Here is a 227847-nt window from a genome sequence, read left to right as displayed (position 1 = left end):
TGGTCAATGACAATTTATGACAATGACAATTTATTTATATAGCACAATTAATTTCAACTTCTGTTGACCAATGTGCTTTCCAGTAAGTCATTAAAAAAAGAAAAACACACAACAAACAAACAATAAAATTATAAAATCATACAACTATCCCATCAGCCATACGCTTTAGAAAATAAAAATGTCTTTAGCCTGGACTTAAAAATATTAACAGAAGAAGCTTGTCTAATGGAGAGTGGCAAGGCGTTCCAAAGCCTTGGGGCAGCAATACAAAAAGCACGATCTCCCCTGCACTTAAGCCTCGACCTAGAGGTAGACAATAGATCCTGGTTGTAAGTCCGAAGGGATCTAATTGGTTGATACTCAGTCAGTAACTCACAGAGACAGGTAGGGGCCAAACCATTTCAAGATTTATAAACAAGGAGCAAAATTTTAAAATCCACTTTAAAACAAACAGGCAACCAATGTAGTGAGCGTAAAATAGGAGTAATATGCTTTTTAACCCCACTCAAGAGTCGAGCCGCAGCGTTTTGAACAAGCTGCAAACGGGATAAAGCTGTCTGGCTAATTCCAAAATAAAGAGAGTTGCAGTAGTCCAGCCTAGATAAAATAAAAGCGTGAATTACTTTTTCAAAATCTTTAAAAGAAAGAAAAGGCTTTGCTTTAGAAAGCAAACGCAGCTGAAAAAAGCTTTGACTATTGAATTTATTTGACGGTCAAACTTTAAGTCATCATCAAAAATGAAACCCAGGTTGTTTTACCCATGACTTCAGAAACAGACACACTAACTCTAACTCTATGCATACTAGTGTGTCACCAACATGGAAAGGGGGTTTGTGCAAAAACCACAGAGCTTGCAAGGTGTCACCGCAAAGCCTAATGAAAACACTATGGTTTCCACAGATATTGATTTCATCTATGGACCAGACCTCTATTCTGCTTCAGAAACCAACTATTTAGATTTAGAAATTGTGCAGTTGACATGTTAATGTGATAGGACTTTTGTTTCTTGTTGTGTGATTTGCGGATATTGCAAATAAGAGGCACGCGCACTTCAATATAAAATGTCTTTGATGAGGTCATATTGTTGGCAGAAAAATGGGGTCACCTGGGCAAAGGTTTGAGCAAGAGGAGGTTTCTTTCATACAAATGCATTGTGCAACATTTCCGGCATGCTTTGTGCAAAAAGTGATTTTCTTATTCAATGTTTTTGTCTTGTTTTCCAGTACAAATATCTCAATATTCTTAAATCAAGAAACATTTACTTGAGAAGCAAAATGATGTTAGGTATATTGGAAAACAAAATGAAAAGCACTTTTGCAGTGCAATGCATAATATATTAACTGTAGCACAAGCCGTGCACAGAATGTTTTGTGTCATTTATTTTGAGCAAACCAGGAAATGGCCAAAAATCTTTAAACACTCCTCTTGCCACTGTTGTGTTTAGTTGTGTAATTGAGGTCAAAGGAACATCAGTCATGGATGAAAAACTGATCCTGAAAATAATTGACTCACTTATCAATAACAGATGACTCGTCACCAACGCTACACATTATCTTTTCCTTTATATTTTTGCTGACATTTCTTACCACACAGGTCTCAGAGATGCAGAGAAGAGTGACTAATTGGCTTCATTTCAGTGTAAAACACAATCAAATAAACTAACATCCTGACAAACATCCTGCCCTTTCCTTTCCCATTTCCCCCCTCTTGCCCCTCTCTGTCCCTCTCGCCCAAGGCCTCGCTGTGCTTGCTGAAGCGTTATCTTGTAAGTGTGGTAGTGCGTGTCCTGTCATCAATAGTAGTGAGTTACACAGGTCAGCAGTTCAAACGCAGGTCACAGCCTCATGCTCCACGTCGATGCCTCGCTCTGCTCTGATTGGCTCATTGCGCTAACAGATTCACTTCTGCTCCCCGCTGTTTGATCCCTGCTCTGTTTGATCCTGGAGTATACTATCAAACTCATTTTGTTTTACATGCAATAAATATGGGAACTTAACAGGATAAATCCAAGGCATTGTTGTTTCTCGGTGGGCCATGTGTGTTTTATGTAGATAACTGGTTGGGTCAAGTCACATATGTTTTGTGAACAATATATTTTGGGCCGAGCACCGGTGCTTGAGGACCCAATTGGAATTGCCCAGTTTCTTCTTCTTCTCCAAAATTAATACATTTTTTGAGGACCTAAACATGCTCGAAATCTTTGCACACACGCCAGAAGTGGCGAAAATTTACATCTGATAATGTTTTCAGAAGTGGGTGTGGCGAAAGGCTCAATAACGCCACCTATAATATTTCAACGACGTGCCCCTCGAGCTATGTTTCACATACATGTACGAAATTCGGTTGACACATGTAACACACCAATACCAACAAAAAAGTCCCATGAAGTCCGAAACCCAACAGGAAGTCTGTTATTTTGAATTTTCTCGGTAAGTTTTGTACTGTTTTTACCATTTTCTCCTAGAGGTTTATTCAGATCAACACCAAATTTGCGCAGTATAATCTAAAGCCCTTTGTGATGTTAAATTGCGAAGATCAGTCCATAGCGGCCTGACAAACTTCAATGTTTTTCTATGAAGTAGGAAGTTGTCATATTTCAGGCATACAATGTCCGATCTGTCCCAAACTTCACAGGTTAGATGAGAGTCCTGTCCTGAATACATGCCCATGCCTATATTCATTTATAGTCATAGCGCCACCTGCTGGTAACAGGATGTGCCATGTTTTACACTCTAATGATCTCCTCCTAGAGATTTAATGACATCAAAATAATATTTGGTCAGTCTACTCTAAAGGCCTTTGAGATGTTAAATTGTGATGATCTTGAGTTTTTGCTAAAGAGTGTGTCCTTGGCGGCCTGACAATTTTCAATGATTTGCCATGGAAAAGGAAGTTGTTGTAACTCAGCCATACAATGTCTGATCTGTCCCAAACTTCACACAGTTGATAAGAGTCCTGGCCTGAACACATCTAAAGGCCAATATTCTGTCATAATAATAGCGCCACCTGCTAGCAAGAGGAAATAATCCCATCAGCCACACGCTTTAGAAAATAAAAATGTCTTTAGCCTGGACTTTAGCCGTGAACACACTGCACAGACTACAGCTGACTGCAAACTAAACAGGTGCGTTCTGCGCATACTTGAGAAGAATTACCTGTCTAGATCAGTAGCTATCAATAGTAAATATTCGTCATTCAAAAAGAGAAACCAAAACAAAGGTATACGAGATAAACGCAGATATACGAAACGTGAACAAAGCAATGCTTGCTTTCCATTTTGAATATTAGTAATGTTGATAAATTCCTAATTTTAAGCGGCTCATGTTGTTATGAAAACATTTGCATATTAGAGATGCTTGGATAAGATCATGTAACATCAAAAAACAGCCTTCTGTCTGTGCCACCTTCATTTACTGGTTTTATCACTTTTGCTTTAATTCTCCAGCACAAACTCGTTTGCTAAACTGAACATCCAATCAGAGCTCTCTCTCTTGCCGATGGTCCCGACAGCCCTGATGGCCCCCTACACCGATTCAGCATGTTGAATCGGCAAACTACTGCCGACGTGAGACCGACGAGAGGAACACACCAAACAAACATTCACATTCACCGACGGCCCAAAGTTGGCCGACAGCCGACCATCAGCTTGGTGTGTCCCAGGCTTCAGAGTCCTGGCCTGAAGACATCTAAAGGCCAACATACAGTTCACGAGTTCACACTTACATATCTTTAGCACGAGTAAGGTAATGCGTATTTGGCGAGTATGGTAATGCGTAGTTAGCGTGCTGTCCTGGGGAAGGGCTCCAAGCTCGGGAATGGCCAGAACCCAGAGTACCCCCCCCATAGTGTGGTGAGAACTCTAGTGATACTTTTGAGTGGAGAAGGGGCAGTGGAGGGATGCTGATTAACCATCAAATTAATTTATATCCGTGCATCGATTGACTTGAGTGCGTACCACTGTGTTTAATTAGCCTAAGTATCTTGCTCCTCCCGAACTTTGTTAATAAAACATAATTTATAATCATAGTGCCATCTGTTGGAAACAGGATATGTCTTGTTTTACACTAACTCAAACATACCATGTTCAATCTGCACCAAACTTCATATGTTTGATAAAAGTCCTGGCTTGAAGACACATGCCAATATTCAGTTATAGTCATAGCGCCACCAGCTGGCAGCAGTAAGTTTGGCACATATAAATGACTTCCCATATTATGTATTCCTATATTCCACCTATATGTACCACTTTAAATGCATATTGCTTACTGTTCGCTCTTTTCCTAAAGCCACCGGGTGGTGGTGAGCCCGGGTGCGAGGGCCCTTTTAATGCTGCTTGCAGCTTTAATTAATACAGTACTTGTTGGCCCAGTATAATGCTCAACGTTTTTGGTACCATTTACATTTTTGGTGATTCAATTACTGTTTTGTGGTTCAAAAATGCTTAAAAAGGCTGTAATGAACCGTTTGATGGCAGGTTCCATTATGACAACTTATATGATCTATCTATCTATCTATCTATCTATCTATCTATCTATCTATCTATCTATCTATCTATGTTACTTATTATCTGCACTGAATGTTGTGTATATTGCACATGGATGGTGAAAGAGCTTGTTCTTGTGATCTTCCTGGCCATCTAGTGGAAAATGTGGGATACACAGGGTTACAGTAGCAAATGGGATTAAGCGTGAGATGTTGTATGTTGCTAACTTAAAACTGTTTGGCTAGTTGGTTTTTGTTAATCGCTTTGGTTCTATTATCTCAAGTATGTGGTAAAACCTCACAACTGTTAGTACAAAACTCAAAGCAGATCATCAAAAAGGCTGTTTTTTCAGACATGTAACCACGTTCAATTGACTAAGTACAAGACACAAAATTACACATTAACTTTTTCACCACACCTAATCAGTGTGTCATCAAATAAATACCTTTCAAATGAAGTACTTGTCTTTCACAGTGCAATGCTCACAATTCTTTTGAAATCCTTCTCTTCTGATTTGAGTAAATACATTTGACCAACACTTAATCCAACTGCTCTTAATGGTTAATCACTGAACCGTTTGGTAAACCTATACATTTTAAATTGGTTTGTTACCTATGCAGTATATGGATTTTGAGAACTACACAAATAAAATGTGTGTTTGTATAAACATCTAAATTACATGTAACTACACATGATGAATACTCATTATTGCTAATTGATTTCACATAGGGGTAATCACAATTGGTCACTATATATAAAAGTGGGGGTGTAAACATTGGAAATTTCTTTCAACATGGAGCAGGGATCCATCAGAGAGGTGGGCATGGGCACCAACGGAGAGGTCAGAGAGTTGGGCATGGGTACCAACAGAGAGGTCAGAGAGTTGGGCATGGGTACCAACAGAGAGGTCAGAGAGGTGGGCATGGGCTCCAACAGAGAGGTCAGAGAGGAGGGCATGGGCACTAACAGAGAGGTCAGAGAGGAGGGCATGGGCACTAACAGGTGGGCATGGGGCCCGTCAAAGGGTTGGTCATCAGAGAGAGGGAGGCAGAACTGTTGTCTCTAATGAAGTCCGGGCCATCATTCTTGATCATGTGGTGAACCGAGGCCTTACTATGGCAGAGGCTGCCACATTAGTTGATCCAAATCTAAAAAGATCAACTGTAAATTATCATCCGAACTTTTTGCCAAGAAAACCGGTAAGTGTGGAGGATATATACTATGCTTTACCATTACATTTACAGTAAATTGTAATGCATGTAAATTCATCAAACATGTTACAGTATTCTTACAGTATGATCTTTACTTTACTTTGTCAATACAGTATACTCTGTTCTATGCTTAGAATTGTCAGAAAACCCCTTAGTGGTGGCCGTGGCCATGTGCTGACCGCCCAGGAGGAGTGGGCAGTGGTGGAAATGGTGAGAGCCAGGAATGACATACGGCTGTCAGAAATAAAGCAGGCAATTGAGGAGGATAATGACACCTTTGCCAATGTGGCATCCATCAGCCTACCAGCAATAGGTCGCCTTTTGAAGAGGCACCAGGTATCAATGAAGCACATTTACCTGGTGCATTTTGAGAGAAACAATGACCGGGTAAAACAACTTAGGGCATGCTTAGAGTATGTTCAGGTACGGCACTATATATTGTATTACTGATTCTATTTGATACATCGCCTACTTCATATGTATATTGGTACAACACTGTAAAAAGAATTAACAGAAATATATTTTTTAGCAGGTGATGGTGCTTGATGCTGGTGTGAACCATCACAAGTACATATTTGTTCATGAAGTGGGCTTTAACCTGCCCAAAACTCGTCGCCGTGGACGGAACATCATCGGCCAACGGGCCACTGTCCAAGTGCCTGGACAATGTGGAGGAAACATCTCCATGTGCGCAGCTATCTCTGAAGATGGTGTCATAGGACGTAGGCCATTACTTGGCTCCTATAATGCTGCACATCTCATTGAGTTTCTCAATGAAATTGAGCTGGCCTGTCAAGGTGAAGGGGTCACATGTAATTGTGTGAGACAATGTTAGGTTCCACCATGCAGAGGTTGTTCAAGCATGGTTTCAGGCCCATCCCCGATTCATGACCCTCTACCTGCCTCCATATTCTCCTTTCCTCAACCCTATTGAGGAATTTTTCTCAGCATGGAGGTGGAAGGTCTATGATCGCCAACCCCTTGAGCGCGCCACCCTCCTTCAGGCCATGGATGAGGCATGTGATGACATCAGTGTAGACCAATGTCAAGCATGGATTCACCATGCCAAAAGGTTTTTTCCAAGGTGCATGAACAATGAGGTCATTCATTGTGATGTGGATGAGAATCTATGGCCAAATGATCAAGACAGGCTTGATCCAAATTAATGTAATGTGTGTGTGCACTAAATGTTATGGTTTCTCTTTTTATTTAGTTATTTTGTTTTATTTAAATGTGTACATTTCATTATTGAAAGTAAGCCTATGTTACAATTATATCTGAAAAATAAAAACAAATTTGCCCAAATGATTGGAGAGGATGTCTTCATTGATCCTTCACTTGATTACACATAAGATAGATTTTATGGAAATGATAGATTCTGTAAAAGTTGGGTAACGTAAGTGTATTGCCTAATGTGAAAACTGTGTAATCTGTCTTTTACAGTACTGTAGCGTACTAATTTCAGCACTAAGGCCAATTTGAAACACGTATCTTGTATTGTTTGCTATTAAATGAACTGATTGTTAAAAGTACTAAACTGAAAGAAGATCATACTGTTGTGTTTCGATGATTAAACCAAATGTTGTCATTACATATTACACTAATCTTGTGTTTGAAACAGTGATTATGTGGACTGAAAATATGTGCAACTGAATAAAAGCATTACATCAGGTTTTGAAAGAATGACAAGCTGTGTTACAAGTGTGATCAGTTTGGATTTCTGTACTAAGAGTTTTGAAAAAGTACACCTTACTTGTGAAATTAGTACCAAAGCAAGCAACAAAAACTGTAAGCAAACAGATAAATGCAGTGATATTGTTAGATAGCATGCAGTCAGTTTATTTTTCACCAGGGTTGCCAGGCCAAAGCTCAACGGCAAAACTAAATATGCAACATACTGTATTTTATATTTCTTATGCATTTTCAAATTTGCTTTTTTTTTTTTTAGGCCTACTGCATAGTGTAAGTAGCAGCATTGAACATTTTGTTAAAAAAACAAAAAAACAACAAAAAAAATACACTTGCTACATGTACTGCATTAGGCTAACCGAGATTTGTCATTGCGCTTAATCTTACTAACTTCCCTAAAGCAATGAAAAAATTACAGTTTGAACTTACTGTATAGTAATGTTTGAATTTAATTATAATTCATAAATCATCTTGGCTTTGATTACCCTTTGTGATTAAATTTTAATTAGTACCCCTAAAACCTACATTTGACCCATATCTGCTGAAATGTTTGAGGTGGAGGCATTTGCCTGTGTGATGTGTGTTTGTGTGAGTCTGTCAAGAAAGAAAAGAAAAGAGAGAGAGAGAGAAAAAAAGAAAAGGAGAAAGAAAAGAGAGAGTACTCAGCTCTTCACGGAGAGCATGTGGTTTTGAGCGGATGGGCGGCCCATCCTGTCAACATGAGAGAAGTGCCTCTCTCACTGAGAGTGCATGCATGTGACAGAGAAATGACAGAAAGGGTCGGAAGTGGGGTGGGGGAATTAGGGGAAAACAGATGAGAGTTTTAAAACAGCTATTGTTGCTATCAGTTCATTTAATCAAAGAGAGAGAGAGAGCGAGAGAGAGAGAGAGAGAGAGAGAAAAACTCTTTCTAAGACATCTATTATTAAGTAATCATCATAAATCATAACAACAAACATTTAGTCAAATAAAAAAAAAATAACATAAAAAATAAAAATGCTCATGCATATACACTACCAATCAAAAGTTTTTGAACAGTAATATTTGTAATGCTTTTTTAAATAATTCTCTTCTGCTCACCAAGCCTGCATTTATTATATCCAAAACACAGCAAAAGCATTAATATTGTGAAATATGTTTACTATTTAAAATAATGAAATAATGCTTTCTATTTGAATATATTTTAACATATAATTTATTCCTGCAATCAAAACGAACTTTTCAGCATCATTACTCCAGTCTTCAGTGTCACATGATCCCTCAGAAATCATTCTAATATGCTGATTTGCTGTTCAAGAATTTTGTTGTTGTTGTTGTTATTGTTATTATCAATACTTAAAACAGTTGAGTACATTGTTCCAGGATTCTTTGATGAATATAGATTCAAAGATTAGCATTTATCTGAAATAAAAAGCTTTTGTAATATTATACACTATACCATTCCAAAGCTTGGTGTCAGTATAATTTTTTGTGAGATAAATTATAGAAATAAATACTTTTATTTAGCAAGGATGCTTTACATTGATCAAAAGTGATGATAAATACATTTATAATGCTTTTGACTATCTGACTGTTTTGTTATAATCTTAAATTTGGATATTATCAAATTTGTCAGATATCCAATAGAGTTCCTCCAAAATGTATTTATTCCCTTATGCCACCTATAAAAATGTTTGAATGTCATTGGATTAACAAAATATAAAACCAAGCAACATGCATTTTCAAGCAAACTTTTCCACTAAATTGTGTGTGCTCCATACTTTTGTGAAAATGAATTATTTTAATGCAATTTGATATTCCCAGGTTTGAGTTACGAGGATATATCACTGTGATTTAACTTTTATGCTGTGCTAAAAAGTTTAATTTATATAAATTGGTATTTATGGTAAAAAATGACCAGTTTCATTCATTTCATTGTAATATTATTACCATCTTGGATTCAGTCTTTTTTATCAGCTTATTTTCCATTTAGCACATTTTGTATTTCTTCTTGGTGCTTATTGATCGTAAACCTCATTGATCTATGCTTGTGCAACTCAGTTTTTGAGTGAAAAGCATCATTTGTGGATACAGTTGAATGCGAAAGTTTGGGAACCCCTTGCAGAATTTGTGAAAATGTGAATAATTTTAACAAAATAAGAGAGATCATACAAAATGCATGTTATTTTTATTTAGTGCTGTCCTGAGTAAGATATTTTCCATAAAAGATGTTTACATATAGTCCACAAGACAAAAAAAATAGCTGAAATTATTAAAATAACCACATTCAAAAGTTTGGGAACCCTTGGTTCTTAATACTGTGTGTGGTTACCTGGATGATCTACGACTGTTTGTTTTGTTTTGTGATGGTTGTTCATGAGTCCCTTGTTTGTTCTGAACAGTTAAACTGAGCACTGTTCTTCAGAAAAATCCTCCAGGTCCTGCAGAATCTTCAGTTTTCCAGCATCTTTTGCATATTTGAACCCTTTCCAGCAGTGACTGTATATTTTGAGATCCACCTTTTCACACTGAGGATGATTGAGGGACTCAAACACAACAATTAAAAAAGGTTCAAACAACCACTGATGCTCCAGAAGGAAACACGATGCTTTAAGAGCCGGGGGTGAAAACTTTTTGAATTTGAAGATCAAGGTAAATTGTACTTAATTTGTCTTCCAGGAAACATGCAAGTAGCTTCTGTTGCTTCCGAAGGGCAGAACTAAATGGAAAAAAATATATATATTTCTGCAAAATAAGAAAAATTTGGACATCTTCATTCTGTTCAAAAGTTTTCACCCCCGGCTCTTAATGCATCGTGTTTCCTTCTGGAGCATCAGTGAATGTTTGAACCTTTTTTAATTGTTGTGTTTGAGTCCCTCAATCGTACTCAGTGTGAAAAGGTGGATCTCAAAATCATTCAGTCACTGCTGGAAAGGGTTCAAATATGCAAAAGATGCTGGAAAACTGAAGATTCTGCAGGACCTGGAGGATTTTTCTGAAGAACAGTGCTCAGTTTAACTGTTCAGAACAAACAAGGGACTCATGAACAACATCACATAACATCGTAGATCATCCAGGTAACCACACACAACTGTAATTTTAGCAATATTCACCAAATCAGACAAATAGACACCAAATCAGTGCATGTTCCAGTTTATTTAATAATATTTACAGAATATTTTTTGACACAATATGCATTCATTTTCTTTTTTTCTTTCTTTAAAGTATACCTTGTTGGTCTGACAAAATATCTCTACCCCGCTGGCGTCCTCTTGGCTCTTCAATAGATTTGGCGAGTTCTCACATTGTCCCAGTGGAGGTTAGTTGTGTATGGCCAAGGAGCCATATTCACAAAGCTTTATCCCCTGAGTTATTTAAGAATATCACAAAGAAATCACACACCAAACTACAGGGCAAAAGAGAGATCATATACTTTGAGCATCCAGAAAAGCATTCAGTTTGCTAATTTGCCTTTGCATGAGAAAAAAAAACAGTCTTGAGGAGCAAGATAACAGCAATAGCTCTTTAAATAACTCCTGAGCGAATCTTTGTGAATAGTGGCTGAAGTTTTACTTTGCTTCTACTCTGCATGTTCGTGGACAAGGGTGCAAGACAGATATATTATATATATATATATATTTATATATGGAAACTTGTGGGTGATTATGAAGAAATGGGTTGTCTTTACACTTTAGCTGTAACTTTCCACGTCTGCACACTATTCATTAAAACTGCTCTTCCTCATGTTTCAGTTGCACCATATTTCAAGGTCATATTCTTAAGTGGTACTTGGTCATCATGTGAAAAGAAATGAAAAACAAGGCTGTGTCTTTGGTTGTATTGATGGCATTTCAGTTTATCCACACTTGTATTTCATGGTATATTGAATTGTGACATCATACACGATTAATATATTTACAACATCTGAGATGGTATTTTCCAGGATATTAGCTATTACCACATAAAATTAGACGACCAAATGAATGAAACCTCCACCCAGTTATTTGACAGACAGCATACAGCTTCTTATTTTGCACTTCGCTATATTTGGCTTCATAATTTCTCACATGTACACCAGCAATGACTTCTTTGTGCTACTTTCCCATTTTAGTTCCTCTTTATTTGGGTTAGTAGCAGATCCAGTGCCCTCGTTTTTACAAAGTCTGCAGAATCAGGGAAAGTAGTGAGAAAGAAGACTTTACAACATAGTATAAGGTACCCCTGGAAGAATAGGGAATAGTAAGATAATTAACACTAACTAAACACACTCAAATGGGTGCTGTATCGTTTGGATCAAAGCAATACAAAACTTGAATTAGCAGTTCCAGTAGTTTTCTTTTAATCTTCAGCAATCCATTTGCTCTTATCCAAGCTTGAAAAATGCATATCTATATTATATAGGTTAATACATATAATTGGCTTTAAATACAGGTATACATTTACAGTACATTAAAAAATTTGAATTGATAAAACAGATTGCGCTCTGTGATGTGATCAGACGAACAAATATATTTTGTTAAAGCAATTTTTCTTAAGTAATTACATCAAAAACAATCCACTGTCTAATGGAAATCACAGTATTACTGTCTTGAGAAACAACAGTAACTAGTGTTTTGTCAGTGGTTGGCTAAACTGTGTGCACAGAGCTGCAATCATTATGTATATTATGAGAGGAAATTCTTTAAGAATATTTGTAAGAAAAAATCTTCCCTTTTTGTACAGCCAAACTCCCCGGAAGACAAACAAAATAGATGTGATTGTGAATTTACAGATAATTACAAAGAATTCAGTTTTGTTAAAGGGAAGTCCTGCCAAACTAAGATATATTTAAGGGTATTCAAGGAGTATTAAAAAATAAATTATATCTATAAGGTTTTACTTTTTTGCCTCAGTGTTAGTAATATTGATCAAGGTAAACTGGATATTAAGTGCTTATATAAAGTGCTGAAATTCAAATGATGCAACCCTTGGCCATTATGTCTAATATTCCCTCATATTCATCCTCTAAAGCACCCTCATAACTACTCAGTTCTCCAAAAATGGCCACAAAGCACATTCTGTGACCACATTAAAGTGTAAATAATGCAAATAATCATGGGAACTGTAGTTAAAAGCTGAAATGAGAGCCTTAATATTGCAATATGCTCAGTCAGTTTGCTTTAGTGTGTGTAATTGCTGATAAAGAGTGTTTAAAATAGAAAGTTACCATTTTTCAAGAAATTTGTGTTGAAAAGAAGTGATATATAGAGAGATAAGCCGTTCATGACACATTGGAGATTTGTAGGTAACCACAGATCTCCGTTTCACTTATCAAATTGGGAGACTGGCCACAGGTGCATCGCCTACATTCTGTCTGAAGGCACCCAGCTAAAAATACCAGGAGCAAAGAATGAATGTAACTGTGGAACAACAGAAGGTCATGGCGTGGCTGTGGGTGTCAGATCTTGCTGTTCTCCAGGTGCGAGTCAATGTGCTTGATCAAGGCATCATCAGGGTAACCAACAGGGAAGATTAGCTGGCACAGCGGGCAGCTCCTGACGTCACCCTCCTCCTCTGTCTCCATCCACAGCTGTAAAGGGCAAAGTCATATGTTTGTAAGCCATAGTGTTTAAAATCCACGTTTTAAAATCTGACAAATACAATAAATGTGAAATGTGTTTTTTATTGAATTTAAACTATATTTTCCTTTTCCAGCTTGTTTAGCACAGATAAGTAAGCCATATGGATTTCTCTGTAAACACTGTGTCTCCATGGTGCTTTCAAAATATTTCTGTGTTTGTTAGAGCAGTCAGACACAGCAATGGCGGCTCAACCAATGGAGTGAGTTTGGGGACGGGGTTATCTGTTTATACAGCCAATAGCAGACCACGGTTGCATTAGAAATCTCCCTTTCAATTTATAAGTTCTCATTTAAAATTAATTGGCCAAACTCTACAGGAAGCTGAATTGAGAATACAGGATGTGGATTTTAAATTAATTATTTGTTATTCGACCCTGGTTTACAAATTTATAGTAAACACAAAAAAGTATATGTAAATTAGGAAACAAATTTAGGTGAAATTTCAAACTTTAAGCCTTTCAAATATTAAGACAGGGCTTAGCAAACCTTTTTTTTTATTTAAAATATTCTTAATTTAATTCTGAATGCTGCACAAGTTTGAGGAATCCAGTCTGAAAACATTACTTTTTAATTCCATTTGGTGACACAACTGGTTTAGAAATTACACACTTCATCTTTGTTACCGTATATTCTCAACATAGGTTCATTGGAAAAATGTGCCTCTACCTACACTTTTGCAAAATGCCAAAAAAATATCTATTTATACAGTTCACCGCATTTTCTAGCTCAAATGAACACTAGTGGAGATAAACACAAACAACTTTTACTCCTTTTCTTTTTTATGATTACAGGGTAAGAATTTTAATTAAGAAATATTTTAGTGTCTTTATTATGTAGAATTTTGTTCTATGGTTCTATGCACAACACTATATTAAAACCTCAAAACACTATAATGCATGATTTATAAACTGATATATTTTGACATTAGCATCACATGGCTTTTTTGATGTAGTAAACTTGCTTGGTAGCTCACCTGGTACAGCATTGCACTTTCAATATGGTGTGCTTGGGGTACGAGTCAGATTTATGTTCATCTGTTTTGGATAAAACTGAACATGCTTTTAGCGCCACTTACTATACATTTCACTTTGAAAGTGTCACGAAACGAGCCAGAAGCAAGGTAACATTTTGCAGAAATGTCATCTCAGGCACATTTCCAATGAGCCTAGGTAGGTTATTCTGGCCACTGAATGTGATTTTCTACTCACATTGATGGACGGCCAAGACTGGGCATGCTCTGCGTGCAGGTATCCAGGCGGGTGACAGCTTAGGGTGTTGGGACGGGAAGGAATGGGGAAAGCGGAACAAGAGACGGGGCCTCTGGAGCTTGATGAGGGGCTCGACACTCCCAGTGTTCGCGGAGGACTGATGGGATGAGGGCAGGACCACTCCTCCTCATCCTCTGAGGACTGTGGAGGCTGTGGGGATGGATGCAGAGGTGCTGGGCTGGGCTGAGGCTCAAAATGCAAGTGGGACATATCCGAGTGGTGGAAAGACAGCTCCCTGGACAGCCGTGGAGATTCAGCCAAACCCCCATCGCCTCCAACCCCGGACTGAGAGCCTTGTCTTTGAACTAACATGTGCTGGCTTCCTCCATGTTGCTGTTGTTGTTGCTGCTGCTGCTGTTGCTGTTGCTGCTTGTGGTAGCTGTCGACATATGGTCGAGGTTTCGGCAAAGTGGACACCGGGTCCAGAGTGAATCGTGGGGGCCGTTGATAAGCCGATGGATCGGCTACTTCAGAGTAACTGCGTCTTCCCTGGAAACTGGCCCTCAAATGGTGGGAAGTGGGCCTGCAGGAATAGGATGCGGGGCCGTCGCTGAGCTCATGCAGAGGCGAGCGACGATGCATGTCTGGAGAGAGACGCTGCAGCACTGGCGAGCGCCGCTGGGGAACAGGCGAATGGCGCTGTTGTATGGGAGAATGGCGCTGTTGGATTGGGGAATGGCGCTGCGGAACAGGAGAATGCCTCTGGTGAGGGACAGGAGAGTGGCGCTGAACTAGAAAATAAACACAGGACATTTAAAAAGTGGGAAAAAAATCAGCAGAATGAATATTAGACAAGATACATGTTTAAACAAACACACTGAATAAATGCTTGAGATCAGTGTTAATCTTGGCAACAAAATAGCTGATGATATGGCTCCTTAAAGTCAGCCTCGTATATTAATCATATACCATAACTCAAACTACTGGTCAGACGACAGACTTCTCTCTGTTGATGTATGTTTTGGCTTTTTCCTAATTTAGTGCGCTTAAACTCTGCCCCTTCTAGCTCACATTCATCTGCCTGTCATTTTTGCCTCCTCCACATCTCAAAATCCAATCAACAACCAATAAATACACATTTTTCTTTATAATAAATCTGTTGGACTTGGATGTATGTCACAACATGGAAGAAAAACCTGTTTCATCATTATGAAGCCTTGCTTTTACAAAGTCAGAATTTTCATTTTATTTAAATGGTATTAATTAAATTGTGGCCAGGAAGTAAGAATTAGAATTAACAAATTCAATAAATATATTTATGGGGTTCCATACATCGTAAATGTAACAAGACGTTTTTTCATCAACAGTAACAAAGACAAGACGAAAAAGGCATCATGACGAAATTTAAACAATTTCAGTTAATATACTGTTGATTAAAAATAATGCCACCACAAGATATTAACATGCATTGATAAATACATACACAAAACATATTACAACTTACATCTGCACAAAATCACATGTGAGTGAACTAAATTATGAATAAGTCAGTGAATAAGCTCTATGTAAAACATGGGCACTGGGTAATGACATGTAGTTTATGTTAAATTTATATGGCTAAATTCATATATAATATGTTTGAATATTTTATTTCATTACTTGTAGCATGGTTCATTTTATTACTGGAAGGATATTTTAAAAGGCGGTGTAAAGAGCACAGTCCCTAATGGACAGATAGACGTCTGTAATGACTTCCTCTTTCCCCTCACATTTCCTCTTTTAGATATTTTTGTATTGTTTTCCTGTGCATTCACTCCAGCACCTGTGATAGGCTACTTATACGCCGCTTTCTGACTAGCAACGGGCACACGAAATGCTGTACAGAAGATACATCTGTCTCTCAATAAAAAGTTAAACGTGCATACACTGAGATTCCTACAATCGTGAGATTGCAATCAGCTATTTAGAGAAATCAGTCCTTCTATCTATGAATCAGTAGGTTTTTTTCCCCCTCCATCTCCGCTTCTGCTTTTTGGTCTGGTTTCCTATATGAAATGGGTTGTGTGGTTGAGAGCAGAGGTGCTAAAAAGATAAGGGGGGAGTTGTTTATGTTCTCAGTCTCTGAAGAGACACTTGACATGAGAGGCGATCAGAACATGTCAGCAAAAACATTCCTTGTGGAATTTAACCAGACAGCAAACAAGCATGCACTGCTAAAAAAAGCACCCGCCTACTGTGCTGAATTTTGATGAGTTTGACAAATTGGCTTTATTACAAAGGAGGTTTATTAAAGTATGAAAATATGATTATTACCTAACCCAGGTCTTCATTACACTACAAGGCAAAAAGTATGAGCATCAGTATGGTCAGGCGTTGGCAGTTCCAACTCATCCCAAAGGACATTGTTGAGTGTCGTGGGTCCAACAGTTAAGGCATTAGAATATAAAGTAATACTATTTAGTGAAATTAAATAGTGATTTCCTTTTTCCAGCCATTTGAAATGGGTTTTTGGAGCTTGTACCTTATTAAGCCAGTTAATTTGTTCTATAGCAGACTCTCTAAACTGGTTGAATCCTGTGGCAAAGCCACATTAAATAAAGTCACTGAGCTCTTTTGACTATACAAATGGGTAATTAGAAGATGTCTATATACTTTTAGATATATAGTGTATGTTCATGACTCTGTAAAGTGTAATTATAGTTGTTCAAATATATATATATGTCTCTAACTGAATGTATAACATTAATGATATATTGAGATCCTTGTCCTCCTACCTGGGCTTGCCGGCTCCTGTGAGGCTTTTCGCAATATCTCTGTCTGTTTTGAGGTCAGAGTCTGTAGCTTGCCCAACTCCTCTGTTAGTTCAGTATAGGCCAAAGCCAGATTTACTCTGTAGAGAGAGCAAGAGAAAAAGAGAGAATGAGAAGGGAGTGAGAAAGAGAGAGACAGAGGGAATTAACTAAACCGTTTTTGTCTCATAACCACCTGTAGTCAAGTTTACCAATAGCAATACTTCAATTAGTTTCATTCTTTATATGTAAAATTTCTATTTAAAAATCTATGTTGGCACACAGATAAAAAAAGCAAAACAAAAAAACTAGGTGCCAGGTGTAATTAACATCATGCTATTACTGCCTGCTAATCAGCTAAGATGGAACTGCACTTCATCAATGCAGCAGTAACACTTAGCATGTTAACATATTACTGTATAACTGACCATGACAATACAATATCAGCACTATTTCCTTAGTACTTAACTGTGTGACATTTAAAAGCAATAATAAGAAGCACGTACTGTAACAATGGTTGACAATTATGTTTATGACACAGTTGGTAACACTATTTAACTGCGATATGTGACGCTCCACCAGTGAGAACATGACTGGCACAGTGAAGAAAACAAATCATCTGACTCTGCAGTCACTCACCATGGCAACCAAATTTCTAAAAAGCCTCAGTCATCACAAAAATTGGCAAGTAATTTCCTACATACCTCTGCAAGCCTTTCGCAGCACTCTGCTGTCTCTTTCTTCAAGCATAATACAGTAACGTTAACACATAATCAATTTTAACCTCTGTGTATTTATTTATGTAAATGGTAGCTAGTCATGCATTAAGCAATCATTCTTTCATTATTGATAATAAAATAAACCAGTGTGATTTATATTGCAATAATGACTGTACATTCATTAATGTTTAGCAAAAAAAAAAAAAAAAAAAGATCAGATTGTGTCTTGGTTCATAATTCAAATGCACAACAATCAAATAAGTCTGACACATTTATAGCCATCAAAAAGTAAGTTTTTTTGGTAAAACATGCCAGCTAATTTAGATGCAGAGAAACAGAAACTATGTCATCGGATGGTCTTTATCTGATTATACATAGACCAAATTCACAAAAATCTTCGGTGCTTTATTATAAAAAGAATCATAGTTTTTGAGATGGTGTTAGATATATCAGGAGAGACATTTCAGTTTTACACATCAGCAGGCACGTGTGACCGATCACTTTTTTAAAATGCGTACATTCACATTAATTTGACAACCACAGATAAGTATATACTGTATATTATAAGTAGTATAAACATCATGCTGTTAAATTAATTTCAAGTCAACACCATCATGGATGTCTTTTTTTAAATATTTTTATAGTAAATGTAAAACAGCTCCCTACTAAAAAATTTAAAATAAATAAATTCAAAAGCGTTTAAGGTCAACTACCATATGTAATGTCACCAATATGTATACTGCACAGTTTGATTAATTGCAAATGGCAATAATGACTAAATATTTTTAAAAAAGCATGAAGAGGGTGCCAAAACTAATGAAGAAGTTCACTGCATTTTTATAAGATGAGTTAAATGAGTCATCTGCCACCAAAGCGGTCTGGTGCATGGTCACATCTCGTCAATTTTCTCTCTCAGTTAGTGGAGGACTTAGCTCTCTGTCTCTTTCTCAGTCCCACACACACACACAAATTACCATATGGCCCAAAAAAATCTGCGTTAGCTGCGTAAGAGAGAACCAGCAGCACAGTAGCATAATCTAGCCTTCTATCTGTTTATATTGAGACTATACTTAATACCAAAGAACAAACTAGCATCATTATAGACAAAGTACTGGAACTTTAGCCTTAATTTGTATTTGTAGACCACAGATCATTAGAAACCACAGGCCAAACAGTGTTAACAAGTGATCTGCTAAGTTATCTTCTGTTGCTGGCCAATGAGCCATAGCATTGAATATTCTTACCATTGTGCTCATTGTGTCCTTTATTTGGCACTCTGAGCTCCTGAGCATCCACAGTCAGGCTCAAGCAGCCATGGCATTCAGTGGTAATGAGTTGTCTTTCTCCTCCATCATTATCGACGCATGAGCAACAACTCATCTGTCCAAGTGCCATCCTCATTTGATAGACACTATCTATCAAAGAAGTATTTACAGCAGATTTAGATGATGTGTGACACTTTTTTTCTCACCTCCTCACATGCTTGCTCACACACACACACACACACACACACACTTGCATGCACAGTATGAATCTTAGGAAATGGCCTATGAATGCATCACCTTTTGGACTGTTCACTGAAACATTCTCTGAATGTGTGAACATCTTCCTATTAACATAAATGAAATGAAACCAGAGTAGTGTCACCTGCATGTCCTGTCTCTTTCTCTGTGTGTGTGTGTGTGTGTGTATGTGTGTGTGTGTATCTATCTGTCTGTCTGTCGGTCTATCTATATCTATCACAGCTCTTGAAGTATGAATAAATGCTTTTGTTGAGCATCTGCAGAACTATTGAGCACACAAAAAAAAAAAATTCCAAGTGGGAGGATGTGTGTGTGTATTTGTGTGATTTTTATCTGAATATTGATGATGTTCTAGTGTAGGAGGGTATGTGGGCTGCTTGAGCGATGTCTGACCTTTGTGCTGAAACTAGTATCTATAATATTCGTCTTCTTTATGCAAACAAATGTTGGCTATATGAATTTATCTTCTATTTTTCAGCAAAACTTCAATCTAAAGCAGCCAAATAACTTAATCAACACAGCCCACGCTGCAGACAATAAATACTATGTAATCAGAAACAAATAAGTACCTTTTGCCAGAGAGCATTATTATAAAAATAATTGCAAAACATCCTTCTCAACCCTTCAAATCAGTATGTTTGCGAGGTAATACTGTTCCATCATTAATAAATAACTATATAAGAACAAATGACTAATGCACTATTAACATTCTAGAAACTATTATTAATTAACAAGAAACTCTGATTAATGATTTAGCAAGTAAAAGAACTCACTCCGCTCAGTTGAATGTGGTAGTTTACTATTAGGTAATCAGTAACTACTATTTTTTCATATATCCCAGAGAACTACTATATACATGTTCATAATTAATGTGAATTATGCATAATGTATAATTAATTCTAAAGTGAAGATCATGATAATCCAGTAGTAATGACTCAAGTTATTACCAAAGTTCTAAAGGAACTACTAATATTCCAGGAGATATGTGAAAATAATGTTCACTTTTTCATAAAAGCATGAAACTTGGTACACTTGTATAGTTCGCAAAAACACCTTGTGGTTGCCATGGCGACCATTTTACTTTCCACAATAACCAAATTATGTATTTTGTGTCATATCTCCTGAACCAAACATGATAACACAGAAAAGGTGATGTCTACCCCTATGTTTTGATGGTCAAGGATAACATGTCACGGTTCACTTACCCACGGTCTCACCTCGTCCCGTGGTTTGTCATGTGCGTGCGTGTTGTACGTGCAGGGGCGTGGCCGAGCCGTCATCCACTCACTCCCTTCAGCTGTGTCTCATCACTGAGCCAGCTGTAGCCCATTTCCTCTACCATAAATACCTCTCTCTCATTCCTCTCCTCTGCCAGATTGTTCTTGATGTCTACCCACGTACAGTGTTCCAGTCTTCTCGTCGTCATCTCGTCATCTGGTGTCCCGTCTGGTGTTCGTGGATCGGAGTTCGTGTTGGTGTCGTCGTGTCCTCGTCTCGTGTCTGGAGTTCCCCTGTCGTCGTTGGGTCTGTCTTCACCTCCACTCCACCGTGTAGCCCATCCAGCTCCTGTGTCACTCCAGTACCACAGTCCTGTCGGTGTCTCACTTCATTTCATCAATAAACCCTGTCATTTCACTTGCATCTTGTTTCCTCTTCCCTTCAGCCGATCATGACAGAACAATCTGGCCATGCTATGGAAGCAGCGAGTGGTTCATCCTCAGCCCTGGAAGACTTCATCGCCCAGAGCATCGACAGGATGAACAATCAGGAAGCGAGCCTGAGTAACACGGGTCGTGCTATTCAGGCTCTTGTGACACAGGTATCCGAGCTCACCCAACAGTTTCAACAGTTACGAGCTACCACTGCGCCACCCACGCCGCCTACTCCTCCCACGCCATCGGAACCCCTCTCCCAGTTGGAGCCACGCCTACCTATCCCGGAAGCGTACGGCGGGGAACCCAACTACTGCAGGGCGTTCCTAACAAGGTGTTCGATGCACTTCGCCCTCCAGCCCCGGACCTTCAGCGGGGAGCAAAGTAAGGTGGCGTTTGCTCTCACCCTGCTCACTGGGAGAGCGGCACTTTGGGGAACGGCGGTGTGGGAAAATCAAGACCCATGCTGTACCTCGTTCCAAGCGCTTTCAGAGGAAATGAGGCGGGTATTCGACCGCGCCGCCGCCGGAAGGGAGGCGGCCAGAATGCTCGCTGATCTCCGTCAGGGTGCGAGGTCAGTCGCTGACTATTCTATCGAGTTCCGCACCCTGGCGGCGGAGTGTCGCTGGAACGAGGAGGCGCAGTGGGACATGTTCCTGCATGGGTTGGCTGACCGCGTCCACAGGGAGATCTACGTCCTGGACCTCCCCACCACACTCGACAAACTCATCGAACTAGCCATCCGGGTGGAACCCATGCAGGTGGGGCGGGCTCGGCTCTCCCGGGAGGAGAAGGACAGACGGAGATCCCTTGGTCTTTGCCTATACTGCGGAGGGGCGGGACATCTTCGAGATAGATGTCCGGTAAAAGACCAAGCCCGACGGTAAGCATGAGGCTACTGTCGGGCGGGATCTCCGCCAAAAAGACCTCATCAACATCTTCTACCCTCCTTCCGGTGAGACTGAGATGGGCTACTAACTCTCACTACAGTCAAGCCCTGCTGGACTCGGGAGCCGAGGGTAATTTTTTGGACTCATCATTAGCCAAGAGACTCAACATTCCCACCAAACCCCTCACTCACAAGATTTCTGTTTACGCCCTCAACGGCCAAGAGCTTCCCACCATTGGCCTTATCACTGAACCCATCACACTCATCACGTCAGGCAATCATTCTGAAACCATCCCCTTCCTTATCATGGACTCACCCCTAGCACCCGTCGTGCTCGGCCACCCCTGGCTCATTTCCCATAACCCTAAAATTGACTGGCATCACAGAACTATCACCGCTTGGAGCAATCAGTGTCATAAGTCCTGTCTTGTGTCTGCTTGTCCGTCTGTCTCTGTTTCTATGTTTCAGGAGGAGGCAGTGGATCTGTCAAACGTGCCCGCGGAGTACCAGGACCTGAGGGAGGTATTCAGTAAGTCTCGAGCAGCTTCTCTTCCTCCGCATCGTCCCTACGACTGTGCTATAGATTTACTGCCAGGTACGTCTCCGCCTAAGGGCAAATTATATTCGCTTTCTGTTCCAGAAAGGGAGGCTATGGAGAAATATATTTCTGATTCTCTAGCTTCTGGGTTCATCCGCCCTTCCTCTTCTCCAGCGGGGGCGGGGTTCTTTTTTGTGGGGAAGAAGGACGGATCCCTGCGTCCTTGCATCGACTACCGAGGGTTGAACAACATCACGGTAAAGAATACTTATCCTTTGCCGTTGATGTCTTCAGCCTTCGAGAGGTTGCAGGGAGCGGCTATCTTCACGAAATTGGATTTACGTAACGCTTATCATTTGGTCCGCATCAGGGAGGGGGATGAATGGAAGACTGCTTTTAACACCCCTAGGGGGCACTTTGAATATTTGGTCATGCCCTTCGGGCTGTCCAACTCCCCAGCGGTCTTCCAGGCACTCGTCAATGATGTGCTGCGAGATATGGTCGATCAATTCATATATGTTTACCTGGATGACATATTGATTTTTTCTTCATCTCTCCAGGAGCATGTGCAGCACGTCCGACGAGTGCTTCAGAGGTTGCTAGAGAATGGGCTTTTTGTCAAGGCGGAGAAATGCGCGTTTCATGCACAGTCTGTTCCATTTTTGGGATATATCGTGTCGTCCGGGGCGGTGCGCATGGATCCTGACAAAGTCAAGGCTGTGGTGGATTGGCCAAGCCCAGATTCCCGTAAGGCCCTACAGAGGTTTCTGGGTTTCGCCAACTTCTACCGGCGCTTTATTCGCAATTTCAGCCAACTAGCCGCGCCTCTGACTGCCTTGACCTCCCCCAGAACCACGTTCAGGTGGTCTAACGCAGCCGAGCTTGCGTTTACTAAACTCAAGAGCCGCTTTGTTTCGGCTCCCATCCTCATAGCCCCTGATTCCTCACGTCAGTTTGTGGTGGAGGTCGATGCGTCAGAGGTGGGGGTAGGTGCAGTTCTTTCCCAGCGCTCTTCCACGGACGGCAGGATGCATCCCTGCGCGTTTTTATCCCATCGTTTATCGCCAGCCGAACGCAATTATGACATTGGTAACAGAGAGTTGTTGGCCGTCAAGCTAGCGTTGGAGGAATGGCGTCACTGGTTGGAAGGGTCAGGGGTACCTTTCATCGTCTGGACCGATCATAAGAACCTAGAATATATCAGAACTGCTAAAAGATTGAATTCCAGGCAGGCGCGGTGGGCACTTTTTTTCGGTCGTTTTGATTTTTCTCTCTCGTACCGCCCGGGTTCCAAGAACATCAAACCCGATTCTTTATCTCGTATTTTTGACAATTCCGAACGCCCGTCAACTCCCGAGTGCATTTTACCCGAGACGCTTTTCGTCTCCGCTCTGACATGGGAGGTCGAATCGAGGGTCAAGACGGCTCTAGAAGGGGTAATGCCTCCGCCCGGTTGCCCACCGAATCGATTATTTGTGCCGGAGGAATTAAGGTCTGACGTTATCCAGTGGGGCCATTGTTCCAACGTGGCTTGCCATCCAGGAGTCAATCGCACCGGGTTTTTGGTCAAGCAACGATTCTGGTGGCCGCGCATGGCTCGCGACATTCACAGTTTTGTTTTGGCTTGCTCGGTTTGTGCCACTGGTAAGACTTCCAATCGGCCCCCAGATGGGTTACTCCAACCGCTGCCTGTGCCTTCGAGACCCTGGTCCCACATCGCGCTAGATTTTGTCACCGCCCTCCCGCCCTCTCAGGGCAACACGGTTGTTTTGACCGTGGTGGACCGATTCTCGAAGGCAGCACATTTCATTCCCTTGCCCAAATTACCTTCAGCCAAGGAGACAGCGGTAACTGTCGTAGACCACGTCTTTCGCTTACATGGCCTCCCGGTAGACGTGGTCTCCGACAGGGGTCCCCAGTTTGTGTCTAAGTTTTGGCAAGAGTTCTGTAGATTACTGGGAGCGACTGTCAGTCTGTCCTCTGGGTTTCATCCCCAGAGCAATGGCCAGACCGAGAGAGCCAACCAAGATTTGGAGAGAGTGTTGCGATGTCTGGTCTCCAAGAATCCTTCCTCTTGGAGCCAGCAGCTTTCTATGGTGGAGTACGCCCACAATGCATTACCAGTGTCATCCACGGGCCTGTCTCCGTTTGAATGTAGTTTAGGGTACCAGCCACCTATTTTTCCTAGTCTGGAATCCGTAGTCGCGGTCCCCTCTGCTCACGCCTTTGTCCAGAGGTGTCACCGCACTTGGACCAGAGCCCGTGAGACTCTACTCCAAGTGGGGGCGCGCACCAAGGCCAAGGCCGATCGCCACCGGTCGAAGCCTCCCGTTTACGTCGTTGGTCAAAAAGTGTGGCTTTCTACTAAGAACATTCCTCTCCGCTCCGTCTCTAATAAGCTCGCGCCCAAATTCATTGGCCCGTTCACTGTCACCAAGATCATTAGTCCGGTGGCAGTCCGCCTCAACCTTCCTCCAGTGTACAGGAGGATTCATCCCGTCTTTCATGTGTCCAAAGTTAAACCCGTTTTTCATTCCCCTATTAACCCGCCTGCTCCGGTTCCCCCCCCGCCGCGACTCGTAGACGGGGAACCCACATATTCGGTAAACCGCATACTGGACTCTAGGCGGAGGGGACGCGGATTCCAGTACTTGGTGGACTGGGAGGGTTACGGTCCGGAGGAGAGAAGTTGGGTACCTGCGAGAGACATACTGGATCACTCTCTGATCGATGACTATAATCGACAGGTAGGAGCACCTGGGAACGCCAGGAGGCGTTCTTAGGGGAGGGGTACTGTCACGGTTCACTTACCCACGGTCTCACCTCGTCCCGTGGTTTGTCATGTGCGTGCGTGTTGTACGTGCAGGGGCGTGGCCGAGCCGTCATCCACTCACTCCCTTCAGCTGTGTCTCATCACTGAGCCAGCTGTAGCCCATTTCCTCTACCATAAATACCTCTCTCTCATTCCTCTCCTCTGCCAGATTGTTCTTGATGTCTACCCACGTACAGTGTTCCAGTCTTCTCGTCGTCATCTCGTCATCTGGTGTCCCGTCTGGTGTTCGTGGATCGGAGTTCGTGTTGGTGTCGTCGTGTCCTCGTCTCGTGTCTGGAGTTCCCCTGTCGTCGTTGGGTCTGTCTTCACCTCCACTCCACCGTGTAGCCCATCCAGTTCCTGTGTCACTCCAGTACCACAGTCCTGTCGGTGTCTCACTTCATTTCATCAATAAACCCTGTCATTTCACTTGCATCTTGTTTCCTCTTCCCTTCAGCCGATCATGACATAACAATGATACCATATACAACAACATAAACTGTTCAAGTGAAGAGTTAATGGTGAAATCAGCAATGAGCATCACAGTATCACAGCAATAAAAGTCCATATTATGGCTATTCATTTTTTTTCTTTCTTTGATAATTAACTAATATTTTATTCAATAATACATTAAAATATTTTTTTCAAGAATACTATCATATATTTCAGAGATATATAAAAAAAATCATCTCAGGTAAGTGTATTTCCAATACATTCTTGTTCTCTCTCAACAATGCTCTAACATCACACACAGATGGCAACGCAATCAGGTGAACAGTTAAAGCTTAATTAAGTGACTTTATGAGAAGTATTACAATGAAATCTCAGAAGATGCAGAATGAAATTTCAAACATATTTCATGTAAATTTAATTTACAATCACTCTCTGGGGCCAGAGTTGTCTATTATGTTGTCCACAAGGTGGAATCCAGAATCCTGCATGCGGGCGCTGTACACACAGGTGAACCGCTAATATTTGATGTAACAGGTGGAGTAATATTTATGTGTAGGGTGAGGTGTGGGTGCGGGCCGGACGTTGACAAGCACGTGCGGCTTGCGGGTCCAATAACCAAGACTATTTCGACTCGGTCCAGTACACGCTGAGCAATGTATCCAATCGCGCTGCCACTGATTGACAGCTGTAGTGATTATATTAAAGGGGGTGCTCTTTGCTTGCTTTCTGTATTTAATCTATTCACAATTTGAATAAAAGTTTTAGTAAATGAGTTTTTTCTACCTCATATAGGAGATTTAATGCAGGTGTGGTTCGGGTTGCAGTTTTTATGTCAAATGGGTCGGGTATAGGATTAAATTGGTGTTGCTGTCAGATAAAGTGTCGGGTGTTCTGTTAATTACTGCGATTGTGGGAAGATCATTTCACCAGCCAGGAAAGGTGAACGAAAATGCCTCTCTGATGTTACCACAAGGCATCACTTACTTACAGATCTCAGGCTTCTGGAGGGGATGTAGATTAATAAGAGTGAGGAGGAAGTAGGAGGGTGCTGAGCCTGTGGCTGTTCTGTACGCAAACATCAATGTCTTGAACTTGATGTGAGCCGCAACCTGTAGCCAGTGCAGGGAGATAAAGAGAGGTGTGAATTGGGCCCTTTTGGGCTCATGGAAGATCAGTCATGCCACTGCATTCTGAAACATTTGTCGAAGTTTGTTTGCGCATGATGGAAGTCCAGCTAGAAGAGCATTGCAATAGTCCAACCTAGAAATGACAAGGGCCTGGGCAAGAAGTTGTTCAGCATGCTCTGTTTGGAAGTGCCTGATCCTCCTGATGTTGTGCAATGCAAACATGCATGATCGAGCTGTCTTTACAATATGGTCCTTGAAGGTCAGTTGGTCACCAAAGAATAATTTTTGATGAACCTAGCAGGATGATGAAATCATGCTGTAGAGTTGGAGTGGCAGGGAAAACGAGAAGCTCAGTCTTTGCCAGGTTGAGCTGCAGGTGATGTTCCTTCATCCATGTCGAGATGTTTGCCAGGCAGCTACTGAGATCCATGCAGCTACTATTGGATTGTTTGGTTGAAAGTAATGATAGAGCTGTGTGTCATCAATGGCAGAATTTGGTAGCATGTGCTTGTATAATGGGTCCCAGTGATGTAGTGTATATGGTGAAGAACAGATGGCCAGTGGCCAGAAACCCTGAAAGACCTACCTGTGAGATAGGATTCAAACCAGTGGAGTGCAGATGGAATGACAGGATAATCTGATTATTCACAGTGTCAAAAGTGGCAGACAGATCCAGCAGAATAAGAACTGATGATTTGGAATCAGCTTTCTCTAACTGCAGGGCTACAGTGACCGACAGCAAAGCAGTCTCAGTTGAACGGCTGCTGCTGAAACCCGATTGGTGAACGGTCAGTTGGTCATTCTGTGAAAAAATAATGTAACTGTGTCTATAAAGTTGTGAAGCAAATGGCCCATTCCATTAGAATAACAAAGGAACAGCATTCCTCAAGAACGTCTTGTAGATTGCAGGATCTCCAGCGGGAAGGTCCTAACAGTATTGTTTCTAGCCCTTTTGTCTTCTGGTATACAATTATATCCCACAGTCAGAACTTTGGGAGAAGCTAGGATTCATACAAGGGTTAAGATTGTTTGAAGGAAGACATGCTAACATTGCTATTGAAGAACTGCTACACTACAATCTTCAATAAATTCTTCTCCCCACAAAAAGTTTGGTCAAGTATACTTAATTTTTTATATTAGAGAAATCTATTACATTGGTGAGCCACCCAAAAGACTGCTCATCAAAACGGGAAAGGGAAGGGAAAGGGAGCGTAGGTTTTGCCTAAAAGTACCTGGTAGAGGAATTGGTGGCACACATTTCTAATAAAGAAATGAGCAGAGATGTCTAGAGGTTTTACCAAATGTTGTCTGTGATACAATTGCATGTGTAAATTAAGTCAAGCTGGTTGCTGATTTGTCAGTGCTTGTGGTGCTAAGCCATTTGAGATTGAATGAAGCTAGGAGTGAAAGTGGAATTCTGCAGTGTAAGGCTTCTCCAGATGGATTTCTAAGTCACCAAAGACTACAAGTGGACTGCCATCCACAGAGAATGAGGACAGCAGCCCATACAGCTCCTCTATAAAGGATCATATTTTACTAGGAATGTGATAAATCATTACAATATGGAGTTTAACTACTCAGTAGTTGAAATTCAAAATAATTTTTAATGCATAGGGAAGAGTGGGTTGAGTATTTCCAATTATTAGAAATGATAAGAGACCAGTATCCTTCCAACCTGACGAGGGTTGTGAGAGAAAGGGAAGTTGTTAGAGAGAACAGCAGGGGTTGCAGAGTCTTCATCCAGTTCTCAGTCAAGCTCAAGATACTAAGAGTAGACTGAGAAGCAATGGCCAGAATGAAGTTTGTTGACAGCTGACTGACAATTCCAGAGACCCAGAGAAAATGTCATAGGTGCAGCAGAAGAAGTGCAGATAGGACACAGTTTAGTAAGATTGCGTTGCCATCTGTGTGTGATGTTAGAGCATTGTTGAGAGAGAACAAAAATGTATTGGAAACATACTACCGCCTACCTTATTCTATACCTGAGAGGTAAGGAAAAATACACTTACTTGAGATGATATTTTTTATATCTCTGAAATAAATTATTGTATTCTTGAAAACCATCTTTTATTGTACTATTGAATAAAATATTATTTAGCTGGTGTGTGGTGGGCGTTCTGACGCAATATGGCTGCTGTTGCATCATCCAGGTGGATGCTGCACATTGTGGTAGTTGAGACTGAGATTCCCCCTTCCATGTAAAGCGCTTTGAGTACCCAGAAAAGCGCTATATAAATGTAACAAATTAATAATTCTTGAGCACAAAAACATAGGGATAGACATCACCTTTTCTGTGTTACCGTGTTTGGTTCAGGAGATATGACACAAAATACATCATTTGGTTATGGCGGAAAGAAAAATGGTCGCCATGGCAACCATGAGGTGTTTTTGCTATGGCTCCATTTCTGAAAATGTTTAGGGCCGTAAGCTGTACAAGTGTACCAAATTTCATGCTTTTATGAAAAAGTGAACATATCGCCTCAAGTTTTGCACATATCACCTGGACTATAATAACTTGGATCAGTATTCTAAAGTGAAAAGCATGCTAACTTCCTAATATTGACTGATGTCATTGTAAGCTTTTGAGGTATATGTAAGGCTTTAGATGGCATGACTCAAGTGTTACATCATCCTTCTAAAGGAATTACTAATTATTTGGATCAGTATTCTAAAGTGAAGATCATGGTAACCCACTAGTAATGACTCAAGTGTTACCAAATCTAGAAAAAGGAATTATTATCCGGAACCTTACAAAACCCCCAATTACTTACAATGATTTTAGTATACTAGAGAATTATCATGTTATTCACTTTAGAATACTAATAAAAACAATTAGTAATTCCTTATGAAGACTTTAGTAATATTTGAGTCATTAAAGTCGGTTACCATGACCTTCACTTTAGAATTAATTATACATTATGCATTATTCATAATAATTATGGACGGTATACATTAGTTCTTAATTCTAAGGGAGGTATGAAAAAATAGTAGTTGCTATATTCGACTAAGCTCTATTACTTACTAACAGTGCTGGGAAGTCTACTTTGGAAATGTAATAGGTTACAGATTACAAGTTACCCTATCTAAAATGTAGTAACTATTTCAATGACTTTATTAAGGTAATGTAACTGATTACTTTTTGATTACTTTTCCAATTTTCTAATGTTTTCAACTGATTACTTTCACTTTCACAATCCTTTATCCCTTGAATTAAAATGATAATAATTAAATTTTAAAGCACAGCTACCACAAAATCAGATTTACTTTGAGATCATTCTGAGGTTAAATACTGATTTAAAACCATAACAAGAAATAGTTTAGTAGCTATGATACTGTTTTTAAAATCAAATCTTTGCATAGCTATGACAGGAAAAACTGGCATCTAAAAATGGCTTGAAAAAAAAGTTAATCTTAAAAAAAAATAGTATATACATAAACCCAAATAGAAAATAAAACAGTTATCGAATAAGCATGTGTCCTATTCTATGTTCTGAACTCCTGATGTCTCATATATTAGAGCAGTCAATGCAATTTATGAAAGAAATCAATTAAATCTGTATGCATTAAATCAGATGTAACCCCCTTTGTAATCATTAATGTTTTGATGAGTAACTGTAATTTAATTACACATTTTTCTCAGTAACTATAACAGATTACAGTTACATTTATTTTGTAATTAAATTACATAATTAAGTTACATGAAACTAGTTACTTCCCAACACTGCTTACTAATTCATTAATCAGAGTTTCTTGTTAGTTACTAGTAGTTACTGAAGTGTTAATATTGCAGTACTCATTTGTTCCTGTGTAGTTATTCATTAATGATGGAACCGTACTCTAAAGTGTTACCATTTGGGAAAATAATGCACTTTAAGGACTGCTGTCTGATATCAAACCAAACAAATCAATGAAAGTCAGATACGTGCTGAATGTTAGTGTCACGAATCTGGTCCATGCTCTCCCGGTTAACCACCACCAGAGGTCACCCGTTCACCACATTGACTTTCACTCACAACACACTGGACTCCATTTCCCACAATGCATTGCACAGATCACAGCTGTCACCATTCACACATCACACACACCTGATGCTCATTTCACAATCACTCACTCTCTATTTAAGCCTGGGACTTGCTCTTGCTCAGGGCCGAGTATTTGTCTGCATTTAGTGCTCTCCTAGCGCTAGCTGCTTTACCGTGCCTTCCGTGTGTCTGTTCAGTTTCTGTAATTGTTTGCATTTATCACTCCCCAAGCGATAGCAACTTTACAGAGCCAGAGCCATAGTCATATTCATAGTCCTAGTCTTAGTCTTGCCTTGTTTTCCTGCCGTGTCTGACCCTGCCCGTGTTTACTGGATTTACCCTTAGCCTCTGCCGTTTGGACTCTGTTCGCTCCCCGTTTGGATTTATTGCTCTCGTCTCTGGATTATCTCTCTGCCTTGCCCCTTTGGATACTGTTCGTTGATCGTCGACCCACGCTTGCTCCACGGACTGCTTTGTCTTGCCCTTGCTATACCTGTTTGCCACTATCTGACCCTGCCTGTTTACTGACCATGTTTCACAATAAAGCTTTGCAAATGGATCCGCACGTCTCACGTCTCGTCAGCCCCGTAACAGTTAGCATACATATTCTCTCTCTCTCTCTCTCTATATATATATATATATATATATATCCGGATAGGGGTGGGAAGATATATATATATATATCTTCCCACCCCTATCCGGAATGCTAAATCCCTGACAATCTTCAAGCGACAGCTGAAAACTCATCTCTTTCAACACTATTTGATTTCATCTTAAAAAAACAACTTGTCTTTCTCTTTATTTATTCCTTTCCATTTTAGCTTGTACTTGTTTGGAACAATGCCTGCAACTTGGTATTATGAGCACTTCCTGTGTCATATATATATATATATATATATATATATATATACACACACACACAATAATTGAGAATATCTATATTTACTCGGAAGTGACACTCTTGGGTTTATGGTTGACAAGTTGGGACAACACCTTTTTACACACAGAGACTGCTAAGTCAATTTAACTGGCAATGCTTTAGCTAGTTTTCCATCAAATAATTTTTCATCTGAATTTTTAGCTGATGCAAATGCCATGTATCGATGCAACTTCTCAAGTGTTGATGACTCAACGATGATTTAAAATCAAGACTTCAACAATTGTACCTGGTGAACACCAAAAAGTTGCTATTAAAATCAATATAATCTGTGCACTTTCAAACTGAGTTTAAATTTAAGTTAAGAAAAAGAATATAACATCCACACACAGTATGTGAAACAATTAGGGATACCAATTTCAATTATTATCGAAACCCCAGATCGTCTTTTGCCTTTTCTTTAGAATCAGTGTCTATGAAAATGAAAGTATTTTTTTTCCCAATAAACCCCTCCACCAGAAAACAAGACAAAAACATCGAAAACTTCCAGCATAAGAATGTCTGAGTAACTGCATATAAGGTTTTGGCCGTTTTCTGTTAAATCACGACTTTTACAAGAACCAGCAGTTCAAACAAAGAGGGGGAGTAGAGTGTGAAACTGAGGTGCAAAAGAGACGTAGGCATTACTTGCGACCTTCCTTTCCAAGAATCCCCATTTCACTTCAACACAGGTTACTTTCAGTTCACCTGTATTGTATTCAGCATCAGTTTAAGAGAACACTTTAGACCACTTCTGTGAGAGAGAATACTTTTTGACCACTTCTGTGAGACTATGATCTGGAGGCTTGCCAATAGCTATACTGCCCTCTACTGGCAAACATCCATGGCCCACTGATCCAAAGGAAACTAGCCATGCAACTGCAGCAAATAACATAGCAGCAAATTTAATCAAATGGATTTACAAAGCAATAACTTAAAAGTTAATATGCACAGCTGTAAGCTTTAAATCAATGAAACAGACACTTACTGTTCATCTCCAACTTTCTTTATCCACTCCACATCACACTGTCCACATGTGGAATTCACATCCTGTGCAAAAGAGCAACATGTTAGGCTTCATACATTTTGTATATAATTTATATGCAATCAGAATTATATGTGAACTTACAAAAGTTTGGATAATTTTAATGTTTTTTTTTTTTTTTTAAGGTCTAAAGGTTGCATTTATTTGACCAAAAATTAAGTAAAGCCACTATTATGAAATTTAATTTCATATTATGTTTTACAATTTAAAATAATTATTTGAATATATTTTAAATCGTAAATTTATTCACGTGATGGAAAACTGTCGGTTACAGTATATATCAGAGTCTAAGAGACCTGACTTCAGGCAAAAATCAATTTTGACAATGTGTAGTTCCTATTTGAGTCTTTAAGCATGTGTGTGTTTATTACTGACCCTCTGTCTCTGGTTGCTTTGAAATTCTCTCAGTTCTTCCCGTAACCTCTCACATTCTCCTTTTAGTTCCTCTTCCCTCTGACACGCCCCCTGAGCCTCGTGCCTTGCCCCCTCTAGTTCTGCCTCCAGACGCTGCAGTTTGAGGTCAGAGAGGGTGTCCAGACTTCGGGAGCTCTGTAGGGTCATGGGGCAGTCTAGCACTAGAGAGATACGACAGTTATTATGACCAGACAAGTCCAACACATTGCGTCAATTAATAAAAATCAATGTTCGTCCAGGCAGCTAGGATAGCAGAATTACACATTAAAAGGCTAAAATTAACTCCCTACCTTTTCAAAGTTTAAGTGGAGTTTTAAGTGGAGACAGAAATAAATTGACTATAATGTTAGGTTTCCTTAAACATCTTGTCCTATGAGGCTGCAGACAAATTGTCCGACAGCATGTCTTTGAAGCAACAGATCTGATCTCATCTGTCCCTCAAAACAGACCAACAAATACCTCATTTGTATTTCTTTATGTTACGCAATGGGAAATTCTCTCCTTCATCAGACGCCAACTTACACATTTCTGGACAGGAGGTTTGGTGGCCGCCTCAGGGCCAACATTGTTAACAGGGCTGAAGTCCAACCTAAAGTCCCCCTACACACGTCCTTTACTCCATGTAGCTTTGAAACCTTGAAGATGGAGAATGCAAGACTGAACTCTTTCCTGTCAGAGCATCCTGCTCCTCACCCCCGGCGTGGGCATGATGATTCAGCGGCTCATAGAAAAGCCGTCCTTGAGCCAGCAGCTATTGTGACAGTTCAGCAATAAGCAAGCTGAAAACACACACCCCTGCACGCCTACATCTCGCACCAAAACCGCAGTGAAATGATTTTTATTCTTTTTTTTCATATTTGCATGTAATATTTGTATTCATGAGCACACACAAAATTTACATCATTCTTGTATTATTTTCTGACAGGGTTACAGAACATCTCTTTTGCGTAATTTACATAAATACATAATTTGATGAAGTTCTCTGGGATTATTTGACTTCTGTTGAGTGCCTTCGAGTTTGACTGAAACGTTTTAGATCCCGGGAAGGGGTCACAGGAGAAAAGGTGTGACCTTCTTCTCGCAAATATGCTTTCCATTTAGTTACATAGTTTCTTTGGTGAGAGTCTTTTCTGAGCCTCAGGGACAGTGAAAGGAAAGAGAGAAAGGAAGTGGGAAATGGGGTAAAATGAAAGAGATGCAACACAACACTGTCATTGGGGGAAAAAACAAAGAGGACCAAAAGGACAAGAGGGCAGACGATTGGCCCTGTTTGAAGTCCTTCATAGGAGAGGTGCTCTTTGAAAAAACAAAATTAGGCTAGATTGAAAACTGGATAGAAAATGTGGTGCATATATAATGAAACAGGACACTTCAAAGACCCCAATACACAATCTGTTGTTGAAGTGGAATACAAATGAAGGAGGAACATAAAATTATGAATAATGAATGGGATAATAAACAACCTGATGTATGTTTTACATAGATATATATATTTGTGTGTGGCGATATGTTACAGTTATGGACTTTTGTTTGTGTTCTAGTCCTCCTGCCTTAGTCTTCTTAGTAATCTTAGTTGCCCTGATTAGTTAATTAGCTCCACACCTGTTTCTGTTTCTCCATGATTGTGTTCAGTATATAAAGCCTGTGTTCTCCATTGTTCCTTTGTCTGCTATCGTTTTGAATTTGTGTTTGGTTGTGCCCTGCTAAGTCTGTGGTTAATTAAAAGAACTCTTTATTATACTCTTTCGTTGTGCGTTTTGCTGTACATAACAGACACGTAACAGAATAGCAGACCCTCAAAGTTGAGTATATTTAGCTGCGTTTTTCTTTAGTTTTTTGTTTCTTTCATTCCTCTCGCACTATGGACCTGCCTGCAGTCCAGCTGATTTGCCTGGAGCAGCAGGACAGTCTGCTGGAAGACCACACAGGAACTTTATTGATCTGGCATGCCTTACTCACTTCCCGGACCGCTCGCTTTTTGTTTTCTACATCACCAGCCTGAGCAAGCGGTGTAAGGCACGCCTGCCAGTGGACGGTCCAAAGGAGAATTTTGCCGCTTGTTTGGAGTGGGTGCTGGAGAATAATGGACTGTTTTTCTCTGTCTGCCCTCCCTAGGACAACTCCAGCCCCGATCCAGAGCCCAGTCAGCCCTCACCATCTCGCAGCACGGAGTGTTCGCCAGAGCCCACTGCAACCGCAGAGCCCGACCCGGCCGTGATTAAACAGCCAACACCATTTAAAGTGACGGAGCCTCTCATCGCCCGGAGCCAGGACTCAAGAACGCGACAGACCAGGTGTGTGAGCCAGCAACACCGTGCGTCGTGGGAATAATTGTGGAGATCAAGGGAATGGAGGATAACCCTGCCCACACTCCCACCACTGAGGGTGAGCTGTTACTGGACTCTGAACTATTGGACTGTTTGAGTGAGGAGGAATTCTGGCTTCCCCCGCCGGTTCCGTCCAGCTCTCCAGTGCCCCTGCCAGTTCCGTCCAGTACTCCTTCCTCAGCCAGCTCCTCGATGGAAAATCTCAAGGAGGTTCCCTCCCACTCCCTCCTCTGTATCAGCCAACCTGTCCATCAGCCCTGTCTCGGCTGCCTCAGGAAAGCCCCTCAGCTCACCCTCAGTATGCCATGTCCAGTGGGTCGGTTGCGCTTCTGGACTTCCTACCACCAGCTACCTCGGGGTTGGAGGATCCCCAGTCTCCGCCTCCAACCTTCGAGACCCGGACTCCACCTAGGCCCTCCGGATCCTCTGTGTCACCCAGGCTCTGCGGCTGCTCTGCTCCTACCTGGGCTCCTACTCCACTGGCATCATCTCTGTCAGTCGGCCCACTGGTGTTGGCGGTCCCATCTCACCCATGGCTCCTCCCGCTGTCGACTCCACCATGGGCCGCCATCCTGGCTGGCCTCTGGATTGCCACCTGGCTCCTCCTGCTCCGGGCTCCTCCCACCCTCCACTCCCCCATGCCATGGACTTATTTTTTTGGACTTTCTGCCCTTTTTTCTTTTTGCTTGCCCATCATCTGCTCCATGCCCTCCCTCTGTTGGACTGTTGTCGGCGTGAGGACGCGCCGTTCCGGGAGGGGGCGATATGTTACAGTTATGGACTTTTGTTTGTGTTCTAGTCCTCCTGCCTTAAGTCTTCCTTTTGACCTAGCAACTAATCTTAGTTGCCCTGATTAGTTAATTAGCTCCACACCTGTTTCTGTTTCTCCATGATTGTTTAGTGTATATAAAGCCTGTGTTCCCCATTGTTCCTTTTGTCTGCTATCGTTTTGGATTTGTGTTTGGTTGTGTCCTGCTCAGTCTGTGGTTAATTAAAAGAACTCTTTATTATATGGTTTCGTTGTGTTTTACTGTACACACCAGACACATAACACTATCTCATTTGGTGTTGCGGATGATTTTCTTTCTTCCCAAACATGCTAGTTAATGTTATTAGACTAAAACTTACTGACTTTGCTCATAAAGGATAAACTCGTTTTCCCCAATTTGTCACTTGTGGCGTTTCCAATTAAAACTGAGTAAAACATTGATATACACTTTACAGTAAGGTGAACAGGGATTGAAATTAACTTTTTCACTCACCAGCCAATTTGGCTACTAAATTTAAGTTACCGGCCATTCATAAATTCTACTAGCCAAAAAAAAGACCCAACATAAATAAACCAACAGCCGAGGCTGTCTACACTGGAAGTGACAAAGCAACCGTTGCAAATGATTTTGTGTCAGTACTAGGGGTGTGCAATACTAACAAAAAAATAATCTCAACATTTTCTGGGATTTTATCGATAAAGTTAATTAGATGATATTTTGCGGACTGGTATCTTAAGGACTGCCGTGGACAGCTGGCTCCTAAAGTTTTTGATATTCTTCATATTCTGTGGTCCGAGGGACATGGAATGCTTTAACCTGCCGTTACAAATGCATAAATAATGTTTTGATATTTTAAACATGAAATGTTGAATACTGATATTTGAAATTATTAAAAAAAATGAAAAGATACTGTAAATGTGAAATTAAAATCACCAGTAGGTGGCATCAAGTCACTGTTATTAAGTGAGTCATTTCGATTGAACCGAATCATTTAAACGATTGATTGATTCATTCAGGAACAAAACACCATCATGTTGCTCAGAGACATTTGGAATATTTTTTGTTGTCGAAATAGCACAAAAACAGGAAATATGGTGGATACAACGTAAGTCTCTTGATATTAACTTATTGTTTATTGAACTGTTGAATAAAATCAATATCACATTTGTAACCATGCTGATTTTTAGAAAAACGGCACTCTTCGTGTGATATTGATTAACTATATGAATTGATATAAATATATACATTTTCTGCCCCCTTATATTGAATTATGATCTTTCTTAATGCATGTTAATAGACTGAATCACGCAGTGAAAGAACGCACTCTAAATGCGCGCGCGCACTAAGCTAGTCTAACCAGACTTCATCACATGCGCGTATGAGTGCACTCTGACTCTGTAGGCGTTTAGTTTGGTTTTTGCAATATACTCGATACTGTCATGATGTCTCACGAGTTCAGTATTTGCTTGCATGAACTTCCCCAAGACATTAATGAGTGAACATAACTTACGAAAAGTAACACGCCAAATTGGCTAGTGATTTGACAACGTTACCCCCCATAGCTGATTTTTACCCGCATTTGGCGGGTGTTCATTTCAAACCCTGAAGGTAAAGTATAATTCACTTGCTTCAATTATATTGAAAATGCTTTGCACTGGTAGGCTACATCCAAAGAAAAAGGCTATTTTAAATCTGGGGCATACACTCTGAGATTTTTGAATCGCTTTCTAAGTCATACTTTTTTTTTTTTTTTTACATTGGGCCAAATTTCAGTTTTGTGCATCGTTTGCAGGGCAGTGTAACCTCACCCAACCGGCAATCGGATAGTCGGATAAATTTCTGACATGTCCCATATATTGACTTCACATGTACAGTATAGTGTGAACAGTCAAGTTGCAGCTTGTCGATCAGATTGCATGCAATTTACTTTTACAGTGAGAGTTGGTATTTAATTAGAGGATAAATTAAAAGTTTTAAGTTTTTAAATAGGTTGTTGTTTCAACTCAAAACTATTTTTTTTTAATAAGTCTGAACAGAAAAATGGAAATATTTACAAACCTAATCCAAATCATATCCATATGTGATACGTGATTTTTGTGTGTGTTTGTTTCATCTCAGTCTGAACAGACTTCAGATAGTTTCTGTCGTTCAGGATGTAAAACAACTGTAAGATCTTACAAAGTGCAATATTGTCTGAATGCACTCACTTTTGTTTCACTCTGTCCTTGTACAGTGACTAATGTGACAATTACTGTGGAGTGAATGAGTCAGCGTGGTGGTTTTAGGCACACATCAACAGGTTCTAGGCCACTGAGTGATTTATAAATGAACACCTGGATGCATACATTACAGACAAAACAAGACTTACTATGCGAGTCAGGGCTGTGTAGTTGCAGATACTGCATGTCTTTATTGTGTAGCTGTGTGTTGAGTTTGTGTAGTGAGCTCTCCCTTTGCCTCAGAGCTGCCTCTAAACTGTGGATCCGCTCAACATGTTTCTCCACCAGAGACGCCTGAGCCCAGAAAAGAGCAAGAGAAGAAAAAGACAAGAAGAGAGGGAAAGGGAAAGAGATGGGCACAAAAGTAAAAGATTATAAAAGATTAAAAATAAAACATCAAGAGAAAGTACAGAGAGTAAGGCAGTCGATGAGGGACTGATCAAAAGATATACAAGGGCAAAGAGGCCATTACTTCACCATGCAGATTCTTCCGGCATTCGCGTCCATGAGGAATTTTTGTCAGCAATAAAAGATGAGAACATGTAGATGTAACAGCTGATAGCTGGCTGAGTGTTTCAGAGAGGCGAACGGCACAAATGCTCAAACGCTTGCATCATGCAATTTTCAAAAACTCAATCTTTTGGTCCCAGCCAAATCCGTTCGAAGCATTTGAGACCCGTGTTTAAAACGGAGGATGCAAATGCACATATATGATTACAGATATCCAGCATCATCCACTTATATGAGTGCTTGGCTGGGTAATATAAGAGCCCAATTACATTCACACAGAGCGTACAAGATTAATCAAATGGACACCTGGTTGGATTAAAGCCTGAAGCACATGGAGAGGCTAATTATCGCAACTGCCCATCCGCTCGGCAGCCAAACTTAGCATGGATGTGGTGGAATGAATGTTTTAGGAGAGTTCTCACCATCTTGTCGAGGTCTCGCTGAAGGCTGGACTTCTCCATGTGGATTTTCTCATAGGCCTGAATGACATCTTCAAGCTGCTCCTCTCGCTCTTTGCTCTTCTGAAGCTGGAGAACACAAACACTCCTATCATTAAAAGGACTTTCCTTTGGCTTAACCCTTGTGTGGTGTTCATATTTTTGTTACTCAGCCAGTGTTTGTGGGTCTAGTGGGCCCGCTGCAGTTTTGGGTTATTGATTCAACACAATCAAAAGTGATAAGTTAAAATACTCAACAGATGTTTATTTCATCCCAATTACAAAAAATATAAACAGCATATATGGTCAAACTTTCCCCTTTACCATTGTTAGATCACATTTATGAATTAAAGTGCTACAACCTTGTGCGGGAATGGCAGGGGCAGAAACACAAAACTCACGCTTGCACTCACTCTAACAGACTCTCTCTCTCTCTCTCTCACACACACACACACACACGTTGGTTTTTGTGGTTTATGGGGACTCTCCATAGGCGTAATGGTTTTTATACTGAACAAACTGTGTGTTCTATTGCCCTACACCAACCCTACACCTAAACTTAGCCCTCACAGGAGACTTTGGGCATTATTAGATTTTCAAAAAAACACCATTTAGTATGTTTTTTAAGCCTTTTGAATTACGGGGACATAGGCAGTGTCCTCATGAACCACCTTCATATTGTAATACCTCTGTCATACCAATGTCATTATACAAATTTGTGTCCTTATAAACCACATAAACATGCACACACATACACACACACGTACATACACACATAAACACACACGTACATACACACATAAACACACACAAACATATACTAACAGCAGGCCCAGACAATAGGAAGACAGAGTGAAGGTACACAGGACCAAAAATTTCCACTCTTTTACTAGCCCCGGGTCCAATGGACCCGAACATCCTGTGTGTAATATAAATGTGTATGGGGGGTGTACAATGTAATTTGTTCTGATATATGTTCTTCACAGAAAATAAGCCAAGGCCAATGAGTCTGAGATTGAAAAAATAATTAATACATTTTATTTTGATAAAAAGTGAAAACGAGTCCCACAGACCCGAACACCATATGGATTTTATACACACCTGATGATATTTCAAAATTTTTAATATCACAGATATTTTTTTTGCATTTGTACATTTTACATTAGTGTGTATACACTCTTGAATTACAATTACAGTTGGGATGTCCTCGAGCTGTATAAAGACAAGCTGTTGTAACATTTGGTGTTAGGCAGGTGTACAATAAAAATATATTAAAATCATTCTCATTTTGTCAGTTATTTCTTGTCACATTTCTTTTTACTGGTATGTTTGTTACCATTATGGATTTGATATGTCCCTAGTAGGCCAATAATATCAGTTCTGCTGTCAGCTGTCTGGTTCTAGACACATGACCTAAATCTTATTCCTTTATTAACTTGTTTGTTGTGAAACTCCTTTCTGAAAGATCCATTTTTACAATAAATTTTATATTTACTATAAATGATTTTCAGATATTTATACATGAATGAAAAATAACATGAGAAAATCAAAGAAAAAAGAAATAAATATAAAATGATTTTTAATAAAATGTTTTTCTTTATAAACAGAACATTTGCAACAAGCTGAAAATTATAACTATGAGTTTGTATTAATGTTAATTTATTTTATTATTGACATGAATATTTATTAAATGCTGTTTTCTTTACAAAAATCTTTTGTTCACAACTTTTTTTTCTTTAAAAACTAAATTTGTTACAATCTGAAAATTATAGCTATAATTCTATTATTACTATCATTATCACACTTTTGCTGAGAAACAGTGGTATGTGATTTATGATTGGTTTATATTTGATCACATTATGCTTAATTTAGACAAAACCTCAGATAACTAAGCTGGTTACAAATCAGCAACAGTAAACCAAATATTTATGTTTACAAGAAAAAAAAAAAAAAGAATGTTACAAAATCGAAATGTAATAGTTGAGTGGCGAAAGGGCAAGTGACTGTTCTGTCAACTGGTCATATTGCATACAAGTTTCATTCTTTGACAAATTGCTTGTCTCTGGAAACCGACATGGTGTGAGAGAGAATAAAAATATTTATAGACACAGAGTGTTCTGCCTGATATATAAAAAATTTAAATAATAAAGTGAAATGTTCTTCCCAGCACTTTCATTTTAATACAGACACACATAAGCATCTACTTCAATTATAATGTACCACACCTCTCTGCATCCTTTGGCTTCACAGATAATAGTAGCTTATTTTCAGAAAATATAACTGAACAGGGTATTTACTTTCAATAGCGCTGCATTAGATCTCAGCAATAGCTTATGACTGCAAAGCTCTGGGTGTTTGAAAAAAGTGAAGAATAAAACACAAGACACAAATCGAGAAGGAAGTCAAATGAGGAGGGTGGGGAAGAATAAGGAACGTACACACAAAGTACCAAACGTCAGCAAAAGCGAGGAAGGTGTGGGAGAGAGAGAAGAACAGATGACAAAGAGAAATCTGGCTCTTAGATGGAGGGAAGGCTGCTGGGTGGCAATGGAAACACATAACAAGCATCATTAATTAATGAGATGCTTCGCCAGGCAATGAGCCGAGAGATGCAGAGAGAGAGTATGATTTTCCCATTTACACTCCATATCACAGCCAGTCGGGAGAGACGACTGAGAGCGGGCTTCATGCACGCAAAAACGAACACTCGTTCTTGGTCTAGACTACATAAAGCCTTTTGTCATGAATGACTGTGCATCTGAAGTTGTCCTTCATTACCCTGCTAATCGTATTACCTCTCTAATCTTTCCATTTTGTGACTTGTAATCCAGATTTACAACACAATACAGCCAAGTCATAATATAACAAGCGGTTGTTCGAAATTAGCAGAACATCAAATGAAATACAATCCAGAAAGAGGTGGGTGGGTGTATTTAGGTGTGTGTCCTCTCACCTCGAGGGTCAGCATGTTGACTCTCTGTTGCAGACTGCCATTCTCTGACTGAAGCAGCGCTGTGTCTTTAGGCTCAAAGGAGCAGTAGGAGTTCCGGTCATCTCCAAACTCGCTTATCATGGGGAACTGTACACACAAATGAGCAAAAAAGTGGCACAGGGGTCATCACAAGCACAAACTGCCATTACATAGACTGAGTATAATAAACATTGTGCCATTTTTGGAGCAATAAACATCATATTTACTAACAGCCTGCAATCTGGTTTAACAGGGCACTCTCTGGACTGGTTTAAAACTTTGAGTATTTAAATGAAGTCATTGTCATTCTTTTCAGCACAAATATGCCAATCTACAGGTCTACAGATTGCACATTATTAATCAAATTGAGCACAATTAAAGTTGTACAGAAAGCAGTTGGTAAACAATTTTAAGACAGATGTTTGTGAAAAATCTCTAGAAATTCTAACCTGGAAAAAATGGTGTAGGATTTCCTTTTTCACTTAGAAATTGTAATAATAATAAATTTCACAAAGAATTACAATGAAATAGCAAGTAACACATAGAATTAAACATGAAATGTTTAAGTAAATAAGAGTGTCTTCTAAAATGTACTCCAATAATCTTTTATTTACAACTTCAAAAAATAATTTCTACAGTGTAAAAGAATCGAGAAAGGCTTTATAATTGGGTATATAAATCATGATACAATGTATAGTAAAGGGCATTTTCTGCATTTTAAGAGTGGGTCAAGTTCCTGGCCTGTTACCCTCTTACATCCCTACTTTCCAGTCTATACTTTACTTTCCTATAAAAAAAATAATAAAATTAAATATAAAATTAAATGAAATGTACACTATTATTCAAAAGTTTCAGGGAACGTTTTTCTCTTTTCTTTGCAAAAATGATTGCTTTTATTTAGCAAGGATGCATTAAATTGACATAATAGACATTATAATGTTAAAGATTTATATTTCAAATAAAGGCTGTTCTTTTGAACTTTTTATTTATCAAATAATCCTAAAAAAAACAATCACATTTTCAAAAGCGACACAAATGTTTCTTGACCACCAAATCAGATTTCTGAAGAATCATGTGACACTGAAGGCTGGATTAACGACTGCTGAAAATTCAGCTTTGTCATCACAGGAATAAATTACATTCAAAAGTTACTTTAAAATGTAATAAAATCACAATATCACTGTTATTACTGTATTTAGTGAGCAAAAGCATTGGTTTTTACCCTCAAATGACCTCCAGATGGGATAGAGTTAGTGAGCAATATATGAACATATATACAGCCAGTATTAGTTATATGTTTCAGGTAATTGCCAGAATAAATGCGACTTGGTGACTAAGTAATTTGAGGGTTTTATTAGTCAGTTGATATCAAACAGTCCTTTCCATTTAAAGAGGTCTGCTCTTGTAGGCTACAAGTTTAGCTCCTACATCATCTTCTACCTCACTACTGGCATCAATAGACGCTCTGTGCTTTGATGTGCAGGATCTCATATATTTTTACTCCTACAAGCTTTAAGGGCTGTGTGCATTAGTTCCCCACATTTAGCCCTTTACTAGGCAGTGAGCCACACTGAACGCAGAACCCTGGAGGCGCTCTCTCTCGCCTTCTGCAAAAACAGCTGTTCTTCAAAGGCTAGCTGTCGATGGTGCGTATACATGCATATGTTTGGGCAGAGCCAAACCAAAAAGCTTTAAAGATATCCAATCTGGAGCATCTTCTACCTGCAGCTTCCCAGAGGCCTGGCAGCAGCCCAATCTAATTGTACTCAAAAATCACATCAAATGAACCAGCAGTTTTGTAAGTTTATTTGCATAGCGCTTTTTACAATATCTATTGTTCCATCACGTCCAACATCAATCTATATTAATATATTTCAATATTTCTAATATTGGTAGATAATTTATATGATACCAAAATATCATGCATATAGTGTTTTCATGCTCAATAATTACTGTCATTTCTGAGAACTGATTATTTTAGTGAAAAGCTACTCAATCACGTTTAAAGATTAATAGAGACGTGATCTACTTTCCTAACAATCGTGTGATCTAAACAGCATCAGGAGCATCTTGTTTTGTGTGTATAAGTGGCTTTGTGAGTTTTCATGTGAGAGCCTGACATGGTAATTATAGAGAGCATGCATACTTGTTTATGTACTGCTCGGCTCACGTGTCAGCTGGGCTATAAATAAAGCTCTTTCATACATGAAGGAGGCACAGCTCTTAATGAGTGCTGTCCAGCCACAGTATTCAGCTGGCGAACACTCACAGATCACCATTTTTCACATGGAAACAAATAAAACATTTGGCCTTTACCAGAATTAGTGGCGTTACTATTAGTGCAATAATAATTGATCGGTCTCTTATGCTGACTAAGGTTGCATTTATTAGATCAAACATACAGTAAAACAGTAATATTGTGAAATATTACCATTTTAAAGCAAGTTTTCTATTTTAATATATTAAAATATAATTTATATCTGTGATAGCAAAGCTGAACGTTCTAGTTTTCAGTGTCACATGTTTCTTGAGCACTAAATCAGCATATTACAATATTTGAATATTCTAAATGTTTAAAACAGTTGTGTTGCTTAATAGTTTTGTGGAAAACATGATACATTTCTTTTCAGGATTCTTTAATTAATAGAAAGATCATAATTTATATATATTTTTTTTGTAACAATGTAATGTCTTTGCAGTCACTTTAATGCATCTTTGCTAAATACTTAATTTCTTAAATCTTAAAATGTACTGACCCCAAATGAGATGAACGGTAGTCTGTATACATGAAAATATGAAAATATGTCTCAACTCTCAATGTGTCTTTTCTTCTAAGCAGGCTAAATTAGGATAAACAGATTAATCATATCATTAATCTCTCAGATTTATGTTTATGTCTGAGTGTCTCACTTTCTCTTAAAATGGACTTATCAGAAACGTAGTTTGACTAAAGGACATTGCATACTGAGTCTGAAATGTTCGCGTGCGTTTTTCCGTTTTTTCGTATTCCTCACCCTTCCCTATCAAAATGCATGCTATGGATGCAAGAACTCAGAAAATCGAACCTGATCCAAATTTTTTTATGACGGACGAAAATTTCAGAGGCAGTGTGTAAACGTGATTGACACAACGTGAGGTCCTATTTATTTTTAACGCGCGAAAATTTCAGACTCAGTGTGCAATGACCTTTACTCTTTTTGGGGTGCATTTCCCGAAAGCAACAATGGTCATAAGTTCCGTTGTTACCAATAGAGGTCAACCGTAGTTGGCTAATGATGCTTTTGGGAAATGCTCTCTAGATCTATTGAACTAGGGTTGCTCGACACAGGAAGTGGTTAGTTTAATTATTGCTTTATGCTCTTCTCAGTGCAATTCTCTGCTGTGTGCTAGATATCCATATTATCGCTCGCTATGTGTGTCCACTCTGCTCTACTCTAATTAAATACCTTATATAGTATGTCTGTGACCGTGTCACTGTCTCTGCATTAATTTGAAATGAGGCAGTGAGGAGCAGGAGAAAGGGTTCGGGGCTAACAAGGATGTCTACACCCCATTTTTTAATGGTATAATTATGTCATATATATATGGCACTAGCTAAAAAAAATCCTAAACTGGTATAGTAAAAACTACAGGTTAGTTTAATAGGTTGCGGCATTTGAAAATGAGTCATTTTGATATTTTAATAAGCTTAATTATGTTTAGCAGACTATTTTATCTACAAGTCTACAAGACCACATTGAAAATCTGGGATGTTTTTCATTTAAACCTGGAAATAAGGTGACAGTTTTAAACAAGGAATGTTACATAATAGTAATTTAAGATTCTGCACTATTTCTAAAGGGAAAGGGAAGTGGTGTGTGGCCAAGTATGGTGACTCGAACCCACAACCTTCAAGGTTACAAGTCCGACTCTCTAAATATTAGGCCACGATTTATAGGTCACTAATCAAAAGTTCTTCGTGCTTCCACTGAAGCCCAGATGCTTTTGTGGATCATTCTCAAATCAAGCTGGATAACATGATCATCAGGCTTTACACAAACTGGTAAAAAGTGCTGCGGTCATATAAAATAATTGCTGGTGAATTTTACAGCATTTTCGCAAAAGATCTTTAAAGGAATAGTTCACCCAAAATGAAAATTCTGTCATTGATTACTCACCCTCATGTTGTTCCAAACTCGTAAGACCTTAGTTCAGTTCATCTTCGGAACACAAATCAAGATATTTTTTATGGACCCCAATGTATAATTTAATGATTTTAGAATATGTGGCCTTCATGGATGATATACTCATAGTATAAGATAAATTAGCTATAGAGGAGACAGTGAAGAGTAGCATTATTAGACACTTTTAGTGTTTTAATCATTAAACATATTAAGACAAATTGTACAGTATAAAGGGTGTATACAAATATATTGTACTACAGTAGATGTAAAAACTTTTTTTGTTGTAAGTTGTTGAATTATTGGCGTATTGGAATACTATTTCAATATTTTTACTTAAACAGATTTAATTAAATGTGCTACGTGTCTCTCAATTTTTTTTGTTACTTTTTTATTTTTTAATTTGCTGCAATTTCTGAGTGAATAAGTAAATCCTACATCAATTTTTATTTCAGTGAACTGATCTGCCCACACTGCCGGTAGATACGCTACTGACCGCTGATATCTGTTGCAGTATCTGAAACTAAAGGATCCTTAGGGCGTTTTGTACCTTTATCTCGTAAATCTTGAGTTTTCTTTTGATGTCTGCATTTTCTCGCTCAAGGCCGGCCAGTCGAGTCTTAATGTCCTGGTAGGCGCTGATGAGGGCGAAGTGGGAGGCAGAGTACATGTCTTCTGATAAGGGAGAGTTTGACCAGCCCACCCCACAGCCATCTTCTTTCAGACCCTCATTACCTCCCAGCAAGCCCAACTGGCCCCCGAAGAGAGACTCCATGACCCCTGATCCTCAACCTGTGAGATGCAAGAGAGAAAGAGAAAGGTTGGTTATGTGAATCAAACATGTGAGCTAATCAGCTTTGGGACATGCACTCTTTCATCTTGAACATCATTTTTCACTTCTTCAATGGTTTTGTTGTCGTGCACAAGCTCCACTTCACTGCACTCAGGATAATTATTTTCTTTCGCAACTACGCTTCTTCTCATTAGTATTGACATCCACACCACTGTCTGTCTGTCCAAACCACCAAACCACACCAAACAAAAACCAAACTCCAGGGAGGTTTTCTCTTTCTAACCCACGTGTCCTTTATCGTCTCTGGACATGTTTGGCTTTTTGGTTACAATGTGGACTGACCACAGTCATTGAGACATTATAAATTATTCAGGAAGACAAAGGCTTGAGATACTTGAAAGAGCGGAGCTGCATGACCTGATTCAAGTACACGCTGTGCTGCTAAGAGAATGACATCACCGCCTAGCAACAGTCCCTGAGATCACCTGTAGAGCTGCCATTTCTTACAAGCTCTTACAGGGTCAGCAAATTTTAGGGGCAGTCGTGGCCTAGAGTTGGACTTGTAACCCAAAGGTCGTGGGTTCGAGTCTCGGGTTCGGCAGGGATTGTAGGTGGGGGAGTGAATAACCAACACTCGCTCCACCCTCAATACCACGACTGAGGTGAGACCCTTGAGCAAAATATGCAATTCCAAAATCTGCTATCAGTCTAATTTTTTATTGATACGGTACATATAAACTGTGTTCCGAAACCTAATGAGCTGCCTAGCTGTCTTCTTCTAAGGCAGCATCCTAACTCAAATGAAACCTCATAAGTGACAGATTTGGAGCGCTCTATATAGACAGTAACTCAGTGCGTCATATAAATAGTGCTCCTCACACAAACCACACAGGAGACATGACTCATTATTGATGCCAATAGTTTGCTGTTAACATGTTGCTAAGCTAACGATGCAATACTTAGCATAAGCAAATATTATATATACTTAAAATTGTAATTGGCCCATCTGTTATTAGACTGAAATATATATCTATATTTAGATCTTATATGTATATAAAAATACAAAATTGAACATTAAATCTAAAATCAGTTATTTTAAATGCTACAAGTGAATTTATGCATCACTCCATTACTTTTGAAGGTTATTTGACCATAAACACAGTAAAAACAGTAATATTGTGAAATAGTATTAAACTTTAAAATAATGGTTTTTCTATTTTATTTCTATTTTGTTTGTTTAGAAAGAATGTTGAAAGCATTCATATTTTTTGGAAACTGTGAATTGTTTGATGAATAGAAAGTGCACAAGAATAGCATTTATTTGAAATACAAATCTTTTGTGACATTATAATGTCTTTACAATCACTTTTGATCAATTTAATGCATCCTTGCTGAATAAGAATATTAATTTCGTAAAAATAAAAACAAAAAAAGGCTAAAGACTACATTTAACAGTGTTCCCAAGTTGTTAGCATATTTAATGTTTATTAACCAAGCTGTAGTCAAAATAAAACCACAGAAATGCACTTAATGCTGAAGGATATGTGCTTGTTTTGAATGCATGTTGTTGGACAGCCATGTTTGTAGAGGTGTAGCTTTATTACTCCCCTGTGTGTTACCTTCGTGCTTTTGAGTCCCCAGAGGCCACTGTTCACACCATGACGAATTGCTCCACTGCTATTACCAACACTCATTCACAACAGACAGCACTGCCTCAACAACGCAGGACACAAACATGGATAGATAATATGGAGTAAGCAGAAAAAACGTTTCGCTGTAAACTGTGTTTCGTAAGATGATATGGATATGCATGCAGCATCACGTTGGCCATCTGATACAGCACGGAGGTGTGAGGAGATTTTACTGCACACAGAATGAGTCAGATGCTCCTTACTTAGTGAGCTATTTTTGATCGCTTGCGTACCAATGCTCAAAAACGTACAAAGAAGCCTTGGACCTCTTCCTGGGTGTTCTCTCGGTTCTACTCTCTCTCTTCATCCTTCAGGGTAATCCAGAAAAACACCCACTCACACCGATACATTTGCTCAGGCATGGCTAAGCAGTATGGCCATGAGGGGAGAGATTGCTGTTCTGATGAAGGTGTGAATGTGTGTAGGTGGAAGAATATCACTTTAGAGACATTCCGACCCACTACATTAATACAAGTGTGTTCTCACCCAGGGTTCTCTCTGTGCTGATAAGGAGATGCAGCACAATGTACTTATCTCTTGTGACATCTTTGTTATTGCAAAAAGGTCATGCACATATATTTATTTCTCTGATAATGAAGTTGCTTGATTATCGTAGTTAAATAATGTTTGGCTAAAGCTCAGCGGCCAGAAATGTGTAAACTTGGTCATTCCCTGTGAAATTCTAAAGGATGAATTGTTATGAAAATGTAAATTTGGCTCTTTTTCATACAATAAAAATGGCATTCACTGGCTCTCAAGTTCACCTGCAATTTTGCTTGATGAATAAATATAAATATGCAATACACATATTTTTTATTAAATATAAATGTTTCTATAAATAATAAAAAAAAATATATATATTTTATTATAATTAAGAAATATTAACTGTTTAATATAATATAATATAATATAATATAATATATAGGGTTTTCCAGACTGTAAAATTGACTGCAAAATTAATGTCAAGTCAAATATCTTTATAGTCTGATGCACTGAATCATGCAGCATATTTCATTATTATAATGATTTAATATATTTTTTTTACTGTGCAACTGTAATTTACAACAGTAATATATTTATATCTACAGCTACTACTACTAATTATTATTATATTTATCACTATTACTACAATTATTATTACCATTACTATCAACATAAGAGAATGTGAACATGCAAATGTGTGACTGAATTATTAAAATATAAACTTTTAATATCAGTGGGTACTTCACGTATATATTTTAAATCGGCTAACCAAAAAGATTGGAAACCCCTGTATAATAGAATAGAATTTCTCAATCAGAATTTCAATCTGGGTCTCTTTGTTAAAACTATCACTGCACAAACATGTCTTACATGTATAAAATAAACTACTACGTTGTTAATGTGATTTTATTCCTGCCACTGGTGCCCCCTAAATCAAACAGGTGCATCACGCGCCTGCATCCTATTGACAAGCGAGCTGCTCTGACACAAACATACAGCCATCCCAGTCTCAGTGAAAACAAGAATTTAAGCACAGGATTATAACACGGCTTTGACAATTTGTTAGGGCTCAAAACCCTGGCAAGATGCAGGAGAAAACAGACAAACGGGACACTCTTTGCATGGCTAGCTCACCAGACATTTATCTTCCCATCTTACTCCATCTCACCTATTGTCTTGCTCTCCTCTGTACCTAATTTTGTGAACACTTACACTCTGCGCACAGCTATTAAGAATTCCACAGCTCTCCTCCCTGCTTCATTAGAGCAATTACCACAGGAAGTCATTTGTTACCTGGGGCCTAGATGGCACTGGCACAGACACGGACACACACACACACACACACACACTCTCACACACATATTTCTACAGAGATATTTTCAGCACCTCATTCGCCGCTCATCCTTATTAAATGACAAAAAATATTTCTTTAAAGCTCTGTTCTGAATTATGTCACACCACTGCAATCCAAAACGCAGTGGCAATTAATTCATTAATACCTGAATTTTTTTGTAAATACAAAATTGGGGCGTAAAGGTACAGTATGTACATTTCTTCTTCATTGTGTCTTGTTTGCAAAAGCAACCCTTTAGACTTCAAATGTGCTCATTATAAGTTCACTCAAATCATTATGAGATAGAAATTAATATATTTTGCCTTAATCATGTGGTGGGCATTACATTTTGTTGAAATGATGCTAATCGTTTCAAGAGAGATCGACACATACCACCTCTGAATTATTTAATAATCTGTCAAACCATCCAAAATTTAGGAGCGCCAGCATCCAACTCTCTTCTGTAGACAGTGCTATTGCATAATTTCCCTCAGTCACACTTGCTCATGAAATTGGCTGGCATCCTAAACATTTACCACAAGCCGCATGCAATTACAGACAGCAGGACACAGTCGTATCGGACTCAAGCCCATTTTGTCATGGGGAATCTGGCTGCTATAATGCAGATATCAGGGCGCACACACATAAACAGTCACACACACCTGTTATTTCAGTGGGGTGTGTATGTGTGTTTCTGGCATGGTTTGTGGCCCCTAACTTGGTAGACGATTAGCAGGCCTGCAAGTGAAGTGTGACTGCCTGTGATAAAAAAGTGACCACTGCGGTTCTACAGGTGTGTCTTCACACACATACACACACACACAAGCAAGAATTCATATGCCTATACACCTCTATGCATCCCACACTTTATTGAGAGACACAGCCATAACACAAGCGTGAAAAAATGTAATGGGATATATGTGATGGGATGGCAATAAAAGAGCAAAATCACATATTTTAAATCCAAAAACACAATGCATGTGCCAAACAAAGCATCCTTCATTGTTTGGCGCATATTTCAAAAATAAAATGTCCTGGGACAATGAAACACAGCTAGTAATGACCAGCAAGTAGAACACATTTGGCTACACCACAATGAAAAATATATATTTTTTCATATAAATGAACAAACTGGACAATCCTATTGGGAAACAGCTTTAATTTATTGAATTCAGGGGTTTCAATCAGACCCATAGCCATGCAGTCTGCATTTACAAACATCTGTGAAAAAAACAGCTCTACTGAAGAGCTCAGTGAATTCAAGCGTGGCACTGGGATGCCACCTTTGCAATAAGCCAGTTTGTGAAATTTCATCCCTGCTATATATTCCATGGTCAACTGTAAGTGGTATTATTGGAAATATGCAAGCGTTTAGGAACAGCAGCAGCTCAGACCATGATAAGTCACAGAGTGCGCAAAAGTCGCCAATGCTCTGCTGATTCTATAGCTAAAGAGTTCCACTGCCATTAATAGCAGCACAAAAATGTGTGGCGGGAGCTTCATGGAATGGGTTCCCATGGCTAAGCAGCTGCATGCAAGCCTCACATCACCAAGTACAGTGCCAATCGTGGGATGGAGTGGTGCAAAGCACGATGCTACTGGACTCCAGAAACGTGTTTTGTGGAGTAATGAATCAAACTTCTCTGTTTGGCAGTCTGATGGGTGAGTCTATGTTTGACGGATGCCGGGAGAACATTACCTGCCTGACTGCACTGTACCAACTCTAAAGTTTGGTGGAGGAGGAATAATGTTATGGTGCTCTCTAATGCCTCTTACTTCCAGTGAACAGTGTGGAATCTTAATGATTCAGCATTACAACTTTATGCGAACAGTTTGGGAAGGCCTTTTCCATTCCATCATGACTGTTCCCCAGTGTGCTAAGCAAGATCTGGTTGGATGAGTTTGGGGTGGATGAACTTGACTGAAACCCCACTGGACATTTTTTGATCCCACTGGATGAAATGGAATGGAGATTGTGGGCTAGGCCTTCTCGTCCTACATCAGTGCTTTACCTCACAAATGCTCTACTGGAAGAATTTGCAAGAATTCCTATAGAAACACATCAAAATCTTATGGAAAGCCTTCACAGAAGAATGGAAGATTTTGAAGGTGCAAAAGGGGAATCAATTCCATATTAATGTCTTTGTATTTAAAATGCAGTGTCCCTGTTGCTGTAATGATCAGGTGTCCCATACTTTTGTCAATATAGTGTCCAACAGGTAATGTAATTTGCATTTAATAGCTACAAATAACACAGCTATAATGTAACTGCTCAACATCATTATTATATTATTAATATTCATATCACAGATCACTTTCTTAATTTTAACAAACCTCACATTTTATCTTTGGTAATATGTAAATTAGCAGGATTCTGTAATCTTTAGCACTCAATACATCAAAGTAAACCAAATATTTATGTTTGCAAGGCATGCAAATACAAATTATGTATATGCATACAAATTATACTGGGTTTACATTAAAGTATTTTGATGCAAATTTCAAATTTGTCCTGAAGAAACCTGATTGGAAATGCTTAATAAACTCTTTCTAAAGTTTAGCATAAATAAAAATGTGCATTAAAGTGATAGAAACAGTGTTTTGGGGGCCATTTTTATTACTGAGCCCTGATTACCCTAGTAAAACGTAATATATTTAAAATACATTTATGATCATGACGATAGAAGTATAGTTCAAATCTATTTGAACTATACATATTTACTGACATATCGCTCAAAACGTACTGTAATTAAACTTTATTTGGTGTATCACTTGTGCACAATGCACATTAAGCCTATGTGTTTTAAGATAACTATGATGATTGTATGATCTTTGAATAATATTGGTCTTTAAAAGCAAGATATTTAAAGTGTACCTATAGTACACTTGCATTAGTTCCACTTTACCATTTAACTATATCTTTAGTTGGACTTTAGCACTACTTCTGCACAATTAAAGTGCATTTAGTACAAAATTAGTTGTTCCAATTTAGCAAACTTTTAAGTATACCTAAAAGTATAATTGCAGGTTATTTTTTAAGAAGTACATAAATATGTAAATCTATTTGTAGTATATGTAGTATTAAATAAATGTATTTCAAATACTGTACATGCTAGTATATTTATTTTTCACTAGGGTAGTTAAATTAGTAATCTCAGAAAATACCTAGTCATAGTTTTGGTTTTTCTCAGAGTGTTTAAGTAACTTAGTGACTTTAGAAAGGCTAACTTGAAAGCAAAACTTTTTACAGTCAGAAATTTATCTTACTGCAATGTCATTTTTGCTGCATCTAAGGTAGAACGAGGCTCCCTGTGAGTAACTCACTATGCATTGGGCTTCTGTATTGACCGTGTTGATAGCAAAACGCCTCCGTTTGGAGTGAAGATTGGGCTGGCACAAGTTGGCACGAGCAGCAACACAACTGAGTGGGCGTTGCAGAGGGACTGTGGTTAAGCCTCGTGGGCAAATCAGAGCATGTACACGTGTATTTTTACCATGGAGTGGGAGTAAGGGAGGTATGGATTTTACAACAGTCACAACTGCAAACTACGGTCTAATGTGCTCTTTTTGGTGTTCATAGCCAAGCTAGTTTGTGGCAGTCTCATGTAGAAACATATAATGCGTTAAAGAGGTTTGTGGAAGTCAATGTGATACATTATGTTGAAAGATGATGTTATGTAGCGTGTATGTAAACAATGTAAACCAGCGAGGCCGTTAGATTGGGCTTTTAAGCAGACAAACGAATGCATGTACAGTTTGATGCGTTCAGGGCAGAGAAATGAATAAAGAAGGTGAGCGGTGTGAAAGCGAGGCACAGCAGGTGTGGGTGCTGCATATGTAGGTGGAACTGAAGATGGATGGTGGGGAAGAAAGAAAAAAAGGTTAAGCTAAATTTTACAGCTCACTATATAGCTCTCCTTTTTCTCTCTTCACTATCCTGCTTCTAGTCATCCTATTCCCGGGTTTGGCTTTTACTCACACTCTGTCTATTCATCTACTGACGTCTTGACCTCCAGCTCTTCTTCTTCTTGAGCTTATTTCCTTTTTAACTGTTAGCCTCTATCTTCCTTCCATCTTTGGTATGTAACTACAAACCTACCCATCCCCTGGTATTAAAAGTTCAGCAATACCTCGAAAAGAGAACATTTTACATAAGTCACTAATGATCCACTCAGTAATTTGTTCCTCATTAAAAAGTTTTACCCCTAAAGACAAGAATAGTGCTTTTGAAAAATCATGTACACTCACAAGATGAATGAGTCTAGGAAAATAACTGAAAATACAAACTATGTGATCAGAATTCATACCAGTATAAACTTAGAAACTATTTGTCTATCTGTCTGTCTACAGAATTAGATTAATTAAAATGCAAATCTTTTACTTACACCCTAAAAAAATCTGTAAAAATACATTAAACTATATTGAAATTAAAAAAATGTATAACTCATTTTTAACTAGGAAAGCAAAGAACATTTTATTTTAATTTTAGTTAATTTTAGTTTAGTTGAATTTTAATTTGCCATAAAGTTAAGACAGACAGACAGACAGACAGACATTGATTGATTTTATCTTTCCACCATCTATCTAGACTGTACAAGATTGAAAAAGATGTGAGAAATGAACACGGTGAACAATGGAAAGTTAAGTGGAGAACACATGCAGCTCATGGATACATTATTCAAAACAAATGTAATATATTCAGTACTGACACACATAAATAAAATGAGCACTCCCTCTTCACACCTAACAGCATCTCTGTGATGATACAAATTCGATAATAGAAGTCAGCACCCTGAGCGCTGTTCACTAGGTGTTCTAGTTCATTGTTCCGTCACATAGCAACTTCAGCAAAGAGGAGGGGCATGCGGAGGAATGAATTATCGGAAAACATTAACTTGCTCTTGCAGAATGCACTCTCTTCATGTATGTGTGTGTCAGTTTTTGCGCTATATGTGTTGATGTATTACTGCATTACCAAAATTAAAGCTCTGAAGTTGTCCTTGGCAAGGGCATTTAACACTTCCAGTGAATGTCTCCAAAACATTCACACTAAAAAAAATCAAGCTTCGGAGAGTATAGAGACTGAGAGAAGAAGAGGATGAAGGTAAGAAATAAACAATTGGCTCTGATTAAACAGCCATGAACTGGGTGTTACAAAAAAGATGTTGTAGTCTCACACCCACACCAGTGAACCCTGCGAGAGGAACACATCGCAATGAATGCCTCCGAGACAATCAGAGACAGGCAGGCGGGTTCTGACATCATGCGCACGCATGTGGAGAATTATCAGCATCTGATCTGTCATTTTTATTTTTTTTCTCTGAGAGAAAGGAGGGATGTGAAGGAGGGAGCCCGGGGATGGCTGGTCGTGCAACACTCCAAGAAACATGAAGATCAGAAACAAGGAGTGGAGAAGATGAAACTCACGCAGTGATTGGAGAAGTGTGAGTGGCAACATCATGACGGTTGCTCTCTGATTCCCACGCACAGAAAACGGCATAAAAATAAGTGTGACAGCCGTTTCACAATACATGCACGTGTGCATGAAAACAAACAAACACCCACATATACATAAACACATATATAAATAATTATATATATATAATTATTTATATATGCCTTCATATGCCAATACCAGACGCTATTTTATCAAAGAAAATGTCAAAACACTTTGGCGAATCAAGCTGTTGCATAACTGTAATGTTTGTTGTTATGCAATTTTCATTAAATGTAAACCAACTGAGACCCCACACTCTTATAGAGCATAAAACAAACAAACAAACAACAACAAAAAATGCTGGCTGTCATGTAAAGACACCAACCACAATTAATTTTTTAAGTGTCATTTAGGGGCAAATTTATCTGAAACGACTACTTCCCTACTATATACAGAAGTCTGGATAGTATTCATAGAACAGTAGTGGAAAAGTACCCAGAAGATCTACAGCTACTCAAAGAACCCGAGTGCCTACTCGGAGACAATATAAGATTTCAGAGATACCTAAAGTCTTCAGGATTGCTTGAAAATTTCAGGCAGGTGTGTTTAGTTAGTGTCAGAGTGAGGGGTTTGTAACTAGCATATACAGCTAGCCACAGAAAACAGACAAAAACAGTGTAGTCATAACCTCGGGAAGTAAAAAAGCAATACTGAATTATTTATGTTCTCTTCATGCTTTAAAGTTGGCACAGCATGAAAATATATCTTAATTTGAACAATTCTTCTATGTGTATGTTTTTTATCTTGTAATTTTAAATCAAAATATCTTAATTTTAACGATTCTTCTGTGTATGATTTGTTTTTTTTATCTTGTAGTTTTTAAAGGGGTCATCGGATGCACATTTTCCACAAGTTGATGTGATTCTTTAGGGTCTTAATGAAAAGTCTATAACACACTTTGGTTAAAATTTCTCAATGGTGGGTCAAAATCAGTTCTGTTTTTAGCAAGACCATTCTAGTCTATGTTGCTTTAAATGCTATTGAGCTCTGTTGACCCTGCCCCTCTCTTCCATGGGGTTACGAGAAGTACTGTTTACTTTAGCCGCGAAACTGGCTAACTAGCACGTTATTAGGAAAGGCGATTTGCAAAGATTCATAAAAAAAAACCCTTATACTCACTTCTTCTGTAGATGAAGCTGGATCACAAATGACTCGCGCGAACATAGACACATTTAGGCAGATCGGGATTGGCACATTAAATAATCATAAATGACAACTGCTATACTCATTATTACATCCAACAACAAAACACCTCAATCGCTTAATCAAAGACGTTCTTGTCTTCCTCCAATCATTTAGTACACCAAATCCCCGCCCTAGAATTTATTTTGATAATATTTTATACTTGGATATATACATCACAATATGTTTCATTGCAACTTTAACAGTTCACACAATCAAAATAATAATAATAATAAAATACAATAACTGAAAAACAACAACTTCCAGTCAGAATACAGCTTGCCACTTGCTTTCCAGTTTTGTGAATGTGGGTTAAGGCTGAGAATTCGCTCAAACAACGTTCAAGCAACTCGCTCAAACTCCTTTTAAAATTCTTTAAAATTCTTTCTGCCCTACACCATCAGAATGTTGAAATTATTATTTGCAACACACATAACATCCACTTTTTTATTCAAGCACAATGTTTTCCCTCTGCTACAGTATATCCATTACAATGACACTAAGAGACAATGCCTGGAGACATCTATTCCTTTCCACCTCTTTATTGGCCATCTGCTAATAGTTTCTAACAATTTTAAAAAGTATCACAATTTGCAGAAAAGGCATCTTGTTATTTCTGTAAAAACATACTTGTAAATACAACCCACTACAATTTCCAGCTGAAATTAACACTACAGGCATTAAAACACCAACATCTTTTATTCCTTTTATTCCATAAATGATGATTGGGAGTAGATTATTGATTAATAAAGAATTTTTTCATGCAGGTCCTCGCACAATACTATGCAATGACCTCAATATACTTTTACCATAGAGCATGACTTAAAACTAATATATTTTGACATCTACACCACATAACCAGCTCCATATGTATGACTTTTCTGACGTGGTAAACTTGCTCGGTTGCTCACCCGGTACAGCACTGTACTTGCTTTACAGAGTTTGGGTACAAATCCTGTACAACACTAGTCACAATAAAAGAGCTAAAAGACATGGCTGCTTCAGCAAGTGTGTTTTTTTCCTCAGGTTTGACTTTGTTAACACAGACAGATGCAGACAAACGGCAGCAGACATGTTTATTAGGTTTTTTAGATCAGTGTTACTCCTATCGCCTTTTGTTGGCATTAGTATAGTCTTGGAATGTCTAAAAAGTGACATACTACATTCTGGTGATTGTCAGCATTGGTCTGTGTTTGTCAATGCAGTGTGAATCGGCCTTTAAATGCTATAAAGCATTAACGTTTCAGCGTCACTCACCAGACATTTCATTTCCGAACTGTGATACAAACAACATTCTAGGTAATAAAACATTGCCAGATTCACCTTCTGTTTTGGATAAAAATGAGCAAGAATCGGCTTTTAAATGCTATAAAGCATTAACCTTTCAGCGCCACTCACCAGACACTTCATTTCCGAACTGTGATACGAACAACATTGTAATAAAACATTGCCAGATTCACGTTGTTTTGGATAAAAATGAGCATGCTTTTAGTGTCACTCAATGGACATTTCATTTTAAAAGTGTCATGAAACGTGCAAAAAGCAATATAATAGCATTTTGCAGAAATGACCAATGAGCCTGGGTTGCTAATAACTCTGTTAGTTTATTTGTGACAATTCTGTATGCTGGTGGTTGCAATATCCCTCATTCCCCCGATAACATCTCTGTCAACAATGTGCACTGCCAGAGGGATAGTGAGAAAGACAGAGGAAACACTGTGGAAAATGGACTCTGTTATTTTTAGGGCTACCTGGGGGAATTATAGCAGTCCGGCAGCAAGAGCAATGCAAGTGGGTAACCTGGTTTTCCTTGAGAGAGAAACACGATGAGAATATTTCCAGAGCGATGTCTAACAAATATATGCTGTCACTGTCATCCTGCGTCTCTCTTCCTCGTTCTTTCACCTCATTCTACTTCTGTCGATTTTCTCTCTCCTCTTATCTCGTTACTTCCTTCCTAGATTCATTTTTCACCCAATATGTGTCTCATAAACCCGCTCTCCCCCTTCTCCCCCACCTGCTCTTCTCACACTTTCTCGTTTATAGATACATGGATATATTGCGTTACGCCTCCATAGTAAGGCCTTGTGCTTTGTGTGGGCTACTGAAGCCATCACTTCACAGAGCAATATCACTTTCACACAGGCAACCCATTAGCCAGGCGTACTTACTGATAATTGGAAAATCAGAAGCTTGGGCTTGCATGTACGACATCACAACCACAACATGGCATTATTGAGGGCAACAATGCCAAGCAACTCGGTAACACTTAGCAACTGCTTCTAAAGAAACCGTTGAACCTTAAAAGCATTGGGTAGAAATGTATCTGAATGCATTTTAAAGGTCATGCAGGCAACAACACAATACATACCTCCTGCGATGCAGCACAAAAGCATACATAAAGGCCTGCCTGGAACGGGTCAAGATGGAGGACTAGTCACAGTTAATCCATTTTACGACACAAACACTAAAAATATTAAAGTTAAAACAAAGAATTGAAATATTCAATAAATAATATCAACTAATTTTAAATATAAAATTTTATAAAAACTATAATTTAAATGAAATAAATTTAGAGACGTAACTTCTCAGAGAATGCTTTAGCATGCTAACAATTTGTTGGACTGTTAACATGGTAAAATCTTTCAGAAGTTCTTTTTCTAGATTTAAACCTTTTAAAACATCAAAACACCTTTTTTGTGTCAAATCCACCATGTGTCCAAGTAGAAAGTATATATATTTTTTATATATATATATATATATATATATATATATATATATATATATATATATATATATAAAATATATACTTTCTAATATATATATATAAAAAATATATACTTTCTACTTGGACACATGGTGGATGACCCTCCCATAGACAGCAATATCTTTACACGATCAAGGTCCAGAAACGTAGCAAGGAGATCGGTAAAATAATCCATGTATCATCAGGGGTTCAACCGTAATTTTACAAAGCTACGAGAATACTTTTTGTGTGCAAAAAAAAAAAAAAAGACTTTATTGAACAATTTGTCGCCTCCGCATCACCCAGGTGCAATTTTGGAGAGTATCCACTGAACGTAAACAGAGTGATGCAGCCGACACAGAATAGCCTAAGCTGTTTACGTTCAGTGGATACTCTCCAAAATCGCACCAGGGTGACACGGAGGAGACGAATTGTTGAATAAAGTGTTCTTACGGGTTTGGAATGACATGAGGGCGAGTAATTAATGACAGAATTTAGATTTTTTGGGGTAAACTATCCCTTTAAATTGATTAAAAGTGACAGTAAAGACTTTTACATTGTGAAAAAATATATACGTTCTATTTTACAATATATTTAATTAGAAAACGGCTATTTTAAATTGCAAAAATATTTCACAACATTACTATTTTACCCCAAACTTTTAAAATATATTTTAAAACTATGTTCAGACAGTAAAACAACCAGTCATTTGAACGTAAACCAGCCTAATAAAGGGCTTAAAACCTAGTAGTCTAGATAACCCTGATTATAAAAATATGTTGTTTTTTTCCATATAAATATTTAGTTTTTATCTGTGGTATGTCATTTATAACATCCTAAGTCAGATTCAGATAAGGACGCAAAGAGGAGAAAGCAGTTCCTTTGGCTTGCTTATGGCCAGCAATTTGCAGAGAGAGACTGTACTGCATAGAGGAGGATGAAGGTCATCACCTCTGATTCCAGTTATGTAAGATAAACGGAAATACACAGTGGGGATGTGGAGGGAAAATGACAGAGCACAACAAGCAAGGACTATCAGAGAAAGACAAAATGGGTAGGTAGATAACAAAACGCGGAGAATGAAATGGAAAGAGAGAGGGAGTTTATATATCCGCAAGAGCGTCAGAATTTTGAAGGGGAGAATACAAAGAGAAGTGACATCTGGCCAAGAAGGTGACCCAAACTCAGAATTTGTGCTCTGCATTTAACCCATCCAAGAGCACACACAGTAGTGAACACACACACACCGTGAACACACACCCGGAGCAGTGGGCAGCCTCAGTCGTGGTATTGAAGGCGGAAGATCCCTGCTGGACCTGAGATTCGAACCCGCAACCTTCGGGTTACCAGTCTGACTCTCTATCCATTAGGCCACGACTGTCCTCAAAAGGGCATCTGTCTGTCCACCCAACCACATCCAGAGGTCATTCTAAAGTATTCTGAATGTCCTTTGACTGATCCTACGTGATAAATTACCTATAATTTAAATCCATGGTGGAGGAACATTTGGTCGGGCTTCAATCAGATGACTGTAACCTTGCTATTGACCTGCATTCAGAGTGCGTGGACACAGCATTATCGTGACACAGTGCAAACTGCAGGAACGGCATAAGGATGGGGGCAGGATGGAGATGTCATCTTTGAAAAATCGCTCCATGTGCTTGACTCTGATATGTTGAAGTACTCACAAATGAGAAAAAAACTGCTTCCTGGGCAAAAAAAATAAAAAAAATAAAATCTGCCTAACTCTTGACTAAAAGATTTTTTCGGCAGGCCTGATCGGGTCATTTCAGATTGCTATTGACCCTGCTAATATTTTCTCTGGCCTGGTCACAAATATGGTAAGCAGTAACATGTGCCAGAAAAAAAAAAAAAAATTTATTCTTTGACTTAAACTTTTATTACTGTTCCTGCCCAATGAAAAAACATTAATTCATAAACATTCTTTTCAATGCTGGAAAATTATAGCATTTAACAGGGTTTGTCAAGGGTTTTGTTACAGACACAGTCACAGACACAGACACCCCTCACTCAGGCTCTCAGCCAATAGAGATAATTATCCACAATATAAAAAGGTAGAGATTATAGCAACTTTCATAAGGAACATTAACTAAATTTGAGGACGCATAACATATTGGTACCATATTAGCCGATATTAGTGAACAGTTTTATCTGTATTGGCCGATATTGAATATTTAGTTGTGCATGCTAATTTCCCTGTTTCCCATCAACAAACACTCACTTAAAATGTAAAAACATTGTTAAATGCAATCTTTGAAAAATTTAAAAGCATTTTGAAATGTCTTAATTTATTGTACATTAAAGTGTTTTAATGCCTTATTAGTTCAGCTTTACTTAAACAAATGTACTTAAATAAAATAATATACATTTTTTACTTCTACATGGGGATATTATCAGCCATAACATGCTTACAAACAAACCATATTTCAAAAATACTGTAAGTGTATACCAATGGATAATACAGAACTGCCAAAGAAAGGTTAAAGGAAGGTGAACTGGAGTAACTACACTGAAACTTAAAAAGAAAACATTTACATGATTCAGGCAATACTTCTGTAGAAGGTTGATGTCTTTGTGATATTCCAATATTTACTCACTTGCAATACAGACTATAAACAACATCCATGCTTCAGATCATTTCTGAGTTTCTCTTATGGATTTAGAAGCCCTCCAGAGGACTTATAAGCTGCCCTAGGTTTATGAGCTGCTTCTAGCATTAAAAAGCTTTGTGAATTACTCTTAGATGAAACATTTACTATTCCTAAAATTAGGAGCGACATGCCCCTAATTTTTATGAGATGCTCCCAAATTTCTGCACTAGGAGCAACTTTTAGCCTTAAGACTTTTTGTGAATACAACCCCAGAATCATTAGATAGTTTGCATTCAAATAGTAAATATTTTGTTCATTTTTTCCCCCTGCAGTATCTTTAAAGATCACCAGGGTTCACAAGTCATTTTTGCCATTTCAAAAAATTCTCATCTTTGTTTTAGCCAAATAGATAACCTTACATTGCTGATATATTTTAATAAGATTATTTTGACAATAATGTTTAATATATTGCAACAATTTAAACATTTTCATTTGTTAGGCATACAATAAGGTATACAAATTTGTAAGGTTACTGGCTTGAAACACTCTCACATTTCGGTTGAGTTTGGAATTTCTTTTTAGTTTGTCACTTCTAAGCAGTTTATGAATCTGGCCCGAGCAGATTTGAACAGTGCCAGATCATCATAAACAAGATAGCAAGAGAAGCCCCGATAACTATAAAAAGCATCTGAATACTTATTGCCAATTCATGCTCTGCACTTATAAACAGACTGTGCCTTCAAACAACCGGAGCATGTTTGTGATTCATGCAACAGCCAGAAAACTCTTGAAACCTGAAAAGAAGATCAAAAGGAACATTTTACCATCTGTTCTGTACTGAGGGACCTCAGGCTGTTTAAAAAAAAAAAAGGGAACATGAACAAAAAACAGGAAGAAGGTACTGCATTCTCTGACAGCTTTGTGAGATCTGTCAAAAGTTTGAAGGATAGAGAAAAAGCAGCACATCACCTTGGACTCAACGACTCATTCTATTTCAAGTTTTAATCTCACCTTATCTCTCCAGCTCTCACATTGGTCTGCACGACCTGCCCGGGCGTTCCTGAATATTCCATCCTAATCGAGAGCTTGTTGTGAGTTGCTATATGGCCCACAAGCAAAAGTTTGCCATGCTGCAAGTACCTTACATAAACGTCTCCCTAAATTATGCATGGGAGGTATGAAAGAACTGTAGAAAGTAATGAAATCATACTAGTTTGGCCATGAATCATGATTATCTGTCCATGGGGTGCTGAAGTACTTTATAAGTGTATTATAAGTGTACATGCCGAAGTGCTTAGCTCTGTATTGTTCATGGCTTAGTGAGCTGAATCCCACTAGGAAAGATCTAAATTTGTTTTAATTTTGTACATCTCAAAACCACCTTTTAGTTCAAAATATAATTATAAGTGATCGCTTCAATCAAAATGCATATATTTCTTCAAGTGGGTGACAACTAATTAACCTGTTTGAAGTACAAAACTCATGATATAAAATAAATTCAATTATTGCAAGTTCAAACCACAACAATTTTCCAGCGACAGGCTATTTTCCTTGCATTACTTAACTCAAAATTGCTATAAGATGTGACACATTAACAGTCAATAAGAAGATATTTTGTATTTAAAGACTCCTGTGGTAAAAATCAAGCTTTTAATGTTGACATGTCTGTCTGGTGTTTTTAATATGCTTAAAGACAAACCTTGTACAAATTCATCAGTCAACACCACTACTGAGCATTTTCTCCAGTGTAGCAAATCTCAAAACAGTGGTTTGAAACAGCCGTTTTCTTTGGTCACAAACATGTAAACAATCGTGTATACTAAATGAAGTAAGGGTGTAAAGTTATATTCAAGCCATTTTAAGACAGAAAGGAATTACATGTTAATGGAAGAAAAGATTTCAATAAGTATTTTGATTATTAAAGATAAGTTTTATGAGATAAAATTAGTGACTTTAATGTTGAATTATGAGGAGCAGCAAGATTATGGACCAATGAAATTTCACAGGGGGCGGGGCTAACAAGTGTGACGCAGCAGATATGTAATGCAACAGTCAGGTTCCAGTAATAAAAATGGCATTCATTTTCTCCATAGGAAAATTGTTTTTTTTTTTGGGGGGGGGGGGTGGTTTAACAATATCTTATAAATCTTTAAAGACAGACCTACTGAGAGCTCTGAGGTTGTTAATCAATGCTATTTGCTTTTGTTGAAGCCATCAGTTCGCATTATATCAACTTGTGTTTTAAATAATCATGTTTAACAGTGGTGAAAAACTACATTACCCATGATGCTGTAAAGATAATTTCACCAATCAGAGAGCTCTTCCCAGTCCAATGAACAACACCAATGCCATAATAGAGTTGGTCTGCTCACATTCTCAATACACTTAAATATTTGAACATACATATGCATATTTTACAATAAACTGAAAATATATTGTTTCTAAAGTCAACAACTTGGAAAATGGATAATTAATTTGTTTTTTTATTTAATTTTAACATTCACGTTGATAATACAAATGATGCGTTAGGACTTGCGTTTACTGACCTAATAAACTCTCTTGGAGTCAAGCAAAACGTCGCCGGGCCCACTCATCGTTTTAATCATACGCTAGATTTAATTATATCGCATGGAATTGATCTTACCGATATAGATATTGTACTTCAAAGTGATGATGTTACTGATCATTTCCTTGTATCGTGCATGCTGCCTATTACTGATATTAGTTATATGGCTCCGCGTTATCGTCTGGGCAGAACTATTGTTCCAGCCACCAAAGACAGATTCACAAATAACCTGCCTGATTTATCTCAACTTCTCTGTGTACCCATAAATACGCATGAACTAGACGAAATGACTAGCAACATGGGCACTATCTTCTCTAACACATTAGAAGCTGTTGCCCCCCTCAAATTGAAAAAGGTTAGAGAAAAACTTACTGCGCCATGGTACAACAGTTATACCCATTCTCTCAAGAAAGAAACTCGTATTCTTGAGCGCAAATAGAGAAAAACGAAATTAGAAGTTTTTAGAATTGCGTGGAAAAACAGTATGTCCAGCTATAGGCAGGCTCTAAAAGCTGCCAGGGTAGAGCATATCCGCAAACTCATAGATAATAACCAAAACAATCCAAGGTTCTTATTTAGCACAGTGGCTAGATTAACAAATAAACAGACACCACTCGATCTAAATATTCCCCCACAGTTTAATAGTAATGATTTTATGAATTTCTTTACTGATAAAATAGATAACATCAGAAATACAATAACAAATGTAGATTCTACTGCGTCTAGTATTTCAGCTTCATTCATCGCACCCAAAGAAAAACTGCAGTGCTTTACAACTATAAGACAGGAAGAGCTAAATAAACTTATCAGTGCATCTAAACCAACAACGTGTTTATTAGATCCTGTACCTACTAAATTACTGAAAGAGTTGTTACCCGTAGCAGAAAAACCGCTTCTCAATATTATTAACTCATCGTTATATTTAGGTTACGTCCCAAAACCATTCAAGCTGGCGGTTATTAAGCCTCTTATTAAGAAACCACAACTAGATTCAAATAAACTGGCAAATTACAGACCCATTTCAAATCTTCCGTTTATGTCAAAAATTTTAGAAAAAGTTGTGTCTACTCAATTATGCTCCTTTTTGCAAAAAAATTATCTCTATGAAGAATGTCAATCAGGTTTCAGGCCCAATCATAGTACAGAAACTGCACTTGTTAAAATTACGAATGACTTACTACTTGCTTCAGATCAAGGCTGCACCTCATTGCTAGTATTACTTGATCTTAGTGCTGCGTTTGACACTATAGACCATAATATACTCATAGATCGATTACAAAACTATATTGGTATTCAAGGACAGGCTTTAAGATGGTTTAGATCCTACCTGTCCGATCGCTACCACTTTGTTCATTTAAATGGGGAGTCATCTCAATTATCACCAGTAAAGTATGGAGTACCACAAGGATCTGTCCTAGGTCCTCTGCTATTTTCAATTTACATGTTGCCCCTTGGAAATATTATTAGAAAACACGGGATAAGTTTCCATTGCTATGCTGATGATACTCAATTATATATCTCAACAAGACCAGATGAAACTTCTCAACTATCTAAGCTAATAGATTGTGTAAAAAGTGTAAAAGATTGGATGACCAATAATTTCCTCCTACTAAATTCAGATAAGACAGAGATATTACTTATTGGACCAAAAAACAGTATACAGAATCTCGTGGATTATAATTTGCAACTAGACGGATGCACTGTTACGTCCTCTAAAGTAAAAAATCTGGGTGTTATTTTAGACAGCAACTTGTCCTTTGAAAATCATATTTCCCATGTTACAAAAACAGCATTCTTCCATCTCAGGAACATTGCTAAGCTTCGAAGCATGCTACCTGTTTCTGATGCAGAAAAACTAGTTCATGCATTCATGACCTCTAGACTGGACTATTGTAATGCACTGCTAGGTGGTTGCCCTGCATCTTCAATAAAAAAGCTACAGATAGTCCAAAATGCAGCGGCTAGAGTTCTTACCAGATCAAGAAAATATGATCATATTACTCCAATTTTACAGTCTCTGCACTGGCTACCTATTCAGTTCCGTATCATTTACAAATTATTATTACTTGCCTATAAGGTCCTAAATGGTTTAGCACCTGCGTACCTAACTTGTCTTCTACCACGCTATAATCCAACCCGCTCTCTAAGGTCGCAAAACTCTGGACTTTTGGTAGTACCTAGGATAGCAAAGTCCACTAAAGGAGGTAGAGCTTTTTCACATTTGGCTCCCAAACTCTGAAATAGCCTTCCTGATAACATTCGGGGTTCAGATACACTCTCTCTGTTTAAATCTAGATTAAAGACAAATCTCTTTAGCCAAGCATTCACATAATGCATCTTATAATCTTGTACTGCAGTTATATCTGATCAGACGTACATTATTATTATTCTTTAGCTTGGGTTGAACAATTCATTTTTGCTTAGATGGAACAGCAGCTACGCTAATCATGTCTCTGCTTGTCTCTCCGTTAGGAATTACAGAACTTCAGTCTGGATCCAACCATTACATGATCTGAGATGACCGAACACCTGAGATGGAGGATCAGCGCCGGGAGATGACGTATGTGGCCCTGATCGTAGGCGGAGGCCAGACACCTGGATGAGCGCCAGAGACAGATCCCCATTGAGGACCCCGCCACTTAGACAGCCATCGGAAAAGACCACTGGAACCAGCTGAGCCCTTACAATCTGACTTGCTGCAGTTTGGAACTGAACTGCTGGTTTGTTTGGCCAAAGGAGAATTGGCCCCCCGACTGAGCCTGGTTTCTCCCAAGGTTTTTTTCTCCATTCTGTCACCGATGGAGTTCTGGTTCCTTGCCGCTGTCGCCTCTGGCTTGCTTAGTTGGGGACACTTCATTTCCAGCGATATCGTCGACCTGATTGCAAAGACACTATTTAAACTTATTGACACATTATTTTCCTTCTTTGATATTGTGCAGTGCTTTGACACAATTTGCATTGTAAAAAGCGCTATATAAATAAAGGTGACTTGACTTGACTTGACTTTATTTAATTCCACTGTTTATAATTTATGTTATTCGCAATGGTTCACAGGATTGGTTGGTTTGGCTCATGGCTTGTAATGCTTTAATGAAGACTTTTTTTAAATCCCTATGGGAAAAATCAATGGAAATAATCTTTCCAGCACAAAGGTCATGTTGCAATCAATAGAGATGAAAAAATGGCCTGTCACTCATTGCTTGTCATGGTCAGCTGGGACAAAAACGTATTAAAATGGCAGTAATTTTATCACATCATGTCTGGTTAACACTCAAGGTTAAGCTGTTTTATTATCAAAGGAGTACAACAGAAGACAATCAAGACCTGCCTATGGGACTGTGACTGCACTTTTAGACCTTCGGATTAAAAAAGATTAAAAATGAATGCAAGATGAAAGCCACAAATTTCCTAGCTTATCTAAAACACGCAGCTCGAAAATGTTCTTCTAGCTAGCTTTTTGTTGTTATTTAGCTCAATAACAAATTACGCCACTTGCTTGTATGAACAAGAGGAGGTAAAGGACTTCACAGTCAGGTCTGAGAGTATTTCTAGAGGAGACACGGGTGGTGGCAAGGCTCGTCTCTCGCCACTTACAAATGACCCTCTTCAGAAATTCAGCCAATTTCTCCATCAAACTGATCCTTTCCTTACACACTTCGTGACCTGCTCACAGCTGGCTATTTTCTTATAGGTGAATAAAAAATAAAGTAAATGCAGAGTGTAGAGGACAAAACAATGTATCTTTTCATAACTCTGACAAAAAACAGTTCAAAGCAACATAAATCATAATTACATGTTGCAACAATGAGCAACGTGAGAAGTGCTTTGTGACTGGGAATAGCTGAGAGGCTAACATGATTCACCTCCCAACGTCAGACCCTTAATTAGCTCCTGCAGACAGTCTCCCACCAAGAAAAAGGCGGTGCTGCTAATTAAGTGCACAATAATCAAGTCAAAAGTCCAAGCAGAATGGAGAAAAATGAAAAGACATGGGCCGGCCACAGTTATTATATTTTTATATTTCCTTTTAAGGAATTCCTACAACATGATGTAGTCAGCCACCCTACATCACATTTCAACACCCAATGCAACTGAGAAAACATAATGCCTGTCAGAAGTGGAACTCAAGCTTTTCAAAAACAAAGCTTGTTCAGAAGCATTGTTTCGTGGCATATTCAACACTATGTGCATAGTTTTGTTTTGTTAAATTGCAAATGAGTTCAGCAGACCTATGCAGAGATCAGAGAGAAGAGAACTTATCAAAAATTATCCTATTATTACAGAAATCATTAAACGCTTGCAGAATAACAATGTATCAGGCAGCATCTTTTGACTGTACCGTCACTCCACACTAAAACAATACCACACTCAGAAGCTAAGGTACATTTGTTTTGGTTAAACTGGCAGCTCGTTTCCAGAACTTAAAAATACAGTGAATAATGTTTCAGATATTACAAAACTGAATTTTGGCGACTGTATTACAGTTTCTAACTGTATTTGTCATTAAATTATGTAATACTAATATACCACCCTATCATTAAAATAACACAATGATCAAGCTGATACAAATGTCCTGTCTAGCTCTCAAATATATCATTTTCACCATTAATACATAGTTTTAACATTCTTTAACTGGAGCTTTTTTAGCATTCTTTGTCCATTGAAATTGAAATAAAGGAAATAATAAAAAAATAATCAATTTTGTACACATTCCACTCCTGTTTCTGTCGTGTATATTAAAAAATAAAGCTCTTACCAGTTCTGAGCATGTCATTCCTGTTTATCAAAGTTAATCTTACATTTATTATCCACGTATGAGCGACTACACTCTTTAAAAGCGGTTCAGCACCCGGAGCTGTCCAGTGCATTATTACTAATGACTCTGCTAAACCACATTACACACGACCTACACAAAACTACAGAAAAACCTAATCTAACTGTATTTCATCACTATATAACAACAGTCGCTCAAGAATCAAAGCCAGCCAGTCTTGAACAATTCAGTGCTTTGAAACAATTACATTGTTAAGTGGGATTAGCCTACCTATCACTCGCCACATCAGCTCACTATAATGCGGTTGTGCAGGGACTGTTGTTGTCTCATTAAACAACATAGCGAGTCTGCTGATGATGCAAATTATTTATTCCTTCATGGCTAAAGTTTTCTATTTTCCCACATTTTCCGACCTATAGCAACTGTAATTTGTCATAAGGTTAACCATTCCTTCTATAAATTTCAAAACTGAGTTTTGAAATGTCATCTTGGACATCATCCTTCATGCATGGGTACTCTACAGTAAGGAAAAAGTTATTTATAGTGTTGTACGGGACAAACCACATCATCCACTATTATTTCTCCATGGTTATTTATTCTATTCTATAATTGAGTCAGGTTATAAATCTCGCTGACCGTCTGAAACAAGTCATTAAATATAATTTCCACGGTCGTTTAATCTTAATCAGTTGTGGTTTCGTAAAGATCATATCCGTTCCAGCGCAGTTTTTGTTGCATTTGACGATCTACTTGCAGCGGCTGAGCAATGCTGATGTCGAACCGCAAGCGTCTTCTTTTGTTTCAAAAACTGCCTGTATTTATTGCATTTACACAACGAAGAGATCCTAAAGACAGTTATGTTAAAATAGCTATGTAAAATGCATATCGGACATGCAACGCTTCCCGTGTCGTCTTGCGTTGCATTTGTGAAGCACTCTGTAAAACATGGCTGTGCGCTGTTTGCCACTGTAGAGCCTGTAATGATGTAACCCGCACTGTAATTCTCCGACCATACACAGCACAACATATATTCCAAAAAAATAAGGGATTTAGCACTCACGGTGTGTCATAGATGCGTCCTCTGCTGACATGTCTTCAGTGAAGGGCCAGGCACCCCAGAAGTGCTGGTTAATTGTATGAGGCTGATGCCCGCTGCTCTCCACTGCTGTTGTTGGTTCAGATGCTCTCAGTGAGGAATCAGAGAGAGTTTGAGCGCCACTGCTGAAGATTCAATATAAAACATCTCCGACACAGCACTACATAACCCTCATGTCCTGTTCAAATGGGCTTTACTTCCTGGTTGTTTGGGGTCCCTTACGCAAAGAAAATATATTCATTTATTTTATGCATTGAAAATATACAGAATAATATAAACGCCATTTTTCTTATAAAAAATATGTGACATATTTACTTACTAATTGTAAATATTGTGCGATTTTATATTCAATAATGCATTGAATATACAATTATTGAATATATAAATGTACATGTGATAAAATATGGCACTGCGCATGTATAAATATATTTGAACACATATGTACTACTATATATATTCATATTAAATATATGGGAATATTTAATTAACACACACACACACACACACACACACACACACACACACACACACATATATATATATATATATATATATATATATATATATATTGAGCCATATGGTCCATTGCAGAATTTCATCTATAAGCACTAGTTTCTTATATATGGAAATGTATTATTTATTATTGCATTATAATTTCTAGTATATCACTATATATTTTTGTTTCAGTAAAAATAATAATAGTCATTAAAATAGTATATTTTCCCTTCAAAAACATTATCATGATACAATTAAACCCCAAGCTGCATTTATTCATAAAGCTGTAAGCTTTTTACAAAAAGAAAAACATTATTAAGGAAAGTTTGGGATCAGCTTGAGCCTTACAAAAAACATTGCTGAAAAATGCAGTAAAACAAGTAATACCACACAGGCTTGAGTGCTGCATAACTGTGATTCATTGTGCCACATATTCAGTACAACAGCATGAATATGTGTGATGTTGCCTCTCTGCTGGTGTGTTATATAAATACATTTCCATTTGTTGAAATCTCCAGCAAAGTAACTACTGCATTCTTGCACCTTATTTGCCCTGCAATAAGGTACATATTAGTATTTTAAAAGTACATATATTAATACCTAAAGTGTACAGGTACATCTAAAAAAAATTGAGTATCGTGAAAAAGGTTGATTTTTTCTTGTAATTTATTTAAAAAAGTGAAACTTTCATATATATATTAGATTCATTATATGTAAAGTAAAACATTTCAAAAGTTTTTTTGTTTTAATTTTGATGATTAGAGCTTACAGCTCATGAAAGTCAAAAATCAGTATCTCAAAATATTATAATATTTACAATTGAGTTTCAATTAATGACCATCCCTACAGTATACATTTTGGGTATCTCTTGTTCTTTGAAACCACAATAATGGGGAAGACTGCTGACTTGGCAATGATCCAGAAGACGAACATTGACGCCCTCCACAAAGAGGGTAAGTCACAGAGGGTCATTACTGAAAGGTGTGGCTGTTTACAGAGTGCTGTATCAAAGCATATTAAATGCAAGTTGAATTTGGGTAGGAAAAGGTACACAAGCAACAGGGATGACCACAACATTGAGAATACTGTCAAGCAAACTGATTCAAACACTTGGGAGAGCTTCACAAGGAGTGGACTGAAGCTGGAGTCAGTGCATCAAGAGTCACCACGCTCAGAAGTCTTCAGGAAAAGGGCTACCAAGCCACTTCTGAACCAGAGACAATGTCAGAAGCGTCTTACCTGGGCTGTGGAGAAAAAGAACTGGACTGTTGCTCAGTGGTACAAAGCCCTCTTTTCAGATGAAAGTAAATTTTGCATTTCATTTGGAAATCAAGGTCCTAGAGTCTGGAGGAAGAGTGGAGAGGCACAGAATCCATGTTGCTTGAAGTCCAGTGTGAAGTTTCCACAGTCAGTAATGATTTGGGCTGCCATGTCATCTGCTGGTGTTGGTCCACTGTGTTTTCTGAAGTCCACAGTCAACGCAGCCATCTACCAGGAAATTTTAGAGCACTTCATGCTTCCTTCTGCTGACAAGCTTTATTTTTTCCAGCAGGACTTCACATCTGCCAAAGGTACCAAAAGCCGGTTCAATGACCATGCTGTTACTGTGCTTGATTGGCCAGCAAACTTGCCTGACCTGAACCCCATAGAAAATCTATGGGGTAATGTCAAGAGGAAGATGAGAGACACCAGACCCAACAATGCAGATGACCTGAAGGCCGCTATCAAAGCAACCTGGGCTTCCATTACACCTGAGCAGTGCCACAGGCTGATTGCCTCCATGCCACACCGCATTGATACAGTAATTCATGCAAAAGGAGTCCCAACCAAGTATTGAGTGCATAGAAATGAACATTCTTTTCAGAAGCCTGACATTTCTGTTTAAAATATGCTTCTTTTTTTTATTGATCTTATGTAATTTTCTAATTTTCTGAGACACTGAATTTTGGGTTTTCATTATGTGTAAGCCACAATCATCAAAATTTCAAGAAATAAAGGCTTGAAATATTTCACTCTATGTGTAATGAATCTATATAATGTATGGGTTTCACTTTCTGAAATGAGTGACAAAAAATATTGACCTTTTTCACGATATACATTTTTTTTTAGATGTACCTGTAATATTTTCAAAAGGGTACCACCCCAGTGGCAGTTTTATAATTTTAGAGTGTGGTTAGACATTTCAGATCCTCACCACGGTCATCTGCATTGTTTACCTTCATGAATACTGTGTATTGTGACATCCTACTTATTTGATACACTTCGTTTTGCATACTCTGTATTGGGAATTATGCATATTGCATATTGGGCCTAAAAAACCTGTTCCTCTCTCTGCTTTTTTTTCTGCATCACTCACATAACCCTGGTATGAGTCAATCCAAAATGAGAACAGGCCGCAAGGTTCAGAGAACCAATCAGAGAATTTGTTGCATTTATTCATGGTTTATGGCAGGGGTCAGTGACAGTACATGCCAAAGTATTCTAACTTTTTTAATGTAAACTTCTGAAAGTTAAAAACTTTAGAATTTACAGTAGTTATCATATACGTTCTCTAACTATTAAAATATAGATGCTTTTGAATATAAAATCTGGATTTGTGAATAATTTTAATGGATTTGTGAATTCTGTTGCCAAATATTGCTTGGTAGGAAAACAGCCGCAGAAAAGGAATGGCCTGAGAGCAACCATGACATTTGGCTCCAAGCTGTTCCATTCAATGAAGGTACAAAACAGCACATCAATGGCCCGTGTCTGACCAAAAGAAATTTCGACTGGGCATATTTTCTTCTCCCCACACACTCAGGTCTTAATGGCTATGCAATCACTTCTGCATAGACTAGACAGAATACTTTTGGAGTTTAGATGAGTTTACGGCAAGGAAATTAACTACAACTTATCTGATTCTTTTATTTAACACAGTACAGAAGATGCATTTTAAAACTATAAGGCCAAATAAACTGTGTTTGAGGCCACATAAAGTGTTTTAACATAACATTTTACTATAACATTAAAACGACCACAAACACTAAAATGTAATGCTTTAAAATAACATATGTAAACCCCTATAACGATGGTGGAAAGTTGAAAAGATAAAATCCAAAGCTGACCACAAAGTGGCGCAGTTGTTCAATAGCGTGGAGCTGTATATTTGAACATATGGGAAATGTTATGATTTAATCATGGAAAGAGCCACTACGTATTGATTTATCTAGGCTATCTCCGTTGTGAGAAATCATTTGATGAGAGCCAATGCACAGTTCATAATTATACTGAATGCACATGCGAATCTGCTGACCAATCGCAGTTAATTCATTTGTAAAGATGCACATTTAAGGATTGACATTTGTCTTACATCTAAGCACATTACCCTTAAAAATAAGCATATCTCTGATTTACTCAGCTGACTGCTGGCTGGAAGGAGAGAGTGAAATGTGCATGACTGACTTGTCTCTTATCGAGTCTCTCCTTGTTATGCAAGAAAGGATTTGGCATGTTAGTCTCTCATAGAACATAATGTCCTCAACCACAAACTGACCATTAAAAAAACATAAATCTTTGGACAGAGAACTTTTGCACATTATGGATTTGTCTCCATATGTCCTGAAAAAGCTCAATGGGATAAAATAAAGTTCAAAAGAGCTTATACTGTATTTCTAAAGTCACACTGTAAAATCCTTTTATCATTATGATATAGGCTAACACCCCGCCCGCCCCTCCCCCATAGATTTTCTTTTTTAAGATTAACCTAATTCTAAATTATTTAATGTAATTCAAATTCATTTAATCAAATTCAAATGACTTGGCAAAAGTGTTATTAATTTATTACAGTAGGTTGTAACATTTGCACTTATTTACCCTAAAGAAGAACTCCAGTTTTTAATTTTACTAGATATTTTGTATAGTGAGGAAAAATAATCATCACAGTTTAGGATGGGAAGAAGAGATGTACTCTTTCAAGGACGCAAAACACACAGTGATCAACGCACACGTGTTTATGTCCCTGACTGAATGCTTATACATTAGCATATGGCCCCGCCTCCACATGCGATTGGACGGATCTGTATTAGTAATAGGAACCTCTGGCCCTGATTGGCTCTTGAGTGTTCTGTGAAGAACAGCTGCCTCATAGACCATCACTACTACTACATGCATTATAAACACCGTAGCTATTGAACAACTGAATCTCTGCAGCTGATATATCTCGGTTTCGACCCAGTCATCGAAATGAAGTTCGTCAGGTTTATAATGAAGAATGCTGCTTTGGCCAGTGCACCTCATCACATTGAACACTTCTCCAAATTTTCACCTTCTCCACTTTCTATGAAACAGTTTTTGGATTTTGGTAAGTGCTCTTTCTACTGTGTTATTTGTTCGTTTGTGAAATCGTATGCAATCCTAGACTGATAAGGAATAGCCTCATCTAAACGCTGTTTATAATGAAAGTGGTGGTGTTTAGTCCGCTGCAGAACAGACAGTTGTATTACGCAACTATTATTATTTTGCACTGTAGTTCGTCTCTGATTACATGCATGGCTATGTAGCTGCATTGCATGTGTTATTTAAATATGCTTGATGCAGAAATTATTTACTGCTTTATCAGCTGTGTCCGATTCGGGGACAATGTGTTCTTTGAATCGGATCTTTTCAGTAAATTCGCTGAACCGGCTCAAAGAATCAGTCTGGATTTGTTTACGATAAATCTGTCTGAATGAACAACTCTATAATTTGAATTTGAACTTGAACTAAGCGGATAGTAAGAGAATTAGAGTAACCAAGGACTACCAAATTACTTGGAAAAGCCAAACAGCAGAAAATCTAAGAATAAAACGTACTTTTCGTCGTGCTTGTATCTTATTTGGTTGTTTTTAATTAATAGATTTGGAAATACATTTAATGCAAGAGATGTAAAGACATTTGAGTATTGTTTTAATTATTTCTATGTTTTAGGAGCTGATGGCTGCAACTGAACTGGGACACAAAATTACATTAAACATCCTTATTAATGCAATTCAATCGACAAAGCCAATATTTTCCAACATAATGTTTTAGTTTAACTTTTTACAGCACGTCAGAGAATAATGTGATGACGCATTGCTCCAGTGGCCTTTCTGAACCGGTTATTTTAATGAACTGTTCAAAAGAACCGATTCACGGGAAATGACTCGGAATTCCCATCCCACTGTTATTGTTGCATCGTTTAACCGCCGTTGGATTTGTTTGCAAACACTACGATGTTCATACATCGGTTTTCTACTGTGTTTAATTGCATTGTTTATGAGCAACGTGCAAGCATTTTAGTTCCAAACCCATACCATTATACTAATAAATAGTTAAAACACGTGTGTTGACCACCGTGCTCTATATTTATTTGTTACATGTTGCTTTCTTCCAGGTTCCACCAACGCATGTGAGAAAACGTCTTTTGTTTTCCTGAGACAAGAGCTGCCAGTGCGTCTGTCAAACATCATGAAAGAGATCAACTTGCTCCCCAAAAGATTACTTACCACACCTTCTGTACAAATGGTTCAAAGCTGGTGAGTTATACAACATTTTACTGAATTCATAATCTGGTCTACTTTGACCAGATTTGTTATAGCAAGCAACGACATTGTTTAAAAGGCGAATAGATGACCAGAGACGTGCATGGTGTTTATATTTAGTACGACAGGCTAACACCGCGGTCTACTTGAGACTTGGCCAAAGTCTGAACTTGCGCAGCCTGTGAACTTTGCCCTATATTCAGCCTCAGGGTGGGAGCTGCACTTCTTCAAGGAGGGATATTCTGCTGTGAACTTTGTCCCACTTTCACCCTCGTGCTTTCTGGCTCATACTAACCCTTAGTTGTTGCCTTTTAGGAAGTGGAAACTTGGGAACTTGGGCATAGGCAAAACAAAACAGTCTTCCATTAATATGCATGGAATACCACTGTTTATCGGTTGTTTTCCCACAGATATTTGGGTCAGTGTTCTTGTAAATGCAGTTATTTATCCATTTTTCTTAACCAAGATCTCAGATTTGCAGTATATTCATGTCAGAGCATGTTTAAAGTTTGAGGGACATTTGCATGAAATAATCTGACAGTCTGTTCTGAAAACATTAGACAAATTGTTAAAATTTTATTACATTTCTTGACGCATTCATTCCTGCTTATTTTGTTCGTCTCCTAAGGTATATACAGAGTTTGATGGAGATCTTGGAGTTCCTGGAGAAAAGTCCAGATGACCAAGGTGTGTTGGAAGAGTAAGTAGAAATTAAATGGGTAACTTTCATGAAAAAACATCCTACATTTGACCTCAAAATCAAATGAAAAACAAGAAATTATATTTAGCATAATGTTTTAGTCATTAAGAGTTTTTTTTTTTCATTATTGTGTGCCATTATTCTCATGGCAATTCAGCACATTTTCCTACAAAAATTCTCATTAGTATTGCAAAATTGAGAATCGAAGGGGTTGACATATATTATTGCCATGAAGTTAACGTTACATATAAAAATAGGCTTTTTTTCTTGATTTGGGGTCAGATATTACCCAGATATGTTCTTCATCGTTCATTACACATTTTAACACTCTTGAATATACACACAGGTTTGTAAATGCTCTGGTCAACATCCGAAACAGGCACAATGATGTTGTACCCACTATGGCCCAGGGTGTGATTGAATATAAAGAAGTGTTTGGTCAAGATCCAGTCACTAATCAGAATATTCAGTATTTTCTGGACCGTTTCTACCTGAGCCGGATATCAATCAGAATGCTCATTAACCAGCACAGTAAGCACAATATTCAGACCAAATAATAATTCTTGCTTCCTAAATTGCTTGTATTTATGTTGTTTTATCTGATTTTGCAGCTCTTGTTTTTGATGGTGCCACAAATCCAGTTCACCCCAATACCATTGGCAGTATAGACCCTCATTGCCAGGTGGCAGAAGTTGTTAAAGGTATATTATGCAAAATCTATCTGCTATCAATCTGATGAAACAGCAGACATGTAGAGTGGGTGTTTGTTGCAATTGTGCTGCTCAAAATCAGTGACCCATTTGTTTACTGAATACATATACACTCCTTTGTTTCTAAAAAATATTTTCAATATCACATTTTTTATATAGATGCATATGAAAGTGCCAGGATGCTGTGTGATCAGTACTACCTCAGCTCACCTGACCTGGTGCTTCAGGAACTCAACAGTAAGAACACAGGAATATCATTGTTCATGTTAAATAGTATGTAAAATCACAATATATAGGCGGAGTAAGATACCTGATACTAAACTTATTCCATCTATTGGTTCTCTTTGTTTCATGCGTAATTGTTCAGACCTTAGCAATGATAATGTTTTAGCAGCTATAGGCAATATTTAAACTGTGACTGTGTTCTTCTATTTACAGCTGATAACAGGAACCAGCCTATTAGCATAGTGTACGTGCCTTCCCATCTGTACCATATGCTATTTGAACTGTTCAAGGTGAGCTGTAGCCCATCTCATATTCTGTCCTGAAACAATGCTGTTTATTTAAGGCAAGCTTAATGTTGTCATGACGATGTGCTTCTTTCCTCAGAATGCAATGAGGGCGACCATTGAGAACCATAAAGAAGGCAGTAATCTTCCACCCATTCAAGTTATGGTGGCCATAGGAGGAGAGGACCTCACTATCAAGGTGATTTTAATTTGAAAGACTAAAGTGATTTGTTCCCAGAAGCAATGTGCTCTAAACAGATTATTCAAAACAAATTTATTTTCAGTAACATCTCATTTGTTTTTAAAGGGGTCATATGACGATGCTAAAAATAACATTATTTTGTGTATTTGGTATAATGCAATGTGTTTACGTGGTTTAAGGTTCAAAAAGCACATTATTTTCCACGTAATGTACCTTGTTGCACCTCGCTGCTCCACCTTTCTGAAATGTGTAGATTTTTACAAAGCTCATTGTTGCTTTGCAAAGTGTGGTGTGCTCTGATTGGCCAGCTTTTCAGTGCGTTGTGATTGGCCGAATAACTCAAGCGTGTGATGGAAATATTAACCCCTCTACCATATTTGGAATATCAGCTTCTATGGCGGCAGCAACAATACTACAGCGAGAATAAAAGTTATGCCTTTGTTCTTTGTGTAAACATTTGGGTGTTGTTAAGCAAATTTTCCAACACAGTGGCATAGATATCTGGGGGCGTGTTTAAATGAGGCGTTTTAAGAAGGCGTGAACGAGTCTTAACTTTTATAAAGAATATCTCTTTGGTAGGGGTGTAACGGTTCACAAAATTCATGGTTCGGTTCGATACGACACAGTGGTGTCACGGTTTGTTGCGTATTCGATACGTGGGGCGGGGCAATTGGTTACGTTGCAATGTTGGAAATATTTATTTTTTTAAACCATCAAAGTTTATCACACAAGCACGCGTTTGCCCACGTGCAAACTTTGCGCAATATTTATGCTGGTGAACGTCTTAATCTCAGTCAAGTCACTATAAGCAGAAAGTGAAAGTAAAAACGGAATGACGGAGTTATGACGGAGCTTTCGGCATCTGACACCGCTTATTCTCTCAGAGACGACGATATACGAATCTACTTCAACATATGCTGATAATGATAGGCTATAGCTGTTTTCATTTATTCCCTTAATATTTCTCCTGTGGTCCATACATGGTGAAAAAAAGAGAATTATTTCATGTTAAACAGGTTGTTTTTGAAAGTCAGTGCTTGAAAAAGTCAGTGCTTTTTATTTCATTGATTTTTATTGATTACTGCAGTGTTAATATTTTAAATGTAGGATTATAATTCATTGTATAGCCTAATAGACCTGTTTTAAAAGACCCTTTTTAAAAAAAAAAACATTTTAATTGAGGAGTTAATAGCCTAATCTTCGCAGTTATGTGGTAATTATTGCAGGGCAAATTAATTGTAATTTTAATTTAATAATAAAAGTAACTTCTTAATCATAATAATAGGCCTAATAAAAATAAGATTGTAACAGGCCTACATTAATTGGAAATGCCTAATACTCTATTATTGATGTTTGATGTAATTGATGTTTTTGACTATGTCTGGCTATCGTCGATACGAGATGTCTTTTGATGCACCTCAGCAAGGGGAGGTTATCGCGGGGCAGACAGCACGTTGCCTGTTACATCATTTGGGCTGCGTTGTTGAGCGCAGTGGCACTGAGAACATTATATTTCACACACTTTAAGCTTTTATTTTCCAAACGTAATAGGATTAGTCCAACGAATCGTTCGGTTTGTACTGCGTACCGAACCGAAAGCCTTGTACCGAACGGTTCAATATGAATATGTGTATCGTTACACCCCTACTCTTTGGGTTTGTGACTTCAATCTTTGCAACTTTATGAATCTTAGATATGCACGAACATCTCGTAACACTCCAAAGACAAAGGAAAACTTGAAATCACATCATTTTTGAAATTATTTTAAATTGATTGATTCTTGTTAGATTTCAAGTACAATAAAATGGCAAGCATGCTTCCAACCATTTGTTTTAATCTAAATCTGCATAAATTAAAGTATGCTTTCATACTAATGATGTATAAATACCTGAAATTTAAAAAAACTTTAGATTACAATAATGAGATTTTAATTTTGTTGCAGTGATGGATTGAATGTATTGTACTTAACTGTAACAAAAAATCCTTAAGCTTCAGTTTTATAAAATTTTGAAATTGTAAGAAAATACTCCTTTTTTTGGTTAAATATATCCCTGAATATTTTATTGGCCTGAAATTATTTTATTTTTTATTATTGCTTAATTATCTTTTTTTAACCTTATCATTGATAAAAATGTAATGTGAATGTATTCTGATGTAAATAGAGCCATCAGTCATTTTCCCATCAGTGAAACACTTGCTGTTGCATAACCGTACAAGAGAGCAGACTGGCCTTGTTGTTTGCCTTGACAATGCTGATTTGAGTCCGGTACATGTTAACCAGTCGTGATCAGGGGTGAAAGTCATGGCCAATGTTTGTCTGTTTGGCATCTCTCCCCCTCACAGTTAACCCATTTTTTTCTTTTTGTGCCCTAATTCTCTTTCTCATTTATTATTATTATTATTATTTTATTTTATTTTTTTTATTAATATAATAACCCCCCACTCTTTATTCTAATAATGTTATCTTTGTCTTTGTAGACGAATGACCGAGGTGGTGGAGTTCCCTTCAGGAAGATGGAGAACCTCTTCAGTTACATGTACTCCACAGCACCAAAACCCCAGATGGATGATAAACATAGGGCTCCCCTGGTGAGACTTCACTGCATTACACATTAAATACAAATGGGATTGCAAGGTACTTCTATTAAAAAGTTTCACTTTTATTATAGTTATAATTATAGTTAACTAAAACCACAAAGTTTTTGAAACTCAAAATAAAATAAGCATCAACTGAAATACAAAAAACCTTTTTCTTTTTTTTTTCTCTCAGAATTTCTCAGTTTTAATTTGATTACAACTGAAATGATAAATTAAGTATATATACATTTTTTATATACAGGTCCTTTTCAAAAAATTAGCATATTGTGATAAAGTTCATTATTTTCTGTAATGTACTGATAAACATTAGACTTTCATATATTTTAGATTCATTACAACACAACTGAAGTAGTTCAAGCCTTTTATTGTTTTAATATTGATTATTTTGGCATACAGCTCATGAAAACCCAAAATTCCTCTCTCAAAAAATTAGCATATCATGAAAAGGTTCTCTAAACGAGCTATTAACCTAATCATCTGAATCAACTAATTAACTCTAAACACCTGCAAAAGATTCCAGAGGCTTTTAAAAACTCCCAGCCTGGTTCATTACTCAAAACCGCAATCATGGGTAAGACTACCGACCTAACTGCTGTCCAGAAGGCCATCATTGACACCCTCAAGCAAGAGGGTAAGACACAGAAAGAAATTTCTGAACGAATAGGCTGTTCCCAGAGTGCTGTATCAAGGCACCTCTGTGGGAAGGAAAAAGTGTGGCAGAAAACGCAGCACAACGAGAAGAGGTGACCGGACCCTGAGGAAGATTGTGGAGAAGGACCGATTCCAGACCTTGGGGGACCTGCGGAAGCAGTGGACTGAGTCTGGAGTAGAAACATCCAGAGCCACCGTGTACAGGCGTGTGCAGGAAATGGGCTACAGGTGCCGCATTCCCCAGGTCAAGCCACTTTTGAATCAGAAACAGCGGCAGAAGCGCCTGACCTGGGCTACAGAGAAGCAGCACTGGACTGTTGCTCAGTGGTCCAAAGTACTTTTTTCGGATGAAAGCAAATTTTGCATGTCATTCGGAAATCAAGGTGCCAGAGTCTGGAGGAAGACTGGGGAGAGGGAAATGCCAAAATGCCTGAAGTCCAGTGTCAAGTACCCACAGTCAGTGATGCTGGTGTTGGTCCACTGTGTTTTATCAAGGGCAGGGTCAATGCAGCTAGCTATCAGGAGATTTTGGAGCACTTCATGCTTCCATCTGCTGAAAAGCTTTATGGAGATGAAGCACGACCTGGCACCTGCTCACAGTGCCAAAACCACTGGTAAATGGTTTACTGACCATGGTATTACTGTGCTCAATTGGCCTGCCAACTCTCCTGACCTGAACCCCATAGAGAATCTGTGGGATATTGTGAAGAGAAAGTTGAGAGACGCAAGACCCAACACTCTGGATGAGCTTAAGGCCGCTATCGAAGCATCCTGGGCCTCCATAACACCTCAGCAGTGCCACAGGCTGATTGCCTCCATGCCACGCCGCATTGAAGCAGTCATTTCTGCAAAAGGATTCCCGACCAAGTATTGAGTGCATAACTGAACATAATTATTTGAAGGTTGACTTTTTTTGTATTAAAAACACTTTTCTTTTATTGGTCGGATGAAATATGCTAATTTTTTGAGATAGGAATTTTGGGTTTTCATGAGCTATATGCCAAAACAATCAATATTAAAACAATAAAAGGCTTGAACTACTTCAGTTGTGTTGTAATGAATCTAAAATATATGAAAGTCTAATGTTTATCAGTACATTACAGAAAATAATGAACTTTATCACAATATGCTAATTTTTTTAAAAGGACCTGTATAAAAAAACAAAAACTAATAAAAGTGACAAAAACATCAAAATTACTAAAACTGTGAATAAAATTAAAATAACTGAAAATATAAAAATAAAGCACAAAATATTAATAAAAACTATAATAGTTCAGTAGTAATCTCAGTGATGCTTATAAACTGCCTCTTTATAATATTAGCCAACGTTTGTCCTCAGGCTGGGTTTGGTTATGGGTTGCCCATTTCGAGACTCTATGCCAAGTACTTCCAGGGTGATCTTCAGCTGTACTCTATGGAGGGCCACGGCACTGATGCAGTCATTCACCTCAAGGTACATTTAAACCCTACCTAAAGGGATAGTTCACCCAAAAATTTTAATGGAAATTTCTGTTATTTATTTTTTCAGAAAATTGTGTTGTTCCAAACCTTTCTTTCTTTCTTTCTTTCTTTCTTTCTTTCTTTCTTTCTTTCGAAAGAATTTTGTCCATGCAGTAGAAATAAGTGGGGTCCAATGTTGTTTTATCCCATTGGCAGGTTTGGAATGACACTATTGCCAGAATTTGGAACTATATAGACCTTAGTCAGGTTATATGCCAAATTGAATTTTACACACATGAAAACGAGGCTCAGAGGGATAAACTTAAGGTCTACAATCATGTAATTTTCACAACTTTCAAAACTGCTTTGTGGAGTTCTTGTCTACTAAAATATATTTTCAGAAAGACGATTCATCAGCTAAACAGTCGAATGTTGTTAAACAACAGTACAATCCACTGAAAGCTTCTGCCCCTTACAGCCTCGTTTCCATTCCTCTAAGAAATTAAATATAGCATTAGATCTATTCTTTGCAAGTCTTCTGAACACATTTTTTACATTTAAAAACACTGGAAACTTCTTGTAAATCAGAATACTTTGTGTTGTAAGAGATTACATCATGTGTTTTCTCCTCAGGCTTTATCCACTGACTCAGTCGAGAGACTCCCAGTGTTTAATAAGACGGCTCGACGGAACTATGAAGTCACGCAGGGGGCAGATGACTGGTGTGTCCCCAGTCGAGAGCCTCTGGACCTGGCCGTGTTCAGACTGGCCAAGTGAAAAGAAGCATGAAGCCTCCAGGAAGGAAAAAGGACAGTTCTATGACTGACTGAGATGAGTGAATGGCGATGGCCGTAGTGTCCACATGGCCGAGTCCCAACTCACCACTCATTGTGAAGCCACGTAGCAGCAATACCGTATATGTCGCATGTGATTGGTTTCCTGTGCACCATAACTATATAATTAACTTTTATTTAAGGTTTGAGAAACTAGGCTTTGTCACAGTGTTACCTTAAACAGTACTAACTCATATGAAGTGGGACAGAGTGCCCGGTTAATCTGCACTGACCAGCTCTTCCTTTATTGGAAGACTGTTAAGTGGAAGTTCCAGTGTGAAGTGAGCCAGATGGAGTTAATGCTCACTGCATTAGAGGAAAGGGTCAGCTAGACTTCTGGAACCAGCATGGAACAACAGGCTTGTGCCTGCCCAGGAACACATGAATTCAGAGATAAAGGGCCAAGACGGGGGGATAAAAACAATATGCAACCTGTGGTGGATTATTTATGTAAAAGTCTACTAGAAGAGCATGTTGCACTGCATTCAAGCAAAAAACACTTGTAATTTAATGACTGAGTGCTGCTGTTGGAGTATTCCTATTAAGAATGGCCAGAAGAGAAAGATCATTGGAGACCATAATTGTGACTGTATTAGTGTGTGGCCAAATATGTCAATGTGGTCCCTGCTGTTTAAGAGTTTAACAAAGAACCAGTTAGAAGTAGAATGTACCAATAATCTCACTGACTTAAACTTGAACCACTTACAACTTAAGCACCGAGCATTTCAAACAGAGTGTTTTGTGCATGTTTATTCTTAAACATGCTGAAGCATCTTAGATACCTCATTGACTGAAGTTAGTTTCTCGACGTCAACTCGAAGACCTTTGCTCAGCTGTTGCCTTTTCAGTTTTGTGGGCCTTTGGCATCTAGTTCTCTCTGCGACTATTATACAGCATGAAATCAGAGCCTCTAATTTTAAGCCTTCTCCTTTGAGAGCATGCCTACTGTATTAAATCAACCAGCTGCTTTGAACTTGTACCATACAACCTTACATGTAAGGACCATATTTTGTGTATTTATGTTTTTGTTGACCTTGAAAATCTAGACTTTATTTTTGTAATACATTTTTCATCTTAAACAAATTATGTGTATAGAATGGAAATAAACACATTTTTTGTGGAAATTTTACACTGAAGTGGAGTCTTTTATGAGTTAAAGGAATAGCTCAACTGCTGAAAATGTACTTGGCATTACATAACTTGCACCAATGGATCCTCTGCAGTGAATGGGTGCCGTCAGAGTGAGAGTCGAACAGCTGATAACACCATCACAATAATTCACAAGTAATAAACACAATTTCAGTCTATCAATTAACATCTTGTGACGCGAAAAGCTACATGTTTGTATCCATCAATAGCAAAAATATGAGTCCTCTATCCATAATATAGCTTTCTCCACTGCAAAAGATATCTTGTCTGAATCAGGAGAGAAATATGCACAGATCAAGCACCTTTTACAAGTGAAAACATTTCTAAACAATTATGTTGGTGGATTTTGACGAACAGGGGATGGACCTTTTCAATTGAGGAAACATTATTATGGATTATGAACTGGTATTTTGGCCAAAGGGGATGGTTTAAAGTTTATCCTCCTTAATAATGGATCTGCTTTTCACTTTTCAAGATGTTAATGATGAACTGGAGTCGTGCCACTTATGGATTATTCATTATTTTTCTGTGAGCTGTTTGCCCTGTCACTCTGATGGCACCCATTCACTGCAAAGGATCCATTGAGGGGCAAGTGATGTAATGCTAAATATCTTTAAATCTGTCCCAATGAAGACACAGGATCTACATGTTGGATGACCTGAGCAGATTTTCAAAGAAATTTTCTTATTTATTTTTAGAGCAAGGTTGAATTGTAGAGTGAGCAAAGATGATTGACAGGTATGGATCGAGATTCTATACATTGGTCCTTTGCCCAGTAGACAAAGGTTACATTTCATAGTAAACAACACACCACTTACAGTCAGAGGTTACATGGAAAGTGAGGTCAATGGGCAACAATGAGAGGCATGAATGGAACAACAAGCCTGGTCAAAACAATGAACTTAGCAAATCTGTCCTGCAGTAAATAAAGGTCAGATGTGCAGTGAGAGAACAAAATTTCTTTCTGCTGAATGTGAAAATAACATCAGGATCACTTTGTGCCCACAGGGACTACTGTGTTCTTGATGGATTAACCTTCTCAAGAACTGCTTGATAAACAAGTGCTCCTCTTACAATATATCACATGCATATGTGGCATTTCATGTAAGGTTAGATGGATAGCTTGTTTACGTTCTGGAGTCTCTGAAATGTTTCAGGCCTACATAAACATTACATCAACATGATAACCTTTCCTTTATTTAATTATTTTTCATTTTTAAGCAATTATGGACAGCTCCTGCTTATAATTTGTTTGAATTGTGTTTTTTGTGTGTGTGTGTGTGTGTGTGTGTGTTTTTTTTTTTGCTTTTTCATGACTTTTTTGCTTTTTGTCACAATTGTGACTTTTTATCTTATAATTGAGACTTTTGTCATAATTAAGACATCTACTCTCGCTCCTTTTCTTTTTATGTCCTAATAATGACATTTTATCTCATTATGTCATAATAATGACTTTTGATGTCATAATTTTGAATTTTTGTCTCATACTTTCAAATATTATGGCCTGAGTGTCTGACTTTTTGTCAGAATTCTGTCCACACCAAAGCTACAACAATGATGCCACAGAGGAAACATATTGTTGTTTCAATTTTTGAAGTATCAATTTCATAGCAATTTTTCTACCAGACAGTACTTGATATAATATGCTAAAACTATAAAATAAAAAACAGAACCTATTGTCTATTGTTGTAGGTGCTAATATAGTTATCTTTCTTGGTGTGAACAGGCCTTTACTCACCCTCATGTCATTCTAAGCCTACAGTATATTACTTTCTTTCCTCTGTAAAACAAAAGAAGATATTTTGAAAAATGTCTCAAACGTTACTCAAATTTTCTTCTTTTAAAGAGAAAGTCTAACTGCTTTGGAACAACATGAAGGTGAGTAAATAAAGACATCATTTTCATTTTCTAATGCTAATATAAACTATTTGAAAGTGCATTTGACCAATATAACCTGTCGGTATTTGTGCCCACAGCTTTTCTTTAATTGCTTTTTTTGCTTTATATACCCACACAGCTGCACAAGACTGCATGAGTATCTAAGCATTAAAAAGAAACTCAAACAGATGGCTTCCCTCGATGAAGATGAGCGCCCTGTTAAGCAGCTGTTAAAGACCGAACCCTCGTGTGCTAGAATCTACAGAGACGTGCGAGAACAGCACTGAGCAACCGTATGCAATTCCAGGAACCTCGATAGGAAAAGTGCAGCCCTCAAAGCAGGCAATAAAAGATGGAGTGTATGTGTTTTTCTGCGGGTGAGTGGAGATGGAGGGGTCGTCGGGTGGAGTAAGGGTGAGTAATGTATGAATACATATCACAGTTCACAACAGGCTGTAATCGGTTTATCCAAGTGGCTGTTTTCATTCTGGCATACCTGTCATTCCTCAGGGCTGTTTACTGATGTCTCCTGCTTATGTAAAAAGGCTGAGGCCTGTGCTTCACATCAAAACATGAACATTGTTTTCCTGGGTGGACTATTGTACTGACTGGCCTGGTCTTATCTAATCACACAATCGACTGCTCATTGCTCTGTTGGCAGTGAGAGTTGAGGTTACTGCCAAATGCTTTAATACATAACCAAAATATGTGTGGCATGGTTTTTGCAGTTGAGGAATGAGAACGAAAGCACAATGTTCTTTTGACTCTATTCCATTAATATGCCCAGATGAGATAAGAGTGGATTCAGTTTATTTAAAAGACTCTACACTCTCAAAATAAAACGTCACTACTCAAGTGGTATCCTTTCAGTAGATATTAATATGTATAATTTAGCCAATAATATGTAATTTTAAGTTACTAATATCTACCTTTAAGATGCTAATATGTAAAATGTAGGTGTAAAAAAAGAAACAGAAATGTACCTTTTAGCTTTTGTACCTTAGACAACTGCCATGTGACACCTTTGTACCTATTTTTCTGAGTGGTTCACTTAATGAGCCACCAGTGAAACTCATCACTCCCATTTTACTCATTAAAACAGTTTGATTTGATTCCTACAATTAATGTACTTTATTGGGATGTTTGTTTTAGATATAATTTTGCCAAAACGTCAAAATACACACAACTAACAGAGATATGTGCATATACACATACATAAAATGGAATAAATAATTAATAAATAAAATACAACAGAAATAATATATATATATTCTCAGCAAGACAATAATGTAATTCTTCAATGGTTTGTGATCATTCCACAATTAGATAAATTCACCAGAATATTTTTAATTATATCAAAGTGGATATTTATGGTACATGGTTATGTATTATCTCTACCAGGGGCCTGTTTCATAAAACAAGTTTACCAAATAAGCCAGGTTTATTTCAGTTAGTCTGACTTATTGTCAATTGATTTGGTTCAAAATAAGTCAGACTAACTGAAATAAACTTGGCTTGCTTGGTAAACTTGTTTTATGAAACAGGCCCCAGATTTGTAATTTAAAATTTCCTGTCCAGCAAATTAGTAAAACCCCAATGTTTTTAATAGGTTAGAGGTCACCACCTAGTGCTGGCTTTTGGTGTTGCAGAAACGTATTATTATTTCTAGATATTACTGCATCCTTCCCCCAGACACTGGCAGTCGTTTCTATTAGTCAAAGCAAGCGCATCTTTGACTCACACAGGGCATATTTTCCTTGAAGCTATTTCCTACTCACTATCATTTAGGCTTTATTATTACTCTTTAAATCTTTCTCAATGGACGTATTTCTCCCAGCTTGTAATTTTGAACCCAGTTTTAAATGTGAAAGTAATCTCATAGGAATCTAATATTCATTTGTGAACATCAGATAACAATACAGAATAGATTAAAGTGTTATATAAGATAATCTGTTAAACATAATGCGTGTTTGTGCAAAAAGGAGTAATTTTCCTTGTCACTATTCTGCTGATAATGCAAGAATAGTTTTCTTGCTCTAACCATTGTCTTGACATGTGGTTTCTGAATGATACTTGCAAAGGCATAATTCTAACGGTCAAATAACGTGTTAAATTGCAATGTGAGGGTAAGTAACTTTTGGTAATTCATCACTAAAAACCTGGTCAGTCATAAAAAGCTAATTAACTTTTTGTATTTAAGTTCAAAATACAAAATATTTTTTTTTTACATTGGCATTCTAGTTTGACTCGTGCATCTTATTTCAATAGTATTTTGCCTGCGCATATGCAAATACATGTTAGCGCCAATTTTTTTTGCTGACCTCATGAGCTCAGAAATTGCTTGTGGCCATTTTTCGTGTGCATGTTAGCACCTTATTTGTGAAGAGTATCACCAGTCTCATGTAAGAAAATATTGGTGTGAAAGTCAAACCAGCAACTTCCTTTTGCATGGCAGTAGTGTCCACCCATAATCTGGTGCAGTACATAAACTCTATTCTATATAGTTGACTTGCAAACGCATAGAGATCTGCTCTTTGTGAAAAGGTAAGCTTCAAATAATTTCTAAAATTAAATAAATAAATAAAAAGATCACTTATAAAATTAAATCACTTACAGTAAGCATCAGTAACCTACAGTATCTGAAAATCTCAAGAGTTTGCCTCCTTGATTAAGGACCAAAGAGTAAATCAATTTTTTTTACATTAAAAATACATACTTAAAGTTATTATATATTGTTATGTTTATTTTTAATATATATATATATATATATATATATATATATATATATATAGATAGATAGATAAATAAATAATACAAAGTCTAATGACGTTTTTTTTTACTCTCAAATTTAGATGCTTTCCTTATGTGTTCAAGTGTTTACCGTGCTGGTTGTCTGTGCAGCCGACACTGTGAACAGAGATTTTTCAGTAAGCATTGATTTGGTTAATATAATAATCTTATAAGAAAATAAGACCAACATTTAAAAATATTTTTTACATTACAACTATAGTTACATTTGTACAGTAACTGCAAATAACTTAATATATAATAACAATATTTCTTTGCGCTGTTTTCCAGTATACGTTCAGAGCTAGGAATATGGTTGATCAGCCTTTGCAGGAGCAACTTGCTGTTGTGTATAAGGTAGTGGTGAATTTGAAAATGCTTTTGAGCACTAATTATTTCAGTTTCTAATGGGAATGTGGTATGAGCATTGCATTTTTTCCTCTGTATTTATTTAGGAGATGGAAAGCTTGAAACATGAACAAGCAGTAATGAAACAAAAGCAAGAAGCCTTGAGCCAGGTAAAATTAAAGCTGATAATGAAAGATTCTTTGCAAGAAAGAAAGAAAGAAAGAAAGAAAGAAAGAAAGAACAATTTTCTTCAGAAAAAACTATGATTGTTTTGTTGCAGGCATTACCACACTGTTCACAAAAGCCTATTGATACAGACGTGGAGATGAATTTGACATCACTACAAACAGGTAAGTTGAAAAAACAAGAATTCCTGTATGCTTTAAATGTATTTATTATTATTATTAAATGTTATAATTAAATGTAAAATTATTACAATTATCTACTACCAAAAATAGTTCAATAGGTAAAGGATTGAAAATATGTATCAGTTAATTCATTTGAAGAGGTTGGACAAAGCTAATTCATTAATACTATCCAGTCCATATCCCTTTTTTTATACAAAAGGGCTATTTATGTCTGTCTTTGATAGGCAGCAACCATTTGCTGTATACCCTCACCCAGGATGGAGATGGACATGAAGGCTCTGGTGAGGATGAGAGTGACCAATCCTCTGACCCCTGCAATCACTATATCGCGCTGGACCAACCCTGGAGAGCCACAAACTATACCACCAAGAATGTTGCTTGTGACCGTCGTGTCCAGTGGAAGGGTTGGTACCGTCTCTTCTACCGTGGGAAACCCATCCAGATGCCTGAGAGGTGTGTGAAGAAAGAAATGTGTGGCACGCACGCTCCGCTGTGGCTCGTCGGTGGTCATCCCCGGATACGAGACGGAGTGGTCACCCGAAAGGTGTGTGGAAACTGGAAAAACAACTGCTGTTTGTTCAAATCTCCTCCCATTCAAGTGAAAGCGTGTAGGGGAAACTACTACGTCTACAAGTTTGTCAAACCGACAGCTTGCCATATGGCATATTGTGCAGGTAAGATACAATGCACATTTTTTGGGGGAAAAATGTGAGGATAGTCTATTTATATATAAGCTGTTGTCTATACACCATTCTTTCAGATATTAACACACTTGTCTGTGGAAAGTGCAGAAAATCTGAGTCTTGCATCAGCAGAGACAAAATCACCTGGATGTGTAAGAAAAACAAAAGTAGAGGTGAGTCATTTCTCTTTATTATCAATCACACTGTGAAAATTCAGTTTGCATTATTAAAATGATCTACCTTTTAAGGAAAATAATGCAGCATTTTCTTTCCTTATGGTCTGTAGTGAAGGTAAAAGTCCATTTTTTTGTCACCTACCCGGCCAGCATTTCAGGAAAAGTGAACAGGATTATTTACAGGAAAGTGTATGTGAATCAAGGAGGAGCTTTCAGCACTCGCACCGGGATATTCAGAGCTCCGGTTTCTGGCATCTATCAGTTCTTCTTCTCCACACAGACTGGGGGCAGTGGGTCAACTGATCTATGGCTAGTTGTAAATAATTACTGGGTGGCTGTGTCCCATAGCAATGTTCAGAACTCCAGCTCGGTTGGGAATCTGTCTACGTACATGACGACTCTGCGCAAGGGTGCTACGGTTTATGTGACCCATAACCGTGGCCACTCTTGGGCCAATAATGCATCCAACACCATCGTTTTTGGGGGTTCATTGCTTATGGTGAGAAAAATCTAAGGGAATGTAAAAGTCATCTGAGGCAAAATTCTGCACATGTATAGTTTAATTAGAGGCCAATTTAATAGTACCAACTAGTCGGTTTGACTTACATAGAAAATAAAATGGTAAAACATGTTCTGCTAGTTCTGTTTATTCATTGCTTTATTTTTAAACGTGTCTTGCTGAGAGATTTATTTCAAATGCAAATACCCTTAACATTTTTCTAAGTGCTTTTTTCCATAAAAATTACTTTGCCATAAAACTTCTGAATTTAAGACTAAACAGCAACTTTTTGTCATTATATATATATATATATATATATATATATATATATCTACACACACACACACAAATATTGTTTTCTTTTACACTAGTATTATTGTTATTGTAGTAATTATAAGTATTATGTGTGTATATATATATATATATATATATATATATATATATATTTATGTATACACATAATACTTATAATTACTACAATAACAATAATACTAGTGTAAAAGAAAACAATATTTGTTCCCTTGCTGAAAGATATATTTCAAATGAAAATACTTTTTTTTTTTCTATAAAAAATGCCATGAAACATTTTGTCTTGTATATATGTAAAATTTGTAATTATATATTTATATTTACATTTTATATTTGTAAGTAATATTGTTCAACAAATATTGCTTTTATAATATTACATTTGTAATATATATATATATATATATATATATATATTATTTAAATATAATTAAAATAATGTATAGTAATAATATAAATAATATATAATACACTATTTTTATTTAGATTTAAATATAAATAATTTTATTTCTTAAAAAATATTGTTTGTAAATATTTTTTTTTAAAACAAATATTGTTTTCTTTTACACTATTATTATTATTGTAGTAGATAACTATTCTGGTAAACTATTATAACTTTTAGGAATAATATTGTCCCAGTCTCCTAGAGACACAGGTGGGGGCAGCAGAGTCATCCTATTGTGTTTAATCAGGGAGGATGTCACTTGGCCACAGATAGCTGAACAAAGCAACCTGAAGCCATCTTCTCATTAAACTTAAACGCCTTCTTGTGTCCTAAGGTCACTACAGACACGTTGACAGCACGTGCCAGCCCAAAATCAAGTAAGAAACCAAATTTTTTTTTTTTTTATTAATGTTTAGCAGACAAAAAATAAAAAAGTTAAACCATTATTGTGCTTACCTGTAAATGTGGTTTTGGGTAGTTCTATTTTGATATTTGTTGTATTTGCTGCACTACCATAATACAGTTCACTCAAATGTGATTGTATCTATTTCCTTATATGGCCAGAGGACAGAAGGACATTCCAGGGATATTCAGAAATGTACTGATGATGACTAATAGTCTAAATAGAATGTTAACTATGCTCAATTCAAATGTGACTATATCCCTTTCAAATTATTGATATTATAATGCTAACTAGGCCAATGTAAATAATTTAACGTTTACTCCTTTCTATATAGACTATCCTATGTGATGTATGTAACAATAACTTATTTTTTTAAATTATGAATTAGCAATCCAGTGAGGTTACTCTTTTTTTCACTTGTAAATTTCCAAAGTGTACATATTATTTACAGTACTTATTCATTTGCTAGTAGTCACCATCCAAAAAGCGACACGTTGCATGCTTCCACTATTACTGATAAGACATGCACATTTTCGCTATGATTTTTGATTTGAGTTTCAGCGATCAACTATTCACTTCTGACCTGCTTGAATTTAATTGGATTGCATAATAAAAATAACTATGCTACTAGTAACAAAAAGTTTCTAGGTTTAAGTAGATGTGAATACTGTCGACCCGACGCTAAATGTGTCCACCTTTGTAAGTTTATCATTGATGTTTAGAGGTAAGCTTTAGCTCGCGCCCTCGGGGGAGGGGCTTGCGCGAGACTGGCAGGATACTGAAGCCACAGTGTGTTTAGTCGAGACGAGTGTAGCTCGTGGAAAAAGGGATGAGAGGCGCGACGCTTGATGTAGCGGACTATCACTCAAACACCGGGAGGCACGTAAAGTTGTGTGAAGTTTCAGGCGACCAAAGAGTGTGTAGCTTTAGGCATTTCAATCTTTGAGAAGGCGACAACAACTTATAGTTAACAAACAATGCGTGCTGATATATAACTTTACTAATAACATGAAAAGAAGCCGCCGAATAGTGCGCTAGGCAAATGTAAACAAATTCATGGATATGCGTTATCCCTTCTGTTTGTTGTTGTCGAATTGACTTGTGTATTCGTAGGATATTCAACAGTTAGCTTTACGTTTTTGCATTCTTATATTACTAACGCGTTAATATGGCAGAACACGAAAGTTTGGAGTTCGGAAAGGCGGACTTTGTTCTTCTGGACAATGTGTCTTTGGAAGAGTTTATGGCCAACCTCAAACTCAGGTAAGATAATTCACCTAATGGGATCCTTCTTGCCATGTGCTTTGGTACTTGTATTCTGTATTTTTGTTTTGGATTTTGAAGTCGAATCTGAATTATGTTAAGAAGAATAAGAAAAAAAAAACACTCTTCTTCACTTGTCTAAACTATGACTAAAATATCTATCTATCTATCTATCTATCTATCTATCTATCTATCTATCTATCTATCTATCTATCTATCTATCTACACACACACACAGTCATATAAATAGGTGATCCCAGTTAGTGTTACACCTAGTTACATAGTGGTTATGTTTCTGAACTGAACTCATACTGTGAGCTAGTAACTAATAATAGGCTACAAATCTGAATCATCCTCATTGCATAATGCTTTATTAGCTTGGATCTATACTGTGATCAGATGGAGGAGTCATTTAAAACATCTTGAAGATTGAAACATAGTAATTGACTCATATTTTAGATCGTACATAATACATCTGGAATAAACTAGCCTTAAGTTTTTCAGGTTAAGGGGACAATGAATTACACATCTCATGTCAACATTAAAGGAATCCATGGCATTGCTCTGTTTGCTGTGTCTATTGTAGCTTAATACAACTGGCTGCACCTGCTGAGCCAGAGTGTTGTATGTCAGGCAGGCTAACACTCCCTTCTGATTGGCCTTATTGTTCAAACAAGTTTGCAGTGGATATCCTGCTATTGTGTTTTATGTTTTTGGCGATGTGGATCACATTTCCTCATCAGCACACAGTAAATAAATGACTTGATGGCTCTGATAAGATGAAGGTGAATTTTGAGAATTCAGAACTTTTTGCTTATAGTTAATATAACAGTGCCATAAAATCAATTGTATGCTTCTCTGTAGTGCCACTTAACTAGTGACCTATATGTGGATGTCTCACAAGGACACTAAATTATTGTTAATTAATTATTACAGGTAGTGTTTCCAGTTAATTGAGGGAGATACTTTTGGATCATAGCCTATAATAAACTATAAATATAATGATTTCAAATGTAAATAATATCAATGACATTGAAGTCAGTCATAAAGTTATAGTTTATTCCCATTATACTCTACTGTTCAGAAGTTTTGGTCAGTAGGATTTTCCTATTTTTAAGTCTTATACAGTAACAATGCAGTAAAAAGAGTAATATTGAAAAATATTATTACGATTTTCTATAATATATTTTAAAAATATAAGTTATTCCTGTGACAGCAAAGCTTTCAGCAGTCATTACTCTGGTCTTTAGTGTCACATGACATGATCCTTTAGAAATATCCTAATATACTGATTTGATGCTTAAGAAACATTTGGTATTATTTTCAATGTTGAAAATAGTTGTGCTGTTTAATATTTATTTTTACAAACCGTAATACCATTTTTCAGGATTCTTTGATGGATAAAAAGTTCAAAAGAACAGAATTTATTTGATATGTAAATCTTTTGTAATATTGTTAATTGTCTTTGCTGTCACGTTTCATCAATTTAATGCGGCCTTACTAAATAACATTAATTTTAAAAAATCACCCAAAACTTTTCAACAGTAATTTATCTGATATACTGTATATAGACAGTTATGAATCCATTTTTCAAACACCATATGGATGCAGATAAACAACTTGGCCATTAATTAGCAGCTGGTTCCAGTGACTCAAAAAGCACAGGGTGTCTGTTTTTCCCACCTCTCAGCCATGGCCTGATTTTCTCCCTGACTAGAAGATTGCGTGTGCAGTTTGTTATTTGCAGAGGGTGTGACCAGGCCAGCTTCCTGCTTCTTCAGTCTCCACATCTGTGTCTGGGGCTTCAGCTGGAAGAGCAGCAGCTATGTGATGCCAGATCACATCCTGTGCCCTCTGGAGTGATAAAGAAGAGTGCTGCTGAACTGGAAATCACTTTTTGTATGATGCCTTTTGACGGCAGCTTGCTTTGAATTCAGGAAGACCATATGTTATGTCAAAGTAAAACTTTAGATAAATTATTTTGGATAATGTGTACATTTTAACCAGTAAAATAAGCTGTGTTTACAGTCAGCCAGGGTTTGCTCTGCCAAAGAAGCTCCTAAATATAACAAAATTGAAATGCAGCCTTTATATGCAAAGCCATGACAGAATGTTAACGAAAAAGATTTAAAGCAAGTTGTCAGTTTGTTTAGTTGTGAGGGTTCAAGCTCTTTACAGTGGGGTGTCAAAGTTAAACAAGTGTCAGGACCGCTGACACATATTGTACATTGTAGCGTGATTTGAACTCTGCCCATGACTGTTTACACAAAGTAATTTTTTTTTAAACAAGAGTTTGTGTGGGCATTCTGAAATAACAGCTTCATTTGATGTGTGCTGAGGGCTTGACTGTATATGGCAGTGTTGTTTTGTCTACCCCTAGGATCTTGGGGAATTTTTTTGGCAATCCTCTGCACATTTCCAAAAACAATTACAAGTGCTGCCCGAGACCATGTTCCAAATTCTTCCAGACACTGGCTCTGATACTGCAGATGAAATAGCTGATAATCAGTATGCCGTGGCAGAGCCTTCCAGCTTTCATATGTCATTCAGACGAAAGTCAAGTCTAAAAAAGTCTTCAACAACTAGTAATTTTCATAGTTCGAGCTTGTGGTACTAGCTATATACTTTATGTACTGTATAGTTAAATCTTTCCTTGATAGTCTTGACGGTTTTACTTTGCTTAGATGATGAGTTTAGCCTTTGACTCTTGTGTAGTGGCTAGAAGTGACAGGAAAAATGGGCTCAGGAAGAGAGTATTGGCAACTTATGAGGCCTCACTGCTCTTATTGACATTTTCCTGTACTAGAGATGTAACCTTTGACCCTCACTGTTCTTTAAGCCACTTGCTGGTAGTGTAACGGGCTTGATTGTTCCAAACTCATTGTGTTGGGTGTTCTAAAAGTGAGAAACGGAAGAAAAAGGACCAATTGAATGTATATTATTGTATCTTGCAGTGGTTCTCAACTTGTGTGTCAGGCTGGTCACAGAGAGCAGGGAGGGAAACAATGCTGAATGCAAATAATTAAATGCAGCTAACCATATAATTATGCATATTTCAGGTGGCAGAATATATTAGACCTATACCTTTGAAAGAGAGGAGAGGAGAACACACCCTCGTGTTATGTGTATATATATATATATATATACACGCTACTGTTTAAACATTCTGTTCAGTACCACTTTTTAATGTCTTTGACAGAAGTCACTTATGCGCACGAAGGTATCATGAAACAGTTAGGTCTATGTTGTGATTATTATTACAGTTTTCTTTTCAGCAGCCATTACTCCAGTCTTCAGGATTACATGATCCAGTTTCAAAATCATTCTATGATGATTTTGTGCTCAAGTAAATTTTCTTATTATTATCAGTATGGAAATCAGTTGTGATGCTTAATGTTTTTGTGAAAACCAAAAATTTTTGAGGAATCTTTGATGAATAGAAAGTATAAAAGGACACAATTAATTTGTCCTTCATTCAATATTAAATCTTTCATTCAACCTTTTTTTTTTAGAGTCTTCACTGTCAGTTTTGTCCAGTTTAATGCATCCTTCCCAAATAAAAGTATTATGTATTTATTATGTAAGTATTCTTTAAAATATTACTGACCCCAAAATATTCAGTATGTATGTCTATCTCTTGGTAAAATTATAATATTTGGGTATTTTGTTTCTTTCTGGTCCCACTTATAGTCCCAATTATACACTTCTTGCTAAATAAGCATATTAATAATTTTGCATATTGCTGTGGATTTCATGGCGATATTAATTTCATATTTAATTTTAAGGACTTTATTGTTAACTTTTGCCACTAGATGCAAAATGTAAAATCTGCATCTTGAAGCAAATGCAGTCAAGAACCACAGTTGCAATATATCTTGCTAGTCATCTGTTTTTCGGTTTTATAGTCACAGGGGTCTATTTCTCTCCTTTTTCTAAGAATAATTACACATCTAGTGCAGATGATTGCTTAAAAATTAACGTGCTGTGTTGTGTGGTCATAGAGTGGAATGAGGGACACTTTTAAAGCAGTAAATCTGTGCCATTTCCTCAGCTTTTTATCAGGGTCTTTGTTGAGCAAAATCAGCCAGATGATAAACGTAAGTAGGGGTCTAAGGTTAAAGAGCACTACAGGAAATCGTGAAAATTGAGCCCATATGTTTCTTCCTGTTTCATATTTACAGTATGGCGCCACTGGACAAATAGCCAACAAACTGGAGACAAATATAAACTCAGGCAAGAAAATTAATTCTGGCCTCTATGCGTCTTTGAATGAAATTAACTTTTTATAAGTCCTCATGGGGAAGATCACAAAGACACCATTTGTAATAGTGGTGTTTAAATTTGATCTTCCTGTCGTAGTTATATCTTGAGGATTTCAGTTCTGTGAAGCTGTTGGCCGAATAAGCCTAAGCCTCTCCCATATCAACAGTATAAAAGCTCACTTGTTGCCTTAACAGCAGGGCCACGTGGAGTCCAGCTGTGACACATGGCAACCCGTTTCCCATCCTGCACAGCGAACTGCACAGGGATCAAAGCCCTTTCAGAGCTCAGGTGCACTGCGCAGAGCCAGAAACAAGGTCAAAGGTTTTATTTTCCTATCCTGTAGGGATAGATGCAGCAGAGATATGATTTGGCCTGTAAGGAAGAATGATACATTTGATAAATCGTTTTATGGTCAGTGCCTTATGTGTATATTTAGGTACTTTGACCAGCACTGCTTATTTTTAAAGGTCCACAGTGTAAGAGATGAAGAGATGAAGAAAGAATGCCACTGCAAAAATACTTTCTATATAAATGTTACAAGCCCAAAGGATTTGTCCTGTGATTCTATAATAGATCTTAACCAAATGCATGGTACATCTTGTCCTGATTTGTGTTCCATGCTTGCTTGCAGCTATGGATTCTTGTGTGGTCATACCTTTTTTTTATCAATAAAATCACAGACAGTAGAATTTTACCTTTTCGGTTGCAAAAATCGTATTGACATGCAATACAGCTACATCTGCTTCTGTCTACTTGAATAGTGAAACATTGAAATATCCTGTTTTCCAGGATTATGTTGCAATAATATATGTCAAATCAGCAAAAATTGCCACTGCATTTTTGAATATTATGATTCATCCCATTCTTCTACAACTTGTATTTTTAAAACTACTGAATTGGTTCTATTTTATTTTATTTTTTAATTTAATTGAATTATTTTTTTTTGTTTTGGTAATTTACTTTAGGGTTCAGCTCTATCCCTGTTGTTTTGGAGGATTGTTTCCTATTTTTGTTTAGAATAACATCTCAGATCTTATCTCTTCTAATCATTTCCCTACTGAACCTTGTTATTTCCTAAGATATGAAAAATTTAAATGTGCTGAAAACTCACCCTTGGGCTTACCTTCTGTTTTTATTTTTTATTATTAGAACAGATTTGGGTAAATTTAGCATGACATCACTTGCTCACCAGTGGCTCCTCTGCAGTGAATGGGTGCCGTCAGAAAGGAGAGTCCAAACAGCTGATAAAAACATCACCGTAATCAACAAGAATTCCAGTCCATCAGTTAACATCTTGTGTAATGAAAAGCTGTGTATTTGCAATAAATCCATCTTTAAGATGTTTGAACTTCTTAACATTGCATTCTGCTAAAATACGAATTCTCTATGTATTTTGTAGCTTGAAGCGAAATTAAAACGCCTTTAAAAATGGATTTGTTTCTTATAAACACATAGCTTTTTGCTTCACATGATGTTAATTGTTGTAGATTACCGTGTTTTCAAAGGATCAAATATGGCCCTTAAAAGACTGCTTTAAAGTTTGATGGCTTCAAAAAACAGTCTGATTTTCTCTCACTCTCCAGCAAAGAAAAGGGCCTGTCTGCCCTCAAGAATTTCCATACAACCCCCTGTAATCTGAAACATATCACCGGCCTTACATAAACAAGGCTGTTGCTTTTTTGGCCTTTTTTCCCCCAGAATAAGCTTCAAGCTCCACAGACGTCTCATTTGTGGACTGTGTGCCTTGGCTGGCGGTCACTGATACCACTAAGCATGTTAGAGGCGCTCTCTCGCTCACATTAACTGTCGTTAGGGTTTATAGGATTGATATATTTTATAGTCTTGACTGACCCCTCACCCACTTCATAACCCCTTTCTGTCTTATGTTTACAACAGGCTACATCCTAGCCCCAATTTCATTAGTCTGTTTTTCTGTATGCACATAAGCGACTCCTGAATAATTTCCAAATTGTGTATTCGCCACTGCTGGAAACCCATTTCCTCTCTCCAACCGTTAATGTGGTTTGATTACATTACATAGACACATTAATGAGATTATATGTAATCTTTTCTAGCTAATAACATTTAAATGGGACACAATGATGGATGTGTCATGTATTTCAATGCACTTTTTCTCTAGTGGTTCAACACATTTTCAAGCAGATCTGTCCTGCTGTGTCTGTGGAACCATGTTACAGCCAGGTGTCAGTAACATTCACACTAATTTCCACTCTGCTTCTCCCTTTCCTTTAGTTTTCAGCCAATTACCTCATTAACTGTACTTTCTCTCTTTCTCATCTAATGTCTGTTTTTGTACTTTCCATCCCTGCCCTCTTTTTACCCTGATGGAGAGCGCTTCTTGAAATAGCTTGCTGAGTAATGTCTGACTCTGTTTGGCCGGTCGTGTCTTTTTGTCTGCTTTTTTTTGGCCGTCATCTCATCCGCTACTGCTCAGTGACATCATATTGAGATCAGAACCATGTGCTAATGTGATGAGTTAGAGATTGGCTCAAGGCCATGTCTAGTCACTTTACCATTGACCTCTGAAACGCAATCGTCATAACACGCCTCAGTTTTCCCTCATTTTCTTTCCGTCATCCTGACGGGAGAACAAAAAGTGCCTGTGATCTCAGGGAGAGAATGAAGGGAGTGGGCCAAAATAACAAAAACTGCGCTCTGACATTTACACCTGGCTCTCATTTCTTGAGTAGTCAGTGCAAAGCTAGTGAAAGTTAGTGTGAAAGTTAGCGAGCTGCACGTTTTAAGACATGGCTTGAAGTTTTGCCAAGTGGGACACACATTTTCCCCATTCAGGCTTTACGCACTGTAGTATGTTTGTAAAGGATGTTAGCCTGACAAGACTGAGTCAAATTGAGTCCAGTGGACATGAAGAGCTTTCCAGAAAAAATTTGTGGATATGTGTGTTAAGCTTTGAAGGATTGTCAGCAGTACAGAAGCAGCTGGTGTTTAACAGCAAACAAATGTACAAATTGCACAGAAACTCATTTCAAATGTGGGAGAAGATTTGTTGTGGTGGGGGTGACATGAAGAAACTAAGATTAAATTAACAGGCCAGAAGAACAGCAGCTGTCTCATATAGAATAAGGGATATATTGGATATTTAATAGTGCATAATCATTTCCTTTATTTTTGCATCTATATTACCTTTGATGCCATCTTATTCTCTTTTGAAGTCTTTAAAAACAACACTTAAATGCAAGTCTAAAAATTAATATCAATTATTAATTCTTAATATTGTGATACCCAAATTTATTTCAATGATGTCCAAAATTTCTCATCAAACTCTCCTTAAATTATTGTGCTTTGAATTTATTGCTCTTTTATTGCTCTTTTATTATTCTTTCTTGGTATATTTCGATAATTGCCTCTTTATTTATCCTAAATAATTTTAGGAGAAACATCCGAGGCATAACTGAGATCTCCAAAAGTTCTTCTGGGCTGAACTGTCTCTGCATGATAGACAGTCCAGAGGACAATTCGCTATCAGGTCATACCCTGATCATGCTCTGTGTTAAGCTGTGGACTGAGTAACACTGATTGCTTGGTGGTAAATTGTATGCGGGGATAAGCAGGGATCAGGGACAGATTAGCCTTTCATTGCTGGAGTTGTGAATACACAGGCTTTGATTTGCTATCTAGCAGTTGGACCATCTTATAAGTCAGTGCTTTAGTGTGCAGGCCTTGCATGTTGATGTATTTTACGCCATCTCTTTGTCTCTAATTCTCTTTCTCTTTTAATTATCCTGTGCTGCTGTCCAGTTCAGTTAATTTTCACTCCTCTCACTTTTTACTCTTACTTGCAACTAGTCTGAGGGAATTTACAGGCTACACCCCACCCCGGTCAACCACAAGCAAATAACCGCAAGAGACCCACCCAAACAAGCCTGAAGCCAGTAGTTATCCTCAGACTGGCAAGCGATCTTTTTTTCTAAAAATGTCAAGCTCTTATTGTCTGGGACTTCAGATGACCCTTCAAATGTTGGTCTTTATGTGGTGAAGGGTGTAGCTCTGACTCCAAACTCTTTAACTTGCTTGAATAAGTTAAATTTTTTAAATTATTTAAGAGGTATGGAGCAATTAAAGGAATATTTGGCCCATAAATCCTTCTTATCGACTCGCCTCATATCATTCTTGTATGAATTTCTTTCTTTACCTGTTTTTTGTACATATTACAAAATTCAGTGGGGTGCAAAACAACATTTGCCACACTTACATTCATTGAATTGTCAAAAAACAAACAAACACTGAAACTTACTGATCTTCTCTCGTGTGCCACAGAAGACAGAAAGTCATACAACATTAAGGTGAATGAATGACAGAATTTTCATTTTTGAGTGAAATATCCCTTCAGTGAATCTAATTTATTCCTCTGAACACAAACAATGCAAGGTACACCTATAAGAATAAATTACTGGACAATAATGGTGATGCTTCAACCTGTGGAGTAGATCCAGCTGTTAGAGGAAGTGGACTGTTGCTGTCTGACACACATCCTTAATCTTCATGCAGCAGCAACCCCTCCCTAGGACTTCTGGGAAAGAAGGGATGACAGGGCCTCAGCCGCTACTCCCCTTCCCAGATGTCTCTGCTCACTCCCAGGAAAAGCTCTAAAAATCCTGGATCCCTCCTTAAAGCCCTTCTCTTTCAAAGCCCTTCATATTTGTCTCCTGCCCATTCAAGGATTTTCATGAAACTGATTTAAGGTTAAGCCACAAATCACTTTTTCACATTTTTATCACTGCTTTTTAGGGGAAATCTGATAGATTTGGTAAATATGGTTAAATTAGAGCTGTGTAGCTGCTGCTTATAATAATAATAATAATAATAATGATTATAATAATTCATTACATTTATATAGTGCTTTTCTAGGCACAAAGTGCTTTACATTGTGAGGGGGTATCTCCTCATCCACCACCAGTTCTAGATTTCTGAAAGAGCAGATTCATTGTGGGCTTCTTATCAGATGTTGATAATCTGATCACAGAGGCAGATGGGAGATGACGATTCTGTGTTTTCCCACACACACCCCACGAGACACGACATGCTGGGATTCTGTCACACGCACAATCGATTTCTGTGGGCAGCTGTCCTCTGGGACTAGGGCGAACTTACAGGTTTAAGAGTTCGATGAAAGTGAAACGTGATGGAATCAGCAAGATTTGCTGACAGGTTCTGAGAATCACAGTGCATTTCTGACTGGCCGAGTTGTGATGAGAGGACAGATGGTGGATTCAGTGGTGCATGCCGTGTGCTGTAACATTAATGAAGGCGATCACAACAATATGTTTTGGCTATGACTTTGATGGCTTAATGAATGACAGACTGTGACGTCACATTTCTTGTTTCCACAAATTACAATACATAACAATGTTTATGCTGAAATGGTACTTTTGTGAGGGCTCACATTGACTAGCGAATAAGGATGGGACCGAATGGTGAATTTGATTTTTAGATAAAAAATTAGCTACTGTGTTTACAAATACAGTAAAATGCATATTATCTTTTTTTTTTTATTCAGCAAGGATGCTTTTAGTAACAGTAGGGACTTTTACATTGTAATGTACATTACAAAAATGTATATTTAGAATAAAATTAAAACCAAAATCAGTAATCATTGTTTCCACAAACAATTTAAGCAGCACAACTGTTTCCAGCATTCTAACTTTTTTTTAAATGAAATAAATGCTGCCTTGATGAGCCTGACACACTTCTTTCAAAAACAAACAAACAAAAAATAATTTAAAGGGGTCATATGATGCGATTTCAAGTTTTCCTTTCTCTTTGTAGTGTTACAAGCTGTTCATGCATAGATAAGATCCCTGAAGTTTCAAAGACTAAAGTCTAAGACTAAAGAGACATTTTTATAAAAGTTGAGGCTTGTCCACGCTCATTTAAACACGCCCCCACATGTCTACGTCACAATGTGGGGAGATTTTCATAACACCGCCCAAATGTTTACGCAAAGAAAGGGGGCGTGATTTTTATTCTCGCTGTAGTATTGTTGCTGTCACCGGCGTCATGTCCTGGATACGCTGTGTTTCGTTGTGAAAGCAAAACTACTTTGTTTGGGATTCCAAAAGAGGACACAACTATCAGTGGTTAAGTTGTATTTACAACACTGTTCCAGAGCAACACAACGCAAATACTCGAGTGTGTGCGGCGCAATTTACGGAGGACTATTTCCTGAACCTGGCAGGAGAGTAGCCTACAATGCTGGCTTGCAGCTGTTTCTATAAAGTGGGGCAATTCAACTTTGCAAGGACAGTCTGACGCTTCTGACTCACAGCCTGTAAGTACGTTTCTGCTACTGACTATACGCGAGTTTTGAGCAGTGTAGAGTAGTGCTTGTTGTTTGTCGTTTCTCTGATCACAAATGCAGACATGGTAATGTTTACGCAGCGCGATGCAACGGGGCCTAACATTTCCATCACACGCTTGAGGTATTCAGCCAATCACAATGCACCGGATAGCTGGCCAATCAGAGCACACCTCGCTTCTCAGAACGATGAGCTTTGTAAAAATCTACGTGTTTCAGAAAGGCGGGGTGTAGAGGAGCAACAATAATGTACAATATGTGGAAAATAATGTGTTTTTTGAACTTTAAACCACATAAACGCATTGCTAAAAAGAACAATATTTTGTGTATTTTGTGTAATGCAATGTCATATGACCCCTTTAAAAAAGTACAGATCCCATCTTTTCATTGGTAGTGTATAATTTATAATTGTATAAAGTTTTCTAAACATTGAATGATGACTCTTATAATAGACTTTTTGAAAAATGTAGATTTTTTGGCAACAGTTTCATTCATGGTCACATGCCTTTTGATAACTCATATAATGTGGAAATATTTTCCTTGATCTTTACAGATAAAACAGTTCATTGTATTATGAAAACATACTATAACTTTCAGAAATCAAATTCCTGATAAAGATCAGTAGAGGATGGAAAATGCTTGTAAAAAGCTCAATTTTGTCTGCTTTGGTACACTATTTTAATTGGGCCTAAGTTTTGTTTACATAATATATGAGTATGTAATGTGTATATTTATTATTTATATGTAAATACAGACATGCATGTATATATTTAAGAAAAATATGCTATTTTTATATATTAAATATATTTATATATAATATAAATGTATAGCCATGTAAATGTTTTCAAAATGTATACTGTATGTGTGTGTGCTTACATATACATAATAAATAAACAGTACACAAACATAGTATGTAAACAAAAACTTTTATTTTGGATGTGACTAATCGTGATCAATCGTTTGACAGCACTAAAAAAAATAGATAAAAAAATTATGATATTGTCTTGCAATTTTAAATTCTCTATCTGTTGAAAAATTACGTAATATTTTATTATAAAAGTAAGACAATAAAGTTACTTTTATCAAAATGATTCCTCTATCATTGTAATTAGTTGACGTTGTGCTCCCTGAGGGGCTGCTGTGGGTGAGTAGAGCCAGCCTGCTGTGTTGGGGTGTGGAGGCCTGGCCTGTGCTCCTTACACACAGACCTCACATTGACAGAAGAACAATGGTGCGGGTACACCGCAGCATCCTACTCCACTGGCTGGCACAAAAGAGCCTTTTCATGCAGGCTGCTCCATGGCTGGCCTGACAGGCTGTTGCCACCAAAGGCACAAGCATCACTACCATGCCACCCTGCTTGCCATTCATACCTTGACATCACATGTGATATATAGCAGCACACATACTATGCTGAATCTGTTTGACAGAGCTAAAACTTCTGTTAAAACTTAACAGTTCACTCACAAATCAAATTTCCAGAATTTCATGTTGTTGCAAACTCGTATTGTCTTTCATAAAAGGAGAAAGTTCTTTTGCCTATAATAAAAAGTAGATGTTGACCATGGGCTGTAAAAAAAATCACCATAAAAGTAGTCAGTTTACCTTGTGAGCTGTTTTCAAAATTTCAAAACACATATAGCTTTAAGTTAGAAACATACTGAAATTTAAGTCGTCGTTTTTTGTGGTATGGAAAAAGTAGATTGGACATTCTCCTAAATGTGTCATACTGGATTTGAAAAGACTTGAGGGTGGCAAAAATGTATTTTTGGGTGAGATGATGTGATATGATTATTAGTTTAATGTAATTAATTACACTAGTGTTCAAAACGTTGGTAAGATTTTTCAAAACGTTGGAAGTCTCTTGTTTTCCAAAACTATGTTTGTTTAATCAAAAAGCAGTAAAAACAGTAATATTGTGACATATTAGTACTATAGTATTATTTTAAAATGTAATTTATTCCTGTGATTTCAAAGCTGAATTTTCAGCAGCCATTACTCCAGTCTTTTTTGTCACATGATCCTTCAGAAATCATTCTCGTATGCTGATTGCTGCTCAAGAAACAATTCTTTGATGTTGCTTAATATTTTTGGGGAAACCATTATACATATTTTATCAGGATTCTCTGGTGAATAGAAGGTTCAAAATAACATTTATTTGAAATATTATAAATGTTACAACAAAATGTTCATTTTTGGTTGTTTTAAATTGGGTGGGTTTAAAGTACACACATCAAGTGCACACTTGGATTTGATCTAATTCGTTTTAAATACTTGTGTCCATCATGATTTCTTTTGGTTTAATGTATCCCTGCTAATTCTATGAATCCCCAATGTATTTGTGAGAAGACCTGAGGGAATTGAGGCCTGTTTCTGTGACTTGTTTGTGTGAATGTTGTTGTATGGTACATTTCTGCTATGTGGGGTGTAAGTAAGGTTTAAGAGTTTAACTGTTCTACATGTTTAAACTTAATTAATTAAATGGAATCCTGAAAATAAAAATACCAAGATCCATTCAGAGCTTCAGTACCACTCAATAATATAGTTCAGTATGAGACTATGAGGTCATGCTTCAAACTTCTAAGCACACTGACTTGGGGCCGGATGGAGCTGAGGGAGACTTGGCAAACCCACAGGTTGAGAAGAAAGGATGCCTTATTCTAGGCATGACCCAGGTCTGCTCGGAAGAACAAGGAAGTGAGGTTCCCCTGAGGATGGAGCTCAGAACAGCTAGCTTTTTCAAAGCAGGGTGAACGTCAACTTCTGGCTATATGTGACCAAGGAGTTTGGTATGGAGATGTAATAGTCGTTGGTTTGTCTGAATGACTAGTCAACACCTTTGCTATGCTGGTTCATGGCTAACAAGCCTAGAAATTCATGTTGTTCTTTTCAGCAGGATTTATTATTGTGCAAACCGATTATGCAGCTCATGAAACATGACCTTGACTATCCTGTGCTTTTTATTTGCTTTTGATTCCTGACAGAGATAATTCATTAATTCATAATTCATTAAGCTGCCCTTTCTTTACATAAAGCTCTGAAATATGATTATACAAGCCACACTGACCACAAACCAAACAGAGCTGTTGGAATCAATATTCCATAATATGCATGAATTTGAACACAGCAAATCAATGATGTGCTCGTCTTTCTGCTGCAGGTTCGAAAAGGGTCGTATCTACAGCTACATTGGAGAAGTGGTGGTGTCGGTTAACCCTTACCGTGCCATGAACATTTACGGACGGGACACCGTCGAGCAGTACAAAGGCAGAGAGTTGTATGAGCGACCGCCACATCTTTTTGCCATCGCCGATGCTGCGTACAAAGCCATGAAGAGAAGGAACAAAGACACTTGCATTGTTATCTCAGGTAGACTATGTCTGAATGTGATGTAACTCACCATTGAGCTCATGGGTAAATCTGTGGAGCAGCCACTGAAGTTATATTACATTTTTAGGAGAAAAATGCATTACTTCATCCTCAAATAATATTAAAAACAGCCTGTTGTCTTCCTTCTATTCGATTAAATAACAGACTCACTGGAATACAGGCTTTCAGGGTCTTCTTGTAGGGCTGCAGTATGACTGGGAATGATGTGATTAGATCTGTGGTCAGATGAGAATAGCTCGGCACTGACGTGGTGTGTGGTTTCTCAGTCACAGAGGACTGCTTTTAGCAGGAGCTCACAATAGTGTTCAGTGCATGAGCAAATGGTTTTCTCAAGACATGCCCATTGTGTGAAAAAGATTAATGACATTATGGTTGTTTCACAATTTCTACAAAAATCTCTATTTGAGACAGTGTTTGTTTTCCGTCTGGGATGCTGTGGAACTATTCTGAGGTGGGGCACATAGCTCAAGGGAAATAATCTGGTGACCATTCAGATGTTGCCTCTATATGAAAACATTGATTATTATCCAGTGAGTGACCACAGGTGGTGACTACACTGCAAAAATATTTGGTATATGTGGTGCCACCTTGTGGCAAACAGAGGAACATGTTTATTTTTTAGAGTGAGGGATAATAGAGTGAGAAGATAATTTTGTGGCTTTGTTTAACCAATAAATTAACTTGATAACTTGAATCCAAGATGGCGCCGCTGATGGCAGCTATTGTGCGTTGCTCTCCAGTCTTTGTACTGTTTTTGTTTGTTTTTCCTATTTTTTGTTTTTCAAATACGGTCAGTTTTACCAGGGATGACCTGCTGAACATTTGGCAGAACACACCACGGAATCTTTTACCGGATTTAGATTTTTCAGACGTTTTGCTGGACATTGTAGTTGGCGGAGCCGTAGCTCTGGTCAAACGCTACAGGAAACGTAGGTGGGGGAAGCGAGCCGGAGCGCTCGTGAAGCTTCGTCAGCGCGGATTTCGAACGGCGTTGCCTAGCATCCATCTGGCGAATCTCCGCTCTCTACCCAACAAAACAGACGGACTTCTTCTGCTCTCCCGGACGAACAAGGATTTTTCTAACTCTGCTGCTCTGTGTTTCACGGAAACCTGGCTAAATACCAACATACCGGACAGCGCGATTCATCTGCCTAATTACCAGCTGATCAGAGCAGATCATGACGCGGAATCAACAGGGAAATCTTGCGGCGGAGGGACGTGCTTTTACATCAATGAGAGGTGGTGTACAGATGTAACTGTGTTAAAGATGATGTGCTGTTCAGATCTAGAAATGCTCTTCATTAACTGCAAGCCATTCTACTTGCCGTGGGAGTTCTGCTCGTTCATTCTCGGGAGTGTCTACATTCCACCGCAAGCGCACGTGAGCTTTACAGAAACTCGCTGATATGATCACAGACACAGAAAAACAACACCCAGACTCTGTTTTAATCATTCTCTGGGACTTTAATAAAGCAAATCTCTTTATTAAACGTGAACTGCCAAAAATACAGACAGCACATCACATGTCCCACCAGAGACGGTAATATATTGGATCACTGTTACACAACAATAAAGGACGCATATCACTCGGTTCCACGAGCAGCTTTAGGACTCTCTGATCACTGTTTGGTTCATCTTATTCCGTCCTACAGGCAGAAACTTAAATCTGCAAAGCCTGTATTAAGATCTGTTAAAAAATGGACTAATGAAACCGAGCGGGATCTACAAGCCTGTTTCTCTCTCACTGATTGGACTATTTTTGAAGCCGCTGCCACCGATCTGGACGAGCTCACAGAGACTGTAACATCATATATCAGTTTCTGTGAGGATATGTGCATTCCTAACAGGACTCATCTAATCTACAACAACGACAAACCATGGTTCACTGCAAAACTCAGACAGCTCCGTCAGGCCAAAGAAGATGCTTACAGAAAAAGGGAAATAGTCTTGTACAAACAGGCCAAATACACACTGGAAAAGGAGATCAGAGTGGCAAAGAGGAATTATTCTGACAAGCTAAGGAACAAATTCTCTTCCAGTGATCTTGCTTCAGTGTGGAAAGGAATGAAGGATATCACCAGTTACAAGTCACCATCCCCCAGCACTGTGGAGAATCAACACCTGGCATACGACTTGAACGAGTTTTATTGCCATTTTGAAAAATCACCCCACACCCGCCCTGAACACCTCTCCACACAACCATTAACCCCTCCAGCAACCCCCCTCTCCCCCACACCTACAATTCAAATCAGCGAAGATGTGTGCCAGGTCTTCAGGAAGAACAAAAGAAGGAAAGCACCAGGCCCAGACGGTGCGTCACCAGCCTATCTGAAAATATGTGCTGACCAGCTGGCCCCCATCTTCACACAAATCTTGAACAGATTACTGGAGCTGTGTGAAGTCCCCTCATGCTTCAAATGCTCCACCATCATCCCCGTCCCAAAGAAACCCAAAATTACTGGACTTAATGGCTACAGACCTGTGGCCCTAACGTCTGTAGCCATGAAATCATTTGAAAGACTGGTTTTGGCTTATCTGAAAGACATCACTGGTCCCTTACTGGACCCCCTGCAGTTTGCCTGCAGAGCAAACAGGTCTGTGGATGATGCAGTCTACATGGGACTGCACTTCATCCTGAAGCATCTGGACAGACCAGGGACTTATGTGAGGATCCTGTTTGTGGACTTCAGCTCCGCTTTTAACACCATCACGGAAACCCTTCAGAATAAACTAACTCAGCTCTCCATCCCCACCTCTGTCTGTCAGTGGATCAACAGCTTCCTGACAGACAGACAGCAGTTAGTAAAGCTTGGTAAATTCACATCCAGCACTCGTACCATCAGCACTGGAGCTCCTCAGGGCTGCATACTCTCCCCACTGCTCTTCTCCCTCTACACCAACGACTGCACATCTAAAGACCCCTCTGTCAAGCTCTTGAAGTTTGCAGACGACACCACACTGATCGGCCTCATTCAGGACGGTGATGAGTCTGCTTACAGACAGGAGGTTAAGAAGCTGGCTGTCTGGTGCAGTCTCAACAACCTGGAGCTTAGCATGCTCAAAACTGTGGAGATGATTGGGGACTTCAGGAGAAACCCCCCTGCACTCCCCCCACTCACCATCATGAACAGCACTGTGACTGCAGTGGAGTCTTTAAGATTCCTGGGCACCACCATCTCCCAGGACCCGAAGTGGGATATTCACATAGACTCCATTGTCAGAAAGGCCCAGCAGAGGTTGTACTTTCTTCGCCAGCTGAGGAAGTTCAACCTGCCACATGACTTACTGAAAGAGTTCTACTCCGCCATCATTGAATCCATCCTCTGCACTTCAATAACTGTCTGGTTCAGCTCAGCTACCAAATCTGACCTCAGAAGACTATGGAGAATAGTCTGGACTGCTGAGCGAATCATTGGTACAACCCTCCCCACTCTCCAAGAACTGTACTCATCCAGAGTGATCAAAAGGGCTGGTAAAATCACTCTGGACCCCTCACATCCAGCACAATCCCTCTTTGAACTGTTACCGTCTGGTCGACGTTACAGAGCTCTGAGCACCAGAACGACTAGACATAGGAACAGTTTCTTCCCTCAGTCTGGGGCACTGCCTTAAAAGAGGGTGGCCGGGGGGAGGGGTTGGATACACTATGTTAATAGGCCTATGTTATATAGGCTATTAATTGTGTGAGATTCATTGGTCCTCACAGAACTTTGTGAGATCGCGATGAACAAAGAGTGACAGCTTTATTGGTTATGAGCACCACTCTTTGCAAGCTTTCTAAGCAATCCATTTACAATGTAGAACTTTGTTTTTTGCCCACACACACGTTGCAAAGTTTTGGGAATGACATCTGCATATTTATGCGGGATTCGCTCTCGAAGTAGCAGCATATTGATAGCAATAGAAGGGACAAAATATATGAAAATGTGCATTAAGAGAGCACCCCCACTTATTTCAGAAGCAGCCTTAGTGATTATTTCTGGAACCTGGTTGATTTGCTTCTATAACTATATACAAAAACAACAAAATACAAATGTACTACATAAAATAATTTAATAAATGCATATTTACAATTTAAGCACTTAACTAAAATAAGTATTAATAAAATTAATAACTAGAGAAGGCTAACTATATTCAGCTTGCTTCCATTTAGTGAGAAAAGCCTACTCTTCACTTGAATTAGAAAAAAAAGCTTTTCTGGTCTTCAGTGATGCGAGGATAACGTTTGAGCATACACACAATATCTGAGTGAGATTCGAGCCAATTCATAAAAGAACAATGTAGATTTAAAAGCACACGTCCAGTTTTGTGCAAGTGAAGGAAATCTGCTTGCGAGTGGAGAGATTCGTGCTCGCGCATTACATGATCGCGTAATATTATGCACTCTCGACATTTGTCATTTAGATCACGCTAAAATGCCTAAAATTAATAAAGAAGAGAAGAAAGCGGCCCTAGGCAGCTGCCTACACATGCCAAGATACGCCAGATGCAGTTAGAAATTAACTAAAAACAAGCCTATCGCAAGACATCTGGTAGGGGGGGGCACCTGGGGTGGCCAGCCAAATTTCAGGGGGGGCCGGTGCCACCCCTGGCCACCACGTAGACACGCCCCTGCTTCTGACACTGCAACAAATTCCTTGTATGTGTAAACATACTTGGCCAATAAAGCTCATTCTGATTCTGATTAATTTCACGAGTGCCTCTGTGTGGTTGTATAATATTATCTGATACAATAAATAGGTTAGGTCTTACCAAACAACTCAGAGAAGTGAAAGCTTTTACTAGTAGTCTCAGATTTTTGAATTCCATTGTAGATTATAATGGCTATAATTAGTTCAGTTTATTAAATCCTATTAGATACTCATATGTAAGTATTAGTCATTGTTTGTTTCTTTTGCAGGGGAGAGCGGAGCTGGAAAAACAGAGGCGAGTAAATATATTATGCAATATATTGCTGCTATCACCAATCCCAGCCAAAGAGCAGAGGTGGAGAGGTACGTACAACAAAAAGCCTTTCTGTTCCTCTCTCATCACTGCTGCAGTGATGAGTCATATTAAGACCATGCTGCATAGCATGCCTCCTTAATGTTATAATCAACAACCACTGAGCATTTCAGTATTCTGTTTATGTAAAAGCTGTTCATAATCACATGAATCACTGCTTACTTACAACTAAGAGAAAGCATAATTTTCAGAGTGAAATTTCTCATGGTAGTGAGTGAATGAATAATACATTTATTTTCTCATGGGGAGAGATAGAAGTGAAATGTAGGCCAGAGATTAAAATAGTGCTGGGTCACGCTAATTGAAATATGACGGATCCAAGTCGAGCTTGATAAATAAATGATAGGAAAGTCCACTATGCTTTTTGCTTTATCTCTCTTTTAACTATGTAGCTTGAGAAAAATAACACCCAGCATAGAGGAACATATTGGGCATGTTACGATTAATCATAAAGATCTTTATGGATCGCTCTTGTGCAACGTGCTGCATAGACCTTTATTCTTTTGTCTTAACTAGTAATAAAAATAAAATCATGCTTTGCAACTGTTATCCACTGTTGAATCGTGCTTTGTGCTTATCTCATGTCAGTGTTATTGCACTCAGAAGATATGGTTTATTTTCTCTGCTTGCTAAAGGTTAAAGCTCTTTGGAAACTGGGCATTGATCAGTGGAAAATATTTTCCAGGAAGTACATCTAAAATTATGCCAAAACACAGGGGCATCCAGCACTGATTGGAGTTTTTGTAGTCTATAGTGTCCATTGAAAGATAATTAAAAGTAATTAACTTTGATGTTGCTGTTGGGATACCTAAAGCAACACTGTGCTAAAAGTCCAAAGCAATGTGGAATTTTACAGGATGCTGTAGGTATTTGGGTCACAAAATGGAGGAAAATGTCCCGTTTAATGCCTGACAGGCTTGTAACAGTAGGGTAAGTACCTCTTCAGCTTGTCAGGCACTTCCTCCAATGTGCAGTATAGGTCATGCATGGCTTTTCGGCAGGAGAACCACTGCTGAGCATTCTGTGGTCTGACCCGTGCAGCAGGCCTCATAAATCATCCACTGACTGAAACACTCTTAACCGCCATGCTGGGATACCACATGGTGATACTATATACACTAAAATAGCCAAATATAACCATGTATACTTGCTTGTAAAGGCTTCATAGAGACAGATTTGTGTATACTCTAATGTCAGAAGCAATCAGATCCATCAGCCTCATATTAAAACTGACACTGGTTTAGCTGTAGTAGTTAACTGATGCACAAGTGGCTAATAAATGCAGTAGAAATGAAAAGAGTGTGTGTTTATACAGGGTAAAAAACATGCTGCTGAAGTCCAACTGCGTCCTGGAGGCTTTTGGGAATGCCAAGACCAACCGCAATGATAACTCCAGTCGGTTCGGCAAGTACATGGATATCAACTTTGATTTTAAGGGAGACCCCATTGGTGGCCATATCAACAACTACCTGCTTGAGAAGGTAGGGGGCTCTAAAGAGGAGCAAATAAAGCAATTTAGATGCAACTGCGTTATTAATCAAAATTAAACAGAAATTTTATAATGAAATATTATGATAGTAATATTACTCATTTTGTTCAGTATTGTTACAAATTGTCAAAAATTTATTGTTAACAATAATAAGTTTAATACTTTTTTAATGTTGATTTAAAACACTCAGATAACTGTCTTGCCTTGTTCATACAACATGTGCTGGAGAAGCTGTGAAATATTTGTTTATTAAAAATCCACATGATATTTAGCGTTAACACTTTTTTAAATTTCTTCCGTAGTCCCGAGTCATTTTTCAGCAGGAAGGAGAGAGGAGTTTCCACTCTTTCTACCAGGTGAGTGAAGAACTCACTGCAGACATTAAAAAGCTGTTTTTGTTTTGCCAGCCATTCCAAGACACCAGACAAATCCCACCAAACCTGTGTTTATGACTGCTCTGTCAGAGCCTCCAAAGCTTAATCATTTCTTACTTTTATTGCTCCCTCAAAATAATGTCCTATTGCTTCAAAACATGTGCAAAACATCAGAACAATTCCATCTGCTTGTTAATGCTCTGCAAACCATTATTATCAAGACTATAATTTTCATGCTTCTCCATATCAACACAGGAGAAATTATCCTGTAGGGAAAATCAAAAGTGTTTTAAATTTATTTTTCAGCTGGTAAAAGGAGCTCCAGATGCTCAGCTGCGGTCCCTGCATATTCAGAGAGACCCCACAGCATACACCTACATCAAAGTTGGAGGCCAGATAAAGGTATTGCTCAATATACAAATGAAAAGAGACTATTGTGGGTGGTTAGGTTTGTGTAATATATGACAATTCTGTTTGGGTTGTTGCAGACATCAAAAAGGATCTCAAGACCATCTCAGGAAAATAAAACCATTCTGGGGCAATCAAACATAATTGTGCAGGGAATATGATTATAGTCGTTTATGGGTACAGTAGCCACTGGTGCATATTAAAACCTATTTGCAATTGCCTCATATCTTTAGCCTGTTGAGTCAAGAGGTTAGATGACTTAGCAGTTTTCCTTTGCTTCTGCGGGGAGTTTAATGAGCAGGCATAAAAACTAATTTAGAGCAACAAACAAGTTGTCGTCATGGAACAGGCCGGATTGTTGAGCTCCCAGAGGTCTGAAACAGCCTGAAGCACTTAGAACATTTCATGCCCGTTCCCAAGTCTTTTATAGGTGCACATGCTGGCTAAACTTCACACTCTGTCCAGCATAACTGTGGCTGCAAAAGGTTCCTGCTGTATGAAATCAGTGTTTCTCTGCAGGAGCTGTTAGCCATATGCATGCCAGAATAATTAGCGTTTTGAGTGTTGCGCTCTTGTGTTAGGAAGTCTAGGGATTGAGTTGCTGTGTCAGCAATTTTCAGCTTTTAATTGCTCGGCTGTAAATTAGATGTGAATGTAATAGTGGGTTTAATGACCTCCTATTTCAAAAGCATTGATTTACCTTCACTAAATGAAGTGCTTTTAGCCAGTTTACCAACCAGGCTGTTATCCCTAAAGCTGAATTAGTCAGAAGCAATGTCAGGATGTTTTAACTTTATTTAATGTATTAGGATCTGACAGCTTTTGTTTGTGACCGTAACTCACTCAGATTGTCTTTTCAATCTTGCAGTCCTCTATAAACGACAGTGCTGATTTTAAAGCTGTCACTGATGCCATGAAGGTCATTGGATTCACTACAGAGGAAATTCAGACGGTTTACAAGATCCTGGCTACCATCTTGCATCTGGTTTAGTACTACTTCTGCTTGTTTAAAAAGTATTACTAACTGCAGCCAGTTGCTGTAGCTCAAACTCACTGATAGATTCATTATTTGATTTTTCCAGGGGAATATGAAGTTTGGAAGTGATGGAGATGTGACCCTCATTGAGAACTCTAAGATAGTTTCGGTTCTGGGGGATTTGCTGTCCACCAAAGACGAGAATGTAGAAAAGGCTCTCCTCTATCGAACTGTGGCCACCGGCCGCGATGTCATTGACAAACAGCACAATCATCAAGAGGCCAGTTATGGCCGTGATGCTTTGGCCAAGGTATTAATTGGGGCTCTGGGAGACTTATTTTAGGAGACTGTGGTAAACAAAATTGAGGTAACTGCTGGACCAAAAATGTGCGTATGAGCTTCATGTCAGCGTCTGAATTAAAACTTCTACAGGCCTTAAATATACATGATTGTTTTGATCCACTAATGATATAGATGGTTTTGCATGTTATATTCTGCATTTTTGTATTGTTTGTTGAACTCTTTTATATTTTACTACTCGCATAAAAAAAATATATTTTCTTATAAAAAATAATACCTTTTATGCAACAAGGATGCATTAAATTGATCAAAAGGGACATTAAAGACATAATGTTACAACTAAGTTTGTAACTTATTGAAAACTTTTAAACTGTTTATTGATCAGAAATCCTGAAAAGAGTATATTGGTTTACAAAAAAATATTAAGTACAATTTTTGCATACAATTTCATTTCAATTGTAATAATATTGCACAATTGACAAATTGCTGTTTTTACTGTTTTACATTTTAATGTCAGTGTAAATATTTATGCATGTCTGTATATACTGATGTCTTTTTACAATTTTCTCTCTGTAGCTATGAAAACAATCTCATCGTAGCTGTACAATTACAATACAAATATTGACCAATACAGACAAACACTGATGATTAAACTATTCACATCTGTGTTTCTTCATCCACCTAAGACTTTCATTCTTTTTTTTCTTCTCGCAGGCCATTTATGAGCGGCTTTTCTGTTGGATTGTGGGAAGAATCAATGATATCATTGAGGTTAGAAACTATGATGCCAGGGTTCATGGGAAGAACACAGTTATTGGAGTCCTGGACATCTATGGCTTTGAGATCTTTCAGAATAACAGGTTAGAGCATATGCTGTACCGTACATAAATGAGGAGCTTAATTGGCTATATTATTCTTCTCCCTTTAGTGTAATTATAGTGTCTCTCCAATTTCTTCCTTGTTTTATTCAGCTTTGAGCAATTCTGTATAAACTACTGTAATGAGAAACTACAGCAGCTCTTCATTCAGTTGGTGTTGAAACAAGAGCAGGAAGAGTATCAGAGAGAGGGCATCCCCTGGAAACATGTGGGCTTTATTTGATTGTTTTTCTCAAACTTCTCATATCTTTTCTGTTTATATTATACAAAGAGAAACTCATTTTGCATGGATCTCTGTGGCTTTAATGCAATAACTAAATAAACTTTGTTGTGATTTGTTTTTGTGTGTTCATGGAAACAGATTGACTACTTCAACAATCAGATCATCGTAGATCTGGTGGAACAGCAGCATAAGGGTATTTTTGCAGTCCTGGATGAGGCATGCATGAATGTGGGGAAAGTGACGGATGAGATGTTCCTGCAGGCTCTCGATGGAAAACTGGCGAAACATGCCCACTACACCAGCCGCAAGGTATTGAAAATAACACATGCCAATTAATTAGGCTACTTAATGGGGACATAACACATAATTCTGCCCAATCTCATGTTAACCATGAGTACCTATAGAGTAGTATTGCATCCTTCATGTCTCCGAAGAGTCTTTAGTTTTATCAGAAAAGAAAGGTATAGCTTTAAGTTTCTCTCTGAAAACAGCGGAACTCCTGGTGGCATGCCGTGGGTGGAGCTAAAGAGTCAGAGCCAACAAAACACAGAAATTTGATGCAGTTTTACACACCGCCTGCGGTTCCGAATCATGACCGGCATCTTTTATCGCTGGAACCGCTCCATCTTTCAATATCAAATGATGTGTACTGTAAACTGTAATGTTTTTTTCAGGATTCTTAATGAATAGAAAGTTCAAAGAACTAAATAGAAATATTTTGTAGCATTATGAAATTTAATGTATTCACTTTCACTTTTGATCAGTTTAATGCCATATAAAAGTTACTCCTTTCAAAAAAAGAGCTGACCCCAAACTTTTAAACTATGTAGTCTACACAGTACCCAGTGGAGTATGATTGCCCAGTGTCTTTGTTGAATAATGCACATTTTTACAAATCTAGTAGGTCATTCAGGAATTTCCTTTTTTTCCCCCACAGTTTACATACTACAGAATTAGAAATAGTATGATAGAATGCTAACAGAGTTGAATTTTATGCATTACCCTTAAGCAACACAAGGAGGCAATAATGTCCAGTGAAATTCTCCAGTATTTCTAAGTGCTGAGCCATTGATGTTACTGGCAACCAATGGAAGCTAGTAAGACTGATGTCTCACAGCCTTGGCAAAGTGTCAGAAAGTAAAAGGGAGTAGGAGAGTTATGGATGGAGATGGGTTGAGATAAAGATAGAAAAAGGCAGTGAACGAATCAAAATGTAAACACAACCCACCTTGCAGAACTCTAAACAGACATGGTCTCTAGACATTAATTGGCCCTTCGTGCATTGCCCTGGGCACAGACCCAGCTAAAGGGTGAGTTTAGGTACAACTTTATCAGAATGCTCTCAGAATGTGTCCTCAGCTCACGTATGCTGCATTTACATCGAAAGGGGGAAGGAGAAGTGAGCAGGCATCGCCTGCCCCCTGATAATTCCCCCACGTCAGGCTGTGTGAATAATCAAAAGTCTCCCTGGATGCAGGAATAATAAGTGTCCTTCAGAGCTCATTTGTAATGCGGAGGATTGCTCCTCACTGTGGAGGAATCTCAGGCCTGTTAGATAGATAGATGATGTGTCTTTCTCCTGCTGCGCGTGAGCACAAACATCATGTTTTAGATATGGCTAATCCATTTATGTAATGGCTACTCTCGCAAAATTTGACATGCAAAATGAGTATATGAAAGAGAAATTGATCGGTCAGTAGGGGGAAATGGATAAGGAAAGCGTTATATTATATTCAGGTGTGTGTTTATCTCGCATATTAGATCTAGGCTGTGACACTTTCGTCTTTCAGCCACCTCTAAGATGTTTCCAGGCTTGTTTATGGTGATGGACATCCTCTCTGGAAGACACAAACTGTGCAGGCCACTTTAACAACACAATTAAGAGCTGCTTGTTAAAAATCTGTGGCCAAGTCTCTTGTCTTTTTTCCCCCCACTGAGGATGTTTACCCTCTTCGCTTTGCTCTTTTCCTCTGCAGTCTCGATTTAAGAGGAAAAGTTTTACCCTTGGTTGATTTCAAGTATGAAATGTATGCTCTGTGGACTGGAGTTGTTTCTCTGTAGTTCTTTTCTCTTAACTTGGGCCTGATAGGAAACATGGAACTTGCTCTGCCATAATCTGCACTGGTTGTACAGAGTAAGAGTTAAAAAATGCTTCATTATTTCATAAATTTGTTCTTTTTGGAATTTTAAATTCAAATGTTCTGAATGATTTGTGGATGACTGCTTTAAAATTCTGCCGATTATAGATAGATTGTAGAGCATAGATGTTTAATTTTGAGTGAAGGAGAGCAATGAATTGTAACACTTTCTGCTCATTTCTTTTAAAAACATGATTTTAATTTAACTTAAAATCATGGACAGGTGTTAATAGTGACATCTGAACTCACTGTGCAAAACAAATGTTATGAAATATACTACTATACTTGCGTTAAAAAAGATTTGGGTTTGGTAAGATTATTTTTTAAATAAGTCGCTTATGCACACAAGGCTGCATTTTTTGAGCAAAAATACATGAAAATTGCAAAATAGTATTCCAATTTAAAATAACTGTTTTCTATTTTAATATATTGTGAAATGTAATTTATTCATGCTATGGCAAAGCTGAATTTTTAGCAGCTAATACTCTAGTCTTCAGTGTCACATGATCCTTCAGAAATCTGAACTAAATCTGAATCTGAAATTTGTACTGACCCCAGACTTTCGAGGGGTGGTGTACATTAGCAGGTTTTAACCCTGAAGACTTTTTAAATGGAAACATCAGTGAAATACAACAGTCATTTAAATTCAGTCACTTTCCAAATGTTAATGTTAATTGTAATTACAATGGTTTCTGTACGTTCTGCATGTGTTGGACCCATTTCCACTGGCCTATAGCTGTTATATTCATGCAGACAGAAACAATGCAGATTTTTTTTTGTAATACTGCTACTGTACCAAATAAGGCCTCAAATGTTACGTCTTTTTTTTTCAAGTTTTAAAAAACATCTGGGTTAATAATTACCAATATATTATAGTATGAGGTATTACCATTATTATATTTATTGATCCTTACAAATATCTCTACACTGTGTATACAGTATAAAGGACAAATGCTGCTGGAGTCATCGTCTAGTGGTTAGATGTTAAGCTTTGATTCTCATGCTGGAGATGATTTGATTCCCCTAGACAAAACAAGTTGCCCTCTTTAAATGTCAGAAAACTAAAACTTTAGTTGTAAAACAGTGCTTTGATGTCAGAAGCCTCACTTTCATATCTAATTGCTTGAATAAAGAGTTTGCCTCAGTGTATATAGGTTATATGCTTTATCTAAGATAAAAACATCAGATGTAATGGCAGATCTAGCCTCAAGCTGCCATATCCATCTCAATAATGTGCTTCATTTACAGCCACTTTCACCTTCTGTGCTTTATCATTTTGTTTACGTCTTCCTTCATGTGCCTCGCAGGCTCTTGGTGTTCTCTGTGTTTCCCACTTGTTCATCGATACCCTTAAAATGGCTTTGATCCTTCCAGATGTGTTATTAAAAATGCTTCTTTTCCCATCAGCTTTTAATTACTGTTATTTGCTGACACAAGCGGCTGTCTGACGGTAAGCGTCAGGGGCTTCGTTCCTTTCTCCTGTTCTTCTCTTTGATCCCAACTCCCCCACCCTTTGTTTTCCCTCTCTTCATCATGTGCCGATTACAGGTGTGGCCGTGTGAGCGGATGCTGCCGTGGGAGTGCGTGGATGTCTGGTTGTGTGAAGGCGAGGGCAGGCTCATTATCCGATCAGGCTTGTGTAGGCCGAAGCAACCAGCCAATTAGCTGTTGGTTTGTGCTCCTGGAGAAGAGCTCCGGTAGCCTCTGTGGCCTGCTCTTCTGCAGAACTGTTCATTAGGAAGAGATCATGACTCGTTTCTATCGTAGTGGAAGTAATTGCATTGTTTTTGTGGTGACGTGTGAAACACCGACACACGTTTAGCACGTATGTTATCAGATAATTGGTGGATGAATTCCCAGTGTGACATGCATCGACACATCAATGGACCTGAAGTTTGGACACAGCTTTTTAAGTTTAGCATTAGCTAGGTTGTTTTTCTTGAAGTTCTTTCCACATGACTCATGTTAACGTTGGCCAGTGCATTGAACTCTGCTTCAGCTTTACCCTACAGTGCTGGTCAAGGGATTTCAACTTTGACCTTGCTTGCAGCTGACTTTTCAAAGTGCATCCAATTTGCATGACCAATCTGTCTTTCCAGCCCATATCTATGATTTATGCCTTGTGTAATTTGGAGTACAATGATGCAAAAGTTTAAAAACTTTCAAACTTTATGAAGAGATCTTGAATTTTTCAGTTTCTTTTTTTGTTCTTTCCAGTCATTGTTCCTCAGTTCCTGAACTGATTTAAATTCCACAATAAGGTTTTGTGAATCACATTTGATGAGTCCTATTTTTCTTTCTGCTGCAGTCACAAGGATTATAATTTTTTATTTTTTTTGGTATAAACGCAAATAAATGTTTTCACAGTTTACTGTTATATTGGCTTCTTGTCTGATCTAGACTTCTAGAGTCCACAGTGATTTGGAGGCCTGGCTGCTGTTGGCTGTGTCGATGTGTGAATGGCAGATTTTGGGCTGTGTTGGCAGTTGCAATTGCCATTACTGTGTTTGTTTGGCTTAACCAACACACTGTATTGGGAAGCACAGGTGTTAGACAGGATGGTGTGGTCCTGGGGGGTGAGAATAAAGCTTGGAGTAGGAGGGTGGGGAGGCATCTGTGCGACCAGCAGGTTCCAGGATTAAATGTGTCTGTACAATCACACTTTTTTTTAACCCTGTAAGTCAGGACCGGGTAGAATTGGAGTGCTTGTAGTTTGATACTGTGGCCTACAGATTAGCACAGGTGGACCCAAACTGTGTAAATGATTTGAGTTTAAATCCAGATTCTACAAATAAAACTTGTGGACATGCCAAAAACGCTTTAGTGCAGCAACATTTAATGTTGGTGGCTAAATCTCATCTGTTTTTTTGGGGGGTTTTTTTGTGATTAAAGCTTGAGGCTGTTAAGTGGAAGGTCGTTGGTTCAGTCCTACTTAAACCGGTTCCAGTATGTACAGGGGAAGACTGGGATTTTGATAATTAATATAATTTGCATCTTAAAAATATTAAGGCAGCCAGTAGATTAAAATGATGCTTCGTAATTCATATGCTTTTTAATTTTATATAATAACTATGTAAATGTCCTTATTGACATTTTTACAATAATAATGGTTATTTTAAATGAGACTGTATTAACACTGTATTACCTTTATGGTTTAGTGCATAAGACAAAATAAAATTGTGAAACTATTAAATGGCCACTTCTTTCTATAAAGGATGCTTAAGGTTTAAAGGTGTGAACTTGTTCTTTCTCACCATCACTTTTTTTTTTTTTTTTTGTATAGACTCTTTTCAAATCCAAAATCTCCATTTTGACTTTGTCATCTGTGCTCTACTTTGAAAAATGGCACATGCAATGTAGCTCCATATATTTGATGATTACACTAAAAAGACCTCATTTTATTCACACATTTTGTTGTTGTATGTGCCTGCGTGTTACCGGGCATGACTAATTGAGATATATCATGTTTTTTAAGAGACCCAATGAGTGTTTGGAGCCTGGTCTGGGTAGAACCCATAAAGACCTTAAAATCAGAAATGCAGTCCTCAGATGTCCCACATTAAATATGAATCTCCATTGCAATTTCAAATGAGTAAATGATTGAGTTTTTTTTCAACACCGCTTCAGCCATCCATTCAAATTGATTCTGATTGCTATTCCACTTCGGGTGAAGTGTTCAGAGTTTGTCCTCTCTGGTAGAGATAGTAGCTTCTCATCCATTCCCTTAGAGGGCTGTTTTATCTGTATTGCAGTTAAAATGAGCCGAGTGAGTCACCGCATGCACAAACCAAACAGAGACCCGTAAAGTGGCACCCGACACAGAATAGAGATGCTGGCGTTTACCACAATAGAGACTGCCACACAAAAGCTCACTAAAACTTACTGATAGTCAATCAGAGTGTCATTGTTATGTTCTGCTTTAATCCGCAGAAACGGGTGTCCATGCAGTGGATCAGCAGCATTCTGTATCTTAATGAGAGCTGAGGCTGCTTGCCTTTGTCACTACTGTATTTTATGAATGACAGTGAGTCTTATATAACTGCACTAGCTGGCCTCACCCAGCATACAGAGACTTCTCAAGGAGGACAGTGATCTGGTGCTGATAACAGGGCCTTAGAGCACGTTAGAAGGGAATTCTAAAAACATTTTCAGTAAAATTGGACATTTCTCACTCTTAAAGATTAGGAAGAAATAGCAATACGGCATAAGCAATAAGGGAAAAAGACACTACTGTTCAGTAAATATTTGCTTTTATTAATCAAATTATTTAAATTAACAATTCTCCCAGCAGGTAAAATATTAATAAAACACTATGTGTAGGCTGCTGGTTGCATAGCAACTTGATACATTAATATAAACCATGTGGCCACAGGTGTACATTTTACAGCTTCAAATGCAGCAGAATGAATGAGTCAGAAATATCCTTTTTATAATTATAATTATAAACACTTGGTACTCAACACTAAATAGTGTAGTCTCTTTCACAGTGTTTCACTGAACTTCTTTCAGCACAGCTTTTTTAACATTGCCGACTTATGCTGGAGAGAAGTGCGCATCTCATCTATCTTTCATAATCGCAGAGTTACTTAGATGCTCCCTCCTAGTCTTTGAGCTGCCTCACTCTTTCTCTGACGCTGCTGCACTTTTGCAGGCTTGTTTACTTAAAACATTTGCAGTTGATGTGTTATTAGGAGTTTCGAGAGTCTACTTTTTTTGTTTTAAAAATCTCTAATTTCCCATCTCTGTCTCCACAGCTTTCCCCCACGGACAAAAACCTGGAGTTTGATCGAGACTTCCGCATCCGCCATTATGCTGGAGATGTGGTGTAAGTGCACTCTCTGCTGTTTTAGACCATAAGCCCTAAATGCTGTAATTAAAAAGCACCCTTAGTAACCCACAGAAGGCTTAACTAAGTGAAAAGAGATCTAGTTCTTGTCTTGGGCACAGATTGGGTTTGAACATTTGGTAAATAAACATTTTGAATGACGCAAGCGTATTAGTCAGTCCGAATGATGTAAATGTCGGTTACCAAAAGAAGTTGATTTCGAATATGAATGCAGTTTCATATTCTCACTTCAGCGGTTTGCCTGATTGCAGGCTGTCAGTTATTTCCTACAGTTCTGTGGGTGTAGGTGTGATGTGACACCACATTGAAAGCCTTGTGGATGGTCAGGCTCCTTTGTGTGTGTGACAAAGAGAGAAATGTATAGAAGAAGGATATCTAAAATTATATTCTCAATTAATGAGCTAGGGCTCTCTCTGTGTCAGTTATAATACTGCTTGTTTCCAAGGAGGCTTGAGGCTCATATTTAGATCAGTATTAAGTGAAGTGTATTATTATTATTATTATTCTTATTATTTTGATGATAAAATACTTTTATCTTATCAAAGTAAGCCATTTGTAGTTTCATTCCCTGAAAAATGTAAACATTGTGTTTCTGTGTGGTTTCAAATAATGACATAGGCAAAGAAATTGCACAATTCACCTTAAGTTTGAAATTTGCCATGTGCAAACTATCTGCATATAATTCAGTCGTTGTGGTTGTGTGTTTTGTTTCAGTTATTCTGTTTTAGGCTTCATTGACAAGAACAAGGACACCTTGTTTCAGGACTTCAAGAGATTACTTTACAACAGGTCAGTATTACCATAAAGTACATCCCTCCAGTCTTATTTGCATACCTGCCAGATGTCACACAACATCCGTGACTTATATATGTCCTTCTCCTTCTGTATTTCACAGCTCAAACCCTGTGCTGAAGGCCATGTGGCCAGAGGGCAAGCTGAGCATCACAGAGGTCACCAAACGACCCCTGACTGCTGCCACTCTCTTCAAAAACTCCATGATATCTCTGGTGGAGAACTTGGCCAGCAAGGTGGGTGTGTTTGAAACATTTTTGTGTAGACCATATCATATATATTGAAATATAAAGAGTTTTTGAGATAATGACCAATGAACGCATATTATTGCTTTTTACAAGGCAGCTCACCAAATAAATACTTATGTGGACATTAAATATTGATTTCAGGTTATTTTTAATGTGAGAAAAAATAGACAGCAAAGCTATGTAGGAAGTTGAGGAACCTGGAAAAATGGTCTAGTTTATCTATCAATATAAAAATGTAGGCTGTGAATGTCCAGTTAAGTCAAGTATTCCAGAGCGCTGTTTAATAGAGTGCAACAGTCATGTTCCAGAAGAAAAATCCCATTTATTTTCTCCATAGGAGAATATTTGTTAACGATAGATTATAAGCCTTTAAAGGGTTAGTTCACCCAAAAATGAAAATTGTCATTAATTACTTACTCTCATGTTGTTCCAAACCCATAAGACCTTTGTTCATCTTCGGAACACAAATTAAGATAATTTTGATCAAATCTGAGAGCTCTCAGACCCTCCATAGACAGCAATACAACTGCAATGTTTCCAGGTCCAGAAACGTAGCAAGGACATTGGTAAGTGAAGTGACATTCAGCCAAGTATGGTGACACCATACTCGGAATTCGTGCTCTGCATTTAACCCATCCAAAGTGCACACACACAGCAGTGAACACACACACACCGTGAACATACACCCGGAGCAGTGGGCAGCCATTTTATGCTGCAGCGCCCGGAGAGCAGTTGGGGGTTCGGTGCCTTGCTCAAGGTCGTGGTATTGAGGGTGGAGAGAGTGCTGGACATTCACTCCCCCCACCTACAATTCCTGCCTGCCCGAGACTCGAACCCGCAACCTTTGGATTACGAGTCCAACTCTCTGACCATTAGGCCACGACTTCCCCTAAAATAGTCCATGTGACATCAATGGTTCAACTGTAATTTTACGAAGCTACGAAAATACTTTTTTGTGTGCTAACAATAACTTCCGCCATTTTGGAGAGTATCCACTGAATGTAAACAACGTAATGATCGATGTTTACGTTCAGCATGCGTGTGCTTTTGCTGAATGTAATCAGTGTTGTTTATGTTCAGTAGATACTCTCCAAAATGGTGGATGACGATAAGATTTTATCAAAAATATCTTAATTTGTGTTTTGAAGATGAACGAATGTCTTACAGGTTTGGAACAACATGAGGGTGAGAAATTAATGACAGAATTGTCATTTTTGGGTGAAACTAACCCTTGCAATGCAATTACTCACAGTCGCCCTCTGTTGATTTATTTAGGAGCCGTACTACGTGCGTTGTATAAAGCCGAATGATGTTAAGTCACCGCTGTTGTTTGAACACGAGCGCTGCAAGCACCAAGTGGAGTACCTGGGCCTCCTGGAAAACCTCCGGGTGCGACGAGCTGGTTTTGCTAACAGACAAACCTACCCACGGTTTCTTCAGAGGTGAACTTCTCATGTTTTTCCATTTGTATGGCCAACGTGTGTCAATTTCAAAGCATTTTTTAATCATTTATTTGTTTATGTTTCAATAGTCTTTTTATTTGATGTTCTGCATGATTTGACATTCGTGTATGGTTTCAGCTCATGAATTGCAACTCAATGCTCTTGTGACAGCTTGTGCGAGACTGTTGCGTCTTGTTGCTAGTGACATCTGAAACTACAGATTGATCAATCAGATTGTGAAGATCTTATGCAACGTCTGTTGGTGTGAAAGCTGTCATCCTCTGGAGTCCCTTCTTCACAAAGTGTCATAATTGCTAAAGGGTTTTATGTAACAATGACGTGCAAGCTGAATCTTTTTCAAAAGCCTTGAGAGCATACATTGTACTTTTTCTCTCAATATACAATTATTCTAGATATATAGGGACCAGAATCCTTGAGCAAAAACCTATAAGATATTCTCCTGAAGTCTCAGTTTTCTTTAAGATGAAGTGTCTCTGAGGCCTCTGTATATTGCTCTAAACAAATAGTCCCCTAAAAAAAACTCTGAAACACACTTGCTACAAATCAGTTGATGAGATTCAACACCTGAGTTGACAAAATGTCTGTCGCTCAGAGGACGTTAGACTAAAATTAATCTAATTGAGAATGCAGTGTTAACAGCACTCACAGGAGTGATTTGTGTCTCTGTCACGGCTGCAGATGTGAATGGAATATAATGTACTACTTAGAGGTGAGATTGGACAAATGAGGATTTGATCCAAAGGGTCCGGCCTCACATCGCTCTTAAATAAGCACTCATTGTGTTATATAATGATGTTATGAAACGGATAGTTTGGACTCTATAATCTGATTGGATGAACCACACTCAAATATATATTTAATAAATGTATATGTTTATAAATAACAATATGTGAGTTATTGCTCTATCCTCGAAACAATCTTCTTTTCTTTTCATTTTTTAGGTATAAAATGATCTCCGAGTTCACCTGGCCCAACCACGACCTCCCCTCTGATAAGGAGGCGGTGAAGCGTCTATTGCAGGGTTGTGGGTTCGATCACGACGTGGCCTATGGCAAGACCAAAGTGTTTATTCGCACCCCTCGAACCATCTTCAGCTTGGAGGAGCAGAGAGCAGAGATGGTGAAGAGGATTGTCCTCTTTCTGCAGAAGGTTCGAGCTCAATACCTCAGACTTTCTATGTGTAGCTTAGGCTTGGTGTATACTTATATAAATATATTAGTGCTGTCAAAATTAGCGCGTTAACGCAGGCGATACATTTTTTCAGTTTAATGTGTTAAAAATATTTAATGCAGTTACGCAGCTAGTGTTGGCCACCCCACTCACAACTGCTGCCTCTGTCTCTTTTTTCTTGCTAATTTAGTCACAGAACTAAAGAACAGACGTTTCAGACGCGCACTCCACTTCACCTCAGTGCCAGGCGCAAGTCAAATAAGCGCGGAAACGCTACTGTACTGAACTCGGCGCGCGCTCTTCAATTGCTCGCACAAAGGTGCCGAAGTGGTTCAGAAAATGTAAAGTGAGTTGAGAGAAAGCACGATGCGTGTCAGATCCGCGTCATGTCGGCAGCTCTTAAAGAAACAGCAGCCAAAATAACCTATTAACCCAGCTGCTGTGATGTCTGTTCATCAAAGAACAAAAGAAAAAAAAGGAAATCAATAACTTTTATAGCTTTAAGGATTCATCTATATTTAATTTAGAATTTAGTGTTTGATAACTTTATTCAATTTTTGTATATTTCCTACTTGCTGAAGGGCACAGGTAGCTAAATTTGACATTGGTTATAATGGGTTTGTGAGAAAATTGTTTAAAGTTCACTTAAATAATTTTTATTAAAGTCTAATAAATATTAAAATTAATAGCTCTCAATTATACTGTAATGTTGAATGCCAATAGTCAATGGTTAAATATTAGGGAAAAAATAACTATTTTATAGAGGCATCAGTAGTATTGGCCTTCAGTCATAAAAAAGATGCCATTAATCAAATATTAGTTAGCTTCACTATCACTTGTTTAATATTTTGTTGCCTTATGCAATGACATGCAGACATTTTTAGTTCTGACTAAAGGGTCCAAATATACTTTTTGGGCACCATATAAATAGATATGCATTTGGAAATCGAATGTCCTCCCACAAAGTGCAAAATTCTTGCTTGCTCCTATGAGTCATGATAACATTCTTAGACCTCAAGACTAACCTCAGCTAACCTTATTAAATAAAGTTATTTATTAATTTATTTTCCTTATTAAAGGAAGTTTTTGAAAGAAAATGTTGAACATTGAAATGCTTTTATGCTCACCAAAACTGCATTTATTTGATTAAAATACAATAAAACAGTAATATTGTGAAATGTTATTACTATTTAAAATAGCAATTTTCTATTTTATTTATTTAAAATATAAATCTTTTATAACATTTTAAATGTATTTACTTAAATTTTTGATCAATTTAATACAGCTTGCTGAATAAATGTATTTAAAATCTTACTGACCCCAATCTTTTGAACAGTTGTGTATGTGAAATTCCTCACTAAAATCACAATGGGACCACATCCAATTTTTCTTAAGACATTCATCATATTTCATTTGGTATTTGGCTGGTTTTCAATAATTAAATCTGATCAGGAATTTCTTGAGACTTCATTATGGCACTTACTTAATCAGCTTAAGAGACAGCAAGATGCCATATCCGCACCACCCTACGTTCCTGTGATTCATTGACACCATTACTTTTCAACAACAGATCTCACACCACAGCAGACTGAACAACAAGGCAAAAATAGAACAATATGGCACCCAAATCCCACCACCTCACAGCATTTTCTTATTTTGTCTGTGTAAATACACAACACGCAGTACTTTGTGGCATTTTTAAAGGGGCTTTTCCACCTTTATTTTTCCTCAGGAGCATGAGAATACTTTGAATGGCAGATTTATTGACTGCCAGTGTCATTTCACTGTCACACAAAATGATTGTGGGTTCTTAGTGTAAATTCCCCACTCTCAATTTACTGTCTTCAGTGACTGACAGTTATTAGAAATCAAAGCATCTATTCATTCTGTCAACTCCTGTCTGCGCATGGAGTGTTTTTTTTTTTACCACTCCCCCGTTGCAAGATCTTATTCGCTATTTCAAAAGATGTTATCAGGCAGTACCCGTTATCGAGATGCTTTTAAACACAAACTGACATGGTTTTCCACCACGCTTGTGTTCAATATCAAACCCTCAGTTCTAGGCTCAGTTTTTCTGTCTCATAGTCTCACCGGACTGCTACATTCATGAGCAGACACATATCAAACTGTTAAATCTGTGCTCTTCCTGAATCAGAGATTGATTGTTTGATCTTTTGTATAGATTCAGAGCTGGATAAAGGTGTCATCCTGACACAGGTTCATCTTGGGTTCCCTAAGGGGAAAAAAAAAGTATTTGTGGGAATGTTGTCAGTGTATTAATCACATTGTATACCTCCAGGCAATAACCGAGCGTCCCAGCAGAGCTGATTTCACTTGTGTCGATCTTTTGTAAGTGACAGGCGCTAATGTGTTATTTTACTCAAAAAAACAGCTTATGGTTGGCCCTAGACACTGAAACCATTCACATGTGTGTCTTAAGGTTTGTATCATCTTTCTTTCACGCACAATCCCTTTATCAGCATATGGCAGACTGGTTTGACTTGTGCCAAGTCTGCCAGTTTTGCCAGCGGTTCCAACATTTGTGCCAAAGGCTCCCAGTGAAGCCAATTTAAAAATGCTACTGCTCGTTTCTATGAATCTCCTTGTTTGTAGGCCTTTGAGTTCTGCTTCCTCTTATTCTTTGTCTCTCATTTCTCAGTGCATAGCTCATGGGGATGCATTTATCTTTCATCTTTCTCAAGCTCGTAAACCAAAAGAACCCTCAATCCCCCAATCAATGCTCAGTTATTCTTCACCTCCCACTTTCTCCTCACTGATTTCCTGTCTGTCTCACCCCACCACTCCTTCACAGATTCCCAGCCATTTTTCTGTGCCATTGCCCCCTCACTCCACTGTCATTTCTAAGCCGTTACGCTTTAGCACTTCTCCCATAGGTGATGAAAATACCCAGGATCCTCTGCTCTGCCAGCTAGCTCCTTTGGGCAGATGCAAGATGCTGTGCTGTCTCTCGTTGTACAACCCTCTGTTCAGTTCATAAGCAAGATGTGGCTTTGAATGGAGGTGATTTGAGGCAAATCGGATCAACTGTACAAAACACAAACATCGAGTGACTACATTCTTCATGAGTTTCCTCCCTTTTAATTAATATTCAAGCCTCAGCATCCACATCGATCGGCCATGTTAGTTGTGGTTGCTGTTTTGAGAGAAGCTCTCTGTTTATTTTATAGACTGAATTAAATCCCATATCACTAATTTCTGAACAGATTTAAGACTACTTTCCAAACACAATGTGGATTTTATTGCATTTGCTGAGGCAAACAAACGCTCAATGCACAGAGGTGTCAGACTCCCTGTATAAATCTCCTATATTTTCTCCCATAAATCCCTTATGCCTCCTCTAGGATTGTTTGTTTTTGCTCAGATCTTTTCTGTAGCATCTTCTTCCTTTTGCTATGTCGGATCGCAGTGGTAAGCGAACACTATTTTACAGAACAATTAAGCACCTTTTACTCAGCATGGTCAACTGGGGCTTTTTTCCCCCCATTTTATACTTGTCATATAGGTTTTTTTTTTTTATGTACGCCTGGTTTTGTGATGTACGATTGCAATATCCCCATCCCGACGGCTCAGGAGACAACAGGGACATGCCATCACAGGCAAAGTGGCAAATGGAAATGTACTGCATCTAATGAAGGTGCTTTACCATTCTGTCCTTGAAAAGAGCTGTTTCAGATGTGCTCAACGTCATTCATCTGGGCAGATAATAAAGGAATATATCAAAATATCTTTACCGTACTTTAGGAGTACAGAGTAGAACTATTTTTTGAATTTTTAAAAGGAGATACACTCTGATTCATTGAATCAGTTGTTGACTCGAGAACAGCCACAATCGCATTAGTCAAATTTGCAAATGAGTCATTGAGTGCAATTAGTTCATTCACAAATTGGAAAATTGATTTCTTAATTTCAGAATAATGAATAACTATGTTTTATAAAATGTAGTGGAGTAAAAAGTATATTATGCTGTGAAGTAAAACGTTTCCCAGATGGAAAAAGAAAAATTCTTTACTTAACTTTAACTGAACTCAAATTAAGTATTGTCTTAAGCCAGTAAACAGCCACCTAGCAATCACCCAGAAAACCTTCGAAACCACGCACATAACAACATGCTGCAAACATGCTAAAATATAAGCAAATGCATAGCAGCACCCTGATTTCGCACCACTCGCATTTTATTCAGAAAATATAAACATTTTGAGAAGTATTGCAGCAGTCAAATGTAAAGCCAGTGACAGCTGCAAAAGGAGCCTTGCTGTTATTTGGCTGAGAAAGTGGCAGCACCCCAACATCTACCCCAGACACACACACTCACACTGGTCCAACAATCTGCCAGAGGACTCAGAGAAGATGGAGGCTTCCATCACCAAGTCAATGGTTTGCCAAGCACATGGTATTGATTTATGAAAATGGCTCCTTTCGTATCTTCCTCCCCCACCGTCTCATGGGGTTGTCTGTGGTTAGGATCTTTTGTGTATGCGTTTAATTCTGTCACATACCCTGACTGCGATTCTGTCCTGCCAGTGTGTGAAATAGTGTGTGTTGAGGGATTGTGGGATTTGCCTGCCTGCTTCTCTGATTAATGATAAGTCACCTCACATTCTGTCAGCCATCTGTAATTGCCTTTTGACACCTGATGGCACATCTGAATAGATTCTGCTAGAATTTCTTTGTCCCGTTTTAGGCAGGGTGAGAGATTCAAACAGCATCTTTTTATTCATTTTTACGTTTCACCTCAAAGAAGCTGTTTGCACAGCAGTTACAGTCATTAAAATACGTAGATCTTATCCTGTCACACTCCTGTCAATTTTTTCGGCAGCCCTGAAAAGAAAATTAGAAAGGAAAAAGTGCTAAACAATGGGATTTGATTGAAAAAATTATGCTTTATTACATGAGACTTCTTTGTCTTAGCTTTCTCCAGTTTGGCTTTGATGAGTATGGAAATCGCTGTGAAGAGGTGGTATTGTGCTGATCAGACGAGATGACTGGGGGAGGGGGGCGGGGTGAGTTGAGGTCTTGTTATTGGCCTGATTTACCCACATTCCCCCGGGTGTTGTCTACTACCACTATCCTCTCTAAAAACAAACACACCGTCTGTCCGCCCCACTGTTTTAAGCATTTCCAATGTCATCAGCATGGACGGTGCGAAAGTGCAGTCAGCATCAACTCTCTAAATGAACATAAACACAATTTGAACAGCTCAGGCTAATTTTACTCAGACATTCTGCTATATTGGTTGTGATTGAAATGTTGATTTTTTGTTAGGGACATTTGTAATATTAGGTATTTATGCAACCTGTTTCCGCCACTGAATCATTTTTTTTAAAAAAGGTAATTGCAAATTTTTATCTCACAATTCTGACTTTTTTTCTCGCAATTTCGACTTTACATCTTGCATTCCGACTTTTTTTCTCAGAATTGTGAGATATAAACTTGCAACTCTGACAACATATCAGTCTTTTTTTTTTTTCTCCTCAGAGCTGGACTTTATAACTTGCAATTACGAGTTTATATCTTACGTTGTGGTGGGAAAAATTCTGGGTCAATGGAAAATATTTGGGGTGGGAGGAAAAAATATTTTTCCAATTGAGTTCGGACTGTTTACTTTACAGCTCGCAGTGGTTCATACAGCTCCGTATGTTCACATATGTTCACAATGGAGAGGTTCATAGAGTTTTATTTTGAACTTGGACTCAAGTATAAAGAAATGCATTCAGTTCTTAGTTCAAGGCACGGTTTTGGGCTTAATGCTTTAAAACAGTGACATTGGAGGACCAAATTCGATAATAATAAAAGGTGATAAAATTATTAGGCCAATATTAATAACCTTATTAATAATATTACTAAGCAGAAGCCCAGAATATGAATGCAACGCCCTGCACGTAAGCTTTTTCTCCCCCATAAAATGCTTAAGGTAGGCTAATGATTTTTTAATGGGGAAGAAAAGGCTTAATATGCAGGGCATTGCGTTCATATTCTGCTTTATTAGTAATATTATTAATAAGGTTATTAATGTTAGCCTAATAATTTTTATCAGGATTTATTATTATCAAATTTAATGTCTGTTTTGAAACATTAAGCCACATTAGGTGTTTTAGAATGTCCCAAAACCGTGCCTTGAACTAAGCACTGACTGTATAACTATTACTTTGAGTCCAAGTTCAAAATAAAACTCTATGAACCGCTCCATTGTGAACATACAAGCTGTAACCACTGCAAGCTGTAAAGTAAACAGGAAGAGTTAATCCGAACTCAACTGGTTTTGCGAGGGAACGCAAAAGTTTTGCGAGAGAACGCAAAACATTTGAAAAATATTTTTTTTCCTCCCACCCCAAATTTTTCCCACCAGAATGTCCCTTAAAGGGCTCCGTAATATCTCATAATTCTGAGAATTTTTTTTTTATTAGCGGAAACAGGCTTAAATAGATATTTTCAACAATTATTTGGTAATTTGATATGATGAGAGTTGTCTGCTGCGTTACTCTGAAATTATAAATATTATAGTTTACCCTTAAAAATCCATGGCTAAGTGTGCATTGCACACAGTGTATAAAGATAGTTTTTTTCTGCATTTACTCACTGTAGATGTCTTGTAGTCAAGAATTAATTCAGAATCGTTTTCACCCTCTTCAACAGAAACAGTCTAAAAACATCTGTTTAGCCTGACAAAAACAATAGGTTATGCAATAGGCATTTTCTTTATTATGTAATATGTAAATACCCTTTGACAGTAAAATTGCAAATTATCATCAGCTTCATTTCTACCCACTTTGGAACCAAAAAAAGATTAAAGCACATTTCAAACCGTTTTAAACCCAAAATGCAAATCTGGGAAACATGCAGCATTGTAAAGATTTGAAATTTACCCTTCAACCTCTGTTTAGCAATGCTAATTATCATTATGCGCTCGATAGTACATTATAATTGATGCCTAATCAATAATATCAATGTTATTCTCTGAATTGCGCTACATTTCTTTCAGACTGATTGATTGGTTTGTGTTTAGAAATGAAAAGTGTACATGTACATCACATCAGTTGGGTGATGTAGGACCTCTGGTAGCAGATTTGCTGAGTATGAATGTGGAGCCGTTTCAGTTTCTTCACTCCTCTGCATTAGTCATACGGTTAAGTTACGTAATGGGTTCAGTCACAGTAGCACAGCAACTCAAAGGCAAGTTCTTCCTTGAGGTCAGTGCTAGCACACAGGCAAAGACTAGAGACCATGAAGGGAGACTCGCCCACACTACGGTTCTGATTTGTATGTTATTTTACACCGAATTTTAAATTTAATACAGTGTAATGCATGCATGAGGCATCTGTGGTGACACTGTGGCCAACAAAATCAGCATTCTCATAATATTTACAGTACATTAAAACAGTATTATAGAATAGGATACTGGAATTGATGTCTTTGGACATCACTTCAAGTTTAACCATTTTTATGATGGCATATTTGCCAGACATAAGGCATCTTTCTCTTCTTCCCACCTGAGTCAATGTAAAGTGGGTTCAACATATGGTAGGGATTTTTGCTGAATACTGAGCCACTCAAACAGCTCGCCAGGGGTCCATTATCATCTATTATTGATGTCTAAGACAGGCCTTACACCCTCGGAAATGCACTTTGGGTGCCACAGATCAGATTATATGTATCATTAGCTATATTCCTAGCTATATTCCACACAGGAGCAGATGTGTTATATATGGCATCATGGTATACTATATCTCTACCAGGGGTATTCTCATACACAAATAAACATCATAAAATTGCTATATTTAGACTTGAAGTAACGGAAATACTTGAAATTACATTATGCATCTGGATGGAAGAAAAATGGGAACCGTATTCAGTTACAGCTAAAAAAATAGACTTTATCAGGTTATCGTACATTTTTGTACCTTTTTTTTTCCTTTTAAAGATTTTGTCTTAAATTTAAAATGTATAAAAAAAAAAAAAAAATTAATGTCTCATATTTATTGTATAGCAGTATTTTAGTCAAATAGAATTTAAATTTAGTCAATTTTATTTGTCAAAAACATAAAAAGCAATTTCTGAGTAAAAATTGTTTGTCTTGAGAGAGTCCATATTGTGATATTTAGATTAGGGTACAATATTATGATCTTTCACACTCTCTTTCTGTCACTCTTTCACATAGGTGTGGCGTGGGACACTGGCCAGAATGCATTACCGCCGCATGCGTGCTGCCCTCATCATCATCCGGGCATACAGAAGATACAAGGTTAAGTCGTACATCCGCGAGGTCAACCGACGCTTCAAAAACGTGCGTGGCATGAAGGATCACGGCAAACATGTGAAGTGGCCCACACCGCCCAAGGTCTTGCGCAAGTTTGAGGAGGCACTGAGGAACATCTATAACAGGTCAGAGTTACAGAGGACAGGAAATGGACAGGCTCACTGGTGCTCTGTGTGACTCATGGGGTAGTCATTTATGACTCCAGCTGTGCTGCATTAACGTCAGCCGTATGGCGGGGGACACAGTCTGGCCTAATGTTACCATAACAATGTAATGTCTCTGACTCACTCCTGTGCTTTCAGCTCTTTATCATTGTTGGACAAGGAAATGTTATTTCCCTTTCAGTCGGTCACTCCGAGTCACGTCAGGTGACCGACGAATTGGGATCTTGCTTAGAGAGACCAATCCACTGCTAGTGTAACTAAACGAGCCAATGCACATTGGCATGCGATTAATGCACCGGGTGATGGTCACGATCGCTGCCTCTCATGTCTGGGCGTTAAGCACGCTGAGGTGGCTTTCGTGGACGAGTCATGCTCCCATTGCGGGAAAATGACCGTTGCCGAGTTGCGGACCAGACTCCGTTTCCTGCAAAGGGGCGGGGTACCCGTGCCTCTGCCTAGATCTAGGGCTCCCCCTGGCAGCAACCTGAATATGCGCTGCACCTGCTGCCCACTTATACTCACGCTGTGATCAGCGGCAGCTGGATGCAATAATCGTATGCCAATGTGCATTGGCTCGTTTAGTTACACTCGAAGTGGATTGGTTTCACTAAGCAAGATCCCAATTCGTCGGTCACCTGACGTGACGTCACGTCTCCGTTCCTTCCTTCAGGGAACGAGGGTTACATATACGTAACCGAGACATTTGTTGCTATACGCTTGTGTATTTCTTGGGTCTTTAAGTAAGGAATGGCTCTCTTGCGTTCAACATGGCTATTGTTGCTGCCTGAAGCACTTATTGCTCTTTGGATCAAAGTCTTGTTGAAGATCTATTCACAAGAGCTTTAACACAGCTCTGACCCTGAAAACGATGTAGAAAACAACCCAAAAGTAAAAAAAAAATTCATATTTAGATTTCTAGTCACACAGCTAATGTATGACATTGTTTGGTATTTAATGGCATTTTGTTAAAAAAGTAAGCATTTTTTCAAAACAAATTATATTATCAGCATAACAGCTTGAATGAAACATCTACCTGAAGTTAACATGGATTTTATTTGGTTTGCCCCCTTTTACTTTAATGCAAAAACTGCATGAAAAGCTAATACATAGTTAAATCATGAAAATGTAAAATTACAATATATAACAAATTAAAACAATCAAAATAAAGGACAAAAAGCACTCTAAACACTGCTAAAAACAAGTTATTATATATTTAAATATTTTTGTTTGTATGTATGTTGTGTGAAAACTATTCCTTTAACTTTATATCAGAGTCGTGAACATGCAAATATTTAAGTTATTTTTTATTTATTTAATTTTTTTGAGTGGGTATTCTCAGGGGGTACTTTTTTTTTTAATCCCAAATTTCCAATGTGGTTTCAGTATATTTATGTGGAATTCATGTTGCAGGCAATGGCTTTGTGTGTATGATATTTATTTAAATATATTTTAGATGGTGGGCATGGACGCTCATTAAAGACCTGTCTCCAGAGGAGATGGTGCAGATCAGGGCTAAAGTGGCCACATTAGAGTGTCTGAAGGGACAGAGAGCAGATCTCGGCCTGCAGAGAGCCTGGGAGGGCAACTACCTGGTTAGTGTTTAAAACCATCAGGTTTAAAATAAATGATAATACATTTAGTTTACATTAACACAACATTTTTTCTATTCTTAGAAAAAGGACAGTCCTGGGACAGCGTCTTCCTTTACTCTTGTTTCCAGTGATCTGCAGAGGAAAGATAAGTTCATGAGAGTCCTCTTCTCCTGCAATGTCCGCAAAGTATGTCCTTCATTATATTCAGTAATATCAGATGCAATATCAGATGTTTGCTTTGCATGTAATGTTAACCTATGCAATATTATTGTCTCAATAGATCAATCGCTTCAATAAAGCAGAGGATCGAGCATTGCTCATCACTGATCGCCACCTCTACAAAATGGACCCCATCAAGCAGTACAAGCCCATGAAGAGCATCCCACTCTATAATGTAAATATCTACCTTTTTGATATCATAAGTTGCATTCACACAGCAGCAAAATATAATTGTCAGTCATATTTGTAGTGAAAATGCAGTTTGATGTTTAAAGAGAGTGACAATCACATTCTTCAATTCCAGAAGTCACAACTGAATTTTAAGAATGGTTGTAATCAAGAATGTATTTGTTGATTATTCAGATTGTAGTATTGCAACACAGTTTACAATTTCAGATATTTTCCTCATAGTTAAATCAAACTGGATTCTGTATATTTCCTTCCGGGGTTTACAAAGTCTATTTTAATCTGTAAACCTGAAACATTTCATCCTGTGCTAAAGCTGGTAAAACATCTAGTGTTTTCATTCATGGTCACTTTACACAACATAACTTTACACTAAATTATCCATTATCCAATTATACATGACAATTGATATCCTATCCATTTTGCTTGAAACGGCTGTTTTTTTTACTTTCTACTCATGTATTACTAGAATGTAAGTCTTTACTGTCACTTTTGATTAATATATTGCATCCTTGCAGCATAGAAGTATCAATTTCTTTTTACAAAAATATCTTACTTTTGAACTGCAGTGTAGGTTGTTTTTTTATATAAATAATTAAGGTAACACTTTAGTATAGGGGCCAATTCTAACTATTAACTAGCTTCTAATTAGCATGCCTATTATTAACATATTGACTGTTTATTAGTACTTATAAAGCGCATATTCTGCATGATCATATTCTATAATTCTTATTCTTAATCTTACCCAATACCTTAACTTAACAACTACCTAACTATTGATAAGCAGTAATTATGAGTTTATTAAGGCAAAAGTCATAGGTAATATTTAGTTAATAGTGAGAACTGGACCTTAAAATAAAGTGTGACCATAATGATTCTAATTTAACTCTAGTAGAGGGAGAATGTAGTTATGAAAGTGACTCAAAAATATTTATTGACATGGTTTAATTCAGGGGTGCCCAAACTCGGTCCTGGAGGGCCGGTGTCCTGCAGACTTTAGCTCCAACTTGCCTCAACACACCTGCTGGGAAGTTTCTAATATGCCTAGTAAGAGCTTCATTAGCTGGTTCAGGTGTGTTTAATTGGGGTTGGAGCTAAACTCTGCAGGACACCGGCCCTCCAGGACAGAGTTTGGGCACCCCTGGTTTAATTTCTTCATCCAACAGAAACATTAAAGGGTTTTATTGCTATGTACAGTGGGTTGAATAAGAAATAACGTATGTAAGTAAATCTCTGATTGCTTTCTGAATGATGGAAAAGAGCAGTTAACATCTCTTGATTTGGGAAAGGTCAATGCCCAACTGAACCTCTCCTGCCCCTCACATTTATTTATTGCTCCAGTGTCACAGAATGCACAGATCAGGGAAATGGATAAAATGATTTATGACAGCTAACACATCAAAGACAAAAGGATATCAAGGACACTGATTGCATTATTAAATGGTTGGGCAGGAACCGTATCCTAGAAAAAAACATTACTGAGATATTATCCCAAAAATAAATACACACCATGTTAATCTCTCTCTCTCCCCCCGCCCCAAACAATTCACTCTGCAACTCCGCTACGCTCCTCCTCCTTCATCCGTCTCCTTCTCCACCGTTGTCATGCCAACATCCCAGGGGATGGGGTTGTCATGGTGACGGAGCGGGAGGGGAGATCAGCTGATGTCTAGTATCGTTCCGGCATGTGCACAAATTTGCCTCCTCGGTGTGTTCCTTCTGCTTGGGCTTGTGTGTGTCTTCACACTCCTGTAGGCTTTCTTTGTTTTCATCCCTTCTCTCCTGTTGAAGTCTCTATTTTCTCTTCATAGATCTCTTTATGATCACTTTATTTTCCTGAATGCTGTTTGTTTGGGTCAGTTATCTCGGCATGATAATAAGAAATGATAATAAAATTGCCCAGTATTACTATAGAAAGGGAAGAATATATGTAACTTATAGCAGTGGTTTCCAATCTGAGCACCCCCCCCCCCCCCCAATATACAGGATATATGCAATAATGACATTGAATTTATTTCTTAGAAAAGCACATTTGAGTTAATAGTAGTAGAAAGTTAAGTTAGGATGCAGAAATTTGTTCATTAACAAAAACTATAACATCTGTAAAACTTGTAACAACCTAATTTTTATATGGTGAAATTATTCTGACTGTTTGAGTTTTATTCAAATTAACCTTTGTTCCTCCATAGTAGCACACATATTTAGATCATGATAACCAGAGTTAAAACCTCACGTATTAGCACCAATACCATGGTAAAAATGCGACATGGTTTTATGGTATAACTATATGGTTTCTAGGTATTTGTATATAAAACAGTGTTCTAAAAACTTTATGCACAAACGCTATAGCTTAAAGGCAGGGTATGTTATTTTTCAAAAACGTTTTAGAAAACTGAGTCGGGGCCGAGTACCAAAACAATCTTGTAGCCAATCAGCAGTAAGGGGTGTGTCTACTCGTGATATGGAGGAGAGAGCGTTCAGTGAACAGCCGAGCCGAGCGACAGAAAGATAGAGATGGCGGATAAAAAACAAAAGAGGAAAACGATTGAGGAACGATAAGGCAAGAAGTAGGACCCGTGTATATATCGGATCAGCTTTCCAGCGCTGGAGAGAACTCAAGGAGCGGAAGGCGTGCGATCGGATGCCGAGGTTGCTTTGTTTCTACACCGGACTTGCTGCGATGCGACAGCTAAAGTCTGCCTACACTGGGCGCGTGTATTTCAGACGAGAATGTTGTTGTTTAAAACTCAAATCTGCGGTTTATTTATAAAAACGGCACCTATTTGAAAATGTGCTACGCTGATTTCGGAGACATGAGCTCCACGCGATCACTGGGCGCTCAGTGCTCATGTACCCCGAAGAGAGCATAACCTCGGCTAGTCCTTCTGACATTTGCCGCTGGCTCTGATGTCTCTGTAGTGGATAAACATAAGATATAATTCGTTTTGGGTAAATCTTAACAGGTAATCTTTGGTCTTTATTGTATTGTTCTATTTATATGTTTAAATGAAAACGAAAAGAGGCAGTGCAGTGTTTGATATATCTCGTCTGTAAAGAAAGTGAGGAAGATTGCAGCAGCCAAGGTGAGCTGACTGACGTTAGACGTCAGAATTGACCATATGCACGATTACTTCCTGGTTTTGGATAAGCCAGCTCTGTCATTTCCGGTCAACTGTACTGTGCCATAAGGGAGCGCCCTTTGCTCGGTTTCTCTACATAATCCATTCACAATTTGGAGAAAAGTTTTGTTTGTCTAAGAGGACCAAACGTCCACGTATAACATTTCAGGGATGACAAACATGAATGTTAAATTTAAGCGAGTGAATCCGTTAAATCATGCCGCGAGTCACTGCTATGATTGGCAGTGGCAACTGGATGAATCATCTGACGAGCCGATGTCAAAATAGAGCTCAAATTCAGACTAAAAAAACTACAGCAGCAACAAGTCTGTGTTGGATAAAACTTAAACATGTAGTTATAAAACATTTCAAAATATTGAATGCACTATTTAATTGCTGTACCAACTTATTTAATTTGTATTTAAATATGTAGGTATTTAAATAAGCAGCATAGGCTGTTGTCTGTCCTTATTTATAATTTTTTTAAATGACAAGTGAAGTCTACTTTTATTTGTGCACTCACAATATCAACAAAAACAATGTGCTTTTATACTGCCGTCTCGTCTCGAACAGGAGCGCTTCACAAAAATGAACCAAAACTAGCGAATACATGCCTCACAGACATGATAAACATATCTAGGCTATAGAAAGCTTTAAATTACTACTTAACGAAATAAAACAAATCGAAGACAAATACGCTTTCATTATACGCTCTTCAACTTCAACATATTTCCCTCTGATGCATTATGGTAATTATACCTGCTGGGGCTTTGCGGCAAGCTTTTAGCCTATTGCGTGTGTTTGAACGCAGAACGCCGCTCTTGATAATTGCGGTAGCACGGTCTCGTGTTGTTTCCACCAGCGCAGCAATTTTTTTTATTTTCATCACTAATTGATGGATGTCTAAAATATAAAAATAAGGAGAAGCCTAAAACATGAATGAAAAGTGAACCTTTAATAAAGTGAATTTTACTGCATTTTACTACAGAGTTGAGAAACAATAAAGGCTTTAAAATTTTATAAGATTTTAAAAATGTGTTCATGGCTGAAGATAAGATGTTGATTATGGAGAATAGCATTATGATGTCGTTTATGAGATTAGCCTAACTGCCAAAACAGTTAAAATAGTGTTTATTTGTCAGCATTAAATGTACAGTTACATGAGTACACTTTTCTGGGATTAGGCTACCAGACTGTACATATAAATGTATATGTTCTTTAATAACATAAAACAGTATGTTAAATCCGCTATCATTATTTATGGTGTTGCAGTTATTTTGTTTCTCAGTTTCTGATAAGAATGAGGCAGGAGAGGTTTCTGTGAGAGTCTCTACCTATATATAGCACATATAAAATGAGCTTCACCGGAAGATTACGAGCTGGCTTATCTTTATCCGGAAGTTCTAAATAGCGCTCCGTGCATATGGTCAATTACCGGACTTGCGTCGTTCCATCTGTGGGAATTCACACTCCCAAGTCTAACTCGTGAAGTCCGAACTACGAAGGATGCAAGGCAGAAGTTTGCGTACTTGGTATTGAGAAACACACGCAGACCTACCGTTAAGTCACCAGACTATTTGCCTAATCTTCTCAGTACTTTAGACCGCGATGGAAACGCATACAGCAACAGGTCTGGGGGAAAAAAAAGTTCCTGGGACATATTGTTCCAGGTAATGCCAGTGGAAAAGCGGCTTATGTTTCACAGAACTAATCGTTGCCTGGGTTGCGTAGGCTACATATACGTGGGGCGGATCAATCGAAATTGTTTTGGCGATTTCAAATATCAACACTGGCTTCCAGAAATTGCTTACCCTGCCTTTAATCACAAAAATACAGTAATTATATTCCATTACTCCTTTAATACACATTAATAATATAATAAAATTCTATATGAATATCCCACATTTCTGACACAATACCATGGTACCATTAGTGTTACTACAGTGAATCCATGGAAAATGATGGCGATTTGTAGATTGAAAAGCCTTCTGACTGTATTGTTGCGCACAGTGTTTCATCTGGATTGAAACTTGTGTTCTTAGCTGAATTAAAGCGCTTTACACTGGATCTCACAGCGTTGTTGTTTAGTGCTCGCGTGACTGAGACTCACCAGCGAGTAAACACATCTACTCTAGTAAACTCACGCTGCGCTGCCGTTTGAACTTTGAGCCAAGTGGATAAAAGCTCTTTGTGTCGCGGTTCAAGTGAATAGCACTGTTTCGTTCCACTATTGCCACATAAACATTAAATAGAACATTTATCGAACTCTTGTTATCCTTTTATCAAAGGAAAATTATACCACAATAATTATTGTTATCGTTTTACTGCCCAGCCCTTCCTCATCCCCCCTCCCCCCCTTTATTTTACTCTGATGCCCCTACCCCAGGTTGGGAATCACTGCCTAACAGTTGACAAAATCCCACTGCATGATTCTTACATAATGAATATTTTATCTAAAACGCAGGAGCAATACAATTCCTTCAATCACATCCAAACACAGGAAGTCAATGGTAATGTGACTCATTCCCGATTAGAGAGACCAGGGGTGCCTGATCCATATTTCCACAAGCATTATGTACATTTCAGGATATCACAACCTGTTCTGGCCTGGTCATCAGTGTCATGTTTGACTCACATTTGTCTTTCGTTACGGTTCTTTAAATATTTACTCATTGGTGACAAATTGGTCATATCTGGCTTTTCGTAATGACTGTATTATCAATTGGTCCTAATTTGGTCACACCAGCTGTCGCATCCTGCATCTTTTATTCTGTGAGACCATCACCAAGGTCTTAGATGTGGTAAAGGTGGTTTCCATCCAGCCAAGCTTTATTTTAAGATAAATGAGGGTGAGATAAATGGTATTGACAGTGTGGTGTGGAGTCCTTGGTTTCTTAATCTATTCAGCTAGTGATTTTTGCCCAAGAAAACTGATCCATGGGGGATTTATTTTCCCCTAGCTGTTTTACCCTAGCCCAGACTGTGTTCGCTGAACCCTAACCCTAGAGATAAAGAGGATGAAAGACAAAGAAATTTTACCTCAAGGAAACTGCATCACATTTTTAAGTGTTTCATCTTGAAAAGAGCAGTTTGTGTATGGAGGCTTGCTATTGTTTTTGGGTCAAATATGGAGATCTGGAAGTCTAGTTTTAAAATGAGGTCTTGGAAATTTAATCTGTTTATTTATGATAGTTTCAGATATTTCTCAAGAAAGAAATTGTCAAGTGTTGACCATGAAAATGAAAGCTCAAGACTAAACAAACAGCCTAAACAAACTAAATAATTATTTACAGAAATCTTTTCAAACATAAAAAATCATACATTTTTGAATTATGAATGTTTTCTTGTATTAGTTTTTTCCATTTCCATTGACCTATTTATTGATTTTTATTTTCTTTTTTCCTGTGTGCGTTTTTTTATTTTTAAGAGACTTGCTAGACAGTCTCTGTAGGGGTCCTTTCTTTGCCTGTGTTATGTTTTTCTTGTTGCAACATTTATTATTACTTTTTTATTCTTATTCATTCATTCATCCATTTTGAAAATGAAATTTAATTTATATATTGAAAGAAATATAATCTTATTAACTATTGAAGTGCTTGTCTGCATGGCATTTTAAATGGCTTTTTGCATATAATAGAACTAACATAACCTCATTGGCTGATACAGTCTGTTCTGACACCTGTTTGAATTAAAACTCAAGGTCCCAAACACCAACCCACCACAATCAAACATCTAATAACCCATGTTATCGTGACCCCCATGTTTATTTATTGTTTGAACAGTGTTTTTATTGTTAACTAAACTAAAACTTTTTTTGTTGATTGAAATAAATCCGAAATAAAATAAAACATTAGATACATTAAAAAAAAAAAAAATTTTTTTTTAATATTTCCTAACTAAAATAAAAATGTAAGTTTCAGTTGACATACTAAAATTAAACAGAAATAAAAATAAATTAAAGCTAAATAGAAATAAAAATAAAAAATACAAAAGTACAAAACAAAATTACTAAAACGTAAAGTAAAATTAAAACTGAAAATATAAAAATTTACGGTAATTTAAAATGTTAATAAATCGTATATAAATTTATACTAAAATACAACTGGTTATGAAGATCATCTGCGCTGGAAGTAGTGTCTCACCATGTTTATTGAAACACAGTAAATTATGATTTGTTCCTACACCTTAATGTACCAACAGATGTGTAATGTTTCCTGCGAGTGCGCCTTCAAAACCCAGGGCCCTTGTTTGCAGCTTCATGATAATGAGAACTAAATTATGGCAGAGCTTATTAGTGCATGCTGGCCTTCTGTGTGTCTGTATGAGTGCTGTTTTAACTTGCATCGCCCTTTCTTCCTGTCTCAGGTGACCGGAGTGAGCATTTCCCCTGGGAAAGACCAGCTGGTCGTCTTCCACACCAAAGACAACCGGGACCTAATCGTGTGCCTGCAGGGCATGGTGCCAGCGGGGGACAGCCGCATCGGAGAGCTGGTTGGGACCCTGCTCAGCCACTTCAAAAGGTGACACCGACAGGGGGCGCTCCTGAGAGCGATTTGGGAGAGGTAGCAGGACTCTGGGGATGGGGCCAGGGCACATAAGGTTAAGAGTGCCAACCATGATAATTCATCCACTCTCTTGTCTGCAGTGCCTGTTCAGGGCGTTTAAGGACAGAACAGCCTGCTTAGCCCTGTCGGATTGGTACCCCCCTATGGCTTTTTATGAAGCGGGAGAAAAATTTGTGTCTTCTAGATTTGAGAGCTACTTTAAGCTCCCTAGAATCAGCCAAATGATTACACAAGATCTGAGCATGGTACAGAGAGGAGATCCAATATGTTCTGCTTGATATTAATGTTAAACTTAATGTTTGATCAATTATGCCCTGGTGTGTCATACTGTGATGGCTAAGGGGTTACACTTCCTGAAATCGATGGGCGGTAGACACTATAACAGGCCATTTGATGATTTTGTATGGCTTATGAATCAGAAAAATGAGATTGACTCTAAAGGTTATCTAAGGGTATGTAAAGTGTGTGTCTGTCTGTGTACTGAGATTAGAGGAAAGCCAAGATATACGTGTAAGATGAGGGCAGTCTGAATGAAAGTTTCCATTTTTTGTGTTTTTAGAACTAAATGAGCCTGGCTGACAGGGCCGATTATGATTTAAAACACAAACACACCATAGTAAGGTTCACTCAGTGTCCCTAAAAATACACACCACAACCACTTCTTTTGAGGGCTGCAACCTTTAAAAATGCTCAGTAATCCAGTTAATGAACTTTCAATTTCATATCTTTTGATTTTGGTATTATTTAGCAATATTTTAAATATTTTTTTTCATTTCTGTAATTCTATTATTTTATTTTTGTATTTTAAAGGCTGAATTTTTAGCAGCCTTTACTCCAGTCTTCAGTGTCAGATGATTATTCAGAAATTAATCTGATATGCTGATTTGGTGCTCAAGAAACATATTTCTTTTTATTATCAAAACTTTTCATTAACAAAAGTTGTGCTGCTTTGTTTTTGTGGATACTGTGATACATGTCAGGATTAATAGAATCTTCAAAAGAACAGCCTCGTAACATTATAGATGTTTAAAAAAAAAAAAAAAAACACCTGACCCCATTTACATGCACTTAAAATAGTTTGATTTTAATCAGACTAAAACAGTACTTTGTCCTTTAAAATGGCAGACTTTTCAAACCTCTAGTCTAACCTTTATTTTTTTTTTGTCAATCAAAAATACTAAGTGCAACTATGTCAGCTTTGTCCAAAATGTATGTGCATTAGACTTGTGGCTCCGAAATACAGAGGTGATGCTCAATGTGTATTTAATCCTTCAAATATTCTATTACGCATTGTATTGGGTTCTAGGCCAGACAGATGAAAGACTGTAGTTCGACTACAAAAACAACTGCGTGTAAACGTACTGAGTGATATCGACTTGCCTTAAAAGGATGCTTCACTGCTTTTTCTGTAGGGCCCTGTATCCCCTGAGCAGAGTGTTTTTTTAGAAAACACCTTGCTAACGTTTCGCTGCTAATGACCCTGCAGCCGTAAGCTTTCTCTGGATCCATCCATCAGCATGATCCATTTGCCGAACAAAAGGCCAGACACTGAGGCTGCTGTATTCTGCTGCTTTCCACTCCCTTTAGATCTGTACTTAACCTTTATCTCTCCTCTGCTGTCCTGCACAGCAGCCTGAGCACTAGCCACCATTCCTTCCTCTCTGTTCACTTCCTATTGCAATTTCAACAGTGACGCCTAGGAAAGAGCTTGCATAGCAGCTTTTGAGAGTTACAACAAAAATCATAGTCTGTTTAAATCATTTTCAATTAAACTGACTCTATCACAATTATGCATGATGTTGCTGGTTAGTGAGTTTGGATCTCTGGGCACGTTTTGCAAACTGAGTGTCTTTACGGGAAAACTGCAGTCGTAACTGTTTCTCCTGTGCTATGAATAGATCGGAAGAACATCCCATGTATTGAAAATCAGTCTGACTGGCACAGTCTGTGCCATATGCGAGTAAAATCGTAACCCTCTTATCTGCATTAAGAATGTTGTCAACAAAGTCTTTGACTCATTCGGCTCTACATAAATAGAGAGGATTATTTCTCTAAGTGCCCACTTTCTCTCTCAACATTTTAATTTTTCTCTGAATCTTGCTTTGTGTTTATCCTTCACCATCATTCATCATATCTCACTGTTTGTGGCAGCATAACTATAGATAATCATAATCATAAATGTAGATAGCCGCAAATGTTGAATAAAATAGTATTTTTATTTATTACTATTTAATTTTAATTTATTTTTATTTCAGCTTTAGTTTTAGTGTTCAGTTTTAGTTTCTGTTTATTTCCAATTCCAGTCATTTTAGTGCTTTGGCTGAAACTGGAACAACTGAAACAACATTTCTAATTTTCAGTTTGATGGTCAATTTTACTAAACTATGCAAATAAGCGCGAGAGCGCTATTCCAAAACAGGGCAGATGGGCGTGGAAATATCTGCGGGTGATTTAACAACGCGCAAATTAAAAAACACAGACGCAACATCACATTTACATATCGACCAATGCAATATACCAAGCGCAGCGCAAATTAGCGTAGTCGCAAATAAACAAAGCAATAAATAAGCCACAGTATGTTGAAAAGAAACGGAGGCCAAAAAATGAAGGGTTGCAAGAGGTTTTGATAGAACTGGTATTGCGTGACTCCTAAATGAGGGTTCCAAGTTGTCTATTAGGCAGTTGTGGCCTAATGGATAGAGAGTTGGACTTGTAACCTGAAGGTCGTGGGTTTGAGTCTGGATGGGTTAAATGCAGAGCACAAATTCCGAGTATGGGTCACCATACTTGGCCACACAGCACTTTCCCCTTTTATTTCCTGAAGCAAATGAAAAATAACATGGCTTGGCAAACAATATGTTCAGATAATGTGTTCTTTCCAAATAAATTAATATGTGTGGAAACATCCTCTCCCTTCTATGCACTCTGTTCTCTGCGGTGCCTTCTCACAGCAATAATTGCAGCCATTTCAAACACAAAATAGTTTAAGACATGCTTTTTTGGGGCTGTAAATAATGGTGCAAATGCCAGTAATTTGATGAGCGCAAAAACTAGTAAAATGCGTTGCGTGATTAATTTGAATACTCTCCTCCCATAAATTTTGCATCTGAAAGGGAAACTCCTAGAAATGCATATTCAATAAGTTCAGGCGCAAAAATAACTGTGTCCACGCCTTTTCAGCTCTAATTCTTCACTGCGCGTCTTTAGTAAAACCTGGCAGTACTATTTTAACGCTGAAAGATGGTTTGCGTTAGTAAAACTGGCCCTTTTTCATCTAATATTTATATTTTATTTTTATTTCAGCTTCATTTCAATTAACAAAAATGTTTTAATTAGTTTTATTTTTTAAATTAAATTCAATTTTTAAAATTAAATTAAATTATTTCACAAATAATTCTCAATATTTGTGAAAATTATGATTGATTCCACATGCAAATGATTGATCATTTTTTTGGGGGGGGGGGCTTCCCCATTCATTTTACAGTAATTTAAAGGAAAATAGAGCTAATATATTTATCATAAATACTCTGGTTGGATTCCTTAGAAAAAAAGAGAAAGTCATGCAGATTTTGAATAGAGCCGTGCATTAATGGTAAATAAATATCATGATAAATATTAATGTCTTATAATATGGCGAAAAAATATTAATCATTATTGATGTTAGATTATTAATGATTTTGGCCATATAGTCCAGCCTAAGTTTTGAATGATATTTAAAATGCCTTATGGAGGCTCAATATTTCTTTCATCCTTCCCTACTTTCTCTTATTTTCCAGTGTAGAGATGTAGGAGATTAAATATTTAAGGTTGTGTGACTGCAGCTCTATTTTTAACCATGCTCTTCTTCATTGGCATGCACAGCACACAGGAAGCACTGCACCTCTTTCTCTGTACAGAGGGAATACCTCAGCGCTCCAGCCACCCCTCCTGCCTTGAAGCATTATTCAAAGAATTTCAAACTACAGCCCAACATATACACACCCACACATACCCAGTCCGACATGCGCACATACTCACACATCTGTCTGCATCACTGTAGCTGTCACTCAAGCTGTCACATATATCAAGAAGCGCTTCACTCATGCACTAAATAGAACGTGTGAAGACCCGGGTCCGGATTAGCTAGACTATTTCGAGTCTTGAGGTACTGTTGACTACTTTGTTGCAGCAAGAAAAGTCCTCCGTCTCCATTATTAGCCTATGTAACTCTTTCAAAAGAGGAATTCCACTGTGAGGTGCCAACGCCAGTGTGTTTGTGTAATCCGTTTAAATTGGGCTCGAAACAAAGGTGTTGGTGTCAGCTCAGCTAGTGTCTCATCTGAATGAGGACCCTTGTCTCTATTGATCACTGTGGCTTGAACTAAAAGGCTCTGTGAAATTAAATGAAAGAGTTCTCTACAGGAATTCATTAAGTCTGTCTCCTTTTAACACTTCTCTGAAGGAATGAATGGTGCCTTTTGGACTCAAATCCCGTTTCAAAGCTCTTGGGAGAGTAAGCAGGAGTTTGGATGTCTGAGTGAGTGTCGTTTCTGAACCTCTGACATCAATATAGCGTTAAGGATGTGGGTTCAAAGACTTGTGCTTCAGGCAGTAGGAAAACAAGTTGGGGGCTTTGCATCTTCTTGTGACTGTAATTATATATTGACATGCATATAGAAGGTCAATGGGTCCTTGAAAAACTCGTTGACCGTAATCACTTACTAATATTAAATCATCCTTCAGGTTTGATTTTCTTTTGGCTTTAGGGTTTCACTTTATTGCTTCCTTGTGCACTGCTAAAAATCCAGATGATCAATCTTTAGTCTCTTTTTTTACTCTCTCAACTCGGCAAAATCACATGCCATTACTCTATTGATCCCAACTTGCTCTTTGATCACTTTCTGTGTGCTTAATACCCAGAGTGCTTCAGAATGACCTTCATGCCCTTGCTAACAAAACTGGGCCAGATTCCAATCTGCACTTCTCTGTAATGCTGTTAATGTGCAGTGCTGCAAACGAGTGGAGACAAAGAGTCTGAATGTGTGTGTGAGAGAGAGGGAATTTACAGCAATACCCATAGTGCTCCGGCAGTATTTCTGAGATTGATACCTGATTGCTATGGGCACGATGGGATAGGGATGTTCTGGCCACTTTCATAGGGATGTTCTGGCCACTTTCCCTATCATTACCCCTTTTAGTGACAACTAACAATCACACCCCAGTTTTATTTCTTATTTATCTAAACTATGCTGTATATTAACATGCTGCAGTGTATTTAGATTTTGTTGAATGATTTCAGAAGACATAATTCATTAATAGAGATATTTTGATTGAAACTATATCAAAAATGCCATGGTTTTGTCCTTCCCGTGAACCTTTGAGAGAGAAGCAAATCAGTTAATTAAATTTGAGTTGACATGTTCATGTGTGAAAGAGACTGACAAGGTCTTGTGTCACATTACTAAGAGTGAAGACAATGTGCTGTCCTTGAACACTAAGCTCAGTTTGACGGTTAAAATAACAGTATAACTAATCATGTTCTGTTATTAAAATGCAAAAATAAAATGTATAAAAAAAATTAAAATAAATGAATAAAAATCAAATCTAGTTTTAAAATAAATTAATATTTATATTTATATAGCAAGGATGCATTAAATTGTTCAAAAGTGACAGTACAGACATTTATAACATAACAAAAGATTTCTATTTCAAATAAATGCTATTCATTTGAACTTTTTAATGAAATGCTATTCATTTGAACTTTTTAATTCATCAAGAATTATGTATCATGGCCTCTACAAACAATTTAAGCAGTACAACTATTTGAAACATAATTAATAATAATAATAATAATAATAATGAATGTTTCTTGAGCACTAGATCAGCATATTAATGATTTCTGACGGATCACGTGATGACTGGAGGAATGGCTGCTGAAAATCCAGCTTTGTCATCACAGGAATAAATTACATTTTAAAATGTATATAATATTTGTATATTATATTTTTGAACAATTTAATGCATGCTTGTTATAAATTATATTAATATTGTATTTCTAACTAGGTTTTTTATTAAATTATTTAATTTATTTATATATATATATATTATTTTTTTTTTTTTTCAATTTCACTCTCCTCACAGCCTCCCAAATGTTTGTAACCCCACCTTTTTAGGGTTAACCATATTGTTAGTACAGAAAACACCAAATATGACGTGTTTTTCCAGCAATTTGTGCGGCATCATTGTTCATTCTATATAAATCAATAATTTTGAAAGGAGAGTTTAGAGCAGATGCATAAGTGAATTTTCTCCATTGATGGGATCAAATTTCTAATTCCAAAGATGCTTGCTGGATTAAGTGTGTGTTATAGCATCAGTGTGATGAGAAGCGGGCGTGATGCAGCAGAGCTGGGACAGGAAGCTGCTCTGTGCCTAATGTGTTGGATTATACATGCACACAATAATGTGAACGTTTTTTTCAGGCCTCATTAGTCTGTTTGCCAGCGACTTTGTGTCGAGGTGCTGGCTGCAATCATTGTGTCCTTCAGCAAGGTCGTCCTTCATGCTGAACGCTTTTCCAGGCTCCAAATGGTCAAGTTTAGACCCCTCTCATTTGTCCCTATAGTTCTCTCATTTTTCTTTTCCTCCTTCTGTTTTGTCCGCCGTTATTTCTCTCAGGCTCCTCTAGTTCTCTTTCTCATTTCATCTGTTTCTTTTTTCCTCTGAATTTCTCACCTCACCTCACTCTCGCTGCTGCAGATGCAGTTCCCATAGCAACTAGATGATCCATGTCTGTCTGATATTTAGTCCATTAGTTGGCCTGCCGGTTTAGAATACTAATGAGTGAAACAGAGAGCGAGGATTCTCTAAATGGCTCCATTTGCCAACCCTTTCAAGGTAAAGGCTGCTATGAATTGCCTGTTGCAATGATTATACTGAAATTCATATGTAAATGAGTCGCTTACAGTAGCCTGCAGAGGGAAAGCTCATTCCATCCTATCCGAGCGAAACGAAAAAGCGGTAATTCGACATCTTTGATGTGCTTACATGCACAAGTCTACTCTCTGCATTTGTTTATTAGTCAAGTTTAAATTCAGGTTCCACTTTCCTTTTGATTTTTACTCCGTTTGCTGGTTAAAGGAATATGGAACCTTTGATCCTACACTAGCAATAGAAACAAATATTTATTATAGTATTTCTGTGTATTTACTCTACTGCTTAAAAGTGAGTGGTCGATAAATTTTTTTATGTTTGAAAGGTTTTGTTCACCAAGGCTGCATTTATTTAATCAACAATAAAGTAAAATCTGTAGTTTGGTAAAAAAAAAATTATTACAATTAAAAATAGCTGTTTTCTGTTTTAATATATTTAAAATAATGTCACAGGATCCTTTAGAAATCAGCTGGTTTGGTACACAATAAATATTTCTTATTATCATCAATGTTGAAAACAGTTTTGCTGCTTAACATTTTTGTGGAAACTGTGCTACTTTTTACAGGATACTTTACTTAAAGGCTTATATGTATAATGCATTATAAAAGTAGTGTTAATGCATTAATTATGCCTTGTAATGCACCTTATAATGCACTGTACAATCTCATGAATAATTGTAACCACAGTTAATACATTATAACACTATCAATTCTTACACTATGCATCATAATAATGCGGTTATAATTATTTGCAACAAGACTTATTATGAATAATTATATAATGCGTTAAACCCTGTAATAAACCTTAGTTTAAGGCGTTAAGTGTTGCCAAAAGTTCAAATAGTTCAAGTTGAAAGTTCAAAAGAACAGCATTTATTTAAAATAGAAATCTTCTGTCACATTATAAATGTGATTTTACTCTCACTTTCGATTAATTTAATACGTCCTTCCTGAATTAAATATTAATTTAATTCCTAAAAAACATTATACTGACTCCAAACATTTGAACGATCATGCATATTAAGTTTACTTTAACCATTTTCACATTGTTTTTAAACATATATAGTACATTACCTATGTAGTACAGTACCTACATATATAGTAAAATACCTATATAGTACAGTAACCTTTAGTTTATAATTACTATCTTTTGTTTGGGTATTGTTATTATGGTAAAGCTGTTGCAACCGCCATTATTCTTATGTGCCTCATCCAGCATTTCACCATCCAGTCCAATAGGTGGTGCAACAACAACTCCAGACATACGCAATTAAACACTAAACGCTGCCAGGCACAACATAGCAATCAATCACAACAATTAATTAACAGATGCAGCAGGACCAGCTCCATGAATGAACACAGCATTCGAAAAACACAAGGTCATGGAAGAAACTTGACCACTGGGGTCACTGTTGGACAGTGTTTCTTCAAAGTAAGTTATTAGTGACAGTATTCATTCAATATTCACATTTATCTCATTTTATTTTTGTGCTACTTTGTTATTAGAATTTAAATGCATCTAATACGTACAGTGCATTGTTGTTCAGTGCTATTTATTTTTGAGCTGGGTGTGTTTGTGTGTTTAGTCATCCTGAACTGAACTGCTGTAGAGAAAGGCTTAGCTGAAGAACAGGCTGGGGGATTTATATGGCTGTTGAAGTGTAGGTGGATGGGCAAGATATTGTGCTGGTGTGCATTTGAATTGAAGTGGATGAATCTGACCTACTTTCTCCTGTGCTAGCTCTGCATTGCCGCGTCTCTCTCTCGTGCGGCTCCACCCCCTCTGCCCTTGTGTCTTACATTCTTTTACTCTCTGCGTTCAAACCAGCCCGAGATGTGATGATGGGAGGATGCTTCGTTGGCTCATGTACAACCCCCTCCTCTCCCTTCTCTCCGTCTGTGTGACTCTTGGGCACCTGCTCTGCATCTAATGTCTCCACAGCCATTTTACCTCCTGTTCAGTTTCTTTACAATTCTCTCATTTCTTCTAATTGAACGTAATCCAGTGGCTATACATTTACTCATGTTGCTGTCTTTACCACCACTACCGTAATTACAGTTTCTGTCTTTGTAATTGCTACTATTATTGTTACTATTACTAATACGGTTACACTTACTATTTCTACTGCTGCTATTATGACTATTTCACTACTATTTCTATTACTGCTACAATAGAACTCATTAATGCCGTGATTATTATTTTTTGCCACTTGTATATATAGTAATATATTGTTCGTAATAATGTAGTATAGTATTTAATGTAGTATTTTTTATTTTTTTTATTACACTTATAAAGTTACATTTCTTATTCAATTCAAATGAAAAATTTCGGAATTCTCAAATTCTGGTATTAAATTGGGATTTAAAAGCATGCGCAATTTTGGACAAGACTAATAGACAGTGGGTTTTTTGTTACATGTACTCGTATTAGTTGTTTGAGGTGATGTTTAAGGGAGGGACAGTTTCCTTCTAGAGAGAGTTTGCTTGATTGAAAATCTATGTAGTGCAGGATGAATCATCCATACTTGAGTTTTTCCAGAGAAGAATGAATTTAAAATTTTTGTTCGCCAAGTAATGTGTATATTTGTTGTGTATATAGTCATTTTTGCTATTTTTTAAGAAATTAATGCTTTTATTCAGCAAGATCAAAAGTTACAATAATTTACAAACTTGAATTATGTTGAGAAAATGTATTTATTAATAAAAATAAAAACAAAAAATGCTGTTTTTCCCCAACTTTCTGTTTATTGGAGAATCCTTAAAGTGGTTATATTGGTTTCCACAAAAATATTAGACAGCACAACTGTTATCACATTAATAAATTAATTAATAAAAAAATGTTTCTTGAGGACCAAATCAGCATATTAAAATGATTTCTGAAGGGTTTTGTAACACAGAAAAAAATTATAATTTTGGAATACTGGAATATTTGGAATATTTAGATTTATTTTCAATTGTAATAATTAGGGGTGTAACTGTCACGGTGCACACAGCAAGGATGGACAAGGAACATGGAGACGAGGATAAACTCAAAATAACAGTATTTAATAAATCCAAACAAGGCAAGACAAGGCAGGGCTGACACACAGAAACACCGGGAAGTAACGAGTAGACCAGACGAAAACTAACTGAGCAGACAGGACTATAAATACACAGGATAATCATAGATAATTAGACAAACACAGCTGGACAAGAATTAACGGATAATCACACTTAACAAGGACAGTAAACAAACCAAATATGGACACAAGAGGCAGGAACACAAGACACACACGACAGAGGACTGACAGTAACGATACACGTGTTTGTATTGAACCGTTTGGTACGAGGCTTCAGGTTCGGTATGCATTACAAACCGAATGATTCGTTGGACTAATCCTATTACGTTTGGAAAATAAAAGCTTAAAGTGTGTGAAATATCAGTGCCACTGCATTCAACAACGCAGCCCAAACGATGTAACAGGCAACGTGCTGTCTGCCCGGTGATAACCTCCCCTTGCTGGGGTGTGTCGAAAGAGATGATCTTGTATCGACAATAGCCAGAGATATTGTCAAAAACATCAATTAATGTCAATATTAAAAGGATTTGCCATTTCCAATTAAAGTAGGCTTGTTAAATATATTTACTGTTTCTATATTTACTCCTCAATTAAAATGTTTTTAAAAATGTCTATTAGGCTATAGGCTACCTTCAATGAATTATAGTCCTATAATTCAAATATTAACACTGCAGTCATCAATAAAAATCAATTAAATAAAAAGCTTTTATTTCAAGCACTGACTTTCAAAAACAACCTGTTTAACACAAAATACATTTCTTTTTTTTCTTTTTTTCAGTATGTACGGGCCACAAGAGAAGTATAAAGGAAATAAATGAAAACAGCTATAGGCTATACTCTTATCAGCATATGTTGAAGTAGATTCGTCTCTCTTTGTCTCTGAGAGAATATGCGGCATCAGATGCCGAAAGCTCTGTCATTACTCCATCATTCCGTTTTTACTTTCACTTTCTGCTTATAGTGAATTGACTGAGATTAAGACGTTCACCAGTATAAATCTTGCGCAAAGTTTGCACATGTGCAAACCTGGTGCAAACGCGTGCTTGTGTGATATCCATTGGCTCGCCTTCATGGTTTAAAACAGAAACATTTCCAACATTGCGACGTAACCAATTGCCCCGCCCCCCATATTGAAAACGTACCGAACCATGACACCACTGTGTCGTATCGAACCGAACCGTGAATTTTGTGAACCGTTACACCTCTAGTAATAATGTTTCATAATATTACTGTTTTTGTTGTAATGCATCGTATTACTGTTTTCATTGTATTTTTAATCAAATAAATGCTACCTTGGTGAGCATAAGGGAATTTTTTCAAAAACATTATCTTACCGACCCCAAACTTTTTGGTAGTGTATGTGAATACACTAGTCAGAGAAAAACCTTTTTTTAGTGAATCGTTTGTTACTCTCTGGCTTGGGTTTGTAGTTAGAAAAATATCTGAGATCACTTATAGCCTATCCTCATTCAGTCTCTCTATTCCACTCTTTTATACCCCCATTCTATCATCTCTTTCTTCACATCTCTGGTCTTTTATTACCCAAACTCTTTCAGTTGTTACATACACTGACCCTCCTGCAGTGATCCTCTGCTGAGGCTCTGCTTTGTGCGTTGATGTTCAGACACTGATGAATGACAGTAAGGAGCTTTATGGGTATATAGACATTATCTGGAGGTTTGGTAAGTCATGCTTGACTCCAGCAACAGCCTCTTGCTGCAAATGAAGTGCTAGGCTGTCCTTGCTACCTGCCACGCTCTGAGAAATCTGCATTGACACCATTGATTTCCAACTATTAGGCTGTCATATACACTGGGAAAAAAAAAAAAATGATCCCCTGCTGATTTTGTATGTTTGCCCTCTGACAAAGAAATTATCAGTCTATAATTTTAATGGTAGGTTTATTTGAACAGTGATAGATTTAATGAGTGAAATAAGTATTTGATCCCCTATCAATAAGCAAGATTTCTGGCTCTCAGGTGTCTTTTATACAGGTAACGAGCTGAGATTAGGAGCACTCTCTTAAAGGGAGTGCTTCTAATCTCAGTTTGTTACCTGTATAAAAGACATCTATCCACAGAAGCAATCAATCAGATTCCAAACTCTCCACCATGGCCAAGACCAAAGAGCTGTCCAAGGATGTCAGGGACAAGATTGTAGACCAGGGATCCTCAAATCTGGCCCAATCCTGCAAGAGTTTAGCTCTAACCCTAATCAAACACACCTAAGCATGCTAATCAGAGTCTTCAAGATCATTAGAAAATCACAGGTAGGTGAGTTTGATCGGGGTTGGACCTAAACTCTGCAGCAGATTGGCCCTCCAGGGAAAGATTTGAGGAACCCTGTTGTAGACCTACACAAGTCTGGAATGGGCTACAAGACCATCGCCAAGCAGCTTGGTGAGAAGGTGACTACAGTTGGTGCGATTATTCACAAATGAAAGAAACACAAAATAACTGTCAATCTCCCTCGGACTGGGGCTCCATGCAAGATCTCACCTTGTGGAGTTTCAATTATCATGAGAACGGTGAGGAATCAGCCCAGAACTACACAGGAGGATCGTGTCAATGATCTCAAGGCAGCTGGGACCATAGTCACCAAGAAAACAATTGGTTACACACTATGCCGTGAAGGACTGAAATCCTGCAGCGCTCAAGGTCCCAAAGGAGTGGCTCAAGAAAGTACAGTAAGGTCCTGGAGTGGCCTAGCCAGTCTCCAGACCTTAATCCCATAGAAAATCTGTGGCGGGAGCTGAAGGTTCGAGTTGCCAAACGTCAGCCTCGAAACCTTAATGACTTGGAGAGGATCTGCAAAGAGGAGTGGGACATCCTGAGATGTGTGCAAACCTGTTGGGCAACTACAAGAAACATCTGACCTCTGTGATTGCCAACAAGGGTTTTGCCACAAAGTACTAAATCGTGTTTTGCGAAAGGGTCAAATACTTATTTCACTCATTAAAATACAAACCAATTTATAACTTTTTTGAAATGTTTTTCTGGATTTTTTGTTGTTCTGTCTCTCACTGTTAAAATCAACCTACCATTAAAATTATAGACTGATCATTTTTTTGTCAGTGGGCAAATGTACAAAATCAGCAGGGGATCAAATAATTTCCCCCCACTGTAGTAATATCAACATGTCGATTTTTAATAAAGTGTCTCTCAGTACCAGTCAGGATTATTTTAATATGATTTTAAGTGGCCAGAAATTGACCCAGACTGTTTCAAAGTCTTGTCTCCAAAAAATGTCATTTTGATTTTGCAGCTCTCTTGGGATTTCTTTCAGGAAGTGACATTGTCTCCTCAGTAGCCAACAGGGCAGATAACAGTGGGTGACAGATGTATAAAGTGTGCTGATTTTCATGGGGCATCTGTCCCATTGTATTGTGACCACTGAGGAACAGATTGTCACACAATGAATGGTTTACCTCACCCTTCACAGAGAAAGTCTGAAAGATGTTAAAATTATTAGGTCCATACTGCACCCACACCTGCTGTTCATCAGAATCAATTCTATTAAAGATACGATTAATTCTAAACGTTCAGCACAGGTAATCTCTGGTCCACTTTGATCCCTGTGAACTACGATTAATCGCAATTCATCGCATCCAAAATAAGTTTTTATTTGCATTATATATGTGTGTGTTCTGTGCATATTTATACACATACAGTATATATTTGGAAATTATTTACGTCTATATTTATATTCATATAATTTATATTATAAATAAATACATTTATTATATAAAAATAATGTACTGAAATATGTACATGTGTGTGTATTTATATATACATAATAAATATGCACAGTACACATACATATGCTATGTAAACAAAAACTTTTATTTTGGATGCGATTAATCGTTTGACAGCCCTACTGTGAACCCTGAAGAGGAAGTCTGTCTGTCTGCAAATATACTGCCTAAATATTACTGCTGCCGGTAATTTCAGTTCCTGGTAACCTGACGGGAACACAGAGGTCTGTCTTTAGTCAAGGAGTAGACCTGCTGATGTCATGCATATATACATATATACCACAGGAAATCTGGAGCAACTCTGTCTGGTCTGAGTCTTCAAAATTACTTGCATATTAGTGTCATGCTGATTCAGTTATATTAACTCTTTGATGCATTTAAAAATGTGTTTTAATCTTGAAATCATCGGGATATACCATAGGAAATATGGAGCAGCTTCCTGCTTTGATCTGATGTGAGCCTTCAAAATTACTAACAGTACATATAAGAGTCATGGTGGTTCAGTTATATTATCTCTTTAATGCACTTTAAAATACATTTTAACCTGTCAGAGTGTAATGTTCAAATCATCTTGATTGATTTGACCTTTGACCCTTAGCCATAGTATATACAGGAGGTTTTAAATTTAAATATAATAACATATACATTATACATTTTACTTTATTATTATTATTGACAATAAACTCTTAAAATATATTTAGTTAAAAAAACTGATCATTTTATTCAAATTTTTTTAAACTTCTATGATTCATAGTACAAAATGATTTATTTCTAATTATAGAATTAATGCATAAAAGAATTCAGTAATATTTTGTTTTATATTTTAATGAAACCAGTTAATTTAAATGTTAACGCATAAAAACACATTATTTGGTTGCCTGGCAAATCATTTTTGCTGTGTTTTTCCCTGCAGGCCATTCCTCTCTGTCGGCCATTGTTTCCTCTTTTGCACTCTCATTTTCACTTACATGCTCATCCCTCTATCTTTTTCCCCTCCTCACTCTTTCTCCGCCTTTCCCTCTCCTATTCATGCCCGCTGTTCTCTGAGAAGAGCCCCAGCTCTGATCAATATTTCTTCTTGCTAAGCCTTTTCTCCCTGTGCTTCTAAATGACCTACTTTGTAATCTCCTCCTTAACAGCTCTCTTTAAAATTGTGGAAAAGAGCAAAGACAGTGAAGCCCTGCCACTGATCTGATGCATATTAGAATGCGTTTGATAAATATTAGTTTTAGAAGGCGGGCTTAACTGCAGAGACAGATTTGAGGAAGCTGAATAATTATATTTCCTACAGTAATCTGTCTACTTGGCTTCTTCATCATCAGTGCTGGTGCTTCAATGAACGTCATGCTCCTTTTGGTAGATTTCACACATTGAAAAGGAACTAAATGCCAATGAAAATCTAATGTAGCAAAGATTAATTGTTCATTAATTAATCAATGTTGTATAATTTGATTTGTTGTAGTCCATATTTTGAATTTAGGGATCATGGTTAAAAAATCATTTCCACAATCACAAGCTGTGCTCCCTATAAGAGTTAATAATAGCAACCTCAAAAAGGTGCTTCCAGCCTGAGGAAGTCTGTGCGTGTGTGCGAAAGAGAGAGAGTAAGGGTGAGAGACCTGCACACGTGATGTAACACCATGTGAGGAAAGCAGTGCAGTCAGATTACCGGGGTGGGGCATATAAAGCAAAGGATGCTGGGATGCTGCGCCTCTACACTGAAGTGCACAGCAAGCATAATACTTTTTAGCTTTTTTTTTTTTTTTTTTTTGAGGATGTGAAGACTGATTAGCCCAAGGGCATATCTGCTATTTTGGGAGGTGGGTTGTGACTGTGTTGCAGACACACATTCATTCTTCTCTCCTCCCACTTTCCCTCTTTCCTCGACCCATTAAATCTGCTACAGCCAAATTGCTTTGCAGATAAATACAGATGCAGAATAGTGATCATAGGACACTGTTAGTTCCCTGAACCCCAGTTGTATCTGCTGGTCTGGCAGTGGAGGCTCAGTTAAGAAAATCCTGCTTTTGGCCTGCTAACCCTCTGATGCACGTGCACACTGAGAAAGAGAAAATATTTATTTAAGCTTAATTGCTCTATAGGGTTTGTTTTATGGCACATACACAAAAAGCAAAGCATTAAAAGTCGAGATAAAGCAACTCAATATAGATGGACATTTTATTTTAAAGTGGTCCCAAAATATTTAGACGCATAAATTATGCTTTAAATTTATGAATTAAATTTGTGAGTTGATGAAAAGCTAATAATTAATTGAATCATAATTAAATGTAAAAATAAAAATTAAAATTAAGTATAATTGTTAAAATAAAAACAATAATGTATTATAATATTTATTATATATTATATTTATTGTAATAGGGCTCAGGTGACAAAAAAAAAGTTGGGGAATACCTCAAATATCATATTAAAGCAAGTGGCATCTACAAATACATGTTGCTAGATGTTTTCAGAACAAATTAGCTCCCTAACAATTAACCCAAGGTGTTGAATATTATAGTAGTATATATATTCTTTTTCTAACTGTGCATGTACATACTGTATGTCTGTATATATTAATTTTAAATAAAAAATTGATACATGTACATACATAACGTTTTTTTTTTAAATAATACACTTTAAATATCATTTTTAAATATACCACTTATTTTTGTGCAATACTTTCTTGAAACGTATCCATTGGAAACGTTCTTTAAAATAAATGCCATTGGTTTGAAATTTTGTTATATAATGCAATACTTCTAAATGTGATTGGAGTGTCAAAAATGCCTGTTAGTGTCGTTTTTATGTATCCTAGAAAATTTCTGTTCATAACTGTTGAATTGCACAATTATGAGTGAGAATACAGATAGGCCTATATACAGACACAGTCGTGATGCTGTCTGACACTAGACAACATCGTCTCCTGAGTGCTCACTTCCCCTCCCCCTTTACCTTCCCTTAATACTCCTTCTATTCTGGGTAGCAGAGAAGGCCTCAAAGGTGGTGAGTCAGTTGGCGTGAAGGGCACAGGCACAGGGGAGAGGAGGGCTGGAAAGAATTGATTTTCCAATGGGCCATGCGGAGCTGTCTGCTCTCCAGCACTGTGTGAAAGAGTCAGGCTCCCAGAGAGACACTCAGTATGGGGAAATCTACAGTTTTCATTCCCTTTCATTTCCCTGCTGCTAAACTCAAAACTCAACTACACCTCAAGCCATTCATCGACTAACCTTTCATTGCTGCCTCAACAAAAAGCTGAGGGAATTGTATACTATATACACTGAGTAAATCCAGGGTTTTCCAACCCTTTGTAAATGATAGGAGAGATTGATGCTGGTTGAGACAATCTGTTGACTGACTGGAGCAGCCCTACCACATGATGGGGTTCATTGGGTTGCCATAGAAATGTCTGGCGCAGCAATCTGCTAGTACAGTAACTTATGGAGCCAGAGCTTTATAATGGGGAGTTTATCATCTGCAAGATTTCTTTATAAAGCTGCCTGGTGAAGGTCACTCTTCTGAATCAGGAATCTGATTTAGAAGATGGTCGAGTTGTTGTGGTTCTACTATAATAAACAAATATAAAATCTAATAATGTTTAACAATTAGCAGACCAATTAGTTTTGGGGAGATTGGATTCTTCATGTAAGAGTATTAACAATGTTCTGAGATCATAAAGATCAGTTAAACTCAATCGACAGAATTTGTGACAAAAACCAATTTCAACTCATACCTCATTTTCTTAAACAATAGCCAATTTTCAGATTATTTAAAAGCAGAAATGCAAATTTTTTTATAAAAAAGATTTTATAAAAGCACTTACATTAATTCTGCAATGAAAACCTTTGTATTATTCAAGATGTGAAGTTATTGTTTTTGTTTTTATGGCCATGAAAATCATAAAAATATAACTTTTTCCTTGTTTAAGTGCTATAATCGGCTTCCCGGTGCATCTACCAACCCAGAAAACGTGAAAATCCTTTCTCTGCAAGCTTGTGAAAAAACGAGACTTATATTACATATTGTAAAAAGGGGCATAATAGGTCTCCATTAAGGTTGACATGGGAACATTGCATATAACTATACAAAAAAAGGCTAGTAAACTAATATCATGTTCCACCAATATCATGTTAAAACCTTTGTCATGTGGCGACACTTACACAAATATTATTATTTATTTTTTTATTTTTTTTACGTTTATAGATTGGTCTTGGGGTGCGGTCACATTGCAGTAAAAAGCAAAAAAAGATTAATTGTCTATTGTCACTAGCAGAGAGATATAAAGCACAGCTCAATCAGAAGTCACTTTCGAAAGCAGGTTTTTGTTAATGGTCAGTGTGTCAAATTCATGCGATTTAATTAGAAAACAAGCAAGCAATTTAATGCAAAACTCCCGTTCACACAGATTCCTATTGGAATGACTGGATTTAGCTAAATTTTGCCGAGCAACAGTGAATGTGACCGCACCTTTATTCACTTCCATTGTAAGTGGCTCATTGTAACTCAGATTTTATTTATTTTATTTTTTTAAAGAAAACAAGTGACAAGTGGAAGAGCATCTTTGCGTTAACACGATGCTTTGTGTCGATTGAGCCTAATGTGTACTGAACCCGGAATATTATAATATAATTTAATGTTCAATATGGCTTTATCAAAAGAGATTTCTGATATAATGTGAGGCTATATGTGTATAAATGGAGCTAATAAATTTGCTAGGTGTAACAAGGCTTTTAACGGTTGGATCTATTGACTTCAGCTGCAAAGTGTGTGTGATACAACTGAACTTTTACATTTCCATTTACCCCTCTCTAAAAATACAGCCACTCGCTCTCAGCTAATTACTCTTGTGCTTCATTGATCTCCTCAGCGAGACAGTCTGGCGTAAAATGCCTATCCACCCAGAACCAACCAACCAGATGTGACAAGCACACAGAGCTCTGTCGACCAAAACAAAAACAAGAGCATATGGAATATTTCAGTGACTCTCTCTCTCTCTCTCTCTCTCTCTCTAGTGAGAAAAGGAAGCTACAGGTGAACATTGTCAGCCCCATTCACTGCAGTATGAATGGAAGGAAATGCACTGTCGTCGTGGAAACCAAGATCAACCAATCACAGCCAGACTTCACCAAGAGCCGATCGGGATACATTCTCTCAGTGCCAGGCAACTAGAAGACCAGGGATCCCAAAACGGCCCCTTTAAAATGACATTGACAGCAGGGTATCTATTGTGTGCTAGTCCAAACCTTTGAGTTGAACCTCAGAAATGAAGCCATACCACATTTGCCTGAAGACAGGCAAGGAAGAATATTTAATAAAAAATAAAAAATAAAGTTTGTCTCTAAATTCCAAACTTCACTTTAGATTATTCTCAAGATGACAAGGAGGTAGCGATATAGACCCTCAAAGAAGATTTACCAAACTAGGCGCTGTTTATTTATTAAACATTAAAACCAAATGAAGAGCAATCATAAATGTAATATTTATGAGGAACAGGATATGCAGGATTTTAAAAGTATCTAACTTGTGTTTTGAGGTTTTTCCTTCAAAGGGAATTAGTTGGTTTTTGATCACTGTGTCATGTGGGATGAAGAATAGATCTGCTTGTGTCCCGACGTATTGCTCAGATCATAAGCAGTCCTGCAGTTGCTGCTCAATTTGTTTGGATGTTCTTGAATGGGATGTGTTGATCATATCCTTAAACTCATTAACTGCTCCGAGAGGAGCATTAAACTCTCGTAATTTAAACCATTCTCTTTTTCTGCATATAACTGGTCATTTATAGCACATATCTTGTATACAGAAACGTCATATAGGATATAGCTTATATAATGTACTGTATGCACTATATATAATGTAGGTAGGATGAGAACTGTCATTTATTCACATATTTCCTGATCTTGGAGTAGAATCAGACGGGGCGGCACAGAGCAGGAGGTGATGGTGGTGATATGTTATTTTCTGTTGCCATTTTTTAAATAATAGACCTTGTCGCTGATAGTAGTCCTTTTAGTTCTCCACTTACCATCACTGGTTTAAAGCAAAAAAAAAAACTGCTTCTGTGATGATAAAGCCATTAAAGACGCTTTCTCATGTTTACAATGAGTTTAAAGTAGTCGCCATTTTACATGAGCCAAAAATGCATGTCACCAAAAAAGAACAGGCAACCAATTGTTCCATTAAGGTCCAATTTTACTTCTGTCAGCTAGTTCTAGCTAGTCATATTTCAGTAGTTTGTCAATATTAACACTGCAAACAGCTAGGGTTGATATTACAAACTTTGCACATCTCTGTGTGTAAATGTGTTCAAATAAGTGAGAACGACTATTGATTCATAGAACAAAATCAACAGAGTTCTGAGAGGAAACTCCCAAGATGTCTGACCCAGTTTGAAGCTGAAAACTGACTGCTGTTCTTCATTCCTGAGGTGTTTGCATAGATCTGTTTTTCCATAATTGTTTCATTGTTTTGTTCATGGCTTCTAGAAAGTGATCTTTTTTTATCAGTTAATTAGGATCGTTTCTGGTGGCCAAAAATATCACTAAGCTCCCATCACTGGGTGGAATTAAAATGGGGGAATGTGCATTCGATAGTGAGCTGTGGGCCACGACTACTGATCCGTCCAAGTCAGACAGTCAGACTATCACTGAACTCTAATCACATAATCTCCATTTTTCTTCGCTGATCATGTCTGCTTCAAACAGGTGCACACTCTCATCTTCTTTCTCAGTCCCTGTACTCTCTCTTGACTATTAGCCTGGATTGGTAAAGTGTGTCAGTAAAAGAATGCACATAGTATATATAGTACTTTAGGAAGATAAAAGTCACATGATCTGATCCAGTTTCTGCTCGCCAGTTCTTAAAAGCAAGGAATTGCAATAAATGGACTTGCAGCAATTTCTAAAAATTGTCAAGAACTATTTTTCTTGAATCAAACACTTTTGTTTATTAGAATCTTTTGGCCCTCAGTAGAAAAATACTGACAGTGTGCGAATGCGCTTTTACCTTGATAAAAGGAGTTATGTGATCGTTCAGTTGCATAAGATATAACCCATTTTGTGGAGAGAGCAGTCTGTTTTGTTCTGGCAGAGAAAGTCATATGATATGTGATCATTATATAATATAAAGTAATTGCATTCTATCTTGTCGTGAACCCCAGTGATTCTGTTTAAGTGCCGAATAATTCCAGTTCCCAGGTAAAAGTCTTTTATGTTCTTTGTTGTAATTATACATATTCATCTTGGTTAATATTAAAGATTTAGTCTGATCCGATCAAATAATGTGCCTACTTTTATACTTCTATTATTGAATTAATATATTTGAAATGTTTTAAATTTTGAAAAGATGGACCAAATCAAAAAGAGAATCCAGTTTATATAGTGTTTTTCTTTAAGAATAGCTTTTTTCATATTTATATTAATGCAGTAACCTGTGTATTTAGTAATGAAAATTATTATATGGAAACCAAACAACTACACTTTTAAACCATTATATTGCTTAGAAACCTTTTACTGTTTTGTTTTGTTTTTTAATCACTCAGCTCATGTAGCAAATATCTGCTCCTGAAAATAAACGTGCCCTTGAAGTGTCTGCTCCAAGGCTTTTGCTCCATCACAGTGATAGACTGTCATTATTTCATTGATTTGCCACACACTGCTATTAATCCAAGGTGAGCAGCAGCTGTTTGCCGCTGGGAAGTTGATGACGTCAGTTCGACCTGTCAATCTTTTCTGTTGTGGGCGTGGTTACAGTAGATCCACTTACAGCAATGGTGAAGTATCATGGTTCACACTGTTCATTCTCATACATTTTAATGCTTGTTCTTGAGTTCATGGCAAACAGGTAGCTTATGTATGATTTTATAGCCTAATTTATAATTATAAAATTATAATTCATTACTGAACTGGATTAAAATGCAGAACACATTAAATCATACCATGAATAAATGGCGAGGCTACAGGCAGGTGTCACTGGTCCACCCCATCAAAGTTAATGTGTGGAAAATAAAATGAAACTACAAAATAAGATAAAGACATTCACATAACATAGCCTAGCGTACCATTTCGCGCCTGTAATAAATCCGCTTGGTTCTCGAGAATTGAGTTTAGCTATTTCAGCTAATGCAGCATTCGTCCAAGTCGATTCCCTCATATAATTTGTCTGTATCGTGCGGTTTTTCCTCACTTAGTCTTTTTTTTTTTTTTTTTGTATGTGTATTTGTATTCAGAGCTGGGTAGATTACTTACAAATTGTAATCCATTACTGATTCCAAATTACATGGCAAAAATTGCAATCAGTAACGTACTCCATTAGCTTTAGTCAATATTGGACAATATTATTCTGGGGCGGTCCCCCTGACTTGTGGGGTCCCCCAAGGCTCTATTTTGTCCCCTTTATTGTTTTCTTTATATATGCTTCCTTTAGCTTCTATTTTTGAAAAGCATGGATTGTACTATCACTGCTATGCAGACTATACTCAACTTTATTTGCCCCTGAAGCAAAAAAATGGTGTAGACCCCCTCTGTGTGTCTTTCCGATGTCAAAGCATGGATGTCTTTGAAATTTTTTTATCTAAATGAGAGTAAAACTGAGGTAAATGTGTTTGGCTCTTCCGAAGTCCCAAACATTTCTCATGTAAATTTTGGTGTTATATCTCCTTTAGTTAAATCAGATGTAAAAAACTTTGGTTAAATTGATGCTTAAATTTGATAAAATAAATGGCAACCCCCCCCCCCCCCCCCCCCCATCATCCGGAAACTCTTAGGTCTGCCAACCAGAGTTTGTTGACTGTTCCAAAGTCAAAATTAAATAGGGGTGATCAAGCTTTTGCCATAGCCGCACCTAAACTTTGGAACACGTTACCAGTCCATATTAGAACTGCACTAACATTACATATTTTTAAATCAAAGTTAAAAACGTATCTCTTCACTATAGCCTATGAGTTGTGATGTCGTTTGTTGTCTGATGTTTTGCTTGGTTTGCACACGTTTTTTTTTTTTTTTTATATAAGTCTTTTACAACATTGTACAGCACATTGGTCAACTGTAGATATTTTTAATTGTGCTTTATAAATAAATTGAGACTTGAGACTTAGCCTACATTACACATTTTAGGTAATATAATCAGATTACTTTTTGATTAGGCCTATTTTTAGATTACTTTTGTCCTAACTCATTTATCACATTGATTCAAACAGGATAATCTTATACCATAATGATGTAAAAATCACAGAGTGAGAACATATATTCATTTCATTGTTAACATGAAGTGCATTAAACATTATATTACATCAAGGTTTACCAAACTGGGGTTTGTAAAGGAACTGCAGGGGGTTTATGAGTTTAATGAAACGCTAACAAGTAAATAAATCATAAAAATGTAAAATTAAAATAAATCATACACTTACTAAAAAAGATTAAATATTTATGTTTACCTGCATGCCATATGACCATTAACCAATGTCAGAGAACTGTCAACATGCAAATGTGATACTTAACTGTTAAAATATTTTTTTTAAAATCTCAGGAGTACTTAGAGGTCACTGATTTTGATTTCACTTGTTTAACCTTAGTGTGTAATGTTGCTGTTTGAGCATAAACAACATCTGCAAAGTTACGATGCTCAAAGTTCAATGCAAAGGGAGATTATATTGTCTTTTACAGAATTGTTGATTGACCACTCCTTTAAAGTAAATATATCAAGTGAATAGGGTTCAGATGACAAATTGTTTCAGAATGTCTGTAAATTAGAGCATTTTAATGTGTTTGAAAGACAAAAGCCTTTCAATAAAACCTAATACATGGTTAAATAACCCACAGAGTGATAATTCAAAAATGAATGTGTTCATCAGTAGTTGATGCAATGCTGAAACACTTCTTAAACCTGAAATTATTTTTTTGTAAATCCATTGGTCAAATCCACTGTCGCCACCTGAATAATGACTGGTCTCTGTGTGAATGTCCATAAAACTGGAAGACTTTCTGAGTGTATATAAGCGGTAGACTATTTTAGAAAGGAACATTTAAAAGATAAAAAATAGGAATTAAATCGAATCAATAAATTAATTTATTTCTATTGTGTGAATAATATGTAATCATGTAATCAATAAAAACCATGATGGTGAATTCCAGGGTTGAAACTCCAGTGGAATTAAACTCCCGTGGTCAGGAGCCATCTACCCAGGCTGGGGAGACCGCACATGGCTCTATGTTGGGGCCTGCTGGGCGCACCCGCACCGGCTCAGGTGCTCCATGAGTCCAACCACACAGGCAGCAATCGGAAGATTTTGCAGAAGAGAGAGGCGGACCTGTGCGTGAGCACTTTAAAGTCAGGGAAGAGTCACACCTTTCAGGATGGGCTTGACCAATGAGAAAGGCTGAATTTCCAAGCGGGAGGCTGGAAATATTGGGGGGGTTATGCCCCTTTGTGGTCCAGCTGCACCCTTTGCATGGTTCGAAAGGCTCTGGCAGTCTATACTTTGATTAAATTACACACACACCTGGCATTCTATGAGGAGGTGGTGTTCACCAAAGTGTGTAACATCAAATGAGCATTAATTTGGTAGGGGGTACACGATACAGGTGGGGTTACATTAACTAGTACTTCACTCATAAAGCATGCATAAAACATAATACAATGCAAGAGACACTATACAACATAGTTAAAATCATACACACAATGTTCTGGGATGCATGTTTATCTGTAGAAAGGTTTGTCTATGAGTGACAAGGTGGAAAGTTTTGTTTGTATGGGCATTGCGTGGGTTTCAGAAGGGTCCGTTCTTACGGCACGTCACATCTCACATACTTTTGAGCAATGAAACAGTCTTATAAATAAATTATAAATGTGTGTCTGATTGGTCCAAATGCTACACTTACTCTAATTATTTGTAGGCCTACTTAATTTTTGGAATCTGATTACATAATCCAGATTACATGTAATCAGTTACTACCCAGCTCTGTTTGTATTTTTTTATATACAGTGTTGGGAAGTAATTAGTTACATGTTACGGAATTACGGAATTTAATTACAAAATAAAAGTAATTGTAATTAGTTACAGTTACTGAGGAAAAACATGTAATTAAATTACAGTTACTCATGAAAATGTTAAGGATTACAAAGGGGGTTACATCTGATTTTTTCACACACATTCCCACATACAGATTTAACTGATTTCTTTCATAAATTGCACTGACAGCTCTATAATATGAAACACCTATGTTTCAGAAGTTTATAACATGCTTATCCAATAAATCTTATATTTCCTATATGGGTTTAAGTATATGCTTTATTTTTTTAAGATTAACAGTTTTTTTTCTAAGGCATTGTTAGATGCCAGTGTTTCCTGTCATAGCTATGCAAAGGTTTAATTTCAAAAACAGTATCTTAGCTATTAAACTATTTCTTGTTATGATTTTAAATCTGTATTTAACCTCAGAAGGATTTTAAAGTAAGTCTGATTTTGTGGTGGCTGTGCTTCAAAGGGGACATCGGATGACCATTTTCCATAAATTGGTATGATTCTTGAGGGTCTTCTTAAAATGGTCTCAGTGGTCGTGAAAAACAACACCCTTTTTACCTTGTCAAAAACAGCTCTGTTCACAGCCACTTGTTTTGGTGCATATCTCTTTACATGCTAATGAGCTCTGCTCACCCCGCCCCTCTCTTCTGTGGAAGAGCAAAGGTGATTCACAAATAATCATAAAAAATATAAAGTGTGAAACTTACTTCATCTGGAGGTGCAGCTGGATCATGAACTATGGGTACTAATCCATCTTTGAATTTGAACTTTTTAACAAAACCCACCTTGAAATGTCCCTCATTCAGAATGCAGTCTGGAGTAAAATGACTTGTAAGTACATATATAACATATGTCATGGGGAAATGGGGATATGCTGTTGCTAGCATCATTCTACTCATCTTACCTTCTTGTTAAAAACATGTTAGCATCATGCTAGCAACATTCTACTCATGCTAGCAACATGTTTATCATGTTAACATCATGCTAATTTTGTTTTAACATTTTACTTGTGTTAACGTTGTTAGCATAATGCTTACACAATTAACATGTAGTTTCCCACGGCACGCAGCATTCGCGGTTTCTTCAGAAAATGTATTGTGCCCTCCACTAATATAGGCACCCTTGATAAATATGAGCAAAGGTGGCTGTGAAAACAAATCTGCATTGTTTATGCTTTTGATCTTTCATTTAAAAAATTCACAAAAACAACTGAAGTAAAGAAATTGAAAGTGGGGAGAAAATCTCATGATTATTTTTTTTTTTTTTTTCTCCAATGCATGTTGGCCACAATTATTGGCACCCCTAGAAATTATTATGAGCAAAATATCTCTGAAGTATATTAGCACACTAGGGTGACATGAAATTGTCCAGCCATGACTTCCTGTTCCACGGGATTGCAAATGCTAACTGATAAAAAAAATCTAAACCTGACTGTTAGAAATCTGGAGAGATTATGTATGAAGGAATGGTCTCTGATCTATTATCAGGTGTTCTCCAAACTCTTCAGGCATTATAGGAGAAAAATCAGAGCTGTTATCTTGGGAAAAGGATGTTGCAATAATTGGGTGCTAATAAATGTGGCCAACATGAACTAGAGAAAGCATTTATTTCACAATTCTATTGTTTTACTTCAATGAAAGTTTTTTTTTTTTTTTTTTTTTTGAATGAAAGATTAAAAGGATAAACAATGCAGATTTATTTTCACAGCCGCCTTTGCTTATATTTACCAAGGGTGCCAATATTATTGGAGGGCACTACTATTTATTTTTATTTCTTTATTTTCATTTAACTTTTTGATACACAATGCCCTGTTGGGGCAACTTAATGGCTGCACTTTGTTCTGCTCAATGTTCCACCACTTTTAAGACAAAATGATTTGTTGTTTGTTGTGTATTCATATTCAAGAGATTATAAGTAGATGCAGCTTTTTTGGGTTCACGTCGAATGCTCTTCGACTGTTATACTTAATAAATTTGTTCATAAATAAAGATATCTGTTGAAAGCAGTTAGATGAGTTAGATGCTAAATGTTCTCCTCCTATTCAAATTTGGCATTGTCAAATGTCAAATGGTGCATACAACATATTTGCCCACTGGCAACTATAGTTGCCGCACATTCAAATACGATTTTCAAGAAAAAAACAAAAACCTGGGGAAAATAAACGCTGAACATTTTTACATAGGACACTATTAACACGACTATATGCATGAAAACATTCAGAAAAATTTGGGCACAAATGGGATAATTATGGATAACATGATAAGACATTTTAGATAGATAACTATTATGTAATTTGATAAAGACACCAATTAAAAGTACACCCTATTTCATAAAGATGCACCCACATAATTACAGATTTCTGGCCTTGCCACTTGCCCTAAATTTGTGCTCAATAGTGTAGTTTGGGAAGATTGACACTCTGCTCTTAAGCTTGTAAATATTTTAAAATAAAATGTTCGGTGGTATAAGTTATAATAGGAAAATGTTATTGTTTAACAAGCAACCATTATCCTAAACAAACCGGTCTGTGATAATGCAAGACCACATAATTGGAAAAAAAGGTGTTATGTTGATAAACTGCCAGCGTTCATGTTGCTAATCTGCTTATGTAACAGCCTTGCACCCAAATGTGACAAGGTACAATCTGGACAGTCCAGCTGAGAATTATAGTGTTCTTTAGGTGATGTCAGCTGAAACAATCTATCTTTAATGATCAGTGCATCAGTTTATTTGTCATCACAGTACAAAAATAAATAAAAATAAGCAGAAACAAAATCCAAAAAGTTACAGCAACAGATTTTTGTCTTTTTTAAAAGAACAAAACAGTAACTGATCCGTAACCCCTCCCTCCCACCCGCCTGTCAAACTCTAGCCCGATACTATAGAGTCCTACCCTCTAATAAGCACGGCCATGCTCTGATCCTAGAAAATCAACATACACGCATCACATTCTTCTATACAAATACACTCGTTCGCGCTCGCACACTCATGCAATCCTTTTTTGTAACAGTTTTCAGTTCTACAAAGAATTACGCAACAGATACAGAGAGAGTTTGACAGGAGTTTAATCTTTTACTTATCGTTTTTTTAAGTGTTTTTCTTTGTTTCAAAGGACTACTCTGTGATGCAAGTGAAAAAATGGCACATTGTAGTGGGCTGGGGGCAAATAATAGCAGGCAAGCGGTGAAGAAGGGCTCACCTACTTCAGCCCCCACAACCTCAAACCCCTGCGGTCTCCTCAGACGAATCGCTCACAGAAAAGTGCAAGTCCCGTATCCAAACCTCCCCTGGCACGTCTTTGAGCAAATTATTGGCTTCCTCGTCCTTTAGTCACTTAAAGCAATGCAGCAGGGCAAGCAGTCACAAAGAATCCATCCATCCCACGTTCATATCATGAGAAGAACAAGCTTTTGCATGAATTAACAGAGACATAATAATGTTTGCTTATATGACTGTCACAATCTTTTTTTCTTTTCTTTTTTTTTTGACTACAAAGAAAGAGATATATAACTACTGAAAGAAAGCATGCACAATTTAGCACTGTTGAGATGTTTTAAAGCGGGCAAATAGATCATATAACACATTTTTCCTAGATAACCTAGATCCAGTTTGATTGCTGTCATCAACGTGGCTGCAAATGTAAGTTTGTAATATTGTCTGGTACTTGAAAACCATTCCTCTATGTAAATGTGATAGAAATCGCTGCTCATCTCCAGAAATAGACCACATCTCATCCAGTTTAATGCCTGGAACTTGTTATCGTCTGTATTGTCATGGGTTAATCACTCATGATTGCTTTTGCAGTGCTGATATGTAGAACATCCCAACAGTACTTCACAGAGAAACTGGTTTCAGTTATTTCATTTTGATTGAAACCGATCGTCTGTCATTATGATGAATTACCTTGGTGTTTCTCAGATCTGAAAATGGTCTTAAACTAAGCTCTTAGAGACGTTATCGCCTTGAATAATTCATTCGAATGCAAATATGCATTAACCATAATCTTCATTCCCACCAAAAGGTAGCCATCTATCTAAAAGCTAGACTCTAAATGCAAGAGAGAAATGTGTGAAAATAATTAATAAATAACAATAAATTACGATTCCTATAGATACTTATTAATGACAATCCTACCGTTCCAAAGTTTGCCGGCATTTGGTATGTTTTTAGACCTACATGATTTTCATCAAAGGTATGGCACTGTTTTAATACATTTACAGGCTTTTCTGTACAGAGCCCCCTTTTGAAAGTAGTCTGAGTACAAAACAAAATGACAAAACAATGGCTCATTGAAGCAGGCATAGCAAGATAAACTTTTTTCTTTTCTTTTTTTTTTCATATTTCATTCCCTAAACATATGCATTCGGCTTAAAAAACAAACAAAAGTACATCATCCGGCTTGAGTGTGCATTCAGATGAATACAGTTGTTTTTAAAAAAATGACGTAAACCACAGGAGAGATCTGTTTAACTCTGTATCATGGATGAAAATAAAGTAGGTCTTTCTTACAAATGTGCTGACAACCTCTCCTTTCACCATCTATATCAACAGCCACTGTGCAATGCTGGCCTCAAAGTCATTTCCCTTTATTCTTGGTGTGTGGCTTGCAAACATAAACACGCTCAATCTGACGCTCAGATGCCCCTCTTCCCTTTTTGCAATTGGCTGTAACAGAATTTGCAACAGCAAGGTGTTTAGCATTCAGCGAGTGTCCGGTTTCATGGACACAGGAGAACAAGTGTCTGTTGATTATGAATCAGTGTCCATTTCTATTGACAGCGGTGGCAAGGATCTTGGTGCAAAGTGTCCAGAAGTCAGCTTGACAACAGCTGGATTCCTGTCCACATTCAAAGTTGTGTTCTTTTTGTCTCGTTGTGTCTTTTGAAGTCTTTTCTGTCAGTGTTTTTAAATATTCACTACTTAAGAGGCATTTGGTCCACTCAAGTCTGGCATTTCTTTATATTCAGGTCCAAAATTGCCATTGCTAAAGGTAATGAAAGACTCACTGCTCCTTTTGAACAACATTAGCATCACCCATTGCTCCTATAACAATTATGAATGGGAATAATACACTGAAAGATATCTCATTATTTATTCCACCCATGTAGGAGCTACATAAATGAATAGTTCAGCCAAAAATGAAAATGTTGTTATTTACTCACCCTCTAAAAGAAGAGACAAATGAAGATACTGTTTTCACTTTTAAAAATAAAGGTTCTTTATTGGTAGCTATTCTTTCATGAAGAACCTTAACCATGAAACCTTTCCATTCTCCAAAAAGTTCTTTATAGTGGAAAAGAGTTCTTTAGATGTTTAAAATGTTCTTTACACACACAAAAAAATGGTTCTTTAAGAACTAAAAGAACCAAAAATGGTTCTTCTGTAGTATCGCTGCGGAAATCTGCTCTTGGAACCTTTATTTTTAAGAGCCTACAATGAGAGTCAATGGGGTCCAAAATAACCCTGTTGGACCCCATTGTTTCTGGACTAAGAAACACCGAGACATTTTTCAAAATGTCTTCTTCTGTCTTCCAAATGACATACAGGTTTGGAACAACATCTGGGTGAATAGATTTTTCAGAAATTTCATTTTTGGGTGAACTATTCCTTAAAAAAAATGCCAGACGAGAGTGTCACCAAAGACATCTCCAGAGCCCCCTCACCGGTCCAAGCCGATGAGCAGACGACTCCTCTCCTCCTCCTTCTGGCTCTCGTTTTTGAGGTCTGCAAAGACCTGGGTGAAATAGTGAGGATCCGAGTTGATCTGCAGCATCTTGGAGCTCATCATGTTGATGATGGACAGGCAGCGGTCCCAGAATGTCTCCTTGGAGGTCTCCACCAAGAATGGCTTGAGTGGGTATGATATTTCATTGCCCATGTAAGAGTAAGACAGGTAGAGGCAGGTCAGCAGCACGGCCTGCAGCTCGTGCTCCGTAGCCACTTCGGAGGAGACCACATCGCGGCAGAGCATGTAGACGAAAACCACGTTGGCCGGAGTGATGAAGCCCTGGTCCTGCCAGCCCTGGAGCAGCAGAGAACGATCCACACTACGGAGCCACAGCACTGGGTCGGTGGGAGAAATGTGCTTGAGTCGGTAGCACCTCCGGCAGAGGAACTCTCCCAAACAGCGTAGCAACTCACTGGTGGAAGCTTGTACGATCACCCTCTTGGGCGTCCCGGGAACAATGTTGGAGTTTGAAAGAGGCGCCTTCTTGACCGAGGAAGCTGTGTTGTTGGAATTTTTGGAGCCTTGGTTTGATGGACTCGACTGGTCCTGTGTAAAGGAGGAGAGATTTGCACAAGACTGTGACTTCTTGAGGTTTTCATTGTTGAGGTGAGAAACATTGTTCTGGTAGCCGGTATTAGGCTGCACCTTCTTAGACCCCTTTTTCTTGGCTGAGACGGCTACTATTCGCTTCCACGGCAGAACGTTGATGAGTGGGTGCCGCTTTAGGTTCTTGTCTTTGGCATTCTTGCTGTTCTGAACCGCCGTGTAGTGGCCCACAGTGGCCGGGCCATCCTCAAACAGGGCGGCCTTCCGGTAGCTGGGTGAAAGCGATAGCACGGTTCCCATGATGCTGGGAGCGGGTTATCAGAATCTCAAGGTTTGGGGTCAGCTAAAGAAGGTGCCAAACTGGAGCCCCACTGCTTCCTGAGACTAGTTCAATCTGTGTTAGACATCCAAATTTAGGTTGGTGCTCTATTTAAATAAAAATGATAACGGGATAGATGAGAGCTGTCACTGCAAAGCCTGTAAAACAAAAAAGGCATGTATAAATACATATACTTTTTTAAATCAAATTGGTGCTTTCCAGGCACATTTTAATATATACTTTAATACAGTCCTTTTAATATAGCAATGATATAAGTGTGTATTTTGATTAGCATCACATTTGCATTACTTTTTTTATACTGCAGAATGCATGGTGTATGCAGTATAATTGTGCAAAATATAGTCTCTTCAGTATAAAAGATGCATTATAATATAATAGTAGTAAATTTTACCTCTATGATATTGATCTATTTGTTTCTTGTCTTTATTATGTTACATTTTAGTCAATTTATCTGTTTTTTCATCAACAAAAATAAAGGGTTATTATACCTGTAGTAGTGCCCTAACAACATAATACTGCATGCTTGCCTGGCAATTAGGCCTTTTGTTTTCATTAAAATAATCTTAAATTATTAATGCTATATGATTTGACAATGGGTTTTCTCAGGTGTAAAATAATTATCTTAGGTCAAAAATGTCCCTATTGTTGATATATATGTAATATGTTTTACACATGTGAACTTAAAATTTCCTTTTATATTTCTTGGTGGTTTTAAATTTGACGACAGCACTATTTTTTTTATTTTTTATTTTTTTTTTATGTCGGAAAAAAGTCTTAAATGTATTGCGTCGTAGATTGAAGTAAGAGGCATACATTCTTTATTCCTTGACACACACTCACAATAATAATCAAATCATTCGTTTTAAACTACACGTTTTCCTACAATATAAACAATTGATTTGTTGGGTAGATCTGCCACTCTTACGATATCATAATTTACACTCCACGTTTATAAAAATAAATAAAAATAAATTACACAGCAAACTCAAATCCGCCAATGGACATAAATAAAGACGTCGCCATGATTGCAGATTCCACTGTTTACTGCCCTCTTGTAAATACTGACTCCACTGTATCACCGCACATTTGCATTTAATAGTACATTTAATATTCGCACTCCTCATTCTCATTCAATGCATGTTTGTAGATGATTTAACAATACACAAAACAGAAAACAAAACAAACAAAAAACCCATCTGCTTTGCTACTATAATGTATTTGCACGTTGCTCAAATATATCGGCCACTGTCCAAGGTTCTGAAAATGTGTGATCCTCCCTGCGATGTTTACATGAGCACGAGAGATTACTGACACTCATTTTCATCATCCCGTCAACAAAATTAGAATATAGAAAGACAAATAAATCAACAATATAAATGTTAACCAAGCCAGCTTCCAATTCCCACATGAATACTGTAATATATTTAAAATACGACCAACAATCAAGCAAATATAACATCTATGAATACAAAAGCTTCAATGAAAAACAGCTCACTTACAGGAATCTGCTCTCCTCCACGATGCTTTGGCAAAACAAGAGCCGCAGTAATGGCTGTCTGGGTTTATCCTTGATAAACTGCGCATCAAGGAGATGCAAAATCAGCTACCCCAAGAAAAAGATTTAATATTAAGATTGTCAGGAAGCCTAAATTCCAATGGAATAGTAGACTTTTAATCAAACAAAACAATCTTCACGTCTTGTCGGAGGTTTCTGTGGGTGCTCCAGTGGTCTGGGGATGCTGGGTGTCTCCTTTGGTTGGTGATGCTGAGAACTGTGAAGCTGTGCTATTGGTCCACACCAGCAGATACGGGGTTTAGGTTGATGTTTTGCAGTAAGAGCCGCGCTCGCGCACTGCATACTGCTGTCAGAAAACCTGTGCTCGAGCGCCTCCCTGTGCTGTGTCTTTAATTTGGGATGTTGCTCCACTCACTGCCCCACCTTCGCGCACTTGGCAATCACAACAAACTTTTAGACTTGGAGGTCATTTAGGTTAGTTAAAGTTAAAAATAGGCTAATTAAAAATGAGCAGAATAAAGAGAAAGCTATTATGTAGCTATTAATAATTATAGCTATAGGGCCTACATTTGTCTAAAATATTTTATATCATCCTCCAGGTAAATAAACATAATTTAATGTAACATTTAGGTAATGTAAAAGTTATTTACATAACTATTTAACTACTATTTAAGCATAACGGTCTCTGTCTCCTATTGTTGCTAAGGACTGAGACTTTAAATATTATAGGCTATGCCCGGTTTGTTGACAGTATGGGCAGATTATTTGGCATTTCTTACAGGATTTAATCACAATTTTTATATTTTTGTTTCACCATGTAGAAAAGTCACTGTAGCCCGTTTTATAAAGAACTTGCTTAAAGAACTTAAAAACGTCATTCTTTAGGCTATATGAAATTGATAGGCCCAACTTTATGAAAATGTTAGTTTGGGATGTTCTCTAAACGTTCAAAGCGTCTTTTTTTAAAATATGACTATTTAAAGACAACATGGGAATGTTCCATTTTATTATTTTACTAAAATATTGTGCAACATTACTTCTCGAAACCACAGTCGAACATCCAATTATTTCAAAAGTGTTTCAGATGTCTTGTGTTTTATAATGTCTTTATACTTTGAATTAACGTATACCACTTCCTGGAATAATGTTTGTTCATAACTTTGATAGAACTTAGCCAAATTACTTGTAAATGTTCCTTGTTAGCAGGGTATGTGTTTTCATTCAGCAGAAGCCGTGGATTTCACCCGTAAACAACAAAAGGCAGGATGGTAAGTGGCATTTAAAGGAAAAGCATACAGTAATTTATAGCAGCATTTTACAGGAGTTTTCAGCATCGGGGTTTCTGTCACCACCTACTGACCAATAAAATAAATAAATAGGCTAAATAATAAAAAACAAAAAAATAGAAGAAATTCTCTGAGAAGCATGGTAGCCTACGAAATTAAGTAATAGTCTTAATAATAGTAATATAACAGAATATAGAATAATAATGCAATATTTGAGATATACATGTACTAGCTACTCAATCATGCACTAGAAAAGTAAAAGCGAAAATACTACAAAATCCAAACTGCCCCCACACTGACGCACGTACAAGTGTACTTCCGGTTGGGCTCGCAAGTGCTTGTGGGTAGTGAGATTTTTGAATAGGGAAGATGGCAGCCGCGGCAGTGGTGGAGTTTCAGAGAGCTCAGTCTCTCATCAGCACAGACAGAAACGCTTCTATTGACATTTTACATTCAATAGGTAAAACGGTTTTTAGATCCTTTGGCAAAACTTTACTTTTCTCTCTGCATGGCTACTTTAATGCTTCATTTTTAAGGAAGGCTGGGGAGCCATGAGCCGGTGCTGACTCACTGTACTGTGTGCGTGCGCGCGTCTTAAAACCCAGTGAGCTGCCTCCATAGGCACCATGTTTGGACCTTACTGCCGCGTTCGGAAGTTCGAATCGAGCATAGAACAAAGCCAGCTGTTTGGGCTTCTTGTGCTGCTTGAACATTTGAATAGAACGTTCGCTAAAAACTGTCTAACTAGGGCAGCTCACTACGTTTTGAGACACAACCAGTGTGTGAATGGACAGTTAGCCTGCAATATTAGCCACCCTTCCAGGCCAAGGCGCATTTTATCACAAATAGTTAGGAATTATTTTAATTTTGTGTTAATTATAGGTCCACTGATGACATTTTATTTTGAGTTTAGCGTATTTTGACAATCTTAACTTGATTGACGTTTCTTACCAACCTTAAAGCAAGCTTTGACATTTCTGTTTGTGCTGTCATGACATTGGCTGAGATTTGTTTCTTTCTCTGCTTGGCTGCTGAAATCATAAATTAATTTATTAAATAAATGGGTTTGCTCATTAGTGTATAACGCGCAGTCTTAGATTAAATAACTTTAGTTTAGTAGAGTTAAAGCGTTTTTTTTTACTAATTAAAACTTGTGCCGATTATTTACCATCTTATGTTTGTTTTTGTCGTCTCCAAGACCTGTGAAGTTTATTTCATGTCAACCTGATTGTTTTCGTCGTCGTTTTATGCGTAACATAATGACAAGTTGGTTTCAAATTAGATTAAATGAGATAATTAGGCACAGGAACTTGGTTGTTATTATTACGCAAGTTATTCTTAAAGGTGAAATTTATACTTTTTTAGATTTTAAAGTATTCGATCCAGATAAATGCATAGAGACCGCTGTAAGCAAGCAATTTGTAGGTTGATTTTCCCGAAAAACACTGACCTTGTCAAAACACTACTTTTATTTTGAGCTCCCTAACAATCCCAACAATGGCTCAGCCAATGGCAGAAGTTTGGGGGCGGGATTATGTGGTGTTCTACCAATGGCTGATTGGGGGAGTCAGGGAAAGCTGTTGAAAGTCATTAGAAGGGTCAGCAGAAATTACTTACTTTATCTAAAGGTTCATTCGCTAATTAGCTTTTCTCTTTCTTAATTAAACAACAATTTTGATAAATATAATTAAAATTGTTACACTCACGTGAGATTAAGAAATAAATTGTTGCTTGCTTGTTTCTTAGATGTGCTACTCACAAATGTGTTTTAAATTTACATCAGTTATACAAATAGTCATTATTTAACACACTTGATGTATTTTGTTCTATCACTCTATATCTGTAATATAAAATTTTGTATTTACTATTTAATAATTTTAATTTCAACAGCAGCATATATTATATTAAATAATTACAGTTCAATTCATATTGATGGGAGAGTTTATAAAAGGTTGTTGGCCTTAGTTACTACTTAACTTTGTCTGGATTTTTCAGTGAGACGAGATGTCCAGGAAGATGATGAAGAGGCGGTTCGTGTCAAGGAGCAGAGCATCCTGGAGCTGGGCACTCTCCTGGCTAAGACGGGACAAGCTGCAGGTTGGCATCAACATTCTGGGGGGATGCTGTTCCTGTGATAGAAATGTTTTACTTTGTTGTGACACATCATTATTGTTGCATGTTACTTTAGAGCTTGGTGGCCTACTGAAATTTGTAAGGCCTTTCCTGATCTCCATAAGCAAGGCAAAGGCAGCACGGTTGGTGCGCTCGCTCCTGGATCTATTTCTGGACATGGAGGCTGCCACAGGCCAGGAGGTTGAGCTGTGCCTAGAATGCATCGAATGGGCTAAAGCTGAGAAAAGAACCTTCCTCAGACAAGCCCTAGAGGTAAACTAAATTTGCATAAACAGCTTTGGTTATGTCAATCAGCCAGTAATTAATCATGGACTAGTAATTAATATAAAATGGGTAGTTCCAACTCTAAGATCTGGGTGGATGCCATTATGCTGAAATGAACTGACATCAAGTGACTTGTATATTACTATGTCAAATTAACATCAAACCTTGAAATTGTGAACTTATAAATGCAATAAGCTGCTCCATGTGTTACATTGTTTTTACCACAGCTTTTCATTGTCTAATAATAAAACAAAGTCATAGTTTTTTATATTCTTAATTTAATTAATTAATATATAAGAATTACTAGTAGTAGATAGCAATATAATTAATCATTATTTTTTATTTCCCTCTCTTACATCGTACCATGGCTGCATTTTCTGATAGAAAAATACATTACATTTTGTGAAACACTACTTCAGCTAAAAAAAAAAAAATTATATATATATATATATATATATATATATATATATATATATATATATATATATATATATATATATATTAGGGGTGTAATGGTACACAGATATGACGGTTCGGTACGTACCTCGGTTTTAACGTCACGGTTTTAAATTAAGCTTTTTGCTTTTTTTTTAAATAGTGGTTTACTGAACAAGTTGCTCTTTCTTTAAATGCGTTGTTATACATTTTCTTAGTGATAAAAAGCTTATGCTTAAAACTATAGGGAACAATTATAGGACTATAATTGTTATATTACATTATAAGGTAACAATTAGGCCTAACAACTTAACCTAACTTAAATTTAATTGCTCAACTTAAAAAAAAAATTGTATGCAAACATGTAAATTGCACATAATGCCATTTTTAAATTAACTTATAAATAACAATTTCCTAGGCTATTTGCTAAAATATATTCATTTGCACACTGGCTGTCATAGCATGTTTCATAACAGATTAATTTAAACACATTAAATAATTAAGATTAACAGGTTTAGTAAAATATAAAGAATATATGGTGTAATATTTAGCAAAATGTTCGTCTCTAGACTTCATTTCTTTAGTGAACTAACGAGCTGTGGACACTGATGACTTGCTGAGGTAAATTAAATGCGACGTGATATTTTATTTTTCTTGTCTTTCAGTTGAAACACTGATTGAGCAGTTACATTCAGTCATGTTTATTCGCGTTAAAATTAGTAGTACAGAGGAAGGGAATGATCGCGTTCACTCGCGCTCCGCTCTTCACAAGTCTGCGGCACGGCTCAGACACGGAAACCGGAGCTGATTGCGGCCGCTTGAGTCAATGCTGGAAAATATCCAGTGAACGGGAGTTGTGTGGACGAAAATGCCTGGTTGATGTCAGAGGAGAATGGGCAGACTGGTTAGAGATGATAAAAAGGCAACAGTAACTCAAATAACCACTCGTTACAACCAGGGTATGCAGAATACCATCTCTGAACGCACAACACGTCGAACCCTGAAGCAGATGGGCTACAGCAGCAGAAGACCACACCGGGTGCCGCTCCTGTCAGCTAAGAACAGGAAACGGAGGCTACAATTCGCACAGGCTCACCAAAATTGGACGATAGAAGATTGGAAAAACGTTGCCTGGTCTGATGAGTCTCGATTTCTGCTGCGACATTAAGATGGTAGGGTCAGAATTTGGCGTAAAGAACATGAAAGCATGGATCCACAGGGCAGTCGTGGCCTAATGCATAGAGAGTTGGACTTGTAACCCGAAGGTCGTGGGTTCGAGTCTCAGGTCCGGCAGGGATTGTAGGTGGGGGGAGTGAATAATCAAGACTCTCTCCACCCTCAATACCACGACTGAGGTGAGTGGGGGTTGAGCAAGGCACCGAACCCCCAACTGCTCCACGGGCGCCACAGCAATGACTGCCCACTGCTCCGGGTGTATGTTCACTACTGTGTGTACACTTGGATGGGTTAAATGCAGAGCACAAATTCAGAGTATGGGTCTAATGGGTCACCATACTTGGCCACACACCACTTCCCTTTCCCCCTTTCCCTTATTCAAATGGCCTCCACAGTCACCAGATCTCAATCCAATAGAGCACTTTTGGGATGTGGTGGAACGGGATGTGCATTCGCATCATGGATGTGCAGCCGACAAATCTGCAGCAACTGTGTGATGCTTTCATGTTGATATGGACCATCCTCTCTGAGGAATGTTTCCAACACCTTGTTGAATCTATGCCACGAAGAATTAAGGCAGTTCTGAAGGCAACTAGCAAGGTGTACCTAATAAAGTGTGTGTGTGTGTGTATGTATGTGTATGTATGTATTAGTAATAAATGTTGTTTATTCCTATGATGGAAGTCTTCAGTGTCACATCATCCTTCACAAATCATTCTAATATGCTGATGTGTTGCTCAAAAACAGTTCTTATTATCAATGTAGAAAACAGTTATTGCTTAATTTTTGTGGAAACCATGACTTTTTTCAGGATTCTTTGATTAATAGAAAGCTTACAAGAACATTTATTTGAAATTGATAATTTGACATTTAAAAATATTCTTAACAAAAATATTGAAATTAAATGAACTAGCAGTAGACAACAATGTAGTTTATCATTATTCCTTCTCTCTTTTTTTTTTTTTTTCATCAGGCTCGACTCATTTCACTCTACTTTGACACAAAGAGATATCAGGAAGCCCTTCATCTGGGTAAGAATAATGCAGAAAAATAAATGTGTACATGTAGTGGGATTCAAACATCTGAGCCAAATACTAAGAAATTCTGAAATTCATGTTCATTCAGTATATATATATTTAACTTTTTTGTGCAAATTATTATGATTTGCAATAAACTGACATTTTAAGTAGAACATTGCAAAATATAAGCATCCCCACTAGTGTACTCGTTTAGATCCCATTGTATTTTTGTTGTACACTGTAGTACTTTTGATATGCTTGAAACTTTAAGATTGTAATCTGTTGTTTCTCTTTAGGTTCCCAGTTGTTACAGGAGCTGAAGAAGATGGATGATAAAGCTCTGCTGGTGGAGGTTCAACTGCTGGAGAGTAAAACCTACCATGCTCTCAGCAACATTCCCAAAGCCAGGGCTGCCCTCACCTCAGCCAGGACCACCGCCAATGCCATTTACTGTCCCCCAAAGCTCCAGGCGGCTCTTGATATGCAGTCAGGCAAGTCTCACTTCTCAGTTTAATAATCTGCAAGTGCGTTTGAGATCGGAAGTATGTTTCTTATTGGTATGTGACCGTTTCACCCTTTCACTCCAGGCATCATCCATGCAGCTGGGGAGAAAGATTGGAAAACTGCCTACTCTTATTTCTTTGAGGCTTTTGAAGGCTACAACTCCATCAACAGCCCCAAGGCAGTCACTGCACTGAAATACATGCTCCTCTGCAAGATCATGCTCAGCTTGTAAGTGAGATAACCGCTTGCAGTTTATCCCTGTTTGTGGGTGGGAGGCCACGGGGATAATACAACAGTCATTGTGTTGGTTATGCCAAGCTCTGTTATGTAACACCGCTTTACTTAGGCTCTCATATCTTCAGTATAATGCATCTCCATAAATCATCGCCTACGCTTAATGACTTCTAGCTTAAGTCCAAAAAAAGTGTAGCATGTATTAAAATCACAGATTATACACTGATGTTTGAAAGTTAGGGGTTGGTAATTTAAAAAAAAAAATGTTGAAAAGTTTCTTATGCTCATTAAAGCTATTTATTTGATTAAAGATAAGATTTTTTCAGCATTGATCGATGAATAGAAAGTTCATTTGAAGAACATTTGAAAATACAATATAAATGTCTTTACTGTCACTTTTGATCAAAACAATGCATCCCTGCTGAATAAAAGTATTAATTTATTTTCTTCCAGGCCAGAGGAGGTACAGGCCTTGATCAGTGGCAAACTGGCTCTGCAATATGCGGGGCGACAGGTGAGCTCATTAAAATTCCAGTGTCTTTTTATAGATGAAATTACCACTTACAAACAAATGCTCTATAGCAGCACTTCACGGTTTTTCGTGTGCCATGCTTTTATGTTTGCTTTTAACAACCTGATACACATTTGACTTATTTTTTTTCTGAGCAAGTGCTCATTTGTAGTTGTGCCCTGTAATTTTTTCTCCATCAGACCGATGCACTGAAATGTATAGCACAAGCCAGCAAGAACAGATCATTAGCAGATTTTGAAAAGGTGAGATTTTGACTCCGTATACATTTTTAATTGAAGTCTTTGATGTCATGCTCAGCTTTCTGCTTGCTCTTTCACACATGAAGGCTCTGACAGAGTACACTAAAGAGCTGAGGGACGACCCCATCATCAACACACATTTGGCCAAGCTTTATGACAATTTGCTGGAACAGAATCTCATTCGGGTCATTGAGCCCTTTTCCAGAGTACAGGTAGTGTGTGCATAGAAGTTTTCATCCTAAAGTGTATCAATTATCATTATTATAATTTTTTTTATATTTTGCTTTTGAAGACTTAATGTACAAAAAACCAAAGCCTACAACTTTTTCTATGCCCCCCCCCCCCCCCCTTTTTTTTTTTTTTCTCTATTTTCAAGATAACGCATATATCAGGCCTCATCAAACTTTCAAAGGTACGAACTGTTTTCTTCTGTTTATAAGCTTTGATCCAGAGGTCATACATCACTGTATCCAGGTCCAAATGCTCCTTCAGATGTAAAAAGCAAACAACAAATAGCTCTATTATACACTAATGGTTTGCTGTAGTACTATCAAAATAAATCACGTTTTTAAAAGCTTAGTTTGAAGGTGTGATATAAATGAAATGTGCTCATAAACTGCTGTTCAGGAAGTGTTTTCTCACTTGAAACAGAGTAGAGGCTTAGGCTTGGAAACAGTATTATTGGATGGTCAATATGTCATGACAAGTGGATGGTTTATAGCTTTAATGTTTTAAAAGCTGTTATTAGCTTTAATCATGATATTAATTACACAGCCTTCCACAAAATAACAACAAATTGATAAGTATGAAATTAACAATGACTATATTACCATGTATAAATACATTCTTTCTGTTTTTTTGTTTGTTTTGCACAGGATGATGTTGAGAGGAAACTGTCACAAATGATCCTGGACAAAAAATTTCATGGTTTGTTTTTTCTTTTTTCTTTTTCAAATTTTAAAATGTTATTTAAAATATTGAAAAAAAAAAAAACCCAACAACATATTTTTGACTGTTAAGCATGGCATTGATAACCATGACACCACAGCACTGATTTAATTCACTCATTTTAAAGAGGCCATATGTTGCTTGCTATTTTAAAAGGTCATTATTTTGTTTATTGGTTGTACTTGAATAGGCTAACGTGAATTAATGTGCTTTTTCACATACTACATGTTATTGCAGCACTTCTATTCCCATTCTGAAATGTTCTAAATGAGTTCTGCATGCCAAAAAGCCCAGAGTGTCCTGATTGGACAGCTGACCCAATGCATTGTGATTGGAATGTCAAGCGTGCATGACACCCCTTACCACAATCAGCTTCTAAAGCAGTTGCAAACACAAACCGTTATTTATGGCATTGGTTTTACAATATAGATTTTGAAAATGTATATTGACTTGAGCAAAACGTTTCATAGTAGTACGTTTTTATTTTGTAAAGCCTTTCCCATTTTTCAAATTGCGATGTAGACGTTTGTGGAAGTAATATCTAGACTTCAGTCTTTTAAGCGGTGTTCTCTGTTTGATAGAATAAATCCCATTTGTGAGAGACCATGAGCTTTGTAACCTTACAGACCTTGTACATGACACATTAAAGGAAAAGGGAAATATTAAATGGCCTCTTTAAGAGTTTATAAACAAATAATAACAGACATTCATGACTGAAGTCCCCTGAGAATTTCCTGCTTCTCTACAGTATGTAACTAAATCTAATGAAAGTGTCAAAATCCCCAAAATATCTTGAATTAATTTGCCTGATGGAGTTCTACTGTTGCAGGCATTCTTGACCAAGGTGAAGGAGTGCTCATCATATTCGAAGAGCCCCCTGTGGACAAGACGTACGAGGCAGCTCTGGAAACCATACAGAACATGAGCAAAGTTGTGGATTCACTGTACAACAAGGCTAAGAAGTTAACATAGGTGAGGAACTTTAAAAAATAAAATGCACACACAAATATTTTGCTCTCTAAACATTATGAAATATAATTAAATGTTCATCTGTAATTCATTTATCTGTTTGATTTTCTAAGTGCATCTTCATGTTTCTTTCCTGCAGAATAAACGTCAGAGGCTGCTGCTGTGTGAAATGGTTGTATGCGTGTGAGTTTGCCCGTGTGTATGTGTGTATGGCCAACATGTGGAACTTTTTTCTCACAGCAAAAAGGGACAACATTGAGCAAGATCTACTTGTTCCCCAGTTGAGAGTTTTTAATGTTTCTTTTCTTTCAAATGGACAATTTCATCTTTCTGATCCTCTGAATTGTTTTTTTGTTCTATTCTGTATCTCTCATCGGCCAACACAGGCCATCAGGGAATGTTGTACAACTACAATAAAATCCTAAAATGTCATATAGAACTGTATAGCTCTTCTACATTTAAAGTTTTTTAATTACAGCAACTTTGTGATACAGACTCTTGGGTTTCGGTTATCTGCGGTTCATTGGTTGTTTGCAGTAGTGCATATCTTTTTCCTAATTTTACGGATGCATATTCTAAATGATTGTTGTAGATGAGAGATTCAAAGGAACTTGGCTGTAAGGAAGAGGCTCTGTAATAAGCACAGTTGCCAATCATATTACCACACACACTAGAAAATACTTTTCTAAGTTTGTACGATCGAGTATTGTTTGCCGTTTACTTTTGCAGTATACCGTCTTTACAGTTTTGTATTTGCAGTGTACTGTTTGCCAAGTAGGGTGGTTATATTAAACGGCCCAATCCTACAAAGCTTTTAGCTCCCGTTGATTAAAATAACCTTTTCCCCAACACACATTTATTTCTGCACTGAAGTTTATTTTTCATTCATCCTTTTGTTTGTTTGTTGTTTTTTCTGATCATTTCAGATCAGTATCCCAATGCAAACTCCATTTCTAGTTTGCTAGCAGTAGACCATCGTATGAGTTAAATACCCTCAATATTGTTTTAAAATTCAATGTTTTGTAACTTTTTAACACATTGTTTTCCTGTAAAGTATACGTTCACACATCCTTTACAAAAATAATTTGTTTTCATTTATTCTGTTTAATGTGCAATTATAATCAACAACAAAAAAGTAATTTCTTGTGGGAGAATGTTTTTAAATGACTTTTTGAAGTCCAGTGTTGATTTGAGAGCTTCCTGCATGTGATTGTGATTGATTTGTAGTGGTGATCTAGCATTGATCACTGACATTGAGAATTTAGTGAGACATTAAACACTTTGGAAAGTAATGTTTTATTATTATTATTATTATTATATTTGTGCTTAACATTGAAAAGTGGTCCACAACAGTCCTCTGTCCAAAGCTTAAATTCTCAATTATTGAAATCTTGGTAATACAGATTTCAGTTCAAGGAAAATGACTGTTTTATTTTTGTATGAGTTGGCCTGTTCACTAATTAAAGTGTTTTGATTACATTTCTTGGTTTTAAGGGAAATTATCCTTATCCCTTGTTTGTACATGAATATAATCAGGTAATTTCCTTACTGTGGAAGCAAGTTTGTTCTGCTGTGTGTGTTTTCTTGTTGGGCATTTTCACAACAAATACATTAGGATTGAGTGATAAATAACAAGGAAATTATTTCATGAGAACCCAACCCAATATATTGTTTGCTGTGGTTAAAATTATATTAAATCAGAGTAGAAAAACCGTAACCTCAGATTACTATAGTTCAGATTAATATATTGCATAAATATGTACAATTTTAAAACTGGAGATTAAGAGATTTAAATTCCACTTTTCAAAGGGTTTAAGTATTTTTTATAGCGATTTAATGACAGCAGATGGAAGTGATGGGATTAAACATAATCACAATAAAGGAATAATACAAATCTTCCACTCCATACTACAGTTTATTTTAAAGAGCTTCTAATTTCATAATTTGAAAATTAATTTTAGTACCCTCAGCAGTTTGAGATACATAGATCCAATTTATGAATAAAGGAATGGTAAAATGTGAACCTTTATTTTGAAATAAAACATGGCACATGAAACCCACATAAACAACTGAAATATTTAAATAATCTAATATAGATTCAGTAACTCGAATCAATTATATGAATAACCGTTACACTTTACATCCAGAAATAACATTTGAAAATGTTCTGTATAAAAGACTTTTATTTTGACACTAAATGTCCAGCGTTTAACACAACGTTCTTGCGGGGGCTTTCACAGAAATTCACTGCGCTTTCAACACTGAATGAAACGAAACTATACACGTGTTATGTTGATGCACTCAGACAGGTATATTTAATAAACATGACTGCACAGCGACGAGGAATCAGTAAAACCCCAGAAAGTAGCGCCATTGAAAAGAAAATTAAGAGGTAATGATTATTCATTTCTGAAACTTTCTGAACCCACGTTGACTTTGCATTGCTGCAATTAATGAGTGATGCTGCTTCAGATCCTTGTTTACGTGCAAAATACTCCCTACATGATGTCAGAATAATTGCATATTTTACTTTTTCATTTTGTTGTGCAATCTGGCAGTCAAATGAATGGATGAAACTAAGCAATTCCCACCTGACAGTCCATCGCACCTGTGTTCTGTATTCATACGGTGTGTGTTCCTTCAGGGGAAATGCGCAGAGACAGGCCTCCTCTTGGAGAGGTCACGTGATCACGCTGTTGCTGCTGACAGGAGTCACTGGACTAGTGAGCTGGATGTATTTCACATGGACTGATGACTTGACACACACACTGGCTTCAAGAAGCGAGATCCTCACTCAGCCTAGAGTGTTCACAGTCGAGTGCTCTGAAGACTACAAGAAGTACAAGCTCTTCCCAGGTATGCAGGAAGTTATTCATCCATTCATTGAAGTCCACTCACTCAATATTGCAGTATTTATTGGAAATTACAGTCTTGTTTTTTTTTTTGTTTGGATTTTTTTTTCTTTTTAGAAATATAGGGAAATTTCAAAACTGCATGCTAATTTAAACTGATAGACCTTGTAACAATGTTTTTGTAATATTTGCATATTGAAAGTAATTGGTCTTTTGCTACCTTGCAAGTATATTTATGGTTTTTGAAAGTGGCATTTAAAATGAATTAACCGGTGTTGCTTGTTACTTTTATTAAAAAAAATGCAATAAATAGCTTTTATAGTACACACACACACACACACATATATATATATACAGTCATGTGAAAAAGTTAGAACACCCTATTGAATTCTGTGGTTTTCTGTATCAGGACATCATAAAATATCTGGTCCTTGGCTGGTCTTAAAATTTTGAAAACGAAACCTCAGATGAACAACAACACATGACATATTGCACCATGTCATTATTTACTTAACAAAAATAAAGCCAAAATGGAAAATCCACGTGTTACAAAATTAGGACACCCTTATTGTTAACAAGGGAATTAAGAGGGTAAGTAGCAGTCAGACAAAGCTAAACAAATGCCTTTGGTTAACTGATCATCAGCAAGTCTGAGCACCTCGACAAAAGCAGAAGTTTTGGCAGTTTGCCGCTCTGGAGCCCTCAGGTGTGGACGTCCCAGCAAATTCACTCCATGATCAGAATAACGCTCAGAGAAATAGCAGACAACCCAAGAACTTCACCACAGACTCTACAGGCCTCAGTCAACATGTTAAATTATAAAGTTCATGACAGTACAATTAGAAAAATATGGGACAAGTATGGCATGTTTGGAAGGTTAGCCAGAAGAAAGCCTCTTCTCTCTAAAAAACAAAACAAAACATGGCAGCATGGTTTAGGTTTGCAAAGTTGCATCTGTATAAATCCTAAAACTTCTAGAACAATGTCTTTTTAACAGACGAGACCAAAGTGGAGTGATGATTTTGGTCTTGTTTTGTAGCCACAGGACCTGGGCACCTCACATTGAGTCTACCATGAGCTCCTCTGTATACCAAAGTATTCTAGAGTCAAATGTGAGGACATCCGTCCGACAGCTTAAGTTGGGCCAAAATTGGGTGATGCAACAGGACAGTAATCTCAGGCACACCAGCAAATCTACAACAGAATGGCTAAAAATAAAAGAATCAAGGTGTTACAGCCGAAGTCCAGAGCTCATCCTGACTGAAATGCGGTGGTGAGAGCTGTGCATAAACAAATGCCCACAAACCTCAATAAACTGGAGCAATGTTGTAAAGAAGAGTGGGCCAAAATTCCTCCAGAATGATGTGAGAGACTGATAAAGGCATACTGTAAATTATTACTTCAAGTAATTTCTGCTAAAAGTGGACAATAGGACAATAGGGTGTCCTAACTAATATATATATATATATATATATATATATATATATATATATATATATATATATATATATATATATATATATATATATAATTAAATAATGTTAAATGCAACGTTTTCCTTTTGAGCATAAATGTTGCCAATTGATTTACATACATGGGATATATAATACATGTACCTACAATCATGATTTTATTTGTGATATTTGCATATCAAAGTGTAATCAATGTTTTGTACATTTGTTTTTCTCTTTTGCATATTATTATCAGTTTCTTTCTTAAGCTATATTTTATTACAATTATTTTGACATCTTGCAAGTATTTTATAGATTTTAACAGTGACATTTAAAGAGCGTTTGCTTGTACTGCTCGTTAATTGTATAGAAAAAATATGTAATGCATGTATTATTTTATAAAATATAAATTTAATATAAGATTTTATTTAAGAATATAAGATTTTTCCTCTTAAGCACAATTATTGCCAGAAGTTTGTGAAAATATTTGACTTGGTATTGATGTAAACTACATTCTCCTTTAAATGAAAAACAGATGATTTATTAGACTGATTATTCAGTCAGTTGCCTGGTTTTCTATGTGCATGTGAAGATCATTGTGTTTATAAAACATTACATAATTCTTCCTTAACCACAAATGTTGTATTCTACATACTAATTTAGTTTGTGCATATTGGATTTGGTCTCTTTGACTGATCACTGTATGGTAATAGCTTATGTTTGTGGATGGTGGGTCTAACATTTATTTTGATTCATTTAGCAGATACTTGTATGCAAAGTGACTTAAAATAAGAGGAACGAAACAATTTGTTAAACAATATTCATAGTACATAATTCCAGATTATTAAGAAAACTAGAGAATAATTTTTTGAGTTTGAGTGTGTGTAAGTGCATTGGTTAAGATGCACCCAGCTATTACTTTGCTATTTGTATCTTTGTTCCAAAAACTCTGTGTAATATAACTGGGGCAACCTGTGAACTAAAATGCATTGTTGTATCAGAGGAAACCCCTTTCCAAACAACTTCCAAGAGAAGAAAGCTTTAGTTGAACAAAGTCAACACCTGTGCATTCCATTGGTCTAAATTATGAAGTTAGATAATTGGTGGGAGGCCCGATCTGTGATTGACAGTCTGATGCCTCCCACATAGGACTCATTACAGAGCCTCACACCAGCTTCAAAAATCTGTAGCCACCACGAACAAAGCAAGCGCTGGGATTAACAAGCGCTCCCTTGGCTCTAGTTCATCCCACTCTTTTTACGACAGGCGTAAATAAGCTTTGGGAAAGAGAATGGAAAGAGAGAATATATTGTCCTGAAGCTAACTGTAGCTGTTTTTGCATCTTTTGAATTCCTACTGGATTCTAGCAAGTGGCATATGAATCAGTGCCAGAATGCTATATACTGTGGAATATGATTGGATGTTCAGCTTTGTTGTCAATTGAACACCCCACTGTGAATATTGCTGTTGACTGACAGCACCTCCTCTCTGAGAGGATGCTGGAACAAACTCCAGAGTCATTATGCAGTACATTTTGCAGGGCAGGCTGTGTCTCTAAGTGTGTCAATGAATATGCAATTTGAAGAGAGAATTTGGCAGGGGCATAGAGCCAGTTACTTTAATTGCTGTCATAATTAATGAATCGATATGAAAGGCTAATGCATTCTGTCCTCAGGTTGCACCCCAACAAAATGCGGCAGAGCCATTTCAGACAGTTGTGTGACTTTGGAGGAGGCGCAGAAGCTTAGAAGGTACACATGCACACTGACAAACATCTTGATATATTTGCTGCTGGTGAAAAATGTTGGGGTTGGTATGAAGTCTCCTATGCTAACCAAGGCTGCATTTATTTTTTTATTAAAAATACAATAAAACAGTAATAATGTGAAACATTACTACAATTTAAAAGAACTGGTTTCCTTTTCCAATTATATATTTTAAAATATATTTATTCCTTTGGTGGCAAAGCCAGTGTTTCTCAGTATCAGTGTTTCTCAGAATGACACTATATATTAGTGCTGTCAAACAATTAATTGCGAAAATAAAATAAAAGTGTATATAAAAAAGTGTTTTTGTGTATATATATATTAGTGCTGCTGTTTTATGTATGCATAAAAATATACACAGTACTCACACATATAATCAAAAACTTTTATTTTAGATGTGATTAATCATATGACAGCACTAATATACATACATTTAAGTGTTGCAAATAAATACAAGAAATTTATACAAGAAAATATTATTTTCTTCTTTCTTTTACTTCAGAATTCCACATTTAATTCAACGTGCTACTTGCCATTTTAATGACATTAATTAGGACATTTACTAGCAATTACTAGCAATCAAAATATTTTTTTCAGTGTACCAATGTTGAAAATATAGAATATTTTTTATTTAATTTTATTACTCTTACATTATTACTCTTCACTCTTAATATTTTATTTTATTTATATACTTATTTTACTCTTCAATACTTTTGTGGAATATTTTTGTTTTATAATTTATGTATTATATATATATATATATATATATATATATATATATATATATATATATATATATATATATATATATATATATACAGGTACATCTAAAAAATAATTGAATATCGTGAAAAACTGCATTTTTTTTGGTAACTTATTTCAAAAAGTGAAACTTTCATACATATTTTAGATTCATTGCATGTAAAGAAAGACATTTCAAAAGTTTTTTTGTTTTAATTTTGATGATTAGAGCTTACAGCTCATGAAAGTCAAAATCCAGTGTCTCAAAATATTAGAATATTTCCTAAGATCAATCAAGAAAAGGATTTGCAAAGCAGAAAAGTTCAAGTTCTTTAAAGTATGTTCATTTATGCACTCAATACTTTGTCGGGGCTCCTTTAGCACAAACTCCAGCCTCAGTGAGGAATGGCATGGAAGCGATCAGCCTGTGGCTCTGCTGAGACTTCAGCTCTTCTGGATTGTTGGATCAACTGTTTCTCATCTTTCTCTTGAAAATATCCCATAGATTCCATGTGGGGTTCAGGTCAGGCATGTTGGCTGGCCAATCAAGCACAGTAATATCATGGTCGGCAAAGCACTTGGAAGTGGTTTTGGCAGTGTGGGCAGGTGCTAAAGTCCTGCTGGAAAAGGAAATCAGCATCTCCATAAAGCTTGTCAGCAGATGGAAGCATGAAGTGCTCTAAAATCTCCTGGTAGATGGCTGCATTTACTTTGGACTTGATAAAACACAATGGATCAACACCAGCAGACTTCACGGCACCTCAAATAATCACTGACTGTGGAAACTTCAAACTGGACTTCAAGCAGCTTGGATTCTGTGCCTCTCCACTCTTCCTCCAGACTCCAGACATTGATTTCCAAATGAAATGCAAAATTTTAATTTATCTGAAAAGAGGACTTTGGACCACTGAGCAACAGTCCAGTTCTTTTTCTCTTTAGTCCAGGTAAGATGCTTCTGACGTTGTCTCTGGTTCAGAAGTGGCTTGGTAGCCCTTTTCCTGAAGACGTCTGAGCTGGTGACTCTTGATGCACTGACTCCAGCTTCAATCCACTCCTTGTGAAACTCTCCCAAGTGTTTGAATCAGCTTTGCTTGACAGTATCCTCAAGCTTGCGGTCATCCCATGTTGCTTGTGCACCTTTTCCTACCCAGTTTCTTCCTTCCAGTCAACTTTGCATTTAATATGCTTTGATACAGCACTATGTGAACAGCCACCCCTTTCAGCAATGACTTTCTGTGACTTACCCTCTTTGTGGAGGGTGTCAATGATTGTCTTCTGGACCATTGCCAAGTAGCAGTCTTCCCCATTATTGTGGTTTCAAAGAACAAGAGATACCCGGAATTTATACTGTAGAGATGGTTGTTTAATGAAACTCAAATATAAATATTCTAATATATAGTGATACTGGATTTTGACTTTCATGAGCTGTAAGCTCTAATAATCAAAATTAAAACAAAAAAACTTTTGAAATGTCTTACTTTACATATAATGAATCTAAAATATATATGAAAGTTTCACTTTTTGAAATAAGTTACAAAAAAATTAAGTTTTTCACAATATTCTAATTTTTGTACCTGTATAGATATATATACAGATATATATATATATATATATATATATAATTTTTTTCAAGATTCTTTGATGAATATAAACTTCTAAATAACAGCATTTATTTAAAATAGAAATCTTTTGTAACATTTTAAATGTCTTTACTGTCACTTTTGATAAATTTAATGCATCCCTGAGTAATAAACCTATTGATTTCTGTCATTTTACTGTCCCCAAACTTTGAAATGGTAGTGTATGCATAAATACATGTATGTTCTCCTCTTATTTCACAGGTTAGCTGAGCGGGGCTTATCACTTGCTGGTTCAGATGGTGGTGTGAGTAAGCACTTTTCAGTTCAAATGCTTGCATCTGTATTTAAAAAATAATGGCATATTAGTCTATCATGGAAGCAGCTGCTTAAGAACACAAGAGGGCAGTACACACTATGGTTTTGACTACAGCTGGAATTCAAAAGCCAACTTCTTTTCCATTATGTCTAGATGGCACCATATTGTTTGGTATGAAAGCTCTCATTAAGAGTGTGTTTGAGAAAATTCGCATATGATCTGTGGTAGATTCTGGAAGCAACTGTCCTGTATTTGATGGGAACAACATGTGACATTCCCAGTGGTTGTTGAAATTGCATTTTGCATTAGTATCGGATTAAGCTCAGCTCACCAGTTCATCACTCTGCTGCTTAATGGGAAAATACTGGAAAAGATCACTGTTGAAAAGTGGTGCTAAAATAAAACAAACCAGATACAATTTAGACTGAATCTAAGGTCCCTTATTGCTTAAAATGTTACAACCACTGTTATACATAGCATCTTAATATGAGGCAGTTAAGCAGCTAGTTTGATTGGTTTCATTCACTGATTTGTAGATGATGGTATAGTGGCTTCGAGTGGAGCTGAACTTGATTTTTATTTTATTTTATTTTTTAAGAGGTACCATTTTTATAATATCCTTTATATTTAAAATGTTCCTAAAGGATAATTTAAGCAAGTTCATGATACCTGATCTTTTAATATTCTTGTGCAAAAAGATGTTCTTTGGAGAAGTCCCAAATCAGATTGGATTACATAATCATAAAATATAAAATACCAAATAAGATATTTTGAAATTTTTGTACATTACCATTAAAATGTTTTGGGTTGGTACAAATTTTTTAAAATATTTTTGAACGAAGTCTCTTATGCTCACCTCTACTGGTAATAAAATAACTGTTTTAATATATTATAAAATGTAATTTATTCTTGTGATGGCAAAGCTTAATTTTCAGCAGCAATTAAGTAAGTCTGTAATACATTATGTGCAATACATCCTCACATAATTCTTCAGATATCATTCTAATATGCTGATTTGGTGCTCAAGAAAAGTTTCTTATTATTAATAGTGACAGCTGTTGTGGTGATTTATATTTTTCTGGTACTTTTTTCAGGATGTTTTTATGAATAGAAAGTTCAAAAGAACAGTATTTATTTGAAATATAAATCTTTTATAAAATTTCTGTCACTTGATTAATTTAATGCATCCTTGCTGAATAAAAGTATTCATTTATTTAAAAAAACTTTATTACACAGAGAATATCTAATGTTACATAGATACATTTTTAAGGTAGAAACCTAGTCTTGAGATCTTACCAGGCAAAGAGGCCTTTTATAGAGTGTGACCAGTGAACTAAAGGAGGGTGTAACAGAGGTTCCTGCTGAGTTTTTAAGAGGAGATCAGCCCCATCATGATGATTTATGAAGTGTGCGAAGACCGAGAGAAGGCAATACCAGGACTGAGAGGAGTCCATCTGTTGACCTTATGATGGAGCACCAATAACAACAACCTCAGCAGTGCAGTCCAGCACTCAGGGTAGATGTAAGCCCTCAGTGGTTGGCTTTGGAGTTTATTCAAACCAGAGACACTTGGCAAAGCATTGCTTTTTTGCCAAATATTGACTGTTTCTTCTTTGAAAGTGTCTTTTTGGTTGTGTACAGGCCTCCATCCTGGATCTTCACTCTGGGGCGTTGTCGATGGGGAAGCAGTTTGTGAATATCTATAGGTGAGTATGCTGTGTGGCTTCATACAGAGTCTAACAGGAAGTCATCTCCAACTTCAGCGACAGCTTGATCTATTCGAATCACAGCTCTATCAGACTTCTTAAGGTGCGTTTCATGTGCACATCAAAGTATACCCTTGGGCCTGAGGAGCAGAGTAGAAATCAACGGCAATGACTTTCTAGCTTCAGCTGCTAAAGATCATGTCTTCATCTTTTACACATGGAGTTTTTTCCCCGTGTCCTTATATGTGGTTTACACCTAGGTGCCCACACACGGGCTGGTACTGTGCTGGCAAGTTAACATGTGCAGCTGGCATGTGTTGGCATGCTTGCGGTGACACTTTGGTCTTCTGTGTGTGAATCTAATGCTGCCTGTATTTTGATATGGCAGCAGCAATTCAGTTCTTCAATGGCAGCCATCCTACAAATGTTTAAGGTGGTGTGTTTGATATTGGTTAAGGTTATCTGAAGTGAACCCATCTGTGTTTTTTTTTTTTATCTCCAGATATTTTAAGAATGAGATAATGGATGTTTTTACAGAAGAAGATTTTGAACTGTACAGGTGAGTGATGAAGAAAAGTGTTGAACTAAAATTCTGTTCATTCCAAATCATTCCGTTCTCAAATGTTTAATGAGTCCAACATTTTATTTTATTTTTAATTTAAAGGAATAGTTCACACAAAAATGAAAATTTGTTGTACTTACCCTCAGGCCATCCAAGATGTAGAGGAGTTTGTTTCTTCATCAGAACAGATGGAGGAATTTAGCATTACATCACTTGCTCGCCAATGGATCCTCAGCAGTGAATGGGTGCCGTCAGAATGAGAGTCCAGCTAATAAAAGCATCACAGTGATCCACAAGTAATCCACACAACTCCATATTTACATGGAGTCAAGTGATGTTATGACACAGAGTTAGAGTTTAGGAGCCTGATGGCCTGGGGGAAGAAGCTCCTCCTAAGTCTCTCAGTTTTTGCCGTCAGGTTACGGAAGCGCTTACCAGATGGAAGCAAAGTGAATAGACGGTTACCAGGGTGATTAGAGTCCTTGAAGATTTTAACAGCTCTATTTTTGCAGCGTTTGAGGTAGATGTCCTGCAGAGAGGGGAGAGCAGACCCTGAGATGCGCTCAGCTAAGCGCACAACTCTCTGTAGTGCTTTGCAGTCCTGATTGGAGCTGTTTCCATACCACACTGAGATGCAATGAGTCAATACACTTTCTATGGTCCCTGAATAGAAAGTTTTCAGGATTGCTGGTGAGACCCTGAATTTCCTCAGCTGTCGCAGATGGTACAGTCTTTGCCTGGCTTTCTTAACCTGTGTTTGGATGTGTGTAGTCCAAGTCAGGTTCTCGGAGATGTTTACACCGAGGTACTTGAAGCTACTCACCCTCTCCACAGGGGTCCCACTGATCATAAGAGGAGTGTAGGGCTGCTGCTGTCTCTTCCTAAAGTCCATGATCAGCTCTTTAGTTTTGCTCACATTCAGAGAGAGACAGTTGTCCTGGCACCATGATGTGAGACTCTCTACCTCATCCAAGTATGCGGTCTCATCGTTGTTGGAGATGAGGCCCAGAACCACAGTATCATCAGCGAATTTGACAATAGATGTGGAGCTGTGAGAGGACACGCAGTCATGCGTGTAGAGAGAGTAGAGCAGGGGACTCAGGACACAGCCCTGTGGGGCTCCTATGTTCAGAGTGATGGAGTTTGAGGTGAACTGGCCAACTTTCACCACTTGAGGTCTGCCGGTGAGGAAGTCTTGAATCCAGTCACAGAGTGAGGAGTTTAGGCCGAGGTCTGTGAGTTTAGATGCCAGCTTGATGGGGACTATAGTGTTGAAAGCTGAGCTATAGTCAATGAATAGCAGCCTTACATAATTCCTATTGTTGCTGTCCAAGTGTGTGAGGGAAGAGTGGAGAACGTGAGAAATGGCATCGTCCGTGGATCTGTTTGGGCGATAGGCAAACTGAAGAGGGTCCAGAGTATCAGGGATGGAGGAGCAAATGTGGCTCTTTACAAGTCTTTCAAAAACCTTCATGACTATAGATGTGAGGGCAACTGGGTGATAGTCATTCAGGCAAGAGGGTTTATTGTTCTTTGGCACAGGGATAATGATGGATTTTTTGAATGAGGTGGGAACCACGGAGGTAGCAAGGGACTCATTAAAGATAGACGTGAACAAACCAGCGAGCTGATCGGCGCAGGACCTCAGAACACGGCCGGTTATCCCATCAGGTCCGGCTGCTTTCCTGACGTTCTTCTCTCACATTGAAATCCACCAACATATTTGTTTATAAATTTTTGGATTGTTTTTTACTTGTAAACACAAAGACATTAATTGATAGACGTGGATTATTGAGATGTTTTTATCACCTGTTAGGACTCACACTGCAGAGGATCCATTGGTGAGCAAATGTAATGCTACATTTTTTCCAAATCTGTTCTGATGAATAAACAAGCTTATCTAGATCTTGGATGGCCTGAGGGAGAGTACACTTTCAGCCCATTATATAAAATAATATGTATTAAAATTAAAACTAATGTTTTTAATTAATTATGGGTCAACTATTCCTTTAATATTTGTAGTGGTGGTACTTTATTTTAATAATCCATTTAGCTGTGCCACTTTAGGTATACACATTCAGACAGACATCTTTGGTCATTTTCGTTGTGGATCATGCTTTCTCTTTTAACATTTTACACCATGAGCATTGCATTTTTAAGATGATGCGTCAAGTTAAAATTAGTTCTGCTGTTTTGAACACAAGAATGTGTCAGGTTTACCTGATGCAAACCTAATTATTCAGGGCTTCTTTAACGATTAGTCAGCTGGTCTTTGTGGCAGCCCACCAACTAGTTGGCTTTGAAAATCTGTGGTTTTATAATACCAATTATGGATATGGAAGAATAAAAGTACCACAAGCAAATGTCTACTATATAAAGACATTTTTGTGCTCTGTTTTAAACCAGGGATGTCCGTAGCCGAATTCAAAAGGCAATAGCAGACACGTTTGGTCTGGACTCCAAACAGATGTACCTCACCAAGCCCACCTTCTTCTCTCGCATCAACAGCACCTCTGCCAAAACCACTCATGATGAGTACTGGCACCCACATATCGATAAGGTAACACGCACATCCAAGAACACTTTACCGTCTAACTTTTAACTCATATCCCAGGAATGTTCAAGAACTCCTAATGTTTACTCTATGACCAGTGTTCTGAAACTGCCAATCACATTGGTTCTCTCAGAACATTGACCAAAAATATCTCCACGCACAAGGGCCCAGGTGTTTTGAACTAACTTTAATGGGCCATATTACTGCAAAACTGACATTTATAAATAAATAATGTTTCACATCAAATTAGTTCAGTGACTTGAAATAAAGCAGAACTTTAAAGCTTGTCTAGAAAAGCTAATCTCTAAAGCAAAAGCAAAAGAAAAGCTAATCTCTAAAGCAAAAGCAAAAGGATTTAGATATGAATAATGGAAATAGATTAATATTATATTCATGATGTAACCCCACATCAGCTAATTATTACAGATATGAAATTAATTGGTACTCAGCCTCAATAAGAGATCCCCATAGCCCAGTGGTGCACGGCTTCATGAACCAGTAAGAATATATAATGCTTAAATTTGATTTTAAATTGGCCAATATACTTGGTATGTACACTGAGTTTTATTGCCGCACAGATATGGCATAATCCCAAGGAATCCCAATCACAGGAAACATGCTTGAATGTTGATATATTGGTTTGCGCAGATGAATGCCGATTTATGTGACATTTTACACTGACAAAAAATATTTCAGCACCAGATTGGAAAAATAAAAAGAATTAAGTAAATTGCCCACAATAACACAACTGTCTGTCTTAATCAAATACAATTACACATTCATGCATAACGAACTCCTGGAGGGGCACAAGACTTACAGTATGCCACTGGTGGTGGTTGAGGAGAGACCCCCCACATGGTTGTAAAGTACTTTGGGTGTACAGCAATACACAATAAAACTCTATATAAATGCATCATTCATTCACTGGCCCATATGGTTTAAGCATATTTGAGGCTATTCTCTGAATTTCTCATGCATTAGAGATGGAAATGCTCAGCAATGTTTGCATCCAAAACAATGATGTTTGGTGCAGCACTGTTAGGTCCTGAACTCTTTATTTGGCCAGGCCTAAAATCGCTTGTAGCCCAACAACCTTGCCTTTAAAAGACACAATTTATTTTTTAAACAAAGCGTAATGTTCCTACTTCACTTTTGAGCTGTTGAAATGAGGTCTTGACAGGATCTAAAATCGGGTTCAAGTTAATTTATGTCCGGTTTTAGAAATGCAGCTTTGATCTCTGAGTAGGTTATGCATTTATGAATGTGGCCATCAGGGTGATCATTTCACTTTGCAGGCAAGACTTACATGCTTGGCTGTAACACATCAGAGGAATAAACTGCTTACATTGAAGATGAATTGCTTTTGTTTTTTGAATTTCTTCATGTTGCATGAGAGGCAAACAGATAAACAGATTATCCAAAGGTCATTGTAGTTTGTAGCTGCAAATGTAATTATCAGCATTGTGTCATAATCTGTCATTTGCTTATACAGTTTACAATTCACTTGAATCAGTTTGTGTTTAGACAGAAATGCATTACGCCATAGTGACAATGTGCAGTGCTGGTCAGATTTGTCCTTATGGGATGTGGGTGATATTTTGGCATTGGTAGAGTAATAAAAACAAATAAGCGTCTCAATTGCTGAATGTGCTCCCTCTGCGGTAGGTGTGGAATATTTTTCATTAATCCGTCTCTGAAAAACCACTGGAAATAACGGTCGGCCGCCAGAAGACTGCCAGTCTTAAACTCTAGATTTGATTAAAGTAGTTAAAAGTGTGATCCGACATGCTGAGAAGTGACGTCTGTGTGGTTTGGGATCACTAAAGAGATTCCCCTCATAAAGCAGAGCAGAGTTTAAAGTCCCAGGGACACTGTTAAATTCTACCACTCTTTTTCATTAAGCCAGGAAATCTTAGGCTTTGCTTTAGGGTTTTTGTGGAGATTTTCTACATTACAAAAATTGCATCAATTCTAAATAAACAGATGAATAATGAAACTGTCAGTCTGAGATTAGCTTGATGTGTTAGTTCTTAACACATCAGGAGATCATGATCAGTTTTGTTCACCCTGTTCCCCTTGAGTACAAAATTTAAATTCCACTAAGTAAGATTAATTATTAAAACCTCCTAATTATTCCAATAGGTTCATGCTGAGATTTGTTTGAGGTTTTAAGGAAACGAAATGTTCGTATTTTTAAAATGTGTAAATTTTTCTAACAGGAGACTTATGGATCCTTTGACTACACGTCTTTGCTCTACTTGTCTGATTATGGGTTGGAGTTTGGTGGCGGACGGTTTGTCTTCATGGACCCCAGTAGCAACAGGACGGTGGAGCCACGTGCTGGTAAATGCAGTACAAACAATACCACGCACATCATCTGGGTTTATTAAAAAAACATGAAAGTAATGCAGTGTGTTTAAGCACGATAAGGTTTAAAAAAACAAAACTAATTAATGTGATTAATTAAATGATATGCTAATTAATCAGCATGGTAAATTGGAGTAAAATGCATATTATTGGCATGATTAAATGTTAGCTTTTTTAACACATCTTTGTAAAATAATTATTTGTACTTATTAGATGACATCTTTTTACATTTTTACACAGAAAAAAATATATTTCAATATTTAATTGCTGTTCTTTTGAACTTTCTATTAATCAAAGAATCCTTAAACTCTTTCAACAATAATGTTAAGCAGCACAGCTGTTTGCAACATTGATGATAAGTTGTTAATTGAGCACCAAATTGGCATATACTGTAGATAGAAAATGGGTGTTTTAAATTCTAGTAATTTTTCACACTACTCATACTATTTTTGATTAAACAAAATATGTTTGAAAATTATTAAATGTTAAAACCTTCTGGTTGGAATCATACCTAATGCCTACTGGCAGTTTTATTCATTTCTATGCTCCCTAGTATTCAAATGACCTCTTGCAAGACACGCCATTATGTCTGCTTAAATTAAGATCAGTCATGGTCTTTCCTGGTAATTGTGCCCAATGCCGAAAATAATGTGCAAAATAGTTCCCATGCTTTGAATTCTATTGGGAGGGAAAACTGCGTCTTTAATAGCAAGAAGTGTACCTACTGTAGGAAGACACAAGGGATAAGTATTAAAACCAGTTAATCTGTCATGAAGGTGCATTGCAGGTAGAGTGTATAAACTTTATGAGGTTAGTAATTGGCACCACTGAGGTTCTTTTGCACACCGGAGTTATTTTAAAGAATCATGTAAGTGGCTTTGCGTTTGCATTGAAGTGTGCAAGCATTAGCATTAATTATCACTTTTTCATTTGTATATCACCATGCAGTAACATACTCTCTCCTGTATTGTACCGATTACAGCCACACTCCAAATGCTCTTTATGTCTTGTTTTACATACCTGCTTCATGGAATAATTGTTTTGTTTTCTCAGCCTGGCATTTTGATAATGTCCCCATGATGACGTGATCCATGAATAGCTGCCTGATTATTTGGTCTGCATGGAGAAGCTGGCTGGTGCATGTGAATTAATTTACCTTTCAGCTCTTTATTAGGATCTGTCACTTTTGAGAGGATAATGTCTGCTATTTTCCAACTCGGTTAAGGTGCACTCCCATACATTGATGACAGAAACTGTCAGGCTCCTTTCTTTTAAAATCTGCACCCACACGATGAGAGGTGTTTTGCCACGTAGCGTGACTTTTGATCACGTATTGCTTTCTGAGCCCATTAAAGAGCGATGGCAGGTGATGGTAGGTGTCTGCCTGTAAAATATGCTTTTGCACGTATGTGTGTAGATATAAATAATTATCTATCGAACCATATATATATATATATATATATATATATATATATATATATATATATATATATATATTGTTATTAATATATAAGATATGTCTAATATATAAAAACATTAATCATTTTATTTATATTAAAACTGATAATTATATTTTGTGTGTGTGTAAACACATAGACACGCAATTTTATATACATAATTAGTTTTTACATAAAATGAATTATTGTTAGACACACACACACACACACACACACACACAATATCTGACCCTGGACCACAAAACCAGTCTTAAGTCGCACTGGCATATTTGTAGTAATAGCCAAAAATACATTGTGTGGGTCAGAATGGTCAATTTTTCTTTTATGCCAAAAATCATTAGGATATTAAGTAAAGATCATGTTCCATGAAGATATTTCGTAAATTTCCTACTGTAAATATATCAAAACTTAATTTTTGATATGTAATATGCATTGCTAAGGATTTCATTTGGACAATTTTAAAGGTGATTTTCTCAATATTTCGATTTTTTTAGACCCTCAGATTCCAGATTTTCAAATAGTTGTATCTCGGCCAAATATCGTCCTATCCGAACAAACCATACATCAATGGAAAGCTTATTTATTCAGCTTATATATTCATTATATAAATCTTAATTGAAAAAAAACATGGACCCTTATGACTGGTCTTGTGGTCCAGGGTCACATATGATTAATAAAATGATTTTATATATATATATATATATATATATATTGAATGTATGAAGGAATTAAAAGGTAAAGTAACTTAAAGTAGTTTTTTTTTGCTATATGTTATTTTGTTTGGCTTTTTTTAGCATCAGTGCCACTTCTCAGCTTAAAATACCCATAATGCATTATTCATCAGACCCCAGTGTTTGCAGCTCTGGATTTCTCCCTCTCGTCGTGCCCTGTCTTCAGCTAGGGTGATGAATTTTGAATGTCTGCTTCCAGTTTTAAATGAATTAGGGCACACTGTGTTGGATTTAGCAGCTGGAACGTGTTTCTGTTCACTGGGTGGCAGAAGCAGTGAGCTCTGTCGGTGTGCTGATTATCCATCAGGTGTGGCTGATGAGCCCTGATCTTCGCTGAGGTAATTATTAGTCTGATGGATAACTCTGTCGAACAGGCTGTAATTATAACTAGACTGACAATCAACCTCCCTCTTTTATGATGGATGTGAGCAGAAGAGACATTGGCCTGTTGAGACACACAGCGCTAAACACAGGGGAGAAGGACAGAGGTGAGATGAGAAGAGGGAAGAGGTCTGCACAGACATAAGAAGAGTGTGAAAGATGACGCGGTATGTTTGAAGATTAGATCGGGGGCGGAGGGGGGCACTTTAGTTTTGTCACACTGGGAAAATTAACGCCTGGCGCTGGATGAATCCTCTAGGATCACAGCTGCATCTCCTGATTTGAGAGTCACTGAGGTGCAACGTGTTCTTAGCCTAGCAAGAGCCTCATGCGGTTGCAACCATCTGAGGAGTTAAAAGGAGGTGACAGGTGTGCTTTTTTATTGTCAGGTGGAAAAACAAAAGTCTGTATTTTCGGCTGTGTTCATTTCTGTGATGGCAGACGAAAGGAAATCGGTGCAGTTTGATATGCACATATGGTATAAGGACACTTTTTAAAAACGGAAGACCTTGAAGTTGAAGTGGTGAAATACCTGTAGCTGTCTGTCATGTCTTTACGGCATGCATTTAAAGGGTTTCTCTTTTGTTTTTTTGCATTTAAACTTATTTATCCCGTAGTAAGCTCCTTCACTTCCTACATTATATTGAGAGAAACACTTTCTCCTATTCATTTTTCTATGAGTGGCCCTTTTCCTCCCACTTGAAATATGCAAGAAAATAACACTATTGCTTGTGAATTTTGGGGGCTTTTTTATTCATTTTTGTGGCATTTCCAACTTTGCACAATACTAATTTATGCCAAGGCTAGACTAGCTTACTTGTTGTTAAAGGCATAGTTCACCCAAAAATGTAAAATTCTGTGGATGCTTCTTTGCAAGGTGTTTGATTTACGTGTTGTTAATTGTGGTAGCTGTGACAAGGGATGTAAAAAAAAACGTGCAATCTTGCAGAATTAGAACTTGGATCACACAGTCAATAGAAAATGCATGCCATGGGCCAAATTAAACTAAAATACAAAATAAAAATGTCCAAAAGAGCACTTCTATTTGTCTGTGCACATGCCTGCCTAAACATACACAATCTTCACATTTTATAAGCACATTGATTCACAGACTAGATCATATGCAGCTTTTTTTCTATTGACAAGTGAAATGTTCCCTTGTAATTTTGTTTCCACTCTAAATATTATTTTCACTTCTGATTAAACTCCTCTCCATGGAAACACAACTCCATCAAATCATATCATTAGGAACTAATGATAAGTTTTGAAATAATTGCCATTTTATTGTTTTGCAGTGAACCAAGTTACATAACAACATGCTGGCAAACCCTGTACTCTTCTCTGAGCCTTTCATGCTTAATTTGTCAATTTGTTAAATTTCTAAAGCAATGTACCTGATGTTTTGTTAGCCAGATTCTCTTTTGCATGATATCATTCCTCTCCTAATTTCCATGCAAACACTGTAATCAGGATTTAAAATTTCCCAGCCTAATACTCCAGATGTCCTTAGGCATTCTTTCATCTTGCAGGTTTTATGGTATTATACACTTTCCTCCAGCAACGGGATGCAGTATGTTATTTACACATCCATACTGATCCCAATGTGTCATCTTCTCAAACGCACAGTAACATTGTAATATTTTAATGATATTCAATGGAACTTTCACAATCAAAATTGGGCAACGAGGCCAGAATGAGGCAGACACCACGGAGGTAATTTGCATAAATATCCTGTTTAGCACATGTCTCCTTATGCATCTTCAGTTGAAGTGTACAGAATTAGACTTGGCTAATTAGCGTGGAGCCAGCATGCGGCTTTTAATAACTTCCTTCCAGCCTTAACCTGCATAGGTCACTGTGAAATATAACATTTTATGGAGGAATTTTTTGCTGAAAATATCTAGTTTAAAAAATGTGTTTTCCTCCTGCTGATATCCCAATAATCATACCATCAGAACGTAATTTATGCAATGGAGCAATTAATCTAAACGGTTTGTTTCTAGAATCAATAATGAGGTGGATAAATGGCATTGATTTATAGTAAGACTGTTTTCTCATATTGACAGAACAGAGATATGGTCATATGATTAGTTATTATTATTATTGTAATCATTGTCATAAATGCTATAGACAAACTAAAGATAAAAAAATAAAGATTTAAAGATTCCTTTTAACAATGATGACAGGTTAATGGTTCAATTTTATAATTATTTTAGTAATTTTAAGGAATGAATATTTGGAAAAAAGTCATACCATCATCAAATTAGTAGATGTTTTCAATAATAAATACATTTAAAACAATTAATGCCAAATGTATGTTTATACAGACTTTTACAGAATTCTTAGAGTTTTATGTTGATTCACAAGAAAGAATATTAATATTTTATTTTCATAAATGTAAATTATGATAATAACCATACTTTTATTTTTATTATTATTGTTATTGAACTAAAAAAGTCCTTGTTCTATTTTCTTTTCTATCAGTTATGGACCTGCTTAGATATTTTTTGAACATGGGCATAAATGAATCGTTTCATTCTGTAACATCAAGCACATTAAGATTTTGAGGTATTGCAAACAGTATTAAAATGTGCAGGTGTAAATTACTATCTTAATATTTCTTTTGTATAGTCTTTGTTTTTCTTTTTTTAAGCAGGGCATTATGTAAAATAGCTTTGTAAGCCATACTTTATAGTTTCCCCATAAGCATGTTTTTTATAAACACATTGATAAAACTCATTTTCTCCTATGGCACTGCAAAATCATACTCGTATGCTAAATAACAGAGCATATTTTTGTTAGCCATTTTCTCTGCATTAACAGTGCATTATCCCTTCCTTCTGTTTTCATATAACTTGAAGTATCTATGTTGCATTATGGTTATTCCACCAGCAGTGCAGTCCAACATACATCATTTATTCATAGAATTTTACACATGCATTTCCACTTCTAAAAGTCAGCTTTTAAAAAAAAAAAACATGAACATTTAATGAGATTCAGTACAACTTTCATGATCAAGAATGGTCTACAAAGGTCAGTACCAAGCAGACATAATGGTGGTAATTTACATAAATTTCAAATTTAGCAAAGGCCTTGCTTCTTAAAATGAAATCACCAATCCAACCAAGTAAAATTAGGACATTTAAGTAATTTTTCCAGCACCGACTTTCCCATCATTTTCCATCAGCACTCAGACTTTCACTGCACACTTTTAACCATTAACTACAACAACTGTAAACACAAACATTTCACTTCAGATACAGCTTAAAACTACATTTTAACCTGCCAATCATAAGGAGCAAAAAAAAAACTAAAAGTATCCTTACAGTCTAAACATTGTTGATTGACTTTAGGGAGATGTTAGCCTACTTCATATGCAGTTTTTCAGCATATCACTTCAACCTGTTTCTCTCTGTCATCACCCATCTTCTTCCATCTCCTGTAGGTCGGGTGTCATTCTTCTCATCCGGTTCTGAGAACCTCCATCATGTGGAGAAGGTCACTTGGGGTACACGATATGCCATTACGGTGTCCTTCACATGTGACCCCGATTATGCCATTGATAACCCCTCCCTGCCGTAGGATCCAACCAGCTCAAAGGGACGGATGAGTGACAGGAACCCTAGGGCGAACACACAAGAAAATGCTGAAGCAACTGTCGGGTTCATGGCATAAGAATCTCTTATTGTCCTGTTAGAAAAATGTTTGGGATTTTCTGTGCTCAAATGGGGTTTATCTCCTTTACGTTTTTACTTTAAATGGTGTTTTGTATTTTCAGGAGATTTACTTGAATTGCCATCATTTTGAAGACACTCATCTCGACTTTTGTTCTGAAGGTGCTTCTTTACAATTGAATTCTCTCTTTCCTGGCTGTGCTTCAGTCTTTAAAATATTTTATATTATTATAGTTAAATCACTGTCTAGACAGGAGGCACAAGTGGGATGAGAGAACAGGTGCTTGTAATGAAAACAAGGAGCTAGAAGATATTTCTGTTTATGTTTCCACCTGAAAAATGTTCTTTGTAGAATTGCTTTCAAAAATGCTACTAATGAAACTTCACTGCATCCGATACCCAAAGAATATTTCATTCCTTCAGCCATGTATTCTTACTTGTGTAAAAGTTTTAAAACCTTTTTGATATCTTTGATAAAAGTGTTATAATATTCAAAGACAGAAGCAAAGTTTACTTTGTATATCTTTTATTCTAAGGTCTCTTTAACTGTCCAGTGCCAGGTATGACATTTTGTATTGCATGATGAGCTTTTGGAAAAAACATTCCCTCCTTTGACGGTGTTGGTTTTAATTACACTGACATTATGGGTTGAAAGTCAAGTTCAGCCAGTCACAACACATTCGTTTTTGACACCTTGTTTTGAGGTGTAACAGCTAATTGGCTTCTCTGTTTACAGACCCACGGCCCAAAACTGAGTGCTCTCTCTGTTGTGTGAGATGAAGCAAGATTCAAAGCAGAAGGTTGTTACTTCTCTCATGTAAAGCATGGATAACCATCAAAATCTTCTCAGTAGTTTGTATACCATGCTAGGAATCTTTCAAAACCTATGGTGAATTTTAGGGAACAACACAATGGTAAACTTGCGTTTTTAGGCTTTTTAGAGAAATACTGAATGCGCTTACATTTTATGCTTGTTATTCAAATGCATGCATCAGCTTTATTATAATAGGAAGAGAAGTATGTTTGCTCTCTACTCATATGTGATGATTCATGAATTTTGGCTAATGCCTAATTTACTGTTCCTGTTGCATCACCAATAGCTTAATTGGAAATCTCTCTTGGTCTGTAATGTTCCTTTTTTCAGCTGCTAATTCATTCATGCTTTAGCTGCTGCAAGGCTGAATATTAACTAGTGTGCAAAGAGTCCTTCTAAATGTATCATTTCAGGTTTATGCAAATCCAAGTAGGTTTGCCAACAGCAATCAGAGTTTTGTGTCTCGGGGTAGATCACCTCAGTGACTAGGCTGAACTGTTGATTTATTGCCACTGCATACAATAGATTGAAATACAATCCATCCACATCCTGTGGAGTTGCTTATTTATCTGTGATGAGCTGCGTTTGCTAGAGATGATGGAGTTGGATGTGTTGCTCGTGCGTCATGTGCGTAAATGTGCTTGTTTTGTTAAATAGGGAGGATTTTTGATCCTGTTCAAAAGTATGGGTTCAGTAAGATTTATATTTTTTATGCTTTTGAAGGTATCTCTTATGCTTGTCAATGCTGCATTTCTTTGGTCAAAATACTGTAAAAACATTAATATTGTGAAATATTATTCCAATTTAAAATAACTGTTTTCTTGTTTAATATATAATAAAATGTAATGTATTCTATGATGCCAAAGCTGAATGTTGAATCAACGTTGAAAACAGTTGTACTGCTTAATACTTTTGTGGAAACAGTCATTTATACAATTTTTTTTTGTCAGGATTCCTTGAATAAGAAAGTACGAAAGAACAGCCCTTTTTTAAATATGAATATTTCTACAATGGAAAAGTATTATTTCCTTAAATATGTAAAATCTTACTGACTCCACGTTTTTGAACGGTATAAATAAACATTTTGGCTAGATATTGTACATTTACATAAGAGTAGGAGTGTCTTACAAAATGTGCCAGTTAGTCCTCTTTTAACTATGATATTGTAATCCTTTTAAGATCTTTCTTAATCTCATTATATTCTTACATGTGTTATGGTCCTAAAGATTAAAATTTGCCTGATTATTGGCAGCTGCTTCGGTGTTTCAGACTGGAATGTAAGTGCACAGCTGATAAGTACAGGTTTTGGAAGCGAGGTTTAGCCAGTGGGTGTTGTGGTTTTGAAGAACAGATGTTGCTAATTAAATGATACGACAAAACAAATGATGGACACATTCAAGCTTGTAGTTCAACCACAAGAAATTCTGGATTGATGGCTACAGTAACACAAGCTTCCCTCTGGCGATACCGTTTACACTTTAGTCATGCAATTTCCTATGACTTCTTACTTGGAGAGCCCAACAATAACACGTACAGCGAGATTGTAATTTATTTAATTTCTTGAAGAGACTGATGAATAAGAAAGGGAATGTGTAACGTTTGACTGCCGCCTTCAATCTGTGGTTGTGCAATTTGTTATTAAAGGGCTTTGTTTAATATGAGTGCTTTCTCTACAGTGTCATTAAGTAAAGTGATACACTGGCTCTTAACATCAGACTCAATTCTTCCACTTTTGAGCTAGTCTTTCCATAAAAATGATGCTCAGAGTGTTTTGCCAGCATGAGGCTTGGCTCTTAGAGATACATAAGAAATCACTTTATTTTAACGTGTCCTTGTTACAGTGTAATTATACATTTTAATATGGAGCAATATTAATTAACTACATGTACTTACTATATGGTTAAGGATAGTATTAGGGTTTGGCTTAGGGTTACTTGCATGCAATTATGCATAATTTATTGTTATTATAATAGTAAATAAATGTTACGTGTAACAAGGACATAAAAGTGTTACGAATGCCATAACTGAAACATGAAATGACTGTTTTGACCCTGTTCTGAGCGTCAGCAGCCCTCTTGAGTTTGATGACTGCATGAAAACGTCAGATCCCAGTTGTATGGCTTCTGTTCTTTTGTCTCCAGAGAAATGGAGACAGCAACAATCAATTTTATCCTTCCACATCCTTGGTTCTGCCAGAGGTAGATAGAGTGAGTGAACATATGTTTTTTTTTTTTTTTCCACTCTACACTACTGAAGGACCGTTGAGTCCTTACTGACATTGAGAACCAAAATAGGACACCACAGGGGTTTGTTCTCTTATAGGCTTCCAAATGGATTATCTAAGCAACCGGCTTGTTGTACAGTTCATCTTGATGCTACCAATCTGCAATGCCATAATGAATTTCCTGTTTATCAATAAATAATAAACATGAAGTCCACAGACTGTCAGCGTAACCTTTGCGGTAATTTCTCTCATTTTCTGGCAAGGTTGCACGGTATCTATTTTGTACTAATGATATCGAGCGTAAAGCATTACTTTAGCTACCTGCTACACTTTTCTGCATCAGTGTTTTGCAGGCTCATTGACTGAGCATTATGCATTAGTGCTTGAGGAACAGAGTTCAAATGCATGAATATACATAGGCCAGTTTAGCCCTAAGCGGTGAATGCCACCATATGGATTGTGAGATGGGAAAGGGATTATTTTTGGGAATTCGCAGATGATGATTTTGGCCCAGAGTGTCTGGTGATGCACGTCGAGATTTATTTCAATCACAGCTGAATGGAATAGTGATGAGTATTAGTGCACTAATGTCTCAGATTAGTGGACCATTTGTTGTTTTCTTTTGTAAAATTGTAGATTAGCTATGTGAAATCTTACTGTGAGCTGACGTCATTGTAAATGAATGTGTCAGTGTGTATTATTATAATGATGTGGACCCCATGATGGAGTTAAGTGTAGGTTCATTAAGCTTCATTTTCCAGTATTGTGCTTTTTTCACACTAGATTTAAATCCATCCACATAATTGCAACTCTTTGGAAAATACCATATTTCTGTGTTAATACAGCGTTTTGACTTACTAGATGTGGAAATATGTGGGAAAATTTACTCTCGGCACAATAAAATTTATTAAGAGTTCTGATAACTTGCTTTTCCATCTGGACTGTGCATGCAACAACATTTTTATTCAATCTTCTAATAATGTATGATTTATGCCAGTGAAGTAGTGGGCTGGATCTATGTACCATTGGTAGTTTTTAGCTTTAACGTGTCCACTTAAGCAGTTGTAATTACAAATGCGTTACCTTTTAAGTATCAGTTCTGCATATTATTTATGAAATTTTCTGGGTTTATCTGTTAATCTCCACAGAGGAATCAAGGCCTTGTTATCCTTGACAGTCCTACTTGGATGTCACGTTTCTGCACTGAAAAAAAATGCTATAGAAACTATTTTTACTCAGAAGTTGCTAATTCACAATTAATTATTATTATTTATTTATTTTTTGACTGAAATTGTATTTCTTGTAAAATATACTCCAATAATATTTTTCATTTACACCTTCTAAAAATCTATCTATCCATCTATGATACATGGCATTTGGTGCATCTGGAAAATATGAATGAGAGGGTTGTTTGTGGCAAGTGTTTTTGTTTAATCAAAAATTTAAGAGTAATTCTTCCACTGGGATACTACTGTAAAGAAGTTACATTTTTCAACTTTTCCTCTGTTAAAGAATTTCTCATATTCTGGAATAATGATTAGGTCATGGCCTGGATCAGCCTTCAAATAGATATTATATTAATATTGTGTGTGGTGGTGTGGAAATTTGGTAACACTTTATTTTAGGGTCTCTTAACTAGTTGCTTATTAGCATGCATATTACTAGAATATTATTAGTAGTAATTAAGCACATATTAATGCTTTATTCTACATTTCCCTAATCTTACCCAATACCTTAACTTAACTACTACCTTACTAACTATTAATAAGCAGCAAATTAGGAATTTATTGAAGGAAAATTCGTAGTTAATAGTGAATAAGTGTTCCCTATTCTAAAGTGTTACCGGAAATTTAATATTAAGTGTGATGGCAATGACTTTGTTCAGTTTTTGGTTAAAAAAAAATAAAAATAGGATAAGTTTTGGTGTTTGCTATAATTAGTTACATTTGAACACTTAAAAATAAAGAAATTTCTGGATTCAACTCCATGTTTGGTAGGCTAATGACATCTGCAGATAGCAATGTTAATATTAATAATAGACTGTCTAAAATTCAAACTGTCACTATGCTGTTCTGTTAGATATCCCTTGTCATTTCATTTTAGCTATGATCATTTTCCTTATTTTAATAATTAGTAGCCTAATTAAAGGGACACAATAAAAAGTGTTCATCTATTTTAATGCAGTCTTCAAATCTAGAATGGATTTTTCTGAAAGTCACGGCTGGGCACAGAACCATACTCACCTTTACACGAACGGGTTAAGCTTTCCAATCTCTTCACTGCATCACCTTTAACTGCGCCATGACAAGTGTCTCAGAGTTGAACTCAAACTGATTACTGGATGACGCAGACTTTCCCCAAGAGTACAAGCTCGGTGGGCGCTTTCTAAACGACGATGTGTAGCGGTAAAAACTCCTGTGGCGGTTTTTAAGATACTCCCGATAATTCTTGGTCAGGAGCGTGTACAGAAACGGGTTGATGCAGCTGTTGCTGTAGGTCAGACACGCCACGAGGTAATTGATGCTCGTGTGCGTGTGTGAGGCGAGACTGAAGGGTTTGTGGTAAAGGGGCACAAGTTGCCATATCCAAAAGGGCAGAAAACACGCCCAGAACACGAGCACGATCGTGAAAATCATTATCAAAACTTTCTGTTTTGGCGAGCGCTTGCTGCTTTTATTAATAGCCGACGTCTTTTGAGACTCTAGGTACGTCCTGGCTAGTCTGGTGTACAAGTAACCAATCACAAGTCCTGGTGCCATTATGCTCGTGCAGAACAGGACGGTCAGGTACAATTTATACGCCTGGGGTGCCCAGGTGGGCGCGCACATCCTTTTCACTCCTCCATCTGCTGTTGTTTTAGTAGTCTGGTTTACCATGACCATCATGGGAAGAGTTAGGACGAGGGACAAAATCCAAACTCCCCACGCCATAGCTTTTCGGTAGCTCTTGGAGCGTTTCACTGTATCCAGCGGTTTAGTCACTGCCAGGTAGCGCTCCATGCACATCACTGTCAGAGTAAATATACTCGCGTGCATAGTTAACAGGTCCAGACTCAACAGTATCCTGCAGCCCACATCCCCGAAGTACCAGTCCTTCAGAAAGTACGTGCACACCACGAAAGGAATCGTGGAGAGGTAAAGAAGGTCCGCGAGCGCCAGGTTGATGATGGAGATGTACATGGAAGTGGCGAAGCGTATGGAATGACACATGACTACCAGCGTGTAGACGTTTCCCGAAACTCCAACGATGTAAACCACCGACAGCAGCGTCCCGAAAGTCGATGTAATCACAAGCTCGTCCACCGAGCCGGAGTTGCTACGGGACGGACCGCTGACAGTGGCAGACTTGTTGTAATTCATCGCGCTCGCGGTGAATGTGGAGCTCTGCGCGGGAACTTTATGCCAGGTGCGCCAGACACTGTTTGGATATTTGACAGATGCGTCTGAGCGCACTCGCCGGTGTCCGCAGCTCCTGACGTCAAACCGATGCTCCGCGCTTGCCTTTTCGCCACTAAATGATCTCTGAGAAAGTTTAGAGGGAGATATCGTGCATTTTATTTACAGTTTTTGTTCGTGTCTTTTTACACCCGAAATATGCAGGGGAACAAACATTTGGTAAACGTACGTAACGCAGAAATGTTACCAAAAATAAAAATGCAAAAGCCATATTTGTCTCAATATATTCACTCAAAAAAGGTTATAAATTCGCATTTTGCCAATGGCACCTGCTTTACGCGCAGACACGTTTTGAAACAAGTATTATTATTTTAATGAACCTTTTCGAAATTGCTATTCTGGTGTGAAATATAGGCTATTTCTTAATTTTTCCTCCTCTGCATTGCCGTGTGGCAATGACGTTACCCCCATTACCACGGTGCGCCTGACCTTGGGTTATTCCCACAGATCTGCTCCGTTCTCAAACATTTCCTGTGAAAATCGGAGCTGCAGAATAAAATGACTAGCGAGCCATTGCTTGCTAAAATAGGAGATTAAATATAATAGGAGACAAATCACTTTTTCTTCACTGCAAAGATCAGAAGTGCATAGCTTATAGGCTACCTTTTGATAGTCGATGTTGTAAGACATTTAATGAATTGATTTAGCTACATGAATGTGTTTTTTTTGTAGTTGTATTTAAGTACATGTTCCAATTTGACGCTGTCACTGTATTAATCTCGTATCTGTGCCATTTAAAATGTTTTGTAAGAATACGATTCTGCATGTCATCCAACTTTGAGTTTTAACCTGCAAAAAGCTTCTGTTGCTCTCGATTCAACAGTACAATTTTACATTACAATGTTAAATAACCTTTTATTAAAAATATGCCATTAGCTGTATACACATCCAATTCTGATGCCAATCGTTCGTTCACGACAGTGAATTTGAATGACTGTCTCATTAAAATGAACTGGTTCTTAAGAGTGATTTGTTCGTGAATCGGACATCACAGCTGTGTTTGTTGCCTGCACTAGAGATTCATTTATGTGCTGTTGTACAAATTAATTAAAATTAAAGCATGTTTGTAACGAATATTCAACTATAACTTTGCTTTACTGCCTTTTTATATATAGCTTAATTTAATTTATTTTAATAATGTCAGTTCATTTGCTTCAAACGATTAAGGTTAACAAAGCAAATGAACCATTTTGAACCACATGGCAGGCCAGAATTCCTTTATTAACCATAGCTAATCCAGTCCAGTTTATCAGTTATTGCTGAATTTATTGTCCTTGATGATATTGGCTACCTTATATGAAATTAAGTTTTCTTCTTGTTTTACATTGAAAAGTTAATGCAATACTTATAAGGCTGTGTGTTGCACCACAGTTATTTCCCCAGGAGGTGTTTTTGCTTCTGTTGTTAAGCATGGATTTATGTTTTGGCGGTCCTCATGCATTAAATGCCATTTTTATATTGCCGTGTAGAACTAGTGCGGTCAACACCTGTTGTTTTTGATATGGTCTAAGGATGAATTTCACTTTTACTATATAAAGCATTCATATATTAGGAGATTTCTCAAGAGGCTATGAAGTAAATACCAAAGGTTAGTGATTTATATTAAAGCTTTCACCACACTTCTGCAATATAACTGTGCTTAATGTTTGTGAATGGAGCAGTCATTGATCCAAGTAGATCCTTGCACAAGAATGAAAGGCAGCACCACACGAAGTAGAGTGTAGTACAGTAAGTACACTGTGTGCATGAAGGTGAGAGCTCTTTGGATATTTGAGACACATGATTGGCAGGGCAGAACTGTAGCATAACAGTAGGAGCTGAATACTGATGATGCTTTATGAAAGCTGCTGAAGAGGAACTCGCAAGCAGGCCAATTCAGGTACACAAAGCACAAGAAGTTGTTTGTGTGTAAGCACTTTCTGTAACGATTCTTGATGTTTCGATTAGTTGCATGACATTTGTTTTCTCCTGTTGGGAAAAACATGCTTCTCAGGTGTGTTAATAGGGAGCTATCCATGGTCCTGTGCTGCAGATAACAGCTTTGGTAAAGGGCTTGGGTTTGTGAAGGCACACTGAAAGATAGATTTAGCTTTTATTGCTTATTATCAATCCTCACCAATACAGAAAGCTTTAGAAGGTCTTTGTTTGGTGTATGTCTCGTCTGTCAAGTTTAGATGAGATAAGTTTTGGTAATTATTCCGTTTCTTAAAGGAATAGTTCACCCAAAAATGAAAATGTACTGAGAACTCACTCTCAGGGCATCCAAGATGTAAATAAATTTGTTTCTTCATTAGAACAGATTTGGAGAAATTTAGTATTACATCACTTGCTCAGCAAAGTACCCTGTGCAGTGAATGGGTGCCATCAGGATGAATCCGAACAGCTATTAAAAACATCATAATAATCCACAAGTAATCCACAGTTCATCAGTTAATTTCTTGTGAAGTGAAAAAAATGTGTGCTTGTAAGACACCGATCCATCAAGTTGCTTCTGGCCAAAATACCAGTCCATAATTCGTAATAATACTTCATCCACTGTTGTCCTCACAAATTTGATTAGAACCATCTTTGACTGTTTTCGCCTTAAAACAGTGTTTGATCTGTGCATATTTATCCCCTGATTCAGATTACTTTTTCTCTAGAGAAAGCAATATTGTTTATAGAGGACTCATATTTTAGCCTTAATGATGAAGCTTTTCACTTCGTGTGGATCACTTGTGGATTATTGTGGTGTGTTTCTCAGCTTTTTGGACTCTCATTCTGATGGCACCCTTTCACTGCAGAGGATCCACTGGTGAGAAAGTGATTCAAGGATTCAAAGCATTTATTGACGTGTGCACAGTGAGGAAAACAAGTTTCCCTGTACAATGAAATTCTTTCTTTGTGGTTCACAGTGAATGCCAAGACAAGTGCAAAAACTATGTAAAAGTAAAGACACACACACACACACACACACACACAGTAAAAAAATAAAACTATGCTGCAGAACTAGAAATATAGACTATGTAAATATAGAAATATATATTATGTACATCTGTATGTGTGAGTGTGCAATATTGACTTGTGTGCAACACAATAGTACAGTAACGTGTGCAAATTGATTGTAACTATATGATAATGATAGCAACAGTAACATTAACAAAGTGCAAATTAAATTAAGCTACTTGATAAAAATTGCAGGAGTAACGTTAACAAATATGAAAATTGAGATAAAGCTACTTAATGATAATAATAGCAGCAGTAACATTAACAAATGTGCAAATTGAGATGAAGCAATTCAGTCCAACTATTCTATGAGATAGATGTGATGTAAGGCTACATTTCTCCAAATATGTTCTGATCAAAAAAATTAAACTCATCGACTGTATATCTTGGATGCCCTGAGGGTGAGTAAATTTTCAGCAAACTCTCATTTTTGGTTGAACTATTCCTTTAACTAAACTTGTCAGGATACCACATGTACATTTAGGACTTATGTAAGTGTGTATTGTCATGTCAAAGGAAAGTACACTCAAGGCAGAGTGACAGGGAAGAAGATGGTCTGTACTGCAAGGCACTGTTTCTGGTCTTCATGCTGTGTAGCAAGCAATGATCAACTCAAACAGCTCAGCTCGGCGGCTGGGATCATCTACAACAAATTGCCTATTTCCTCGACACTCGCCTGTAGGGCTAGAATCACTTCATCGGTGCAAATGCATCTCAGTTCAAACAGTGGAATGATTGTTTGGAACAGTTGAAGCCAACAAAAACAGTGTTTACAGCTGTTTTTTTGCCTTATCTTTTCAGCTTATAGCGCTGGGCTATAATACTTTTTTCGTCGTTCAACAATGTAAAATCTGATTCTTTTTGTCTACTGTTTTCAGCTAGTTTTACGTTTTTTCCATTGTGGTTTATCTTTTTTATGTCTTTGTTTTTCTGTTTATAAAAACTGAGAAAATTGTAAAGTTAAAATGTTCTGAATAGTTTTTATTCTCTGTAGAGTTCAAAGGGCTTCTAACCTCATGACTGGTTAAATATGCATTCACTGATGGCACTGAGGGGTTGCAGAAACATTGGCTTTGAGTCTTCGACACTTGGAGAGAATCAATGCTGCTTTTGATTAGGAGTTAGCATTTGACCTTTCAAATTCCTCTGTTCAATTGATTCATCATATGGCTGCTGGTAGGGAACATAAGATATGAATATATATTAATGACTATGTGAAGCCCATTACCATGTGTTAATGTGTGAATAGGGGGACTAGACTGATTTATACTAGGATAAAGAGACAAAAAAAAAATCTTAACTGTTATAAATGATAACTATGCCAGGAACTGTTTGACAGATGTAATGTCAGTCATAGTGCGGCATTTATCGTTAGAAAAGGAAGATATCTTAACAAGGTCTCCCCAGAAATCATTAAAACTTGTGCAAAATGATTCCATTTTAAGGTTTCTCCTGGGTTTCAGTGCTGCATGATGAACACTGAACCTAATGATGTGTGCAAGGAGAAACCAAGGTCAGAATTCATTTTTGCTATTGCAGCTGAGCTCTTTTGCTGCAGATATTGTAGAAGATTCTTATCATATCAAAATATGAATTAATCAAGTATAATTAATGTGAATTTATCCACTTATGTATTAAGCTATTTTTCCATTATAATCATATGCCTGTGTATTTCCATGTATCCTCAGGTGCATTTTGTGTAGCACTATTTTGGTGCTGGAGTGTTCTCATCTTCTCAAGGAGTCATTTCAAGCCTTGCTTTTTGATGTGACTGCCCTGCAATCCTGTTTTGTAATCAATGTAATGATTGAGCCCTGGGGGTGCAGGGGGAGGCACCAGAGGAGAAATGTAACTGAGGTCTCAAGGATTGAACAGAGACTCAAAGATTTCTCTAGATGGACACATGTGTTTGACAAAGTCCAAAATATCACTAAAGATTATATTTATTTTCATTTTGTGGCTTAAGGTTCAAATGTTGCTAGCATAAACATGAGTGAAACTTTGGACAAGTGGTGGCGCTACAGAGTTTGAGATAGAGACTCCAAATTTGCTGTGGTTAGTATTGAGACTGTCTTCTATCAGTATTCCAAATTTTACAACTTTCCCGCAATCGGTTCTATGGGCTGCCATAGACTTCCACAGCGGAAGAAAAAAAAAACAGAACGCTAACGGATACACTAACTACTATTATATATTAATAAGCAGCAAGTTAGGAGTTTATGGAGGTAAAAGTCATAGTTAATAGTAAGAACTTCAAGGAATCTTGGAGGGGTGAGGTGTCCAAGTCGTAACATATAGCTACTGGGGTACCTCATGGCTCAGTTCTTGAAACACTTCTCTTCTCTGTCTACATGGCATCACTAGGTTCGGTCATTCAGAAACATGGCTTTTCATATCTGATATCTGATGACACTTAACTCTACCTCTCATTCCATCCTGATGATCTGATGATAGCTACTTGAATCTCGGCTTGTCTAACATCTTGATCTCTTACTGGATGAAGGACCATCACCTTCATCTCAACCTTGCTAAGACAGAAATGTTTGTGGTTTCCACAAACCCATCACTTCATCACAATTTTACCATCCAGTTAAGCAAATCTGCAGGACGAGGCAGTTTTATCAATGTGGTCTGAGAAATTCAGCTGATCATCAATCACAACTCCAAGGTTTCTGGCTGTTTTTGAAGGAGTTTTTACCTAAAATTTACCTAAATTCATTACTTCAGACTTGTGCCCTTTAGAAGCTTGTGTTCTGCAAGTGAACATCCCAAAGAGGCACAAAATCACTTTCACAGACTTTTACAATAACTGATCCCCCCGGTGGAATGCTTGCCATCTTCAAGAAAAGGCTAAAAACACATCTCTTCCATCTTTTTTTGACCCTCTAACTCTAGCACTCTGTATTCTAATTTTATTTGATCTATTTGTTTTCTTATTTATTTAAAAAAAGCTCTCTAATGCACTCTGTTCGCTTTCTAACTGCTTGTTTTCTTAAAAAAAGGCCTCTTCTATCCTTTCTCTATTCTATCTACTTGTTTTCTTTTTATTATAAAAACCCTCTAACACTAGAGTTCCATATTCTTTTTCTATTCTATTTTCTACTTCTATATTATCTTCTACTTGTTTTCTTTTTATTTATTATATAAAACCCCCGACCTTGCTACGTGTACTGTGTTAGGCTAACCAAGGCTTGCCATAGCACTTGCATATTATTTATCTTTTGTTGGTTTTGATGACTTCTATTGTCCTCATTTTTATGGATAAAAGCGTCTGCTAAATTACTAAATGGAAATGTAACTAGACCTTAAAGTTTGACCTATATATTGTTTTAACATTTTTACAACCATTTAAAAAAATAAAATAATTTTTTTTAAATATGAACATTTTCATAATTCCTAATCTTTATATTATTTTCCCAGTTAATTAACATTTTATGCAAATTATTGTTGTTTTTTGTCCTCAAATTGGAAAGGGTTTTCCCCTCATTCAGTCGTGACTAGCTTGAATAACCAGGCTTGCTGGCATTTATATCAGGTCACCAGCTTTAAACGCTATTCATGTAATCTCTCCCTTTGAAAGGGGGATTGACAACATGAACTTTAAACAAAATGGTTGACATGAGACACTGCTGTGTGCTGTGCATCCCCACAGCAAAAAGCATCGGTTCAAACTTTAAATTACGGTCGAAATGGGCAGTAATTTCAAGCCCAAGTATGACAGTTGTTCGCCATTTGATTTTTGAGAGTCATTCACTGGCTAATAGAACACTGTGATATTGCAGCACAGATGCTTGCCACTCAACTCTGCAATGCACCTTTTGTGCTTTGGCACTGTTGTTGAGAGAAAGACAATCCTCCGCTGACAGACCTTATTTACAGGGCCTTTTGATCATAGAGGAGTTGGTTTTGTGACAGTCATTAGTTTGTAGTGCTGACTACAGGGACCAAGCTGTCTGCAATGTTACACTCCCCCTTTATCAAAAAGAATGAGTGGTTGGAGGGAGTAAGATACTTGCTTAGAAGCTACAGTCTCTCTGTGATGTGGTCGAATAATGATGCCCCCAAAGAGAGTTGGACAAACAACAAATGTGGTGTTTCATTAAACCACTGCAATAGCTGATTTGAATGTTGCATAAACCTTGAACATTTAGAGGCGTATATTAATCCCAATTGCTACTTTAGGAACTGCATGAGGTAAATTAAGGTTAAGATATTTTAATTAGTCTCTTAATCGAGTTGACAATGACCCCGGTTTAGGTGTCAAGTCTATTTTACTTACAGACTCTATTAATATGAGCTGCCTAACGTATCTGTATTGGATCTTTGTGTCTCACAACATTATCCATTAAACCAAATGTCAAGGCTTTCACAAAATTCCCACAAGGTTAATATTTTTCCAATTAAACCGCCAGAATAGTGCCACAGTAAAACACAGTAATGTCCTCACCTTTAATTAAAAAAGGTGTCACTTTACAATGATATTTCCCTCATCTTGCTGGTTATAAAATTGCATAATGCTGGTAAAATAATAGATTTTTCCCCCACAAGGACTCTTCTGAAACCAAGAACAATCTGTTGGAATGTTCCATTGGTTGTTGTGTTGAAAAGCTACAAGAGCTGTTAACAGGTTTCAATAAAAAGTTTTTTTGCGGTTGTTTTTGCCACAGAATTTTGTTCTAAATACCTTTACACCTAACAGTGCAAGTGAAGTTTCTTTTTTCATATTGAAGTAGGATATTGTGAAGATCACATGCATGGGCGACATTTGACTCTTGAGTCAGGGGGGCAAGAAAATAAAGAAAAATAAATAAATACAGTATATATAGTATCTCACAGAAGTGAGTACACCCCTCACATTTTTGTAAATATTTTATTATATATTTTCATGTGACAACACTGAAGAAATGACACTTTGCTACAATGAAAAACAGTGAATGAACAGCTTGTATAACAGTGTAAATTTGCTGTCCCCTCAAAATAACTCAACACGGGGGATCACGTGGCGCTTGACGCTTTTCAAATCTTCAGTAAAGACATATCTTTTTAAAAAGGCTTATGGGCTGGAGTAACTGCTGTATACAGTTTTATTGTGTGTATATTTAGTGTGGTGTTTTACTTGTCATCTTTTTTTGTTTTATTGTTATTGGCTTAATTTTACTTTTCTGTGCAGCACTTTGGTCGGCTCTGTCGTTTTTAAATGTGCTATATAAATAAATTAAACTGAAACTGAATCAAGTCGCACATTAGCTGAGCTCTGTGTATATTATCGTCTTTTACTGTTGTTCGTCTTTTTTTTTTACATTTGGGGTAGTTTATTCATTTGTTTTTCGTTTGGAGATGCGCCATAAAGCGATTTGAGGACATTTTGAAGGCTGAGTGGCTACAATCCAGAATATGTGCTCTAAAGTTGACTTTTTAATAGGGGAACAAAGAGCAGAAAAAAGTGATTGGCGAACACACTGGCCGTCTGGATGCCCTCGAGCAGCAGGTGACTGATTTACAAGACCGCAGCAGATGCAGTAATCTCCGCCTGCTGGGACTACCTGAAGGGGCTGAGAGGGATGACCCGATTGGCTTTCTGAAACGGTCACTGCCGATCTGGATCCCATCACTTGTGGGCAGAGATATCGAGATGGAATGCGCGCATAGAGTTTACTCCAGAGCTTCAATTGATCACTTCAAACCGTGAGTGTTTCTCTAAAAACCTTTACGCTACAACGACAGGAATTTGATCCTTAATGAACCAGAGATGCCGCGGTCCTGTGAAAGCGAATGACGGTGCGATGTTGAGCTTTTTCCCCGACTTCTCTCCCGCAATGGCAAAGAAGCGGAGTTTCTTGAGTACAATACGGAAGGAATTGAAAGAGGCAGGTCTGCAAACCTTCCTTCAGTATCCAACTGTTTATTGAGTTTAATTTTGTGGAACAGTAGTACAAAACAAAAATCAGCTGTACAAATTTAAAACC

At 37.4% G+C, this 227847-nt stretch overlaps 8 protein-coding genes across 11 annotated transcripts; 5 read left to right on the top strand and 3 right to left on the bottom strand.

The window, feature by feature from the left end:
• Positions 1–10552: 10552 nt before the first annotated feature.
• Positions 10553–47258, bottom strand: LOC306858067 (TANK-binding kinase 1-binding protein 1-like; the record flags this gene model as incomplete). Its single annotated transcript, XM_079398446.1, has 9 exons — positions 10553–12931; positions 14191–14981; positions 16965–17080; positions 32619–32680; positions 33051–33250; positions 38555–38699; positions 39338–39442; positions 42306–42431; positions 47034–47258. The coding sequence occupies 9 exons, from the start codon at positions 47256–47258 to the stop codon at positions 12800–12802; spliced, it is 1902 nt and encodes a 633-aa protein (XP_079254572.1). The 3' UTR covers positions 10553–12799.
• Positions 47259–75847: 28589 nt separating this feature from the next.
• Positions 75848–86061, top strand: LOC306857334 (pyruvate dehydrogenase (acetyl-transferring) kinase isozyme 2, mitochondrial-like). Its single transcript, XM_079397238.1, has 11 exons — positions 75848–76093; positions 77144–77285; positions 77920–77991; positions 78338–78522; positions 78603–78692; positions 78861–78938; positions 79140–79216; positions 79311–79409; positions 81891–82001; positions 84001–84114; positions 84735–86061. Exons 1-11 carry the CDS (start codon positions 75976–75978, stop codon positions 84876–84878), a joined length of 1230 nt encoding a protein of 409 aa, XP_079253364.1. The 5' UTR covers positions 75848–75975; the 3' UTR covers positions 84879–86061.
• Positions 86062–90409: 4348 nt separating this feature from the next.
• Positions 90410–92954, top strand: LOC306857361 (uncharacterized protein). Of its 3 annotated transcripts, none has more exons than XM_079397270.1 (8): positions 90410–90505; positions 90814–90888; positions 91040–91105; positions 91204–91266; positions 91377–91446; positions 91689–92138; positions 92225–92320; positions 92434–92954. In XM_079397270.1, the coding sequence occupies exons 2-8, from the start codon at positions 90814–90816 to the stop codon at positions 92835–92837; spliced, it is 1224 nt and encodes a 407-aa protein (XP_079253396.1). In that variant the 5' UTR covers positions 90410–90505; the 3' UTR covers positions 92838–92954. The 3 variants fall into 3 exon arrangements, with proteins under 3 accessions (XP_079253396.1, XP_079253398.1, XP_079253397.1); XM_079397271.1 differs by having other exon boundaries at positions 90502–90643; XM_079397272.1 differs by lacking the exon at positions 90814–90888 and having other exon boundaries at positions 90439–90505.
• Positions 92955–94735: 1781 nt separating this feature from the next.
• Positions 94736–168990, top strand: LOC306857777 (unconventional myosin-Id). The gene is made up of 22 exons (XM_079397909.1): positions 94736–95239; positions 109000–109208; positions 114130–114223; positions 115549–115714; positions 116025–116078; positions 116403–116498; positions 117373–117489; positions 117587–117790; positions 118495–118640; positions 118752–118866; positions 119020–119190; positions 125774–125844; positions 126580–126654; positions 126761–126893; positions 128181–128347; positions 129310–129517; positions 137715–137938; positions 139431–139569; positions 139651–139755; positions 139850–139963; positions 147459–147613; positions 166392–168990. Exons 1-22 carry the CDS (start codon positions 95145–95147, stop codon positions 166546–166548), a joined length of 3015 nt encoding a protein of 1004 aa, XP_079254035.1. The 5' UTR covers positions 94736–95144; the 3' UTR covers positions 166549–168990.
• A 7749-nt stretch (positions 168991–176739) lies between these two features.
• Positions 176740–180748, bottom strand: LOC306857541 (cyclin-dependent kinase 5 activator 1-like). Its single transcript, XM_079397525.1, has 2 exons — positions 180510–180748; positions 176740–179147 (listed from the first exon to the last, which is right to left on the bottom strand). Exon 2 carries the CDS (start codon positions 178968–178970, stop codon positions 178056–178058), a length of 915 nt encoding a protein of 304 aa, XP_079253651.1. The 5' UTR covers positions 178971–179147; positions 180510–180748; the 3' UTR covers positions 176740–178055.
• A 1394-nt stretch (positions 180749–182142) lies between these two features.
• On the top strand, positions 182143–192161 carry LOC306858083 (26S proteasome non-ATPase regulatory subunit 11B-like). Its single transcript, XM_079398477.1, has 13 exons — positions 182143–182272; positions 183808–183909; positions 184001–184197; positions 186794–186851; positions 187136–187330; positions 187427–187571; positions 188031–188091; positions 188289–188351; positions 188435–188560; positions 188725–188760; positions 189224–189275; positions 190126–190268; positions 190405–192161. The coding sequence occupies exons 1-12, from the start codon at positions 182182–182184 to the stop codon at positions 190266–190268; spliced, it is 1269 nt and encodes a 422-aa protein (XP_079254603.1). The 5' UTR covers positions 182143–182181; the 3' UTR covers positions 190405–192161.
• Positions 192162–192474: 313 nt separating this feature from the next.
• Positions 192475–215654, top strand: LOC306857892 (2-oxoglutarate and iron-dependent oxygenase domain-containing protein 3-like). 2 transcript variants are annotated; one of them, XM_079398159.1, is made up of 9 exons: positions 192475–192657; positions 192910–193121; positions 196244–196319; positions 198917–198959; positions 200613–200677; positions 201180–201236; positions 203646–203799; positions 206013–206136; positions 212175–215654. In XM_079398159.1, the coding sequence occupies exons 1-9, from the start codon at positions 192590–192592 to the stop codon at positions 212309–212311; spliced, it is 936 nt and encodes a 311-aa protein (XP_079254285.1). In that variant the 5' UTR covers positions 192475–192589; the 3' UTR covers positions 212312–215654. The 2 variants fall into 2 exon arrangements, with proteins under 2 accessions (XP_079254285.1, XP_079254286.1); XM_079398160.1 differs by lacking the exon at positions 201180–201236 and having other exon boundaries at positions 192504–192657; positions 212175–213017.
• Positions 215655–217717: 2063 nt separating this feature from the next.
• Positions 217718–218944, bottom strand: LOC306857891 (urotensin-2 receptor-like; the record flags this gene model as incomplete). Its single annotated transcript, XM_079398158.1, has 1 exon — positions 217718–218944. The coding sequence occupies exon 1, from the start codon at positions 218798–218800 to the stop codon at positions 217718–217720; it is 1083 nt and encodes a 360-aa protein (XP_079254284.1). The 5' UTR covers positions 218801–218944.
• Positions 218945–227847: the final 8903 nt, after the last annotated feature.

The sequence above is a fragment of the Barbus barbus genome (genome assembly GCF_936440315.1).
Source record: "Barbus barbus genome assembly, chromosome: 38".
NCBI lineage: Eukaryota > Metazoa > Chordata > Actinopteri > Cypriniformes > Cyprinidae > Barbus > Barbus barbus.
Note: the sequence above shows the minus strand (reverse complement) of the source record. Positions and strands in the feature narration are given on the sequence as shown.

What these genes read in the sequence shown, in the direction of transcription:
- LOC306857892 (XM_079398159.1), top strand. Translation starts at nt 192,590, where the DNA reads ATGACTGCACAGCGACGAGGAATCAGTAAAACCCCAGAAAGTAGCGCC. An exon ending in GAAGTACAAGCTCTTCCCAG is followed by an intron (nt 193,122 to 196,243) that starts GTATGCAGGAAG and finishes TTCTGTCCTCAG; the next exon opens with GTTGCACCCCAACAAAATGC. An exon ending in GAGGCGCAGAAGCTTAGAAG is followed by an intron (nt 196,320 to 198,916) that starts GTACACATGCAC and finishes CTTATTTCACAG; the next exon opens with GTTAGCTGAGCGGGGCTTAT.
- LOC306857361 (XM_079397270.1), top strand. Translation starts at nt 90,814, where the DNA reads ATGCTTTCCTTATGTGTTCAAGTGTTTACCGTGCTGGTTGTCTGTGCA. An exon ending in AGCAAGAAGCCTTGAGCCAG is followed by an intron (nt 91,267 to 91,376) that starts GTAAAATTAAAG and finishes GTTTTGTTGCAG; the next exon opens with GCATTACCACACTGTTCACA. An exon ending in CCATATGGCATATTGTGCAG is followed by an intron (nt 92,139 to 92,224) that starts GTAAGATACAAT and finishes CCATTCTTTCAG; the next exon opens with ATATTAACACACTTGTCTGT.
- LOC306857334 (XM_079397238.1), top strand. Translation starts at nt 75,976, where the DNA reads ATGAAGTTCGTCAGGTTTATAATGAAGAATGCTGCTTTGGCCAGTGCA. An exon ending in AATGCTCATTAACCAGCACA is followed by an intron (nt 78,523 to 78,602) that starts GTAAGCACAATA and finishes CTGATTTTGCAG; the next exon opens with CTCTTGTTTTTGATGGTGCC. An exon ending in GGTGCTTCAGGAACTCAACA is followed by an intron (nt 78,939 to 79,139) that starts GTAAGAACACAG and finishes TTCTATTTACAG; the next exon opens with CTGATAACAGGAACCAGCCT.
- LOC306858083 (XM_079398477.1), top strand. Translation starts at nt 182,182, where the DNA reads ATGGCAGCCGCGGCAGTGGTGGAGTTTCAGAGAGCTCAGTCTCTCATC. An exon ending in TGACATTTTACATTCAATAG is followed by an intron (nt 182,273 to 183,807) that starts GTAAAACGGTTT and finishes TGGATTTTTCAG; the next exon opens with TGAGACGAGATGTCCAGGAA. An exon ending in GGCTCTTGATATGCAGTCAG is followed by an intron (nt 187,331 to 187,426) that starts GCAAGTCTCACT and finishes CTTTCACTCCAG; the next exon opens with GCATCATCCATGCAGCTGGG.
- LOC306857777 (XM_079397909.1), top strand. Translation starts at nt 95,145, where the DNA reads ATGGCAGAACACGAAAGTTTGGAGTTCGGAAAGGCGGACTTTGTTCTT. An exon ending in AGGGCATCCCCTGGAAACAT is followed by an intron (nt 118,867 to 119,019) that starts GTGGGCTTTATT and finishes TCATGGAAACAG; the next exon opens with ATTGACTACTTCAACAATCA. An exon ending in CATTATGCTGGAGATGTGGT is followed by an intron (nt 125,845 to 126,579) that starts GTAAGTGCACTC and finishes GTTTTGTTTCAG; the next exon opens with TTATTCTGTTTTAGGCTTCA.
- LOC306857541 (XM_079397525.1), bottom strand. Translation starts at nt 178,970, where the DNA reads ATGGGAACCGTGCTATCGCTTTCACCCAGCTACCGGAAGGCCGCCCTG.